The sequence below is a fragment of the Phyllobates terribilis genome, unplaced genomic scaffold (genome assembly GCF_046119375.1).
Source record: "Phyllobates terribilis strain yellow unplaced genomic scaffold, ASM4611937v1 Scaffold_7__3_contigs__length_470593459, whole genome shotgun sequence".
Classification (NCBI taxonomy): Eukaryota; Metazoa; Chordata; class Amphibia; order Anura; family Dendrobatidae; genus Phyllobates; species Phyllobates terribilis.
In genome coordinates, this window is record NW_027362767.1 from 10,293,547 (window position 1) to 10,581,904 (window position 288,358).

Below are 288,358 nucleotides of genomic sequence, written 5' to 3' on the forward strand. Positions count from 1 at the left end.
CCCCCCTCTTTATCTCTGCTCCCCCTCTTTATCTCTGTTTCCCCCCTCTTTATCTCTGCTCCCCCCTCTTTATCTCTGCTCCCCCCTCTTTATCTCTGTTTCCCCCCTCTTTATATCTGTCCCCTCTTTATCTCTGCTCCCCCCCTCTTTATCTCTGCTCCCCCCCTCTTTATCTCTGCTCTCCCCCCTCTTTATCTCTGCCCCCCCTCTTTATCTCTGCTCCCCCCTCTTTATCTCTGTTTCCCCCCTCTTTATCTCTGCTCCCCCCTCTTTATCTCTGCTCCCCCCTCTTTATCTCTGTTTCCCCCCTCTTTATATCTGTCCCCTCTTTATCCTGTTTCCCCCCTCTTTATCTCTGCTCCCCCCCTCTTTATCTCTGCCCCCCTCTTTATCTCTGCTCCCCCCCTCTTTATCTCTGCTCCCCCCTCTTTATCTCTGCTCCCCCCCTCTTTATCTTTGCTCCCCCCTCTTTATCTCTGCTCCCCCCCTCTTTATCTCTGTTTCCCCCCTCTTTATCTCTGCTCCCCCCTCTTTATCTCTGCTCCCCCCTCTTTATCTCTGCTGCTCCTGTCTTTAATCTCTGCTCCCCCCTCTTTATCTCTGTTCCCCCCTCCTTTATCTCTGCTCCCCCCTCTTTATCTCTGCTCCCCCCCTCTTTATCTCTGCTCCCCCCTCTTTATCTCTGCTCCCCCCTCTTTATCTCTGCTCCCCCCTCTTTATCTCTGCTCCCCCCCTCTTTATCTCTGCTCTCCCCCCTCTTTATCTCTGCTCCCCCCCTCTTTATCTCTGCTTCCCCCTCTTTATCTCTGCTTCCCCCCTCTTTATCTCTGCTCCCCCCTCTTTATCTCTGCTCCCCCCCTCTTATCTCTGCTCCCCCCCTCTTTATCTCTGCTCCCCCCTCTTTATCTCTGCTCCCCCCTCTTTATCTCTGTTTCCCCCCTTTATCTCTGCTCCCCCCCCTTTCTCTGCCTCCCCCCCCTCTTTATCTCTGCTCCCCCTCTTTATCTCTGCTCCCCCTCTTTATCTCTGCTCCCCTGCTTTATCTCTGCTCCCCCCCCTCTTTATCTCTGCTCCCCCCCCTCTTTATCTCTGCCCCCCCCCTCTTTATCTCTGCTCCCCCCTCTTTATCTCTGCTCCCCCCTCTTTATCTCTGCTCCCCCCCTCTTTATCTCTGCTCCCCCCTCTTTATCTCTGCCCCCCCCCTCTTTATCTCTGCCCCCCCTCTTTATCTCTGCTCCCCCCTCTTTATCTCTGCTCCCCCCTCTTTATCTCTGCTCCCCCCTCTTTATCTCTGTTTCCCCCCTCTTTATCTCTGCCCCCCCCTCTTTATCTCTGTTTCCCACCTCTTTATCTCTGTTTCCCCTCTTTATCTCTGTTTCCCCCCTCTTTATCTCTGCTCCCCCCTCTTTATCTCTGCTCCCCCCCTCTTATCTCTGTTTCCCCCTCTTTATCTCTGCTCCCCCCTCTTTATCTCTGCTCCCCCCTCTTTATCTCTGCTTCCCCCCCTCTTTATCTCTGTTTCCCCCTCTTTATCTCTGTTTCCCCCCTCTTTATCTCTGTTTCCCCCCCTCTTTATCTCTGCCCCCCCCTTTATCTCTGCTCCCCTCTCTTTATCTCTGCTCCCCCCTCTTTATCTCTGCTCCCCCCCTATTTATCTCTGTTCCCCCCTCTTTATCTCTGCTCCCCCCTCTTTATCTCTGCCCCCCCCTCTTTATCTCTGCTGCCTCCCTGTCTTTATCTCTGCTCCCCCTCTTTATCTCTGTTTCCCCCCTCTTTATCTCTGCTCCCCCCTCTTTATCTCTGCTCCCCCCTCTTTATCTCTGCTCCCCCCTCTTTATCTCTGCTCCCCCCTCTTTATCTCTGCTCCCCCCTCTTTATCTCTGCTCTCCCCCCTCTTTATCTCTGCTCCCCCCCTCTTTATCTCTGCTCCCCCCTCTTTATCTCTGTTTCCCCCCTCTTTATCTCTGCTCCCCCCTCTTTATCTCTGCTCCCCCCTCTTTATCTCTGTTTCCCCCCCTCTTTATATCTGTCCCCTCTTTATCTCTGTTTCCCCCCTCTTTATCTCTGCTCCCCCCTCTTTATCTCTGCTCCCCCCCTCTTTATCTCTGCTCCCCCCTCTTTATCTCTGCTCCCCCTCTTTATCTCTGCTCCCCCCCTCTTTATCTCTGCTCCCCCCCTCTTTATCTCTGTCCCCCCCTCTTTATCTCTGTTTCCCCCCTCTTTATCTCTGCTCCCCCCCTCTTTATCTCTGCTCCCCCTCTTTATCTCTGCTGCTCCTGTCTTTATCTCTGCTCCCCCCTCTTTATCTCTGTGTCCCCCCTCTTTATCTCTGCTCCCCCCCTCTTTATCTCTGCTCCCCCCTCTTTTATCTCTGTTTCCCCCTCTTTATCTCTGCTCCCCCCTCTTTATCTCTGTTTCCCCCTCTTTATCTCTGTTTCCCCCCTCTTTATGTCTGTTTCCCCCCTCTTTATCTCTGCTCCCCCCTCTTTATCTCTGCTCCCCCCTCTTTATCTCTGCTCCCCCTCTTTATCTCTGCTCCCCCTCTTTATCTCTGTTCCCCCCCTCTTTATCTCTGTTCCCCCCCTCTTTATCTCTGTTTCCCCCCTCTTTATCTCTGTTTCCCCCTCTTTATCTCTGCTCCCCCCTCTTTATCTCTGTTCCCCCCCTCTTTATCTCTGTTTCCCCCCTCTTTATCTCTGCTCCCCCCTCTTTATCTCTGCTCCCCCCTCTTTATCCTTCCCCCTCTTTTCTCTGCCTTCCCCCCCTCTTTATCTCTGTTCCCCCCTCTTTATCTCTGCTCCCCCCCTCTTTATCTCTGTTCCCCCTCTTTATCTCTGTTTCCCCCCTCTTTATCTCTGTCCCCCCTTTTTATCTCTGCTCCCCCCTCTTTATCTCTGTTTACCCCCTCTTTATCTCTGTTTCCCCCTCTTTATCTCTGCTCCCCCTCTTTATCTCTGTTTCCCCCCTCTTTATCTCTGTTCCCCCCCTCTTTATCTCTGCTCCCCCTCTTTATCTCTGCTCCCCCCCCCTCTTTATCTCTGCCCCCCCCCTCTTTATCTCTGCTCCCCCCTCTTTATCTCTGCTCCCCCCTCTTTATCTCTGTTCCCCCCTCTTTATCTCTGTTTCCCCCCTCTTTATCTCTGCTCCCCCCTCTTTATCTCTGCTCCCCCCCTCTTTATCTCTGTTTCCCCTTCTTATCTCTGTTTCCCCCTTTTATCTCTGTTTCCCTCCCTCTTTATCTCTGCTCCCCCCTCTTTATCTCTGTTTCCCCCCTCTTTATCTCTGTTCCCCCTCTTTATCTCTGCTCCCCCCTCTTTATCTGTTTCCCCCCTCTTTATCTCTGTTCCCCCCTCTTTATCTCTGCTCCCCCCTCTTTATCTCTGTTCCCCCTCTCTTATCTCTGCTCCCCCCCCTTTATCTCTGTCCCCCCTCTTTATCTCTGTTCCCACCTCTTTATCTCTGTTTTCCCCCTCTTTATCTCTGCTCCCCCCTCTTTATCTCTGTTTCCCCCTCTTTATCTCTGTTCCCCCCTCTTTATCTCTGCTCCCCCCCTCTTTATCTCTGGTTCCCCCTCTTTATCTCTGCTCCCCCCTCTTTATCTCTGCTCCCCCCCTCTTTATCTCTGTTTCCCCCTCTTTATCTCTGCTCCCCCCTCTTTATCTCTGTTTCCCCCCTCTTTATCTCTGTTCCCCCTCTTTATCTCTGCTCCCCCTCTTTATCTCTGTTTCCCCCCTCTTTATCTCTGCTCCCCCCCTCTTTATCTCTGTTCCCCCCTCTTTATCTCTGCTCCCCCCTCTTTATCTCTGTTCCCCCCTCTTTATCTCTGTTTCCCCCTCTTTATCTCTGCTCCCCCCTCTTTATCTCTGTTTCCCCCCTCTTTATCTCTGTTCCCCCCTCTTTATCTCTGCTCCCCCCCTCTTTATCTCTGTCTCCCCCCCTCTTTATCTCTGCTCCCCCCCTCTTTATCTCTGCTCCCCCCCTCTTTATCTCTGCTCCCCCCCTCTTTATCTCTGTTTCCCCCCTCTTTATCTCTGTTCCCCCCTCTTTATCTCTGCTCCCCCCTCTTTATCTCTGTTCCCCCCCTCTTTATCTCTGCTCCCCCCTCTTTATCTCTGCTCCCCCCTCTTTATCTCTGCTCCCCCCTCTTTATCTCTGCTCCCCCCTCTTTATCTCTGTTCCCCCCCTCTTTATCTCTGCTCCCCCCTCTTTATCTCTGCTCCCCCCCTCTTTATCTCTGTTTCCCCCCTCTTTATCTCTGCTCCCCCTCTTTATCTCTGCTCCCCCTCTTTATCTCTGTTTCCCCCCTCTTTATCTCTGCTCCCCCCTCTTTATCTCTGTTTCCCCCCTCTTTATCTCTGTTTCCCCCTCTTTATCTCTGCTCCCCCTCTTTATCTCTGTTTCCCCCCTCTTTATCTCTGTTCCCCTCTTTATGTCTGCTCCCCCCCTCTTTATCTCTGTTTCCCCCCTCTTTATCTCTGCTCCCCCCATCTTTATCTCTGTTTCCCCCCTCTTTATCTCTGCTCCCCCCTCTTTATCTCTGCTCCCCCTCTTTATCTGTTTCCCCCCTCTTTATCTCTGTTTCCCCCCTCTTTATGTCTGCTCCCCCTCTTTATCTCTGCTCCCTCTTTATCTCTGTCCCCCCCTCTTTATCTCTGCTCCCCCCTCTTTATCTCTGCTCCCCCCTCTTTATCTCTGCTCCCCCCCTCTTTATCTCTGTTTCCCCCCTCTTTATCTCTGTTCCCCCCTCTTTATCTCTGCTCCCCCCTCTTATCTCTGTTTCCCCCCTCTTTATCTCTGCTCCCCCCTCTTTATCTCTGTTTCCCCCCTCTTTATCTCTGCTCCCCCCCTCTTTATCTCTGTTTCCCCCCTCTTTATCTCTGTTCCCCCCTCTTTATCTCTGCTCCCCCCTCTTTATCTCTGCTCCCCCTCTTTATCTCTGTTTCCCCCCCTCTTTATCTCTGCTCCCCCCTCTTTATCTCTGCTCCCCCCTCTTTATCTCTGTTCCCCCTCTTTATCTCTGCTCCCCCCTCTTTATCTCTGTTTCCCCCCTCTTTATCTCTGCTCCCCCCTCTTTATCTCTGTTTCCCCCCTCTTTATCTCTGCTCCCCCCTCTTTATCTCTGTTTCCCCCCTCTTTATCTCTGTTTCCCCCCTCTTTATCTCTGCTCCCCCCTCTTTATCTCTGCTCCCCCCTCTTTATCTCTGTTCCCCTCTTTATCTCTGCTCCCCCCTCTTTATCTCTGTTTCCCCCCTCTTTATCTCTGCTCCCCCCTCTTTATCTCTGTTTCCCCCCCTCTTTATCTCTGTTTCCCCCCTCTTTATCTCTGCTCCCCCCTCTTTATCTCTGCTCCCCCCCTCTTTATCTCTGTTTCCCCCCTCTTTATCTCTGTTCCCCCCTCTTTATCTCTGTTTCCCCCCTCTTTATCTCTGCTCCCCCCCTCTTTATCTCTGTTCCCCCCTCTTTATCTCTGCTCCCCCCCTCTTTATCTCTGTTCCCCCCCTCTTTATCTCTGCTCCCCCCTCTTTATCTCTGCTCCCCCCTCTTTATCTCTGTTCCCCCCTCTTTATCTCTGCTCCCCCCTCTTTATCTCTGTTTCCCCCCTCTTTATCTCTGCTCCCCCCTCTTTATCTCTGTTTCCCCCCTCTTTATCTCTGCCCCCCCCTCTTTATCTCTGTTTCCCCCCTCTTTATCTCTGCTCCCCCCTCTTTATCTCTGCTCCCCCCCTCTTTATCTCTGCTCCCCCCCTCTTTATCTCTGTTCCCCCCCTCTTTATCTCTGTTTCCCCCCTCTTTATCTCTGCCCCCCCCTCTTTATCTCTGTTTCCCCCCTCTTTATCTCTGCTCCCCCCTCTTTATCTCTGCTCCCCCCCTCTTTATCTCTGCTCCCCCCTCTTTATCTGTTTCCCCCCTCTTTATCTCTGTTTCCCCCCTCTTTATCTCTGTTTCCCCCCTCTTTATCTCTGCTCCCCCTTTCTCAGCCTTCTCTTTTCCCGGGGTCTCTGTTTCCCCCTTCCCCCAGCGCGGTTCACTGCGGGCGCTTAGTTTAGCGGACAAGAGCGGGTTAATTACGAGCCGTAGTCTCGCCGGTGATTGGTCAGGAGGCGCGCTGCTATTTGCATACCACGCCCAGCGGGCAGTCAGAGCTCCTGAGCGCACCTGAGCGGCGCAGTCCGTGCGGGCACCTGGCGGGTGCGGGAGTCACCGGGCGACATGGAGCCAAGTGCGGACTGGACGAGGAGCGGCTGCCGGGAGCTGGGACCATGAGCCCCGAGCGCCTGGCGCTGCGCTGAGACGATGCGCCCTGGCTGCGCGCCGGCTGCGCTTCCGCTCTGGTCGCTACTGTGGATTTGTGTTCTGAGCACCTCTGCCCGGACCTACCACGGAGGGAGAGCGCACCATCACCCGGAGCCCGTCTCCATATACCGGACGCCCAGCGCCCTGCGCGGAGGACACGGTGCGTGCAGCATGGCAGGAGGGGAAGCTGGACAGGTGACTGCGGAGGGGGGCGCTGGGGATGGACAGGTGACAGCGGAGGGGGACCCTGATGATGGACAGGTGACTGCGGAGGGGGACCCTGATGATGGACAGGTGACTGCGGAGGGGGGCTCTGGGGATGGACAGGTGACAGCGGAGGGGAACCCTGATGATGGACAGGTGACTGCGGAGGGGGGCTCTGGGGATGGACAGGTGACAGCGGAGGGGTAGCCTGGGGATGGACAGGTGACTGCGGAGGGGGACGCTGGGGATGGATAGGTGACTGCGGAGGGGGACCCTGGGGATGGATAGGTGACTGCGGAGCTGGACCCTGGGGATGGACAGGTGACTGCGGAGGGGGACCCTGGGGATGGACAGGTGACTGCGGAGGGGGGCTCTGGGGATGGACAGGTGACAGCGGAGGGGGACCCTGATGATGGACAGGTGACTGCGGAGGGGGGCTCTGGGGATGGACAGGTGACAGCGGAGGGGTAGCCTGGGGATGGACAGGTGACTGCGGAGGGGGACGCTGGGGATGGACAGGTGACTGCGGAGGGGGACCCTGGGGATGGATAGGTGACTGCGGAGCTGGACCCTGGGGATGGACAGGTGACTGCGGAGGGGGACCCTGGGGATGGATAGGTGACTGCGGAGGGGGACCCTGGGGATGGACAGGTGACAGCGGAGCGGGACCCTGCGGATGGGCCGGTGACTGCGGAGGGGGACCCTGGGGATGGACAGGTGACAGCGGAGCGGGACCCTGCGGATGGGCCGGTGACTGCGGAGGGGGACCCTGGGGATGGACAGGTGACAGCGGAGCGGGACCCTGGGGATGGACAGGTGACAGCGGAGCGGGACCCTGGGGATGGACAGGTGACTGCCGAGCGGGACCCTGGGGATGGATAGGTGACTGCGGAGGGGGACCCTGCGGATGGGCCGGTGACTGCGGAGGGGGACCCTGGGGATGGACAGGTGACAGCGGAGCGGGACCCTGGGGATGGACAGGTGACTGCCGAGCGGGACCCTGGGGATGGACAGGTGACTGCCGAGCGGGACCCTGGGGATGGACAGGTGACTGCGGAGGGGGACCCTGGGGATGGGCCGGTGACTGCGGAGGGGGACCCTGGGAATGGACAGGTGACTTGGGAGGTGATAGACACTGACTGTAGTGGATCCAGGGGAAGAGCTGATTGCATGGAGATCCTGGTGTATAGCAGATGATGGTTGGGGTACACAGCGGCTGCGGTGGGTGGTGGGGTACACAGACATGCAGGTGGGACGGTGCCTTGTGGTTGCTGCACACACTGTACTTTGGGGCAGCAAACGTTACAGCTATTATTTTGGGGTCCGGTTGAGGCTGATGGACGTACAGTAAGTTGGCCAGCTGTTGTTGCCCCTGCTTTGCCAGCCCTGCTGTGTGGACTGGGGTTGCCCGTGGGCTCATGAAACTTCTGTTCTCTGCGCCGGCACTAATCTCCCTCACACATGGCTGCCTCATCATCTTTGCGGGGCATTGTGTCTGCTTATTGCTGCTTCTTGCCGTTATGCCCCAGAGACCCCCGTGTGGAGGTCTGAGGACGTCCCGTGAGACCAGAAGACGCCTCCTGCGCTCTCCCTCCACGTCTGTTCTTCTTGCCCCCTTCCCTTTTGCAGCTTTGTCTCTTCTCCGCTTCTCTCGGACATTGATGGCTGGTGATGACAGAACGGCCCTCACATCAGCTTCCATTCGTGTGACTGTGTGTGGCCAGCGGTGGCCCCAGGAGCTCGCAGCCTGAGTATCACTCCTACTATCCCAACCTCCGTATGGCAGAAAGTATCACTCCCATCATCCTTGTGCCCAGGAGCTCAGCCTCCAGTAACAGGAGTAGCGGGTTGGCTCGGTGAGGCGGCTCTGCTCCTGAAGTCCTGACACTGTTCCTGATCCTCCGCTCTGGATCCTGGGGAGCATCAGCCTCCATGTAATTCTCCTCATCTCCTAACTCTATGAATATAAATGAGCGGAGCCGCAGCTAATGACACTGAGCCCAGGACAGGAGGCGAGAAGTGGTCCCCCCTGGGTGGTCCGTAATAGACATCCAGCAGGCACCAGACGTACGATGCTGCACCTCTGTGCCCCCATTACCTCCCCAATATGTCTGATCTGCATCCCGCCACTTCGCTTTCTGGCAGCTCTTTTCCCCACACTCTCCCGTCTGCGCAGCACACCCTCTGCCCTTTTGTGGGCGCTCTCCTTGTATAATCTGAAGCCCCTGTTGATGGCTGGTCATTAGTCTACTCGCTATGTGTAGATTGCTCCCAGTGCAGTATGTGAAGGGTTAAGGTGCTGTGGACAGTGGCGCCCCCCACTGTCAGCTGCCTCCTTTTCATCAGACTGTTATTTATCCCCTTTGATAAAGTGACAAGATCATTGCCACGTGTTCAGTATCGGAGCGGTGAGACGTTCTGCATAATTGACCGTGTTCCCTGCTCTTTAATGGCTCTGTGTTGTCAGGATGGATTTGTATCTGCACAAAGGGTTAATGGATGTCACAGGAAATGGACAGGAGTGACCGGCACATTTGACCCAGAGCAAACATCGGGGTCTGGCTGCGAACCGTGACCCCATCTGGAGGCAGCAGAAAATCCTCGTGTGACGGGCGGAGTGCGCGGTTAATTGCCTCTGGCATTTATTATTAGGGTCATTGTTGTAAAGTGTATAACAAGGGGTGGCGGGGTGCATAGTGATGGGGTGAGGGGTGAATATTGGGGTGTACAACGGGGAGTGAAGGGGTGTATAGTGATGGGGTGAAGGGTGTATAACTGGGCTGGCGGGGTGTATATTGGGGGTGGCGGGGTGTATAACGGGGGAGGGGCAGTATTGTGTATAGTGATAGGGTGAGGGGGTGTATAATGAGGGGAGTGGGGGGGTGTATAGTGATAGGGTGAGGGGTGTATAACGGGTGGTGGGGTATATAGTGATGGGGTGAGGGATGTATATCGGGGGGTATAGTGATGGGGTGAGGGGTTTATATCAGGGGGTATAGTGATAGGGTGAGGGGTGTATATCGGGGGGTATAGTCATAGGGTAAGGGGTGTATATCGATAGGGTGAGGGGTGTTATAATGGGGGGTATAGTGATGGAGTGAGGGGTGTATAACGGGGGTATAGTGATGGGGTGAGGGATGTATACTGATGGGGTGAGGGGTGTATAACGGGGGTATAGTGATGGGGTGAGGGGTGTATAACGGGGGTATAGTGATGGGGTGAGGGTGTATAACGGGGGGTATAGTGATGGGGTGAGGGGTGTATATCGGGGGGTATAGTGATGGGGTGAGGGGTGTATATCGGGGGGTATAGTGATGGGGTGAGGGGTGTATATCGGGGGTATAGTGATGGGGTGAGGGGTGTATAACGGGGTATAGTGATGGGGTGTATAACGGGGGGTATAGTGATGGGGTGAGGAGTGTATAGGGGGTATAGTGATGGGGTGAGGGGTGTATAATGGGGGTATAGTGATGGGGTGAGGGGTGTATACTGATGGGGTGAGGGGTGTATAACGGGGGGTATAGTGATGGGGTGATGGGTGTATATCGGGGGTATAGTGATGGAGTGAGGGATGTATAGTGATGGGGTGAGGGGTGTATAATGGGGGTATAGTGATGGGCTGAGGGGTGTATACTGATGGGGTGAGGGGTGTATAACGGGGGTATACTGATGGGATGAGGGGTGTATAACTGGGGGTATAGTGATGGAGTGAGGGCTGTATAACGGGGGTATAGTGATGGGGTGAGGGGTGTATAATGGGGGTATACTGATGGGGTGAGAGGTGTATACTGATGGGGTGAGGGGTGTATAACGGGGGGTATACTGATGGGGTAAGGGGTGTATAACGGGGGGGTATAATGATGGGTGTATATTGGGGGGTATAGTGATGGGGTGAGGGGTGTATAGTGATGGGGTGAGGGGTGTATAATGGGGGGTATGGTGAGGGGTGTATAATAGGGGGGTATGGTGAAGGGTGTATACTGATGGGGTGAGGGGTGTATAACGGGGGGTATAGTGATGGGGTGAGGGGTGTATAACGGGGGTATACTGATGGGGTGAGGGGTGTATAACGGGGGGTATAGTGATGTGGTGAGGGGTGTATAACGGGAGTATAGTGATGGGGTGAGGGGTGTATAACGGGGGATATAGTGATGGGGTGATGGGTGTATATCGGGGGTATAGTGATGGGTGTATATCGGGGGTATAGTGATGGAGTGAGGGGTGTATACTGATGGGGTGAGGGGTGTATAACGGGGGTATAGTGATGGGGTGAGGGGTGTATAACGGGGGGTATAGTGATGGGTGTATATCGGGGGTATAGTGATGGGTGTATATCGGGGGTATAGTGATGGAGTGAGGGGTGTATACTGATGGGGTGAGGGGTGTATAACGGGAGTATACTGATGGGGTGAGGGGTGTATAACGGGGGGTATAGTGATGGGTGTATATCGGGGGTATAGTGATGGGTGTATATCGGGGGTATAGTGATGGAGTGAGGGGTGTATAACAGGGAGGGGCAGTGGTGTGTGTACTGGGGGGGTAGCCATGTAGTAATAGAGGGGGTCTCCATTATAGCATGTAACGCCTTCTAGCAATGTCTCATTAATGTCGATGCCGTTCTGCCAGGAGTCTTCACATCGTTTGTTTTCTGTGGACCGCTAGCCCCCGTTATCGGGGCTCACATGTGTGGACAGCCTCTCCCCCGTGTGCTCCCGCTGGGGCTCATGCCATGCCTGGCCGTACAGGTGAGCTGTGTGGCTAACGCCTGGACTTCTGGGTGGCCCAGCAGACAACGGAGGCTGCCGGGTCGGAGGCAGAAACGCTGTAGGGCGTAGGGTTACTGCTGTCACAGGGACGTGGCTGTCACTGGCAGCTCCCTGCCAGGCATTCCAGCTTTATGGAGATGGTTTAGAGGCCGTTTCAGACGACTTCATCTTCTCCCACCAGAGGATTCGTGGTGTTGGGTTATACAATATTGAAGCTGTAAATCCATCGTGGACGACTCTGCTCATCCTCGCCTCCTCCAGGGACGCTGTGACTGATTCCTCCCCAGTCCGGCGCGGCTGCGCTGCCTCATAGACCTGGCGTCCCGCTGTTCCCAGGGGCTCCAGTCCGTTACCTGACAATAATGCTGATTATTCGATTGCCGACTCGGCAGGTGCAACAACCTAACCTGCCTGCAGTATGTCCGCCAGAGGGGGGCGCTGCTTCAGTATCGAGGGAGTCTGGATAGAAGTAAGGAGAAGCCAAACTGCCCCCTGGAAACAATTTAGAAGGCTATATATAATATACACACAGCGCCTTGAAAAAGTTTTCATACCCTGTGAACTTTTCCTCATTCTTCACGTTACACCACAAATGTAAATGTATGTTATTGGGATTTTCTGTGACACAACACAAAGCAATGCATATTTGTGACGTGTAAAGGAAACGATACCAGGTGTACTAATTATTATAAAAATATTAATCCGAACATTGCGAGGTATTTGTGTGTGTCTGTGTGTATATATATATATATTACAGTACAGACCAAAAGTTTGGACACACCTTCTCATTTAAAGATTTTTCTGTATTTTCATGACTATGAAAATTGTACATTCACACTGAAGGCATCAAAACTATGAATTACCACATGTGGAATTATATACTTAACAAAAAAGTGTGAAACAAGTGAAAATATGTCTTATATTCTAGGGTCTTCACAGTAGCCGCCTTTTGCTTTGATGACTGCTTTGCACACTCTTGCCATTCTCTTGATCAGCTTCATGTGTCTGATGATCTCCTCTCTTGTCAGGGCCTCTTCACACACGACAGGTTTGCTGCAGACGTTTCTGTGATTTCTGGGCCTGCGGTTATCCGTGTGATTGCCGTTTAGACTACGCTGATCAGATAAACAGAGATGAGATCTGCATCATGTGAATTTACTCTTGTGACATCTTTCTTTCCGTCTGAATCAGAGGCTTTCTTGTTGTCTGCGGTCAGGGGGCCTCGGCACATCACATGGACTCACGTGGCCGGCACGTTCTGGTGTCCCCGTGTACGGACCGGCCCGGGTCATCGGCCGCTGCTCTGCAGCAGATGTGCTGGTCAGTAATTACACAGGTCTGCAAGGCTAAAATTGTTTGAAAAGTAAAAGGTGATTTTTTTTTTTTTAAACTTTCGATCTCTGAACTCAGTAAAAAATATCGAAAAAATTCCATCGTGCAGTTTTTTCACAAGAACTGACTCAATAGGATTTTTCCTACACCATACTTTGACCCCTTTGCGTGACTGGGAGATAATTTTGGTGTCATTAGATTGGTTAGAAATAAATGGACGCTGTGCTGCGATTGGCTGCTGTGGGCAGAGATGATTTTCTTATCTCAGCTTCCAAAGAGTATATCAATAGTATCCAATCAGAGCACAGCTTTCATTTTACCTCAGCGGTATAAGAACTGAAAGCTGCGCTGTGATTGGTTGCTGTGGGCAGTAAAGGCAGATTTCCTTGTTGACAGTTTATAAGAGGGTGGCAGCGCCGCTCACCACGGTAGACAGTTTATAAGAGGGTGGCAGCGCCGCTCACCACGGTAGACAGTTTATAAGAGGGTGGCAGCGCTGCTCACCACGGTAGACAGTTTATAAGAGGGTGGCAGCGCCGCTCACCACGGTAGACAGTTTATAAGAGGGTGGCAGCGCCGCTCACCACGGTAGACAGTTTATAAGAGGGTGGCAGCGCCGCTCACCACGGTAGACAGTTTATAAGAGGGTGGCAGCGCTGCTCACCACGGTAGACAGTTTATAAGAGGGTGGCAGCGCCGCTCACCACGGTAGACAGTTTATAAGAGGATGGCAGCGCCGCTCACCACGGTAGACAGTTTATAAGAGGGTGGCAGCGCTGCTCACCACGGTAGACCGTTTATAAGAGCGTGCACCACGGTATACAGTTTATAAGAGGATGGCAGCGCTGCTCACCACGGTAGACAGTTTATAAGAGGGTGGCAGCGCCGCTCACCACGGTAGACAGTTTATAAGAGGGTGGCAGCGCTGCTCACCACGGTAGACAGTTTATAAGAGGATGGCAGCGCTGCTCACCACGGTAGACCGTTTATAAGAGCGTGCACCACGGTAGACAGTTTATAAGAGGATGGCAGCGCTGCTCACCACGGTAGACAGTTTATAAGAGGGTGGCAGCGCCGCTCACCACGGTAGACAGTTTATAAGAGGGTGGCAGCGCCGCTCACCACGGTAGACAGTTTATAAGAGGGTGGCAGTGCTGCTCACCACGGTAGACAGTTTATAAGAGGGTGGCAGCGCCGCTCACCACGGTAGACAGTTTATAAGAGGGTGGCAGCGCCGCTCACCACGGTAGACAGTTTATAAGAGGGTGGCAGCGCCGCTCACCACGGTAGACAGTTTATAAGAGGGTGGCAGCGCCGCTCACCACGGTAGACAGTTTATAAGAGGGTGGCAGCGCCGCTCACCACGGTAGACAGTTTATAAGAGGGTGGCAGCGCCGCTCACCACGGTAGACAGTTTATAAGAGGGTGGCAGCACTGCTCACCACGGTAGACCGTTTATAAGAGGATGGCAGCGCCGCTCACCACGGTAGACAGTTTATAAGAGGGTGGCAGCACTGCTCACCACGGTAGACCGTTTATAAGAGGATGGCAGCGCCGCTCACCACGGTAGACAGTTTATAAGAGGGTGGCAGCGCTGCTCACCACGGTAGACCGTTTATAAGAGCGTGCACCACGGTATACAGTTTATAAGAGGATGGCAGCGCTGCTCACCACGGTAGACAGTTTATAAGAGGATGGCAGCGCTGCTCACCACGGTAGACCGTTTATAAGAGCGTGCACCACGGTAGACAGTTTATAAGAGGATGGCAGCGCTGCTCACCACGGTAGACAGTTTATAAGAGCGTGGCAGCGCTGCTCACCACGGTAGACAGTTTATAAGAGGGTGGCAGCGCCGCTCACCACGGTAGACAGTTTATAAGAGGGTGGCAGCGCCGCTCACCACGGTAGACCGTTTATAAGAGGGTGGCAGCGCTGCTCACCACGGTAGACCGTTTATAAGAGGATGGCAGCGCCGCTCACCACGGTAGACAGTTTATAAGAGGGTGGCAGCGCTGCTCACCACGGTAGACCGTTTATAAGAGCGTGCACCACGGTATACAGTTTATAAGAGGATGGCAGCGCTGCTCACCACGGTAGACAGTTTATAAGAGCGTGGCAGCGCTGCTCACCACGGTAGACCGTTTATAAGAGCGTGCACCACGGTAGACAGTTTATAAGAGGATGGCAGCGCTGCTCACCACGGTAGACAGTTTATAAGAGGATGGCAGCGCTGCTCACCACGGTAGACAGTTTATAAGAGCGTGGCAGCGCTGCTCACCACGGTAGACCGTTTATAAGAGCGTGCACCACGGTAGACAGTTTATAAGAGGATGGCAGCGCTGCTCACCACGGTAGACAGTTTATAAGAGGATGGCAGCGCTGCTCACCACGGTAGACAGTTTATAAGAGCGTGGCAGCGCTGCTCACCACGGTAGACCGTTTATAAGAGCGTGCACCACGGTAGACAGTTTATAAGAGGATGGCAGCGCTGCTCACCACGGTAGACCGTTTATAAGAGGGTGGCAGTGCTGCTCACCACGGTAGACAGTTTATAAGAGGGTGGCAGCGCCGCTCACCACGGTAGACAGTTTATAAGAGGGTGGCAGCGCTGCTCACCACGGTAGACCGTTTATAAGAGCGTGCACCACGGTAGACAGTTTATAAGAGGATGGCAGCGCTGCTCACCACGGTAGACCGTTTATAAGAGGGTGGCAGTGCTGCTCACCACGGTAGACAGTTTATAAGAGGGTGGCAGCGCCGCTCACCACGGTAGACAGTTTATAAGAGGGTGGCAGCGCTGCTCACCACGGTAGACCGTTTATAAGAGCGTGCACCACGGTAGACAGTTTATAAGAGGATGGCAGCGCTGCTCACCACGGTAGACCGTTTATAAGAGGGTGGCAGTGCTGCTCACCACGGTAGACAGTTTATAAGAGGGTGGCAGCGCCGCTCACCACGGTAGACAGTTTATAAGAGCGTGGCAGCGCTGCTCACCACGGTAGACCGTTTATAAGAGCGTGCACCACGGTAGACAGTTTATAAGAGGATGGCAGCGCTGCTCACCACGGTAGACAGTTTATAAGAGGATGGCAGCGCTGCTCACCACGGTAGACAGTTTATAAGAGCGTGGCAGCGCTGCTCACCACGGTAGACCGTTTATAAGAGCGTGCACCACGGTATACAGTTTATAAGAGGATGGCAGCGCTGCTCACCACGGTAGACAGTTTATAAGAGGATGGCAGCGCTGCTCACCACGGTAGACAGTTTATAAGAGCGTGGCAGCGCTGCTCACCACGGTAGACCGTTTATAAGAGCGTGCACCACGGTATACAGTTTATAAGATGATGGCAGCGCTGCTCACCACGGTAGACAGTTTATAAGAGCGTGGCAGCGCTGCTCACCACGGTAGACCGTTTATAAGAGCGTGCACCACGGTAGACAGTTTATAAGAGGATGGCAGCGCTGCTCACCACGGTAGACCGTTTATAAGAGGGTGGCAGTGCTGCTCACCACGGTAGACAGTTTATAAGAGGGTGGCAGCGCCGCTCACCACGGTAGACAGTTTATAAGAGGGTGGCAGCGCTGCTCACCACGGTAGACCGTTTATAAGAGGGTGGCAGCGCCGCTCACCACGGTAGACAGTTTATAAGAGGGTGGCAGCGCTGCTCACCACGGTAGACAGTTTATAAGAGGGTGGCAGCGCTGCTCACCACGGTAGACAGTTTATAAGAGGGTGGCAGCGCTGCTCACCACGGTAGACCGTTTATAAGAGGGTGGCAGCGCCGCTCACCACGGTAGACCGTTTATAAGAGGATGGCAGCGCTGCTCACCACGGTAGACCGTTTATAAGAGGGTGGCAGCGCTCCTCACCACGGTAGACCGTTTATAAGAGGGTGGCAGTGCTGCTCACCACGGTAGACAGTTTATAAGAGGGTGGCAGTGCCGCTCACCACGGTAGACAGTTTATAAGAGGGTGGCAGCGCTGCTCACCACGGTAGACCGTTTATAAGAGGATGGCAGCGCTGCTCACCACGGTAGACAGTTTATAAGAGGGTGGCAGCGCCGCTCACCACGGTAGACAGTTTATAAGAGGGTGGCAGCGCCGCTCACCACGGTAGACAGTTTATAAGAGGGTGGCAGCGCCGCTCACCACGGTAGACAGTTTATAAGAGGGTGGCAGGGCCGCTCACCACGGTAGACAGTTTATAAGAGGGTGGCAGCGCTGCTCACCACGGTAGACCGTTTTTAAGAGGATGGCAGCGCTGCTCACCACGGTAGACCGTTTATAAGAGCGTGCACCACGGTAGACAGTTTATAAGAGGATGGCAGCGCTGCTCACCACGGTAGACAGTTTATAAGAGGATGGCAGCGCTGCTCACCACGGTAGACAGTTTATAAGAGCGTGGCAGCGCTGCTCACCACGGTAGACAGTTTATAAGAGCGTGGCAGCGCTGCTCACCACGGTAGACCGTTTATAAGAGCGTGCACCACGGTAGACAGTTTATAAGAGGATGGCAGCGCTGCTTACCACGGTAGACCGTTTATAAGAGGGTGGCAGCGCCGCTCACCACGGTAGACAGTTTATAAGAGGGTGGCAGCGCCGCTCACCACGGTAGACAGTTTATAAGAGGGTGGCAGCGCTGCTCACCACGGTAGACCGTTTATAAGAGGGTGGCAGCGCTGCTCACCACGGTAGACCGTTTATAAGAGGGTGGCAGCGCTGCTCACCACGGTAGACCGTTTATAAGAGGGTGGCAGTGCTGCTCACCACGGTAGACAGTTTATAAGAGGGTGGCAGCGCCGCTCACCACGGTAGACCGTTTATAAGAGCGTGCACCACGGTATACAGTTTATAAGAGGATGGCAGCGCTGCTCACCACGGTAGACAGTTTATAAGAGGATGGCAGCGCTGCTCACCACGGTAGACAGTTTATAAGAGCGTGGCAGCGCTGCTCACCACGGTAGACCGTTTATAAGAGGATGGCAGCGCCGCTCACCACGGTAGACCGTTTATAAGAGGATGGCAGCGCCGCTCACCACGGTAGACAGTTTATAAGAGGGTGGCAGCGCCGCTCACCACGGTAGACAGTTTATAAGAGGGTGGCAGCGCCGCTCACCACGGTAGACAGTTTATAAGAGGGTGGCAGCGCTGCTCACCATGGTAGACAGTTTATAAGAGGGTGGCAGCGCCGCTCACCACGGTAGACAGTTTATAAGAGGGTGGCAGCGCCGCTCACCATGGTAGACAGTTTATAAGAGGGTGGCAGCGCCGCTCACCACGGTAGACAGTTTATAAGAGGGTGGCAGCGCTGCTCACCATGGTAGACAGTTTATAAGAGGATGGCAGCGCTGCTTACCACGGTAGACAGTTTATAAGAGGGTGGCAGCGCCGCTCACCACGGTAGACAGTTTATAAGAGGGTGGCAGCGCCGCTCACCACGGTAGACAGTTTATAAGAGGGTGGCAGCGCTGCTCACCACGGTAGACCGTTTATAAGAGGATGGCAGCGCCGCTCACCACGGTAGACAGTTTATAAGAGGGTGGCAGCGCCGCTCACCACGGTAGACAGTTTATAAGAGGGTGGCAGCGCCGCTCACCACGGTAGACAGTTTATAAGAGGGTGGCAGCGCTGCTCACCATGGTAGACAGTTTATAAGAGGGTGGCAGCGCCGCTCACCACGGTAGACAGTTTATAAGAGGGTGGCAGCGCCGCTCACCATGGTAGACAGTTTATAAGAGGGTGGCAGCGCCGCTCACCACGGTAGACAGTTTATAAGAGGGTGGCAGCGCTGCTCACCATGGTAGACAGTTTATAAGAGGGTGGCAGCGCCGCTCACCACGGTAGACAGTTTATAAGAGGGTGGCAGCGCCGCTCACCACGGTAGACAGTTTATAAGAGGGTGGCAGCGCCGCTCACCACGGTAGACAGTTTATAAGAGGGTGGCAGCGCCGCTCACCACGGTAGACAGTTTATAAGAGGGTGGCAGCGCCGCTCACCATGGTAGACAGTTTATAAGAGGGTGGCAGCGCCGCTCACCACGGTAGACAGTTTATAAGAGGGTGGCAGCGCTGCTCACCATGGTAGACAGTTTATAAGAGGGTGGCAGCGCCGCTCACCACGGTAGACAGTTTATAAGAGGGTGGCAGCGCCGCTCACCACGGTAGACAGTTTATAAGAGGGTGGCAGCGCCGCTCACCACGGTAGACAGTTTATAAGAGGGTGGCAGCGCTGCTCACCATGGTAGACAGTTTATAAGAGGGTGGCAGCGCCGCTCACCACGGTAGACAGTTTATAAGAGGGTGGCAGCGCCGCTCACCATGGTAGACAGTTTATAAGAGGGTGGCAGCGCCGCTCACCACGGTAGACAGTTTATAAGAGGGTGGCAGCGCTGCTCACCATGGTAGACAGTTTATAAGAGGGTGGCAGCGCCGCTCACCACGGTAGACAGTTTATAAGAGGGTGGCAGCGCCGCTCACCACGGTAGACAGTTTATAAGAGGGTGGCAGCGCCGCTCACCACGATTCCTTTCAGTATTTAGTGGTTGTGGTGGACTAAGCTTCTTCTTCTAACAACGTGATCAGAATGGCTACAAATGGGTGTCGTAATTCACCCAACAACTTTTGCTAAATTTTTGGTTTTGTAGTTAAGAAACAACAAAAGAACATTACAGACTTTGTTAGACAATGTGTATTCTGCGTAATGTGGTGTAAAACCAGGTGATCAGGACAAGTTGTGGGCCCCACATGTTGTGTCTTTTGTTTGTGCCGAAGAACTGAGACAGTGGTGTAAAGGAAAGGAAGAGCTTTCGTTTTGGCCGCCGATCTGGAGGAACTGGGAAATCATAGTGATGACTGCTACTGTTGTACGTGCAGCGTGGAGGGATTCAACCTTAAAAATGAGAAGGTAATGATATACCCGGACCTCCCGTCAGCCATTGGCCCTCTGCCTCACGGTCCAGTAATACCTTATCCCTTTACCATCCAGAAGATTCAGACCATGAAGAGCAGAATGCTGACGAAGACTTTCACTCTGGTCCCAGTGAGCCACGGCTTTTTTTCACAGCTCAAATGAAATGATTTAGTCAGGGACTTGGACCTTCTTAAACATTCTGCAGAACTTTGAGGCTGTAGGCTAAAGGAAAAGAACCTGCTCGCTCCTGGTACCTGTACTTCATGGTACAGAAGCAGAGAAAAGGAAATTCTTCTCAAGACGGTGCTCTACTGTATTGCAGTGATGTTCTTGGGCTGATGAAAAAATTTAACATTGGGTAAATTGTGAGCCAGTGGAGACTCTTTTTAATGATTCATCCAAAAAAAAAAGTCTAAAAGCTGTGCTGCTGCACAATGGCAGCACGTATGCTTCAGTGCCTGTATGCATTCTGTGCACTAGAGGAAAGCTATGAGAATTTAGACTTTATTCTCAAGAAACTACGAGGATCAAGGATGGTCAATATGTGGTGATCTGAAAGTTCTCTCTTTGCTCCTTTGGCAACAAGGGGGATACCTGAAGTACCCATGCTTTTTGTGTGAATGGGACAGCCAGGATGGGACTCATCACTGGAGCCAAAAAATCATATAACGGTAGAGTTGGAAGGGACCTCTGGGTCATCTGGTCCAACCCCCCTGCTCAATGCAGGATTCACTAAATCATCTCAGACAGATGTCTGTTCAGCCTCTGTGTGAAGACTTCCTTTGAAGGAGAACTCACCACCTCTTGAGGCCGCCTGTTCCACTTATTGCTCACCCTCAATGTCAAAAAGTGTCTTCTAATATCTAATCTGTATCTTCTCCCTTTCAGTTTCATCCCTTTGCTTCTAGTCTGTCTTTGTGCTAATGAGAATAAAGCTGATCCTTCTACAGTGTGACAGCCCTTGAGATATTTCTAGTCAGCTATTAAGTCTCCTCTCAGTCTTCTCTTTTGCAAGCTAAACATTCCCAAATCCTGTAACCATTCCCCATAGGACATTATTTGGAGACCGGTCACCATTCTGGTCGCTCTTCTCTGAACTTGCTCCAGTTTCTTCATGTCTTTTTTTTTTAAGATGTGGCTCCTAGAACTGGACATTGTATTCCAGATGAGGTCTGACCAAGGAGGAGTAGAGGGGTATAACTACTTCATGTGATCTAGGCCGGGTGCTTCTGTTAATACATCCCAGAATTGTATTTGCCTTTTTTGCTGCTGCATCACACTGTTGACTCATGTGTAGTCTGCGATCTATTAGTATACCCAAGTCTCTTTCACACGTGCTGTTGCTTAGCCCTATTCCTCCCATTCTGTATATGCTTTTTTTCATTCAGATGTTGAACTTTGTATTTCTCCCTGTTATAAACCATTCTGTTAGTTTCTGCCCACAGTTCCAGTTTGTTTCGATCTTTTTGAATCCTCTCTCTCTTCTCTAGTATAAGTGATCCCTCCTAGCTTTGTGTCATCAGCAAATTTAATCAGTTTACCCTCAATTCCTTCATCTAAATCATTGATAAAGATGTTGAACAGCACAGGGCCCAGGACAGAGCCTTGTGGTGTCTCCACTTGAGACATCCTTCCAACTAGTTGGCCAACGAGAACATCTTTGTAACCTGTACTCAAGAACATAGTTGCGGAAAGTTTAGTTGATCACACTAAAGTTCTCCTGCCACCACTCCACATTAAGCTTGGACTGATTAAGCAGTTTGAAGGCTCAACCCAAAGAAGAAAAGACTTTCAGGGACTGTTCGAAGCAAAACTGAAGGAAGGCATTTTTGTGGGTCCGGATATTCGGAAACTCCATGAAGGACGATGTATTCAAAACAAAAATGAAAGCTGTTGAGAAAAGGGACTAGGTTTCTTTTAAATAAGTTGTGAAGAAATTTCTAGGTAACAACAAAGATCCAAAATGTAAGTCCATCGTGGACAACATGCTGAAACGTTTCAAAGCCGTGGGTTGTCTGATGAATTTGAAGTTACATTTTTTACATTCCCATTTGGACTTTCCTGAAAATCTTGGTGCTGTTAATGAAGAGCAAGGAGATTTCATCAGGATATCAGGGAGATGGAACGACGATACCAAGGTAGATGGAACGTGAACATGATGGGGGACTACTACTGGATGTTTCACAGAGAAGATCTGCAGGATGTCTATAAAAGGAAAGGGATCAAGAGAAGAGCCACACACCTTCCATAAGAGGAAATGGATCAAGAGAAGATCCGCGCGCCTTCTATAAGTGGAAAGGGATCAAGAGGAGATCCGCACGCCTTCTATAAGAGGAAATGGATCAAGAGGAGATCCGCACGCCTTCTATAAGTGGAAATGGATCAAGAGGAGATCCGCACGCCTTCTATAAGTGGAAAGGGATCAAGAGGAGATCCGCACACCTTCCATAAGAGGAAAGGGATCAAGAGGAGATCCGCACACCTTCTATAAGAGGAAAGGGATCAAGAGGAGATCCGCACGCCTTCTATAAGTGGAAAGGGATCAAGAGGAGATCCGCACGCCTTCTATAAGTGGAAAGGGATCAAGAGGAGATCCGCACGCCTTCTATAAGAGGAAATGGATCAAGAGGAGATCCGCACACCTTCTATAAGAGGAAAGGGATCAAGAGGAGATCCGCACACCTTCTATAAGAGGAAAGGGATCAAGAGGAGATCCGCACACCTTCTATAAGAGGAAAGGGATCAAGAGGAGATCCGCACGCCTTCTATAAGTGGAAAGGGCTCAAGAGGAGATCCGCACGCCTTCTATAAGTGGAAAGGGATCAAGACAAAGATCCACAGGCCTTCTATAAGTGGAAAGGGATCAAGAGGAGATCCGCACACCTTCTATAAGAGGAAAGGGATCAAGAGGAGATCCGCACGCCTTCTATAAGAGGAAAGGGATCAAGAGGAGATCCGCACGCCTTCTATAAGTGGAAAGGGCTCAAGAGGAGATCCGCACGCCTTCTATAAGTGGAAAGGGATCAAGACAAAGATCCACAGGCCTTCTATAAGTGGAAAGGGATCAAGAGGAGATCCGCACGCCTTCTATAAGAGGAAAGGGATCAAGAGGAGATCCGCACGCCTTCTATAAGTGGAAAGGGATCAAGAGGAGATCCGCATGCCTTCTATAAGTGGAAAGGGATCAAGAGCAGATCCGCACGCCTTCTATAAGTGGAAAGGGATCAAGACAAAGATCCACAGGCCTTCTATAAGTGGAAAGGGATCAAGAGGAGATCCGCACGCCTTCTATAAGAGGAAAGGGATCAAGAGGAGATCCGCACGCCTTCTATAAGAGGAAAGAGATCAAGAGGAGATCCGCACGCCTTCTATAAGTGGAAAGGGATCGAGAGGAGATCCGCACACCTTCCATAAGAGGAAATGGATCAAGAGAAGATCCGCACGCCTTCTATAAGTGGAAAGGGATCAAGAGGAGATCCGCACACCTTCCATAAGAGGAAATGGATCAAGAGAAGATCCGCGTGCCTTCTATAAGTGGAAAGGGATCAAGAGGAGATCCGCACGCCTTCTATAAGAGGAAAGGGATCGAGAGGAGATCTGCGTGCCTTCTATAAGTGGAAAGGGATCAAGAGAAGCTTTGAAGAGAAAAGGAAAAAGCGCAAGAAGTTCCAGTAAAGTTGCAGAATGAATGTTTAATACATTTTTTTTATATATATAATATTGTGCACACTTTTGGCTACAATAAAGATTTTTCTTGTTCTTCTTGCTTGTACATAATTTCACGAACGTTTTGTGCAAAATCCATCCGTGATGGTTAACAATAGAAATGTTTTTTAAATCCGGGCGTAAGAAAACATAACGAGCCGTCATTGGATTTAAAGATCCTTTCATAAACCCATATTTTGCATACCAGTGACTAATCATTGTTGGGGCTTATGACCCTGCCGGCGGCAGTAGTCGTTGTTGGTGCCTTGTTCTGCAGGTTACGGGTGCAGCACGTGACCAGGAATCGTAGGATATAATCCTGTGCGCTGTCGTTGTGACTTATCCGTGTAGCCGGCACGGATGTGCGGCTCCATGTCGCTCGGAGCTCGCTTTGTCTCTTTATCCTATTTACATAGATCCATCAATAATAGAGTGCGATTATACAAAACTAACAATTAATTGAACATACTCTACAATAAGGTAATTAGTCGTTGGACAAAGCTCTGCGAGGGGGAGATTGGGGGCCACGTGTATGGGAATGAATGTCCCTCTGAGTGACGGCTGCTTGTGCCGCAGCTCATTGTCGAGCCGCAGATAAGGGGATTAGTCAGGGGCTTATTTGTTTTTATGCTGGATTTAGCTAATACTGTATTACAAATGAGCCCCTGCAGGGGGGCCGGGGGGCTGGGCTGACTTGCCAGCAGCTGTGCACAGGTTGCATTAGATTCAGTGTCCCGCCATCTTTCCACGGCGGCAGGTGACCTCATCTCTGACTATCTTCTTAAGCTGAGCTGGCATCTCCAAATACCAGCGTATGGGGCTGTGGGCAGCTTTCTCCTCTCATCTTGCTCCAGCCTGCGCTCCGTCCTGCGGCTCCGCGGCTTTGTAACATCCTGTAACGGCAGCAGTTACAATGCATTAAGCTCTGCGAGCCGCGGGCCTGTTACAATCCATTGCTTCTCATTCCTTGGGCTTTCTAATTCATTTTGTTTCTGGCTCCAGCTTTCCACAAAACAAGCCATGTGAAATCTCCGCTCGGCTTTGTACGTCTTTTTCCAGAACTTTCCATTTATCATCTCTGACCTCCAAGATGAGCCTGCCCCTAACAAGTCAGTATGGATTAATCTGCACACGTTCTCCCTGATGGTGGGCGTCCTTGGAGGGGGTTGTCCAGGCACACGTCGTCTGCTCTCACATTGGGCATGGCACACATGGAGATGCACATGACCCGTTCATTAGAATCGGACCCGGGCGCAACACTCGACAGGAGCTGCATTGCTGAGCCGCTCACTGCAGCTGCGTCTTTCTCCATGCACAATGTCAGTACGGGGCTTGTACGTCCCTTTTAAGCCCAATTTTTGCCTCTGGTGAGAATTAAACTTCATAGAGATCCCCAAAAATAAATAGTTCGAGGCAACATCAGTCTTTGGGCTTTTCATCGATATCTAACCAAAGCTGCCCCTACAGCTATTACCCGTGAGGGGCCGGCTCACCGTGGTCGTTACCCGTGAGGGGCCAGCTCACCGGGGCCGTTACCCGTGAGGGGCCAGCTCACCGTGGCCATTACTCGTGAGGGGCCGGCTCACCGTGGCCGTTACTCGTGAGGGGCCGGCTCACCGTGGCCGTTACCTGTGAGGGGCCGGCTCACCGTGGCCGTTACCCGTGAGGGGCCGGCTCACCGTGGCCGTTACCCGTGAGGGGCCGGCTCACCGTGGCCGTTACCCGTGAGGGGCCGGCTCACCGTGGCCGTTACCCGTGAGGGGCCGGCTCACCGTGGCCGTTACCCGTGAGGGGCCGGCTCACCGTGGCCGTTACCCGTGAGGGGCCGGCTCACCGTGGCCGTTACCCGTGAGGGGCCGGCTCACCGTGGCCGTTACCCGTGAGGGGCCGGCTCACCGTGGCCGTTACCCGTGAGGGGCCGGCTCACCGTGGCCGTTACCCGTGAGGGGCCGGCTCACCGTGGCCGTTACCCGTGAGGGGCCGGCTCACCGTGGCCGTTACCCGTGAGGGGCCGGCTCACCGTGGCCGTTACCCGTGAGGGGCCGGCTCACCGTGGCCGTTACCCGTGAGGGGCCGGCTCACCGGGGCCGTTACCCGTGAGGGGCCGGCTCACCGTGGCCGTTACCCGTGAGGGGCCGGCTCACCGGGGCCGTGAGACCAGTGAGCAGTAAATCCACTTCAGCTGTCAATATTTGGCAATGAGCAGAACAATTGTTTTTTTGTGCAGCTGCTGAAGCAGATGGGTTTCCCGGGTGGTGGCTGCTGCCTGCAGGGGCCGGTGCCAGGGCTCTCTCTCTATGGCAGGTGATCCACAATGCCTCTGATATCAGATTTCCCGTTACCTCCATGTCCTGGACTGCACTCTGCACTCTGCTGCCGCGGCCAGGTGCACCGCAGCTTCAGATAGAAGTGCTGACACTACTGGGCTGGACACCATGCTCCTCTATTCTGTGACCGCAGACACTACAAGGCTCAGCAGAGGCTCCTGATCTCTGACACTCGGTCGGGGCCGGACGCCATGCTCCTCTATTCTGTGACCGCAGACACTACAAGGCTTAGCAGAGGCTCCTGATCTCTGACACTCGGTCGGGGCCGGACGCCATGCTCCTCTATTCTGTGACCGCAGACACTACAAGGCTCAGCAGAGGCTCCTGATCTGACACTGGGCCGGGCCGGACGCCATGCTCCTCTATTCTGTGACCGCAGACACTACAAGGCTCAGCAGTGGCTCCTGATCTCTGACACTCGGCCGGGCCGGACGCCATGCTCCTCTATTCTGTGACCGCAGACACTACAAGGCTCAGCAGAGACTCCTGATCTCTGACACTCGGCCGGGCCGGACGCCATGCTCCTCTATTCTGTGACCGTAGACACTACAAGGCTCAGCAGAGGCTCCTGATCTGACACTTGGTCGGGGCCGGACGCCATGCTCCTCTATTCTGTGACCGCAGACACTACAAGGCTCAGCAGAGACTCCTGATCTGACACTCGGCCGGGCCGGACGCCATGCTCCTCTATTCTGTGACCGCAGACACTACAAGGCTCAGCAGAGACTCCTGATCTGACACTGGGCCGGGCCGGACGCCATGCTCCTCTATTCTGTGACCGCAGACACTACAAGGCTCAGCAGAGGCTCCTGATCTGACACTGGGCCGGGCCGGACGCCATGCTCCTCTATTCTGTGACCGCAGACACTACAAGGCTCAGCAGAGACTCCTGATCTGACACTGGGCCGGGCCGGACGCCATGCTCCTCTATTCTGTGACCGCAGACACTACAAGGCTCAGCAGAGGCTCCTGATCTGACACTGGGCCGGGCCGGACGCCATGCTCCTCTATTCTGTGACCGCAGACACTACAAGGCTCAGCAGAGGCTCCTGATCTCTGACACTCGCCCGGGCCGGACGCCATGCTCCTCTATTCTGTGACCGCAGACACTACAAGGCTCAGCAGAGGCTCCTGATCTGACACTCGCCCGGGCCGGATGCCATGCTCCTCTATTCTGTGACCGCAGACACTACAAGGCTCAGCAGTGGCTCCTGAACACTCGGCCAGAGCAGCAGCTGATGACTCTGCTGCGGGAGGAAGGTGATGATTAGAGGTAATTTTCCGTGCGGTGGATCTGTCAGCATCTAATGAAGCAAGAACGCCTTTCCTCAGGTGGACCTCGAGTCTGCGGTGGGAGGAGAAGGAAATCGGCCAAAAAAAGAAATGACTCTAATTGAGGCTCTGAAGAGATAAATGGGAAAGTTTGGAACAGCTGGAAACTGCTTTGACAGGAAAGTTTAAGGATTATTTATCCTCTCAGGTGGTCTCTTGTCACCATGGAAACGCTGCAAGAAGATACCAGGGTAAAGAGTCAAGGTTTTCTTATGGACATGAGCGGGGGAGGGGGACTATGCTCATAATTTGATGGGAGGAGACGGATTCCCAGAGGACAATCTCCATTCCCTGTCAGTCTGTGGAGTGTGGGAGGATCTCGAGAACTCGGAGGAAACACGGGGAGAACATGCAAACTCCTGGCAGATGTCGTCCTTGGTGGGACTTGAGCCCAGGACCCCAGCTCCGATGTGCAATAATCTACAGCCCTAGTACAGAGCTGGCGTCCTTGACCACGTCATCGCGGCGCTCCTCTTGGCGTCCTTGACCACGTCATCGCGGTGCTCCTTTTGGCGTCCTTGACCACGTCATCGCGGCGCTCCTGTTGGCATCCTTGACCACGTCATCGCGGCGCTCCTGTTGGCATCCTTGACCACTTCATCGCGGCGCTCCTTTTGGCGTCCTTGACCACGTCATCGCGGCGCTCCTGTTGGCCTCCTTGACCACGTCATCGCGGCGCTCCTGTTGGCCTCCTTGACCACGTCATTTCGGCGCTCCTGTTGGCCTCCTTGACCACGTCATCGCGGCGCTCCTGTTGGCGTCCTTGACCACGTCATCGCGGCGCTCCTGTTGGCGTCCTTGACCACGTCATCGCGGCGCTCCTGTTGGCGTCCTTGACCACGTCATCGCGGCGCTCCTGTTGGCGTCCTTGACCACGTCATCGCGGCGCTCCTGTTGGCGTCCTCGACCACGTCATCGCGGCGCTCCTGTTGGCGTCCTTGACCATGTCATCGCGGCGCTCCTGTTGGCGTCCTTGACCACGTCATCGCGGCGCTCCTGTTGGCGTCCTCGACCACGTCATCGCGGCGCTCCTGTTGGCGTCCTCGACCACGTCATCGCGGCGCTCCTGTTGGCGTCCTCGACCACGTCATCGCGGCGCTCCTGTTGGCGTCCTCGACCACGTCATCGCGGTGCCCCTGTTGGCGTCCTCGACCACGTCATCGCGGCGCTCCTGTTGGCGTCTTTGACCACGTCATCGCGGCGCTCCTGTTGGCGTCCTTGACCACGTCATCGCGGCGCTCCTGTTGGCGTCTTTGACCACGTCATCGCGGCGCTCCTGTTGGCGTCCTTGACCACGTCATCGCGGCGCTCCTGTTGGCGTCCTTGACCACGTCATCGCGGCGCTCCTGTTGGCGTCCTCGACCACGTCATCGCGGCGCTCCTGTTGGCGTCCTTGACCACGTCATCGCGGCGCTCCTGTTGGCGTCCTTGACCACGTCATCGCGGCACTCCTGTTGGCGTCCTTGACCACGTCATCGCGGCGCTCCTGTTGGCGTCTTTGACCACGTCATCGCGGCGCTCCTGTTGGCGTCTTTGACCACGTCATCGCGGCGCTCCTGTTGGCGTCCTCGACCACGTCATCGCGGCGCTCCTGTTGGCGTCTTTGACCACGTCATCGCGGCGCTCCTGTTGGCGTCTTTGACCACGTCATTTCGGCGCTCCTGTTGGCCTCCTTGACCACGTCATCGCGGCGCTCCTGTTGGCGTCCTTGACCACGTCATCGCGGCGCTCCTGTTGGCGTCCTTGACCACGTCATCGCGGCGCTCCTGTTGGCGTCCTCGACCACGTCATCGCGGCGCTCCTCGACCACGTCATCGCGGCGCTCCTGTTGGCGTCTTTGACCACGTCATCGCGGCGCTCCTGTTGGCGTCTTTGACCACGTCATCGCGGCGCTCCTGTTGGCGTCTTTGACCACGTCATCGCGGCGCTCCTGTTGGCGTCTTTGACCACGTCATCGCGGCGCTCCTGTTGGCGTCCTTGACTACGTCATCGCGGCGCTCCTGTTGGCGTCTTTGACCACGTCATCGTGGCGCTCCTGTTGGCGTCTTTGACCACGTCATCGTGGCGCTCCTGTTGGCGTCCTTGACCACGTCATCGCGGCGCTCCTGTTGGCGTCCTTGACCACGTCATCGCGGCGCTCCTGTTGGCGTCCTCGACCACGTCATCGCGGCGCTCCTGTTGGCGTCCTTGACCACGTCATCGCGGCGCTCCTGTTGGCGTCCTTGACCACGTCATCGCGGCGCTCCTGTTGGCGTCCTCGACCACGTCATCGCGGCGCTCCTGTTGGCGTCCTCGACCACGTCATCGCGGCGCTCCTGTTGGCGTCCTCGACCACGTCATCGCGGCGCTCCTGTTGGCGTCTTTGACCACGTCATCGCGGCGCTCCTGTTGGCGTCCTTGACCACGTCATCGCGGCGCTCCTGTTGGCGTCCTTGACCACGTCATCGCGGCGCTCCTGTTGGCGTCCTTGACCACGTCATCGCGGCGCTCCTGTTGGCGTCTTTGACCACGTCATCGCGGCGCTCCTGTTGGCGTCCTCGACCACGTCATCGCGGCGCTCCTGTTGGCGTCCTCGACCACGTCATCGCGGCGCTCCTGTTGGCGTCTTTGACCACGTCATCGCGGCGCTCCTGTTGGCGTCCTCGACCACGTCATCGCGGCGCTCCTGTTGGCGTCTTTGACCACGTCATCGCGGCGCTCCTGTTGGCGTCCTTGACCACGTCATCGCGGCGCTCCTGTTGGCGTCTTTGACCACGTCATCGCGGCGCTCCTGTTGGCGTCTTTGACCACGTCATCGCGGCGCTCCTGTTGGCGTCTTTGACCACGTCATCGCGGCGCTCCTGTTGGCGTCCTTGACCACGTCATCGCGGCGCTCCTGTTGGCGTCCTTGACCACGTCATCGCGGCGCTCCTGTTGGCGTCCTTGACCACGTCATCGCGGCGCTCCTGTTGGCGTCCTTGACCACGTCATCGCGGCGCTCCTGTTGGCGTCCTTGACCACGTCATCGCGGCGCTCCTGTTGGCGTCTTTGACCACGTCATCGCTGCGCTCCTGTTGGCGTCTTTGACCACATCATCGCGGCGCTCCTGTTGGCGTCTTTGACCACGTCATCGTGGCGCTCCTGTTGGCGTCTTTGACCACGTCATCGTGGCGCTCCTGTTGGCGTCTTTGACCACGTCATCGTGGCGCTCCTGTTGGCGTCCTTGACCATGTCATTGCGGTGCTCCTGTTGGCGTCCTTGACCACTACATTTATCCCTGAGACTCGCTGAATGTTTCCCCCTCATCTCATTTAGTTTGTGGACCTGGTGCTGTAAATGTGCCGTCCTCTTTATTGAAAGGACAACGGCTCAAATTTTCAGTTTGTTTGCTTTTATTTCTGGAAAAAAAATGTTAAAAAGGAAAATGAAACAAAGGTGGTGACAAATATACGGAAAGCGCGTGTCCTAATCCAGGCTGTGTTGGCAGAAAGGCCTCGGTTCGGTGGCTCCATCTTTGTCTGCTGGGAAAGGCCTTCATCCGATAGTAGAAGCTGCTGTATGACTGACAGCAGCTCTCCGAGAATCCGAGTGTTAGATGGGGGATGAACAGGACAGAGGTGGGGGGGGGGGACAGAAGTGGATGGAGGATGGGACAGGAGCTGGGGGGCAAAGCAGGAGCGGACGGAGGGGGGGGACAGGAGCAGGGGCAGAGCAGGAGCGGACGGAGGGGGGGGACAGGAGCGGGGGGCAGAGCAGGAGCGGACGGAGGGGGGGGAGCAGGAGCGGGGGGCAGAGCAGGAGCGGACGGGGGGGGGACAGGAGCGGGGGGCAGAGCAGGAACGGGGGGCAGAGCAGGAGCGGACGGAGGGGGGGGACAGGAGCGGGGGGCAGAGCAGGAGCGGACGGAGGGGGGGGACAGGAGCGGGGGGCAGAGCAGGAGCGGACGGAGGGGGGGACAGGAGCCAGGAGCGGGGGGCAGAGCAGGAGCGGACGGAGGGGGGGGACAGGAGCGGGGGACAGAGCAGGAGCGGACGGAGGGGGGGGACAGGAGCGGGGGGCAGAGCAGGAGCGGACGGAAGGGGAAGGGGGGGAACAGGAGCGGGGGGCAGAGCAGGAGCGGACGGAGGGGGGGGACAGGAGCGGGGGGCAGAGCAGGAGCGGACGGAGGGGGGGATCAGGAGCGGGGGGCTGAGAGCAGGAGTGGACGGAAGGGGGGACAGGAGCGGACGGAGGGGGGGGATCAGGAGCGGGGGGCAGAGAGAACAGGAGGGGGGGGAGACAGGAGCGGGGGGCAGAGAGAGCAGGAGCGGACGGAGGGGGGGACAGGAGCGGGGGGCAGAGAGAGCATTGCATTGCCGCACTGGATCGTAGCTGTTTTTTTTTTTGTGAGATAAAACATCATACCTCCCAACTTTTGAAGAAGAGGAAGAGGGACAGATCATGCGGGTCGCGGCAAGTTTTGGCCACATCCCAATCAATACTCTTTATAATGCAGCTACACTGCGTCTGATAATCGGAAATGGAAGATCGGCCTTTGTACAGAGGATGTCAAACGCTCGATGCATGAGCAAAATGTCTGTCTGTGGGGTGAAATGATTTTTATGCTTGCTTAAAGCGCAGCTGTCAGCAGGATTGTGCTCAGTGACCACATACACTGTCAGGTGGGTGACATTACACTGATTAATATGATACCTTGGTTGATGAAATCCATCCTGTGGTTTTTGTGTAATCTTTAGTTTCAGTTTGGAGATAATGATATGCTCGTGCTCCGGGGCGGCCTGTGGGGGGCGCTCTATCTGGTGCTCCGGGGTGGCCTGTGGGGGGCGCTCTATTTGGTGCTCTGCTTACATATTCATCTGCATACTCTTATGACAGCTCACTGATCGGTCACTGACCTGCCTCCTATTACCTCGCCCCGCATTACTAGATGTATTATGTAAAATAGGAGGCCGGTCAGTGACCGATCGGGGGTATATATAGCAGATCGGGGGTTTAAAGATGGAAATTCAATTAGCCAGTGAAAATGCAGCCTTATATCTAGGTACCTTATAGGTGACATCTTCTCTGATTGGATTTCTTCTCATGCTTTACTCTTCATCTGGTCCTGATGCCAGGGTGACTTTTCCCATCCACAGCTCGTCTCTGCAGACTTCCATCTTCTCCGCTCTTCTGCAGCACATCCCCACATGGTGCCTTTAAAAATAACAGTATCATTATAATTCTCCTGAATACATATAACCACCCATGCTGTGCCCTAAATAAGCCCTATGCTTTGCCCCTATATATGCTCTATGCTGTGCCCCTGAATAAATAATTGCACCGCACTGTCCTCCCTGCACAAATAATGATCCCCACATTGTCCCTCTTATGTTACATAGTGTCCACACTGTCCTCTCCTATGAAAGATTCCCCCCATACCGTCCCCCCTTTTATATTATGACCACCTCCATACTGTACGCCTTGGTAAACTACAACCACCACTGTCCTTTCTTATGAGTTATACCCACCACATCTTCATCCTTAATGAACAATGCCCTGCACATTGTTTCCTCCAAACCCTAGCTAAGCTGCCGCTCCCGTGTCCTCCAGCCGTCTGACGACGTCCGTAGTGTGATGAGATGACATCAGCGCTCTGCACGTCGGGCAGGGAGCTCATCCCAGAAGTGCCGGCGCTCGCATATTCATTTATATTCACATCTTTGTGGACGCGAAAACAAGTGAATTCTGGGAACATACGACACCGGTGCCTAGTGGAAAATACAGCCCTGGAATCCGGAAGGACAGCTGTGCCATGACGGGATGTAGGACTGAGCCCTCAAATCGGGACAGTCCCGCCGAATACGGGACAGTTGTGAGCTGTGTAATTAGGATGTAGGACAATATATACACTAGAATGGGGGACATATATACCACGAAGGAGCCCAAGATGGGGGAAATGACTACAACCCCTGGCAAAAATTATGGAATCACCGGGCTCAGTTGTTTAATGTTGTTGAAAAAAAGCAGATCACAGACATGGCACAAAACTAAAGTCATTTCAAATGGCAACTTTAGGGCTTTAAGAAACACTAAAAGAAATCAAGATTAAAAATGTGGTACTCAGTAAGGGTAATTTTTTTCATACCAAGCAGAGGGAAAAAATTATGGAATCACTCAATTCTGAGGAAAAAAATATGGAATCATGAAAAACAAACACACAAAAGAACACTCCAATACATCACTAGTATTTTGTTGCACCACCTCTGGCTTTAATAACAGCTTGCAGTCTCTGAGGCATGGACTTAATGAGTGACAAACAGTACTCTTCATCAATCTGGCTCCAACTTTCTCTGATTGCTGTTGCCAGATCAGCTTTGCAGGTTGGAGCCTTGTCAGGGACCATTTTCTTCAACTTCCACCAAAGATTTTCAATTGGATTGAGATCCGGACTATTTGCAGGCCATGACATTGACCTTATGTGTCTTCTTTCAAGGAATGTTTTCACAGTTTTTGCTCTATGGCAGGATGCATTATCATCTTGAGAAATGATGTCATCATCCCCAAACATCCTTTCAATTGATGGGATAAGAAAACTGTCCAAAATATCAATGTAAACTTGGGCATTTATTGAAGATGTAATGACAGCCATCTCCCCAGTGCCTTTACCTGACCTGCAGCCCCATATCATCAATGACTGTGGAAATTTGCATGTTCTCTTCATGCCGTCATCTTTATAAATCTCATTGGAACGGCACCAAACAAAAGTCCCAGCATCATCACCTTGCCCAATGCATTTTCGCGATTCATCACTGAATATGACTTTCATCCAGTCATCCACAGTCCACGATTGCTTTTCCTTAGCCCATTGTAGCCTTGTTTTTTCTGTTTAGGTGTTAATGATGGCTTATGTTTAGCTTTTCTGTATGTAAATCACATTTCCTTTAGGCGGTTTCTTACAGTTCGGTCACAGACATTCACTCCAGTTTCCTCCCATTCATTCCTAATTTGTTTTGTTGTGCATTTCCTGTTTTGGAGACCTATTGCTTTAAGTTTCCGGTCTTGAGGCTTTGATGTCTTCCTTGGTCTACCAGTATGTTTGCCTTTAACAACCTTCCCATGTTGTTTGTATTTGGTCCAGATTTTAGACACAGCTGACTGTGAACAACCAACATCTTTTGCAACATTGCGTAATGATTTACCTTCTTTTAAGAGTTTGATAATCCTCTCCTTTGTTTCAATTGACATCTCTCGTGTTGGAGCCATGATTCATGTCAGTCCACTTGGTGCAACAGCTCTCCAAGGTGTGATCACTCCTTTTTAGATGCAGACTAACGAGCAGATCTAATTTGATGCAGGTGTTAGTTTTGGAAATGAAAATTTACAGGGTGATTCCATAATTTTTTCCCTCTGGTTGGTCTGAAAAAAATTACCCTTATGGAGTACCACATTTTTAATCTTTAACCTGCAAAGCTGATCTGGCAACAGCAATCAGAGAAAGTTGGAGCCAGATTGATGAAGAGTACTGTTTGTCACTCATTAAGTCCATGCCTCAGAGACTGCAAGCTGTTACTAAAGCCAGAGGTGGTGCAACAAAATGCTAGTGATGTATTGGAGTGTTCTTTTGTGTGTTTGTTTTTCATGATTCCATATTTTTTTCCTCAGAATTGAGTGATTCCATAATTTTTTCCCTCTGCTTGGTCTGAAAAAAATTACCCTTACTGAGTACCACATTTTTAATCTTGATTTCTTTTAGTGTTTCTTAAAGCCCTAAAGTTGCCATTTGAAATGACTTTAGTTTTGTGCCATGTCTGTGATCTGCTTTTTTTCAACAACATTAAACAACTGAATGAACATCCTCCGAGCCCGGTGATTCCATAATTTTTGCCAGGGGTTGTACATAATGGGGGAGGAAGTGCATCTGGTGTGTCCTTATAGGATTTAAAATGCTACAAGGGCCTACACATCAAATGAACAGCCGGGGAGGGGGGCAGGTCCAAGACTTGCAGCGGGGCCCTTTGGATTCCAGTTACTTCACTAGTACTATGTAACATGAGTGTAAATGTGATCGCCTACTTCTGATCGCCAACGGTAACAGGGTGCTCACACTTATGCAACCACATTAGTTTATTTTTTTTATTATTTTTACTTATCCCCCTCACAATAATTTCAGTTTGTATCTTGATGGATCTGTACAGATTTTGGGTGACATTAAAAAAAGGAAAAAGTTCTGAAATGATTCTTCCAGATCAGTCGATGCCTCCAGCAGCAGATATTCTGTTAGCACTAATGATTGCCTGTAGCACAGTGTGGGTGCTGCTCCGGAGACCCCCTCAGAAGCCTGCTAAGGGGTGCGCAGAGAGCAGGATGGCGTATTGTGAGATCAGGGACGGTCAAGGACATTGGCACAAATTGTTTTGGTCTTCTAGACAGCGACGTCTAGTGGTCACATGATCGCGGCTGCAGGCAGTGATTGGCTGCACTGGTCACATGTCCATACGACACATCATCACCACAGACGTGTAGCGCTACGTGCGGCAGACTGTGGAGCTGTCAGCGATGTGCACAGGACACAGTGAACTCTACCAGCTGCAACACTGTAACTCCACACATTCCTATGAGTGCAGGAGTCCTGCAGCGCCACGGTCTGTGACTCTCCACCGATTGTACCAGTGCGACATATCAGTACCCGGAGCCGCAGCAGCGCCACTCTTACCCACTCCGGGGGCGCCCCCGCTCTGCCCTCTGCTCACTCCCTTCCATCAGGACCTCTGCTCCGCACCTACACACTGTCCGGCAGTCTATAGATTATGGGCTAGGAGACCCGCCACTGGCTGCTACTGATTGGATGATCGGTCTGTCATTCAAGCATGTGTCAGACGCGGCCATCCTGTCTGTATACTCTCTTCCTCCCCTCTGCCCAGGAGATGTGGTATGATCAGACCATGTCCCTGCACAGTCAGACACGGCCATTACACAGTACACAGCAGGGGACATGTATAAGATTATCTCAGCACAGGAGCATTTTATTTAACACATCTAATCGTGGAAATTATTATTATTCCAAGATCTATTGATTAAAATCAACTTTTGTTCGTGTGAAAACCCCTTTAAAGGTGTCCTGTGACTTCGGCTATGAAGGCGTTATCCCCCTGGATCGGCCTTTTCTTCACTCGTCCTGCAGAGCTGTGATCAGGTTGATCGGCCATGTACTCGCAGGCCATATCGTGTAAGACAGGCTTTGTATACCGCAGCGCTAGACAGCTGCCATAGTAATGAGGATCACTGACTGTGATGGCTGAGTGGTGTTCACACTCTGAATATAACCACGCAGTACAGGACCCTGCCGTCATTGTAATGAGAAGCAGCAATGCCGCTGCCCAGGCGTAATGCTGCCCATACCAATACACATGCCCTCTGATCACTGCCTGGTGTAGTGCTGGAGGATAAGAGCCAATGTAACAGCAGAATAGAGACTGCAGCTCTGGAGGATAAGACGTGATGTATCAGCAGAATAGAGACTGCAGCTCTGGAGGATAAGACGTGATGTATCAGCAGAATAGAGACTGCAGCTCTGGAAGTGACTGGAGGATAAGAGCCGATGTAACAGCAGAATAGAGACTGTAGCTCTGGAAGTGACTGGAGGATAAGACACGATGTAACAGCAGAATAGTGACCGCAGCTCTGGAGGTGACTGGAGGATAAGACCTGATGTAACAGCAGAATAGTGACTGCAACTCTGGAGGTGACAGGAGGATAAGACCTGATGTAATAGCAGAATAGAGACTGCAGCTCTGGAGGTGACTGGAGGATAAGACCTGATGTAACAGCAGAATAGTGACTGCAGCTCTGAAGGTGACAGGAGGATAAGACCTGATGTAACAGCAGAATAGAGACTGCAGCTCTGAAGGTGACAGGAGGATAAGACATGATGTAACAGCAGAATAGTGACCGCAGCTCTGGAGGATAAGACCTGATGTAACAGCAGAATAGAGACTGCAGCTCTGAAGGTGACAGGAGGATAAGACATGATGTAACAGCAGAATAGAGACTGCAGCTCTGGAGGATAAGACCTGATGTATCAGCAGAATAGTGACCGCAGCTCTGGAGGTGACTGGAGGATAAGACCTGATGTATCAGCAGAATAGCGACTGCAGCTCTGGAGGTGACTGGAGGATAAGACCCGATCTAACAGCAGAATAGTGACTGCAGCTCTGGAGGATAAGACACTATGTAACAGCAGAATAGTGAGTGCAGCTCTGGAAGTGACTGGAGGATAAGACACAATGTAACAGCAGAATATTGAGTGCAGCTCTGGAGGTGACTGGAGGATAAGACACTATGTAACTGCAGAATAGTGACTGTAGCTCTGGAGGAAGAGACCTGATGTAACAGTAGAATAGCGACTGCAGCTCTGGAGGTGACTTGAGGATAAGACCTGATCTAACAGCAGAATAGAGACTGCAGCTCGGGCGGTGACTGGAGGATAAGACCCGATGTAACAGCAGAATAGTGACTGCAGCTCTGGAGGATAAGAGCCGATGTAACAGCAGAATAGAGACTGCAGCTCTGGAGGTGACTGGAGGATAAGACCCGATGTAACAGCCGAATAGTGACTGCAACTCTGGAGGTGACTGGAGGATAAGACTTGATTTAACAGTAGAATAGTGACTGCAGCTCTGGAGGATAAGACACTATGTAACAGCAGAATAGTGAGTGCAGCTCTGGAGGTGACTGGAGGATAAGACACAATGTAACAGCAGAATATTGAGTGCAGCTCTGGAGGTGACTGGAGGATAAGACACAATATAACAGTAGAATAGTGACTGCAGCTCTGCAGGAAGAGACCTGATGTAACAGCAGAATAGTGACTGCAGCTCTGGAGGAAGAGACCTGATGTAACAGCAGAATAGTGACTGCAGCTCTGCAGGAAGAGACCTGATGTAACAGCAGAATAGTGACTGCAGCTCTGGAGGTGACTGGAGGATAAGACACAATATAACAGTAGAATAGTGACTGCTGCTCTGGAGGTGATTGGAGGATAAGACACTATGTAACAGCAGAATAGTGACTGCAGCTCTGCAGGAAGAGACCTGATGTAACAGCAGAATAGTGACTGCAGCTCTGGAGGTGACTGGAGGATAAGACACTATGTGGCTATGTGCCCACGTTGCGGACCTGAAGCATATTTTTTACGCTTCTCCCTGGCGGGAAAATCGCATGTGGATTTTACATGCAGTTTTCCCGCCAGGTAGAAGCGTTTGTGAGGCGTCTTTGCAGCGTCTTTGCATGCATTTCCGCATGCGGGTTATCAAGCACTTCTCCAAGTGATTTAAGCATCACCTGGAAAGTGCTTGACAACTTGTTCACACTATATAAATCCATGCAACCAGCAACCGGCATATATAGTGTGACCAAGTAATAGTTAAAAAAAAGGATAAGAATGGTAAAAAATAAAAAAATAAAGTTTATACTCACCTTCTGATGCATTCTCTGCCCCGTCCGGAGTCTTGAGCGGCTCACGCTGTTGTGTGCAGGACCTGCGGTGACGTCATTGAGTCATGTGATGGGTCACATGACTCAATGACGTGGCAGGTCCTTCACACAACAGCGCAACGGCGGGAAAACATCAGAAGATAAGTATAAACTTTATTTTTTCTTTTTTTTACAGGTTCTTTGGTACCCAGGTCTGGATGAGAGTCTCCTGTCCTCCACACCCGGGTACCATCTGCACATTGATTCCGCTGCGCTTCCGCAAAATTAATGAACATGCTGCGGATTTTTGACCGCAGCATATACGCTGCGGAAAAATCCACAGCATGGGCATTGACATTGCGGAATGCCATTGGGGACCATGGGGTGCGGATATACATGCATTTTACAAGCGTTTACGCTGCGGAAATTCTGCAGCATATACGCTTGTAATACGCAACGTGGGCACTCAGCCTGTAACAGCAGAATAGTGACTGCAGCTCTGGAGGATGAGACACGATATAACAGCAGAATAGTGACTGCAGCTCTGGAGGATGAGACACGATATAACAGCAGAATAGTGGATAGTTTTGGGGTGCGGGAGGGATAATGTTAGGATTTTAGGACATGTCCTCCCTCGCCCTCTCTGCCCTCGGAGGTGATTGGTGGGGTCACCGGTGGAGCAGCTGTACCGTGTCGTCTGTGAGCTCTCGGCAAATCTCAGGGAAAGTCTATTCCAAGTTATTTTCTTGCCGCTCCTCTCACCATGTGCAGCATTAATTGCTCTTTGTGTACACAGCTCCTATGCAGACCCATATGTACATTGCTTTGTCTGACCCTGGAGTGATGCCTCACGCTCTACCATCCGCTGCCTCTTTCAGGTTGCATAGGGCACGGTCTGTAACCATGGAGACACATAGGCCAGCGCAGGAGCTGTGTACACAGCAGAGGGGTTTCCGTTGTGACGTTATGTTGGATACAGTGGAGATGGCGGTACCGTCGGCACGCTGAGCTGCGGCTGCCGCCACCGTCCGCAGGAGGAGCCTCAATGACATGACGAGGACGGCGCAGACTTGTGCGGGTTTCTGACACCGGGTTGTTTTGTTTTCCAGCTGGTGCCACGTATATATTTGGGAAGATCGGAGGACTGATCCTATACACGTGGCCTCATAACGACCGGCCGAGCACCCGCACTGACCGCCTGGCCGTGGGCTTCAGTACGACCGTCAAGGACGGGATCCTGGTGCGGATTGACAGCGCTGCCGGCCTGATGGACTTTCTGCAGATGCACATAGTAAGTAAATTCTGGATAAACTCAGGGGGGATGTTGTGCCCATGTGGGGGGCACAGGATCAGCCGGAGCGTTCTGAGGGGAGTCCAAAAACCCCAGAGTCGAGAAGACGTGAACTGTGACACATGTACTTGTGGTGGACAGAAATGAACACGAGACCTACCGGTGCCGCCTGGGGGGCTTCATACATCCCCCCACCATCCACAGGACAAAACATCTCCTAATTTTGTGTTTCCTACATGGACAATACATCAGTACGTTGTGTGGACTGTGACCTGGGGACAGGACAAGTCCTAGAAGAAAATGGTCTGTGGTTCAACTTCTGTCACCATCACCGGCAGAATCACAATGACCGGTGTCCAGAGAAGACAGGAGCTCTACTGCTCCCCACCCCCGCACAGATCACAGAGCATGCCCACAACACCCCAGTATAAATCTATAATGGCACAGCTCACCTCCCCCGCACAGATCACAGAGCATGCCCACAACACTCCAGTATAAATCTATAATAGCACAGCTCACCTCCCCCTGCACAGATCACACAGCATGCCCACAAAACTCCGGTATAAATCTATAATGGCACAGCTCACCTCCCCAGCACAGATCACAGAGCATGCCCACAACACCCCAGTATAAATCTATAATGGCACAGCTCACCTCCCCAGCACAGATCACAGAGCATGCCCACAGCACCCCAGTATAAATCTATAATGGCACAGCTCACCTCCCCCGCACAGATCACAGAGCATACCCACAACACCCCAGTATAAATCTATAATGGCACAGCTCACCTCCCCCGCACAGATCACAGAGCATGCCCACAACACCCCAGTATAAATCTATAATGGCACAGCTCACCTCCCCCGCACAGATCAGAGCATGCCCACAACACTCCGGTATAAATCTATAATGGCACAGCTCACCTCCCCGACACAGATCACAGAGCATGCCCACAACACTCCGGTATAAATCTATAATAGCACAGCTCACCACCCCCGCACAGATCACAGAGCATGCCCACAGCACCCCAGTATAAATCTATAATGGCACAGCTCACCTCCCCCGCACAGATCAGAGCATGCCCACAACACCCCAGTATAAATCTATAATAGCACAGCTCACCACCCCCGCACAGATCACAGAGCATGCCCACAACACTCCAGTATAAATCTATAATGGCACAGCTCACCACCCCCACACAGATCAGAGCATGCCCACAACACCCCAGTATAAATCTATAATAGCACAGCTCACCACCCCCGCACAGATCACAGAGCATGCCCACAACACTCCAGTATAAATCTATAATGGCACAGCTCACCTCCCCCGCACAGATCAGAGCATGCCCACAACACCCCAGTATAAATCTATAATGGCACAGCTCCCCACCCCCGCACAGATCACAGAACATGCCCACAACACTCAAGTATAAATCTCTAATGGCACAGCTCACCTGCCCATCACAGAGCATGCCCACAACACTCCGGTATAAATCTATAATGGCACAGCTCACCACCCCCGCACAGATCACAGAGCATGCGCACAACACTCCAGTATAAATCTATAATGGCACAGCTCCCCACCCCCGCACAGATCACAGAGCATGCCCACAACACTCCAGTATAAATCTATAATAGCACAGCTCACCTCCCTCGCACAGATCACAGAGCATGCCCACAACACTCCAGTATAAATCTATAATGGCACAGCTCACCACCCCCGCACAGATCACCGAGCATGCCCACAACACTCCAGTATAAATCTATAATGGCACAGCTCACCACCCCCACACAGAGCATGCCCACAACACTCCAGTATAAATCTATAATGGCACAGCTGACCTCCTCCGCACAGATCACAGAGCATGCCCACAACACTCCGGTATAAATCTATAATGGCACAGCTCACCTCCCCCGCACAGATCACAGAGCATGCCCACAACACTCCGGTATAAATCTATAATGGCACAGCTCACCTCCCCCGCACAGATCACAGAGCATGCCCACAACACTCCAGTATAAATCTATAATGGCACAGCTCACCTCCCCCGCACAGATCACAGAGCATGCCCACAACACTCCAGTATAAATCTATAATGGCACAGCTCACCTCCTCCGCACAGATCACAGAGCATGCCCACAACACTCCAGTATAAATCTATAATGGCACAGCTCACCTCCCCCGCACAGATCACAGAGCATGCCCACAACACTCCAGTATAAATCTATAATAGCACAGCTCACCTCCTCCGCACAGATCACAGAGCATGCCCACAACACTCCGGTATAAATCTATAATGGCACAGCTCACCTCCCCGCACAGATCACAGAGCATGCCCACAACACTCCAGTATAAATCTATAATGGCTCAGCTCCCCACACCCGCACAGATCACAGAGCATGCCCACAACACTCCAGTATAAATCTATAATAGCACAGCTCACCTCCCCCTGCACAGATCACACAGCATGCCCACAAAACTCCGGTATAAATCTATAATGGCACAGCTCACCACCCCCGCACAGATCACAGAGCATGCCCACAACACTCCAGTATAAATCTATAATGGCACAGCTCACTTCCTCCGCACAGATCACAGAGCATGCCCACAACACTCCGGTATAAATCTATAATGGCACAGCTCCCCACCCCCGCACAGATCACAGAGCATGCCCACAACACTCCAGTATAAATCTATAATGGCACAACTCCCCACCCCCGCACAGATCACAGAGCATGCCCACAACACTCCAGTATAAATCTATAATGGCACAGCTCACCTCCCCCGCACAGATCACAGAGCATGCCCACAACACTCCAGTATAAATCTATAATGGCACAGCTCACCTCCCCCGCACAGATCACAGAGCATGCCCACAACACTCCAGTATAAATCTATAATGGCACAACTCACCTCCCCCGCACATCACAGAGCATGCCCTCAACACCCCAGTATAAATCTATAATGGCACAGCTCCCCACCCCCGCACAGATCACAGAGCATGCCCACAACACTCCAGTATAAATCTATAATGGCACAGCTCACCTCCCCCGCACAGATCACAGAGCATGCCCACAACACCCCAGTATAAATCTATAATAGCACAGCTCACCTCCCCCGCACAGATCACAGAGCATGCCCACAACACTCCAGTATAAATCTATAATGGCACAGCTCACCTCCCCCGCACAGATCACAGAGCATGCCCACAACACTCCAGTATAAATCTATAATGGCACAGCTCACCTCCCCCGCACAGATCACAGAGCATGCCCACAACACTCCAGTATAAATCTATAATGGCACAGCTCACCTCCCCCGCACAGGTCACAGAGCATGCCCACAACACTCCAGTATAAATCTATAATGGCACAGCTCACCTCCCCCGCACAGGTCACAGAGCATGCCCACAACACCCCAGTATAAATCTATAATGGCACAGCTCCCCACCCCTGCACAGATCACAGAGCATGCCCACAACACTCCAGTATAAATCTATAATGTCACAGCTCACCTCCCCCGCACAGATCACAGAGCATGCCCACAACAATCTAGTATAAATCTATAATGGCACAGCTCACCTCCCCCTGCACAGATCACAGAGCATGCCCACAACAGTCCAGTATAAATCTATAATGACACAGCTCACCTCCCCTGCACAGATCACAGAGCATGCCCACGACACTCCAGTATAAATCTATAATGGCACAGCTCACCTCACCTCCCCGACACAGATCACAGAGCATGCCCACAATACCCCAGTATAAATCTATAATGGCACAGCTCACCTCCCCGGCACAGATCACAGAGCATGCCCACAACACTCCAGTATAAGTCTATAATGGCACAGCTCACCCCCCCCTGCACAGATCACAGAGCATGCCCACAACACTCCAGTATAAATCTATAATGGCACAGCTCCCCGCCCCCGCACAGATCACAGAGCATGCCCACAATACTCCAGTATAAATCTATAATGGCACAGCTCACCTCCCCCGCACAGATCACAGAGCATGCCCACAACACTCCAGTATAAATCTATAATGGCACAGATCACAGAGCATGCCCATAACATTCCAGTATAAATCTATAATGGCACAGCTCACCTTCCCCGCACAGAGCATGCCCACAACACTCCGGTATAAATCTATAATGGCACAGCTCCCCACCCCCGCACAGATCACAGAGCATGCCCACAACACTCCAGTATAAATCTATAATGGCACAGCTCACCTCCCCCGCACAGATCACAGAGCATGCCCACAACACTCTCCTAGTGATGTCACAGCTCACCCTACCCTCCCAATCACCGTTCTCAGATCCCAGCATGGCTAGGATTCGATGCCATAGTCCCATCCTGTCTGCCGTTGTCTCTGGTCCCTGTGGCTGTAGTAAATCCTGGAAACAGAAGCTGAAGCGCGATGGCCGCCCCCGTAATGCAATGCAGAAAATAAAGTGAAATGCACCTTTAGGAAAAACAATATCAGTGTCCAGGTGTAATTAAAGAGGCTCTGTCAGCAGTGAACGACTGCTCACACCAAGCACAGGCGCGCGGGGCATCATGGCGGCCAGACACTTATCTGCACCTTCCCACCTGCTGGTTTCCCTCCATCTCCTCCCTTCTCTGGCGCTGAGAAGTCGGAGCTGTCAATCAGAACAGGGGGGGCGGAGACTGATGGAAACCAAGCAGGTGGGAGGTGTAAATGATTGGCCGCCATGATGCCCCGAGCGCCTGTGCTTGGTGTGAACAGTCATCCTGTGCCGACAGCCCCTTTAACAAGAATAAAGCTTGTAGTTATTTGGTTGTCAGTGCCTTTGTTGTAGCCGTGTCGGTGCATGGTCCTCAGTGATCCGGACCCCCTGCCTCCTCTATCCGTGCTGCTCCCTGGTGTCACTGTCCTCTCTCCTCCATGCTCTCGTTCACACTGGAGTGTTGTGAGGCATCAGTCTCGGGGGGCTGTCACCCGATGGGCAGATTTTCAGGGCATGTATGGCAGCAGACGTGAGAGTGGAACAGATGTTACATTCATACCTGACACTCGGCAGCTCGCTCCCTCAGAGGAAGATTAATGGCTGCATCTCTGCTTGTCTCATCCATGACATTGGTGGTTCATGCGTGAGATGAGGCTGCTGACAGCCCGACTCCAGTCACACTCCAGGAAAGCTCCTTCACTACGCACCGTCCCCGGTGACATCTGCCAGCCTCCGAGTGCTGCGGAGACCCCGGTGCCCACTCCGCCTGTCTGTGTGGAATAACAAACCTTCTCTACCGTGCATGTTACTGCCAGGATGAAGAACGCTCCGCTGACAGCGCAGCAGAGAAACGCACCGGCGCTGTGTGACCACCGGCTGCTCGTGTATACCTCTCACACCACACACTGCCCAACACCTCCACGCTCCTGCGCCGAGGCTCCACCATGTCCAGAAAACAAGGTTGTAAAGGTTTCTGAAAGCGGGAAAGTGAGATCTCAAATCGTACCGCTACGGGAATCACCGGAGATGGAGTTGTAGAAAAGTCTAATAGACGTAGGTGTTGTGGCTCTGGAGGAGTGTAATGGAAGGCGGCTCTGGAGGAGTGTAATGGAAGGCGGCTCTGGAGGAGTGTAATGGAAGGCGGCTCTGGAGGAGTGTAATGGAAGGCGGCTCTGGAGGAGTGTAATGGAAGGCGGCTCTGGAGGAGTGTAATGGAAGGCGGCTCTGGAGGAGTGTAATGGAAGGCGGCTCTGGAGGAGTGTAATGGAAGGCGGCTCTGGAGGAGTGTAATGGAAGGCGGCTCTGGAGGAGTGTAATGGAAGGCGGCTCTGGAGGAGTGTAATGGAAGGCGGCTCTGGAGGAGTGTAATGGATGGCTCTGGCTGATTGGGGGCTGGCTGTGGATAGAGGCGCACCCCTGCTGATTGCTTCCAATTTTTGTCTGGTGAGTTGATATGAGAGTTGCTGGACATCTTTTTCTGGACTCCATGGACGCAGCCTCCAGCTGGAGCGTCCTTTCTGAGATGGGATTGTGCTGCTCCACGCTGGTGTTCGGCCAGGCCGCCAGGTGGGTGGGTTATGTTGGTCTTAGTGGTCTACCTTGTAGTGTTCTGGATGTTCAGCCCCGATGATGTTCATGTGTAGGTGCTACCGTTGACCGTGGCACTCACTGTACGAGCTGCAGCCGGAGTTGTGCGGCGCACGCTGCTGCGGTAATTTATGGATCATTATGCATTCTCTAATTATGAGCCTTCTGCGCTCTGTATGATTTTTACACAGAATAGCATCTGTTTCAAGCCTGCGGGACACAGCAACCTTTCCCCGCCTGCATCGCTCAGCTCCGGGGGACAGTCCTGCTATCCCTTCAGACATCTTTGAGATGGGGGGGGATGTGTTGTCGAGCCCCCAGGGTTGCTGCAGCTGTCGCTCGGAGCGATAGTCTGGCTAAGATGATGGTTGGGGTTGTTAATGTTCGGGTGTCCAGCATCCATCCCTTGAATCTGGACCAGTATTGTACGTGTCTGGTATCAGTCAGGCGTCCCGCCGCTCTTACCATGGCTGCTCCCGCTCGCCCCTGGGGGGTAATCACCGCTCCTCTGCTTCTGGCTTTTTCCTTTTTGTTTGCTATTTGAGGGATTCAGCAGTTGGTTGATTAATAATTGATAGTTTTCAGTAATTATAGATTTCAGTGGTGTATTTGTGTCATGTGCCATGTCATGGCCCTTACAGACGGCCGATCACGGCTCATTAACCCTTTGGGTGAGTTGAGATGGCTTGGCACTGTAGACTTGTCTACGTGAGATGTCCAGCCACTCGTCCTCCACCGACGCTTCCGTCCTTTCTTTTCTCTGCCTTGTAGATTTTGCCTGGCACTTTGCATTGCTGCGAGCTGAAGGAATGAATGTGTTTTTCTGACTTGTAATGAGTTTTCACTAGACTTGCCTTCCAGCAGCTCCTGGCTTGATTAATTTTTGACATTCAAGAAAGACCCATTGACCAAATATTTGCAAAGAATTGGCACAGCATTGCTCCAGGTCCAATCCCCCAAGAATATGCGCACAGGCAATGTGGATGATGCATTGCCCGTGGGGACGGCCGCTGGTTGCTGTATGTGTCTGACTGATGCTAATCTGGGTGATCTGCTGGCGGTGTGGACTCACTATACAGTTGGGTTTAACTGTAGGTGTCAGTATTTTTGTCCAGGTCTTTTGTCCTTTGACCATGTAATTGAGGTAGTTTGTTGGTTTGGGCTGAGTCTAAGGAGGAATATGCCAGGAGAGGAGTCTGGGCAGCAGATTGTACATCCACTACGGAAACGTTCTAGACTTGGAATGGAAAGACTTTGGTGTTCTGGTCCGGTGTTGTCTGCTTCCTTGTACCTGATGGTGCTAGGAGGACATTGTGCAGGCAGTGAATGGAGCTATACACTTGTATCTCATGATGCCCATTCCGGGGGGTGCTTTATATTTTGAAGACCTTTCTGCACGGTCTAATCTGTAATGTAAAGACCACAACGTTATCACTATTCACTTGGGTCCTGTACCCTTCAAAAAGAAAAGAAGAAGAGCGCCAGGTCAGTAGGTGTCTGCTATTAAACGATCCTCTGTTTAGTCTACTGGCGGTGATATGGTTAAACCCATTTTGTGTAGTCCAGGATTTGGTACAATTTGTAATCTCCAATCACACCCCCGCTCTCCCTGCCGAGGGCCTGAAAGAGTGTAATTTGCTTGAGAAGAACATACCAGTCCTTAAGCAGCGAGACACAGACCAGCCATGATCTGGAGTGCTTGTGCTAAGCAATCAGCAACAGATTGTTTAACTGGAAGCAGAGGAGTCCTACAATGTGTGGGTCCGTCTGTCAGCAAGTATAGGGTCTTCATACAAGAATGGGTGCAGTCATGACTGCAAACAGGGGTCACTTTCCCCTTGTATGGACCTACTTTTAGAACATTCTAGAGCATAACAACAGATTTTACATTAGTATTAAAATATCATGGAATATGTTCTTACGCAAGATCTCCAAGATCTCATGTAGACAAACCCTCCTCTCCAGGACCTCCTGTAGACAACTTCGCCTCTTCTCCAGGACCTCCTATAAATAACTCCTCCTCTTCTCCAGGACCTCCTATAAATAACTCCTCCTCTTCTCCAGGACCTCCTATAAATAACTCCTCCTCTTCTCCAGGACCTCCTATAAATAACTCCTCCTCTTCTCCAGGACCTCCTGTAGAGAACCCCACCTTTTCTCCAGGACTTTTTGTAGAGAACCCCTTTTCTTCCCTAGGACTTCCTGACGACAACACCTCTTCTACAGGACTTCCTGTAGAGAAACGGTCTCCTTCTCTAGGACTTTCCATAGACAACCCCACCTCTTCTCCAGGACTTCCTATAGACAACTCCTCCCCCCCTCTAGGACCCGTACACAACCTCTCCTCTTCTCCAGGACTTTCCATAGACAACCCCTCATCTTTTCCAGGACTTCCCGTAGACAACCCCTCCTATTCTCTAGAACTTACTATAGACAACCTCGCCTCTTCTTCAAGACATCTTGTACACCACTGCCCTGCTCTAGGACCTTCCATACACAACCCCTCTTTTCTCCAGGACTTGCTGAAGATAGACAACCTCTCCACTTGTCCACAACTTCCTGTAGACAACCTCTCCACTTGTCCACGACTTCCTGTAGACAACCTCTCCTCTTGTCCACGACTTCCTGTAGACAACCTCTCCTCTTGTCCACGACTTCCTGTAGACAACCTCTCCTCTTGTCGACGACTTCCTGTAGACAACCTGTCCAATTGTCCACGACTTCCTGTAGACAGCCTCTCCTCTTGTCCACGACTTCCTGTAGACAACCTCTCCACTTGTCCACGACTTCCTGTAGACAACCTCTCCTCTTGTCCACGACTTCCTGTAGACAACCTCTCCTCTTGTCCACGACTTCCTGTAGACAACCTCTCCTCTTGTCCACGACTTCCTGTAGACAACCTCTCCACTTATCCACGACTTCCTGAAGACATCCTCTCCACGACTTCCTGTAGACAACCTCTCCACTTGTTCACGACTTCCTGTAGACAACCTCTCCTCTTGTCCACGACTTCCTGTAGACAACCTCTCCTCTTGTCCACGACTTCCTGTAGACAACCTCTCCTCTTGTCCACGACTTCCTGTAGACAACCTCTCCACTTGTCCACGACTTCCTGTAGACAACCTCTCCACTTGTCCACGACTTCCTGTAGACAGCCTCTCCTCTTGTCCACGACTTCCTGTAGACAGCCTCTCCTCTTGTCCACGACTTCCTGTAGACAACCTCTCCTCTTGTCCACGACTTCCTGTAGACATCCTCTCCACTTGTCCACGACTTCCTGTAGACAACCTCTCCTCTTGTCCACGACTTCCTGTAGACAACCTCTCCTCTTGTCCACGACTTCCTGTAGACATCCTCTCCACTTGTCCACGACTTCCTGTAGACAACCTCTCCTCTTGTCCACGACTTCCTGTAGACAACCTCTCCACTTGTCCACGACTTCCTGTAGACAGCCTCTCCTCTTGTCCACGACTTCCTGTAGACAACCTCTCCTCTTGTCCACGACTTCCTGTAGACAACCTCTCCACTTGTCCACGACTTCCTGTAGACAACCTCTCCTCTTGTCCACGACTTCCTGTAGACAACCTCTCCTCTTGTCCACGACTTCCTGTAGACAACCTCTCCACTTGTCCACGACTTCCTGTAGACAGCCTCTCCTCTTGTCCACGACTTCCTGTAGACAGCCTCTCCTCTTGTCCACGACTTCCTTACTGTAGACAACCTCTCCTCTTGTCCACGACTTCCTTACTGTAGACAACCTCTCCTCTTGTCCACGACTTCCTGTAGACAACCTCTCCACTTGTCCACGACTTCCTGTAGACAACCTCTCCTCTTGTCCACGACTTCCTGTAGACAACCTCTCCACTTGTCCACGACTTCCTGTAGACAGCCTCTCCTCTTGTCCACGACTTCCTGTAGACAACCTCTCCTCTTGTCCACGACTTCCTGTAGACAACCTCTCCACTTGTCCACGACTTCCTGTAGACAACCTCTCCACTTGTCCACGACTTCCTGTAGACAACCTCTCCTCTTGTCCACGACTTCCTGTAGACAACCTCTCCTCTTGTCCACGACTTCCTGTAGACAACCTCTCCACTTGTCCACGACTTCCTGTAGACAGCCTCTCCTCTTGTCCACGACTTCCTGTAGACAGCCTCTCCTCTTGTCCACGACTTCCTTACTGTAGACAACCTCTCCTCTTGTCCACGACTTCCTTACTGTAGACAACCTCTCCTCTTGTCCACGACTTCCTGTAGACAACCTCTCCACTTGTCCACGACTTCCTGTAGACAACCTCTCCTCTTGTCCACGACTTCCTGTAGACAACCTCTCCTCTTGTCCACGACTTCCTGTAGACAGCCTCTCCTCTTGTCCACGACTTCCTTACTGTAGACAGCCTCTTCTCTTGTCCACGACTTCCTGTAGACAACCTCTCCTCTTGTCCACGACTTCCTGTAGACAGCCTCTCCTCTTGTCCACGACTTCCTGTAGACAGCCTCTCCTCTTGTCCACGGTTTCCTTACTGTAGACAACCTTTCCTTCTCATCTGTGTCATCCCATAGCCACCTCTCCCTAATAGTCATTTCACAATGCTTGGGAGAGCCCTGGATGAGGTAACCTATGTGGTTAGAATTGTAGAAATTGGTGATTCTTAGTGGCCTGGCAATAAGACTGGCAATGGCGGTAAAGCAGAGTTGTGTCCTGGTCTGTTAGTATTGCTGTTCCTCGTGGTTTTCCTCTCTGCAGGCGTCCTGTCCTCCATGGTGTGATACAACCTTTATGTTACTGTTTTACGAGGTTCCTTCTGTTGGCCTTCAGTTACCATCATTTGTCCTTACATTCATCTTTGCTTATTCTGCTCCTGCGTCTTCCCACATTCGGTGTCTCTCTTGCCGTCTGTGTTTTCTGCCTCACTCTGCCCTGAGCTGATAATTGAATTGAAGCCGTTCTGCTCCTGATTCCCTTCTGAAGGGTATTTCCATTAAACATAGAGCTCTTTGAATTGGTGTGTGCCTGGATGACCCCCTGTGCCACCCTGACTCCTCAGCCCTCTAGGATAATTGGCATCTAGACAGCAGCTCCATCCCGGCTCAGACGTGGCTCGCATGCCCCCGCTCCACTTCAAAGACTCACATACTGTGGAACAGACTAAAATTGATCAGTGGTGTATTTGTGTCATGTGCCATGTCATGGCCCTTACAGACGGCCGATCACGGCTCATTAACCCTTTGGGTGAGTTGAGATGGCTTGGCACTGTAGACTTGTCTACGTGAGATGTCCAGCCACTCGTCCTCCACCGACGCTTCCGTCCTTTCTTTTCTCTGCCTTGTAGATTTTGCCTGGCACTTTGCATTGCTGCGAGCTGAAGGAATGAATGTGTTTTTCTGACTTGTAATGAGTTTTCACTAGACTTGCCTTCCAGCAGCTCCTGGCTTGATTAATTTTTGACATTCAAGAAAGACCCATTGACCAAATATTTGCAAAGAATTGGCACAGCATTGCTCCAGGTCCAATCCCCCAAGAATATGCGCACAGGCAATGTGGATGATGCATTGCCCGTGGGGACGGCCGCTGGTTGCTGTATGTGTCTGACTGATGCTAATCTGGGTGATCTGCTGGCGGTGTGGACTCACTATACAGTTGGGTTTAACTGTAGGTGTCAGTATTTTTGTCCAGGTCTTTTGTCCTTTGACCATGTAATTGAGGTAGTTTGTTGGTTTGGGCTGAGTCTAAGGAGGAATATGCCAGGAGAGGAGTCTGGGCAGCAGATTGTACATCCACTACGGAAACGTTCTAGACTTGGAATGGAAAGACTTTGGTGTTCTGGTCCGGTGTTGTCTGCTTCCTTGTACCTGATGGTGCTAGGAGGACATTGTGCAGGCAGTGAATGGAGCTATACACTTGTATCTCATGATGCCCATTCCGGGGGGTGCTTTATATTTTGAAGACCTTTCTGCACGGTCTAATCTGTAATGTAAAGACCACAACATTATCACTATTCACTTGGGTCCTGTACCCTTCAAAAAGAAAAGAAGAAGAGCGCCAGGTCAGTAGGTGTCTGCTATTAAACGATCCTCTGTTTAGTCTACTGGCGGTGATATGGTTAAACCCATTTTGTGTAGTCCAGGATTTGGTACAATTTGTAATCTCCAATCACACCCCCGCTCTCCCTGCCGAGGGCCTGAAAGAGTGTAATTTGCTTGAGAAGAACATACCAGTCCTTAAGCAGCGAGACACAGACCAGCCATGATCTGGAGTGCTTGTGCTAAGCAATCAGCAACAGATTGTTTAACTGGAAGCAGAGGAGTCCTACAATGTGTGGGTCCGTCTGTCAGCAAGTATAGGGTCTTCATACAAGAATGGGTGCAGTCATGACTGCAAACAGGGGTCACTTTCCCCTTGTATGGACCTACTTTTAGAACATTCTAGAGCATAACAACAGATTTTACATTAGTATTAAAATATCATGGAATATGTTCTTACGCAAGATCTCCAAGATCTCATGTAGACAAACCCTCCTCTCCAGGACCTCCTGTAGACAACTTCGCCTCTTCTCCAGGACCTCCTATAAATAACTCCTCCTCTTCTCCAGGACCTCCTATAAATAACTCCTCCTCTTCTCCAGGACCTCCTATAAATAACTCCTCCTCTTCTCCAGGACCTCCTATAAATAACTCCTCCTCTTCTCCAGGACCTCCTGTAGAGAACCCCACCTTTTCTCCAGGACTTTTTGTAGAGAACCCCTTTTCTTCCCTAGGACTTCCTGACGACAACACCTCTTCTACAGGACTTCCTGTAGAGAAACGGTCTCCTTCTCTAGGACTTTCCATAGACAACCCCACCTCTTCTCCAGGACTTCCTATAGACAACTCCTCCCCCCCTCTAGGACCCGTACACAACCTCTCCTCTTCTCCAGGACTTTCCATAGACAACCCCTCATCTTTTCCAGGACTTCCCGTAGACAACCCCTCCTATTCTCTAGAACTTACTATAGACAACCTCGCCTCTTCTTCAAGACATCTTGTACACCACTGCCCTGCTCTAGGACCTTCCATACACAACCCCTCTTTTCTCCAGGACTTGCTGAAGATAGACAACCTCTCCACTTGTCCACAACTTCCTGTAGACAACCTCTCCACTTGTCCACGACTTCCTGTAGACAACCTCTCCTCTTGTCCACGACTTCCTGTAGACAACCTCTCCTCTTGTCCACGACTTCCTGTAGACAACCTCTCCTCTTGTCGACGACTTCCTGTAGACAACCTGTCCAATTGTCCACGACTTCCTGTAGACAGCCTCTCCTCTTGTCCACGACTTCCTGTAGACAACCTCTCCACTTGTCCACGACTTCCTGTAGACAACCTCTCCTCTTGTCCACGACTTCCTGTAGACAACCTCTCCTCTTGTCCACGACTTCCTGTAGACAACCTCTCCTCTTGTCCACGACTTCCTGTAGACAACCTCTCCACTTATCCACGACTTCCTGAAGACATCCTCTCCACGACTTCCTGTAGACAACCTCTCCACTTGTTCACGACTTCCTGTAGACAACCTCTCCTCTTGTCCACGACTTCCTGTAGACAACCTCTCCTCTTGTCCACGACTTCCTGTAGACAACCTCTCCTCTTGTCCACGACTTCCTGTAGACAACCTCTCCACTTGTCCACGACTTCCTGTAGACAGCCTCTCCTCTTGTCCACGACTTCCTGTAGACAGCCTCTCCTCTTGTCCACGACTTCCTGTAGACAACCTCTCCTCTTGTCCACGACTTCCTGTAGACATCCTCTCCACTTGTCCACGACTTCCTGTAGACAACCTCTCCTCTTGTCCACGACTTCCTGTAGACAACCTCTCCTCTTGTCCACGACTTCCTGTAGACATCCTCTCCACTTGTCCACGACTTCCTGTAGACAACCTCTCCTCTTGTCCACGACTTCCTGTAGACAACCTCTCCACTTGTCCACGACTTCCTGTAGACAGCCTCTCCTCTTGTCCACGACTTCCTGTAGACAACCTCTCCTCTTGTCCACGACTTCCTGTAGACAACCTCTCCACTTGTCCACGACTTCCTGTAGACAACCTCTCCTCTTGTCCACGACTTCCTGTAGACAACCTCTCCTCTTGTCCACGACTTCCTGTAGACAACCTCTCCACTTGTCCACGACTTCCTGTAGACAGCCTCTCCTCTTGTCCACGACTTCCTGTAGACAGCCTCTCCTCTTGTCCACGACTTCCTTACTGTAGACAACCTCTCCTCTTGTCCACGACTTCCTTACTGTAGACAACCTCTCCACTTGTCCACGACTTCCTGTAGACAACCTCTCCTCTTGTCCACGACTTCCTGTAGACAACCTCTCCACTTGTCCACGACTTCCTGTAGACAGCCTCTCCTCTTGTCCACGACTTCCTGTAGACAACCTCTCCTCTTGTCCACGACTTCCTGTAGACAACCTCTCCACTTGTCCACGACTTCCTGTAGACAACCTCTCCTCTTGTCCACGACTTCCTGTAGACAACCTCTCCTCTTGTCCACGACTTCCTGTAGACAACCTCTCCACTTGTCCACGACTTCCTGTAGACAGCCTCTCCTCTTGTCCACGACTTCCTGTAGACAGCCTCTCCTCTTGTCCACGACTTCCTTACTGTAGACAACCTCTCCTCTTGTCCACGACTTCCTTACTGTAGACAACCTCTCCTCTTGTCCACGACTTCCTGTAGACAACCTCTCCACTTGTCCACGACTTCCTGTAGACAACCTCTCCTCTTGTCCACGACTTCCTGTAGACAACCTCTCCTCTTGTCCACGACTTCCTGTAGACAGCCTCTCCTCTTGTCCACGACTTCCTTACTGTAGACAGCCTCTTCTCTTGTCCACGACTTCCTGTAGACAACCTCTCCTCTTGTCCACGACTTCCTGTAGACAGCCTCTCCTCTTGTCCACGACTTCCTGTAGACAGCCTCTCCTCTTGTCCACGGTTTCCTTACTGTAGACAACCTTTCCTTCTCATCTGTGTCATCCCATAGCCACCTCTCCCTAATAGTCATTTCACAATGCTTGGGAGAGCCCTGGATGAGGTAACCTATGTGGTTAGAATTGTAGAAATTGGTGATTCTTAGTGGCCTGGCAATAAGACTGGCAATGGCGGTAAAGCAGAGTTGTGTCCTGGTCTGTTAGTATTGCTGTTCCTCGTGGTTTTCCTCTCTGCAGGCGTCCTGTCCTCCATGGTGTGATACAACCTTTATGTTACTGTTTTACGAGGTTCCTTCTGTTGGCCTTCAGTTACCATCATTTGTCCTTACATTCATCTTTGCTTATTCTGCTCCTGCGTCTTCCCACATTCGGTGTCTCTCTTGCCGTCTGTGTTTTCTGCCTCACTCTGCCCTGAGCTGATAATTGAATTGAAGCCGTTCTGCTCCTGATTCCCTTCTGAAGGGTATTTCCATTAAACATAGAGCTCTTTGAATTGGTGTGTGCCTGGATGACCCCCTGTGCCACCCTGACTCCTCAGCCCTCTAGGATAATTGGCATCTAGACAGCAGCTCCATCCCGGCTCAGACGTGGCTCGCATGCCCCCGCTCCACTTCAAAGACTCACATACTGTGGAACAGACTAAAATTGATTTTCACAGGAGCCGGAGAAAAGAAGGCTCGTCTGGGGGCATTTCTGTGTACTAGTGGGATACTTTGCTGAGAGATGTGTAAGGTATTTGTTTCATTACGATCCAGAGATCCCGGCAAACTCTGCAGTGTGGGCAGTAATATGGCAGCATGTGATGTATGGCACCACGGAGATCTGCTATCTGCGTCCTTTCATTGCCACGTAGGTTTAGGTACATTCTGGTTATGATCCAGAAAAGAACTAGAATTGTTCTGTGCTCAGACTTTACACCATATATAATGTGATCCCTTACATCAGAGGCCCGAGCTTCACACTGACATGAGCCACAGAAACCCTGGCACCGAGGTTTGCTTGCCCTCGGAGGTTTGCCGGCCCTCAGAGGTTTGCTGGCCTCGGAGGTTTGTCGGCCTCGGAGGTTTGCCTCCCTCGCAGGTTTGCCTCCCTCGCAGGTTTGCCTCCCTCGCAGGTTTGCCTCCCTCGCAGGTTAGCCTCCCTCGCAGGTTAGCCTCCCTCGCAGGTTAGCCTCCCTCGCAGGTTAGCCTCCCTCGCAGGTTAGCCTCCCTCGCAGGTTAGCTTCCTTCGCAGGTTAGCCTCCCTCGCAGGTTAGCCTCCCTCGCAGGTTAGCCTCCCTCGCAGGTTAGCCTCCCTCGCAGGTTAGCCTCCCTCGCAGGTTAGCCTTCCTCGCAGGTCAGCCTTCCTCGCAGGTCAGCCTTCCTCGCAGGTTTGCCGGTCCTTGGCGAGTCTGCAGTCCAACACTGAGCAATGCTTGCGGCTGACACTTCAATAGAGTGCGATAGGAATCCACTCACGAGAGTCCATAAGTTCTTCCACCATCTCTCGCTCTCGTCCATTCAGTATATACTCTGTGGTAGGACTCTGCAATGAATGCTCATCTGATTGGAAGCTGCGGACGCCGGCAATGATGATACCGCACAAGGTCGGCTGACAGACGAGCCTAAAATAGACGTGAGCCTTGTGGAGGACGTGAGGCTGCCGTCGGCTCCACCATGGGGAGACCTGGAAACCTAGTGAATAATTAATGCTGGCAAGAGGGGGCTGATGGGGGAGACACCGGCACTGGTTCTGCTCCATTACCATGATTAAGAGCTGAGAGTCTGTAATGACTGATGTCCCTGTACACACCAGAAACCGGGACTGCATCCTTTACCCGCTGTTTATAGGAAAAGCCTGGCAGCCGCTGAGGTGGTGGTCCGCTCCAGGTTCTTGCTTTGATTATATATTAGCTGCTCAATACTTTGGGCCCGATATTTATTACAGTTTTGCCTGTTTGTTTGGGGTTTTTTTTGTTCTTTTTTTTTTTTTTCTTCATATTTATCCTTCTTTGTCTCCAGATGTTGTCGTCTGATTCATCTTTGAGGCAATTTGAAAAGTTGCAAAATTTGTCGCAAATGTCCTGGAGTGATTTTGTGCACACCTGACATGTTGATGCAACTTTTGCTACATTTCAGCTGAACATAAGAAATAATGCGCTAAAAAGTCGCAAAACTGATTAAAAGGAAAAAAAGAACATTTTTTATTTTTGATTTTTCACAACATTCATGAACAGCGTGCGCCATTTTAATGAATTTGGCACCGGAAACGTCAGTGAATGTTACACTGCAAAAAAAAATGTGACTTAAAAATCTCACAAATGATGAATCGATCTTGTGAGCACAAAACATTCTTTGGAGGAGAATCCTTGAGTCTGACATTTTGCACCGTTTGACTTTTTCCAGGGTCTTTCTTTCCCTCCATGTTCGGCTCTGACGTGGTCTGTGGTCATAAATCAGTGGTGAGGAGCCCAGAAATAGACAGATGAGACTTGCAAACTCCCCGTCAGACGGTCAGATCAGACAACAGACGCTGCAACTTGGCATTTGTTCAAAGCAAACTGTGCAAAATTTTTCATGTAAACCAATTGTAAAAAAAGATGTTGGCTCCAATTATATGCATTTAAGTAAGAAAACGAAAAAAGGACTCAAAGGTGGACAACCCCTTTTCCAAGACTCATGACTGATATTTGTATTCATTTCCATCCGGAATCTCGTCTTTTGAAGCAACTGCTGTTCACAACCTGAACCGCCATTGATGCTGCACTGTGAAGCCTCGGGGTCCGGCAGGTGGTCCTTCCGAGAGCAGCAGAAGAGAGGGTTTCTTGCTGAATGTCCAACCTTCACAATAGTGGAGACCCCCATACACATCATCTCCTGACTCTCCCCCACAGATGATGTGGGGGAGTGAAGGGTTCGACCTGTTGATGTTCTCACTGGAGAAAAGCCTCTGATCCAGCAGCCGAGCTGAGGGTCCCTGTGTATGGAGCAGTCGGCACAGGGGGCTCACCAAATGTGTGCGGGGGGGCTGAATCCTGGGGTCTCTGTTCCAGGGTGAGATCCTTTGTTACTCTAGTGCAGATTTCTACAGGGAATATCTGCAGACTCGCCTGTACTGTAAGGGTGGAGGACTGTGCGGAGGGCACCGGAGTGAGGCAGCCGCAGCTCCTGGAGACAATCCTTGCTAATATTTCTGCCACTATTGACGATAAAACCAAGGAATGAGAATAGTTGTGTAGAAGCCTCCAGCGTCCCGGACTCATCCACTCATCCCCTGTCAATACTACATGGGGCCATTCATCAAGCTGCTGCCGAGACCGGAGAGAATTTATCACCCCGGTGCAAATATTGATTTGTGGGTCCATCTCTGAGACTGTGGCTGCCCCGATGTTGGCGCATGGGGACGAGCAGTGACCTGTTCAGTCCTCATATAATCTGTCCATGTCCCTCTACTGAGATGCCCCTGTGACAGCGGATCCGGGGGTCTCTAATCGGGCGCATAGATTTCTCGTGCTGCAGTCAAGGTAGAAATTGAAATTGATTAATCCAAAAGTGCCTAATTACAGGCAGATTCATCATGATCTTGTGACGAGCTCTCGTTAATGACGGAGCTGTCGGTGTTGAGCGGCACTGTGGTCCTGCCAGTGCTCATGTGTTTAATGAGAAATGGATTAGTGCCAGACACTGCCAGGATTGATGGAGGCGCTGCAGAAGGCCGGTGTTGAGGATCAGGCGCTGCGGCGCTCCCCTTCAATGCTGTTTACAAGCCGAGGAAGAGCTCGGTGGCCTCCATCATCCGCGGAACCTCAGGAGACCATCTACAAGAGCGTGCAGCCAAACCTGGGACTGGCCGCAGATCAGTCACCATATGGCCAAGACGGTTTAATGACTTGTTTACCTTTATACTTAATTGTTAGAGAAGATTATGCAAACGTGATGGTCGGACCCATCTCCATTTCAGCCAATATTTTGGCTGATCTTGTTTGTCAATTTTTGGAAAATGGTTTGTGGGTTTCGGTAAAGCTCTGATCTCAGCTTCGGCCTCCTGACTGACGTGTGGCTGTTTGGTTATGGATGATCTTTATACCTAGCGACTGGTCTGTCTGGTGCCCTTTTGCTTTTTGTCTTACTACGAGCTGGGTCCATAAGCGCAGGGCTGGGGGTGATTATATGACGGCGCTGCGTAGCCCCCCCGGTATTCAGGCAGCCACAGCATGTGATCCGGATGTCATCGGCTCCATCCCTTCCACCACGTGGCCTTGCTACCTCTCGGGTTATGACCACAGTGACTCGTGTCCTCGGCCTCTCTGGTTTCTCTCTTCCAGCTCTGGAGAGCAGATGGATGGGAGAAAGCATTAAAAGCTTCGTGCAAGATGCATCCTCCTGAAGTTCAGAGTGTGGGTGGCTTGATGGGCGCTGATCACAAGGCCGACAAATTTCACATAATCGCACGTAATCCACTTCTAGCCGGAGGAAGTCTCCCTGCTCTTTCATGCATCATGCTAGAGGTTACAGGTCTAGGTCTTCTCCTGAGATGTGACGTTCCCACATCTGTGCTTTCTCTCCTACGGCCTCGAATTTTACCTTCCAATATAAGCTAGCTGCAAAGAGACTGCGGTGCCGCCGCTGCCGACGTGCTACCAGGACTGAGCCCCAGACGTGCAGATGCCTCGTACCCGGCACAGACCTGCACAGAATGCGGGCCGGCGGGCAGTGATCAGCGCTGTCACCATCCTGCATCCCCACATCACAGAGGAACGGTCTGCCGCCATCTTAGGCTATGTTCACACACGTTGTGTTTTTCAGCAGATTTTTATACAAATTTTTCAGCTGCATCTAGCAGGACCAGCAAAGTATGAGAAACCAGAATTCTCCGTTCACACATGTTGCTTTTAGTTTGCTGCGTATTTTCTGTCTTGATTGCGTTTTTTTGGAAAATAGAGCGTGTCACTTCTTTCAGCTTTTTTGATGGCGAAACAGAATGGGGTTCTTTTTTTTTTCACATAACTTTATGTGCATGCCTAAATAGAGACAGAAGGACAGTGAGAAAAAATGCTGCAAAAACGCATAAATGCTGGAAAACCTGCATTTTTGACGCAGCTGATTTCCTGCCGGAGAAAAAGTTGTTAGCAGATTTGCATCTGATTTAGCTGCAGTTTATTTCACACATGTGTGAACATAGCCTAATCATTTGCTGCGATGGCTGTTTCTCTGCCAGGTCTCCTCTGTATGAACTGCGCTCTATGGCAGCTGGTGAAGACCCCTCAGTAGCCATCTCCTGAAGCCTGGGCGTCTCTTAGGGAATTATTAGGGGAATATAGGTGGTCTTACTGTGGCGGCACATTACAGGAGTGACATCCAGTATGAGGGCGTGCAGCTGCGCCATCTCCACTGATCGGCAGAGCGCGGCATTTCTTGGCTTCATTATCTTTTTGGTCTTGCTTTCCTTTTGTTCAGGAGATGTTCCTTTTCACATCTGTGTGATCCATAATGTTCTCATAATGTTCAAATATGATCTGCAAATGTTTCCGGATTGGTCCCGGAGCTGCAGTAACGAGCGCTGCAGCCGAGGATGAAAGAGCAGCTTTTCTTCTCAGTTGTCATGAATGTGTTCAGGTCTTTACTGTGTGAGACCGGGCTTCGTCTGAGGGGCACTTAATACTTAATGGGGTCTGTCAGCGCAGGTGCTTGGTTTGACCAGTCGTTCTTCCTGTAACCACAGTGATTATTGAACGGGTGACCTGAAGTCGCTGCATACGGGACATTCCCTGACTGCGGACGGATGGTTGGCCAGACGCTCGGACGGCTGGGGAGGACATGTCTCTGTCGTGTGCATTTGTCTCTGATCCTTCCTTTCTCTTTCCCTACAGGAGCAGGGGAAGGTTGGGGTCACCTTTAACATTGGCTTAATGGATATCTCCATACGTGAAGACAGTACCCCGGTGAATGATGGCGCATACCATGTGGTGAAATACACGCGGAACGGAGGGAACGCAACTCTACAAGTGGATAACTGGCCTATGAACGAATACTATCCCGGAGGTATCTGCATCGCACACACTACATATACGTGTCTAGTGGGGGCGCTGTGATCTCCAGGGAGGGCAGCCGGAGATCTGACGCTATATAATGGAAGGATTCTCGGCTTTATAAAAGGTTTCATCTCTCTACAATGTGGCTGGAGAATTATTAGGGGTCTTCATGGAGGAGCAGTGTCGGGGTGAGGACCTGGAATTGTAAGTAACTGGATAAAAAATGGCAGTAAAGACAGAGACGACTTACAGGGACTCATCCGCTTTATTTATATTTAATGGACTCGTGATCTCCTTTAAGGGGTTGTCGGACTCCAGGCCAAATCGGCCCACAAGACTGATGAGTAAGAATAGTCTGAATCTCCACCGCTCCCTGCCTTGTTCACAGGACTGCAGTGGTGACAGCCCGTCTACAACAAGTGTGCGCTGCAGCCAATCAAGACCCGCTGACTGGCTGCAGTGGTGGAATGTTGTAGGCAGGACGTCATCAGCAAGGACTGGCGGGGGGCCGGGGTGACAGCGCCAGAGCAGCAGGGGCTTCACCCGTTCAGTGATGCCTGCCTGTGACGTTAGGGCCGTATCCTAGTGCTGGGACACGATGAATCCAGAGACTGTGCAGAACTGGCCGGTGACCTCCATGGAGAGGTTGTGGCCTGTCTGGTAGCTTTCCAGCCTCGTAGACGGCAGCTGATAGATCAGGTCTACTTTTTCGAACATTGTCAGATCACATCTGTCTCGTACTTTATCAACATTTCCACGGCACAGATATCGGGAGCGAGTGTCCCTGGGACCACTCCTTGCACGATAAGCTTGCAGTCTAACTGCTGAACATTTTGCATGTTTGTTGGGGCGTCAAGCGATGGAGTTGGGCTGTGGCGTCGGGAGGTGACTTTAGGCAGTGGCGTCGGGCGGTGGTGGGGACTTTGGGCTGTGGCGTCGGGCGGTACTAGTGAATTTGGACGGTGGCATCGGGTGGTGGTGGTGACTTCGGGCTGTGGCATTTGGCGGTGAATTTGGGCGGTGGCGTCGCGTGGTAGTGGTGACTTAGGGCTGTGGCATTGGGCGGAGGTGGTGACTTCGGGTGGTGGTGGTGACTTTGGGCTGTGGCGTCGGGCGGTGGTGGTGACTTCGGGCGGTGGCGTGTGGTGGTGGTGACTTCGGGCTGTGGCATTGGGCGGTGAATTTGAGCGGTGGTGTCGCGTGGTAGTGGTGACTTAGGGCTGTGGCATTGGGCGGAGGTGGTGACTTCGGGTGGTGGTGGTGACTTTGGGCTGTGGCGTCAGGCGGTGGTGGTGACTTTGGGCGGTGGCGTGTGGTGGTGGTGACTTCGAGCGGTGGCGTTGGGTGGTGGTGGTGATTTTGGGCGGTGGTGGTGACTTTGGGCTGTGGTGGTGGTGGCGTCGGGTGGTGGTGGTGACTTTGGGCGGTGGTGGTGACTTTGGGCTGTGGCGTCGGGCGGTGGTGGTGACTTTGGGCTGTGGCGTCAGGTGGTGGTGGTGACTTCGGGTGGTGGCGTCAGGTGGTGGTGGTGACTTCAGATGGTGGCGTTGGGTGGTGGTGGTGACTTTGGGTGGTGGTGACTTTGGGTGGTGGTGACTTTGGGTGGTGGTGACTTTGGGTGGTGGTGACTTCGGGTGGTGGTGACTTTGGGCGGTGGTGGTGACTTTGGGCTGTGGCGTCGGGCGGTGCTAGAGACTTCGGGCGGTGGCGTCAGGTGGTGGTGACTTTGGGCAGTGGCGTCGGGTGGTGGTGGTGACTTTGGGCTGTGGCGTCGGGCGGTGGTGGTGACTTTGGGCTGTGGCGTGTGGTGGTGGTGACTTTGGGCGGTGGTGGTGACTTTGGGCTGTGGCGTCGGGCGGTGGTGGTGACTTTGGGCTGTGGCGTCAGGTGGTGGTGGTGATTTCGGGTGGTGGCGTCAGGTGGTGGTGGTGACTTCAGATGGTGGCGTCAGGTGGTGGTGGTGACTTCAGATGGTGGCGTTGGGTGGTGGTGGTGACTTCGGGTGGTGGTGACTTTGGGCGGTGGTGGTGACTTTGGGCTGTGGCGTCGGGCGGTGCTAGAGACTTCGGGCGGTGGCGTCAGGTGGTGGTGACTTTGGGCAGTGGCGTCAGGTGGTGGTGACTTTGGGCAGTGGCGTCGGGTGGTGGTGGTGACTTTGGGCTGTGGCGTCGGGCGGTGGTGGTGACTTTGGGCTGTGGCGTCAGGTGGTGGTGGTGACTTCGGGTGGTGGCGTCAGGTGGTGGTGGTGACTTTGGACGGTGGCGTTGGGTGGTGGTGGTGACTTTGGGCGGTGGTGATGACTTTGGGCTGTGGCATCAGGCGGTGATGGTGATGACTTCGGGCGGTGGTGGTGATGACTTTGGGCTGTGGCATCAGGCGGTGATGGTGATGACTTCGGGCGGTGGTGGTGACTCCGGTCGGTGGCGTCGGGCCGTGTCCCAGGTCTCCAGTGGTGTCAGTGCTGCTGTCTCCTGATCTCGCAGATCGCTGCTCCGTTGCCTCGGATCATACACAGAATCCAGGGAGCTTTATACGGTGGACTGTAAACTTGGCAATAATCCTGAGATTAAACGCTGCCAGTGTGAGAGCGGGAAGAGTGCACTTCTGTCTTGTAGAGAAACCGTATCTAGGAGGACGGTGCATGTGAAGAGGATGTGTGGACTATATGCAGGGTCTGTGGCGCAGGACCTGCTCCTGCAGTTTTTGTACCCCCCTCCCCCCATCCTTATTGTCAGACTAGTTTCTTTCTTTTTCCTTCCTTGATGTGATGTCTAAGAACTTGTTGCATTTGGCAGTTGTGCGTTGTCCTGGGGCAGTCGGTGGGGGCCATAAACGTTCTACCTGGATTTAGGGTATGTTCACACCTCCAGGTTGTGTCCTAGGAGCAGCACAGGCAGAAGACGCACACGGGTTAACATGACAAATACAGGAAATACATTTTTTTTAAACTGGAAAAAAAAATGCAATTAGAAGGAAAACCACATGCATGTCTACTGTGGGTGATGATTCACATAGCAAGTCCTATAGCCAAGTGTGACTTGTAAGTAGCCCCTTGGTGGCCCAGTTCTCCCTCCTTCTCGATCAGTCACCTGGGCCCGTGCTGCAGCCGGACATCAGAAAGTGTGAGGCCTCCCCCGGCGTGCTGGGAATGTAGCCTGCACAAGGTGGACCCCGGCGTCCAAGGTTGCGACTGTTCTATAGGGTGGACAAACCCCGATGTTGCTGGCTTATACCCGTTTGTACACCCGCGCTGACCTGCTGCTGTTGTTGCACAGAGAGCTGTAAAGGCCTCTCCTATATTACACAGGATGGAGGCCTCTCCTATATTACACAGGATGGAGGCCTCTCCTATATTACACAGGATGGAGGCCTCTCCTATATTACACAGGATGGAGGCCTCTCCTATATTACACAGGATGGAGGCCTCTCCTATATTACACGGGATGGAGACTTCTCCTATATTACACGGGATGGAGGCCTCTCCTCTATTACACGGGATGGAGGCCTCTCCTATATTACACAGGATGGAGACCTCTCCTATATTACACGGGATGGAGGCCTCTCCTCTATTACACGGGATGGAGGCCTCTCCTATATTACACGGGATGGAGGCCTCTCCTATATTACACGGGATGGAGGCCTCTCCTATATTACACGGGATGGAGGCCTCTCCTCTATTACACGGGATGGAGGCCTCTCCTCTATTACACGGGATGGAGGCCTCTCCTCTATTACACGGGATGGAGGCCTCTCCTATATTACACGGGATGGAGGCCTCTCCTATATTACACAGGATGGAGGCCTGTCCTATATTACACGGGATGGAGGCCTCTCCTATATTACACAGGACGGAGGCCTCTCCTATATTACACGGGATGGAGGCCTCTCCTCTATTACACGGGATGGAGGCCTCTCCTCTATTACACGGGATGGAGGCCTCTCCTATATTACACAGGATGGAGGCCTCTCCTACATTACACGGGATGGAGGCCTCTTCTACATTACACAGGACGGAGGCCTCTCCTATATTACACGGGATGGAGACTTCTCCTATATTACACGGGATGGAGGCCTCTCCTATATTACACAGGACGGAGGCCTCTCCTATATTACACGGGATGGAGGCCTCTCCTATATTACACAGGATGGAGGCCTCTCCTATATTACACAGGACGGAGGCCTCTCCTATATTACACAGGACGGAGGCCTCTCCTATATTACACAGGACGGAGGTCTCTCCTATATTACACAGGATGGAGGCCTCTCCTATATTACACAGGATGGAGGCCTCTCCTATATTACACAGGATGGAGGCCTCTCCTATATTACACAGGATGGAGGCCTCTCCTATATTACACGGGATGAAGGCCTCTCCTATATTACACGGGATGGAGGCCTCTCCTCTATTACACAGGATGGAGGCCTCTCCTCTATTACACGGGATGGAGGCCTCTCCTATATTACACAGGATGGAGACCTCTCCTATATTACACGGGACGGAGGCCTCTCCTATATTACACGGGATGGAGGCCTCTCCTATATTACACGGGATGGAGGCCTCTCCTATATTACACGGGATGGAGGCCTCTCCTATATTACACGGGATGGAGGCCTCTCCTATATTACACGGGATGGAGGCCTCTCCTATATTACACGGGATGGAGGCCTCCCCTATATTACACGGGATGGAGGCCTCCCCTATATTACACGGGATGGAGGCCTCCCCTATATTACACGGGATGGAGGCCTCTCCTATATTACACGGGATGGAGGCCTCAGAGGATCTCATTACATGTATAATATATGTGGGGTCAGTACAGAGGACGGCACAGGACTTATTCCTTCTATAGATCATAGTAAGGACCAGGGGTTCATTACAGGGGGAAGAAAGGAGATTCTGGCACCTAAACAGGAAAGGGGGAAAGGGTTCTTTACAGTCAGAGCAGAGACTGAGGAATGCCGACCACAAGAGGTAGTAATGGCCGACACTATAACAGCTTTATACAGGGGCAGACACTATAACAGCTTTATACAGGGGCCGACACTATAACAGCTTTATACAGGGGCAGACACTATAACAGCTTTATACAGGGGCAGACACTATAACAGCTTTATACAGGGGCCGACACTATAACAGCTTTATACAGAGGCCGACAGTATAACAGCTTTATACAGGGGCCGACACTTTAACAGCTTTATACAGGGGCCGACACTATAACAGCTTTATACAGGGGCCGACACTATAACAGCTTTATACAAGGGCCGACACTTTAACAGCTTTATACAGGGGCCGACACTATAACAGCTTTATACAGGGGCCGACACTATAACAGCTTTATACAGGGGCCGACACTATAACAGCTTTATACAGGGGCCGACACTATAACAGCTTTATACAGGGGCCGACACTATAACAGCTTTATACAGAGGCCGACACTATAACAGCTTTATACAGGGTCCGACACTATAACAGCTTTACACAGGGGCCGACACTATAACAGCTTTATACAAGGGCCGACACTATAACAGCTTTATACAGGAGCCGACACTATAACAGCTTTATACAAGGGCCGACACTATAACAGCTTTATACAGGGGCCGACACTATAACAGCTTTATACAGGAGCCGACACTATAACAGCTTTATACCGGGGCCGACACTAACAGCTTTATACCGGGGCCGACACTATAACAGCTTTATACCGGGGCCGACACTATAACAGCTTTATACCGGGGCCGACACTATAACAGCTTTATACAGGGGCCGACACTATAACAGCTTTATACAGGGGCCGACACTATAACAGCTTTATACAGGGGCCGACACTATAACAGCTTTATACAGGGGCCGACACTATAACAGCTTTATACAAGGGCCGACACTATAACAGCTTTATACAGGGGCCGACACTATAACGGCTTTATACAGGGGCCGACACTATAACGGCTTTATACAGGGGCCGACACTATAACAGCTTTATACAGGGGCCGACACTATAACAGCTTTATACAGGGGCCGACACTATAACAGCTTTATACAGGGGCCGACACTATAACGGCTTTATACGGGGGCCGACACTATAACGGCTTTATACAGGAGCCGACACTATAACGGCTTTATACAGGGGCCGACACTATAACAGCTTTATACAGGGGCCGACACTATAACGGCTTTATACAGGGGCCGACACTATAACAGCTTTATACAGGGGCCGACACTATAACAGCTTTATACAGGGGCCGACACTATAACAGCTTTATACAGGGGCCGACACTATAACAGCTTTATACAGGGGCCGACACTATAACAGCTTTATACAGGGGCCGACACTATAACAGCTTTATACAGGGGCCGACACTATAACAGCTTTATACAGGGGCCGACACTATAACAGCTTTATACAGGGGCCGACACTATAACAGCTTTATACAGGAGCCGACACTATAACAGCTTTATACAGGGGCCGACACTATAACGGCTTTATACAGGGGCCGACACTATAACGGCTTTATACAGGGGCCGACACTATAACAGCTTTATACAGGGGCCGACACTATAACAGCTTTATACAGGGGCCGACACTATAACAGCTTTATACAGGGGCCGACACTATAACAGCTTTATACAAGGGCCGACACTATAACAGCTTTATACAGGGGCCGACACTATAACAGCTTTATACAGGAGCCGACACTATAACAGCTTTATACAGGGGCCGACACTATAACAGCTTTATACAGGGGCCGACACTTTAGCAGCTTTATACAGGGGCCGACACTATAACAGCTTTATACAGGGGCCGACACTATAACAGCTTTATACAGGGGCCGACACTATAACAGCTTTATACAAGGGCCGACACTATAACAGCTTTATACAGGGGCCGACACTATAACAGCTTTATACAGGGGCCGACACTATAACAGCTTTATACAGGAGCCGACACTATAACAGCTTTATACAGGGGCCGACACTATAACAGCTTTATACAGGGGCCGACACTATAACAGCTTTATACAGGGGCCGACACTTTAGCAGCTTTATACAGGGGCTGACACTATTACAGCTTTATACAGGGGCCGACACTATAACAGCTTTATACAAGGGGCCGACACTATAACATCTTTATACAGGAGCTGACACTATAACAGCTTTATACAGGGGCCGACACTATAACAGCTTTATACAGGAGCTGACACTATAACAGCTTTATACAGGGGCCGACACTATAACGGCTTTATACAGGGGCCGACACTATAACGGCTTTATACAGGGGCCGACACTATAACAGCTTTATACAGGAGCTGACACTATAACGGCTTTATACAGGGGCCGACACTATAACAGCTTTATACAGGGGCCGACACTATAACAGCTTTATACAGGGGCCGACACTATAACGGCTTTATACAGGAGCCGACACTATAACAGCTTTATACAGGGCCGACACTATAACAGCTTTATACAGGAGCCGACACTATAACAGCTTTATACAGGGGCCGACACTATAACAGCTTTATACAGGGGCCGACACTATAACAGCTTTATACAGGGGCCGACACTATAACAGCTTTATACAGGGGCCGACACTATAACAGCTTTATACAGGGGCCGACACTATAACAGCTTTATACAGGGGCCGACACTATAACAGCTTTATACAAGGGCCGACACTATAACAGCTTTATACAGGGGCCGACACTATAACAGCTTTATACAGGGGCCGACACTATAACAGCTTTATACAGGGGCCGACACTATAACAGCTTTATACAGGGGCCGACACTTTAGCAGCTTTATACAGGGGCTGACACTATAACAGCTTTATACAGGGGCCGACACTATAACACCTTTATACAGGGGCCGACACTATAACAGCTTTATACAGGGGCCGACACTATAACAGCTTTATACAGGGGCCGACACTATAACAGCTTTATACAGGGGCCGACACTATAACAGCTTTATACAAGGGCCGACACTATAACAGCTTTATACAGGGGCCGACACTATAACGGCTTTATACAGGGGCCGACACTATAACAGCTTTATACAGGGGCCGACACTATAACAGCTTTATACATGGGCCGACACTATAACAGCTTTATACAGGGGCCGACACTATAACAGCTTTATACAGGAGCCGACACTATAACAGCTTTATACAGGGGCCGACACTATAACAGCTTTATACAGGGGCCGACACTTTAGCAGCTTTATACAGGGGCCGACACTATAACAGCTTTATACAGGGGCCGACACTTTAGCAGCTTTATACAGGGGCTGACACTATAACAGCTTTATACAGGAGCGACACTATAACAGCTTTATACAGGATCCGACACTATAACAGCTTTATACAGGGGCCGACACTATAACAGCTTTATACAAGGGCCGACACTATAACAGCTTTATACAGGGGCCGACACTATAACAGCTTTATACAGGGGCCGACACTATAACAGCTTTATACAGGGGCCGACACTATAACAGCTTTATACAGGGGCCGACACTTTAGCAGCTTTATACAGGGGCTGACACTATAACAGCTTTATACAGGGGCCGACACTATAACACCTTTATACAGGGGCCGACACTATAACAGCTTTATACAGGGGCCGACACTATAACAGCTTTATACAGGGGCCGACACTATAACAGCTTTATACAGGGGCCGACACTATAACAGCTTTATACAAGGGCCGACACTATAACAGCTTTATACAGGGGCCGACACTATAACGGCTTTATACAGGGGCCGACACTATAACAGCTTTATACAGGGGCCGACACTATAACAGCTTTATACATGGGCCGACACTATAACAGCTTTATACAGGGGCCGACACTATAACAGCTTTATACAGGAGCCGACACTATAACAGCTTTATACAGGGGCCGACACTATAACAGCTTTATACAGGGGCCGACACTTTAGCAGCTTTATACAGGGGCTGACACTATAACAGCTTTATACAGGGGCCGACACTATAACAGCTTTATACAGGAGCTGACACTATAACAGCTTTATACAGGGGCCGACACTATAACAGCTTTATACAGGAGCTGACACTATAACAGCTTTATACAGGAGCCGACGCTATAACAGCTTTATACAGGGGCCGACACTATAACAGCTTTATACAGGGGCCGACACTATAACGGCTTTATACAGGGGCCGACACTATAACGGCTTTATACAGGGGCCGACACTATAACAGCTTTATACAGGGGCCGACACTATAACAGCTTTATACAGGGGCCGACACTATAACGGCTTTATACAGGGGCCGACACTATAACGGCTTTATACAGGAGCCGACACTATAACAGCTTTATACAGGGGCCGACACTATAACAGCTTTATACAGGGGCCGACACTATAACAGCTTTATACAGGGGCCGACACTATAACAGCTTTATACAGGGGCCGACACTATAACAGCTTTATACAGGAGCCGACACTATAATAGCTTTATACAGGGGCCGACACTATAACAGCTTTATACAGGAGCCGACACTATAATAGCTTTATACAGGGGCCGACACTATAACAGCTTTATACAGGGGCCGACACTATAACGGCTTTATACAGGAGCCGACACTATAACAGCTTTATACAGGGGCCGACACTATAACAGCTTTATACAGGAGCCGACACTATAACAGCTTTATACAGGGGCCGACACTATAACAGCTTTATACAGGGGCCGACACTATAACAGCTTTATACAGGGGCCGACACTATAACAGCTTTATACAAGGGCCGACACTATAACAGCTTTATACAGGAGCCGACACTATAACAGCTTTATACAAGGGCCGACACTATAACAGCTTTATACAGGAGCCGACACTATAACAGCTTTATACAGGGGCCGACACTATAACAGCTTTATACAAGGGGCCGACACTATAACAGCTTTATACAGGGGCCGACACTATAACAGCTTTATACAGGGGCCGACACTTTAGCAGCTTTATACAGGGGCCGACACTATAACAGCTTTATACAGGGGCCGACACTTTAGCAGCTTTATACAGGGGCCGACACTATAACAGCTTTATACAGGGGCCGACACTATAACAGCTTTATACAAGGGCCGACACTATAACAGCTTTATACAGGAGCCGACACTATAACAGCTTTATACAAGGGCCGACACTATAACAGCTTTATACAGGAGCCGACACTATAACAGCTTTATACAGGGGCCGACACTATAACAGCTTTATACAAGGGGCCGACACTATAACAGCTTTATACAGGGGCCGACACTATAACAGCTTTATACAGGGGCCGACACTTTAGCAGCTTTATACAGGGGCCGACACTATAACAGCTTTATACAGGGGCCGACACTTTAGCAGCTTTATACAGGAGCCGACACTATAACAGCTTTATACAGGGGCCGACACTATAACAGCTTTATACAAGGGGCCGACACTATAACAGCTTTATACAGGAGCTGACACTATAACAGCTTTATACAGGGGCCGACACTATAACAGCTTTATACAGGAGCTGACACTATAACAGCTTTATACAGGGGCCGACACTATAACAGCTTTATACCGGGGGCTTTTATCAACTTATGTAACACCAATTTATCTATGCAGAGGACACTACAAAGATTCCACGAGACTGTGCTGCAGGGAGTGACAGTCTGATGACTAAGGCCACGGCCCCACTATCACTATAAGGCCACGGCCCCACTATCAGTATAAGGCCACGGCCCCACTATCAGTATAAGGCCACGGCCCCACTATCAGTATAAGGCCACGGCCCCACTATCAGTATAAGGCCACGGCCCCACTATCACTATAAGGCCACGGCCCCACTATCACTATAAGGCCACGGCCCCACTATCACTATAAGGCCACAGCCCCATTATCACTATAAGGCCACAGCCCCATTATCACTATAAGGCCACGGCCCCACTATCAGTATAAGGCCACGGCCCCACTATCACTATTAGGCCACAGCCCCACTATCAGTATAAGGCCACGGCCCCACTATCACTATAAGGCCACGGCCCCACTATCACTATAAGGCCACGGCCCCACTATCACTATAAGGCCACAGCCCCACTATCAGTATAAGGCCACGGCCCCACTATCAGTATAAGGCCACGGCCCCACTATCAGTATAAGGCCACGGCCCCACTATCAGTATAAGGCCACGGCCCCACTATCACTATAAGGCCGCGGCCCCACTATCACTATAAGGCCACGGCCCCACTATCACTATAAGGCCACGGCCCCACTATCACTATAAGGCCGCAGCCCCACTATCACTATAAGGCCACGGCCCCACTATCACTATAAGGCCACGGCCCCACTATCACTATAAGGCCACGGCCCCACTATCACTATAAGGCCACGGCCCCACTATCACTATAAGGCCACGGCCCCACTATCACTATAAGGCCACGGCCCCACTATCACTATAAGGCCACGGCCCCACTATCACTATAAGGCCACGGCCCCACTATCACTATAAGGCCACGGCCCCACTATCACTGTAAGGCCACGGCCCCACTATCACTATAAGGCCGCAGCCCCACTATCACTATAAGGCCACGGCCCCACTATCACTATAAGGCCACGGCCCCACTATCACTATAAGGCCGCAGCCCCACTATCACTATAAGGCCGCAGCCTGCACTCTCTTGAGCCGCAGACGATTAGATGAGCGTGCAGACACTTTACAGGGATGCGCGCCGTCTGCTGTAATCGCCCGGGGCTCTTAGCTGCTTGTCTTGTAAGTGAGCTGCGTCCATCCGTCACAGCATCAGCGTGTAGAGTCCTGTGGGAGTGACGCAGCGGTCCAGCTCCTCCGCCGCGCACAGAAATCGTCCTCGTCTTCTAGTCTGGAGAAGGCGACTGCAGGGACATCGGCTCCGCCAGGGAACTCGGCAGCTTGTGGAGTATAGTTTATCTGGGGATTTAGGGTTTCGCTTCCTTTCTGTCACTGATTTGTGGTGGGAATAATCTTGCTGTTTGATTTTAGCTTCTTTTGTGGATTTCCATCTGGAGCAGATGAAACCTAATTGTAAGATGAGAGTTGTAATGTGTGGGCGGACATGTCAGTGCCGGGGCGGCGGCCGTTCACACGTGGTAGAACTGGCGCTGAATGGACTGGTGTCGAGATAACGCTGTGTAGTTGTGATGTGAAGAGCGTGACGTCTGAGGCCAAAGCTCTTCACGCATTGTACACCCACTTGTCGCCGATGCTCCCCCCTATTAACACTGTCTTTTAAACCTTAAGGCAATACCGAGCTGCACCAAAAGCCGAAGCTGTCCTATAAATTGCCTCGGAACCCAGACGACGGCCAGCAAGACAAAGGTAACTCCATGGGTGTGACCCTGCGACCCCGCGCTGCACGACCCCGCGCTGCATGACCATGTGCAATGGCGGGCACGCTCTGCTCCGCAGCTCGGATACATTACTGGGGCCGTGTTCATACATGGGGTGCTGTGCGGTATGATCCTCAGCCTATGGGGTATAATGTAGAGAGCCGCTCATGTATGGTGCAATGAAGAAGAGAAGATCTCGAGGAGACCCGATCAGCCGGAATCTCCCGTTAGAGCTGATCCTTGCTGATGGCGATGGATCGACTCCTGGACACCTGCATGTCTCTGCTGCCATCCATTTCCATTGATCTGCTGCTGTTTTCGGGTGGTTGATGCATGCGATCTCCAAGCTCTGGATCATTCATTCACCTGCTCCTTCCTAATAATGTAAGGGAACAGTTTCTGAAAAGACAGTAGCAAGAGGCGTTGTGTGATCTTGCCCCACATTGTCCTTTGTCTCTGGGTTGGTCCACAATGCTGAATGACAGGGCAGCCAGATGTCAGTGAGGGTCAGGACCAGGGTCAGCTGAGCAGCCATTTATAGGGTGGACTCGACATAAAGCTGTCCCTATACTTGTCCGATCGGGGCAGTGACCTGTAACCCGGGATGTCTGACGCCTTCTTTTCCTGTCTTTCCAACCCAGTTTGCATGAGCTTGCAGAGGAGAGACCTGGCTCTGACTTTACTTTTTCCTCAGAGTCACAGTTTGCTGCTAATTCTTTAATCCAGGTCATAAAATGTTGGAAAAATATTCCATAATAGGAAGATAGTGGGAATTGTGACCCTGAGCGCGTGACGTTAAAGCCGGTTCTTACCCAGTCTCCATCACACCACCCGCTCTCCACCCCGAGGAGCTCATTGCCTGATGTCACCCACTATCCCACGTGTAAGAGTCGTGGTTCTCCTCCCACTTACGGGTATTAATGGCTGGCATTGGATGTGGCGTGTGGAGGCTCAGACCCTGCCACCCTTCCAGCAAGGCCGTATCTGGGGCCTTTCTATTTTCTAGTCTGAAGCCGCTATTTTCTCCATTATCTCCACGCCTGGTCTGTAATTGACCCTGATCTGTAGAAAAGACATGACTGTCTGAAAATCCAGCTGTGACACTGTGATTAATGGTGTGACGGTCCGTGGCTCACCGTGCGTGGCGTCACCACTGCCCTCAGCCATGGCGACTCCCGTATCTGGAGATCACGATCTAGCACTCCACGTCTGGTGTACAGGACGGCCGTACCTCCATCGCATCTCCAGCAGCGTTTGCTGACCGATCCTCTGCGTTGCTCCTGACGTTGCTCGTGGTCTGAGGACGGCTGATATTTTTTCATATTCTGCTGAGGTTTTCGCTGGAAACTGCCAGCAGACTTTTTTTTTTTTTTTTTTTATTATCCACACCGGGGTCCCTGTTTTTCAGGGCTCAGTATCTCAGGAATGGAAGATGGCACAAGACTTCTGAATCCTGAGTTCAAGAGAGTGGGAACTGGCGTTGCAAAAGGTACCAATAACATTCTCTGTCCTTAGGGGGAAAAGCGCCTGGAAATCCCCAGGGGGCCACGTATCTGCTATGATCTCTGCACCACGGCAGACGCAGATCTGTGGGATGTCCCACCAATGGATGATCAATGCGCTTAGAAAGCAGCATGTTGTGCTCAGTGTGAATGCGCCTCTGAGGATTGGTTTTCTGCAGTGTAGGTTTCCGTGCGTCCAGCAGGGAGTGCACAGTACGGCCTCAGTGTGAACGATCCGCCTGCGCCACTGGCGTTTCCTGCTGTCATTTCATCGCCTTGTACTTTGCCGCTTCCTTTCTTTTCTATTTCTTTCCAAACAGTCAAATTACTTAATATTAACAGTAGGCAGGAAGGGGAAGCCGAGAAGCAAGCGTCGGTGTGTGGAGGAGCCGGGACACGAGGTCAATGGAAGCTATTGATTGGTGTCTGTGTGATGTAAGATCTGTTAATGAATCCTGCCCGCCTCTTATCAGCGCTATAGACCCTGGGACAGAGGACGTGGCTGCAGACTCTGCACACAATCGGGGCACTAAGGCCAATTGCTTGATTAACTGGCTCGATAATTCAGCTGACTGCAGCCATGTCTGTCCTGACAGTGAGGTATCCAGATACTTCTGTGAGTGATGTGCTTTATTTGTCCCACACCAGAGCAGAAACTGCCAGAGAAGTGGAGGGGACGTGTAGGACCCCTTCCCCAGTCGGGGACGTGCAGGATCGCTGCGTCGCGGTGTAGGACCCCTGGGTCATCCGGGGGACGTGTAGGACCCCTGCTTCAGTCGGGGGAAGTGTAGGACCCCTGCATCAGTCGGGGGATGTGTAGGACCCCTGCGTCGCGGTATAGGACCACTGCGTCAGTTGGGGAACATGTAGGACCCCTGCGTCAGTCGCGGGACGGGTAGGACACCTGCCTCAGTCGGGGGACGGGTAGGACCCCTGCGTCGCGGTGTAGGACGCCGGCGTCTGTCGGGCCCAGGGGCGGCTCTGTGCCTTTATCTACTCCAGGTAACAGCTCGTCATGGATGTGACCAGAGGCCGATCTCCACGCTCCACCATCATTGTCCATTGTCTGTTATCATGGAGAAGGTTCTATCTCTTTGGTGTTACTGTGGCTTTGAGATTGTGACATGTATTTCTGTGTCTCTATAGGACGACCCCTGACTATCTTCAATACCCAAGCACATATAGCCGTCGGTGGAAAGGACAGGGGGCGGCCATTCCAGGGGCAGCTATCGGGTATCTACTATAACGGCCTGAAAGTTCTCAATATGGCGGCCGAACACAACCCCCATATCAACATCAGTGGAAGTGTGAGGCTGGTGGGGGAGATGCCATCCATCCTCGGCACGACGCCTACCACTTCTATGCCTCCTGAATTATCCACAACCATCATGGAGACCACCACAACCTTGGCCACCACGACAACGAGAAAGAACCGCTCCTCTCCAGGATCTCTGGTACGTTACACTTGTCGTACAGCCCAGTACATGTGGATGATGTCGATTTTCTCTCCCGCGGAATCAGATGTCACTCCGTCCATTAGGACCAATCTGGTCTTGTAACAAAATGTCGGGATATCCCCCCTCTATTATGATGGTGTACGGGGGTGTGTGATTAGTCAGCTCAGATGGGCGTATATATCCGTCTGTATACTGGCCACAATGCCTGGTCTGATTGCGGGTCAGCGGCCTGAGCTTACTGCCTCATAGTCAGTCCGGGCCCTGCGGCTCCTGCACGAGACTCTCGTCTGCACTAATCCTGATGACACTTTGCTCGAAAACACTCAGATTTTCCGATAGAAACGCGAGAGATTGTCCATGTGCCGCTGCTGAGGGAAGGGAGCCTTGTTGTATCTGCAGCCCAATGCAAATGGATTCTGCTCGGCAGCACATTTCCTCTCAGACTACAAGTATCTAGGGATTGTGTGATCGGTCAATCATGTGAATTAATCCTGGGATCTACGTGTTTTGCCATGGAGGGATATTAGGTCGTTGCAGAGCGCTGTGCTGTGGAGGGATATTAGGTCGTTGCAGAGCGCTGTGCTGTGGAGGGATATTAGGTCGTTGCAGAGCACTGTGCTGTGGAGGGATATTAGGTCGTTGCAGAGCGCTGTGCTGTGGAGGGATATTAGGTCGTTGCAGAGCGCTGTGCTGTGGAGGGATATTAGGTCGTTGCAGAGATCTGTGCTGTGGGGGAATATTAGGTTGTTGCAGAGCGCTGTGCTGCGGAGGAATATTAGGTCGTTGCAGAGCGCTGTGCTGCGGAGGGATATTAGGTCTTGGTAGAGCGCTGTGCTGTGGAGGGATATTAGGTCGTGGTGGAGTGCTGTGCTGTGGAGGGATATTAGGTCGTGGTGGAGTGCTGTGCAGTGGAGGGATATTAGGTCGTGATAGACCGCTGTGCTGTGGAGGGATATTAGGTCGTGGTAGAGCGCTGTGCTGCGGAGGGATATTAGGTCATGGTAGAGCGCTGTGCTGCGGAGGGATATTAGGTCGTGATAGAGCGCTGTGCTTTGGAGGTATATTAGGTTGTGATAGAGCACTGTGCTGTGGAGGGATATTAGGTCGCGGTAGAGCGCTGTGCTATGGGGGATATTAGGTTGTGGTAGAGCGCTGTGCTGTGGATGGATATTAGGTCGCGGTAGAGCGCTGTGCTGTGAGGGATATTAGGTTGTGGTAGAGCGCTGTGCAGTGGAGGGATATTAGGTCGTGGTTGAATTCTATGCTGTGGAGGGATATTAGGTTGTGCTTGAGTGCTGTGCTGTGGAGGGATATTAGGTCGTGGTAGAGTGTTGTGCTGTGGAGGGATATTAGGTCGTGGTAGAGCACTGTGCTGTGGAGGGATATTAGGTCGTGGTAGAGCGCTGTGCTGTGGAGGGATATTAGGTCGTGGTAGAGTGTTGTGCTGTGGAGGGATATTAGGTCGTGGTAGAGCGCTGTGCTGTGGAGGGATATTAGGTCGTGGTAGAGTGTTGTGCTGTGGACGGATATTAGGTCGTGGTAGAGCGCTGTGCTGTGGAGGGATATTAGGTCATGATAGAGCGCTGTGCTGTGGAGGGATATTAGGTCGTGGTAGAGTGTTGTGCTGTGGACGGATATTAGGTCGTGGTAGAGCGCTATGCTGTGGAGGGATATTAGGTCGTGGTAGAGTGTTGTGCTGTGGAGGGATATTAGGTCGTGCTTGAGTGCTGTGCTGTGGAGGGATATTAGGTTGTGATAGACCGCTGTGCTGCAAAGGGATATTAGGTCGTGGTAGAGCGCTGTGCTGTGGAAGGATATTAGGTCATGGTGGAGTGCTCTGCTGTGGAGGGATATTGGGTCGCGGTAGAGCGCTATGCTGTGGAGGGATATTAGGTCGTGGTAGAGTGTTGTGCTGTGGAGGGATATTAGGTCGTGCTTAGTGCTGTGCTGTGGAGGGATATTAGGTCGTTGTAGAGTGTTGTGCTGTGGAGGGATATTAGGTCGTGATAGAGCGCTGTGCTGTGGAGGGATATTAGGTCGTGGTAGAGTGTTGTGCTGTGGAGGGATATTAGGTCGCGGTAGAGCGCTGTGCTATGGGGGATATTAGGTTGTGGTAGAGCGCTGTGCTGTGGACGGATATTAGGTCGCGGTAGAGCGCTGTGCTGTGAGGGATATTAGGTTGTGGTAGAGCGCTGTGCAGTGGAGGGATATTAGGTCGTGGTTGAATTCTATGCTGTGGAGGGATATTAGGTTGTGCTTGAGTGCTGTGCTGTGGAGGGATATTAGGTCGTGGTAGAGTGTTGTGCTGTGGAGGGATATTAGGTCGTGGTAGAGCACTGTGCTGTGGAGGGATATTAGGTCGTGGTAGAGCGCTGTGCTGTGGAGGGATATTAGGTCGTGGTAGAGTGTTGTGCTGTGGAGGGATATTAGGTCGTGGTAGAGCGCTGTGCTGTGGAGGGATATTAGGTCGTGGTAGAGTGTTGTGCTGTGGACGGATATTAGGTCGTGGTAGAGCGCTGTGCTGTGGAGCGATATTAGGTCATGATAGAGCGCTGTGCTGTGGAGGGATATTAGGTCGTGGTAGAGTGTTGTGCTGTGGACGGATATTAGGTCGTGGTAGAGCGCTATGCTGTGGAGGGATATTAGGTCGTGGTAGAGTGTTGTGCTGTGGAGGGATATTAGGTCGTGCTTGAGTGCTGTGCTGTGGAGGGATATTAGGTTGTGATAGACCGCTGTGCTGCAAAGGGATATTAGGTCGTGGTAGAGCGCTGTGCTGTGGAAGGATATTAGGTCATGGTGGAGTGCTCTGCTGTGGAGGGATATTGGGTCGCGGTAGAGCGCTATGCTGTGGAGGGATATTAGGTCGTGGTAGAGTGTTGTGCTGTGGAGGGATATTAGGTCGTGCTTAGTGCTGTGCTGTGGAGGGATATTAGGTCGTTGTAGAGTGTTGTGCTGTGGAGGGATATTAGGTCGTGGTAGAGCGCTGTGCTGTGGAGGGATATTAGGTCGTGGTAGAGCGCTGTGCTGTGGAGGGATATTAGGTCGTGGTAGAGTGCTGTGCTGTGGAGGGATATTGGGTCGCGGTAGAGCGCTATGCTGTGGAGGGATATTAGGTCGTGGTAGGGTCTTGTGCTGTGGAAGGATATTAGGTCGTGGTAGAGTGTTGTGCTGTGGAGGGATATTGGATCGTGGTAGAGTGTTGTGCTGTGGAGGGATATTAGGTTGTGGTAGAGTGTTGTGCTGTGAAGGGATATTAGGTCGTGGTAGTGTTGTGCTGTGGAGGGATATTAGGTCATGGTGGATTGCTCTGCTGTGGAGGGATATTGGGTCGTGGTAGAGCGCTATGCTGTGGAGGGATATTAGGTCGTGGTAGAGTGTTGTGCTGTGGAGGGATATTAGGTCGTGGTAGAGCGCTGTGCTGTGGAGGGATATTAGGTCGTGGTAGAGTGTTGTGCTGTGGAGGGATATTAGGTCGTGGTAGAGCGCTGTGCTGTGGAGGGATATTAGGTCGTGGTAGAGCGCTGTGCTGTGGAGGGATATTAGGTCGTGGTAGAGTGTTGTGCTGTGGAGGGATATTGGGTCGCGGTAGAGCGCTATGCTGTGGAGGGATATTAGGTCGTGGTAGAGTGTTGTGCTGTGGAGGGATATTAGGTCGTGGTAGAGTGTTGTGCTGTGGAGGGATATTAGGTCGCGGTAGAGCGCTGTGCTGTGAGGGATATTAGGTTGTGGTAGAGCGCTGTGCTGTGGAGTGATATTAGGTCGTGGTAGAGTGTTGTGCTGTGGAGGGATATTAGGTCGTGGTAGAGTGTTGTGCTGTGGAGGGATATTAGGTCGTGGTAGAGTGTTGTGCTGTGGAGGGATATTAGGTCGTGCTTGAGTGCTGTGCTGTGGAGGGATATTAGGTCGTGGTAGAGCGCTGTGCTGTGGAGGGATATTAGGTCGCGGTAGAGCGCTGTGCTGTGGAGGGATATTAGGTCGTGGTAGAGTGTTGTGCTGTGGAGGGATATTAGGTCGTGGTAGAGTGTTGTGCTGTGGAGGGATATTAGGTCGTGGTAGAGCGCTGTGCTGTGGAGGGATATTAGGTCGTGGTAGAGTGCTGTGCTGTGGAGGGATATTAGGTCGCGGTAGAGCGCTGTGCTGTGGAGGGATATTAGGTCGTGGTAGAGTGTTGTGCTGTGGAGGGATATTAGGTCGTGGTAGAGTGTTGTGCTGTGGAGGGATATTAGGTCGTGGTAGAGCGCTGTGCTGTGGAGGGATATTAGGTCGTGGTAGAGCGCTGTGCTGTGGAGGGATATTAGGTCGTGGTAGAGTGTTGTGCTGTGGAGGGATATTAGGTCGTGGTAGAGTGTTGTGCTGTGGAGGGATATTAGGTCGTGGTTGAATTCTATGCTGTGGAGGGATATTAGGTCGTGGTGGAGTGTTTTGCTGTGGAGGGATATTAGGTCGTGGTAGAGCGCTGTGCTGTGGAGGGATATTAGGTCGCGGTAGAGCGCTGTGCTGTGGAGGGATATTAGGTCGCGGTAGAGCGCTGTGCTGTGGAGGGATATTAGGTCGCGGTAGAGCGCTGTGCTGTGGAGGGATATTAGGTCGTGGTAGAGTGTTGTGCTGTGGAGGGATATTAGGTCGTGGTAGAGTGTTGTGCTGTGGAGGGATATTAGGTCGTGGTAGAGCGCTGTGCTGTGAGGGATATTAGGTTGTGGTAGAGCGCTGTGCTGTGGAGGGATATTAGGTCGTGGTAGAGTGTTGTGCTGTGGAGGGATATTAGGTCGTGGTAGAGTGTTGTGCAGTGGAGGGATATTAGGTCGTGGTTGAATTCTATGCTGTGGAGGGATATTAGGTCGTGGTGGAGTGTTTTGCTGTGGAGGGATATTAGGTCGTGGTAGAGTGTTGTGCTGTGGAGGGATATTAGGTCGTGGTAGAGCGCTGTGCTGTGGAGGGATATTAGGTCGTGGTGGAGTGTTGTGCTGTGGAGGGATATTAGGTCGTGGTAGAGTGTTGTGCTGTGGAGGGATATTAGGTCGTGGTAGAGCGCTGTGCTGTGGAGGGATATTAGGTCGTGGTAGAGTGCTGTGCTGTGGAGGGATATTAGGTCGTGGTGGAGTGTTGTGCTCTGGAGGGATATTAGGTCGTGGTAGAGTGTTGTGCTGTGGAGGGATATTAGGTCGTGGTAGAGTGTTGTGCTGTGGAGGGATATTAGGTCGTGGTAGAGCGCTGTGCTGTGGAGGGATATTAGGTCGTGGTAGAGTGTTGTGCTGTGGAGGGATATTAGGTCGTGGTAGAGCGCTGTGCTGTGGAGGGATATTAGGTCGTGGTAGAGTGTTGTGCTGTGGAGGGATATTAGGTCGTGGTAGAGCGCTGTGCTGTGGAGGGATATCAGGTCGTGGTAGAGTGTTGTGCTGTGGAGGGATATTAGGTCGTGGTAGAGCTCTGTGCTGTGGAGGGATATTAGGTCGTGGTAGAGCGCTGTGCTGTGGAGGGATATTAGGTCGTGGTAGAGCGCTGTGCTGTGGAGGGATATTAGGTCGTGGTGGAGCGCTGTGCTGTGGAGGGATATTAGGTCGTGGTGGAGTGCTGTGCTGTGGAGGGATATTAGGTCGTGGTAGAGCGCTGTGCTGTGGAGGGATATTAGGTCGTGGTGGAGTGCTGTGCTGTGGAGGGATATTAGGTCGTGGTGGAGCGCTGTGCTGTGGAGGGATATTAGGTCGTGGTGGAGTGCTGTGCTGTGGAGGGATATTAGGTCGTGGTGGAGCTCTATGCTGTGGAGGGATATTTGTCTGTACACTACAGGGCAGAGCGCTATAGTTGCACAGACTATAAAGTGCTTGCAGGCGTTGCCCCAGGGTCGGGTGCCCATGAGCAGTGATGCATTCACACAATTCTGGGGCCCAGTGGTGATGTCTTCTTGGGTTCATGGAGCTGCACATGATAGAATAGATGCCAGTGATGGTTGTTGTCTCTGGCTTCAGAGGCTCTTGGAGTCGTCGTCTTCCATGATCTGTACATGCTGCCTATCGGTGGTGAAGGAGATGCCCGGCAGAAGATGTCCAGGTTTGTGGTGGAGGATTCAGTATAACCTGTTGCGTTCCTTGAGATCCCTGGCGTTTGTGTGAGTCCAGTGGGCGGTCCTTTGGCGATTCTCTGCATTCGCAGTCATACAGGGACCGTTCACTGGACCATATACATCTGAACATCTGGGATGTCAAGAATAAGATGCAACGTTCACTGAATCAATTTTATTATTTATTATTAGCGCCATTTATTCCATGCCGCTTTACATGTGATAGGGTAGGGGTGTACATAATAAAAACTATTTCAATAGAAGTGACCGACGGGTACAGTAGGAGAGAAGACCCTGCCCGCGAGGGCTCACAGTCTACAAGGGATGGGTGAGGATACAGTAGGTGAGGGTAGAGCTGGTCGTGCAGCTGTATGGTGGAGCGAGGATCTTGCCCGCGAGGGCTCACAGTCTACAAGGGATGGGTGAGGATACAGTAGGTGAGGGTAGAGCTGGTCGTGCAGCGGTATGGTGGAGCGAGGACCCTGCCCGCGAGGGCTCACAGTCTACAAGGGATGGGTGAGGATACAGTAGGTGAGGGTACAGCTGGTCGTGGAGCAGTATGGTGGAGAGAGGACCCTGCCCGCGAGGGCTCACAGTCTACAAGGGATGGGTGAGGATACAGTAGGTGAGGGTAGAGCTTGTCGTGCAGCGGTATGGTGGAGAGAGGACCCTGCCCGCGAGGGCTCACAGTCTACAAGGGATGGGTGAGGATACAGTAGGTGAGGGTAGAGCTGGTCATGCAGCGGTATGGTGGAGCGAGGACCCTGCCCGCGAGGGCTCACAGTCTACAAGGGATGGGTGAGGATACAGTAGGTGAGGGTAGAGCTGGTCGTGCAGCAGTATGGTGGAGCGAGGACCTTGCCCGCGAGGGCTCACAGTCTACAAGGGATGGGTGAGGATACAGTAGGTGAGGGTACAGCTGGTCGTGCAGCGGTATGGTGGAGCGAGGATCTTGCCCGCGAGGGCTCACAGTCTACAGGGGATGGGTGAGGATACAGTAGGTGAGGGTACAGCTGGTCGTGCAGCGGTATGGTGGAGCGAGGACCCTGCCCGCGAGGGCTCACAGTCTACAAGAGATTCGTGAGGATACAGTAGGTGAGGGTACAGCTGGTCATGCAGCGGTATGGTGGAGCGAGGACCCTGCCCGCGAGGGCTCACAGTCTACAAGGGATGGGTGAGGATACAGTAGGTGAGGGTACAGCTGGTCGTGCAGCGGCATGGTGGAGAGAGGACCCTGCCCGCGAGGGCTCACAGTCTACAAGGGATGGGTGAGGATACAGTAGGTGAGGGTACAGCTGGTCGTGCAGCGGTATGGTGGAGCGAGGACCCTGCCCGCGAGGGCTCACAGTCTACAAGGGATTCGTGAGGATACAGTAGGTGAGGGTACAGCTGGTCATGCAGCGGTATGGTGGAGAGAGGACCCTGCCCACGAGGGCTCACAATCTACAGGGGATGGGTGAGGATACAGTAGGTGAGGGTAGAGCTGGTCGTGCAGCGGTATGGTGGAGAGAGGACCCCGCCCGCGAGGGCTCACAGTCTACAGGGGATGGGTGAGGATACAGTAGGTGAGGGTAGAGCTGGTCATGCAGCGGTATGGTGGAGAGAGGACCCTGCCCGCGAGGGCTCACAGTCTACAAGGGATGGGTGAGGATACAGTAGGTGAGGGTAGAGCTGGTCGTGCAGCAGTATGGTGGAGCGAGGACCTTGCCCGCGAGGGCTCACAGTCTACAAGGGATGGGTGAGGATACAGTAGGTGAGGGTACAGCTGGTCGTGCAGCGGTATGGTGGAGCGAGGATCTTGCCCGCGAGGGCTCACAGTCTACAGGGGATGGGTGAGGATACAGTAGGTGAGGGTACAGCTGGTCGTGCAGCGGTATGGTGGAGCGAGGACCCTGCCCGCGAGGGCTCACAGTCTACAAGAGATTCGTGAGGATACAGTAGGTGAGGGTACAGCTGGTCATGCAGCGGTATGGTGGAGCGAGGACCCTGCCCGCGAGGGCTCACAGTCTACAAGGGATGGGTGAGGATACAGTAGGTGAGGGTACAGCTGGTCGTGCAGCGGCATGGTGGAGAGAGGACCCTGCCCGCGAGGGCTCACAGTCTACAAGGGATGGGTGAGGATACAGTAGGTGAGGGTACAGCTGGTCGTGCAGCGGTATGGTGGAGCGAGGACCCTGCCCGCGAGGGCTCACAGTCTACAAGGGATTCGTGAGGATACAGTAGGTGAGGGTACAGCTGGTCATGCAGCGGTATGGTGGAGAGAGGACCCTGCCCACGAGGGCTCACAATCTACAGGGGATGGGTGAGGATACAGTAGGTGAGGGTAGAGCTGGTCGTGCAGCGGTATGGTGGAGAGAGGACCCCGCCCGCGAGGGCTCACAGTCTACAGGGGATGGGTGAGGATACAGTAGGTGAGGGTAGAGCTGGTCATGCAGCGGTATGGTGGAGAGAGGACCCTGCCCGCGAGGGCTCACAGTCTACAAGGGATGGGTGAGGATACAGTAGGTGGGGTAGAGCTGGTCATGCAGCGGTATGGTGGAGAGAGGACCCTGCCCGCGAGGGCTCACAGTCTACAAGGGATGGGTGAGGATACAGTAGGTGGGGTAGAGCAGGTCGTGCAGCAGTATGGTGGAGAGAGGACCCTGCTCGCGAGGGCTCACAGTCTACAGGGGATGGGTGAGGATACAGTAGGTGAGGGTAGAGGAGGTCATGCAGCAATGTGGTGGAGCGGTGGTTACTGCAGGTTGTAGGCTTGTCGGAAGAGGTGGGTCTTCAGGTTCCTTTTGAAGGTTTTCACAGTAGGCGAGAGTCTGATATGTTGGGGTAGAGTAAGAGTAAGGCCACAGCCCCATTATCAGTGTTTGGTCAGTATTCGGTTAGGTATTAGTCATGAGATCATGACTAAGACCTAACGAGTCGAAACGCGTCGATCTGGAGTGCCATGGAGGGTGCATGGTACTTGCTTTTGACTGTATCCACTGGATTATCTTTTAAATTTTACTCATTAAAGAGAAATGAATTTTTATTAACAATATCATCACTGGATAAATCTTATTTTCCTGCTGTGCATAAATGCAGAATTGGTGACTTGTTTCTATTCTACCTTTTCTCTGATTGTTCCTCACCTGGTTTTGGCTCCCACTCCTGATGAAAAAATACTGAGCGAATACTGACCAAATACTGGGGCTGTGGCCTAAGGGGGTGCCGGGAGAAATCTTGTATGCGATTGTGGGAAGAGGGGAGTAGAGCAGGAGATCTTGTGAGGATCGGAGGCTGCGTGCGGGTATGTACCGGGAGACTAGGTCACAGATATATGGGGGAGACAGGTTGTGGATGGCTTTGTATGCCATGGTTAGGGTTTTGAACTGGAGTCTATTTCCACAAAATTGTCCACCGCTGCCTCTGCTCAGATGGTGAAGGCTTCTAGGTAGTGGGGAGGACATGGCGCCCCACCGGGGGCTGAGATTCTGGTTTCAGCTAAACCAACATGTGGAACTTTATTTTACTCAATATTATGATTATTTTATATTAATTTTTCTCTCTTAGTATTGAGCACAATGAGGTCTGTGTAACCCCGCCCCCAGCACTGATTGGCAGCTTTCTGCCTATGCACAGTGTACACAGCTGCCAATCAGAGGTGTGGGTGGGGTTATACAGAGCGCAGCAATCAGAGAACTGGTAAATCTGCAGGAAGCAGCCCAGTAAGTGAAACCTCACTGGAATCAGGGGCTCTGCTTCGACATCATGCTGCTCGGATGGGGGAGAAAAAACCTGGACACTGAGCCCCTTTAACTGCCTTTTATAACGTTTATGACTCAGCCTTAAGAATATATAATTAGTATAGATCTATCTTCATTAAGAGCCCCATGATTCCCTCACCACATCTCCCCCACACATAGTATGGTGCTCCCCCACACATAGTATGATGGCCCTCACCACAGCTCCCCCACACATAGTATGGTGCTCCCCCACACATAGTATGGTGCTCCCCCACACATAGTATGATGGCCCTCACCACAGCTCCCCCACGCATAGTATGATGGCCCTCACAGCTCCCCCACGCATAGTATGATGGCCCTCACAGCTCCCCCACGCATAGTATGATGGCCCTCACAGCTCCCCCACGCGTAGTATGATGGCCCTCACAGCTCCCCCACGCATAGTATGATGGCCCTCACAGCTCCCCCACGCATAGTATGATGGCTCTCACAGCTCCCCCACGCGTAGTATGATGGCCCTCACAGCTCCCCCACTCATAGTATGATGGCCCTCACAGCTCCCCCAGGCATAGTACAATGGCCCTCACAGCTACCCCACGCATAGTATGTTGGCCCTCACAGCTCCCTCCACATAGTATGATGGCCCTCACATCTACCCCACGCATAGTATGATGACCCCCGCACATAGTATGATGATCTACACAGCTCCTCCACACACATAGTATCATAGCCCTCACAGCTCCCCCACGCATAGTATGATGGCCCTCACAGCTCCCCCACGCATAGTATGATGGCCCTCACAGCTCCCGTATGCATAGTATGATGGCCCTCACAGCTCCCGTACGCATAGTATGATGGCCCTCACAGCTCCCCCACGCATAGTATGATGGCCCTCACAGCTCCCCCACGCATAGTATGATGGCCCTCACAGCTCCCTCATGCATAGTATGATGGCCCTCACAGCTCCCCCACGCATAGTATGATGGCCCTCACAGCTCCCCCACGCATAGTATGATGGCCCACAACTACCCCACGCATAGTATGATGGCCCTCACAGCTACCCTACGCATAGTATGATGGCCCTCACAGCTCCCTCCGCATAGTATTATGGCCCTCACAGCTCCCCCACGCATAGTATGATGGCCCCCGCACATAATATGATGATCTACACAGCTCCTCCACACACATAGTATGATGGCCCCCACAGCTCCCCTCACACATAGTATGATGGCCCTCACAGCTTCCCCACACATAGTATGATGGCCCCCACAGCTCCCCTCACACATAGTATGATGGCCCCCACAGCTCCCCTCGCACATAGTATGATGGCCCCCACAGCTCCCCTCGCACATAGTATGATGGCCCCCTCAGCTCCCCTCACACATAGTATGATGACCCCCACAACTCCCCTCACACATAGTATGATGGCCCCCACAGCTCCCCTCACACATAGTATGATGGCCCCCACAGCTCCCCTCACACATAGTATGGTGGCCCCCACAGCTCCCCTCACACATAGTATGATGACCCCCACAGCTCCCCTCACACATAGTATGATGGCCCCCACAGCTCCCCTCACACGTAGTATGATGGCCCCCCACAGCTCCCCTCACACATAGTATGATGGCCCCCACAGTTCCCCCACGCATAGTATGATGGCCCTCACAGCTCCCCTCACACATAGTATGATGGCCCCCACAGCTCCCCTCACACATATTATGGTGGCCCCCACAGCTCCCCTCACACATAGTATGATGGCCCTCACAGCTCCCCTCACACATAGTATGATGGCCCCCACAGCTCCCCTCACACATAGTATGATGGCCCCCACAGCTCCCCTCACCCATAGTATGATGGCCCCCACAGCTCCTCTCACACATAGTATGATGGCCCCCACAGCTCCCCTCACACATAGTATGATGGCCCCCACAGCTCCCCTCACACATTGTATGATGGCCCTCACAGCTCCCCCACACATTGTATGATGGCCCTCACAGCTCCCCCACACATTGTATGATGGCCCTCACAGCTCCCCCACACATTGTATGATGGCCCTCACAGCTCCCCTCACACATAGTATGATGGCCCCCACAGCTCCCCTCACACATAGTATGATGGCCCTCACAGCTCCCCTCACACATAGTATGATGGCCCCCACAGCTCCCCTCACACATTGTATGATGGCCCCCACAGCTCCCCTCACACATTGTATGATGGCCCTCACAGCTCCCCCACACATTGTATGATGGCCCCCACAGCTCCCCTCACACATAGTATGATGGCCCTCACAGCTCCCCTCACACATAGTATGATGGCCCCCACAGCTCCCCTCACACATTGTATGATGGCCCTCACAGCTCCCCTCACACATAGTATGATGGCCCCCACAGCTCCCCCACACATTGTATGATGGCCCTCACAGCTCCCCCACACATTGTATGATGGCCCTCACAGCTCCCCCACACATAGTATGATGGCCCCCACAGCTCCCCTCACACATAGTATGATGGCCCCCACACATAGTATGATGGCCCTCACAGCACCCCCACACATTGTATGATGGCCCTCACAGCTCCCCCACACATAGTATGATGGCCCCCACAGCTCCCCTCACACATAGTATGATGACCCCCACAGCTCCCCTCACACATAGTATGATGGCCCCCACAGCTCCCCTCACACATAGTATGATGGCCCCCACAGCTCCCCTCACACATAGTATGATGGCCCTCACAGCTCCCCCACTCATAGTATGATGGCCCTCACAGCTCCCCCACGCATAGTATGATGGCCCTCACAGCTCCCCCACTCATAGTATGATGGCCCTCACAGCTCCCCCACACATAGTATGATGGCCCTCACAGCTATCCCACGCATAGTATGATGGCCCTCACAGCTCCCTCCACATAGTATTATGGCCCTCACAGCTCCCCTGCGCATAATATGATGATCTACACAGCTCCCCCACACACATAGTATGATGGCCCCCACAGCTCCCCCACACATAGTATGATGGCCCTCACAGCTACCCCACTCATAGTATGATGGCCCTCACAGCTCCCCCACTCATAGTATGATGGCCCTCACAGCTCCCCCACGCATAGTATGATGGCCCTCACAGCTCCCCCACTCATAGTATGATGGCCCTCACAGCTACCCCACGCATAGTATGATGGCCCTCACAGCTACCCCACTCATAGTATGATGGCCCTCACAGCTCCCCCACGCATAGTATGATGGCCCTCACAGCTCCCCCACTCATAGTATGATGGCCCTCACAGCTCTCCCACACATAGTATGATGGCCCTCACAGCTACCCCACGCATAGTATGATGGCCCTCTCACATCTCCCTCCACATAGTATTATGGCCCTCACAGCTCCCCCGCACATAATATGATGATCTACACAGCTCCTTCACACACATAGTATGATGGCCCCCACAGCTCCCCCACACATAGTATGATGGCCCTCACAGCTACCCCACTCATAGTATGATGGCCCTCACAGCTCCCCCACTCATAGTATGATGGCCCTCACAGCTACCCCACGCATAGTATGATGGCCCTCACAGCTCCCTCCACATAGTATTATGGCCCTCACAGCTCCCCCGCACATAATATGATGATCTACACAGCTCCTTCACACACATAGTATGATGGCCCCCACAGCTCCCCCACACATAGTATGATGGCCCTCACAGCTACCCCACTCATAGTATGATGGCCCTCACAGCTCCCCCACACATAGTATGATGGCCCCCACAGCTCCCCCACACATAGTATGATGGCCCTCACAGCTACCCCACTCATAGTATGATAGCCCTCACAGCTCCCCCACACATAGTATGATGGCCCTCACAGCTCCCCCACACATAGTATGATGGCCCTCACAGCTACCCCACTCATAGTATGATGGCCCTCACAGCTCCCCCACACATAGTATGATGGCCCTCACAGCTCCCCCACGCATAGTATGATGGCCCTCACAGCTCCCCCACGCATAGTATGATGGCCCTCACAGCTCCCCCACGCATAGTATGATGGCCCTCACAGCTCCCCGTCCACATAGTATGATGGCCCTCACAGCTGCCCCACTCATAGTATGATGGCCCTCACAGCTCCCCCACTCATAGTATGATGGCCCTCACAGCTCTCCCACGCATAGTATGATGGCCCTCACAGCTCTCCCACACATAGTATGATGGCCCTCACAGCTCTCCCACACATAGTATGATGGCCCTCACAGCTCCCCCACTCATAGTATGATGGCCCTCACAGCTCCCCCACTCATAGTATGATGGCCCTCACAGCTCCCCCACGCATAGTATGATGGCCCTCACAGCTCCCCCACTCATAGTATGATGGCCCTCACAGCTACCCCACGCATAGTATGATGGCCCTCACAGCTACCCCACTCATAGTATGATGGCCCTCACAGCTCCCCCACGCATAGTATGATGGCCCTCACAGCTCCCCCACTCATAGTATGATGGCCCTCACAGCTCTCCCACACATAGTATGATGGCCCTCACAGCTACCCCACGCATAGTATGATGGCCCTCTCACATCTCCCTCCACATAGTATTATGGCCCTCACAGCTCCCCCGCACATAATATGATGATCTACACAGCTCCTTCACACACATAGTATGATGGCCCCCACAGCTCCCCCACACATAGTATGATGGCCCCCACAGCTCCCCCACACATAGTATGATGGCCCTCACAGCTCCCCCACTCATAGTATGATGGCCCTCACAGCTCCCCCACTCATAGTATGATGGCCCTCACAGCTACCCCACGCATAGTATGATGGCCCTCACAGCTCCCTCCACATAGTATTATGGCCCTCACAGCTCCCCCACACATAGTATGATGGCCCTCACAGCTCCCCCACGCATAGTATGATGGCCCTCACAGCTCCCCCGCACATAATATGATGATCTACACAGCTCCTTCACACACATAGTATGATGGCCCCCACAGCTCCCCCACACATAGTATGATGGCCCTCACAGCTACCCCACTCATAGTATGATGGCCCTCACAGCTCCCCCACACATAGTATGATGGCCCCCACAGCTCCCCCACACATAGTATGATGGCCCTCACAGCTACCCCACTCATAGTATGATAGCCCTCACAGCTCCCCCACACATAGTATGATGGCCCTCACAGCTCCCCCACACATAGTATGATGGCCCTCACAGCTACCCCACTCATAGTATGATGGCCCTCACAGCTCCCCCACACATAGTATGATGGCCCTCACAGCTCCCCCACACATAGTATGATGGCCCTCACAGCTCCCCCACGCATAGTATGATGGCCCTCACAGCTCCCCCACGCATAGTATGATGGCCCTCACAGCTACCCCACTCATAGTATGATGGCCCTCACAGCTCCCCCACTCATAGTATGATGGCCCTCACAGCTCTCCCACTCATAGTATGATGGCCCTCACAGCTCCCCGTACACATAGTATGATGGCCCTCACAGCTCCCCCACACATAGTATGATGGCCCTGACAGCTCTCCCACACATAGTATGATGGCCCTCACAGCTCTCCCACACATAATATGATGGCCCCCACAGCTCCCTCCAGATAGTATGATGGCCCCCACAGCTCCCCTCACACATTGTATGATGGCCCCCACAGCTCCCCTCACACATAGTATGATGCCCCACAAGTATTGACTGACAATATAAAAAATTCTTACTTCGCCCCATTCCCCTGCTTTGCTCTGTGGCGTATACTGAGGCCCCTTACGGTAGGCACGATCTCAGGACATTGTGCTTTCTGTGCTGAGACCCTGCTGTTACTCCACAATATATGCCTCCTGGAGAAGTCCGTACACCAGGGGAGGGGGCTGGCTGCATGGTGTGGGGTGCTGCTGTTTCCGTCCCGTTATTTGGCTTGGAGCGGACAGGGGCAGTCAGGGGCTGGATGTGGCCTCCAGTGCCCGCAGACCTGCTGTACACCATGCAGATGGTATAGTTCTGAGAAGACCTTGCCTTGATGTCTACAGCAGCCAGTTCTACATCTGCTTCCATTTTTGTAACAGCTGTAGAAACACTAATGCTGCACCGAGATTGGTTCTTACAAGAGCAGTTTTAGGCCAGATGTTGGGGTTTGCACTGCTGGACATCTGGGCTTTATACTAGGAGCATTGCGGGGGCTGTGTTATCACGGTGGGCAGTAATGGCGCGGTGTTCAGGTGTCTGTATCTGCAATGCTTTTACCTGATTATTTCCTCCCGACCCCATGTTCCCCCCTTCATGTTGCAGCATTAGGAGCCGTCTGTTCAGATTGTGCACAATAAACGCAATGTGACTTCACAAGGTGACACTAAGCACCAGCGACTGGAGCGGAGCATGAAAATCTCTCTTCAGAAATAACATCTTAATTACAAGGCTTGTCTCCGGAAAGATCCACAAACAGCAGCATAATCAGCAGCCCCGCCGTGGCCCCTCTACACAGGTCAAGAGCGATTAAATTGCTTCTTAGCGTTGGCTTTTTATTGGCACGTTACACATTTCTGTGCAGATAAAGAACACTTTCAGCAGGTTTGCGGGTCGCTGACTGATTCTTCCTGACACCCCCCTGTTGTCTCCAGGATGAGGAGATGTTGTTAGATGAAGCGCAGGTCGGGTTGTCGGGTTTTTCTGCCGCATGTTCATTGTCTCTGCTCATGATTGGGGCGTCCTACAATTTCTATCTCCCACCATTGTGATGAGTGATAGACAGCGCGGACCACGAGACATAACCCCGGTATAGACTTCAGGAAGGGGAAAAACCGAGTCTTACTGGTGGAAAGACGTGGAGGTCAGGATCACTAATGGCTGCTCCTTATACCGCACGCTCGTTCAGTCCACGCACACACGTACACAGCTCTTCTGCACGCTCGGCACTGCTACACATCTATACATACATGACCTGAAAGGTCCTTCAGTTCGTTGGACGTGCAGGTCCTTGCAGCTTCATCTCCTGCCCTGCACAGATCCGATGGATCAGTGTCGGGCAGGAGGAGACCGCCGCTGTTCAGTGATCAGGAAGGACATGGTGTCGGCGTTCTTCTTGATGGTATGATGCTGCCTCCAGACTAGAAGACGCACACACATAGCCGTGAGGTTTTAGTGCATATTCTCGCCCAGAAGTTCAGGCTATTTTCTGCCTAGATTTGCTTTAGTCTGGTGTCTGCGGGCAGACCCTGATTACCTGAGTAGAGGCTGGAGTTCGCTCCTGGGGGTCGCCATTACGTAGCTGGAGCTGTCCGGATGGCTAGATGCTGCGCCTCTGCCGCCCTCCGATCCACAGAAGCGGCTGTGCTCCACTCGCATCAGGGACCCCGGAGTGGTCGACTCCGGAGGGAAGATTAACCACCCAGCCTTCTCTACTATAAACTGCTGGTGTGCATTGTGACGTGTGGCTGCACATCGTGTCCCGGCTGCTGGAAGGAATCGGGTCTTCTGCAGAGGTGACTTTCATGGCTCCGGCAGAGCTGATAATCTGCAGAGCCTCGGTTCTTCTAGATCACCGCTGCATAAATACTGGGGATGACACGTTATCAGTTGTGTGTTCTTAGCCCGTGTTTAGGACACAGTGTCCGCTCTCGTCTCCTGCCCGCTCACCAGTGATGGATGCCGCTGAGCGGTGCGGGAGGAGGTTGAGGTGCTGTGGATTAGTGTTATTATATGAAGGATCTCCCATTGTGGTCCTGGAGGACAGCTGAAGGGAAGTGTGACGAGAACGAATGCGCTGTGGGATCACCGAGCACCATGCAGGATGCTGGCGATTTCTATGGTAATGACTGGCTGCAGCACAAGAGACACCTTGGAAATAATCCTGAGCATTCTACCGAGAGTGGCTAGAAGATATGTACCGGTCAGCGTTTGCATACACCTGTTTGTGCAGTGGTTTTCCTTGTTCTTAATGGAATGTGCACATTGTAGATTCAGACTGAAGGCGGCAAAGTCACGAATGTGCACATATGGAAAAAGCAGTAAAGAAACAGAAGCCAGAATGCGTTCGTTAAACCTTACGTTCCTCAGAGTCCCCCCTGTTACTCTGATGACGGCGTTGCCCCCCTCCGCAGCTTCATCAGGTCACCGCCTAGTATGGCGTACAATCAGCAGGTCGCCTCGTCAAGAGATGGTTTGTGATTTGCAGAGGCAGGATTGATGGTTCCATGCGGTGCCGGGTACTGATGGTGTAGATCAATTTGCAGCACCCAGTCCAGCGGCCACGTCTGTGATATGTGGCTGCCAGACGGGGGCCCAGTGGTCAACCTCCTACCGGACTACATATTCTGCTCTTCTTTTGCTTAACCCCCCTGAGGCGAAATCACATGTAGATAACGCCGGGCCAGCTAATCAAGAGGCGCTGGGGATGCCCTCAAGTAGGACGTGGTCCGCTAGGCTCCAGTTTGGCTGCCACAGATGATGTGGCCAAAGCACTGCTGAGTGATGAGACCAAGAAGGAGATGAATGGGGGCTGCATCCACATGGCCCCCCAATCGCTGACCTCAAGCCAACTGACATGGTTGTAGATGAGATGGACGGTGACTGAACTGAAACCAGCCAAGTGCTCTGCGCCTCTGGGAAATTGGAGAGATTGTCATGAGGGGTGTAAAGCTGTTATTCTAGTAAATTGGGGGTACTTCAAGGTATAAAACACATTCTAGTTTGCTTCACATCTTTCTTTACTCCTTGTTTTTCGTGGTTTTGGTGCCCTCAGTCTGAATCTACAATGTGCACATTAAATCATTGCATGAACAGGGGTGTATGTATATGGGAGTTAGATATAGTTTGTATATACTTTATTAGAGTACTCTACAGAAGTTTTATACAGAAGTGGAAGAAATGCTGCATACTGCAAAAACTTCATACACAGAAGGGTTAATGGTCTATTATCAATGAACAAAATGCAAAGTAACTGAAGAAAAGCAAAACGTAAATCCCATCAGAATCTGGTGACCACCCGTCACCTCCATCATCAGTATCTGGTGACCGCCCGTCGCCTCCATCATCAGTATCTGGTGACCGCTCATCGCCTCCATCATCAGTATCGGGTGACCGCCCGTCACCTCCATCATCAGTATCGGGTGACCGCCCGTCGCCTCCATCATCAGTATCTGGTGACCGCCCGTCACCTCCATCATCCGTATCTGGTGACCGCCCGTCGCCTCCATCATCAGTATCTGGTGACCGCCTGTCGCCTCCATCATCAGTATCTGGTGACCGTCCGTCGCCTCCATCATCAGTATCTGGTGACCGCCCGTCACCTCCATCATCAGTATCTGGTGACCACCCGTCCCCTCCATCATCAGTATCTGGTGACCGCCCGTCGCCTCCATCATCAGTATCTGGTGACCGCCCGTCGCCTCCATCATCAGTATCTGGTGACCGCCCGTCACCTCCATCATTAGTATCGGGTGACCGCCCGTCGCCTCCATCATCAGTATCTGGTGACCACCCGTCACCTCCATCATCAGTATCTGGTGACCACCCGTCACCTCCATCATCAGTATCTGGTGACCACCCGTCGCCTCCATCATCAGTATCGGGTGACCGCCCGTCACCTCCATCATCAGTATCGGGTGACCGCCCGTCGCCTCCATCATCAGTATCTGGTGACCGCCCGTCGCCTCCATCATCAGTATCTGGTGACCGCCCATCGCCTCCATCATCAGTATCTGGTGACCGCCCGTCACCTCCATCACTTCTTCACGACACTTGTGCACCGGTTATGGAGGATCTCAGCAGGGGGTAGTATCCGACGTCTTGGAGACGTGACCCCAGATCTGGTGTGTCTGAGGCTTGTGCTTTTTGCCGCTCTTTTGCACGGTGCTGTACATAATGGGTTACATCCATCGTACTGCACTCCACGGTAAGAGACATATCTGCTGTCACACCTCCTGCACGCGGTCTCCGTTTCCCTGGAGCACGAGCCCTGTATCGGTGCACGGGTCCTGGTGTGATGGTTGCTGATATTGGGGCTGGTTTATCGGTCACTATTGAGGCTTGCAGATGATTGTTTATCCCCATGTGACTGCCCTCGGTGTTGGCTCTCATGCAGCCTTTAATGAGTGCTGCCCGTGCTCGCTGAGAGTTATAGCTAATCAGCCTCCTTCGTGTATTCTCCATTTAAAAAAAAAAAAAACGAAGAGGATAAAACTTAATGAAGGAGTGAATGGTGAAAGAGCGCATTAAAGAAGACGTAAGTCAGCGCTGGCAGAACACAAATCAGCGAGTGACACAAGGACTTTGCCAGACCTGGGAGCTGCAGATTTATCTCGCACTTTCAGGAGGGCGACTGCTCGCAGTGAGCATTAAAATGAGGGATGGCTCCTTCTGCCAGCACCCCGGACACATCATAGTCCCTAATAAAGCAGCCACTTCCCTCGCTGTCCCTGCTATGTAGCTCTACCCACTGCAGCACATGTAACTCTGCTCATGTGGTGCTCCCATGCCTCGCCCCTGTACTTCGCTCCCGTGCCCCTCCCCTGTACCCCGTGCCCCACCCTTGTACCTCGTTCCCTTTCCCTGCTCCTGTGCTCCGCCCCTGTACCCTGCTCCTGTGCCCCATTCCCCGCTCCTCTGCCTCGCCCCTGTACCCCGCTCCTGTGCCCCGCCCTTGTACCTCGCTCCCGTGCCCTGCTCCTATGCCCCGTTCCCTGCTCCTGTGCCCCGCCCTTGTACCTCGCCCCTGTACCCCGCTCCTGTGCCTCTTTCCCCGCTCCTGTGCCTCGCCCTTGTACCTTGCTCCCGTGCCCTGCTCCTATGCCCCGTTCCCTGCTCCTGTGCCCCGCCCTTGTACCTCGCCCCTGTACCCCGCTCCTGTGCCCCTTTCCCTGCTCCTGTGCCTCGCCCTTGTACCTTGCTCCCGTGCCCCGCTTCTGTGCCTCGCCCTTGTACCTCGCTCCCGTTCCCCGCTCCTGGGCCTCGCCCTTGTACCCTCGCCCTTGTACCTCGCTCCCGTTCCCCGCTCCTGTGCCTCGCCCTTGTACCTCACTCCCGTTCCCCGCTCCTGTGCCTCGCCCTTGTACCTCGTTCCCGTTCCCTACCCTTGTACCTCGTTCCCGTTCCCCGCTTCTGTGCCCTGCCCTTGTATCTCTCTCCCGTTTCCCGCTCCTGTGCCTCGTCTTGTATCTCGCTCCCGTTCCCCGCTCCTGTGCCCCACCCTTGTACCTTTCTCCTGTGCCCCGCCCTTGTACCTCGCCCCTATTCCCCGTTCCCCGCTCCTGTGCCCCGCCCTTGTACCTCGCTCCCGTGCCCCGCTCCTGTGCCCCGTTCCCCGCTCCTGTGCCCCGCCCTTGTACCTCGTTCCCGTTCCCCGCTCCTGTGCCCCGTCCTTGTACCTCGTTCCTGTTCTCCCCTCCTGTGCCCCCCTTGTATCTCGCTCCCGTTCCCCGCTCCTGTGCCTCGCCCTTGTACCTCGCTCCCGTTCCCCACTCCTGTGCCTCGCCCTTGTACCTCGTTCCCGTTCCCCGCTCCTGTGCCTCGCCCTTGTATCTCGCTCCCGTTCCCTGCCCTTGTACCTCGCTCCCGTTCCCTGCTCCTGTGCCTCGCCCTTGTACCTCGTTCCCGTTCCCTGCCCTTGTACCTCGCTGCCGTTCCCTGCTCCTGTGCCTCGCCCTTGTACCTCGATCCCGTTCCCTGCCCTTGTACCTCGCTCCCGTTCCCTGCTCCTGTGCCTCGCCCTTGTACCTCGCTCCCGTTCCCTGCTCCTGTGCCTCGCCCTTGTACCTCGATCCTGTTCCCTGCCCTTGTACCTCACTCCCGTTCCCTGCCCCTGTGCCTCGCCCTTGTACCTCGATCCCGTTCCCTGCCCTTGTACCTCGCTCCCGTTCCCTGCTCCTGTGCCTCGCCCTTGTACCTCGTTCCCGTTCCCTGCCCTTGTACCTTGCTCCCGTTCCCTGCTCCTGTGCCTCGCCCTTGTACCTCGTTCCCGTTCCCTGCCCTTGTACCTCGTTCCCGTTCCCCGCTCCTGTGCCTCGCCCTTGTATCTCGCTCCCGTTCCCCACTCCTGTGCCTCGCCTTGTATCTCGCCCCCGTTCCCCGCTCCTGTGCCTCGCTCTTGTACCTCGTTCCCGTTCCCCGCTCCTGTGCCTCGCCCTTGTATCTCGCTCCCGTTCCCCACTCCTGTGCCTCGCCTTGTATCTCGCCCCCGTTCCCCGCTCCTGTGCCTCGCTCTTGTACCTCGTTCCCGTTCCCCGCTCCTGTGCCTCGCTCTTGTACATCGTTCCCGTTCCCCGCTCCTGTGCCCCGCCCTTGTACCTCGTTCCTGTTCCTCGCTTCCGTGCCCCGTCCCTGTGCCCCGTTCCCCTCCTTTGTACCTCGCTCCTGTGCCCCGCCCTTGTACCGCGTTCCTGTGCCCCGCCCTTGTACCTCGCTCCTGTGCCCCGCCCTTGTACCGCGTTCCTGTGCCCCGTTCCCCGCTCCTGTGCCCTGCTCCTTGTCTCGGCATTTTGCTCCTTGGTGCTCACTATGATGTGGTGGAGACGACCCGTGGACGTGGCGTTCTGTGCCAGATGTGGTGTTATAGAATGTTCCTTCTTACAGAAGATACTCGGACGATGGGATCTATCAATACAGCATGAATTCAGAACGTAGATGATGTATTTCTATTTAACACCAATCTGCCTTGAATTTCTAAGTCCTGACTGGTGAGGTGCAAACAACTGATTTTCTGATCTCCATGTTGCCCCCTCTCCATGTGCCCCCCTCCACTCCTCCATGTGCTCCTCCCCACTCCTCCATGTGTCCCCCCTCTCCACGTGGCCCCCCCTCTCCATGTGACCCCCCTCCCTTCATGTGGCCCCCCCCTCTCCATGTGACCCCCCCCCTCCCTCTTCATGTGGCCCCTCGCTGAGATATTCTTCTGGGGAATGCGCACTAATCACCGCCAAGCCGTGTACTGCCATGTATTGCCATACTGCCGGGCCGTGTACTGCCGTGTACTGCCGGGCCGTGTACTGTCGGGCCGTGTACTGCCGGGCCGTGTACTGCCGGGCCGTGTACTGCCGGGCCGTGTACTGCCGGGCCGTGTACTGCCGTGTAATGCCGGGCCGTGTACTGCCGGGCCGTGTACTGCCGTGTACTGCCGGGCCGTGTACTGCCATGTAATGCCGGGCCGTGTAATGCCGGGCCGTGTAATGCCGGGCCGTGTACTGCCGGGCCGTGTACTGCCGGGCCGTGTACTGCCGGGCCGTGTACTGCCGTGCCGTGTACTGCCGGGCCGTGTACTGCCGGGCCGTGTACTGCCGGGCCGTGTACTGCCGGGCCGTGTACTGCCGGGCCGTGTACTGCCGTGTACTGCCGGGCCGTGTACTGCCATGTAATGCCGGGCCGTGTAATGCCAGGCCGTGTACTGCCGGGCCGTGTACTGCCGGGCCGTGTACTGCCGGGCCGTGTACTGCCGGGCCGTGTACTGCCGGGCCGTGTACTGCCGTGCCGTGTAAAGCCGTGCCGTGTAAAGCCGTGCCGTGTAAAGCCGGGCCGTGTAAAGCCGGGCCGTGTAAAGCCGGGCCGTGTAAAGCCGGGCCGTGTAATGCCGGGCCGTGTAATGCCGGGCCGTGTGCTGCCGGGCCGTGTGCTGCCGGGCCGTGTGCTGCCGGGCCGTGTACTGCCGGGCCCTGTACTGCCGGGCCCTGTACTGCTGGGCCGTGTACTGCCGGGCCGTGTACTGCCGTGTACTGCCGGGCCGTGTACTGCCGTGTACTGCCGGGCCCTGTACTGCTGGGCCCTGTACTGCTGGGCCGTGTACTGCCGGGCCGTGTACTGCCGTGTACTGCCGGGCCGTGTACTGCCGTGTACTGCCGGGCCGTGTACTGCCGGGCCCTGTACTGCCGGGCCGTGTATATTGAGAGGCGCTTTCTTCCTATTACAAGGAATGACTAGAGTGGTAATTGCAGCAGCTCTTGTAAAAGCATTTGTGTAAGCGATTACCTTCAGGGTGACTGTCCTACAAGAGCGCGCACTTCAGCTCTGCTTAGACGGAGGACTCGGGGGGCAGGGGGGAATCCAGCGCTTTACTGCGCCGTGTGCCGACTGTAAACCGCGGCCGTCCCCCCAGCAGCTCCTGCACGAGGTGTTACACGAGGCACCAGATAGACCCCCTGGTGGACTAAGAGGTTTATCGGGGTGGAACAGAGACAGTAATCAACGAGAAAAATACATGTGAGAAAACGTCAGTAAATGCTCTGATGGTCGGAATGATTAATAATTCTGAAATAAAGAATTAGGAGGGTAAATCTGGTGAGAAATGGTCGCCAGGTACCAGGGCAGGCGATCTGCGGCTGAGAAGCAGCACCATGGTGAATGTTAGTGCATCCCGATGACTGGTCTGATCTTCCAGTAAAGTCCGCGGTGAGGGTCGGCCGTCTGATCTTCCAGTAAAGTCCGCGGTGAGGGTCGGCCGTCTGATCTTCCAGTAAAGTCCGCGGTGAGGATCGGCCGTCTGATCTTCCAGTAAAGTCCGCGGTGAGGGTCGGCCGTCTAATCTTCCAGTAAAGTCCGCGGTGAGGGTCGGCCGTTTGATCTTCCAGTAAATTCCGCGGTGAGGGTTGGCCGTTTGATCTTCCAGTAAAGTCCGCGGTGAGGGTCGGCCGTCTGATCTTCCAGTAAAGTCCGCGGTGAGGGTCGGCCGTCTGATCTTCCAGTATAGTCCGCGGTGAGGGTCGGCCGTCTGATCTTCCAGTAAAGTCCGCGGTGAGGGTCGGCCGTCTGATCTTCCAGTATAGTCCGCGGTGAGGGTCGGCCGTCTGATCTTCCAGTAAAGTCCGCGGTGAGGGTCGGCCGTCTGATCTTCCAGTATAGTCCGCGGTGAGGGTCGGCCGTTTGATCTTCCAGTAAATTCCGCGGTGAGGGTTGGCCGTTTGATCTTCCAGTAAAGTCCGCGGTGAGGGTCGGCCGTCTGATCTTCCAGTAAAGTCCGCGGTGAGGGTCGGCCGTCTGATCTTCCAGTATAGTCCGCGGTGAGGGTCGGCCGTCTGATCTTCCAGTAAAGTCCGCGGTGAGGGTCGGCCGTCTGATCTTCCAGTATAGTCCGCGGTGAGGGTCGGCCGTCTGATCTTCCAGTAAAGTCCGCGGTGAGGGTCGGCCGTCTGATCTTCCAGTATAGTCCGCGGTGAGGGTCGGCCGTCTGATCTTCCAGTAAAGTCCGCGGTGAGGGTCGGCCTGTGGCTTCTGCGCTGCCGGTCAGAGGAGTGTGGATCCCTGGTGACTGCTCCCGCCTGCGCTCCACCATTAATCTTTCCAGGGGCGTCTTTGGTTGCAGAGGACGGTGGTCTCCAGGTTATCTAACACTTCAGGTCTTTTCTTCTTCACAGCCAACGGATGACATTGTGTCGTCAGCAGAATGTTCTATCGGCAGCGATGATGAAGATGCGGCAGAATGTGAAACTGGCACAGGTACGTCAGGTCAGTGTACTTTCTGCTTGCTAATTCTCGTAAGTCTGAGTTACTACTTACATGTGAACAGCAGCCTGCGGTATTCTGCAGCTGCCGATGATATAGATCAGTATCTCTATAAACTCCCATCCCATAAAGAGGAGACCCTGCTTGTGGGATGGTGACGGAGCCTTACTCTGTAGACCTGGTTTATCTGCTCACATGGGGGATTATCCAGCCAGATTGAATCTTCCTCCATTTGTGCCTGAATGTTGTGGGGGCCGCTCTTCATGGACACGGCGGAAACCATCCCTCTTCTACAAGCTGAAATCCAGAGTCGAAAATGCTGGATCCTGTGTTTAGGAAAGATTTCATCTTTTTTTTTTCTTTTTTTTCTTCTTACTAAAAAAAAAAACCACAAAGCCCACATTGCGTCTCTTTAGCACACAGCCGGTGCTAGTGCTGATAGTGCTGGTAGAACGCTTTGTCCTGCTCCTTCCTTGCTGCTCATTACGCGTTGCCAGCCTCTCTGCCTCCGATGCCCCAAATCTGCCCATAGCCCTCACTGAGCTCCTGTCACCGCAGCAGTGAACCCTTCATGTGTGACCAGTGAAGAACAGGGTGATACCCAGAAGGGTTGTCAGAGGGCCGTGTGCAAGGGTGAGGCCTGACCACTCAATTTATTCCATCATACATACCAAACAGAGACCAGGCATTAATGGGACACTAAAGGCAAATCTGCATGCCCTCCCAAGGAGGAGGATAGCTGTGTAACCTGGAGCATGGAAAACCGCATACAGGAAAGACCCCCACTGCACTGATCTGTCTGCAGCGCCCCCAATGGACAGATTGTGAGGAGATGGAGCCAGTGTTCTCAGCAATTTCTGCAGACTGATAAATGTAGGCAGCGCTTCCCTCATTCTCCGTCCTTTCATGTTTTGGATCTAAAATCAGTGTAAAAGATATGCTAAAAATGCCCCTGAATCCGTCACTATCGGCCATGAGGTAGAGAACCCCGGTCCCTCCTCTGAGGAGCCTGCAGGCGTCGGGTCCACGGCCACCATCTGTCGGGTGTCTACAACTCAAGGCTCAATATACAAGAGTTGATATGTTGCCGAATAAACTCCTTAGAAAGTAGAGAGTTTCAATCCTTAAACCCCAGAATGGCTGCAACCTGGTGATGGAGCAGGAGCGAGCAGGGTCCTGGAAGCCGAGCAGGAACGAGCGGGGTCCTGGCAGCCGAGCAGGAGCGAGCAGGGTCCTGGAAGCCGAGCAGGAGCGAGCAGGGTCCTGGAAGCCAAGCAGGAGCGAGCGAGGGTCCTGGCAGCCGAGCAGGAGCGAGCGGGGGTCCTGGTAGCCGAGCAGGAGCGAGCGGGGGTCCTGGCAGCCGAGCAGGAGCGAGCGGGGGTCCTGGCAGCCGAGCAGGAGCGAGCGGGGGTCCTGGCAGCCGAGCAGGAGCGAGCGGGGGTCCTGGCAGCCGAGCAGGAGCGAGCGGTGGTCCTGGCAGCCGAGCAGGAGCGAGCAGGGTCCTGGAAGCCGAGCAGGAGCGAGCAGGGTCCTGGAAGCCAAGCAGGAGCGAGCGGGGGTCCTGGCAGCCGAGCAGGAGCCAGCGGGGGTCCTGGCAGCCGAGCAGGAGCGAGCGGGGGTCCTGGCAGCCGAGCAGGAGCCAGCGGGGGTCCTGGCAGCCGAGCAGGAGCCAGCGGGGGTCCTGGCAGCCGAGCAGGAGCGAGCGGGGGTCCTGGCAGCCGAGCAGGAGCCAGCGGGGGTCCTGGCAGCCGAGCAGGAGCCAGCGGGGGTCCTGGCAGCCGAGCAGGAGCGAGCGGGGGTCCTGGCAGCCGAGCAAGAGCGAGCGGGGGTCCTGGCAGCCGAGCAGGAGCGAGCGGGGATCCTGGCAGCCGGGCAGGAGCGAGCGGGGATCCTGGCAGCCGAGCAGGAGGGATCGGGGTCCTGGCAGCCGAGCAGGAGCGAGCGGGGATCCTGGCAGCCGAGCAGGAGCGAGCGGGGATCCTGGCAGCTGAGCAGGAGCGATCGGGGGTCCTGGCAGCCGAGCAGGAGCGATCGGGGGTCCTGGCAGCCGAGCAGGAGCGATCGGGGGTCCTGGCAGCTGAGCAGGAGCGAGCGGGGATCCTGGCAGCCGAGCAGGAGCGAGCGGGGATCCTGGCAGCCGGGCAGGAGCGAGCGGGGATCCTGGCAGCCGGGCAGGAGTGATCGGGGGTCCTGGCAGCCGAGCAGGAGCGAGCGGGGTCCTCTCAGCCGGGGTCATCCTTCCTGTCTGCACCACAAGCTGTAATGTTTCTGGTCCTTGTATATAGGTGACGATTTCCCTGTTGGATGAAATATTTGCAGCATCTGAATATATTTCCTGACCTCCGCTTCATATTGGACCGCATGACTTTATGTGTTTGGGACCTTCCATACGTTGCGTCTGTGGACGTCACCCGCTGTTCACTCTTTCTCTGCTTGTTTCTACCTTTTCATTCAGTCTCTATTTTCTCTGTATCTGATTTCCAAGTCAGTAAAATTGTCCTTGTGCCATTTTGGGAGTTGATGTCTCTAACATTAACTGTAATGCGTCATCCGATGGGGGCCACAAAGCGGGGGTCTGCCCACCTCCTATTTGATAGGGCGCAGAATGTGTTCCCCCACACGGCTGAGAAATGGAGACGGAGGCACAGTATGATCTTCTGTACTTTGTATGTGGAGGAATCACAAGGAGAATTTTACTGGCACGTTTAGTGCTTCATTTTCATGTCTGTGACCATGAAGTATATGGGGGGGATACCATTCATTACCTGGCTGAAGCCGCGGGGGCTGTGCCTGCTGACGCTTTGTTGTGCCGGTGCCCTATTCTTTGGCATGAGTTGCTTTATGCTCTGCTGTCTGTACCTCCCTGCTCCAGTGGTCTGTTGTTTTCTCCCATCCTCAACCCCATAGTAGAAGATTCCACAGTGGGAGCTCTGATGTGGGGGATGCGCACCACGTGGAGCTCTGATGTGGGGGATGCGTACCACGTGGAGCTCTGATGTGGGGGATGCGCACCACCTGGAGCTCTGATGTGGGGGATGCGCACCACGTGGAGCTCTGATGTGGGGGATGCGCACCACCTGGAGCTCTGATGTGGGGGATGCGCACCACGTGGAGCTCTGATGTGGGGGATGCGCACCACCTGGAGCTCTGATGTGGGGGACGCGCTCCACGTGGAGCTCTGATGTGGGGGACGCGCACCACGTGGAGCTCTGATGTGGGGGATGCGCACCACCTGGAGCTCTGATGTGGGGGATGCGCACCACCTGGAGCTCTGATGTGGGGGATGCGTACCACCTGGAGCTCTGATGTGGGGGATGCGCACCACGTGGAGCTCTGATGTGGGGGATGCGCACCACGTGGAGCTCTAATGTGTGGGATGCGTACCACGTGGAGCTCTGATGTGGGGGACGCGCTCCACATGGAGCTCTGATGTGGGGGACGCGCACCACGTGGAGCTCTGATGTGGGGGACGCGCACCACGTGGAGCTCTGATGTGGGGGATGCGCACCACCTGGAGCTCTGATGTGGGGGACGCGCTCCACGTGGAGCTCTGATGTGGGGGATGCCCACCACGTGGAGCTCTGATGTGGGTGACGCCCACCACCTGGAGCTCTGATGTGGGGGACGCGCACCACGTGGAGCTCTGATGTGGGGGACGCGCTCCACGTGGAGCTCTGATGTGGGGGATGCGCACCACGTGGAGCTCTGATGTGGGGGACGCGCTCCACGTGGAGCTCTGATGTGGGGGACGCGCACCACGTGGAGCTCTGATGTGGGTGACGCGCACCACGTGGAGCTCTGATGTGGGGGACGCGCACCACGTGGAGCTCTGATGTGGGGGACGCGCACCACGTGGAGCTCTGATGTGGGGGACGCGCACCACGTGGAGCTCTGATGTGGGGGACGCGCACCACGTGGAGCTCTGATGTGGGGGACGCGCACCACGTGGAGCTCTGATGTGGGGGACGCGCACCACGTGGAGCTCTGATGTGGGGGACGCGCACCACGTGGAGCTCTGATGTGGGGGACGCGCACCACGTGGAGCTCTGATGTGGGGGACGCGCACCACGTGGAGCTCTGATGTGGGGGACGCGCACCACGTGGAGCTCTGACGTGGGGGACGCGCGCCACGTGGAGCTTTGACGTGGGGGACGCGCGCCATGTGGAGCTTTGACGTGGGGGACGCGCACCACGTGGAGCTCTGATGTGGGGGACACGCACCACGTGGAGCTCTGACGTGGGGGACACGCGCCATGTGGAGCTTTGACGTGGGGGACGCGTGCCATGTGGAGGTCTGATGCGCGCCATGTGGAACTCTGATTTGGAGGGCTTATGGCACCATGTGGAGCTCTGACAAGGGGCAGCGTTTACTAGTCATCAGGCTTTTCCGCTGTTGGTCTATGTTCACATGGATTCTTCAGATTCCATAAATTTTAATGTAGGAAAGTTGCAACACTACGGACACCAAGATGGAAAGCTGACAGACCTAATTATAGTCAATGGGGCCAGGTGCTGTTTGTGTCCCACTAATTAAAGTTTAGTGATAAGAGTACAGAGCCCTGATGGGATGGGCATGGCCGTGCCACCTGTAGCTCTCATCTAGGAGCTGTACCAGGGAGACCTCCTGACAATGACGGCTTCTCATCCGGAGGATTTCCAGCTGCAGAACCACAGAACGCAGGCGGGGTGACGCTCACATTCAGGTGGGGGTGGGTGGACTTCTTGGATATTTTGCAGAATGATTTGTGTCTATAAGATACAGATAAATCTTGTTCTGCGCAGCACCTGATGATGACGGAGGATTGTGCCACCACGGTGCACTCTTTACACTATACACTTCGCTTCCTTTACACTAATATATCGTGGCACATGCTGCTAATTAATGGGCATCATGTTAGGACCCCTCTTAGCTGTGCCTCCTTTTCCAAAATACTTCAAGACCTTTTTTGCTCTTCAGTATTCATTTTTTTAAATACATAATTTTACCTGTTTTTGGTACAAATTGAGCAAAAGTTGTAAATCTCCCCAAACTCTTTTTGCTCCCCGGCTGACCATTATTGGTGGTAGCTGCAGGATAATGAACCAACCAGTAAATTAGTATCAGTGGTGTCATCGGTGAGGAGCACCCTGAGGGTTTACTAAAAAGCCATTTTCTTCCCTTTTATTAATGGCCATGGTAAGAGCTGTGATTTTTTTTGCTCGTCCACATTCGGAGGGAGCATGTGGCTTAAGATGCTCAAGTGGAAATAGATTTCAAGACCGACTGCCTAAATGCGAGAGGATGGGGCTCGGGAGTCACTGAACCTTCTCAAATTCGCTGTTTATCATCTGAAGAGTGTGGTGTCCTCATTTGGCTTCAGTGGTGGTGGTCAGGTGATGGTGACACAAGGACGGTCGCCTCTTCAGGAGCCGTTCTGACAAGCAGCTTTGCCGAGTGCAGTCAGCGTCACGTCTCCATCCACAGGACGGCAGCATCCACATTACTATAACTGTGCCACCAGAGACCCCGGGCAGTGAGATCTGTGACTGGCAGCGTCGTCTCCTGTAACTCGGACGCCATCTTCATGTAGCCGCTCTTTAGATAGTGGCTTTGCACCGCTTGCACAGCTGAGGCTACATAAAGGCATCACCAGTCACTAAATGCGGAGATGTCGGGTCTTGCACCCACTTATAAGGCCAGAGACACCAGGCTCAATACACAATTGTGGATGTTCCCATTCATTGATCGTTCATTTCCGAGATCTCTGCTTACTGAGAAAGTTACCAAACTTTTCATATGATTAAACTTTAAGTTACAGACACATTTTCTGCTTAATTTTCTTTAAAACCCCAATTTTTTTGTGTATTTTGCATAGACTCAAACGACCTAAACGACAGTCGTTCTTAGATGTCCATGTGGATCTGGATAGAGCAATATCCTTTTTATGGGTCGTCCACATCAGCTCATGATCCCACCACTGCCCCCCCGCTACGTGTATAGTGCAGCCACCATTACAGTCTGTAAATACGAGCGAACGTGATGATTAGCGAGCTCTGCTCCACTAACAAGACCATCATGTCCAGATTTTACGTGACAAGAAATTCGCTCCCATTACAGAAGGTTCATTTAGAAAGGAAGGCGGAAAGGAACATTCAGAAATCGCTTCAATTTTACTCCGGCTGCTTGTAAAAGTTACTGTGAAGAATCTGCCGCCTGCAGCACATCTGCCTCCAACAAGCAGCTGTTTGAAGATTAAAGGGTCCCTGAGTGTTAAATGGGAAAGCGAGTGATTCCCGAGTCTGCGCCGGAGCTAAAAATAAGGAGAGGAGATATTCACACCGCGGCTTCAAGTCTGTTCTGCTAATTGAGATGTTATTTTTTTAATGAAATGGAGAGAAGGGAGGGAGAAGACGCCGCTCATGAAGAAAGTTCACGTCGACTTCAAACTGTTGAAATCCTTTCATTTGTTGTGGTCCGGATTTCAGGGCTGCGCACCAGTTAATTAGGCTTTTCAAACCTTCTACTAAAGCCACCGTCACCGGCCCTTTCTTCTTTCTGAAGTCTCTGTCCTAAGTAGGTCGGCACAGCTATTAAATCTGCATTCTCCACACACAACAGTGAAATCAAAGCACCCGGATTCTTCTCATTAACAGTCTGTAATTATTGGAACCAAAGCTGATTGCTCCTCTTAGATTTACTAAGAAAAGTCAGGAAAGTGGAGTAAGAGCAGTCCCCTGTAAGAGCTCTCCCCCTAAGAGCAGTCCCCTGTAAGAGCTCTCCCCCTAAGAGCAGTCCCCTGTAAGAGCTATCCCCCTAAGAGCAGTTCCCCGTAAGAGCTATCCCCTTAAGAGCAGTTCCCTGTAAGAGCTATCCCCCTAAGACCTTAGAGCAGTTCCCCGTAAGAGCTATCCCCCTAAGAGCAGGCCCACGTAAGAGCTATCCCCCTAAGACCTCTTACGGGGGCCTGCTCTTAGGTCTTAGGGGGATAGCTCTTACGGGGGCCTGCTCTTAGGTCTTAGGGGGATAGCTCTTACGGGGAACTGCTCTAAGGTCTTAGGGGGATAGCTCTTACAGGGGACTACTCTTAGGTCTTAGGGGCAGTCCCCTGTAAGAGCTATCCCCCTAAGACCAGTTCCCCGTAAGAGCTATCCCCCTAAGACCTAAGAGCAGTTCCCCGTAAGAGCTATCCCTCTAAGACCTAAGAGCAGTCCCTGTAAGAGCTATTCCCCTAAGAGCGGGCCCCTGTAAGAGCTATCCCCCTTAGAGCAGTCCCCTGTAAGAGCTATCCCCCTAAGACCTAACAGCAGTTCCCCGTAAGAGCTATCCCTCTAAGAGCAGGCCCCCGTAAGAGCTATTCCCCTAAGAGCGGGCCCCTGTAAGAGCTATCCCCCTTAGAGCAGTCCCCTGTTAGAGCTATCCCCCTAAGACCTAAGAGCAGTTCCCTGTAAGAGCTATCCCCCCTAAGACCTAAGAGCAGGCCCCCGTAAGAGCTATCCCCCTAAGACCTAAGAGCAGGCCTCCTTAAGAACTATCCCCCTAAGAGCAGGCCCCCGTAAGAGCTATCCCCCTAACCCCTTAGCGCAGTCCCCTGTAAGAGCTATCCTCCTAAGACCTAAGGGCAGTTCCCCCTTAAGAGCTATCCCCCTAATACCTAAGAGCAGGCCCCCGTAACAGCTATCCCCCAAGACCTAAGAGCAGGCCCCCGTAAGAGCTATCCCCCTAGGAGCAGTAACCGTAAGAGCTACCCCCCTAAGACCTAAGAGCAGTCCCCATAAGAGCTATCCCCCTTAGAGCAGTCTCCTGTAAGAGCTATCCCCCTTAGAGCAGTCCCCTGTAAGAGCTACCCCCCTAAGAGCAGTCCCCTGTAAGAGCTATCCCCCTAAGACCAGTCCCCTGTAAAAACTATCCTCCTAAGACCTAAGAGCAGGCCCCCGTAAGAGCTATCCCCTTAAGACCTAAGAGCAGGCCCCCATAAGAGCTATCCCCCTAAGACCTAAGAGCAGGCCCCCGTAAGAGCTATCCCCCTAAGACCTATGAGCAGGCCCCCGTAAGAGCTATCCCCCTAAGAGCAGGCCCCCGTAAGAGCTATCCCCCTAAGAGCAGGCCCCCGTAAGAGCTATCCCTCTAAGACCTAAGAGCAGGCCCCCGTAAGAGCTATTCCCCAAGATCTAAGAGCAGGCCCCCGTAAGAGCTATCCCCCTAGGAGCAGTCCCCGTAAGAGCTACCCCCCTAAGACCTAAGAGCAGTCCCCATAAGAGCTATCCCCCTTAGAGCAGTCTCCTGTAAGAGCTATCCTCCTAAGACCTAAGAGCAGGCCCCCGTAAGAGCTATTCCCCAAGACCTAAGAGCAGGCCCCTGTAAGAGCTATCCCCCTAGGAGCAGTCCCCGTAAGAGCTACCCCCCTAAGACCTAAGAGCAGTCCCCATAAGAGCTATCCCCCTTAGAGCAGTCCCCTGTAAGAACTATCCTCCTAAGACCTAAGAGCAGGCCCCCGTAAGAGCTATCCCCTTAAGACCTAAGAGCAGGCCCCCATAAGAGCTATCCCCCTAAGACCTAAGAGCAGGCCCCCGTAAGAGCTATCCCCCTAAGACCTATGAGCAGGCCCCCGTAAGAGCTATCCCCCTAAGAGCAGGCCCCCGTAAGAGCTATCCCCCTAAGAGCAGGCCCCCGTAAGAGCTATCCCTCTAAGACCTAAGAGCAGGCCCCCGTAAGAGCTATTCCCCTAAGACCTAAGAGCAGGCCCCTGTAAGAGCTATCCCCTTAAGAGCAGTTCCCTGTAAGAGCTATCCCCCTAAGACCTTAGAGCAGGCCCCCGTAAGAGCTATCCCCCTAAAACCTCTTACGGGGGCCTGCTCTTAGGTCTTAGGGGGATATCTCTTACGGGGGCCTGCTCTTAGGTCTTAGGGGGATAGCTCTTACGAGGAACTGCTCTAAGGTCTTAGGGGGATAGCTTTTACAGGGAACTGCTCTTAAGGGAATAGATCTTACAGGGAACTGCTCTTAGGTCTTGCGGGGATAGCTCTTACAGGGGACTACTCTTAGGTCTTAGGGGGATAGCTAAGAGCAGTCCCCTGTAAGAGCTATCCCCCTAAGTCCTAAGAGCAGTTCCCCGTAACAGCTATCCCCCTAAGAGCAGTCCCCGTAAGAGCTATCCCCCTAAGAGCAGGCCCCTGTAACAGCTATCCCCCTAAGAGCAGTCCCTGTAAGAGCTATCCCCCTAAGAGCAGTCTCCTGTAAGAGCTATCCCCCTTAGAGCAGTCCCCTGTAAGAGCTATCCCCCTAAGAGCAGTCCCCTGTAAGAGCTATCCCCCTAAGACCTAAGAGCAGTCCCCTGTAAGAGCTATCCCCCTAAGACCTAAGAGCAGTCCCCGTAAGAGCTATTCCCCTAAGACCTAAGAGCAGTCTCCTGTAAGAGCTATCCCCCTAAGAGCAATCCCCTGTAAGAGTTATCCCCCCAAGACCTAAGAGCAGTCTCCTGTAAGAGCTATCCCCCTTAGAGCAGTCCCCTGTAAGAGCTATCCCCCTAAGACCTAAGAGCAGTCCCCTGTAAGAGCTATCCCCCTAAGAGCAGTCCCCTGTAAGAGCTATCCCTGAAGACCTAAAAGCAGTCACCCGTAAGAGCTATCCCCCTAAGACCAGTCCCCCGTAAGAGGTGCAGGCCCCCGTAAGAGCTATCCCTCTAAGACCTAAGAGCTGTCCCCCGTAAGAGGAGCAGTCCCCCGTAAGACCTAAAAGCAGTCCCCCATAAGAGGAGCAGTCCCCTGTAAAAGCTATCCCCAGATTCCTGCTGGTCACCTGTAATATCCGCGGTGCTCTCTGGTGAAGACATACTTTCCTTCAGCACTCGGAGCCATCCAGCTTGTGAGGGAACCCTGTTGTTGGGCACAGATAGCCGCACACATCCTAGCCCCTGCCATGGCCATTCTTCAGTTTTGCAGATGTTAATAGAGGCAGGTGATGGAGCCTTCGTCTACTGGGAAACACCGGGACCGTCCATATGACTTAGCAGTACGTCATATGTCGGGGAGGGGTTACCTTGTTGTCCTTGAAGTCTGATTATAATTGGACCCACAATAGTTTATGGGGTTTTACACACACACACACACACTTTTTTACACAGACCGATGTTGACAGATGCTTTAATCATCCTCTTGGGTGTAATCCCATTTTTTCTATGCACAGATGAAGTGCAGTCAGCTTTTGCAGATGTAGGTCCCCAGGTTTCGGGTGTAAAGATCTCCACATTAAATGGTCACTGGGCGGCTGTCCCGGGGGCCATCGTAGCTGCCGGGGCGGAGCGTCTGGTGATGACATTTCTTCATGAATGCCTGTTCTTGGTTCTGCAGCTGGACTTCTATACTCCGTACCGTCTTCTTTAACACCTTCATGTCAAGACCAATTTGACGTTGCCTTTTTGTGGACAGTTGACCATTTACACGGCACAGTGTCCCCATATCTTTACATCCGGAGTGCACGCCATCTACTTACCTACAATTAATCAGTGACCCAGATTGCAGCAGGGGATCCTGAGGCGACATCTGTGGATGAAGACGCCTCGGGTGATCTCGGAGCGGCAATGTTTAATTTTTAGAAAAGCCTCAAAGCCAGGCCAGGAATAAGACTGAGACATGTGCTGCCCCCACATTGTGGAATCTTCTATGGGGGGCACCTGGAAACTAAGACATTTCTCTCTCATTGGAACTGTGCATAGAAAAAAAACAGAGTGTTTGGTCGTCTTGTAGCCTAATCCACTTGTCTTGTGGCCATGAGGCCCTTATCTGTCTGTGGCTGATCTCCTGACTCCAGTGAATGAAAGCAGCATTTGAGGCATTGCTAGGAATACAACCGTAGGAACACGCAACGCGTTCACGTCTTCAGGCCACCGAATGCCACATAGAATCTATGAGCAATATAGTATGCGGTGATGAGCATCGGCCGTGCGCCTCATTAGTTACACACAGGCGGGACTGGGAACCTCCGAAGATTGTTCTTGGTAGTGGACAATAATGGAGAACTCCCAGATCACATAAAGGATTGTCCAGGATTAGAAAAGGCTCCTACCACCTCCCCTAGAAAACGGCACCTCTGTGTTTCACGGCTCTGTCCACGATTCACTTGAATGGGAATGATACCAGAAACGTGGACGCGAGGGTGAAACGCTTTCTGGGGAACAAAATCTACTTCTGGACAATTCATAGTGTTGTAATAAAGTATTTTTGGTTTTAGCTTTGTGTGATGTCAGCTACTGACGGGAGCATTTACGCTGGGCAATAATCGGGAACGGTTTCTAGGAACGTTTGTTTCATGATATGTGGCCTGACCAAGCCCAAAAATCACCAGACTGATGAAAAATCATCGTTCTTGGCAGCACATCATCCTGTGTATAATACAGTGTGTGAGGAGAGGTCTGCGCCCTGTGTATGAGGTGTGAGGAGAGGTCTGCGCCCTGTGTATGAGGTGTGAGGAGAGGTCTGCGCCCTGTGTATGAGGTGTGAGGAGAGGTCTGCGCCCTGTGTATGAGGTGTGAGGAGAGGTCTGCACCCTGTGTATGAGGTGTGAGGAGAGGTCTGCACCCTGTGTATGAGGTGTGAGGAGAGGTCTGCGCCCTGTGTATGAGGTGTGAGGAGAGGTCTGCGCCCTGTGTATGAGGTGTGAGGAGAGGTCTACGCCCTGTGTATGAGGTGTGAGGAGAGGTCTGCTCGCGGTGTATGAGGTGTGAGGAGAGGTCTGCTCGCGGTGTATGAGGTGTGAGGAGAGGTCTGCTCGCGGTGTATGAGGTGTGAGGAGAGGTCTGCGCCCTGTGTATGAGGTGTGAGGAGAGGTCTGCGCCCTGTGTATGAGGTGTGAGGAGAGGTCTGCGCCCTGTGTATGAGGTGTGAGGAGAGGTCTGCACCCTGTGTATGAGGTGTGAGGAGAGGTCTGCGCCCTGTGTATGAGGTGTGAGGAGAGGTCTGCGCCCTGTGTATGAGGTGTGAGGAGAGGTCTGCTCGCGGTGTATGAGGTGTGAGGAGAGGTCTGCTCGCGGTGTATGAGGTGTGAGGAGAGGTCTGCGCCCTGTGTATGAGGTGTGAGGAGAGGTCTGCGCCCTGTGTATGAGGTGTGAGGAGAGGTCTGCGCCCTGTGTATGAGGTGTGAGGAGAGGTCTGCTCGCAGTGTATGAGGTGTGAGGAGAGGTCTGCGCCCTGTGTATGAGGTGTGAGGAGAGGTCTGCTCGCGGTGTATGAGGTGTGAGGAGAGGTCTGCGCCCTGTGTATGAGGTGTGAGGAGAGGTCTGCGCCCTGTGTATGAGGTGTGAGGAGAGGTCTGCGCCCTGTCTATGAGGTGTGAGGAGAGGTCTGCGCCCTGTGTATGAGGTGTGAGGAGAGGTCTGCGCCCTGTGTATGAGGTGTGAGGAGAGGTCTGCGCCCTGTGTATGAGGTGTGAAGAGAGGTCTGCACCCTGTGTATGAGGTGTGAGGAGAGGTCTGCGCCCAGTGTATGAGGTGTGAGGAGAGGTCTGCGCCCTGTGTATGAGGTGTGAGGAGAGGTCTGCGCCCTGTGTATGAGGTGTGAGGAGAGGTCTGCGCCCAGTGTATGAGGTGTGAGGAGAGGTCTGCGCCCTGTGTATGAGGTGTGAGGAGAGGTCTGCACCCTGTGTATGAGGTGTGAGGAGAGGTCTGCGCCCTGTGTATGAGGTGTGAGGAGAGGTCTGCTCCTGAGGTGTGAGGAGAGGTCTGCACCCTGTGTATGAGGTGTGAGGAGAGGTCTGCGCCCTGTGTATGAGGTGTGAGGAGAGGTCTGCGCCCTGTGTATGAGGTGTGAGGAGAGGTCTGCGCCCTGTGTGTGAGGAGAGGTCTGCTCGCGGTGTATGAGGTGTGAGGAGAGGTCTGCACCCTGTCTATGAGGTGTGAGGAGAGGTCTGCGCCCAGTGTATGAGGTGTGAGGAGAGGTCTGCGCCCAGTGTATGAGGTGTGAGGAGAGGTCTGCGCCCAGTGTATGAGGTGTGAGGAGAGGTCTGCGCCCAGTGTATGAGGTGTGAGGAGAGGTCTGCGCCCTGTGTATGAGGTGTGATGAGAGGTCTGCGCCCTGTGTATGAGGTGTGAGGAGAGGTCTGCGCCCTGTGTGTGAGGAGAGGTCTGCTCGCGGTGTATGAGGTGTGAGGAGAGGTCTGCACCCTGTCTATGAGGTGTGAGGAGAGGTCTGCACCCTGTGTATGAGGTGTGAGGAGAGGTCTGCACCCTGTGTATGAGGTGTGAGGAGAGGTCTGCTCGCGGTGTATGAGGTGTGAGGAGAGGTCTGCTCGCGGTGTATGAGGTGTGAGGAGAGGTCTGCACCCTGTGTATGAGGTGTGAGGAGAGGTCTGCGCCCTGTGTATGAGGTGTGAGGAGAGGTCTGCGCCCTGTCTATGAGGTGTGAGGAGAGGTCTGCGCCCTGTCTATGAGGTGTGAGGAGAGGTCTGCGCCCTGTGTATGAGGTGTGAGGAGAGGTCTGCGCCCTGTGTATGAGGTGTGAGGAGAGGTCTGCGCCCTGTGTATGAGGTGTGAGGAGAGGTCTGCACCCTGTGTATGAGGTGTGAGGAGAGGTCTGCACCCTGTGTATGAGGTGTGAGGAGAGGTCTGCTCGCGGTGTATGAGGTGTGAGGAGAGGTCTGCGCCCTGTGTATGAGGTGTGAGGAGAGGTCTGCGCCCTGTCTATGAGGTGTGAGGAGAGGTCTGCGCCCTGTGTATGAGGTGTGAGGAGAGGTCTGCGCCCTGTGTATGAGGTGTGAGGAGAGGTCTGCTCGCGGTGTATGAGGTGTGAGGAGAGGTCTGCACCCTGTGTATGAGGTGTGAGGAGAGGTCTGCGCCCTGTGTATGAGGTGTGAGGAGAGGTCTGCGCCCGGTGTATGAGGTGTGAGGAGAGGTCTGCGCCCTGTGTATGAGGTGTGAGGAGAGGTCTGCTCGCGGTGTATGAGGTGTGAGGAGAGGTCTGCGCCCTGTGTATGAGGTGTGATGAGAGGTCTGCGCCCTGTGTATGAGGTGTGAGGAGAGGTCTGCGCCCTGTGTATGAGGTGTGAGGAGAGGTCTGCTCGCGGTGTATGAGGTGTGAGGAGAGGTCTGCACCCTGTCTATGAGGTGTGAGGAGAGGTCTGCACCCTGTGTATGAGGTGTGAGGAGAGGTCTGCGCCCGGTGTATGAGGTGTGAGGAGAGGTCTGCACCCTGTGTATGAGGTGTGAGGAGAGGTCTGCTCGCGGTGTATGAGGTGTGAGGAGAGGTCTGCACCCTGTGTATGAGGTGTGAGGAGAGGTCTGCGCCCTGTGTATGAGGTGTGAGGAGAGGTCTGCGCCCTGTCTATGAGGTGTGAGGAGAGGTCTGCGCCCTGTGTATGAGGTGTGAGGAGAGGTCTGCGCCCTGTCTATGAGGTGTGAGGAGAGGTCTGCACCCTGTCTATGAGGTGTGAGGAGAGGTCTGCACCCTGTGTATGAGGTGTGAGGAGAGGTCTGCGCCCTGTGTATGAGGTGTGAGGAGAGGTCTGCTCGCGGTGTATGAGGTGTGAGGAGAGGTCTGCACCCTGTGTATGAGGTGTGAGGAGAGGTCTGCGCCCTGTCTATGAGGTGTGAGGAGAGGTCTGCGCCCTGTGTATGAGGTGTGAGGAGAGGTCTGCGCCCTGTGTATGAGGTGTGAGCAGAGGTCTGCACCTGAGGTGTGAGGAGAGGTCTGCGCCCTGTGTATGAGGTGTGAGGAGAGGTCTGCGCCCTGTGTATGAGGTGTGAGGAGAGGTCTGCACCCTGTGTATGAGGTGTGAGGAGAGGTCTGCGCCCTGTGTATGAGGTGTGAGGAGAGGTCTGCGCCCTGTGTATGAGGTGTGAGGAGAGGTCTGCGCCCTGTGTATGAGGTGTGAGGAGAGGTCTGCGCCCTGTGTATGAGGTGTGAGCAGAGGTCTGCACCTGAGGTGTGAGGAGAGGTCTGCGCCCTGTGTATGAGGTGTGAGGAGAGGTCTGCACCCTGTGTATGAGGTGTGAGGAGAGGTCTGCACCCTGTGTATGAGGTGTGAGGAGAGGTGTGCGCCCTGTGTATGAGGTGTGAGGAGAGGTCTGCTCGCGGTGTATGAGGTGTGAGGAGAGGTCTGCGCCCTGTGTATGAGGTGTGAGGAGAGGTCTGCACCCTGTGTATGAGGTGTGAGCAGAGGTCTGCGCCCTGTGTATGAGGTGTGAGGAGAGGTCTGCACCCTGTGTATGAGGTGTGAGCAGAGGTCTGCGCCCGGTGTATGAGGTGTGAGGAGAGGTCTGCGCCCTGTGTATGAGGTGTGAGGAGAGGTCTGCGCCCTGTGTATGAGGTGTGAGGAGAGGTCTGCACCCTGTGTATGAGGTGTGAGGAGAGGTCTGCACCCTGTGTATGAGGTGTGAGGAGAGGTCTGCACCCTGTGTATGAGGTGTGAGGAGAGGTCTGCGCCCTGTGTATGAGGTGTGAGGAGAGGTCTGCACCCTGTGTATGAGGTGTGAGCAGAGGTCTGCGCCCGGTGTATGAGGTGTGAGGAGAGGTCTGCGCCCTGTGTATGAGGTGTGAGGAGAGGTCTGCGCCCTGTCTATGAGGTGTGAGGAGAGGTCTGCGCCCTGTCTATGAGGTGTGAGGAGAGGTCTGCGCCCTGTCTATGAGGTGTGAGGAGAGGTCTGCGCCCTGTCTATGAGGAGAGGTCTGCGCCCTGTGTATGAGGTGTGAGGAGAGGTCTGCGTTCTGTGTATGAGGTGTGAGGAGAGGTCTGCACCCTGTGTATGAGGTGTGAGGAGAGGTCTGCGCCCTGTGTATGAGGTGTGAGCAGAGGTCTGCTCCTGAGGTGTGAGGAGAGGTCTGTGTCCTGTGTATGAGGTGTGAGGAGAGGTCTGCTCACGGTGTATGAGGTGTGAGGAGAGGTCTGCACCCTGTGTATGAGGTGTGAGCAGAGGTCTGCTCCTGAGGTGTGAGGAGAGGTCTGCGTCCTGTGTATGAGGTGTGAGGAGAGGTCTGCTCACGGTGTATGAGGTGTGAGGAGAGGTCTGCGCCCTGTGTATGAGGTGTGAGGAGAGGTCTGCGCCCTGTGTATGAGGTGTGAGGAGAGGTCTGCGCCCTGTGTATGAGGTGTGAGGAGAGGTCTGCGCCCGGTGTATGAGGTGTGAGGAGAGGTCTGCGCCCTGTGTATGAGGTGTGAGGAGAGGTCTGCGCCCTGTGTATGAGGTGTGAGGAGAGGTCTGCGCCCGGTGTATGAGGTGTGAGGAGAGGTCTGTGCCCTGTGTATGAGGTGTGAGGAGAGGTCTGCGCCCTGTGTATGAGGTGTGAGGAGAGGTCTGCTCGCGGTGTATGAGGTGTGAGGAGAGGTCTGCGCCCTGTGTATGAGGTGTGAGGAGAGGTCTGCTCGCGGTGTATGAGGTGTGAGGAGAGGTCTGCGCCCTGTGTATGAGGTGTGAGGAGAGGTCTGCACCCTGTGTATGAGGTGTGAGGAGAGGTCTGCGCCCTGTGTATGAGGTGTGAGCAGAGGTCTGCACCCTGTGTATGAGGTGTGAGCAGAGGTCTGCGCCTGAGGTGTGAGGAGAGGTCTGCTCGCGGTGTATGAGGTGTGAGGAGAGGTCTGCGCCCTGTGTATGAGGTGTGAGGAGAGGTCTGCTCGCGGTGTATGAGGTGTGAGGAGAGGTCTGCTCGCGGTGTATGAGGTGTGAGGAGAGGTCTGCGCCCTGTGTATGAGGTGTGAGGAGAGGTCTGCGCCTGAGGTTTGAGGAGAGGTCTGCTCGCGGTGTATGAGGTGTGAGGAGAGGTCTGCGCCCTGTGTATGAGGTGTGAGGAGAGGTCTGCGCCTGAGGTGTGAGGAGAGGTCTGCACCCTGTGTATGAGGTGTGAGGAGAGGTCTGCGCCCTGTGTATGAGGTGTGAGGAGAGGTCTGCGCCCTGTGTATGAGGTGTGAGGAGAGGTCTGCTCGCGGTGTATGAGGTGTGAGGAGAGGTCTGCGCCCTGTGTATGAGGTGTGAGGAGAGGTCTGCTCGCGGTGTATGAGGTGTGAGGAGAGGTCTGCGCCCTGTGTATGAGGTGTGAGGAGAGGTCTGCGCCCTGTGTATGAGGTGTGAGGAGAGGTCTGCTCGCGGTGTATGAGGTGTGAGGAGAGGTCTACGCCCTGTGTATGAGGTGTGAGGAGAGGTCTGCGCCCTGTGTATGAGGTGTGAGGAGAGATCTGCGCCCTGTGTATGAGGTGTGAGGAGAGGTCTGCGCCCTGTGTATGAGGTGTGAGGAGAGGTCTGCGCCCTGTGTATGAGGTGTGAGGAGAGGTCTGCGCCCTGTGTATGAGGTGTGAGGAGAGGTCTGCGCCCTGTGTATGAGGTGTGAGGAGAGGTCTGCTCGCGGTGTATGAGGTGTGAGGAGAGGTCTGCGCCCTGTGTATGAGGTGTGAGGAGAGGTCTGCTCGTGGTGTATGAGGTGTGAGGAGAGGTCTGCGCCCTGTGTATGAGGTGTGAGGAGAGGTCTGCGCCCTGTGTATGAGGTGTGAGGAGAGGTCTGCGCCCTGTGTATGAGGTGTGAGGAGAGGTCTGCGCCCTGTGTATGAGGTGTGAGGAGAGGTCTGCGCCCTGTGTATGAGGTGTGAGGAGAGGTCTGCGCCCTGTGTATGAGGTGTGAGGAGAGGTCTGCGCCCTGTGTATGAGGTGTGAGGAGAGGTCTGCGCCCTGTGTATGAGGTGTGAGGAGAGGTCTGCGCCCTGTGTATGAGGTGTGAGGAGAGGTCTGCGCCCTGTGTATGAGGTGTGAGGAGAGGTCTGCGCCCTGTGTATGAGGTGTGAGGAGAGGTCTGCTCGCGGTGTATGAGGTGTGAGGAGAGGTCTGCGCCCTGTGTATGAGGTGTGAGGAGAGGTCTGCTCCCTGTGTATGAGGTGTGAGGAGAGGTCTGCGCCCTGTGTATGAGGTGTGAGGAGAGGTCTGCGCCCTGTGTATGAGGTGTGAGGAGAGGTCTGCGCCCTGTGTATGAGGTGTGAGGAGAGGTCTGCGCCCTGTGTATGAGGTGTGAGGAGAGGTCTGCGCCCTGTGTATGAGGTGTGAGGAGAGGTCTGCGCCCTGTGTATGAGGTGTGAGGAGAGGTCTGCGCCCTGTGTATGAGGTGTGAGGAGAGGTCTGCGCCCTGTGTATGAGGTGTGAGGAGAGGTTTGCGCCCTGTGTATGAGGTGTGAGGAGAGGTCTGCTCGCGGTGTATGAGGTGTGAGGAGAGGTCTGCGCCCTGTGTATGAGGTGTGAGGAGAGGTCTGCGCCCGGTGTATGAGGTGTGAGGAGAGGTCTGCTCATGGTGTATGAGGTGTGAGGAGAGGTCTGCGCCCTGTGTATGAGGTGTGAGGAGAGGTCTGCGCCCTGTGTATGAGGTGTGAGGAGAGGTCTGCACCCTGTGTATGAGGTGTGAGCAGAGGTCTGCGCCTGAGGTGTGAGGAGAGGTCTGCTCGCGGTGTATGAGGTGTGAGGAGAGGTCTGCGCCCTGTGTATGAGGTGTGAGGAGAGGTCTGCGCCCTGTGTATGAGGTGTGAGGAGAGGTCTGCGCCCTGTGTATGAGGTGTGAGGAGAGGTCTGCTCGCGGTGTATGAGGTGTGAGGAGAGGTCTGCTCGCGGTGTATGAGGTGTGAGGAGAGGTCTGCGCCCTGTGTATGAGGTGTGAGAATAGGTCTGCGCCCGGTGTATGAGGTGTGAGGAGAGGTCTGCTCGCGGTGTATGAGGTGTGAGGAGAGGTCTGCGCCCTGTGTATGAGGTGTGAGGAGAGGTCTGCGCCCTGTGTATGAGGTGTGAGGAGAGGTCTGCGCCCTGTGTATGAGGTGTGAGGAGAGGTCTGCGCCCTGTGTATGAGGTGTGAGGAGAGGTCTGCTCGCGGTGTATGAGGTGTGAGGAGAGGTCTGCTCGCGGTGTATGAGGTGTGAGGAGAGGTCTGCGCCCTGTGTATGAGGTGTGAGGAGAGGTCTGCGCCTGAGGTGTGAGGAGAGGTCTGCTCGCGGTGTATGAGGTGTGAGGAGAGGTCTGCGCCCTGTGTATGAGGTGTGAGGAGAGGTCTGCGCCCTGTGTATGAGGTGTGAGGAGAGGTCTGCTCGCGGTGTATGAGGTGTGAGGAGAGGTCTGCGCCCTGTGTATGAGGTGTGAGGAGAGGTCTGCTCGCGGTGTATGAGGTGTGAGGAGAGGTCTGCGCCCTGTGTATGAGGTGTGAGGAGAGGTCTGCGCCCTGTGTATGAGGTGTGAGGAGAGGTCTGCTCGCGGTGTATGAGGTGTGAGGAGAGGTCTACGCCCTGTGTATGAGGTGTGAGGAGAGGTCTGCGCCCTGTGTATGAGGTGTGAGGAGAGGTCTGCGCCCTGTGTATGAGGTGTGAGGAGAGGTCTGCTCGCGGTGTATGAGGTGTGAGGAGAGGTCTGCTCGCGGTGTATGAGGTGTGAGGAGAGGTCTGCTCGCGGTGTATGAGGTGTGAGGAGAGGTCTGCGCCCTGTGTATGAGGTGTGAGGAGAGGTCTGCGCCCTGTGTATGAGGTGTGAGGAGAGGTCTGCTCGCGGTGTATGAGGTGTGAGGAGAGGTCTGCGCCCTGTGTATGAGGTGTGAGGAGAGGTCTGCGCCCTGTGTATGAGGTGTGAGGAGAGGTCTGCGCCCTGTGTATGAGGTGTGAGGAGAGGTCTGCTCGCGGTGTATGAGGTGTGAGGAGAGGTCTACGCCCTGTGTATGAGGTGTGAGGAGAGGTCTGCGCCCTGTGTATGAGGTGTGAGGAGAGGTCTGCGCCCTGTGTATGAGGTGTGAGGAGAGGTCTGCTCGCGGTGTATGAGGTGTGAGGAGAGGTCTGCTCGCGGTGTATGAGGTGTGAGGAGAGGTCTGCTCGCGGTGTATGAGGTGTGAGGAGAGGTCTGCGCCCTGTGTATGAGGTGTGAGGAGAGGTCTGCGCCCTGTGTATGAGGTGTGAGGAGAGGTCTGCTCGCGGTGTATGAGGTGTGAGGAGAGGTCTGCGCCCTGTGTATGAGGTGTGAGGAGAGGTCTGCGCCCTGTGTATGAGGTGTGAGGAGAGGTCTGCTCGCGGTGTATGAGGTGTGAGGAGAGGTCTGCGCCCTGTGTATGAGGTGTGAGGAGAGGTCTGCTCGCGGTGTATGAGGTGTGAGGAGAGGTCTGCGCCCTGTGTATGAGGTGTGAGGAGAGGTCTGCGCCCTGTGTATGAGGTGTGAGGAGAGGTCTGCTCGCGGTGTATGAGGTGTGAGGAGAGGTCTGCGCCCTGTGTATGAGGTGTGAGGAGAGGTCTGCGCCCTGTGTATGAGGTGTGAGGAGAGGTCTGCGCCCTGTGTATGAGGTGTGAGGAGAGGTCTGCTCGCGGTGTATGAGGTGTGAGGAGAGGTCTACGCCCTGTGTATGAGGTGTGAGGAGAGGTCTGCGCCCTGTGTATGAGGTGTGAGGAGAGGTCTGCGCCCTGTGTATGAGGTGTGAGGAGAGGTCTGCTCGCGGTGTATGAGGTGTGAGGAGAGGTCTGCTCGCGGTGTATGAGGTGTGAGGAGAGGTCTGCTCGCGGTGTATGAGGTGTGAGGAGAGGTCTGCGCCCTGTGTATGAGGTGTGAGGAGAGGTCTGCGCCCTGTGTATGAGGTGTGAGGAGAGGTCTGCTCGCGGTGTATGAGGTGTGAGGAGAGGTCTGCGCCCTGTGTATGAGGTGTGAGGAGAGGTCTGCGCCCTGTGTATGAGGTGTGAGGAGAGGTCTGCGCCCTGTGTATGAGGTGCAGGCAGTATGGCACAGGTCTACTATACAGGGTCCTGCTGAGAACAATGATGCTTCCATCGTTCTGGTTGTGGTAAGAGCTGCCATTTATTCTGCTGCGGTGGCCAATGTCGGTGCGGCCCGTGTCCTGCTGACGAGACTTCTTGCCTCTGTGTTTATAGACGGTGAATCTCAGACAGTTTTGTGTTGTGATCGGGACAGGAAAGAGCCCAGATTAAGTGCGATCACTACGGGGGCCACGCACGCGGTCGATACGGGGGCCACACGCACGGTCTCCACAGGGGCCACACGAGCGGTTGATACGGGGCCACACGCGCGGTCACCACAGGGGCCTAACGAGCGGTTGATACGGGGCCACACGCGCGGTCACCACAGGGGCCTAACGAGCGGTTGATACGGGGCCACACGCGCGGTCACCACAGGGGCCTAACGAGCGGTTGATACGGGGCCACACGCGCGGTCACCACAGGGGCCTAACGAGCGGTTGATACGGGGCCACACGCGCGGTCACCACAGGGGCCGTAGTTCAGGTGATCTGGGAGTTTTGCTCTTACGCAGTTCAGGTAGAATTGACTGCGGAGACTTCTTGTGATGTAACTTGGCCAGTGTTCGCACAGCCTTCACCCCGACTGTGCCGTGATACATGATGATTACGTGTTGCAGGAGCCTTTTTAGGTGGCAGTCTCTGAATAGCAGATGGAAGGAGGATGGATCCGATGGGGTTGTAGACAGGATGTTGGGGGTGAGCTGCCTGTGGGCTGTAAACTCTATAGTTGTCATCGTCTCACTTGTAGAACACTCGAGTCTGTCAGGTGAGGGTCCGGGTCAGGGCCGCTGATATAGATCAGGCAGTGGAATGAGTTGGAGACCACCAGTCCCGCCTGTTCCAGGCCATCACCGCATTAGTTGAGCCGGCAGATGCATGCTCCTTCATGGCCGCTATGACGTGCGGCCCACCTGGAGGCAGGCATTGTACGGACGGTCGACGTGCCAGTCACATCCAAGCTCCAGGGCGATTCTGATAACAAGTGTTACATGGAAACATCTAGCAATCGTCTGCTCAGTGCTGCCTTCACTCATCCTTACCTTGTCGTACTCTGATGCTCCCTTTACCCCAACCCTCCCTAAAGCTTGCTGGGATTTTTAGTTGTTCTTTCTTGTATACTTTCCCTAAATGCAACTTTAAGCATGCATCGACATCCTGCAGCCAAGAACTGACCCACTGTCAATTGATAGCAACTTTCTTTATTTTTTCCTGTTTATTTACCATGCACAAATAGACGGCTGTGTCAGGTGCAACCAAAAAACACATTCCCCGACATGTGGACCTGCCTGTCCAAAGTGCAAGATGTGTCCGCGGTGCTACATTGTGCCAGTGTCCTGAGTACGGAGGCCGTCTGCTGCCCACTGGTGATCTGAGAGCGGCGGCCGCGCACCCGTGCCGTCTGTGTGTGCATCAACTGGAAAATGGTGTCAAACATTCCTCATGTTCTGACATCGGGGCCGGCGCCTCCTCTCCCTGTGGGATAAGAATGTTTTTGGCCCTTTTGTGTGGTTTTGTCAGTGTAATTTTCCAATATTCTGTCCTATATTTGATGCTTGGTTTGTTTCCAAAATTCTCCCTTCCCTGCATTACAACGAGCCGCCAACCACGCTGCCATTTTTTTCTACCAAAGGAACAACTTTAGCTGCTTCCTCTGCTACATTGAGACCCGTGTCCGGCTTTGGACGATAACAGCGACTGTGATGAACATGTCGCTGTGTGAACATAGCTCCCTGCCAATTGCTGACCCCCTCAGACCCGGAGATCCCCCCCTGCCTGCAGCTAAAATTGTTCCGTGCAGACAGACATCTCGGACTCGGCCCCGTCTGTTGTGACTTAATTTTGCTCTGCTATTTATGTTGTAATCTCACTATCATATTTTTTTTTTTTTTTCCACTTCTAAATTTTTATTATTTTTTTTTTTTTAGTAGAAGAAAAAAAAAATCTTTTTGAGGGTTGTTTTTTTGTGTTTTTTTTTTATTAGGATAATGCTGTCTTAATCTTTTTCTTGCTACTGTTTGATGTGGATTTGATTCGTTCTGGGTGGGTGATGGAGGTGAAGGAGATTTTGCATGTCGGACAAGTTGCAGTTTAGGGTTTGTAATATCTGTCAGTGTTTAGAGTTTTGCTTTTTCTTTTCCTAGATGGGCATGCCAATGTTCATTTTGTTTTTTTTTTTTTGTTCTGTATATTGCCTGTCCCTTCCTTACAGCCAGAAGTTCAAAAGCTGCTAGATCACTACGTAACGCCTTATCATGGACATGGCAACTGACTCACACCTTCGGCCTCCTCATTTTCATCAAATGTCTAGTCTCCTCATAGATCTGACCTCCCTTCTTTACAGACGCCCCGTCCCCCCTAACCCCTCTTTGCCCCATTCTTTAGGTGTTTTATTTTTTTTTTCCAAAATAAATAAGTGACTAATCAGAGAATCCGATTTTCCTCCAAGCTTTAGACCAGCTATGAATTGAATAGCATCAGCCAGATCCACGTCAGCGGCCGTTCCCCACTATTTAATTTATGACTTAAAAAAAAAGCAAAATTCTAAAAACTTGAGCCGGTTTGATTTCCTCTCCATTTCTTTCTGTGTAATGCGAGTGGCGCTGAGACCAGCCACAGACGCCCGGAGTGGTGTGTGACCCTTTCCCGTGTTTTGTGCTGTGCTACCTGTGTTCGTCACCTTTTACCTGTGTCATTGATTAGAACTAAAGTGACAGCTCAGATTATCAATCGTCTGCTAAAACTGCATTGATTTTTTGGTTTAAATGGAAAGAAAACAAACCTAGTGCCGAGAATGAATCTCTCTGACTTTCTTATACAACTCTGTTCTGTAAATTTTTTTTACATGCCAAAAAACACGCGGGCAATTTGTGGATGTAAGTCGACTGCACAGTAAAGTATTTTTTAACTTCTAATTCTTCCATTTTTTTTGTCCGTGGTATTTTTGGTTCTCATTTTTATTCTTTGGTTGGGGCTCTTTATTTTGCCTTTTTTTTCAGTTTCTTACGTTACATCTGTTTCTCCAACCTTTTTGTTTCCTTTTCTGCTTTCTGTGGTTCAGACATTTTATTTATTTGCATTTGCAGTGATTTATTTCTTTGTTTGAATTATTATTTTGGGGGTTTTGCCCGGGGGGGTGGGAGTGTTTCACAATTTAATTTTTATTACATGGTATAAATTTAAAGGATTCTGTTTCCATTTCCCATAACCCATTGGAACGCTACACAAAGTGATTATTGCTTTATGTTGTGAAGGAGATGTCGACATTAACCACAACGTGGAAGAAACGCACAGTAAACATAATATAGCAATAGTCAAGGACTCCCTCACCCCCAGCAAACCCTTAGTGTCAGTACCCCAGCCCTGATGTCGGCCCTTAGTGTCCGTACCACAACCCTGATGTCAGCCTTTAGTGTCCGTACCACAACCCTGATGTCAGCCTTTAGTGTCCGTACCACAGCCCTGATGTCGGCCTTTAGTGTCAGTACCACGGCCCTGATGTCGGCCTTTAGTGTCGGTACCACGGCCCTGATGTCGGCCTTTAGTGTCGGTACCACGGCCCTGATGTCGGCCTTTAGTGTCGGTACCACGGCCCTGATGTCGGCCTTTAGTGTCGGTACCACGGCCCTGATGTCGGCCTTTAGTGTCGGTACCACGGCCCTGATGTCGGCCTTTAGTGTCGGTACCACGGCCCTGATGTCGGCCTTTAGTGTCGGTACCACGGCCCTGATGTCGGCCTTTAGTGTCGGTACCACGGCCCTGATGTCGGCCTTTAGTGTCGGTACAACGGCCCTGATATTGGCCTTTAGTGTCCATACCATGGCCCTGATATCGGCCTTTAGTATCAGTACCATGGCCCTGATGTCGGCCTTTAGTGTCAGTACCCACGGCCCTGATGTCGGCCTTTAGTGTCAGTGCCACGACCCTGATGTTGGCCTTTAGTGTCAGTACCATGGCCCTGATCTCGGCCTTTAGTGTCAGTACCATGGCCCTGATGTCGGACTTTAGTGTCAGTGCCACGGCCCTGATCTCGGCCTTTAGTGTCAGTGCCACAGCTCGGATGTCGGCCTTTAGTGCCAGTAACACGGCCCTGATCTTGGCCTTTAAAGCCAGTACCACGGCCCTGATCTCGGCCTTTAGTGTCAGTGCCACGGCCCGGATGTCGGCCTTTAGTGCCAGTAACACTGCCCTGATCTTGGCCTTTAGTGCCAGTACCACGGCCCTGATCTCGGCCTTTAGTGTCAGTACCCCGGCCCTGATCTCAGCCTTTAGTGCCAGTACCCCGGCCCTGATCTCGGCCTTTAGTGTCAGTACCACGGCCCTGATCTCGGCCTTTAGTATCAGTACTACGGCCCTGATCTCGGCCTTTAGTGTCAGTGCCACCGCACTGATGTTGTCTTTTAGTGTCAGTACCACGGCCCTGATCTCGGCCTTCAGTGTCAGTGCCACCGCACTGATGTTGTCTTTTAGTGTCAGTACCACGGCCCTGATCTCGGCCTTTAGTGTCAGTGCCACCGCACTGATGTTGTCTTTTAGTGCCAGTACCACGGCCCTGATCTCAGCCTTTAGTGCCAGTACTCCGGCCCTGATGTCGGCCTTTAGTGTCAGTACCACGACCCTGATCTCAGCCTTTAGTGTCAGTGCCACCGCACTGATGTTGTCTTTTAGTGCCAGAAACCACGGCCCTGATGTTGGCCCTTTACATATATATCTATCTACATGCAATAACCTGTGTTCATGGATTGACCATGCAGTGTTATGAGGTCAGGAGACAGGAAACCCTTCCCTTTCTTAGAATGATTCGCTCCTCTCTTAGGCCTTCGCGGTGTCACCACATAACATGTTACCACATGTACCATCACCCAGCGAGGTAGGCGAGGGAGGATAAGTTCTGCCCAGTCCTCCTACATGTGCTTGTATGTACGATCAGTTATTAATTCTGTTCCTCTCTTTTCTTCTCTATTTTCTCTCTACAGGAGGTGAATTAGTTATACCCGTCCTAGTAGAGGATCCCTTAGATACCCCATCAATAGCTACACTTACACCCTCCATCACTCTCTCCCCTACCTTCCGACCACTTCTCACCATAATTGAGACCACCAAAGATTCCCTGTCTGTGACCCCTGAGGCGGGGTTACCTTGCTTGTCGGACCAAGGCAGCGATGGTTGTGATGATGATGGCTTGGTGATATCGGGGTATGGCTCAGGGGAAACCTTTGACTCTAACCTGCCCCCTACCGATGATGAAGATTTTTACACCACCCTCTCCTTGGTAACAGATAAGAGCTTTTCCACATCATTCTTCGATGGTGGCTTCAAATCACAGGCGCCCAAATGGGGATCAAAGGACTTTAAACCTAACAAAGCCTTCGAACCTAGTAGGACTTCTACCACAAGTTTGCCCCCTGAGCTGATACTTTCCACGTCTGCATCTGGGATGGTGCCCATGGTTCTAGCTGGCAAAATGAATCACCATGAGCTCAAACCCCAGCCCGATATAGTGTTGCTACCGTTTCCCACTGCCTACGAGCTAGACAGCACAAAGCTCAGGAGTCCACTAATAACATCCCCCATGTTCCGTAATGTGCCCACAGCAAACCCCACGATGCCGGGAAGCAGACGGGTCCCGGGACCTTCCGAGGTGGTCCGGGAGTCCAGCAGCACCACGGGGATGGTCGTCGGTATTGTGGCAGCCGCTGCTCTCTGCATCCTGATCCTCCTGTATGCCATGTACAAGTACAGAAACAGGGACGAGGGGTCCTACCAGGTGGATGAGACAAGGAATTACATCAGCAACTCTGCTCAGAGCAATGGGGCCCTGGTGAAGGAGAAGCAGCACAGCTCTAAGGGAGGCCACAAGAAGCAGAAAAATAAGGACAAGGAGTATTATGTGTAAAATAAAGAGTCAATATTCATATATGTAATCAAAGCAAATACAGATGTGAACTATCCAAAAAAAACTAAATCAGCAAAGGCAAAACATACATTGCTATTGATGTGTAGTAGCATTAACACCAAGGACAGTAGCAGCAAAGTCCTGACCGTGCGTCCTGGCCGGTCGGCTGCCTGAGGCCCGAGACTGCGGAGCTGTTACTGTTCCTCCATGATGGACACAGCTGACTGTCTGCTCAACTGTATAAAGCACACTTACTATTCTGTCTGCCAAGAGCGGCAAATCCGACAGAAATATCTAAATATATATATATATATATACACACTAACATGAAAGCTATGTGAACTCCAGCTGACCAGTTCTAGGGCTCTCTTCTCCTTTCGTGTGGATCCAGGTCAGAGGAGCCCCCTGGGATCCATCACGTCTCCTCTGAGAGAGCCTTAAAATACTCAAGAAAGATTAAAAAAAAAGTCAAAGACTCTGAAGCGAATCTTTCATTTCTTTGTTCGTTTTGTAATATGGGAGGTTTCTTTCTTTTCCTTGATTCCTTTTTTTTTTTTTTTGCTCAGTGCTCTCCCATCTTAATGATACACAACACATGGCCAATGTGGCCATGTTCAGCCAAGGAACTGTAGACTTCATGTGTAGGTGATGTGTGCGCCGAGTGCCTGTGCCGAGTGTCTGGCTGAAGACTGCCGCCATATCACCAGTCACGGTGTGTTCTCTCTTCATGTCCGGTTGTGGTGTCCATAGAACATGTTTGCCGTCTGTGCTCGGGTCTGTTGTGAGATCGGCCCAGCACTGGTAGACGTGCAGAGTACCGTCGTCACCAGGCCAAACCTGCCTGTGAGAGGAGGCTGAGGAAGCCTCTTGTCCTTCTGTCCTCGCAGCCAAACATCAATTAAAACGTCAGCCGGAAACCGGAGAAAATTCTTTATAAGACGAGAAACAAAACACTTCCACCAAGGAAGCAACAAAGACTTTTTCTTTTGAGTTCTGGTTTTGTGACTTCCTGAGATGCATGCAAAAAAAAATGAAATTGTAAAAAAAAAAGTAAAAAGAAAAAACATAAAAAACGGAACTGGTTCCCCGAGCTGAAGAGAATTTGTCAGATTGTAGATGTGAGAAAGCGAGAGGTTGTCAGCCACACTGTGTGGCCCGATGAGAGGCCGAGTGTGGAGGGGTGTGGAGGGGTCGGCAGCGGCCCAGTCCGCCTTCACTCAAGGACCTGACAACCGACAACACTTCAAAAAAAGCGTCAGCGAATCTAATGGAGAATAAAATGCTTTATTACGAGTAGAATCTATATATACATATATAAATATGCAGAGATATTTATTGAGATGACTGACATTTGTTTATTGTGTTTTAATGGGAGTATTTTGTCATTAACCCCCTCAGTGCCGGCGGCTGTGAAGGTGAAGGTGTGTTAAAATAATAATAATGACCCCCAAATAATGAGATATATTTTCCAAACAGCTAGACTGACAGTGAAGGAGCCGTGTGATTGCTGGCCGGGCGCCATAGTCGTCCTCTGAGTTACTGACCCGGGGGTCCAGGTCGGGGCAGGCGTCCGGCACTCGCCCCATAAATGACGCCCAGCGGAAGAAACGCTTCATCTTTACCCCGAATGCACTTTATCCACAGCAGGAGCAATTAGCGTAACTAAGACAAAACTGCAGATTTAACCCCACCGCTGCTGACGCGTTTCATGCGGCTCCCGTGTTTGTGTCCCTCGATGTCGCCATAGACCCCGGACGCTGCTGCTGCTGCTGCTGCTAAATGTTTCCCTGGAGAATTTGTGCCTTTTCTATTAAGAGTTACAAAACCTGAATCCCTCACACAATGATGATAACCCGGCTCGTTCTGTCGGGGGGGTTAATGACAAAATGGTCTATTAACCCTTTCACCCCGGGAACGGTTTAGCACTGGAAGGATTCTCTGTGAATAAAAAAGTTAGCGTAAAGTTCCAGAAGTTTGACCACGACTGTGTCCTAAGCAGACTGTTCCTACAAGCCAGCCATGTTGTAATTCACACTGGTCGTATCTGTACAACCCCCGAAACCACAATGACCCCGACACCTGATGGGGCATTTGGTTATTGTGTCTGATCTCCTCTTTGTAAGCACAAACCATTATTTTGGGCCTTGTCATGGCTCGCCACATACTCGTATCTACAGCTTGTAGTGGAGGTGAAGGGGTTAATGGCACATGGTGTAAAACACTTCAGATAATCTCTATTTTGTAATGTGTATTTTTGCTTTTCTGCTTTGATGATATTCCTGTAATCTGTGCGTGTATAAGGAGGAGTGGATGGGCCTGTGTACTGAGCGATGAGACGAGTAATGGAGGGCGCCTCGTGTCTTACCGAACACGGAGCGAGCTGACGGCACCCCAAAATCCGCAGCTTTCAGCTCAGCACTGGTAACAATGCAGCTGCACGAAAACATCCGAAGAAATCGGTGCAGCTGCAGCCGCTGCTGTAATGAAGGCCGATGAGCATCCCAATCAGTCATAATGATCACCCGAGCCACCAAGGATAGCCAGATCCGTGTACAATCCTCAGCGGTCAGGGGGCGTCCTGCTGCCGTCCAGGATAGCCAGATCCGTGTACAATCCTCAGCTGTCAGGGGACGTCCTGCTGCCGTCCAGGATAGCCAGATCCGTGTACAATCCTCAGCGGTCAGGGGACGTCCTGCTGCCGTCCAGGATAGCCAGATCCGTGTACAATCCTCAGCTGTCAGGGGGCGTCCTGCTGCCGTCCAGGATAGCCAGATCCGTGTACAATCCTCAGCGGTCAGGGGACGTCCTGCTGCCGTCCAGGATAGCCAGATCCGTGTACAATCCTCAGCTGTCATGGGACGTCCTGCTGCCGTCCAGGATAGCCAGATCCGTGTACAATCCTCAGCTGTCAGGGGACGTCCTGCTGCCGTCCAGGATAGCCAGATCCGTGTACAATCCTCAGCTGTCAGGGGACGTCCTGCTGCCGTCCAGGATAGCCAGATCCGTGTACAATCCTCAGCGGTCAGGGGACGTCCTGCTGCCGTCCAGGATAGCCAGATCCGTGTACAATCCTCAGCTGTCAGGGGACGTCCTGCTGCCGGCCAGGATAACCAGATCCGTGTACAATCCTCAGCTGTCAGGGGACGTCCTGCTGCCGTCCAGGATAGCCAGATCCGTGTACAATCCTCAGCGGTCAGGGGGCGTCCTGCTGCCATCCAGGATAGCCAGATCCGTGTACAATCCTCAGCTGTCAGGGGACGTCCTGCTGCCGTCCAGGATAGCCAGATCCGTGTACAATCCTCAGCGGTCAGGGGACATCCTGCTGCCGTCCAGGATAGCCAGATCCGTGTACAATCCTCAGCTGTCAGGGGACGTCCTGCTGCCGTCCAGGATAGCCAGATCCGTGTACAATCCTCAGCTGTCAGGGGACGTCCTGCTGCCGTCCAGGATAGCCAGATCCGTGTACAATCCTCAGCGGTCAGGGGACGTCCTGCTGCCGTCCAGGATAGCCAGATCCGTGTACAATCCTCAGCTGTCATGGGACGTCCTGCTGCCGTCCAGGATAGCCAGATCCGTGTACAATCCTCAGCTGTCAGGGGACGTCCTGCTGCCATCCAGGATAGCCAGATCCGTGTACAATCCTCAGCGGTCAGGGGGCGTCCTGCTGCCGTCCAGGATAGCCAGATCCGTGTACAATCCTCAGCGGTCAGGGGACGTCCTGCTGCCGTCCAGGATAGCCAGATCTGTGTACAATCCTCAGCTTTCAGGGGACGTCCTGCTGCCGTCCTGGATAGCCAGATCCGTGTACAATCCTCAGCGGTCAGGGGGCGTCCTGCTGCCGTCCAGGATAGCCAGATCCGTGTACAATCCTCAGCGGTCAGGGGACGTCCTGCTGCCTTACAGGATAACCAGATCTGTGTACAATCCTCAGCTGTCAGGGGACGTCCTGCTGCCTTACAGGATAACCAGATCTGTGTACAATCCTCAGCTGTCAGGGGACGTCCTGCTGCCGTCCAGGATAACCAGATCTGTGTACAATCCTCAGCGGTCAGGGGGCGTCCTGCTGCCAGCCAGGATAGCCAGATCTGTGTACAATCCTCAGCTGTCAGGGGACGTCCTGCTGCCTTACAGGATAACCAGATCTGTGTACAATCCTCAGCTGTCAGGGGACGTCCTGCTGCCGTCCAGGATAACCAGATCTGTGTACAATCCTCAGCGGTCAGGGGGCGTCCTGCTGTCAGCCAGGATAGCCAGATCCGTGTACAATCCTCAGCTGTCAGGGGACGTCCTGCTGCCTTCCAGGATAGCCAGATCCGTGTACAATCCTCAGCTGTCAGGGGACGTCCTGCTGCCTTACAGGATAACCAGATCTGTGTAGAATCCTCAGCTGTCAGGGGACGTCCTGCTGCAGTCCAGGATAACCAGATCTGTGTACAATCCTCAGCGGTCAGGGGGCGTCCTGCTGCCAGCCAGGATAGCCAGATCCGTGTACAATCCTCAGCGGTCAGGGGGCGTCCTTCTGCCGTCCAGGATAGCCAGATCCGTGTACAATCCTCAGCGGTCAGGGGGCGTCCTGCTGCCAGCCAGGATAGCCAGATCCGTGTACAATCCTCAGCGGTCAGGGGGCGTCCTGCTGCCGTCCAGGATAGCCAGATCCGTGTACAATCCTCAGCTGTCAGGGGACGTCCTGCTGCCGTCCAGGATAGCCAGATCCGTGTACAATCCTCAGCGGTCAGGGGACGTCCTGCTGCCGTCCAGGATAGCCAGATCCGTGTACAATCCTCAGCTGTCAGGGGACGTCCTGCTGCCATCCAGGATAGCCAGATCCGTGTACAATCCTCAGCGGTCAGGGGGCGTCCTGCTGCCGTCCAGGATAGCCAGATCCGTGTACAATCCTCAGCGGTCAGGGGGCGTCCTGCTGCCGTCCAGGATAGCCAGATCCGTGTACAATCCTCAGCGGTCAGGGGACGTCCTGCTGCCGTCCAGGATAGCCAGATCCGTGTACAATCCTCAGCTTTCAGGGGACGTCCTGCTGCCTTACAGGATAACCAGATCCGTGTACAATCCTCAGCTGTCAGGGGACGTCCTGCTGCCGTCCAGGATAACCAGATCTGTGTACAATCCTCAGCTGTCAGGGGACGTCCTTCTGCCGTCCAGGATAGCCAGATCTGTGTACAATCCTCAGCTGTCAGGGGACGTCCTGCTGCCTTACAGGATAACCAGATCTGTGTACAATCCTCAGCTGTCAGGGGACGTCCTTCTGCCGGCCAGGATAGCCAGATCCGTGTACAATCCTCAGCGGTCAGGGGGCGTCCTGCTGCCAGCCAGGATAGCCAGATCCGTGTACAATCCTCAGCGGTCAGGGGGCGTCCTTCTGCCGTCCAGGATAGCCAGATCCGTGTACAATCCTCAGCGGTCAGGGGACGTCCTGCTGCCGTCCAGGATAGCCAGATCTGTGTACAATCCTCAGCGGTCAGGGGACGTCCTGCTGCCGTCCAGGATAGCCAGATCCGTGTACAATCCTCAGCTGTCAGAGGACGTCCTGCTGCCGTCCAGGATAGCCGGATCCGTGTACAATCCTCAGCGGTCAGGGGGCGTCCTTCTGCCGTCCAGGATAGCCAGATCTGTGTACAATCCTCAGCGGTCAGGGGGCGTCCTTCTGCCGTCCAGGATAGCCAGGTCCTTGTACAATCCTCAGCTGTCAGAGGACGTCCTTCTGGTGTCCAGTTCCCAGCTGTGAAGTTTTGTCTCTGCTCATACTAGGAGCCATATGGATCCGACCAACATTTCTGGGGTCTCTTTCTTTTTGCTGTATGCCATAGTTCTGCAAACTACAGTAATCTGTCCATTAAGAGTGAAGGAGGCCGGACATGACCGGCGCAGACTGATGGAGACACATCATTTCCTCTTATTAGTGGCTATTTTTTGTGCGTGCAGTTTATTTTTTGCCATCATAATTGGTCCCCTCTGTGAAATTGCCCTTGTGCGCACACCACGCTCACAACTAATGTGTATGGGGGCCTATCCTGCTATGATGGCAGGGACTGTACCATGTTCTCCCGAGAGATAAGCTGCGCCACAAATGTCTCCCTGATTATAAACATGTAGCCTTAACGGGGTTGGTTGGGGCTTTTTTTTCTTTTATGGGGCTAATCTCTTATTGGTAGGTAGGTGATAACTGCCTGCTTGTTCGGCCATGTGCCGATCTCTCCCGGCTCAGCGCAGTCGTGACCACTGCTGGCGACGACGCTCCGTCCTGTGGACAGAGGAGTTCCTTCTCTTCAAATCTTTTGAGGTCGTTTTGATTGACAGCTGACATGAGCTGGAGCATGAGCAGCGCAGAGACCTCCGCGTGGGACTCTGCCTCCGGCATCAGTCACTGGCAGCCTCATCTCACTATACAGCTCGTGTAAATCAGGCAAACGCCGCACAGGGATCTGGCTGTCAATCAACATGACGTCAGCACAGCGGAAGAGAAGAAACCGCTCCGTCAATGTGACGTCACAGGAAGTGGGAGAATTGCCGCCAGGAGAGATTGGCGCACGACAGAAAAGGCATGGTAGTTATCTACGACTTACCGAGATGGAAAAAAATCCCAGATGACCTACTTAAAAATCAAGTTATCTCCCATCCATAGGACAGATAGGTGGAGGTCTGAGTGCTGGGACCCCCTGTGATCTTAATATCCCCACTCCATTCATTGTGCTGTGCTCGGCAGTCCTATAGACAATGAATGGAGCAGAGGCCGCACAAGTCTCGGGATTGCAGAAGGTCCCAATGGTCAGACCCCCAGCAGTCCGCTAATTGCCCCCTATCACGTGGATAAGGAATGACTGGATTTCTTGGGAATAGTCCTTTGCCCCTTCTAGGAGAGATGGTGGTCAGCTGGCAGTCGTGGCTCCAGACACCAGGACGAGGGTTCTTGTTCTACACTCGGCCCCAATCCCAACTCTCTTTTTTTATCTCCCATCTCTGTGACTGTCGCACTTTTTCATAATTTTTAAGCGGTGACGGCACAAAGAGAACGTGACCCCAGCTTTTATCAGCTCCGATGTCTCATGTGCACTGGATAATGGCGTCTAGAAGATGCCAGGGACCAAACACTTCACAGGTTTCATAACCCGACAATGTTTTTCGCAGCCCGGATCCGTCGCATCTCCCCTTCTTTCAATCTTGATGACTTCTCGGAGGGATATCGGAGAGAATTATAACATGGCTCGGATTCTGGAATGGAGTTTTTCAGAAAATGTTGGATCATTTCGTTTCTACAGTCTCTGTGTACTGCAGTACCACCTGCATAATGAGTTACCAGGGAATCCATCAGTGAGCTCGCTCTGATCACAGGGTGTAACCCTCATCTCGCTTCTCCTAAATAATCTAGAAGTTTATGGCGTGACAGGGGTGGGGGGGATGCGCCCTAGACCCCACAGAGACTTTATGAGGCTGTAGAAGCAAAACGGTCCTAAATTAGTAATTAAACCTTCTTGCAAAAATGTATATTTTTTATTCTAAAATACATGCACATAGATGGGAAATCTATAGAAGGATCTCGGTGTCCTATGACACAGCGGAAGAACCATTTCTGTCCATCCATCCAGCCTTGACGATGCCTCCGCTTGGCTCATCCTCTACATGTAGAACGGCTCATTCGCTCCTTCCTTATGATGCACAGACGTTCCCTGCTGGTTATGTACTGGTATCCTATATTGTGTAGACTGATATGCTTTATGAACGGCTGTGGTCGAGTCCCCGGATATGCCTGTGTGTGCGCACCGTGCCGTTCATCCAGCATGTTAGTAGGACGGTTGTCCAGCACCGTGTATGGTGTCAGTGTACAGCCCCAGCGGCCGGCGCTGCTGCTGCTGCACATCTTGGGATGTTTTCTTTCTTCTTTTTCTGCCACAGTTAAGATCTACACCGAGTAATCAGCAGCGTCTCATTTATGTGGCATTTCAGAAACTTATTTGCCAAACTCCAATCAGAGAAAAGTCTGTTTTATTTTTTAATGTCACTTCTAACAAAGAGAATGAAGAGACCACTAAAGGGACTTGTGTGCGTGCGCTTTTACTTTTTTCAATGGATCGTAATGTCATTGCTGTGTACGTGTAAAGAATTTCTTTATCAAATTTCTTTTACTTTTTTTTTTAATCTTATCTGAAAAATAAAACAAAAGAGTAAAATAAAAGGAAAGGTTCCTTGTCTGTTCTTTCACCGTACAAGGATGAAGCAGGTACCGCAGCAGCCTACAACCACCATCTCTAAATCTGAGGAACACAGCCTCCTGATAAGGTAAAATACAACGTTTCTTACATTCCTCTTGTTTACAGCTCGTTGTCAAGGGGACCGGCCACTGCTGCTATTCAGGAGTGGTGGTCGAACATGCACAGGGCAGTGCTTCCTGACTACTCTCGTCACCGTTGCACTTCGGCTAGCGTGGTATTGATAAGACGGGATACGGATGGGACGGGTACGGATGGGACAGGGGTACGGATGGGACAGGGGTACGGATGGGACAGGGGTACGGATGGGACAGGGGTACGGATGAGACGGGGTACGGATGGGACAGGGGTACGGATGGGACAGGGGTACGGATGGGACAGGGGTACGGATGAGACGGAGTACGGATGAGACGTAGGGATGGGACAGGGGTACGGATGAGACTGGATGAGACGGGGTACGGATGAGACGTGGTACGGATGAGACGGAGTACGGATGAGACGTAGGGATGGGACAGGGGTACGGATGAGCCTGGGTACGGATGAGACGGGGTACGGATGAGACTGGGTACGGATGAGACTGGATGAGACGGGGTACGGATGAGACGGGGTACGGATGAGACGGGGTACGGATGAGACGGGGTACGGATGGGACAGGGGTACGGATGGGACGGGGTACGGATGGGACGGGGTACGGATGGGACGGGGTACGGATGAGACTTGGTATGGATAAGACATGCTTAGTTCCTACTCCTGGACAGCTTTAGCCCCATTCCTCTTCTGATACTCCCTCATTAGCGGCAACAGGAGCAACACATTTCTGGCCAGCGGTGCGTCAGAGCTGCTGACTTGGCACCTGCCACCAGGAAGTCGGAAGACTGGAGAGCGGTGTACCCCAGCTTCACAGATGACAATAACCTGTTAAAGGGATAGTCTCATTCTATAATTGTTAAAATTGCAAACTGCTTGTAAAACAAAGCAAGTCTGGAATTTACGTATAATAATATTATTATTATATTATTAAGCATCCTCTTTTCTCAAGAATGGAGGGATTTTTACTCTACATTACCGGCTACTGCTGCAGTCTAGTGGTGGCTGAACATGGAGTTTGTAAGCGTTGCTCTGTTAGTTCCTGAGCTGCAGAACAACTGCTCCCCTCCAATGCTGCAGTGAAAAACTTGGACAAAGTCACGGGCCAACCAGTAAATAGTATAATGGGCCCCACAAAGTCCTCCATACAGAATAATGGCCCCTCATATTCCTCCATACAGTATAATGGGTCCCACATAGTTTTCCATACAATATAATGGGCCCCACATAGTTCTCCATACAATATAATGAGCCCCACAAAGTCCTCCATACAGAATAATGGCCCCTCATATTCCTCCATACAGTATAATAGGTCCCACATAGTTCTCCATACAATATAATGGGTCCCACATAGTCCTCCATACAGAATAATGGGCACCACATAGTCCCCCATACAGAATAATGGGCACCACATAGTCCTCCATTAAGAATAATGAGCCACACATAGCCCTCCATACAGAATAATGGGTCCCACATAGTCCTCCATACAGAATAATGGGTCCCATATAGTCCTCCATACAGTATAATGGCCCCACATAGTCCTCCGTACGGAATAATGGGTCCCACATAGCGCTCCGTACAGAATAATGGGCCCCACATAGTGCTCCGTACAGAATAATGGCCCCACATAGTGCTCCGTACAGAATAATGGGCCCCACATAGTCATCCGTACAGAATAATGGGCCCCACATAGTCATCCGTACAGAATAATGGGCCCCACATAGTCCTCCGTACAGTATAATGAGCCCACATAGTCCTCCATACAGAATAATGGGTCCACATAGTCCTCCATACAGAATAATGGCCCCTCATATTCCTCCATACAGTATAATTGTTATGATCTGCAACAAGTACTAAGGAAAGATAGGGGAAAGCTGTCCCTACAGTAAGACTAAGCTGAATCCCAAGATGTAGCGGCCTGCCTGTTCCTTGTGAACAGACCCGCCTTAGTCCTCTGCTAGTCTGAACGAAAACCTATAGAATTAAGGGAGGGGTCCCTAAAAGAACTAAGGACTGGGACAAAAATGGGACACCTCCTAAACAGAAGTTGTTGCGGAACACAAAAAGACAAACTGACAAAAATGTACTAAAGGTCCCAGAGGACCAAGCGAACTTGACAGAGAAAGGCACAGAAGCACCAGGCTAGAGAAACAGTCAAACACTGAAGTCCAGCACAGCCAGAAGGGCGGAGCTGGAATATAAAGGCAGATTGTCATGTGACCGCAAAACACAAGATATAAAAAACAAACAGGAGGGTTCTAACAATAATGGGCCCCGCATAGTCCTCCATACAGTATAATGGGCCCCACGAAATTCTCCATACAGTATAATGGGCCCCGCATAGTCCTCCATACAGTATAATGGGCCCCACGAAATTCTCCATACAGTATAATGGCCCCACATTGTCCTCCATACAAAATAATGGCCCCACATAGTCCTCCATACAGTATAATGGCCCCACATAGTCCTCCATACAGAATAATGGGCACCACATAGTCCTCTGTTCAGAATAATGAGCCACACATAGTCCTCCATACAGAATAATGGCCCCACATAGTCCTCCATACAGAATAATGGCCCCGCATAGTCCTCCATACAGAATAATGGCCCCACATAGTCCTCCATACAGAATAATGGGCACCACATAGTCCTCTGTTCAGAATAATGAGCCACACATAGTCCTCCATACAGAATAATGGCCCCACATAGTCCTCCATACAGAATAATGGCCCCGCATAGTCCTCCATACAGAATAATGGGCACCACATAGTCCTCCATACAGAATAATGGGCACCACATAGTCCTCTGTTCAGAATAATGAGCCACACATAGTCCTCCATACAGAATAATGGCCCCACATAGTCCTCCATACAGAATAATGGCCCCGCATAGTCCTCCATACAGAATAATGGCCCCGCATAGTCCTCCATACAGAATAATGGCCCCACATAGTCCTCCATACAGAACAATGGCCCCACATAGTCCTCCATACAGAATAATGGGCACCACATAGTCCTCTGTTCAGAATAATGAGCCACACATAGTCCTCCATACAGAATAATGGCCCCACATAGTCCTCCATACAGAATAATGGGCCCCGCATAGTCCTCCATACAGAATAATGGGCCCCACATAGTCCTCCACACAGTATAATGAGCCCACATAGTCCTCCATACAGAATAATGGCCCCACATAGTCCTCCATACAGAATAATGGGCCCCACATAGTCATCCGTACAGAATAATGGGCCCCACATAGTCCTCCACACAGTATAATGAGCCCACATAGTCCTCCATACAGAATAATGGGTCGAACATAGTCCTCCATACAGAATAATGGCCCCTCATATTCCTCCATACAGTATAATTGTTATGATCTGCAACAAGTACTAAGGAAAGATAGGGGAAAGCTGTCCCTACAGTAAGACTAAGCTGAATCCCTACGATGAAGCGGGCTGCCTGTTCCTTGTGAACAGACCCGCCTTAGTCCTCGGCTAGTCTGAACGAAGACCTATAGAATTAATTGAGGGGTCCCTAAAAGAACTAAGGACTGGGACAAAAATGGGACACCTCCTAAACAGAAGTTGTTGCGGAACACGAAAAGACAAACTGACAAAAATGTACTAAAGGTCCCAGAGGACCAAGCGAACTTGACAGAGAAAGGCACAGAAGCACCAGGCTAGAGAAACAGTCAAACACTGAAGTACAGCACAGCCAGAAGGGCGGAGCTGGAATATAAAGGCAGATGGTCACGTGACCGCAAAACAAGATATAAAAAACAAACAGGAGGGTTCTAACAATAATGGGCCCCACATAGTCCTCCATACAGTATAATGGGCCACACATAGTCCTCCATACAGAATAATGGCCCTACACAGTCCTCCATATGGTATAATGGCCCCACATTGTCCTCCATACAGAATAATGGCCCCACATAGTCCTCCATACAGAATAATGGCCCCACATAGTCCTCCATACAGAATAATGGCCCCACATAGTCCTCCATACAGAATAATGGGCACCATATAGTCCTCTGTTCAGAATAATGAGCCACACATAGTCCTCCATACAGAATAATGGGCCCCACATAGTCTTCCATACAGTATAATGACCCCACATAGTCCTCCATACAGTATAATGGCCCCACATAGTCCTCCATACAGTATAATGGGCCCCACATAGTCCTCCATACAGTATAATGGGCCCCACACAGTCCTCCATACAGTATAATGGCCCCACACAGTCCTCCATACAGTATAATGGCCCCACATAGTCCTCCATACAGTATAATGGCCCCACATAGTCCTCCAACAGTATAATGGGCCCCACATAGTTCTCCATACAGTATAATGGGCCCCACATAGTTCTCCATATAGTATAATGGGTCCCACATAGTCCTCCATACAGTATAATGGCCCCACATCGTCCTCCATACAGTATAATGGCCCCACATAGTCCTCCATACAGTATAATGGCCCCACATAGTCCTCCATACAGTATAATGGCCCCACATAGTCCTCCATACAGTATAATGGGCCCCACACAGTCCTCCATACGGTATAATGGCCCCACATCGTCCTCCATACGGTATAATGGCCCCACATAGTCCTCCATACGGTATAATGGGCCCCACACAGTCCTCCATACAGTATAATGGCCCCACATAGTCCTCCATACAGTATAATGGCCCCCACATAGTCCTCCATACAGTATAATGGCCCCACATAGTCCTCTATACAGATAATGGCCCCACATATTCTTCCATACAGATAATGGGCCCCACATCGTCCTCCATATAAAATAATGGCCCCACATAGTCCTCCATATAAAATAATGGCCCCACATAGTCCTCCATATAAAATAATGACCCCACATAGGGGTGGTGGTTCTGGTGTCGAGGGCCATATAAGTCCACCCTGCAGGCCAGACTTGGCCCACGGGCTGGAGTTTGACATGTGTGGCTTACAGCTTCGGAAAGTGCACGGTTCATGCTATCGGTGTGAGGATGCCACCAGTCTAAACTGTTGAGTAGGGGGTGGTGGGCTCCAGTAGAGAGGTGAGAAAACTGCTCTCAGTTTAAGAGAAAGCGGCTCCATAAAGATGAACGTTTAGGTCTCTCACCAACATTGTGTTGTCCAGCCAACATTCATCTAATGACGAGCTTCACAGTAAAGAGGCTGCTGTCTGCAACAAGTCCTGTGCTGGTGGATTAATAGGACTGGAAATGGCATCCTGCCCTAGATCTCTGTACATTAAACACTACTCACAAAAAGTTAGGGATATTTGGCTTTCGGATTAAATTTATGGAAACCGTTAACAGTTCCCGCTCCAGTGATATTTTCTCATGACAGTCGGCATTAAGCAGAAGAAGCGATGGTAATTTCCTCATCTCAAACCATTTATTGAAACAAAAGTCCACAACACTGTTGGGTATATGTATACCCCCCCCCCCAATAAATGTCTCAATAACTTGTCCTGTGGCTTTGAGCATCAATTACAGATGATAACGACGTCTCCTGCTGTTCACAAGTGGAGTATTGGCTGCTGAGGCACGGCATCCCACTCTTCTTGTGCTGAGGCGCGGCATCCCACTCTTCTTGTGCTGAAGCACGGCATCCCACTCTTCTTGTGCTGAGGCGCGGCATCCCACTCTTCTTGTGCTGAAGCGCGGCATCCCACTCTTCTTGTGCTGAGGCGCGGCATCCCACTCTTCTTGTGCTGAGGCGCGGCATCCCACTCTTCTTGTGCTGAGGCGCGGCATCCCACTCTTCTTGTGCTGAGGCGCGGCATCCCACTCTTCTTGTGCTGAGGCGCGGCATCCCACTCTTCTTGTGCTGAGGCGCGGCATCCCACTCTTCTTGTGCTGAGGCGCGGCATCCCACTCTTCTTGTCCTGAGGCGCGGCATCCCACTCTTCTTGTGCTGAGGCGCGGCATCCCACTCTTCTTGTGCTGAGGCGCGGCATCCCACTCTTCTTGTGCTGAGGCGCGGCATCCCACTCTTCTTGTGCTGAGGCGCGGCATCCCACTCTTCTTGTGCTGAGGCGCGGCATCCCACTCTTCTTGTGCTGAGGCGCGGCATCCCACTCTTCTTGTGCTGAGGCGCGGCATCCCACTCTTCTTGTGCTGAGGCGCGGCATCCCACTCTTCTTGTGCTGAGGCGCGGCATCCCACTCTTCTTGTGCTGAGGCGCGGCATCCCACTCTTCTTGTGCTGAGGCGCGGCATCCCACTCTTCTTGTGCTGAGGCGCGGCATCCCACTCTTCTTGTGCTGAGGCGCGGCATCCCACTCTTCTTGTGCTGAGGCGCGGCATCCCACTCTTCTTGTGCTGAGGCGCGGCATCCCACTCTTCTTGTGCTGAGGCACGGCATCCCACTCTTCTTGTGCTGAGGCACGGCATCCCACTCTTCTTGTGCTGAAGCACGGCATCCCACTTCTTGTGCTGAGGCACGGCATCCCACTCTTCTTGTGCTGAGGCACGACATCCCACTCTTCTTGTGCTGAGGCACGGCATCCCACTCTTCTTGTGCTGAGGCACAACATCCCACTCTTCTTGTGCTGAGGCACGGCATCCCACTCTTCTTGTGCTGAGGCACGGCATCCCACTCTTCTTGTGCTGAGGCACGGCATCCCACTCTTCTTGTGCTGAAGCACGGCATCCCACTCTTCTTGTGCTGAGGCACGGCATCCCACTCTTCTTGTGCTGAAGCACGGCATCCCACTCTTCTTGTGCTGAAGCACGGCATCCCACTCTTCTTGTGCTGAAGCACGGCATCCCACTCTTCTTGTGCTGAAGCACGGCATCCCACTCTTCTTGTGCTGAAGCACGGCATCCCACTCTTCTTGTGCTGAAGCACGGCATCCCACTCTTCTTGTGCTGAAGCACGGCATCCCACTCTTCTTGTGCTGAAGCACGGCATCCCACTCTTCTTGTGCTGAGGCACGGCATCCCACTCTTCTTGTGCTGAGGCACGGCATCCCACTCTTCTTGTGCTGAAGCACGGCATCCCACTCTTCTTGTGCTGAGGCACGGCATCCCACTCTTCTTGTGCTGAGGCACGGCATCCCACTCTTCTTGTGCTGAAGCACGGCATCCAACTCTTCTTGTGCTGAAGCACGGCATCCCACTCTTCTTGTGCTGAAGCACGGCATCCCACTCTTCTTGTGCTGAAGCACGGCATCCCACTCTTCTTGTGCTGAGGCACGGCATCCCACTCTTCTTGTGCTGAGGCACGGCATCCCACTCTTCTTGTGCTGAAGCACGGCATCCCACTCTTCTTGTGCTGAGGCACGGCATCCCACTCTTCTTGTGCTGAGGCACGGCATCCCACTCTTCTTGTGCTGAAGCACGGCATCCAACTCTTCTTGTGCTGAAGCGCGGCATCCCACTCTTCTTGTGCTGAAGCATGGCATCCAACTCTTCTTGAAGAGCTGACCCCATAGATTTTCTATGGGATTCAGGTCTGGAGAAAGTGCAGGCCGCGTCATCGGAGGTTCCTCTGTCTTCAGCCGCCGTTCCCGAATGATGGGACCTCGATGAGCTGGAGTATTGTCATCCATGAAGATGAGATTAGGTCTGTGTTGCACAATAACTGGATTAATGATGTTAATCTAGTAGTGGGGTCTTGTCACTGTACCATTCACAAAGCGTAGGGCGGTTCTGTACTGACCTGACACACCTGCCCACACTGTAACACCACCACCAAAGGCTCGTCTGGGACAACAGTGGCTGATGCATAGCGCTCTCCTTCACGGCCCCCGCATTGTTGGTGGCCATCATTTCTGCTCAGCATGAATCGACTTTCATCAGTGAACAGCACAGAGGTCCACTTGTCCCTCGTCCAGTGTAGATGTTCCCTGGCCCATGCAAGACGATGACACCTGTGCTTGGTGGTGTGGTCAGGTACCCTGCATGCCGCCTAGAACGCAGACCACGCTGATGTAAACGGTTTTGAATGGTCTGACATGACAATTGGTGCCTCTCACCTCCATTAACCCTGTAACGACCGCCGATATGCCTTTTAATGGCAACAGTTAAGGGTACTTATTCCTCTGCTCCGCATTTTAACGACGCTGAGAAATAAGGGTATAGCGCTCTCCAGCATCGAAAAATCTCTGTGGTTTCAGCTACCGGGGGCAGCTGAGACCCTGGAGAACGTGATCAGGGCCGGTTTTTCCTTTCCCCGATCATGTGATTGCCGTAATTCAATGAATAACTGCAATCATGTAAAAAAAAAAAAAAACCTCTGTTACAATAATTTCTCTCTCTTCTGACATGATATACAGTACAGACCAAAAGTTTGGACACACCTTCTCATTTAAAGATTTTTCTGTATTTTCATGACTATGAAAATTGTACATTCACACTGAAGGCATCAAAACTATGAATTAACACATGTGGAATTATATACTTAAGAAAAAAGTGTGAAACAACTGAAAATATGTCTTATATTCTAGGGTCTTCACAGTAGCCACCTTTTGCTTTGATGACTGCTTTGCACACTCTTGCCATTCTCTTGATGAGCTTCAAGAGGTAGTCACCGGAAATGGTCTTCCAACAATCTTGAAGGAGTTCCCAGAGATGCTTAGCACTTGTTGGCCCTTTTGCCTTCACTCTGCGGTCCAGCTCACCCCAAACCATCTCGATTGGGTTCAGGTCTGGTGACTGTGGAGGCCAGGTCATCTGGCGTAGCACCCCATCACTCTCCTGCTTGGTCAAATAGCCCTTACACAGCCTGGAGGTGTGTTTGGGGTCATTGTCCTGTAGAAAAATAAATGATGGTCCAACTAAACGCAAACCGGATGGAATAGCATGCCGCTGCAAGATGCTGTTGTAGCCATGCTGGTTCAGTATGCCTTCAATTTTGAATAAATCCCCAACAGTGTCACCAGCAAAGCACCCCCACACCATCACACCTCCTCCTCCATGCTTCACGGTGGGAACCAGGCATGTAGAGTCCATCCGTTCACCTCTTCTGCGTCGCACAAAGACACGGTGGTTGGAACCAAAGATCTCAAATTTGGACTCATCAGACCAAAGCACAGATTTCCACTGGTCTAATGTCCATTCCTTGTGTTCTTTAGCCCAAACAAGTCTCTTCTGCTTGTTGCCTGTCCTTAGCAGTGGTTTCCTAGCAGCTATTTTACCATGAAGGCCTGCTGCACAAAATCTCCTCTTAACAGTTGTTGAAGTGATGTGTCTGCTGCTAGAACTCTGTGTGGCATTGACCTGGTCTCTAATCTGAGCTGCTGTTAACCTGCGATTTCTGAGGCTGGTGACTCGGATAAACTTATCCTCAGAAGCAGAGGTGACTCTTGGTCTTCCTTTCCTGGGGCGGTCCTCATGTGAGCCAGTTTCTTTGTAGCGCTCGATGGTTTTTACAACTGCACTTGGGGACGCATTCAAAGTTTGCCCAGTTTTTCGGTCTGACTGACCTTCATTTCTTAAAGTAATGATGGTGTAACATACCTGGCGGCGTCCTTGCATAGTGGTCCATTTCCCACTGTGCAGGAGCGCGCACTTGATCTCCTGTCCGGAATGTCTCTCTGGCTTCCCTCCATGCTGTCTGTTTGTGTCTGTCTCTGCTGCTTAAGGGCGGCGCCCGATCACTTCCTGCTTTTTGTACCTGCTGTGGGTCACACCCCTTGTGCGTCCTCAGCCTATTGCTGTCTGACACTTGGTATATAGCTCAGCAGCTCCCTTCTATCCCTGCCTGAGCATAGTGTTTTCCTTCAGTGTGTGCTTGCACTCTGAAGGTGCCAGGTCCCGTCTTTGTTTCCTTGTCTGCCTTTCCTGGAGGCTGTATTTCCAGGCCTGTCTGTACTTAGTCCTGTATGTCTCCTGCTTTTCGGTATTAGTTCCCGTGTCTGAACTGAGTCCTGTATGTCTCCTGCTTTTTGTATCAGTTCCCGTGTCTGAACTGAGTCCTGTATGTCTCCTGCTTTTTGTATCAGTTTCCGTGTCTGAACTGAGTCCTGTATTTCTCCTGCTTTGCGGTATTAGTTCCCGTGTCTGAACTAAGTCCTGTATGTCTCCTGCTTTTTGTATCAGTTCCCGTGTCTGAACTGAGTCCTGTATGTCTCCTGCTTTTTGTATCAGTTCCCGTGTCTGAACTGAGTCCTGTATGTCTCCTGCTTTGCGGTATCAGCTCCCGTGTCTGAACTGTGTCCTGTATGTCTCCTGCTTTGCGGTATTAGTTCCCGTGTCTGAACTAAGTCCTGTATGTCTCCTGCTTTGCGGTATTAGTTCCCGTGTCTGAACTGAGTCCTTTCTGTGTTCTCTTGTCTGTCCTGTCTGAACACGCTCCTTGCCTGTTCGTTCCGCCTTCTAGTGGCCGATTTCCTAGACCCGCTCCTGTTTCTGGTCTGTCCTGTCTGAACACGCTCCTTGCCTGTTCGTTCCGCCTCTCTGGGGGCCGTATTCCCAGACCCGCTCCTGTATCCCGCTGCTGTGTCGGTCTCCTCCGTACACTCAGTTCCAGTCTGAACACTCTCCTGTCCTTTACCTGTTTTGCCTCTATGTCTGTTCCCTTCCTTTTTCTGCAGAGTCTGAACTCGTACCTAACTCCTGCTTGTTTTCTCTGCAAGTACTGTGTGAGTATCTGGCTCTGTCTTTCCCTTCCTGTCTGTTCCGTGTGAACAGAGCCCTGTCCTCCCTGCTCAGCCTTGTCTGCACTCTAGCAGTGCTTGCCTGTAACCCTCTGCCTGTATTGTTCCTGAGTCCCGGTGTGTACTGGGTCCTATCCCGCCTGTGTTCCTACCTGCTAGTGCCTCCCTGTCTGCACTCTAGCTGTGCTTGCCTTTACCCCCCTGCCTGCATACCCGCCTGCCTGCATACCAGTCGTGCCTGCCTATACCCACCAGTCTGTGTGCCAGCCTACCAGCCTGTTCCTGTATTCCCCTGTGTGGGTCAACAGCCGTGTCCGGGGTCTGTCCTGGAGTAGCACCTGGTCCCTCTGCTCGGTTCCTCCTTGGTGCACTGGCGTCGTATGCCGTCGTGCGACCCTGGTCGGATCGGGTGAATACTTAGTCACGCCCCTCCAGGCATTCACTCTCCGGCACGGTCCAGTGGAATCACTACCAATCCCACGCACACGCCGCTTAGCCCGGGCGTGTGCATAACAGATGGCCACTCGTTTTTCTTTACTTAGCTGTTTTTTTCTTGCCATAATACAAATTCTAACAGTCTATTCAGTAGGACTATCAGCTGTGTATCCACCAGACTTCTGCACAACACAACTGATGGTCCCAACCCCATTTATAAGGCAAGAAATCCCACTTATTAAACCTGACAGGGCACACCTGTGAAGTGAAGACCATTTCCGGTGACTACATCTTGAAGCTCATCAAGAGAATGCCAAGAGTGTGCAAAGCAGTCATCAAAGCAAAAGGTGGCTACTTTGAAGAACCTAGAATATAAGACATATTTTCAGTTGTTTCACACTTTTTGTTAAGTATATAATTCCACATGTGGTAATTCATAGTTTTGATGCCTTCAGTGTGAATGTACAATTTTCAAAGTCATGAAAATACAGAAAAATCTTTAAATGAGAAGGTGTGTCCAAACTTTTGGTCTGTACTGTACATGTCCCCCAAGCCCATCCCGGTACCTCCGCCATCCCCCGGTCCCTCCTCCTCAGTCCCCAGGCCCTCCGCGTCATCTTCCTGAAAAAAATGGCGAGTGCATGAGCAGTGCGCCCGCCGAGATTTGCCGGCAACAGCAGATCATTTTTTCTATTGGTTCTTTTTGACCACTGTGATATGACAGTGATCAAAATCCAATAATTAATTAATAAAAAACACCTTAGTCACCTCCTTAGTCATATAAAAATTATAAAATAAAAAAAATATTTTTTTTGCATTTTTTGCAGTTAGGGTTGGGGTTAGGGTTATGCTAGGGTAGGGTTAAGGTTGTGATAGGGTTGGATCCAGGGTTACGGTTGGAATTAGGGTTATGTTAGGGTTAGGTTAGGGTGAGCGTTGTGTTAGGGTTAGGATTGGGGTCAGGGTTAAAGTTGGGGTTAGGGTTGTGTTAGGGGTAGGGTTTGGGTTGGAGTTAATGTTAGGGTTGGGCTTAAAGTTGGGGTTAGGATTGGTTTTTTTTTCAAAAGTAAAACAAAGATGATGACGATATGGCGACTAGTGTTGAGCGCAAGTGCTCGCTACTCAAGTTTGCATTGGGTGCTCGGGTATGCACCGAGCATCACTGGTGCCCGAGTGAGATGCTCGAGGCCCCGCATGTTTTGTGGCTGTTAGACACCCAAAAAAAACCATTCGGGAATTTCCTGCCATATACAGGCAATCCCCACATGTTTTTTTTGGGGTGTCTAACAGCCGCAAAACATGCGGGGCCACGAGCATCTCACTCGAACACCCTCGATACTCTGTGCATACCCGAGCACCCGATATAAACTCGAGAAGCAAACACTTGCGCTCAACACTAATGACGACGTATTCAATATAACGGCCTAATGGTATCAAAGGTGTAGTACCTTTTAGGTTCAAAAACCTCATTATACCCCTGGATAAAATCCTTGATGGGTGTAGTTTCCAAAATGGGGTCAGTTGTTTGAGGTTTCTGCTGTTTAGGCACCTTAAGGGCCCTGCAAAAATGACATGGTGACCGCCGTCTCTTTCAGCTAAATTTGTGTTCCAAAATTCAAATATTGCTCCTTCCGCTCCAACCCCTGCCGTTTGTCCAAACAGAACTTTTTGACTACATGTGGGGTATCGCAGCACTCGTAAGAAAGTGGGTATCAAACTGTGAGGGCCAGTTTTCACTGTTACCTCTTGCAAAAGTGAGAAATTTGAGGCTAAAGCAACATATTTGTGAAAAAAATTTACTTTTTTAATGTGATGACCTAATGTTATTAAATTCTGTGCTGTACCTGTAGGTTAAAAATGCTCTTTATACTCCTGGATAAAATCCTTGAGGGGCATAGTTTACAAAATGGTGTCACTTGTGTGGGATTTCCACTGTTTAGGCACATCAGGGGCTCTCTAAATGAGACATGACACCCGCAGACCATTCCATCAAAGTTTGCTTTGCAAAACGTCACTCCTTCCTTTCTGAGCCCTGCCGTGCGCCAAAACAGTAGTTTTCCCCCACATATGGGGTATCTGCGTACTCAGGAGAAATTGCACAACAAAGTTTGGGGTCTATTTTCTCCTGTTATCCTTTTGAAAATAAGGGCTTAAAAAAACATTTTTGTGGGAAAAAAGTGTTTTTTTTTTTAGTTTTCACATCTCTACGTTATAAACTTCTGTGGAGCACCTGGGGGTTCCAGGTGCTCGCAACACATGTAGATAAGTTCTCTGAGGGGTCTAGTTTCCAAAATGGTGTCACTTGTTGAGGGTTTCCACTTTTTAGGCACATCAGGGGCTCTGCAAACGCAACATGAAGTCCGCTAATTATTCCAGCAAATTTTGCATTCAAAAAGTCAAATGGCACTCCTTCCCTTCCAAGCCCTGCTGTTCGCCCAAACAGTAGTTTTCCTCCACATATTGGGTATCGGCGTAATCAGGACAAATTGCACAACAAATTGTATGGTGCAATTTTTCCTGTTACTCTTATAAACATGCAAAATTTGGGTTTAAAAAACATTTTTGTGGGAAAAATGTAATTTTTTTATTTCCACGGCTCAACGTTATAAACTTCTGTGAAGCACATGGGGGTTTAAGATGCTCGCCACACATCTAGATAAGTTACCTGGGGAGTCTAGTTTCCAAAATGGTGTCATGTATAGTGCTCAGAAGGAAAGGAGCACCATTTGACTTTCTGAATGTAAAATTTGCTGGAATAATTAGCAGGGGCTATGTCGCGTTTTGAGAACCGTGAAAATCGCCTAATGGTGCTCCTTTCCTTCTGAGCCCTGCTGTGCGTCCAAACAGTGGTTTTCCCCCCACATATGGGGTATCGACATGCTCAGGAGAGATTGCACAACACATTTTGGGGTCCATTTTCTCCTGTTACCCTCGTAAAAATAAAAAAAATTGGGTCTAAAGTAAAATTTTTGTGAAAAAAAGTTAAATGTTCATTTTTTTCCTTTCACATTGCTTCAGTTCCTGTGAAGCACCTGAAGGGTTAATACATTTCTTGAATGTGGTTTTGAGCACCTTGAGGGGTGCAGTTTTTAAACTGGTATAACTTTTGGGTATTTTCTGACATATAGGCCCCTCAAAGTCACTTCAAATGTGATGCGGTCCCTAAAAAAAAAAAAAAAATGATTTTGTAAATTTTGTTTGAAAAATTAGAAATCGCTGATCAACTTTTAACCCTTTATATCTTCCTAACAAAAAAAATGATGTTTCAAAAATTGTGTTGATGTAAAGCAGACATGCGGGAAATGTTCTTTTTTTTTTACTATTTTGTGTGATATAACTCTCTGGTGTAAGGGCATAAAAATTAAAAGTTTGAAAATAGCAAGTGATATCGAAGAAATTTTACCACTATCATGAAGTACAATATGTCTCAGAATCAGGGGGATCTGTTGAAATGTTCCAGAGTTATTAACTCATAAAGTGACAGTGGTCAGAATTGTAAAATTTGGCCTGGTCACTAGGGGGATAAAGGTGCCTGGAGTTGTGTTGTATTTATCATCTGGTGCTGAAGGCCATTGCTCACAATGAAGCGGTCATCAGTGTGGGATGTGGCAGAGGACGTTCACTTTTCTGCCTGTCTGTGACTCTTCCAGTCTCTCTGTATCTCTGTTGCCCCTTGCTGATGACTCTGTGACTCTCTAAGCTCAGTGGTCCCTTCTGTCTGAGAACATCCTGCTTAAAGCCTCTTAATGGCGAGATACCGTTCATCAATTGTTAGGTGTCGTCTTGGTCTCATGATGTGCAAATGTGAACAGCAACGTAGGGACGACTGTTTAATACCAATTCTAATTGACCGCTGAAATTCATTGTCCGATTCACGGATCAAACACCTGGTGTGAATTTTGCCATTAAGCTCCTTGTTGTTAGAGAACAGCAAGTTGGGCAAAAAGTCCTGAAACATTGAACAGTTGGACGGGTGCATTCAGAAGACTACAGACGTCACATTAAGTTCACCTGAAAAGGTTAGAGGGCATTGTAGGCTCATCCTGAAATGTCACCCGAAAGCCAAGGATCCCAAACTTTTTGTGAGTAAAGTATATTTAAAAAAGACATCGAAAAACTGGAGCAAGTTCAAGGAAGAGCTACAAGGATGGTGACCGGTCTGCAAACTGCGTCCTATGAGGAACGGTTACAGGATTTGAGAATGTTTAGCTGCAAAAGAGAAGACTGAGAGGAGACTTAATAGCTGTACGATGTCGCCCTCACACACACACACTTGTGTACGACGCCACCCTCGCACTTGTGTACGGTGCCGCCCTCACACTTATGTACGACGATGCCCTCACACTTGTGTACGGTGCCGCCCTCACACTTATGTACGACGATGCCCTCACACTTGTGTACGACGATGCCCTCACACTTGTGTACGGTGCCGCCCTCACACTTATGTACGATGATGCCCTCACACTTGTGTACGGTGCCGCCCTCACACTTGTGTACGATGTCACCCTAACATTTGTGTACGACGATGCCCTCACACTTGTGTATGGTGCCACCCTCACACTTGGTGTATGATGCCGGCTTCACACTTGTGTATGGTGCCGCCCTCACACTAGTGTACGATACCGCCCTCACACACACACTTGTGTACGACGACGCCCTCACACTCGTGTACAATGCCGCCCTCACACTTGTGTACGGTGCCGCCCTCACACTTGGTGTATGATGCCGGCCTCACACTTGTGTCTGATGCCGGCCTCACACTTGTGTCTGATGCCGGCCTCACACTTGTGTACGGTGCCGCCCTCACACTTGGTGTATGATGCCGGCTTCACACTTGTGTATGGTGCCGCCCTCACACTATTGTACGATACCGCCTGTAGCATCGGCGTCTCTGCCCCGTTCTAGGCAGAGACGCTGTCCCTCTCACCTCCCCGCTCCTGGCGCGGCGTCCTCCAGCGCTGCTCTCCCCGCTGCTTCCGGCACGCGCTCCTTCCCCGGCAGTGTGCTTAGGGCGCGCGCGCTCCCCCTCTCTTAAAAGGGACCGCGCGCGCCGTCCTAAGGAGTCCCCGGCCAATTGCCGGAGGACCTCCCATATAAAAGGCACCTCCTCCAAAATGGAGGTGCCCGAGCAATGTTGTAGCACTGTTCACTACTCTGCTTCAGCCCTCAGGTCCTGTTGCCAGTTACCTGCCAGATACCTGCCAGATTCCTGCCAGTCTGCTGTCTAATTCCTGCCTGATATCCTGCTACCTGCCTGCTAGCCTGAGGTCCGACGGTCTGCCTTACTACTCCTGTCAGTCTGTCTAAGGACCAGCTTGCCCGCTCACCTGGGAGCGCACATCAACTACCTGCCTGCTTGCCTGAGGTCCGATGGTCTGCCTTCCAACTCTTGTCAGTCTGTCTATGGACCAGCTTGCCCGCTCACCTGGGAGCGCACATCTGCTACCTGTCTGCTAGCCTACCTGGAGGCTCTGCCGTCACGTGCTGTGACCACCTGCCTGTCCAGTGACTCCTGCCCGCTCACCTGGGAGCGCTCATCTGCCGCCTGTCTGTTGGTCTTCCTGGAGGCTCCGCCGTCACATGCTGTGACCACCCGTTTATCCAGAGACTCTCGCCTGCTCACCTGGGAGCTCACGTCTACCATCAGCCGCCACAGGTCGTACCAACCCTTTACCCAGAGACTGCCCCGGTCACTTGCCGTGACCATCTGCCCGTTCACCCAGAGACTGCCCCGGTCACTTGCCGTGACCATCTGCCCGTTCACCCAGAGACTGCCCCGGTCACTTGCCGTGACCATCTGCCCGTTCATCCAGAGACTGCCCCGGTCACTTGCCGTGACCTCCTGCCCGTTCTTCTAGAGACTGTCCCGGTCACCTGCTGTGACTGCCTGCCTGGTCGCCACCCGCTCCCTTACAAGGACCGCCCCCTTGTATAGTAGCCCAGAGGTTCCGCCTCCCAGACCCGTTACAGTTTGCTCGGGCCATGGAACCCGGTGGTCCCCAAGCTCCCTCGCTCTCGGACCTGTGTCATGAACTGTCCCGTCAGAGGTCCCAACAGGAGTCCATCCTGGGTCACCTGCGGAATGTCAATTCTCGCCTGGACACTCTGACTGCTCTGCCTGCAACCACCGCCAGTGCCATGACTCGCAAGCCGGCAGCTCCACTGCCCACTAATAACATGGTATCCTACCCCGGACCCCGGCTTTCTGCACCTCCTCGTTTCGGAGGCGACTCCGCCCAGGCTCGGGGCTTCATAAATCAGTGCACCCTGCACTTTGAACTCCTGTCTCACCAGTTTAACTCCGACAGGGCCAAAATTGCCTTCATCATGTCCCATCTCACCGGAGAGGCCCTGGCCTGGCTAAATCCTCTATGGGAGAGAGGAGACCCCCTGGTGTCCGACTTGCCTGCCTTTCTCACGGCTTTCCGGAAAGTCTTCGACGAACCCGGACGGAAGACCTGATCCGCATCATCTCTGCTACGCCTCCGTCAGGGAAGTCTCACCGTGGGCCAATATGCCATACGGTTCCGTACCCTTGCCTCGGAGCTGGCCTGGGATAATGACGCTCTGGTTTCCGTCTTCTGGGAGGGTCTGTCCGGCCATATAAAAGATGAACTTGCCGGTCGGGATATTCCTACCACTCTCGATGACCTAATAACTCTTGCCACCCGGATTGACCTGCGGTTCCAGGAGCGTGCCAAAGAGGTCACCCGTGAGAGGAGGTTTCCACGTCTAGCTCCTACTTTTCAGAAACCAGTCACTCCCTCCGTCTCTCCTCAGCTACACTCTCCTGAGCCTATGCAGGTCGACCAGACCAAGATGGTCGGTTCTCGCCAAGAATCTCGCCGAGCCGAGGGAAGCTGTTTCTATTGTGGCAGTATGAAGCACTTCATCCGTTCCTGCCCGGAAAAGCCGGGAAACGCCAGTGTCTAGGACCACTCGGAGAGGTCGTCCTAGACAAAAGTAAGCCCTCTCCGTCTCTGACCTTACCGGTCTCTATTGCTTGGGGAGAAAACCGTCTCTTTGAACTCGCCCATCTGGATTCTGGAGCTGCTGGAAACCTCATCTCCCAGTCTCTGGTAGAGAGATACCATATTCCCACCAAGTCCCTGGCTGAACCATTGTCAGTCGCCTCCGTGGATGGAAGACTTCTCTCGGAGACCATCCTGCTCGTCACCGAACCCATAACCCTGCAGGTGGGAATGCTGCACTCTGAGGAGATCTCATTCCATGTGCTGTCCGGACTTTCTCACTCCCTGTTGCTAGGTCTACCTTGGCTCCAGACACATGAACCCGTATTGAACTGGCGGTCCGGTGAAGTACTCCGATGGGGTCCTGATTGCCATAGGACCTGCCTGGTCCCGGTCCGTCCACTTCGCCCTCAGCCTACTCCAGCTAACTTACCTGGTCTCCCGGCTCCCTACTGGCCCTATGCGGACGTCTTCGGTAAGAAGGAAGCTGAGACGTTGCCACCCCATAGGCCATACGATTGCCCGATCGACCTGGTACCTGGCACCACTCCTCCCCGTGGGCGTATCTACCCGTTGTCTGCAGCCGAGACCCGAGCCATGTCTGAGTACATTGAAGAGAATCTGGCTAGGGGATTTATCTGAAAATCTACCTCCCCGGCTGGAGCCGGATTCTTCTTTGTCAAAAAGAAAGACGGCTCGCTATGTCCCTGTATTGACTACAGAGGACTCAATCTCATCACGGTAAAAAACAAATATCCCCTGCCACTCATCTCCGAATTGTTTGACCGTCTCAAGGGCGCCAGGATCTTCTCCAAGCTGGATCTACGAGGAGCGTATAATCTGGTCCGTATCCGTCAAGGAGACGAGTGGAAGACGGCATTCAATACCCGGGACGGTCACTACGAGTACCTTGTGATGCCCTTCGGTCTCTGTAATGCTCCCGCGGTCTTTCAGGAACTAGTCAACGACATCTTCCATGACCTCCTGTACTCCTGCGTAGTGGTATACCTGGACGATATCTTGGTCTTCTCTCCGGATCTTCCCACACACCGGAGGGATGTTCGTCAGGTCCTGCTTAGGCTTCGGCAGAACCACCTTTATGCCAAATACGAGAAGTGCCTCTTCGATCAGACCTCCCTTCCGTTCTTGGGCTATGTCATCTCCCAAACAGGTCTGCAAATGGATCCCGAGAAGCTCTCTTCCGTTCTAAAATGGCCTCGTCCTGAAGGTTTGAAGGCGATACAGCGATTCCTGGGCTTCGCTAATTATTATCGTCTTTTCATCCCACACTTCTCGTCTCTGACTGCTCCCATATCTGCACTTACCCGTAAGGGGGCTAACCCCAGAACATGGTCGCCTGAAGCCGAGGAGGCCTTCCTTTCCCTAAAGAAAGCCTTCGCCTCTGCTCCCGTCCTGCACCGTCCGGACTGTAATAAACAATTCTACCTGGAGGTTGATGCCTCCTCTTCCGGAGCCGGAGCGGTGCTCACCCAGAAGTCTTCTACTGGGAGAATGGTAACGTGCGGCTTCTTCTCCAAAATCTTCTCCTCGTCGGAGCGCAACTACTCCATTGGAGACCGGGAATTGCTAGCCATCAAATTGGCACTGGGAGAGTGGCGCTATCTGCTTGAAGGGGCTCTCTACCCGGTAATTATCTACACGGATCACAAAAACCTGGCATATCTCCAAAATGCCCAGAGACTCAATCCTCGCCAGGCCCGGTGGTCGTTGTTTTTTGCCCGCTTCGACTTCATTCTTCATTTCCGTCCGGCGGACAAGAACGTCAAAGCTGATGCCTTGTCCCGGTCCTTCCTGTCCTCCGATCAAGAGGAGGAACCTACGCACATCATCGACTCCTCCAAGGTGATGAATGTGGCCCCCTTGGATCTGACTCGTCTTCCACCCGGTAAGACGTTCGTAGCTGTGCCAGATCGGGAGAGGGTTCTTCGCTGGGGACATTCTTCTAAACTAGCTGGCCATGCTGGCCAAAAGAAGACCTTCCAACTTATTACCCGGCATTACTGGTGGCCTACCCTGCGTAAGGACGTGGTAGACTTCGTCGCGGCCTGTTCATCCTGTGCCCGTAACAAAGTTCCCCGACATCTACCTGCCGGCCATCTCCTGCCCCTTCCTGTACCTGCTGCTCCTTGGCAACACATCGCTATGGACTTTATCACCGACCTTCCAGTTTCTGCCGGTTGCACTGTCATTTGGGTTGTCGCTGACCGTTTTTCTAAGATGGCCCACTTCATTCCCCTGCCTGGTCTTCCGTCTGCACCCGAGCTGGCTAAAGACTTTATCCGCCACATCTTCCGTCTCCATGGTCTGCCCCTCCACATCGTGTCGGATCGTGGGGTTCAGTTCACCTCTCGCTTCTGGAGAGCCACATGTAAGCTGCTGGACATTACCCTGGATTTCTCCTCCGCTTACCACCCTCAGTCCAATGGTCTAGTGGAGCGGATCAATCAGATCTTGTCCAGCTACCTCCGGCACTTCGTTGATGCTCACCACTCGGACTGGGTGGATCTCCTACCATGGGCCGAGTTCTCTTATAACAACCATGAGAGCGAGTCCTCTTCCAAATCCCCATTCTTTATAGTCGGTGGCCAACATCCCCGGATTCCACTTCCTGTCTCCGTTTCTGTGGACAACCCTGCTGCGGAGTCTCTTGTCAGCGAATTTTCTACTATTTGGGAGAGCACCAGGTCCGCTCTTCTTCTCTCCTCTGAGCGGATGAAGAGATATGCTGATAAGAGACGTCTGGATCCGCCCCAATTCCGTCCGGGAGACAAGGTTTGGCTCTCATCCAAACATGTGCGGCTCAAAGTACCCTCCTACAAGTTGGGTCCTCGATTCATCGGCCCCTTCGAAGTCCTCAGGCAAATTAACCCTGTGGCCTACAAATTAAAACTCCCGGCCACCCTACGGATCCCCAACTCCTTCCACGTATCTCTCCTCAAACCCGTTGTCTTTAACAACAACAGCAGGAACCAACAACAACAGCAGGAACCAACAACAGCAGGAACCAACTAGAGGGACGGCCCTTTTAGACTTAATATTAACTAACAGGCCAGACAGAATAACTGAGGTGCAGGTCAGGGGGCACCTGGGAAATAGTGACCACAACATTATACAATTCCACATGTGCTTCAGTAGGTGCCCAGCAAGGGAGTCACAAAAACACTGAACTTCAGGAGGGCAAAGTTTGATCAGCTAAGAGATGCCCTTCACCTTATAGACTGGGATAGGATCTTCAGTAATAGGAGCACGGATAGAAAATGGGAAATTTTCAAAACAGTCCTACATAGTCACTGTAGAAGGTCCATACCTTATGGGAATAAAAGGGCTAGGAATAGGAGGAAGCCAATGTGGCTAAATAAGGACGTCAAGAGGGCAATGAAAAACAAAAAAAGGGCTTTCGGTAAACTTAAACAAGAAGGCAGCGAGGAAGCGCTAATATCTTATAGGGAAAAAAACAAAATCTGTAAGAAACAAATAAGAATAGCAAAAGAGGAGACAGAGAGACTAATTGCCAAGGAAAGTAAAACGAATCCCAAACTGTTCTTTAACTCTATAAACAGTAAAAGGATTAAAACTGATGGCGTTGGCCCATTGAAAAATAACCTGGGTAAAATCATAGAGGGCGATGAGGGTAAAGCGAACCTACTCAATAGCTTCTTCTCCACTGTTTTCACAAAAGAAAACAATTTATCGGAGGAAATGCAAAGTGATAAAGTAAACCCTCCGCTAAATATCACCCACCTAACCCAGGAGGAAGTTCAGAAACGCCTAAATAATATCAAAATAGACAAGTCACCAGGCCCAGATGACATACACCCCCGGGTACTAAAAGAATTAAGTAATGTGATAGACAGACCGCTGTATCTTATATTCAAGCACTCTTTATGGACAGGGACTGTCCCACTAGACTGGCGCCAAGCAAATGTGGTACCAATATTCAAAAAGGGGTCTAAAAGTGACCCTGGGAACTATAGAGCAGTCAGCTTAACGTCTGTTGTGGGTAAATTGTTTGAAGGATTTCTTAGAGATGCTATTGTAGAATATCTTAATGAGAAGAACTGTCTAACTCCATATCAACATGGATTCATGAGGGATCGCTCCTGATGGCCTTCTACGAGGAGGTGAGCTCACAGCTGGACCGGGGAGAGTCAGTGGATGTTGTAGACCTTGACTTCTCCAAAGCGTTTGATACCGTGCCACACAAAAGGTTGGTATATAAAATGAGAATGCTTGGTCTGGGGGATAATGTGTGCAAGTGGGTAAATAGCTGGCTGAGTGATAGAAAGCAGAGGGTGGTTATCAATGGAGTAAGCTCAGGGGGTGTCAGGGTTACTAGCGGGGGGCCTCAAGGGTCTGTCTTGGGCCCTATATTATTTAATATATTTATTAATGATCTAGTGGAAGGGTTGCATAGTAAAATAGCAATATTTGCAGATGATACTAAACTTTGTAAAGTAGTTAATACAGATGAGGATAAGGCACAGCTACAGGAGGATTTAGATAAATTGGGGAGTTGGGCCAAAAAATGGCAAATGGGGTTCAATGCCGATAAATGTAAGGTCATGCACATGGGAAAGAAAAACAGCAGTCACCCATACATATTAAATGGGAAACCGTTGGGGAAATCTGACATGGAGAAGGACCTGGGCGTCTTGGTTGATAGCAAATTAAATTGGAGTGCCCAGTGTCAGGCAGCAGCTGCGAAGGCAAATAGAGTCATGGCATGCATCAGAAGAGGAATAGGGGCATATGATGAGAACATTGTTCTTCCTCTGTATAAAGCGCTGGTAAGGCCGCACTTAGAATATTGTGCACAGTTCTGGGCTCCGGTGCTCAGGAAAGACATATTGGAGCTAGAGAGGGTACAAAGGAGGGCGACTAAGGTAATAAAGGGAATGGAGGGACTAGAATACCCAGAGAGGTTGTCAAAATTAGGCCTATTTACGTTGGAAAAGAGAAGGCTTAGGGGAGACCTCATAAACATGTATAAATATGACGCGCCCCCTGGGCCATATTCTTTAGGGGGAATATCCGGAGCCGGATCAGATGGGAGTTGTAGTCTTCCGAGTGGCTGTGACCCGGTCCGTGCCCAGGGTGTCAAACTCAGTTGTATGTGGCAGTCCTACAGATGTTATTAAGTTCTTAATGTCGACTACGCCACCCGTTGTATTGCGGTCACTATGGCCGCCGCTGCAGCAGGGTCCGCTGAGGCTGATGGTGTAGGTGCAGCTTTTGATGGTATAACCCCCAACGGGTGGGGTATAGCCTCAGGGGGTCAGGTGCAGAGGATGGGGGTTGTGGTGGTGCAGCATAGATGGTAATGAAGACAGAGTCGGGTTGTGCAGTTTAGGGTATTTACTCACTGCTGATGTTCCGGTCACTCCAGCTTCAAGTGACCTCCCGAGCCGTGCTGCGTCCACCAGGTCCTGGATCCAGCCAACCCCCAAGCGAGTCCGGAGCGTGACCCTGAGCTCTCCTTCTGTCCTTTCACTGGCCGTCCCCACTATTGATCCACCCAGGTCCAGCTCCCTCGGGCCTTCTGTTGGGAGACCCTTGGCCTTGGGTTCCCTGACCCTCCACGTGGTATGCCTTTGTGGTGGATGTGGTGGGTGGCCGTGGCAAACGCTGCCCACGGCCTCCGGTCTCTGGCTAGGGTGTGTTTTTGCCCCCACCAGCTTGGGTTCCGGTACCCTGATGCCAACTCTTCACCCGCTGATGGACCTTGGGTTCTCAGAGTTCCTTTTCTGTTTCCCCCTCTGGGTCTTTCTTTCTTCTCCTCTCTCACTCTGGCTCAGGCTTCTCTGCTCTTCTCCTCTGACTTCTCTGCAAAGACTGGCTGACTGACTGACTGACCCTGTTCTTTGATGGTGCCCACCTTATATACACCCTCTATGTGTGAGCTCAGGTGACCAGCACCCAATGAGCTCCTATCTTTACCCAGGCTGCTCCCCCTATCTGCCCCTACACTACTTGGGATGTACCACCCCCCTCCCACTCCAGCCAGGAACAGACTCGGTCGTACCTGCACATTTCTAAGTGGGAGTACCGTTGGTCTGTTCCTCGGAAATGGGATGTGTGTAGTGCATGCAGCCTACCGAGCTCAGTCCCACACTCCATCCTTACCCGGGAGTGGAATACCACACCTCTGGGTTGAGGTGCAATACCCCTGTAGCAGCCGAATCCTCAGGGTGCTACAAATACATCAGGGGGCAGTACAGAGATCTCTCCCATGACCTGTTTATACCAAGGATGGTGACAAAGACGAGGGGGCACACTATGCGTCTGGAGGAAAGGAGGTTCCTGCACCAGCATAGAAGGGGATTCTTTACGGTCAGAGCCGTGAGACTCTGGAACTCTCTGGGAGAGGAAGTGGTGATGTCCAACTCACTTAATGAGTTCAAGAGAGGCCTGGACGCCTTTCTGGAGAACAATAAAATTACATCTTATGCTTAGTGATAGTTAATTAATCCAGGGATTTAATCTGACTGCCAGATTGGTGTCGGGAAGTGAGTTTTTCCTCAATGATGTAAATTGGCCTATACCGCATGGTTTTTTGTTGCCTTCCCCTGGATCAACGCTGCGGAATAGCTGCAGTGCACAAGAAATAGGCTGAACTGGATGGACGCTTGTCTTTTTTCGGCCTTATAAACGATGTAACTATGTAACTTTTTTTCCAAAAATCCAGGTACGCCTCCTGCTCCGGTTTCCGCTGATGACATCTTTGAGGTAGAGATTATTCTGGCCTCCAAGATGGTAAGAGGAAAAACCTTTTTTCTGGTAGATTGGAGGGGGTTTGGTCCTGAGGAGAGAACTTGGGAACCCAGGGAGAACATCCATGCCCCGCTTCTCCTTGAGAAATTTCTTTCTGGCCAAAAAAAGAGGGGGCCTAAAGGGGGGGTACTGTAGCATCGGCGTCTCTGCCCCGTTCTAGGCAGAGACGCCGTCCCTCTCACCTCCCCGCTCCTGGCGCGGCGTCCTCCAGCGCTGCTCTCCCCGCTGCTTCCGGCACGCGCTCCTTCCCCGGCAGTGTGCTTAGGGCGCGCGCGCGCTCCCCCTCTCTTAAAGGGACCGCGCGCGCCGTCCTAAGGAGTCCCCGGCCAATTGCCGGAGGACCTCCCATATAAAAGGCACCTCCTCCAAAATGGAGGTGCCCGAGCAATGTTGTTGCACTGTTCAATACTCTGCTTCAGCCCTCAGGTCCCGTTGCCAGTTACCTGCCAGATACCTGCCAGATTCCTGCCAGTCTGCTGTCTAATTCCTGCCTGATTACTTGCTACCTGTCTGCTAGTCTGAGGTCCGACGGTCTGCCTTACTACTCCTGTCAGTCTGTCTAAGGACCAGCTTGCCTGCTCACCTGGGAGCGCACATCAACTACCTGCCTGCTTGCCTGAGGTCCGACGGTCTGCCTTCCAACTCTTGTCAGTCTGTCTATGGACCAGCTTGCCCGCTCACCTGGGAGCGCACATCTGCTACCTGTCTGCTAGCCTACCTGGAGGCTCCGCCGTCACGTGCTGTGACCACCTGCCTGTCCAGTGACTCCTGCCCGCTCACCTGGGAGCGCTCATCTGCCGCCTGTCTGTTGGTCTTCCTGGAGGCTCCGCCGTCACATGCTGTGACCACCCGTTTATCCAGAGACTCTCGCCTGCTCACCTGGGAGCTCACGTCTACCATCAGCCGCCACAGGTCGTACCAACCCTTTACCCAGAGACTGCCCCGGTCACTTGCCGTGACCATCTGCCCGTTCACCCAGAGACTGCCCCGGTCACTTGCCGTGACCATCTGCCCGTTCATCCAGAGACTGTCCCGGTCACTTGCTGTGACCTCCTGCCCGTTCTTCTAGAGACTGTCCCGGTCACCTGCTGTGACTGCCTGCCTGGTCGCCACCCGCTCCCTTACAAGGACCGCCCCCTTGTATAGTAGCCCAGAGGTTCCGCCTCCCAGACCCGTTACACCGCCCTCACACACACACACACTTGTGTACGACGACGCCCTCACACTCGTGTACGGTGCCGCTCTCAAATACTTGTGTATGACGCCGGCCTCACACTTGTGTACAACGACGCCCTCATACCCAAACACTTGGTGTACGATGCCAGCCTCACACTTGTGTATTGTGCTGCCATCACTTTTGTATACGGTACTGCCCTCACACTTGGTGTACAATGCCGGCATCTCATTTGTGTACGACGATGCCTGTGAAGACACGGGGTCTTCCTTGGGCGTAACATTACTTAGACAACACAGGGTGAGGGTAAAACAGTGTGGCAGTACGTTATTGAACCACAAAACGGACAATAAACAGAACAGTCCCAGCAAGTACCCAAGATGGTACAAATTGCAGCGTCCTCACCCTTCCGCTGGAATAAAGTAGCTGCGATTTCGGGGCTTCCAGGGCGACTACCCTACTAGTTGCACCCTGCTTTTAGCGGGCCCCCATAGAAAGGAGGTAATGACAAGCTTAGGAAATTAGCCGAGAGCAGTGAGATCTGAGGCCTGGTGACCTGTTTGTCCCAACCTGGATTCTTCAAGACGTCTCTGAGGGTTCAGCAATGGTCAATGGAGCCGATCTGTATTCCTCTAGCTGGGGCCAAAATCCCCTAAGCTGACATGCTTTAGAATGACACCAAATTGAGGCAAAGACCACCTTTTTATATATCACAATTGTCCTTGCAGCCATCATTCACAGATCAAGGGTCAAGAATGAAGGTGGAAGGAGCTCATGACTCATTGTTTGAGCATTTAATCAACTTGCATAGTTTGTCCTCCAATGCTCAGCAAATCAACAACTCCCTGGGCTGGTATAATACGTAATCAGCATATTATCAAACAGTATTGCTCCATGTCTCTATCTTGCAAGATTAGTAGACAATAAGTTGCAGTACATCTCAACTCAAGTGTCAACATTCAGGATTATTCAAACAATAGTCTGTGTTAATCAATCAAAGAAGAACACAGGTTGAATAAGTCAACGTAAAAATAAAGGTATACGGTACGGTATGGTGTACGGTGCCGCCCTCACACTTGGTGTATTGTGCTGGCCTCACACTTGTTCTTGCTCTTGGCCATCAGAAAGTATGTCTGGTATAATTAAGAAGAAAGCTGTGTTATCACAACGCCCTCACACTTGTGTACAGTGCCGCTCTCACACTTCTCACACTTGTGTCTGATGCCGGCCTCACACTTGTGTACGGTGCCGCTCTCACACTTCTCACACTTGTGTACGGTGCCGCTCTCACACTTCTCACACTTGTGTATGGTGCCACCCTCACACTTGTGTCTGATGCCGGCCTCACACTTGTGTACGGTGCTGCCCTCACACTTGTGTACGGTGCCGGCCTCACACTTGTGTACGGTGCCGGCCTCACACTTCTCACACTTGTGTACGGTGCCACCCTCACACTTGTGTCTGATGCCGGCCTCACACTTGTGTACGGTGCCACCCTCACACTTGTGTACGGTGCCGCCCTCACACTTGTGTACGGTGCCGCCCTCACACTTGTGTACGGTGCCGCCCTCACACTTGTGTACGGTGCCGCCCTCACACTTGTGTACGGTGCCGCCCTCACACTTGTGTACGGTGCCGCCCTCACACTTGTGTATGGTGCCGCCCTCACACTTGTGTACGGTGCCAGCCTCACACTTGTGTCTGATGCCGGCCTCACACTTGTGTACAGTGCCGCTCTCACACTTCTCACACTTGTGTACGGTGCCACCCTCACACTTGTGTACGGTGCCGCCCTCACACTTGTGTACGGTGCCACCCTCACACTTGTGTACGGTGCCGCCCTCACACTTGTGTACGGTGCTGCCCTCACACTTCTCACACTTGTGTCTGATGCCGGCCTCACACTTGTGTACAGTGCCGCTCTCACACTTCTCACACTTGTGTACGGTGCCACCCTCACACTTGTGTACGGTGCCACCCTCACACTTGTGTACGGTGCCGCCCTCACACTTGTGTACGGTGCCGCCCTCACACTTGTGTACGGTGCCGCCCTCACACTTGTGTACGGTGCCGCCCTCACACTTGTGTACGGTGCCGCCCTCACACTTGTGTACGGTGCCGCCCTCACACTTGTGTACGGTGCCGCCCTCACACTTCTCACACTTGTGTACGGTGCCGCCCTCACGCTTGTGTCTGATGCCGGCCTCACGCTTGTGTACGGTGCCGCCCTCACGCTTGTGTACGGTGCCGCCCTCACGCTTGTGTACGGTGCCGCCCTCACACTTGTGTACGGTGCCGCCCTCACACTTGTGTACGGTGCCGGCCTCACACTTGTGTACGGTGCCGCCCTCACACTTCTCACACTTGTGTACGGTGCCGCCCTCACGCTTGTGTCTGATGCCGGCCTCACGCTTGTGTACGGTGCCGCCCTCACGCTTGTGTACGGTGCCGCCCTCACGCTTGTGTACGGTGCCGCCCTCACACTTGTGTACGGTGCCGCCCTCACACTTGTGTACGGTGCCGGCCTCACACTTGTGTACGGTGCCGGCCTCACACTTGTGTACGGTGCTGCCCTCACACTTCTCACACTTGTGTACGGTGCCGCCCTCACGCTTGTGTCTGATGCCGGCCTCACGCTTGTGTACGGTGCCGCCCTCACACTTGTGTACGGTGCCACCCTCACACTTGTGTACGGTGCTGCCCTCACACTTGTGTACGGTGCCGCCCTCACACTTGTGTACGGTGCCGCCCTCACACTTGTGTACGGTGCCGCCCTCACACTTGTGTACGGTGCCGGCCTCACACTTGTGTATGGTGCCGGCCTCACACTTGTCACACTTGTGTACAGTGCCGCTCTCACACTTCTCACACTTGTGTACGGTGCCACCCTCACACTTGTGTCTGATGCCGGCCTCACACTTGTGTACAGTGCCGCTCTCACACTTCTCACACTTGTGTACGGTGCCACCCTCACACTTGTGTACGGTGCCGCCCTCACACTTGTGTACGGTGCCACCCTCACACTTGTGTACGGTGCCGCCCTCACACTTGTGTACGGTGCTGCCCTCACACTTCTCACACTTGTGTCTGATGCCGGCCTCACACTTGTGTACGGTGCTGCCCTCACACTTGTGTACGGTGCCGCCCTCACACTTGTGTACGGTGCCGCCCTCACACTTGTGTACGGTGCCGCCCTCACACTTGTGTACGGTGCCGCCCTCACACTTGTGTACGGTGCCGCCCTCACACTTGTGTACGGTGCCGCCCTCACACTTGTGTACGGTGCCGGCCTCACACTTGTGTACGGTGCCGCCCTCACACTTCTCACACTTGTGTACGGTGCCGCCCTCACGCTTGTGTCTGATGCCGGCCTCACGCTTGTGTACGGTGCCGCCCTCACGCTTGTGTACGGTGCCGCCCTCACGCTTGTGTACGGTGCCGCCCTCACACTTGTGTACGGTGCCGCCCTCACACTTGTGTACGGTGCCGGCCTCACACTTGTGTACGGTGCCGGCCTCACACTTGTGTACGGTGCTGCCCTCACACTTCTCACACTTGTGTACGGTGCCGCCCTCACGCTTGTGTCTGATGCCGGCCTCACACTTGTGTACGGTGCTGCCCTCACACTTCTCACACTTGTGTACGGTGCCGCCCTCACGCTTGTGTACGGTGCCGCCCTCACGCTTGTGTACGGTGCCGCCCTCACGCTTGTGTCTGATGCCGGCCTCACACTTGTGTACGGTGCCACCCTCACACTTGTGTACGGTGCCGCCCTCACACTTGTGTACGGTGCTGCCCTCACACTTGTGTACGGTGCCGCCCTCACACTTGTGTACGGTGCCGCCCTCACACTTGTGTACGGTGCCGCCCTCACACTTGTGTACGGTGCCGCCCTCACACTTGTGTATGGTGCCGCCCTCACACTTGTGTACGGTGCCAGCCTCACACTTGTGTATGGTGCCGGCCTCACACTTGTCACACTTGTGTACAGTGCCGCTCTCACACTTCTCACACTTGTGTACGGTGCCACCCTCACACTTGTGTCTGATGCCGGCCTCACACTTGTGTACAGTGCCGCTCTCACACTTCTCACACTTGTGTACGGTGCCACCCTCACACTTGTGTACGGTGCCGCCCTCACACTTGTGTACGGTGCCACCCTCACACTTGTGTACGGTGCCGCCCTCACACTTGTGTACGGTGCCGCCCTCACACTTGTGTACGGTGCCGCCCTCACACTTGTGTACGGTGCCGCCCTCACACTTGTGTACGGTGCCGGCCTCACACTTGTGTATGGTGCCGGCCTCACACTTGTCACACTTGTGTACAGTGCCGCTCTCACACTTCTCACACTTGTGTACGGTGCCACCCTCACACTTGTGTCTGATGCCGGCCTCACACTTGTGTACAGTGCCGCTCTCACACTTCTCACACTTGTGTACGGTGCCACCCTCACACTTGTGTACGGTGCCGCCCTCACACTTGTGTACGGTGCCACCCTCACACTTGTGTACGGTGCCGCCCTCACACTTGTGTACGGTGCCGCCCTCACACTTGTGTACGGTGCCGCCCTCACACTTGTGTACGGTGCCGCCCTCACACTTGTGTACGGTGCCGCCCTCACACTTGTGTACGGTGCCGCCCTCACACTTGTGTACGGTGCCGCCCTCACACTTGTGTACGGTGCCACCCTCACACTTGTGTACGGTGCCGCCCTCACACTTGTGTACGGTGCCGCCCTCACACTTGTGTACGGTGCCGCCCTCACACTTGTGTACGGTGCCGCCCTCACACTTGTGTACGGTGCCGCCCTCACACTTGTGTACGGTGCCGCCCTCACACTTGTGTACGGTGCTGCCCTCACACTTCTCACACTTGTGTACGGTGCCGCCCTCACACTTGTGTACGGTGCCGCCCTCACACTTGTGTACGGTGCCGCCCTCACACTTGTGTACGGTGCCGCCCTCACACTTGTGTACGGTGCTGCCCTCACACTTCTCACACTTGTGTACGGTGCCGCCCTCACGCTTGTGTACGGTGCTGCCCTCACACTTCTCACACTTGTGTACGGTGCCGCCCTCACGCTTGTGTCTGATGCCGGCCTCACGCTTGTGTACGGTGCCGCCCTCACGCTTGTGTACGGTGCCGCCCTCACACTTGTGTACGGTGCCGCCCTCACACTTGTGTACGGTGCCGCCCTCACACTTGTGTACGGTGCCGCCCTCACACTTGTGTACGGTGCTGCCCTCACACTTCTCACACTTGTGTACGGTGCCGCCCTCACGCTTGTGTCTGATGCCGGCCTCACGCTTGTGTACGGTGCCGCCCTCACGCTTGTGTACGGTGCCGCCCTCACTCTTGTGTACGGTGCCGCCCTCACTCTTGTGTACGGTGCCGCCCTCACTCTTGTGTACGGTGCCGCCCTCACACTTGTGTACAATGCCGGCCTCATACTTGTGTGCAATGCCGGACTCACACCTGTGTACGGTGCCGGCCTCACACTTGTGTACGACGCCGGCCTCACACTTGTGTATGATGGCACCCTCACAAACACACTTGTGTATGACGCCGGCCTCACACTTGTGTATGATGGCACCCTCACAAACACACTTGTGTATGATGGCACCATCACAAACACACTTGTGTACGACGCCGGCCTCACACTTGTGTATGGTGGCACCCTCACTCTTGTGTACGGTGCCGCCCTCACTCTTGTGTACGGTGCCGCCCTCACTCTTGTGTACGGTGCCGCCCTCACACTTGTGTACAATGCCGGCCTCATACTTGTGTGCAATGCCGGACTCACACCTGTGTACGGTGCCGGCCTCACACTTGTGTACGACGCCGGCCTCACACTTTTGTATGATGGCACCCTCACAAACACACTTGTGTACGACGCCGGCCTCACACTTGTGTATGGTGGCACCCTCACAAACACACTTGTGTATGATGGCACCATCACAAACACACTTGTGTACGACGCCGGCCTCACACTTGTGTATGGTGGCACCCTCACAAACACACTTGTGTACGACGCCGGCCTCACACTTGTGTATGATGGCACCATCACAAACACACTTGTGTACGACGCCGGGCTCACACTTGTGTATGATGGCACCATCACAAACACACTTGTGTACGACGCCGGCCTCACACTTGTGTATGGTGGCACCCTCACAAACACACTTGTGTACGACGCCGGCCTCACTCTTGTGTACGGTGCCGCCCTCACACACACTTGTGTATGGTAGCACCCTCACAAACACACTTGTGTACGACACTGTCCTCACACTTGGTGTACGGTGCCGCCCTCACACTTGTGACACTGTGACTGTGACAATCAGCTAACACCCGGCAATGATCGCCCCGCACTGCTTGTGTGCGGGCGCGATCACAGCGCGCGTAATAGTACGTAGCTGGTCCTATAGGCCTAGGGCACAGCTACATACTATTATTAACAAGGTTGTAAAGGGGTTAAGAAAGTTTAAATCCAGGCGACAGATCCCACAATGGTAGCATTTTTATCCAGTCCAGTCGGTAACTGATCACCAACACTCCACATGCCATGCATTCAGCCATTCTTCCAGGTCCTCAGTCTCGATCCTATTCCTTTGATGTCATTCCACTCACTCCTTGACTAAACATGTGGCTTCTCTTTTCTCCTTCCCCCTTAGACCTTTGCTTTTAGCTGTAAGAATGAAATATCTTTCAGATACCCATCACTGCTGACTCCTGTCAACAATGGCTTAAGGCTCCTGAGATATAGTCATTGAATGGAAGCATTGATTCCTGAAGCTGAACTGATGAGCAAACAAATCACTAATGAGATTACTGGAATGCTGGACACTTTACAGGTGAAATTAGTGCACATACTGACCAGCAAGCAGAACTCTATAAAACTGTCACGGGTGTGTCAGATGTAACAGACGGTCGTTCTGCAGCTGGTTGCAGAAGGTCACTTCGTTTGGCATTACAGACGCCTTCTTAAATCTGTCTTCCTTTAGGACCCAGCGGCTACCTCCCTTCTGCTCCGATTGACACCCTGGCCTGGGTGTTTAAATACTTTCAGTTTGCTACAGGGAGGTGCCGGTGATATTCACATGTTCCCTTGTGAAGGCTTGGAGCTATTGCAGTTGGCTTACTTCCGATCTGGTGCTTTGGAGGACATTTGGTGTAATCTCTCTGAAGTCTGCTCAAGCTAAGTTTCTCCCCCCTGTGTTTGTCTCCCTTGTTGTCTTTAGTTTATAGTGGGGACTGACCAGTGCTCATCACCCCCCTTCCCTGTCCAGGGCCTAGCTCTAGGGATATACAGGGCTTAGGTTTCCTGTTCGGCGATTGGTGAGGAGCAGATATAGGGATGGTAGGGGACACAGGGTGATATTAGATCAGCCTAGAGGTCTCCACTCCCCCTTTCCCTAGTGTCTGGGCTCCCTTCCAATCATCCCTTCGTGTCGCACTTTATCTTATCTACACTGTGCGTGACAAAAGCATAACAAGTAAATCACTAACAAAACATAATAATAATATAGACGGAACCGGTGCGCCGTACTGGAAAAAGTCTGCATCTCTTAGAGCCGCGGACTCCGCTCTACTTCCACTGGTCCAATAGTCTCAGAACAAGGCCAGCTCCTCAAAGACTCAAACATCTTGATTACAAAAACCACAACCCCAATAGGCAAACCTCAAAACAGGCACAAACACAATAATTAATCGGTCCCCCGACTGCCTTTTGAAGTTGCCCAGTGATTGTCCCATAAGTGTTTTCTGTCAGCTGGAAGTTCACAATTTGGAGCTGTAACTCCCGTGAGCGTCAAGAAAAGCCTCACTGTGAGTCTGCACAGAAGAACCGCTCACTGACTGTGCTGAGTGAGTGCACTGAAGAATGGCTCACTAACTGTGCTGTGTGAGTGCACAGAAGAATGACTCACTGACTGTGCTGTGTGAGTGCACAGAAGAACCGCTCACTGACTGTGCTGAGTGAGTGCACTGAAGAATGACTCACTGACTGTGCTGTGTGAGTGCACAGAAGAATGACTCACTGACTGTGCTGTGTGAGTGCACAGAAGAACGGCTCACTGACTGTGCTGTGTGAGTGCACAGAAGAACGGCTCGCTGACTGTGCTGTGTGAGTGCACTGAAGAATGACTCACTGACTGTGCTGTGTGAGTGCACAGAAGAGTGACTCACTGACTGTGCTGTGTGAGTCTGCACAGTAGAATGGCTCACTGACTGTGCTGTGTGAGTCTGCACAGAAGAATGGCTCACTGACTGTGCTGTGTGAGTCTGCACTGAAGAATGGCTCACTGACTGTGCTGTGTGAGTCTGCACAGAAGATTGGCTCACTGACTGTGCTGATTGAGTGCACTGAAGAATGACTCACTGACTGTGCTGTGTGAGTGCACAGAAGAATGGCTCACTGACTGTGCTGTGTGAGTGCACAGAAGAATGACTCACTGACTGTGCTGTGTGAGTGCACAGAAGAACGGCTCACTGACTGTGCTGTGTGAGTGCACAGAAGAACGGCTCGCTGACTGTGCTGTGTGAGTGCACTGAAGAATGACTCACTGACTGTGCTGTGTGAGTGCACAGAAGAGTGACTCACTGACTGTGCTGTGTGAGTCTGCACAGTAGAATGGCTCACTGACTGTGCTGTGTGAGTCTGCACAGAAGAATGGCTCACTGACTGTGCTGTGTGAGTCTGCACTGAAGAATGGCTCACTGACTGTGCTGTGTGAGTCTGCACAGAAGATTGGCTCACTGACTGTGCTGATTGAGTGCACTGAAGAATGACTCACTGACTGTGCTGTGTGAGTGCACAGAAGAATGGCTCACTGACTGTGCTGTGTGAGTGCACAGAAGAATGACTCACTGACTGTGCTGTGTGAGTGCACAGAAGAACGGCTCGCTGACTGTGCTGTGTGAGTCTGCACTGAAGAATGGCTCACTGACTGTGCTGTGCGAGTGCACAGAAGAATGGCTCACTGACTGTACTGTGTGAGTCTGCACTGAAGAATGACTCACTGACTGTGCTGTGTGAGTCTGCACAGAAGAATGACTCACTGACTGTGCTGTGTGAGTGCACAGAAGAATGACTCACTGACTGTGCTGTGTGAGTGCACAGAAGAATGACTCACTGACTGTGCTGTGTGAGTCAGCACAGAAGAACCGCTCACTGACTGTGCTATGTGAGTCTGCACAGAAGAATGACTCACTGACTGTGCTGTGTGAGTCTGCACAGTAGAATGGCTCACTGACTGTGCTGTGTGAGTCTGCACAGAATGGCTCACTGACTGTGCTGTGTGAGTCTGCACTGAAGAATGACTCACTGACTGTGCTGTGTGAGTCTGCACAGAAGAATGGCTCACTGACTGTGCTGTGTGAGTCTGCACAGAAGAATGGCTCACTGACTGTGCTGTGTGAGTCTGCACTGAAGAATGGCTCACTGACTGTGCTGTGTGAGTCAGCACAGAAGAATGACTCACTGACTGTGCTGTGTGAGTCAGCACAGAAGAACCGCTCACTGACTGTGCTATGTGAGTCTGCACAGAAGAATGACTCACTGACTGTGCTGTGTGAGTCTGCACAGTAGAATGGCTCACTGACTGTGCTGTGTGAGTCTGCACAGAAGAATGGCTCACTGACTGTGCTGTGTGAGTGCACTGAAGAATGGCTCACTGACTGTGCTGTGTGAGTGCACAGAAGAATGGCTCACTGACTGTGCTGTGAGTCTGCACAGAAGAATGACTCACTGACTGTGCTGTGTGAGTGCACTGAAGAATGGCTCACTGACTGTGCTGTGTGAGTGCACAGAAGAATGGCTCACTGACTGTGCTGTGAGTCTGCACAGAAGAATGACTCAATGACTGTGCTGTGTGAGTGCACTGAAGAATGGCTCACTGACTGTGCTGTGTGAGTGCACTGAAGAATGGCTCACTGACTGTGCTGTGTGAGTGCACTGAAGAATGGCTCACTGACTGTGCTGTGTGAGTCTGCACAGAAGAATGGCTCACTGACTGTGCTGTGTGAGTGCACAGAAGAATGGCTCACTGACTGTGCTGTGTGAGTGCACAGAAGAATGGCTCACTGACTGTGCTGTGTGAGTGAACAGAAGATTGGCTCACTGACTGTGCTGTGTGAGTGCACTGAAGAACGACTCACTGACTGTGCTGTGTGAGTGCATCGAAGAACGGCTCACTGACTGTGCTGTGTGAGTGCACAGAAGAATGGCTCACTGACTGTGCTGTGTGAGTGCACTGAAGAATGGCTCACTGACTGTGCTGTGTGAGTGCACAGAAGAATGGCTCACTGACTGTGCTGTGTGAGTGCACTGAAGAATGGCTCACTGACTGTGCTGTGTGAGTGCACTGAAGAATGGCTCACTGACTGTGCTGTGTGAGTGCACTGAAGAATGACTCACTGACTGTGCTGTGTGAGTGCACAGAATAACGGCTCACTGACTGTGTTGTGTGAGTGCACTGAAGAATGGCTCACTGACTGTGCTGTGTGAGTGCACTGAAGAATGACTCACTGACTGTGCTGTGTGAGTGCACAGAATAATGGCTCACTGACTGTGCTGTGTGAGTGCACTGAAGATTGGCTCAATGACTGTGCTGTGTGAGTGCACAGAAGAATGGCTCACTGACTGTGCTGTGTGAGTGCACAGAAGAATGGCTCACTGACTGTGCTGTGTGAGTGCACTGAAGAATGGCTCACTGACTGTGCTGTGTGAGTGCACAGAAGAATGGCTCACTGACTGTGCTGTGTGAGTGCACTGAAGAATGGCTCACTGACTGTGCTGTGTGAGTGCACTGAAGAATGGCTCACTGACTGTGCTGTGTGAGTGCACAGAAGAATGGCTCACTGACTGTGCTGTGTGAGTGCACAGAAGAACGGCTCACTGACTGTGCTGTGTGAGTGCACAGAAGCTTGGCTCACTGACTGTGCTGTGTGAGTGCACAGAAGAATGGCTCACTGACTGTGCTGTGTGAGTGCACTGAAGAATGGCTCACTGACTGTGCTGTGTGAGTGCACAGAAGAATGGCTCACTGACTGTGCTGTGTGAGTGCACTGAAGAATGGCTCACTGACTGTGCTGTGTGAGTGAACAGAAGAATGGCTCACTGACTGTGCTGTGTGAGTGTACTGAAGAATGGCTCACTGACTGTGCTGTGTGAGTGCACTGAAGAATGGCTCACTGACTGTGCTGTGTGAGTGCACTGAAGAATGACTCACTGACTGTGCTGTGTGAGTGCACAGAAGAATGGCTCACTGACTGTGCTGTGTAAGTGCACAGAAGATTGGCTCACTGACTGTGCTGTGTGAGTGAACAGTAGAATGACTCACTGGCTGTGCTGTGTGAGTGCACAGAAGCTTGGCTCACTGACTGTGCTGTGTGAGTGCACTGAAGAATGGCTCACTAACTGCTGTGTGAGTCTGCAGAGAAGATTGGCTCACTGACTGTGCTGTGTGAGTGCACAGAAGAATGGCTCACTGACTTTGCTGTGTGAGTGCACAGAAGAACGGCTCACTGACTGTGCTGTGTGAGTGCACTGAAGAATGGCTCACTGACTGTGCTGTGTGAGTGAACAGAAGAATGGCTCACTGACTGTGCTGTGTGAGTGCACAGAAGAACGGCTCACTGATTGTGCTGTGTGAGTGCACAGAAGCGTGGCTCACTGACTGTGCTGTGTGAGTGCACAGAAGAATGGCTCACTGACTGTGCTGTGTGAGTGCACAGAAGAATGGTTCACTGACTGTGCTGTGTGAGTGCACAGAAGATTGGCTCACTGACTGTGCTGTGTGAGTCTGCACTGAAGAATGACTCACTGACTATACTGTGTGAGTGCATAGAAAAACGGCTCACTGACTGTGCTGTGTGAGTGCACAGAAGAATGGCTCACTGACTGTGCTGTGTGAGTGCACAGAAGATTGGCTCACTGACTGTGCTGTGTGAGTGCATTGAAGAATGGCTCACTGACTGTGCTGTGTGAGAGCATTGAAGAATGGTTCACTGACTGTGCTGTGTGAGTGCACTGATGAATGACTCACTAACTGTGATGTGTGAGTGCACAGAAGAATGGCTCACTGACTGTGCTGTGTGAGTCTGCAGAGAAGATTGGCTCACTGACTGTGCTGTGTGAGTCTGCACAGAAGATTGGCTCACTGACTGTGCTGAGTGAGTGCACAGAAGAATGGCTCACTGACTGTGCTGTGTGAGTGCACAGAAGAATGGCTCACTGACTGTGCTGTGTGAGTGCACAGAAGAATGGTTCACTGACTGTGCTGTGTGAGTGCACAGAAGATTGGCTCACTGACTGTGCTGTGTGAGTCTGCACTGAAGAATGACTCACTGACTATACTGTGTGAGTGCATAGAAAAACGTCTCACTGACTGTGCTGTGTGAGTGCACAGAAGAATGGCTCACTGACTGTGCTGTGTGAGTGCACAGAAGATTGGCTCACTGACTGTGCTGTGTGAGTGCATTGAAGAATGGCTCACTGACTGTGCTGTGTGAGAGCATTGAAGAATGGCTCACTGACTGTGCTGTGTGAGTCTGCAGAGAAGATTGGCTCACTGACTGTGCTGTGTGAGTCTGCACAGAAGATTGGCTCACTGACTGTGCTGAGTGAGTGCACAGAAGAATGGCTCACTGACTGTGCTGTGTGAGTGCACTGAAGAATGACTCACTAACTGTGATGTGTGAGTGCACAGAAGAATGACTCACTGTGCTGTGTGAGTCTGCAGAGAAGATTGGCTCACTGACTGCTGTGTGAGTCTGCAGAGAAGATTGGCTCACTGACTGTGCTGTGTGAGTCTGCACAGAAGATTGGCTCACTGTGCTGTGTGAGTCTGCACAGAAGATTGGCTCACTGACTGTGCTGTGTGAGTGCACAGAAGAATGGCTCACTGACTTTGCTGTGTGAGTGCACTGAAGAATGACTCACTGACTGTGCTGTGTGAGTCTGCAGAGAAGATTGGCTCACTGACTGCTGTGTGAGTCTGCAGAGAAGATTGGCTCACTGACTGTGCTGTGTGAGTCTGCAGAGAAGATTGGCTCACTGACTGTGCTGTGTGAGTGCATAGAAGAATGGCTCACTGACTGTGCTGTGTGAGTGCACAGAAGAATGGCTCACTGACTGTGCTGTGTGAGTCTGCAGAGAAGATTGGCTTATTGACTGTGCTGTGTGATTGCACAGAAGAATGGCTCACTGACTGTGCTGTGTGAGTGCACAGAAAAATGGCTCACTGACTGTGCTGTGTGAGTGCACAGAAGATTGGCTCACTGACTGTGCTGTGTGAGTCTGCAGAGAAGATTGGCTTATTGACTGTGCTGTGTGATTGCACAGAAGAATGGCTCACTGACTGTGCTGTGTGAGTGCACAGAAGAATGGCTCACTGACTGTGCTGTCTGAGTGCACAGAAGAATGGCTCACTGACTGTGCTGTGTGAGTGCACTGAAGAATGGCTCGCTGACTGTGCTGTGTGAGTGCACTGAAGAATGGCTCACTGACTGTGCTGTGTGAGGGCACTGAAGAATGGCTCGCTGACTGTGCTGTGTGAGTGCACTGAAGAATGGCTCACTGACTGTGCCGTGAGTCTGCACAGAAAAACGGCTCACTGACTATGCTGTGTGAGTGCACTGATGAATGGCTCACTGACTGTGCTGTGTGAGTGCACAGAAGAACGGCTCACTGACTGTGCTGTGTTAGTGCACAGAAGAACGGCTCACTGACTGTGCTGTGTGAGTGCACTGAAGAATGGCTCACTGACTGTGCTGTGTGAGTGCACAGAAGCTTGGCTCACTGACTGTGCTGTGTGAGTGCACTGAAGAATGGCTCACTGACTGTGCTGTGAGTCTGCACAGAAGAACGGCTCACTGACTATGCTGTGTGAGTGCACTGATGAATGGCTCACTGACTGTGCTGTGTGAGTGCACAGAAGAACGGCTCACTGACTGTGCTGTGTGAGTGCACTGAAGAATGGCTCACTGACTGTGCTGTGTGAGTGCACAGAAGCTTGGCTCACTGACTGTGCTGTGTTAGTGCACAGAAGAACGGCTCACTGACTGTGCTGTGTGAGTGCACTGAAGAATGGCTCACTGACTGTGCTGTGTGAGTGCACTGAAGAATGACTCACTGACTGTGCTGTGTGAGTTCACTGAAGAATGGCTCACTGACTGTGCTGTGTGAGTGCATTGAGGAATGGCTCACTGACTGTGCTATGTGAGTGCACTGAAGAATGGCTCACTGACTGTGCTGTGTGAGAGAACAGAATAATGGCTCACTGACTGTGCTGTGTGAGTCTGCACAGTAGAATGGCTCACTGACTGTGCTGTGTGAGTGCACATAAGAATGGCTCACTGACTGTGCTGTGTGAGTGCACTGAAGAATGGCTGACTGACTGTGCTGTGTGAGTGCACAGAAGAATGGCTCACTGACTGTGCTGTGTGAGTGCACATAAGAATGGCTCACTGACTGTGCTGTGTGATTGCACTGAAGAATGGCTCACTGACTGTGCTGTGAGTCTGCACACAAGAACGGCTCACTGACTGTGCTGTGTGAGTGCACAGAAGAACGGCTCACTGACTGTGCTGTGTGAGTGCATTGAAGAATGGCTCACTGACTGTGCTGTGTGAGTGCACAGAAGAATGGCTCACTGAATGTGCTGTGTGAGTGCACTGATGAATGGCTCACTGACTGTGCTGTGTGAGTGCACAGAAGAATGGCTCACTGACTGTGCTGTGTGAGTGCACTGAAGAATGGCTCACTGACTGTGCTGTGTGAGTGCACAGAAGAATGGCTCACTGACTGTGCTGTGTGAGTGCACAGAAGAATGGCTCACTGACTGTGCTGTGTGAGTGCACTGAAGAATGGCTCACTGACTGTGCTGTGTGAGTGCACTGATGAATGGCTCACTGACTGTGCTGTGTGAGTGCACAGAAGAATGGCTCACTGACTGTGCTGTGTGAGTGCACTGAAGAATGGCTCACTGACTGTGCTGTGTGAGTGCACTGAAGAATGGCTCACTGACTGTGCTGTGTGATTGCATTGAGGAATGGCTCACTGACTGTGCTGTGTGAGTGCACAGAAGAATGGCGCACTGACTGTGCTGTGTGAGTGCACTGAAAAATGGCTCACTGACTGCTGTGTGAGTGCATTGAGGAATGGCTCACTGACTGTGCTGTGTGAGTGCACAGAAGAATGGCTCACTGACTGTGCTGTGTGAGTGCACTGAAGAATGGCTCACTGACTGTGCTGTGTGAGTGCACAGAAGAATGGCTCACTGACTGTGCTGTTTGAGTGCACTGAAGAATGGCTCACTGACTGTGCTGTGTGAGTGCACTGAAGAATGGCTCACTGACTGTGCTGTGTGAGTGCACAGAAGAACGGCTCACTGACTGTGCTGTGTGAGTGCACAGAAGAACGGCTCACTGACTGTGCTGTGTGAGTGCACTGAAGAATGGCTCACTGACTGTGCTGTGTGAGTGCACAGAAGATTGGCTCACTGACTGTGCTGTGTGAGTGAACAGAAGAATGACTCACTGGCTGTGCTGTGTGAGTGCACAGAAGAATGGCTCACTGACTGTGCTGTGTGAGTGCACTGAAGAATGGCTCACTGACTGCTGTGTGAGTCTGCAGAGAAGATTGGCTCACTGACTGCTGTGTGAGTCTGCAGAGAAGATTGGCTCACTGACTGTGCTGTGTGAGTGCACAGAAGAATGGCTCACTGACTGTGCTGTGTGAGTGCACTGAAGAATGGCTCACTGACTGTGCTGTGTGAGTGCACTGAAAAATGGCTCACTGACTGTACTGTGTGAGTGCACTGAAGAATGGCTCACTGACTGTGCTGTGTGAGTGCACTGAAGAATGGCTCACTGACTGTGCTGTGTGAGTGCACTGAAGAATGGCTCACTGACTGTGCTGTGTGAGTGCACAGAAGAATGGCTCACTGACTGTGCTGTGTGAGTGCACTGAAGAATGGCTCACTGACTGTGCTGTGTGAGTGCACTGAAGAATGGCTCACTGACTGTGCTGTGTGAGTGCACTGAAGAATGACTCACTGGCTGTGCTGTGTGAGTGCACAGAAGCTTGGCTCACTGACTGTGCTGTGTGAGTGCACTGAAGAATGGCTCACTGACTGTGCTGTGTGAGTGCACTGAAGAATGGCTCACTGACTGTGCTGTGTGAGTGCACTGAAGAACGGCTCACTGACTGCTGTGTGAGTCTGCAGAGAAGATTGGCTCACTGACTGCTGTGTGAGTGCACTGAAGAATGGCTCACTGACTGTGTTGTGTGAGTGCACAGAAGAATGGCTCACTGACTGTGCTGTGTGAGTGCACTGAAGAATGGCTCACTGACTGTGCTGTGTGAGTGCACTGAAGAATGGCTCACTGACTGTGCTGTGTGAGTGAACAGAAGAATGGCTCACTGACTGTGCTGTGTGAGTGCACTGAAGAATGGCTCACTGACTGTGCTGTGTGAGTGAACAGAAGAATGGCTCACTGACTGTGCTGTGTGAGTGAACAGAAGAATGGCTCACTGACTGTGCTGTGTGAGTGCACTGAAGAATGGCTCACTGACTGTGCTGTGTGAGTGAACAGAAGAATGGCTCACTGACTGTGCTGTGTGAGTGCACAGAAGAACGGCTCACTGACTGTGCTGTGTGAGTGCACAGAAGCTTGGCTCACTGACTGCTGTGTGAGTGCACAGAAGAATGGCTCACTGACTGTGCTGTGTGAGTGCACTGAAGAATGGCTCACTGACTGTGCTGTGTGAGTGCACTGAAGAATGGCTCACTGACTGTGCTGTGTGAGTGCACAGAAGAATGGCTCACTGACTGTGCTGTGTGAGTGCACTGAAGAATGGCTCACTGACTGTGCTGTGTGAGTGAACAGAAGAATGGCTCACTGACTGTGCTGTGTGAGTGCACTGAAGAATGGCTCACTGACTGTGCTGTGTGAGTGCACTGAAGAATGGCTCACTGACTGTGCTGTGTGAGTGCACTGAAGAATGGCTCACTGACTGTGCTGTGTGAGTGCACTGAAGAATGGCTCACTGACTGTGCTGTGTGAGTGCACTGAAGAATGACTCACTGACTGTGCTGTGTGAGTGCACAGAAGAATGACTCACTGACTGTGCTGTGTGAGTGCACAGAAGATTGGCTCACTGACTGTGCTGTGTGAGTGAACAGAAGAATGACTCACTGGCTGTGCTGTGTGAGTGCACAGAAGCTTGGCTCACTGACTGTGCTGTATGAGTGCTCTGAAGAATGGCTCACTGACTGCTGTGTGAGTCTGCAGAGAAGATTGGCTCACTGACTGCTGTGTGAGTCTGCAGAGAAGATTGGCTCACTGACTGTGCTGTGTGAGTCTGCAGAGAAGATTGGCTCACTGACTGTGCTGTGTGAGTGCACAGAAGCATGGCTCAATGACTTTGCTGTGTGAGTCTGCACAGAAGAATGGCTCACTGACTGTGCTGTGTGAGTCTGCAGAGAAGATTGGCTCACTGACTGTGCTGTGTGAGTGCACAGAAGAACGGCTCACTGACTGTGCTGTGTGAGTGCACAGAAGAATGGCTCACTGACTGTGCTGTGTGAGTGCACAGAAGAATGGCTCACTGACTGTGTTGTGTGAGTGCACAGAAGAATGGCTCACTGACTGTGCTGTGTGAGTGCACTGAAGAATGGCTCACTGACTGTGCTGTGTGAGTGCACTGAAGAATGGCTCAATGACTGTGCTGTGTGAGTGAACAGAAGAATGGCTCACTGACTGTGCTGTGTGAGTGCACAGAAGAACGGCTCACTGACTGTGCTGTGTGAGTGCACAGAAGCTTGGCTCACTGACTGTGCTGTGTGAGTGCACAGAAGAATGGCTCACTGACTGTGCTGTGTGAGTGCACTGAAGAATGGCTCACTGACTGTGCTGTGTGAGTGCACAGAAGAATGGCTCACTGACTGTGCTGTGTGAGTGCACAGAAGAATGGCTCACTGACTGTGCTGTGTGAGTGCACAGAAGAACGGCTCACTGACTGTGCTGTGTGAGTGCACTGAAGAATGGCTCACTGACTGTGCTGTGTGAGTGCACAGAAGAACGGCTCACTGACTGTGCTGTGTGAGTGCACAGAAGCTTGGCCCACTGACTGTGCTGTATGAGTGCACAGAAGAACGGCTCACTGACTGTGCTGTGTGAGTGAACAGAAGAACGGCTCACTGACTGTGCTGTGTGAGTGCACTGAAGAATGGCTCACTGACTGTGCTGTGTGAGTGCACTGAAGAATGACTCACTGACTGTGCTGTGTGAGTGCACAGAAGAACGGCTCACTGACTGTGCTGCGTGAGTGAACAGAAGAACGGCTCACTGACTGTGCTGTGTGAGTGCACAGAAGAATGGCTCACTGACTGTGCTGTGTGAGTGCACTGAAGAATGGCTCACTGACTGTGCTGTGTGAGTGAACAAAAGAATGGCTCAATGACTGTGCTGTGTGAGTGAACAAAAGAATGGCTCACTGACTGTGCTGTGTGAGTGCACTGAAGAATGGCTCACTGACTGTGCTGTGTGAGTGCACAGAAGAATGGCTCACTGACTGTGCTGTGTGAGTGAACAGAAGAACGGCTCACTGACTGTGCTGTGTGAGTGAACAGAAGAACGGCTCACTGACTGTGCTGTGTGAGTGCACAGAAGATTGGCTCACTGACTGTGCTGTGTGAGTGCACAGAAGAACGGCTCACTGACTGTGCTGTGTGAGTGAACAGAAGAATGGCTCGCTGACTGTGCTGTGTGAGTGCACTGAAGAATGGCTAACTGACTGCTCTGTGAGTCTGCAGAGAAGATTGGCTCACTGACTGTGCTGTGTGAGTGCACAGAAGAACGGCTCACTGACTGTGCTGTGCGAGTGCACAGAAGCTTGGCTCACTGACTGTGCTGTGTGAGTGCACAGAAGAATGGCTCACTGACTGTGCTGTGTGAGTGCACAGAAGATTGGCTCACTGACTGTGCTGTGTGAGTGCACAGGAGAACGGCTCACTGACTGTGCTGTGTGAGTGAACAGAAGAATGACTCACTGGCTGTGCTGTGTGAGTGCACAGAAGCTTGGCTCACTGACTGTGCTGTGTGAGTGCACAGAAGAATGGCTCACTGACTGTGCTGTGTGAGTGCACTGAAGAATGGCTCACTGACTGTGCTGTGTGAGTGCACAGAAGATTGGCTCACTGACTGTGCTGTGTGAGTGCACAGAAGAACGGCTCACTGACTGTGCTGTGTGAGTGAACAGAAGAATGGCTCACTGACTGTGCTGTGTGAGTGCACAGAAGAATGGCTCACTGACTGTGCTGTGTGAGTGCACTGAAGAATGGCTCACTGTCTGTGCTGTGTGAGTGCACTGAAGAATGGCTCACTGACTGTGCTGTGTGAGTGCACAGAAGAATGGCTCACTGACTGTGCTGTGTGAGTGCACTGAAGAATGGCTCACTGACTGTGCTGTGTGAGTGCACTGAAGAATGGCTCACTGACTGTGCTGTGTGAGTGCACTGAAGAATGACTCACTGGCTGTGCTGTGTGAGTGCACAGAAGCTTGGCTCACTGACTGTGCTGTGTGAGTGCACTGAAGAATGGCTCACTGACTGCGGTGTGAGTCTGCAGAGAAGATTGGCTCAGTGACTGCTGTGTGAGTGCACTGAAGAATGGCTCACTGACTGTGCTCTGTGAGTGCACAGAAGAATGGCTCACTGACTGTGTTGTGTGAGTGCACAGAAGAATGGCTCACTGACTGTGCTGTGTGAGCGCACTGAAGAATGGCTCACTGACTGTGCTGTGTGAGTGCACTGAAGAATGGCTCAATGACTGTGCTGTGTGAGTGAACAAAAGAATGGCTCACTGACTGTGCTGTGTGAGTGAACAAAAGAATGGCTCACTGACTGTGCTGTGTGAGTGAACAGAAGAATGGCTCACTGACTGTGCTGTGTGAGTGCACTGAAGAATGGCTCACTGACTGTGCTGTGTGAGTGCACTGAAGAACGGCTCACTGACTGTGCTGTGTGAGTGCACAGAAGCTTGGCTCACTGACTGCTGTGTGAGTGCACAGAAGAATGGCTCACTGACTGTGCTGTGTGAGTGAACAGAAGAATGGCTCACTGACTGTGCTGTGTGAGTGCACAGAAGAACGGCTCACTGACTGTGCTGTGTGAGTGCACAGAAGCTTGGCTCACTGACTGCTGTGTGAGTGCACAGAAGAATGGCTCACTGACTGTGCTGTGTGAGTGCACTGAAGAATGGCTCACTGACTGTGCTGTGTGAGTGCACAGAATAATGGCTCACTGACTGTGCTGTGTGAGTGCACTGAAGAATGGCTCACTGACTGTGCTGTGTGAGTGCACGGAAGAATGGCTCACTGACTGTGCTGTGTGAGTGCACTGAAGAATGACTCACTGACTGAGCTGTGTGAGTGCACAGAAGAATGACTCACTGACTGTGCTGTGTGAGTGCACAGAAGATTGGCTCACTGACTGTGCTGTGTGAGTGCTCTGAAGAATGGTTCACTGACTGCTGTGTGAGTCTGCACAGAAGAATGGCTCACTGACTGTGCTGTGTGAGTGCACAGAAGAATGGCTCACTGACTGTGCTGTGTGAGTGCACAGAAGAATGGCTCACTGACTGTGTTGTGTGAGTGCACAGAAGAATGGCTCACTGACTGTGCTGTGTGAGTGCACTGAAGAATGGCTCACTGACTGTGCTGTGTGAGTGCACTGAACAATGGCTCAATGACTGTGCTGTGTGAGTGAACAGAAGAATGGCTCACTGACTGTGCTGTGTGAGTGCACTGAAGAATGGCTCACTGACTGTGCTGTGTGAGTGCACAGAAGATTGGCTCACTGACTGTGCTGTGTGAGTGCACTGAAGAATGGCTCACTGACTGTGCTGTGTGAGTGCACTGAAGAATGGCTCACTGACTGTGCTGTGTGAGTGCACAGAAGAATGGCTCACTGACTGTGCTGTGTGAGTGCACTGAAGAATGGCTCACTGACTGTGCTGTGTGAGTGCACTGAAGAATGACTCACTGGCTGTGCTGTGTGAGTGCACAGAAGCTTGGCTCACTGACTGTGCTGTGTGAGTGCACTGAAGAATGGCTCACTGACTGCTGTGTGAGTCTGCAGAGAAGATTGGCTCACTGACTGCTGTGTGAGTGCACTGAAGAATGGCTCACTGACTGCTGTGTGAGTGCACTGAAGAATGGCTCACTGACTGTGCTGTGTGAGTGCACTGAAGAATGGCTCACTGACTGTGCTGTGTGAGTGCACAGAAGAATGGCTCACTGACTGTGCTGTGTGAGTGCACTGAAGAATGGCTCACTGACTGTGCTGTGTGTGTGCACTGAACAATGGCTCAATGACTGTGCTGTGTGAGTGAACAGAAGAATGGCTCACTGACTGTGCTGTGTGAGTGAACAGAAGAATGGCTCACTGACTGTGTTGTGTGAGTGCACAGAAGAATGGCTCACTGACTGTGCTGTGTGAGTGCACTGAAGAATGGCTCACTGACTGTGCTGTGTGAGTGCACTGAAGAATGGCTCACTGACTGTGCTGTGTGAGTGCACAGAAGAATGGCTCACTGACTGTGCTGTGTGAGTGAACAGAAGAATGGCTCACTGACTGTGCTGTGTGAGTGCACAGAAGAACGGCTCACTGACTGTGCTGTGTGAGTGCACAGAAGCTTGGCTCACTGACTGCTGTGTGAGTGCACAGAAGAATGGCTCACTGACTGTGCTGTGTGAGTGCACTGAAGAATGGCTCACTGACTGTGCTGTGTGAGTGCACAGAAGAATGGCTCACTGACTGTGCTGTGTGAGTGCACTGAAGAATGGCTCACTGACTGTGCTGTGTGAGTGAACAGAAGAATGGCTCACTGACTGTGCTGTGTGAGTGCACAGAAGAATGGCTCACTGACTGTGCTGTGTGAGTGCACTGAAGAATGGCTCACTGACTGTGCTGTGTGAGTGCACTGAAGAATGGCTCACTGACTGTGCTGTGTGAGTGCACTGAAGAATGACTCACTGACTGTGCTGTGTGAGTGCACAGAAAAATGACTCACTGACTGTGCTGTGTGAGTGCACAGAAGATTGGCTCACTGACTGTGCTGTGTGAGTGAACAGAAGAATGACTCACTGGCTGTGCTGTGTGAGTGCACAGAAGCTTGGCTCACTGACTGTGCTGTATGAGTGCTCTGAAGAATGGCTCACTGACTGCTGTGTGAGTCTGCAGAGAAGATTGGCTCACTGACTGCTGTGTGAGTCTGCAGAGAAGATTGGCTCACTGACTGTGCTGTGTGAGTCTGCAGAGAAGATTGGCTCACTGACTGTGCTGTGTGAGTGCACAGAAGAATGGCTCAATGACTGTGCTGTGTGAGTCTGCAGAGAAGATTGGCTCACTGACTGTGCTGTGTGAGTGCACAGAAGAACGGCTCACTGACTGTGCTGTGTGAGTGCACAGAAGAATGGCTCACTGACTGTGCTGTGTGAGTGCACAGAAGAATGGCTCACTGACTGTGCTGTGTGAGTCTGCACAGAAGAATGGCTCACTGACTGTGCTGTGTGAGTCTGCAGAGAAGATTGGCTCACTGACTGTGCTGTGTGAGTGCACAGAAGAACGGCTCACTGACTGTGCTGTGTGAGTGCACAGAAGAATGGCTCACTGACTGTGCTGTGTGAGTGCACAGAAGAATGGCTCACTGACTGTGTTGTGTGAGTGCACAGAAGAATGGCTCACTGACTGTGCTGTGTGAGTGCACTGAAGAATGGCTCACTGACTGTGCTGTGTGAGTGCACTGAAGAATGGCTCAATGACTGTGCTGTGTGAGTGAACAGAAGAATGGCTCACTGACTGTGCTGTGTGAGTGCACTGAAGAATGGCTCACTGACTGTGCTGTGTGAGTGAACAGAAGAATGGCTCACTGACTGTGCTGTGTGAGTGCACAGAAGAACGGCTCACTGACTGTGCTGTGTGAGTGCACAGAAGAACGGCTCACTGACTGTGCTGTGTGAGTGCACTGAAGAATGGCTCACTGACTGTGCTGTGTGAGTGCACAGAAGAACGGCTCACTGACTGTGCTGTGTGAGTGCACAGAAGCTTGGCCCACTGACTGTGCTGTGTGAGTGCACAGAAGAACGGCTCACTGACTGTGCTGTGTGAGTGAACAGAAGAATGGCTCACTGACTGTGCTGTGTGAGTGCACTGAAGAATGACTCACTGACTGTGCTGTGTGAGTGCACAGAAGAACGGCTCACTGACTGTGATGCGTGAGTGAACAGAAGAACGGCTCACTGACTGTGCTGTGTGAGTGCACAGAAGAACGGCTCACTGACTGTACTGTGTGAGTGAACAGAAGAACGGCTCACTGACTGTGCTGTGTGAGTGCACAGAAGAACGGCTCACTGACTGTGCTGTGTGAGTGCACAGAAGAATGGCTCACTGACTGTGTTGTGTGAGTGCACAGAAGAATGGCTCACTGACTGTGCTGTGTGAGTGCACAGAAGAATGGCTCACTGACTGTGCTGTGTGAGTGCACTGAAGAATGGCTCACTGACTGTGCTGTGTGAGTGCACAGAAGAATGGCTCACTGACTGTGCTGTGTGAGTGCACTGAAGAATGGCTCACTGACTGTGCTGTGTGAGTGCACAGAAGATTGGCTCACTGACTGTGCTGTGTGAGTGCACAGGAGAACGGCTCACTGACTGTGCTGTGTGAGTGAACAGAAGAATGACTCACTGGCTGTGCTGTGTGAGTGCACAGAAGAATGGCTCACTGACTGTGCTGTGTGAGTGCACTGAAGAATGGCTCACTGACTGTGCTGTGTGAGTGCACAGAAGAATGTCTCACTGACTGTGCTGTGTGAGTGCACTGAAGAATGGCTCACTGACTGTGCTGTGTGAGTGCACAGAAGAATGGCTCACTGACTGTGCTGTGTGAGTGCACTGAAGAATGGCTCACTGACTGTGCTGTGTGAGTGCACAGAAGATTGGCTCACTGACTGTGCTGTGTGAGTGCACAGAAGAACGGCTCACTGACTGTGCTGTGTGAGTGCACTGAAGAATGGCTCACTGGCTGTGCTGTGTGAGTGCACAGAAGCTTGGCTCACTGACTGTGCTGTGTGAGTGCACTGGAGAATGGCTCACTGACTGCTGTGTGAGTCTGCAGAGAAGATTGGCTCACTGACTGCTGTGTGAGTGCACTGAAGAATGGCTCACTGACTGTGCTGTGTGAGTGCACAGAAAAATGGCTCACTGACTGTGTTGTGTGAGTGCACAGAAGAATGGCTCACTGACTGTGCTGTGTGAGTGCACTGAAGAATGGCTCACTGACTGTGCTGTGTGAGTGCACTGAAGAATGGCTCAATGACTGTGCTGTGTGAGTGAACAAAAGAATGGCTCACTGACTGTGCTGTGTGAGTGAACAAAAGAATGGCTCACTGACTGTGCTGTGTGAGTGAACAGAAGAATGGCTCACTGACTGTGCTGTGTGAGTGCACTGAAGAATGGCTCACTGACTGTGCTGTGTGAGTGCACTGAAGAACGGCTCACTGACTGTGCTGTGTGAGTGCACAGAAGCTTGGCTCACTGACTGCTGTGTGAGTGCACAGAAGAATGGCTCACTGACTGTGCTGTGTGAGTGCAGTGAAGAATGGCTCACTGACTGCTGTGTGAGTGCACAGAAGAATGGCTCACTGATTGTGCTGTGTGAGTGAACAGAAGAATGGCTCACTGACTGTGCTGTGTGAGTGCACAGAAGAATGGCTCACTGACTGTGCTGTGAGAGTGCACTGAAGAATGGCTCACTGACTGTGCTGTGTGAGTGCACAGAAGAACGGCTCACTAACTGTGCTGTGTGAGTGCACAGACGATTGGCTCACTGACTGTGCTGTGTGAGTGCACTGAAGAATGGCTCACTGACTGTGCTGTGTGAGTGCACAGAAGATTGGCTCACTGACTGTGCTGTGTGAGTGCACAGAAGAATGACTCACTGACTGTGCTGTGTGAGTGCACAGAAGCTTGGCTCACTGACTGTGCTGTGTGAGTGCTCTGAAGAATGGCTCACTGACTGCTGTGTGAGTCTGCAGAGAAGATTGGCTCACTGACTGTGCTGTGTGAGTCTGCAGAGAAGATTGGCTCACTGACTGTGCTGTGTGAGTGCACAGAAGAACGGCTCACTGACTGTGCTGTGTGAGTGCACAGAAGAACGGCTCACTGACTGTGCTGTGTGAGTGCACAGAAGAACGGCTCACTGACTGTGCTGTGTGAGTGCACTGAAGAATGGCTCACTGACTGTGCTGTGTGAGTGCACTGAAGAATGGCTCACTGACTGTGCTGTGTGAGTGCACAGAAGAATGGCTCACTGACTGTGCTGTGTGAGTGCACTGAAGAATGGCTCACTGACTGTGCTGTGTGAGTGCACTGAAGAATGGCTCACTGACTGTGCTGTGTGAGTGCACTGAAGAATGACTCACTGGCTGTGCTGTGTGAGTGCACAGAAGCTTGGCTCACTGACTGTGCTGTGTGAGTGCACTGAAGAATGGCTCACTGACTGCTGTGTGAGTCTGCAGAGAAGATTGGCTCACTGACTGTTGTGTGAGTGCACTGAAGAATGGCTCACTGACTGTGCTGTGTGAGTGCACAGAAGAATGGCTCAATGACTGTGCTGTGTGAGTCTGCACAGAAGAATGGCTCACTGACTGTGCTGTGTGAGTGCACAGAAGAACGGCTCACTGACTGTGCTGTGTGAGTGCACAGAAGAACGGCTCACTGACTGTGCTGTGTGAGTGCACAGAAGCTTGGCCCACTGACTGTGCTGTGTGAGTGCACAGAAGAACGGCTCACTGACTGTGCTGTGTGAGTGAACAGAAGAACGGCTCACTGACTGTGCTGTGTGAGTGCACTGAAGAATGACTTACTGACTGTGCTGTGTGAGTGCACAGAAGAACGGCTCACTGACTGTGCTGCGTGAGTGAACAGAAGAACGGCTCACTGACTGTGCTGTGTGAGTGCACAGAAGAACGGCTCACTGACTGTGCTGTGTGAGTGAACAGAAGAACGGCTCACTGACTGTGCTGTGTGAGTGCACAGAAGAACGGCTCACTGACTGTGCTGTGTGAGTGCACAGAAGAATGGCTCACTGACTGTGTTGTGTGAGTGCACAGAAGAATGGCTCACTGACTGTGCTGTGTGAGTGCACAGAAGAATGGCTCACTGACTGTGCTGTGTGAGTGCACTGAAGAATGGCTCACTGACTGTGCTGTGTGAGTGCACAGAAGAACGGCTCACTGACTGTGCTGTGTGAGTGCACAGAAGAATGGCTCACTGACTGTGCTGTGTGAGTGCACAGAAGAATGGCTCACTGACTGTGCTGTGTGAGTCTGCACAGAAGAATGGCTCAATGACTGTGCTGTGTGAGTCTGCAGAGAAGATTGGCTCACTGACTGTGCTGTGTGAGTGCACAGAAGAACGGCTCACTGACTGTGCTGTGTGAGTGCACAGAAGAATGGCTCACTGACTGTGCTGTGTGAGTGCACAGAAGAATGGCTCACTGACTGTGTTGTGTGAGTGCACAGAAGAATGGCTCACTGACTGTGCTGTGTGAGTGCACTGAAGAATGGCTCACTGACTGTGCTGTGTGAGTGCACTGAAGAATGGCTCAATGACTGTGCTGTGTGAGTGAACAGAAGAATGGCTCACTGACTGTGCTGTGTGAGTGCACTGAAGAATGGCTCACTGACTGTGCTGTGTGAGTGAACAGAAGAATGGCTCACTGACTGTGCTGTGTGAGTGCACAGAAGAACGGCTCACTGACTGTGCTGTGTGAGTGCACAGAAGAACGGCTCACTGACTGTGCTGTGTGAGTGCACTGAAGAATGGCTCAATGACTGTGCTGTGTGAGTGCACTGAAGAATGGCTCACTGACTGTGCTGTGTGAGTGCACTGAAGAATGGCTCACTGACTGTGCTGTGTGAGTGCACTGAAGAATGGCTCACTGACTGTGCTGTGTGAGTGCACAGAAGAACGGCTCACTGACTGTGCTGTGTGAGTGAACAGAAGAACGGCTCACTGACTGTGCTGTGTGAGTGCACTGAAGAATGACTCACTGACTGTGCTGTGTGAGTGCACAGAAGAACGGCTCACTGACTGTGCTGCGTGAGTGAACAGAAGAACGGCTCACTGACTGTGCTGTGTGAGTGCACAGAAGAACGGCTCACTGACTGTGCTGTGTGAGTGAACAGAAGAACGGCTCACTGACTGTGCTGTGTGAGTGCACAGAAGAACGGCTCACTGACTGTGCTGTGTGAGTGCACAGAAGAATGGTTCACTGACTGTGTTGTGTGAGTGCACAGAAGAATGGCTCACTGACTGTGCTGTGTGAGTGCACAGAAGAATGGCTCACTGACTGTGCTGTGTGAGTGCACTGAAGAATGGCTCACTGACTGTGCTGTGTGAGTGCACAGAAGAATGGCTCACTGACTGTGCTGTGTGAGTGCACTGAAGAATGGCTCACTGACTGTGCTGTGTGAGTGCACAGAAGATTGGCTCACTGACTGTGCTGTGTGAGTGCACAGGAGAACGGTTCACTGACTGTGCTGTGTGAGTGAACAGAAGAATGACTCACTGGCTGTGCTGTGTGAGTGCACAGAAGAATGGCTCACTGACTGTGCTGTGTGAGTGCACAGAAGAATGGCTCACTGACTGTGCTGTGTGAGTGCACTGAAGAATGGCTCACTGACTGTGCTGTGTGAGTGCACAGAAGAATGGATCACTGACTGTGCTGTGTGAGTGCACTGAAGAATGGCTCACTGACTGTGCTGTGTGAGTGCACAGAAGATTGGCTCACTGACTGTGCTGTGTGAGTGCACAGAAGAACGGCTCACTGACTGTGCTGTGTGAGTGCACTGAAGAATGGCTCACTGGCTGTGCTGTGTGAGTGCACAGAAGCTTGGCTCACTGACTGTGCTGTGTGAGTGCACTGGAGAATGGCTCACTGACTGCTGTGTGAGTCTGCAGAGAAGATTGGCTCACTGACTGCTGTGTGAGTGCACTGAAGAATGGCTCACTGACTGTGCTGTGTGAGTGCACAGAAGAATGGCTCACTGACTGTGTTGTGTGAGTGCACAGAAGAATGGCTCACTGACTGTGCTGTGTGAGTGCACTGAAGAATGGCTCACTGACTGTGCTGTGTGAGTGCACTGAAGAATGGCTCAATGACTGTGCTGTGTGAGTGAACAAAAGAATGGCTCACTGACTGTGCTGTGTGAGTGAACAAAAGAATGGCTCAATGACTGTGCTGTGTGAGTGAACAAAAGAATGGCTCACTGACTGTGCTGTGTGAGTGCACTGAAGAATGGCTCACTGACTGTGCTGTGTGAGTGCACAGAAGAATGGCTCACTGACTGTGCTGTGTGAGTGCACTGAAGAATGGCTCACTGACTGTGCTGTGTGAGTGCACTGAAGAATGGCTCACTGACTGTGCTGTGTGAGTGAACAAAAGAATGGCTCAATGACTGTGCTGTGTGAGTGAACAAAAGAATGGCTCACTGACTGTGCTGTGTGAGTGCACTGAAGAATGGCTCACTGACTGTGCTGTGTGAGTGCACAGAAGAATGGCTCACTGACTGTGCTGTGTGAGTGCACTGAAGAATGGCTCACTGACTGTGCTGTGTGAGTGCACTGAAGAATGGCTCACTGACTGTGCTGTGTGAGTGAACAAAAGAATGACTCACTGACTGTGCTGTGTGAGTGAACAAAAGAATGGCTCACTGACTGTGCTGTGTGAGTGAACAGAAGAATGGCTCACTGACTGTGCTGTGTGAGTGCACTGAAGAATGGCTCACTGACTGTGCTGTGTGAGTGAACAGAAGAATGGCTCACTGACTGTGTTGTGTGAGTGCACAGAAGAATGGCTCACTGACTGTGCTGTGTGAGTGCACTGAAGAATGGCTCAATGACTGTGCTGTGTGAGTGAACAAAAGAATGGCTCACTGACTGTGCTGTGTGAGTGAACAAAAGAATGGCTCACTGACTGTGCTGTGTGAGTGAACAGAAGAATGGCTCACTGACTGTGCTGTGTGAGTGCACTGAAGAATGGCTCACTGACTGTGCTGTGTGAGTGCACTGAAGAACGGCTCACTGACTGTGCTGTGTGAGTGCACAGAAGCTTGGCTCACTGACTGCTGTGTGAGTGCACAGAAGAATGGCTCACTGACTGTGCTGTGTGAGTGCAGTGAAGAATGGCTCACTGACTGTGCTGTGTGAGTGCACAGAAGAATGGCTCACTGACTGTGCTGTGTGAGTGAACAGAAGAATGGCTCACTGACTGTGCTGTGTGAGTGCACAGAAGAATGGCTCACTGACTGTGCTGTGTGAGTGCACTGAAGAATGGCTCACTGACTGTGCTGTGTGAGTCTGCAGAGAAGATTGGCTCACTGACTGTGCTGTGTGAGTGCACAGAAGAACGGCTCACTGACTGTGCTGTGTGAGTGCACAGAAGAACGGCTCACTGACTGTGCTGTGTGAGTGCACAGAAGCTTGGCCCACTGACTGTGCTGTGTGAGTGCACAGAAGAACGGCTCACTGACTGTGCTGTGTGAGTGAACAGAAGAACGGCTCACTGACTGTGCTGTGTGAGTGCACTGAAGAATGGCTCACTGACTGTGCTGTGTGAGTGCACTGAAGAATGGCTCAATGACTGTGCTGTGTGAGTGAACAAAAGAATGGCTCACTGACTGTGCTGTGTGAGTGAACAAAAGAATGGCTCACTGACTGTGCTGTGTGAGTGAACAGAAGAATGGCTCACTGACTGTGCTGTGTGAGTGCACTGAAGAATGGCTCACTGACTGTGCTGTGTGAGTGCACTGAAGAACGGCTCACTGACTGTGCTGTGTGAGTGCACAGAAGCTTGGCTCACTGACTGCTGTGTGAGTGCACAGAAGAATGGCTCACTGACTGTGCTGTGTGAGTGCAGTGAAGAATGGCTCACTGACTGTGCTGTGTGAGTGCACAGAAGAATGGCTCACTGATTGTGCTGTGTGAGTGAACAGAAGAATGGCTCACTGACTGTGCTGTGTGAGTGCACAGAAGAATGGCTCACTGACTGTGCTGTGTGAGTGCACTGAAGAATGGCTCACTGACTGTGCTGTGTGAGTGCACAGAAGAACGGCTCACTAACTGTGCTGTGTGAGTGCACAGACGATTGGCTCACTGACTGTGCTGTGTGAGTGCACTGAAGAATGGCTCACTGACTGTGCTGTGTGAGTGCACAGAAGATTGGCTCACTGACTGTGCTGTGTGAGTGCACAGAAGAATGACTCACTGACTGTGCTGTGTGAGTGCACAGAAGCTTGGCTCACTGACTGTGCTGTGTGAGTGCTCTGAAGAATGGCTCACTGACTGCTGTGTGAGTCTGCAGAGAAGATTGGCTCACTGACTGTGCTGTGTGAGTCTGCAGAGAAGATTGGCTCACTGACTGTGCTGTGTGAGTGCACAGAAGAATGGCTCAATGACTGTGCTGTGTGAGTCTGCACAGAAGAATGGCTCACTGACTGTGCTGTGTGAGTGCACAGAAGAACGGCTCACTGACTGTGCTGTGTGAGTGCACAGAAGAACGGCTCACTGACTGTGCTGTGTGAGTGCACAGAAGCTTGGCCCACTGACTGTGCTGTGTGAGTGCACAGAAGAACGGCTCACTGACTGTGCTGTGTGAGTGAACAGAAGAACGGCTCACTGACTGTGCTGTGTGAGTGCACTGAAGAATGACTTACTGACTGTGCTGTGTGAGTGCACAGAAGAACGGCTCACTGACTGTGCTGCGTGAGTGAACAGAAGAACGGCTCACTGACTGTGCTGTGTGAGTGCACAGAAGAACGGCTCACTGACTGTGCTGTGTGAGTGAACAGAAGAACGGCTCACTGACTGTGCTGTGTGAGTGCACAGAAGAACGGCTCACTGACTGTGCTGTGTGAGTGCACAGAAGAATGGCTCACTGACTGTGTTGTGTGAGTGCACAGAAGAATGGCTCACTGACTGTGCTGTGTGAGTGCACAGAAGAATGGCTCACTGACTGTGCTGTGTGAGTGCACTGAAGAATGGCTCACTGACTGTGCTGTGTGAGTGCACAGAAGAACGGCTCACTGACTGTGCTGTGTGAGTGCACAGAAGAATGGCTCACTGACTGTGCTGTGTGAGTGCACAGAAGAATGGCTCACTGACTGTGCTGTGTGAGTCTGCACAGAAGAATGGCTCACTGACTGTGCTGTGTGAGTCTGCAGAGAAGATTGGCTCACTGACTGTGCTGTGTGGGTGCACAGAAGAACGGCTCACTGACTGTGCTGTGTGAGTGCACAGAAGAATGGCTCACTGACTGTGCTGTGTGAGTGCACAGAAGAATGGATCACTGACTGTGTTGTGTGAGTGCACAGAAGAATGGCTCACTGACTGTGCTGTGTGAGTGCACTGAAGAATGGCTCACTGACTGTGCTGTGTGAGTGCACTGAAGAATGGCTCAATGACTGTGCTGTGTGAGTGAACAGAAGAATGGCTCACTGACTGTGCTGTGTGAGTGCACTGAAGAATGGCTCACTGACTGTGCTGTGTGAGTGAACAGAAGAATGGCTCACTGACTGTGCTGTGTGAGTGCACAGAAGAACGGCTCACTGACTGTGCTGTGTGAGTGCACAGAAGAACGGCTCACTGACTGTGCTGTGTGAGTGCACTGAAGAATGGCTCAATGACTGTGCTGTGTGAGTGCACTGAAGAATGGCTCACTGACTGTGCTGTGTGAGTGCACAGAAGAACGGCTCACTGACTGTGCTGTGTGAGTGCACAGAAGCTTGGCCCACTGACTGTGCTGTGTGAGTGCACAGAAGAACGGCTCACTGACTGTGCTGTGTGAGTGAACAGAAGAACGGCTCACTGACTGTGCTGTGTGAGTGCACTGAAGAATGACTCACTGACTGTGCTGTGTGAGTGCACAGAAGAACGGCTCACTGACTGTGCTGCGTGAGTGAACAGAAGAACGGCTCACTGACTGTGCTGTGTGAGTGCACAGAAGAACGGCTCACTGACTGTGCTGTGTGAGTGAACAGAAGAACGGCTCACTGACTGTGCTGTGTGAGTGCACAGAAGAACGGCTCACTGACTGTGCTGTGTGAGTGCACAGAAGAATGGCTCACTGACTGTGTTGTGTGAGTGCACAGAAGAATGGCTCACTGACTGTGCTGTGTGAGTGCACAGAAGAATGGCTCACTGACTGTGCTGTGTGAGTGAACAAAAGAATGGCTCACTGACTGTGCTGTGTGAGTGAACAAAAGAATGGCTCACTGACTGTGCTGTGTGAGTGAACAGAAGAATGGCTCACTGACTGTGCTGTGTGAGTGCACTGAAGAATGGCTCACTGACTGTGCTGTGTGAGTGCACTGAAGAACGGCTCACTGACTGTGCTGTGTGAGTGCACAGAAGCTTGGCTCACTGACTGCTGTGTGAGTGCACAGAAGAATGGCTCACTGACTGTGCTGTGTGAGTGCAGTGAAGAATGGCTCACTGACTGTGCTGTGTGAGTGCACAGAAGAATGGCTCACTGACTGTGCTGTGTGAGTGCACTGAAGAATGGCTCACTGACTGTGCTGTGTGAGTGCACAGAAGAACGGCTCACTAACTGTGCTGTGTGAGTGCACAGACGATTGGCTCACTGACTGTGCTGTGTGAGTGCACTGAAGAATGGCTCACTGACTGTGCTGTGTGAGTGCACAGAAGATTGGCTCACTGACTGTGCTGTGTGAGTGCACAGAAGAATGACTCACTGACTGTGCTGTGTGAGTGCACAGAAGCTTGGCTCACTGACTGTGCTGTGTGAGTGCTCTGAAGAATGGCTCACTGACTGCTGTGTGAGTCTGCAGAGAAGATTGGCTCACTGACTGTGCTGTGTGAGTCTGCAGAGAAGATTGGCTCACTGACTGTGCTGTGTGAGTCTGCAGAGAAGATTGGCTCACTGACTGTGCTGTGTGAGTGCACAGAAGAACGGCTTACTGACTGTGCTGTGTGAGTGCACAGAAGAACGGCTCACTGACTGTGCTGTGTGAGTGCACAGAAGCTTGGCCCACTGACTGTGCTGTGTGAGTGCACAGAAGAACGGCTCACTGACTGTGCTGTGTGAGTGAACAGAAGAACGGCTCACTGACTGTGCTGTGTGAGTGCACTGAAGAATGGCTCACTGACTGTGCTGTGTGAGTGCACTGAAGAATGGCTCAATGACTGTGCTGTGTGAGTGAACAAAAGAATGGCTCACTGACTGTGCTGTGTGAGTGAACAAAAGAATGGCTCACTGACTGTGCTGTGTGAGTGAACAGAAGAATGGCTCACTGACTGTGCTGTGTGAGTGCACTGAAGAATGGCTCACTGACTGTGCTGTGTGAGTGCACTGAAGAACGGCTCACTGACTGTGCTGTGTGAGTGCACAGAAGCTTGGCTCACTGACTGCTGTGTGAGTGCACAGAAGAATGGCTCACTGACTGTGCTGTGTGAGTGCAGTGAAGAATGGCTCACTGACTGTGCTGTGTGAGTGCACAGAAGAATGGCTCACTGACTGTGCTGTGTGAGTGAACAGAAGAATGGCTCACTGACTGCTGTGTGAGTGCACAGAAGAATGGCTCACTGACTGTGCTGTGTGAGTGCACTGAAGAATGGCTCACTGACTGTGCTGTGTGAGTGCACAGAAGAACGGCTCACTAACTGTGCTGTGTGAGTGCACAGACGATTGGCTCACTGACTGTGCTGTGTGAGTGCACTGAAGAATGGCTCACTGACTGTGCTGTGTGAGTGCACAGAAGATTGGCTCACTGACTGTGCTGTGTGAGTGCACAGAAGAATGACTCACTGACTGTGCTGTGTGAGTGCACAGAAGCTTGGCTCACTGACTGTGCTGTGTGAGTGCTCTGAAGAATGGCTCACTGACTGCTGTGTGAGTCTGCAGAGAAGATTGGCTCACTGACTGTGCTGTGTGAGTCTGCAGAGAAGATTGGCTCACTGACTGTGCTGTGTGAGTCTGCAGAGAAGATTGGCTCACTGACTGTGCTGTGTGAGTGCACAGAAGAACGGCTCACTGACTGTGCTGTGTGAGTGCACAGAAGAACGGCTCACTGACTGTGCTGTGTGAGTGCACAGAAGCTTGGCCCACTGACTGTGCTGTGTGAGTGCACAGAAGAACGGCTCACTGACTGTGCTGTGTGAGTGAACAGAAGAACGGCTCACTGACTGTGCTGTGTGAGTGCACTGAAGAATGACTCACTGACTGTGCTGTGTGAGTGAACAGAAGAACGGCTCACTGACTGTGCTGTGTGAGTGCACAGAAGAACGGCTCACTGACTGTGCTGCGTGAGTGAACAGAAGAACGGCTCACTGACTGTGCTGTGTGAGTGCACAGAAGAACGGCTCACTGACTGTGCTGTGTGAGTGAACAGAAGAACGGCTCACTGACTGTGCTGTGTGAGTGCACAGAAGAACGGCTCACTGACTGTGCTGTGTGAGTACACAGAAGAATGGCTCACTGACTGTGTTGTGTGAGTGCACAGAAGAATGGCTCACTGACTGTGCTGTGTGAGTGCACAGAAGAATGGCTCACTGACTGTGCTGTGTGAGTGCACTGAAGAATGGCTCACTGACTGTGCTGTGTGAGTGCACAGAAGAATGGCTCACTGACTGTGCTGTGTGAGTGCACTGAAGAATGGCTCACTGACTGTGCTGTGTGAGTGCACAGAAGATTGGCTCACTGACTGTGCTGTGTGAGTGCACAGGAGAACGGCTCACTGACTGTGCTGTGTGAGTGAACAGAAGAATGACTCACTGGCTGTGCTGTGTGAGTGCACAGAAGAATGGCTCACTGACTGTGCTGTGTGAGTGCACTGAAGAATGGCTCACTGACTGTGCTGTGTGAGTGCACAGAAGAATGGCTCACTGACTGTGCTGTGTGAGTGCACTGAAGAATGGCTCACTGACTGTGCTGTGTGAGTGCACAGAAGAATAGCTCACTGACTGTGCTGTGTGAGTGCACTGAAGAATGGCTCACTGACTGTGCTGTGTGAGTGCACAGAAGATTGGCTCACTGACTGTGCTGTGTGAGTGCACAGAAGAACGGCTCACTGACTGTGCTGTGTGAGTGCACTGAAGAATGGCTCACTGGCTGTGCTGTGTGAGTGCACAGAAGCTTGGCTCACTGACTGTGCTGTGTGAGTGCACAGAAGAATGGCTCACTGACTGCTGTGTGAGTGCACTGAAGAATGGCTCACTGACTGTGCTGTGTGAGTGCACAGAAGAATGGCTCACTGACTGTGTTGTGTGAGTGCACAGAAGAATGGCTCACTGACTGTGCTGTGTGAGTGCACTGAAGAATGGCTCACTGACTGTGCTGTGTGAGTGCACTGAACAATGGCTCAATGACTGTGCTGTGTGAGTGAACAAAAGAATGGCTCACTGACTGTGCTGTGTGAGTGAACAAAAGAATGGCTCACTGACTGTGCTGTGTGAGTGAACAGAAGAATGGCTCACTGACTGTGCTGTGTGAGTGCACTGAAGAATGGCTCACTGACTGTGCTGTGTGAGTGCACTGAAGAACGGCTCACTGACTGTGCTGTGTGAGTGCACAGAAGCTTGGCTCACTGACTGCTGTGTGAGTGCACAGAAGAATGGCTCACTGACTGTGCTGTGTGAGTGCAGTGAAGAATGGCTCACTGACTGTGCTGTGTGAGTGCACAGAAGAATGGCTCACTGACTGTGCTGTGTGAGTGAACAGAAGAATGGCTCACTGACTGTGCTGTGTGAGTGCACAGAAGAATGGCTCACTGACTGTGCTGTGTGAGTGCACTGAAGAATGGCTCACTGACTGTGCTGTGTGAGTGCACTGAAGAATGGCTCACTGACTGTGCTGTGTGAGTGCACTGAAGAATGACTCACTGACTGTGCTGTGTGAGTGCACAGAAGAATGACTCACTGACTGTGCTGTGTGAGTGCACAGAAGATTGGCTCACTGACTGTGCTGTGTGAGTGAACAGAAGAATGACTCACTGGCTGTGCTGTGTGAGTGCACAGAAGCTTGGCTCACTGACTGTGCTGTGTGGGTGCTCTGAAGAATGGCTCACTGACTGCTGTGTGAGTCTGCAGAGAAGATTGGCTCACTGACTGTGCTGTGTGAGTCTGCAGAGAAGATTGGCTCACTGACTGTGCTGTGTGAGTGCACAGAAGAATGGCTCAATGACTGTGCTGTGTGAGTCTGCACAGAAGAATGGCTCACTGACTGTGCTGTGTGAGTGCACAGAAGAACGGCTCACTGACTGTGCTGTGTGAGTGCACAGAAGAATGGCTCACTGACTGTGCTGTGTGAGTGCACAGAAGAATGGCTCACTGACTGTGTTGTGTGAGTGCACAGAAGAATGGCTCACTGACTGTGCTGTGTGAGTGCACTGAAGAATGGCTCACTGACTGTGCTGTGTGAGTGCACTGAAGAATGGCTCAATGACTGTGCTGTGTGAGTGAACAGAAGAATGGCTCACTGACTGTGCTGTGTGAGTGCACTGAAGAATGGCTCACTGACTGTGCTGTGTGAGTGCACAGAAGATTGGCTCACTGACTGTGCTGTGTGAGTGCACAGAAGAACGGCTCACTGACTGTGCTGTGTGAGTGAACAGAAGAATGGCTCACTGACTGTGCTGTGTGAGTGCACAGAAGAATGGCTCACTGACTGTGCTGTGTGAGTGCACTGAAGAATGGCTCACTGACTGTGCTGTGTGAGTGCACTGAAGAATGGCTCACTGACTGTGCTGTGTGAGTGCACTGAAGAATGGCTCACTGACTGTGCTGTGTGAGTGCACAGAAGAATGGCTCACTGACTGTGCTGTGTGAGTGCACTGAAGAATGGCTCACTGACTGTGCTGTGTGAGTGCACTGAAGAATGGCTCACTGACTGTGCTGTGTGAGTGCACTGAAGAATGACTCACTGGCTGTGCTGTGTGAGTGCACAGAAGCTTGGCTCACTGACTGTGCTGTGTGAGTGCACTGAAGAATGGCTCACTGACTGCTGTGTGAGTCTGCAGAGAAGATTGGCTCACTGACTGCTGTGTGAGTGCACTGAAGAATGGCTCACTGACTGTGCTGTGTGAGTGCACAGAAGAATGGCTCACTGACTGTGTTGTGTGAGTGCACAGAAGAATGGCTCACTGACTGTGCTGTGTGAGTGCACTGAAGAATGGCTCACTGACTGTGCTGTGTGTGTGCACTGAAGAATGGCTCACTGACTGTGCTGTGTGAGTGAACAGAAGAATGGCTCACTGACTGTGCTGTGTGAGTGAACAGAAGAATGGCTCACTGACTGTGCTGTGTGAGTGCACTGAAGAATGGCTCACTGACTGTGCTGTGTGAGTGAACAGAAGAATGGCTCACTGACTGTGCTGTGTGAGTGCACTGAAGAATGGCTCACTGACTGTGCTGTGTGAGTGCACTGAAGAACGGCTCACTGACTGTGCTGTGTGAGTGCACAGAAGAATGGCTCACTGACTGTGCTGTGTGAGTGCAGTGAAGAATGGCTCACTGACTGTGCTGTGTGAGTGCACAGAAGAATGGCTCACTGACTGTTCTGTGTGAGTGAACAGAAGAATGGCTCACTGACTGTGCTGTGTGAGTGCACAGAAGAATGGCTCACTGACTGTGCTGTGTGAGTGCACTGAAGAATGGCTCACTGACTGTGCTGTGTGAGTGCACTGAAGAATGGCTCACTGACTGTGCTGTGTGAGTGCACTGAAGAATGACTCACTGACTGTGCTGTGTGAGTGCACAGAAGAATGACTCACTGACTGTGCTGTGTGAGTGCACAGAAGATTGGCTCACTGACTGTGCTGTGTGAGTGAACAGAAGAATGACTCACTGGCTGTGCTGTGTGAGTGCACAGAAGCTTGGCTCACTGACTGTGCTGTGTGAGTGCTCTGAAGAATGGCTCACTGACTGCTGTGTGAGTCTGCAGAGAAGATTGGCTCACTGACTGTGCTGTGTGAGTCTGCAGAGAAGATTGGCTCACTGACTGTGCTGTGTGAGTGCACAGAAGAATGGCTCAATGACTGTGCTGTGTGAGTCTGCACAGAAGAATGGCTCACTGACTGTGCTGTGTGAGTGCACAGAAGAACGGCTCACTGACTGTGCTGTGTGAGTGCACAGAAGAATGGCTCACTGACTGTGCTGTGTGAGTGCACAGAAGAATGGCTCACTGACTGTGTTGTGTGAGTGCACAGAAGAATGGCTCACTGACTGTGCTGTGTGAGTGCACTGAAGAATGGCTCACTGACTGTGCTGTGTGAGTGCACTGAAGAATGGCTCAATGACTGTGCTGTGTGAGTGAACAGAAGAATGGCTCACTGACTGTGCTGTGTGAGTGAACAGAAGAATGGCTCACTGACTGTGCTGTGTGAGTGCACTGAAGAATGGCTCACTGACTGTGCTGTGTGAGTGCACAGAAGATTGGCTCACTGACTGTGCTGTGTGAGTGCACAGAAGAACGGCTCACTGACTGTGCTGTGTGAGTGAACAGAAGAATGGCTCACTGACTGTGCTGTGTGAGTGCACAGAAGAATGGCTCACTGACTGTGCTGTGTGAGTGCACTGAAGAATGGCTCACTGACTGTGCTGTGTGAGTGCACTGAAGAATGGCTCACTGACTGTGCTGTGTGAGTGCACTGAAGAATGGCTCACTGACTGTGCTGTGTGAGTGCACAGAAGAATGGCTCACTGACTGTGCTGTGTGAGTGCACTGAAGAATGGCTCACTGACTGTGCTGTGTGAGTGCACTGAAGAATGGCTCAATGACTGTGCTGTGTGAGTGAACAGAAGAATGGCTCACTGACTGTGCTGTGTGAGTGAACAGAAGAATGGCTCACTGACTGTGCTGTGTGAGTGCACTGAAGAATGGCTCACTGACTGTGCTGTGTGAGTGCACAGAAGATTGGCTCACTGACTGTGCTGTGTGAGTGCACAGAAGAACGGCTCACTGACTGTGCTGTGTGAGTGAACAGAAGAATGGCTCACTGACTGTGCTGTGTGAGTGCACAGAAGAATGGCTCACTGACTGTGCTGTGTGAGTGCACTGAAGAATGGCTCACTGACTGTGCTGTGTGAGTGCACTGAAGAATGGCTCACTGACTGTGCTGTGTGAGTGCACTGAAGAATGGCTCACTGACTGTGCTGTGTGAGTGCACAGAAGAATGGCTCACTGACTGTGCTGTGTGAGTGCACTGAAGAATGGCTCACTGACTGTGCTGTGTGAGTGCACTGAAGAATGGCTCACTGACTGTGCTGTGTGAGTGCACTGAAGAATGACTCACTGGCTGTGCTGTGTGAGTGCACAGAAGCTTGGCTCACTGACTGTGCTGTGTGAGTGCACTGAAGAATGGCTCACTGACTGCTGTGTGAGTCTGCAGAGAAGATTGGCTCACTGACTGTTGTGTGAGTGCACTGAAGAATGGCTCACTGACTGTGCTGTGTGAGTGCACAGAAGAATGGCTCACTGACTGTGTTGTGTGAGTGCACAGAAGAATGGCTCACTGACTGTGCTGTGTGAGTGCACTGAAGAATGGCTCACTGACTGTGCTGTGTGTGTGCACTGAAGAATGGCTCACTGACTGTGCTGTGTGAGTGAACAGAAGAATGGCTCACTGACTGTGCTGTGTGAGTGAACAGAAGAATGGCTCACTGACTGTGCTGTGTGAGTGCACTGAAGAATGGCTCACTGACTGTGCTGTGTGAGTGAACAGAAGAATGGCTCACTGACTGTGCTGTGTGAGTGAACAGAAGAACGGCTCACTGACTGTGCTGTGTGAGTGCACAGAAGAACGGCTCACTGACTGTGCTGTGTGAGTGCACAGAAGCTTGGCTCACTGACTGCTGTGTGAGTGCACAGAAGAATGGCTCACTGACTGTGCTGTGTGAGTGCACTGAAGAATGGCTCACTGACTGTGCTGTGTGAGTGCACAGAAGAATGGCTCACTGACTGTGCTGTGTGAGTGCACTGAAGAATGGCTCACTGACTGTGCTGTGTGAGTGAACAGAAGAATGGCTCACTGACTGTGCTGTGTGAGTGCACAGAAGCTTGGCTCACTGACTGCTGTGTGAGTGCACAGAAGAATGGCTCACTGACTGTGCTGTGTGAGTGCACTGAAGAATGGCTCACTGACTGTGCTGTGTGAGTGCACTGAAGAATGGCTCACTGACTGTGCTGTGTGAGTGCACTGAAGAATGACTCACTGACTGTGCTGTGTGAGTGCACAGAAGAATGACTCACTGACTGTGCTGTGTGAGTGCACAGAAGATTGGCTCACTGACTGTGCTGTGTGAGTGAACAGAAGAATGACTCACTGGCTGTGCTGTGTGAGTGCACAGAAGCTTGGCTCACTGACTGTGCTGTATGAGTGCTCTGAAGAATGGGTCACTGACTGCTGTGTGAGTCTGCAGAGAAGATTGGCTCACTGACTGCTGTGTGAGTCTGCAGAGAAGATTGGCTCACTGACTGTGCTGTGTGAGTCTGCAGAGAAGATTGGCTCACTGACTGTGCTGTGTGAGTGTACAGAAGAATGGCTCAATGACTGTGCTGTGTGAGTCTGCAGAGAAGATTGGCTCACTGACTGTGCTGTGTGAGTGCACAGAAGAACGGCTCACTGACTGTGCTGTGTGAGTGCACAGAAGAATGGCTCACTGACTGTGCTGTGTGAGTGCACAGAAGAATGGCTCACTGACTGTGCTGTGTGAGTCTGCACAGAAGAATGGCTCACTGACTGTGCTGTGTGAGTCTGCAGAGAAGATTGGCTCACTGACTGTGCTGTGTGAGTGCACTGAAGAATGGCTCACTGACTGCTGTGTGAGTGAACAGAAGAATGGCTCACTGACTGTGCTGTGTGAGTGCACAGAAGAATGGCTCACTGACTGTGCTGTGTGAGTGCACTGAAGAATGGCTCACTGACTGTGCTGTGTGAGTGCACAGAAGAATGGCTCACTGACTGTGCTGTGTGAGTGCACAGAAGAATGGCTCACTGACTGTGCTGTGTGAGTGCACAGAAGAACGGCTCACTGACTGTGCTGTGTGAGTGCACTGAAGAATGGCTCACTGACTGTGCTGTGTGAGTGCACAGAAGAACGGCTCACTGACTGTGCTGTGTGAGTGCACAGAAGCTTGGCCCACTGACTGTGCTGTGTGAGTGCACAGAAGAATGGCTCACTGACTGTGCTGTGTGAGTGCACAGGAGAACGGCTCACTGACTGTGCTGTGTGAGTGAACAGAAGAATGACTCACTGACTGTGCTGTGTGAGTGCACAGAAGCTTGGCTCACTGACTGTGCTGTGTGAGTGAACAGAAGAATGACTCACTGACTGTGCTGTGTGAGTGCACAGACGATTGGCTCACTGACTGTGCTGTGTGAGTGCACTGAAGAATGGCTCACTGACTGTGCTGTGTGAGTGCACAGAAGATTGGCTCACTGACTGTGCTGTGTGAGTGCACAGAAGAATGACTCACTGACTGTGCTGTGTGAGTGCACAGAAGCTTGGCTCACTGACTGTGCTGTGTGAGTGCTCTGAAGAATGGCTCACTGACTGCTGTGTGAGTCTGCAGAGAAGATTGGCTCACTGACTGTGCTGTGTGAGTCTGCAGAGAAGATTGGCTCACTGACTGTGCTGTGTGAGTGCACAGAAGAATGGCTCAATGACTGTGCTGTGTGAGTCTGCACAGAAGAATGGCTCACTGACTGTGCTGTGTGAGTGCACAGAAGAACGGCTCACTGACTGTGCTGTGTGAGTGCACAGAAGAACGGCTCACTGACTGTGCTGTGTGAGTGCACAGAAGCTTGGCCCACTGACTGTGCTGTGTGAGTGCACAGAAGAACGGCTCACTGACTGTGCTGTGTGAGTGAACAGAAGAACGGCTCACTGACTGTGCTGTGTGAGTGCACTGAAGAATGACTCACTGACTGTGCTGTGTGAGTGCACAGAAGAACGGCTCACTGACTGTGCTGCGTGAGTGAACAGAAGAACGGCTCACTGACTGTGCTGTGTGAGTGAACAGAAGAACGGCTCACTGACTGTGCTGTGTGAGTGCACAGAAGAACGGCTCACTGACTGTGCTGTGTGAGTGCACAGAAGAATGGCTCACTGACTGTGTTGTGTGAGTGCACAGAAGAATGGCTCACTGACTGTGCTGTGTGAGTGCACAGAAGAATGGCTCACTGACTGTGCTGTGTGAGTGCACTGAAGAATGGCTCACTGACTGTGCTGTGTGAGTGCACAGAAGAATGGCTCACTGACTGTGCTGTGTGAGTGCACTGAAGAATGGCTCACTGACTGTGCTGTGTGAGTGCACAGAAGATTGGCTCACTGACTGTGCTGTGTGAGTGCACAGGAGAACGGCTCACTGACTGTGCTGTGTGAGTGAACAGAAGAATGACTCACTGGCTGTGCTGTGTGAGTGCACAGAAGAATGGCTCACTGACTGTGCTGTGTGAGTGCACTGAAGAATGGCTCACTGACTGTGCTGTGTGAGTGCACAGAAGAATGGCTCACTGACTGTGCTGTGTGAGTGCACTGAAGAATGGCTCACTGACTGTGCTGTGTGAGTGCACAGAAGAATGGCTCACTGACTGTGCTGTGTGAGTGCACTGAAGAATGGCTCACTGACTGTGCTGTGTGAGTGCACAGAAGATTGGCTCACTGACTGTGCTGTGTGAGTGCACAGAAGAACGGCTCACTGACTGTGCTGTGTGAGTGCACTGAAGAATGGCTCACTGGCTGTGCTGTGTGAGTGCACAGAAGCTTGGCTCACTGACTGTGCTGTGTGAGTGCACTGGAGAATGGCTCACTGACTGCTGTGTGAGTCTGCAGAGAAGATTGGCTCACTGACTGCTGTGTGAGTGCACTGAAGAATGGCTCACTGACTGTGCTGTGTGAGTGCACAGAAGAATGGCTCACTGACTGTGTTGTGTGAGTGCACAGAAGAATGGCTCACTGACTGTGCTGTGTGAGTGCACTGAAGAATGGCTCACTGACTGTGCTGTGTGAGTGCACTGAAGAATGGCTCAATGACTGTGCTGTGTGAGTGAACAAAAGAATGGCTCACTGACTGTGCTGTGTGAGTGAACAAAAGAATGGCTCACTGACTGTGCTGTGTGAGTGAACAGAAGAATGGCTCACTGACTGTGCTGTGTGAGTGCACTGAAGAATGGCTCACTGACTGTGCTGTGTGAGTGCACTGAAGAATGACTCACTGGCTGTGCTGTGTGAGTGCACAGAAGCTTGGCTCACTGACTGTGCTGTGTGAGTGCTCTGAAGAATGGCTCACTGACTGCTGTGTGAGTCTGCACAGAAGCTTGGCTCACTGACTGTGCTGTGTGAGTGCACTGAAGAATGGCTCACTGACTGTGCTGTGTGAGTGCACAGAAGAATGGCTCACTGACTGTGCTGTGTGAGTGCAGTGAAGAATGGCTCACTGACTGTGCTGTGTGAGTGCACAGAAGAATGGCTCACTGACTGTGCTGTGTGAGTGAACAGAAGAATGGCTCACTGACTGTGCTGTGTGAGTGCACAGAAGAATGGCTCACTGACTGTGCTGTGTGAGTGCACTGAAGAATGGCTCACTGACTGTGCTGTGTGAGTGCACTGAAGAATGGCTCACTGACTGTGCTGTGTGAGTGCACTGAAGAATGACTCACTGACTGTGCTGTGTGAGTGCACAGAAGAATGACTCACTGACTGTGCTGTGTGAGTGCACAGAAGATTGGCTCACTGACTGTGCTGTGTGAGTGAACAGAAGAATGACTCACTGGCTGTGCTGTGTGAGTGCACAGAAGCTTGGCTCACTGACTGTGCTGTGTGAGTGCTCTGAAGAATGGCTCACTGACTGCTGTGTGAGTCTGCAGAGAAGATTGGCTCACTGACTGTGCTGTGTGAGTCTGCAGAGAAGATTGGCTCACTGACTGTGCTGTGTGAGTGCACAGAAGAATGGCTCAATGACTGTGCTGTGTGAGTCTGCACAGAAGAATGGCTCACTGACTGTGCTGTGTGAGTGCACAGAAGAACGGCTCACTGACTGTGCTGTGTGAGTGCACAGAAGAATGGCTCACTGACTGTGCTGTGTGAGTGCACAGAAGAATGGCTCACTGACTGTGTTGTGTGAGTGCACAGAAGAATGGCTCACTGACTGTGCTGTGTGAGTGCACTGAAGAATGGCTCACTGACTGTGCTGTGTGAGTGCACTGAAGAATGGCTCAATGACTGTGCTGTGTGAGTGAACAGAAGAATGGCTCACTGACTGTGCTGTGTGAGTGCACTGAAGAATGGCTCACTGACTGTGCTGTGTGAGTGCACAGAAGATTGGCTCACTGACTGTGCTGTGTGAGTGCACAGAAGAACGGCTCACTGACTGTGCTGTGTGAGTGAACAGAAGAATGGCTCACTGACTGTGCTGTGTGAGTGCACTGAAGAATGGCTCACTGACTGTGCTGTGTGAGTGCACTGAAGAATGACTCACTGGCTGTGCTGTGTGAGTGCACAGAAGCTTGGCTCACTGACTGTGCTGTGTGAGTGCACTGAAGAATGGCTCACTGACTGCTGTGTGAGTCTGCAGAGAAGATTGGCTCACTGACTGCTGTGTGAGTGCACTGAAGAATGGCTCACTGACTGTGCTGTGTGAGTGCACAGAAGAATGGCTCACTGACTGTGTTGTGTGAGTGCACAGAAGAATGGCTCACTGACTGTGCTGTGTGAGTGCACTGAAGAATGGCTCACTGACTGTGCTGTGTGTGTGCACTGAAGAATGGCTCAATGACTGTGCTGTGTGAGTGAACAGAAGAATGGCTCACTGACTGTGCTGTGTGAGTGAACAGAAGAATGGCTCACTGACTGTGCTGTGTGAGTGCACTGAAGAATGGCTCACTGACTGTGCTGTGTGAGTGAACAGAAGAATGGCTCACTGACTGTGCTGTGTGAGTGAACAGAAGAACGGCTCACTGACTGTGCTGTGTGAGTGCACAGAAGAACGGCTCACTGACTGTGCTGTGTGAGTGCACAGAAGCTTGGCTCACTGACTGCTGTGTGAGTGCACAGAAGAATGGCTCACTGACTGTGCTGTGTGAGTGCACTGAAGAATGGCTCACTGACTGTGCTGTGTGAGTGCACAGAAGAATGGCTCACTGACTGTGCTGTGTGAGTGCACTGAAGAATGGCTCACTGACTGTGCTGTGTGAGTGAACAGAAGAATGGCTCACTGACTGTGCTGTGTGAGTGCACAGAAGAATGGCTCACTGACTGTGCTGTGTGAGTGCACTGAAGAATGGCTCACTGACTGTGCTGTGTGAGTGCACTGAAGAATGGCTCACTGACTGTGCTGTGTGAGTGCACTGAAGAATGACTCACTGACTGTGCTGTGTGAGTGCACAGAAGAATGACTCACTGACTGTGCTGTGTGAGTGCACAGAAGATTGGCTCACTGACTGTGCTGTGTGAGTGAACAGAAGAATGACTCACTGGCTGTGCTGTGTGAGTGCACAGAAGCTTGGCTCACTGACTGTGCTGTATGAGTGCTCTGAAGAATGGGTCACTGACTGCTGTGTGAGTCTGCAGAGAAGATTGGCTCACTGACTGCTGTGTGAGTCTGCAGAGAAGATTGGCTCACTGACTGTGCTGTGTGAGTCTGCAGAGAAGATTGGCTCACTGACTGTGCTGTGTGAGTGTACAGAAGAATGGCTCAATGACTGTGCTGTGTGAGTCTGCAGAGAAGATTGGCTCACTGACTGTGCTGTGTGAGTCTGCACAGAAGAATGGCTCACTGACTGTGCTGTGTGAGTCTGCAGAGAAGATTGGCTCACTGACTGTGCTGTGTGAGTGCACTGAAGAATGGCTCACTGACTGCTGTGTGAGTGAACAGAAGCATGGCTCACTGACTGTGCTGTGTGAGTGCACAGAAGAACGGCTCACTGACTGTGCTGTGTGAGTGCACAGAAGAACGGCTCACTGACTGTGCTGTGTGAGTGCACAGAAGAATGGCTCACTGACTGTGCTGTGTGAGTGCACTGAAGAATGGCTCACTGACTGTGCTGTGTGAGTGCACAGAAGAATGGCTCACTGACTGTGCTGTGTGAGTGCACAGAAGAATGGCTCACTGACTGTGCTGTGTGAGTGCACAGAAGAACGGCTCACTGACTGTGCTGTGTGAGTGCACTGAAGAATGGCTCACTGACTGTGCTGTGTGAGTGCACAGAAGAACGGCTCACTGACTGTGCTGTGTGAGTGCACAGAAGCTTGGCCCACTGACTGTGCTGTGTGAGTGCACAGAAGAATGGCTCACTGACTGTGCTGTGTGAGTGCACAGGAGAACGGCTCACTGACTGTGCTGTGTGAGTGAACAGAAGAATGACTCACTGACTGTGCTGTGTGAGTGCACAGAAGCTTGGCTCACTGACTGTGCTGTGTGAGTGAACAGAAGAATGACTCACTGACTGTGCTGTGTGAGTGCACAGACGATTGGCTCACTGACTGTGCTGTGTGAGTGCACTGAAGAATGGCTCACTGACTGTGCTGTGTGAGTGCACAGAAGATTGGCTCACTGACTGTGCTGTGTGAGTGCACAGAAGAATGACTCACTGACTGTGCTGTGTGAGTGCACAGAAGCTTGGCTCACTGACTGTGCTGTGTGAGTGCTCTGAAGAATGGCTCACTGACTGCTGTGTGAGTCTGCAGAGAAGATTGGCTCACTGACTGTGCTGTGTGAGTCTGCAGAGAAGATTGGCTCACTGACTGTGCTGTGTGAGTGCACAGAAGAATGGCTCAATGACTGTGCTGTGTGAGTCTGCACAGAAGAATGGCTCACTGACTGTGCTGTGTGAGTGCACAGAAGAACGGCTCACTGACTGTGCTGTGTGAGTGCACAGAAGAACGGCTCACTGACTGTGCTGTGTGAGTGCACAGAAGCTTGGCCCACTGACTGTGCTGTGTGAGTGCACAGAAGAACGGCTCACTGACTGTGCTGTGTGAGTGAACAGAAGAACGGCTCACTGACTGTGCTGTGTGAGTGCACAGAAGAACGGCTCACTGACTGTGCTGCGTGAGTGAACAGAAGAACGGCTCACTGACTGTGCTGTGTGAGTGCACAGAAGAACGGCTCACTGACTGTGCTGTGTGAGTGAACAGAAGAACGGCTCACTGACTGTGCTGTGTGAGTGAACAGAAGAACGGCTCACTGACTGTGCTGTGTGAGTGCACAGAAGAACGGCTCACTGACTGTGCTGTGTGAGTGCACAGAAGAATGGCTCACTGACTGTGTTGTGTGAGTGCACAGAAGAATGGCTCACTGACTGTGCTGTGTGAGTGCACAGAAGAATGGCTCACTGACTGTGCTGTGTGAGTGCACTGAAGAATGGCTCACTGACTGTGCTGTGTGAGTGCACAGAAGAATGGCTCACTGACTGTGCTGTGTGAGTGCACTGAAGAATGGCTCACTGACTGTGCTGTGTGAGTGCACAGAAGATTGGCTCACTGACTGTGCTGTGTGAGTGCACAGGAGAACGGCTCACTGACTGTGCTGTGTGAGTGAACAGAAGAATGACTCACTGGCTGTGCTGTGTGAGTGCACAGAAGAATGGCTCACTGACTGTGCTGTGTGAGTGCACTGAAGAATGGCTCACTGACTGTGCTGTGTGAGTGCACAGAAGAATGGCTCACTGACTGTGCTGTGTGAGTGCACTGAAGAATGGCTCACTGACTGTGCTGTGTGAGTGCACAGAAGAATGGCTCACTGACTGTGCTGTGTGAGTGCACTGAAGAATGGCTCACTGACTGTGCTGTGTGAGTGCACAGAAGATTGGCTCACTGACTGTGCTGTGTGAGTGCACAGAAGAACGGCTCACTGACTGTGCTGTGTGAGTGCACTGAAGAATGGCTCACTGGCTGTGCTGTGTGAGTGCACAGAAGCTTGGCTCACTGACTGTGCTGTGTGAGTGCACTGGAGAATGGCTCACTGACTGCTGTGTGAGTCTGCAGAGAAGATTGGCTCACTGACTGCTGTGTGAGAGCACTGAAGAATGGCTCACTGACTGTGCTGTGTGAGTGCACAGAAGAATGGCTCACTGACTGTGTTGTGTGAGTGCACAGAAGAATGGCTCACTGACTGTGCTGTGTGAGTGCACTGAAGAATGGCTCACTGACTGTGCTGTGTGAGTGCACTGAAGAATGGCTCAATGACTGTGCTGTGTGAGTGAACAAAAGAATGGCTCACTGACTGTGCTGTGTGAGTGAACAGAAGAATGGCTCACTGACTGTGCTGTGTGAGTGCACTGAAGAATGGCTCACTGACTGTGCTGTGTGAGTGCACTGAAGAACGGCTCACTGACTGTGCTGTGTGAGTGCACAGAAGCTTGGCTCACTGACTGCTGTGTGAGTGCACAGAAGAATGGCTCACTGACTGTGCTGTGTGAGTGCAGTGAAGAATGGCTCACTGACTGTGCTGTGTGAGTGCACAGAAGAATGGCTCACTGACTGTGCTGTGTGAGTGAACAGAAGAATGGCTCACTGACTGTGCTGTGTGAGTGCACAGAAGAATGGCTCACTGACTGTGCTGTGTGAGTGAACAGAAGAATGGCTCACTGACTGTGCTGTGTGAGTGCACAGAAGAATGGCTCACTGACTGTGCTGTGTGAGTGCACTGAAGAATGGCTCACTGACTGTGCTGTGTGAGTGCACTGAAGAATGGCTCACTGACTGTGCTGTGTGAGTGCACTGAAGAATGACTCACTGACTGTGCTGTGTGAGTGCACAGAAGAATGACTCACTGACTGTGCTGTGTGAGTGCACAGAAGATTGGCTCACTGACTGTGCTGTGTGAGTGAACAGAAGAATGACTCACTGGCTGTGCTGTGTGAGTGCACAGAAGCTTGGCTCACTGACTGTGCTGTGTGAGTGCTCTGAAGAATGGCTCACTGACTGCTGTGTGAGTCTGCACAGAAGCTTGGCTCACTGACTGTGCTGTGTGAGTGCACTGAAGAATGGCTCACTGACTGTGCTGTGTGAGTGCACAGAAGCTTGGCTCACTGACTGCTGTGTGAGTGCACAGAAGAATGGCTCACTGACTGTGCTGTGTGAGTGCAGTGAAGAATGGCTCACTGACTGTGCTGTGTGAGTGCACAGAAGAATGGCTCACTGACTGTGCTGTGTGAGTGAACAGAAGAATGGCTCACTGACTGTGCTGTGTGAGTGCACAGAAGAATGGCTCACTGACTGTGCTGTGTGAGTGCACTGAAGAATGGCTCACTGACTGTGCTGTGTGAGTGCACTGAAGAATGGCTCACTGACTGTGCTGTGTGAGTGCACTGAAGAATGACTCACTGACTGTGCTGTGTGAGTGCACAGAAGAATGACTCACTGACTGTGCTGTGTGAGTGCACAGAAGATTGGCTCACTGACTGTGCTGTGTGAGTGAACAGAAGAATGACTCACTGGCTGTGCTGTGTGAGTGCACAGAAGCTTGGCTCACTGACTGTGCTGTGTGAGTGCTCTGAAGAATGGCTCACTGACTGCTGTGTGAGTCTGCAGAGAAGATTGGCTCACTGACTGTGCTGTGTGAGTCTGCAGAGAAGATTGGCTCACTGACTGTGCTGTGAGAGTGCACAGAAGAATGGCTCAATGACTGTGCTGTGTGAGTCTGCACAGAAGAATGGCTCACTGACTGTGCTGTGTGAGTGCACAGAAGAACGGCTCACTGACTGTGCTGTGTGAGTGCACAGAAGAATGGCTCACTGACTGTGCTGTGTGAGTGCACAGAAGAATGGCTCACTGACTGTGTTGTGTGAGTGCACAGAAGAATGGCTCACTGACTGTGCTGTGTGAGTGCACTGAAGAATGGCTCACTGACTGTGCTGTGTGAGTGCACTGAAGAATGGCTCAATGACTGTGCTGTGTGAGTGAACAGAAGAATGGCTCACTGACTGTGCTGTGTGAGTGCACTGAAGAATGGCTCACTGACTGTGCTGTGTGAGTGCACAGAAGATTGGCTCACTGACTGTGCTGTGTGAGTGCACAGAAGAACGGCTCACTGACTGTGCTGTGTGAGTGAACAGAAGAATGGCTTACTGACTGTGCTGTGTGAGTGCACAGAAGAATGGCTCACTGACTGTGCTGTGTGAGTGCACTGAAGAATGGCTCACTGACTGTGCTGTGTGAGTGCACTGAAGAATGGCTCACTGACTGTGCTGTGTGAGTGCACTGAAGAATGGCTCACTGACTGTGCTGTGTGAGTGCACAGAAGAATGGCTCACTGACTGTGCTGTGTGAGTGCACTGAAGAATGGCTCACTGACTGTGCTGTGTGAGTGCACTGAAGAATGGCTCACTGACTGTGCTGTGTGAGTGCACTGAAGAATGACTCACTGGCTGTGCTGTGTGAGTGCACAGAAGCTTGGCTCACTGACTGTGCTGTGTGAGTGCACTGAAGAATGGCTCACTGACTGCTGTGTGAGTCTGCAGAGAAGATTGGCTCACTGACTGCTGTGTGAGTGCACTGAAGAATGGCTCACTGACTGTGCTGTGTGAGTGCACAGAAGAATGGCTCACTGACTGTGTTGTGTGAGTGCACAGAAGAATGGCTCACTGACTGTGCTGTGTGAGTGCACTGAAGAATGGCTCAATGACTGTGCTGTGTGAGTGAACAGAAGAATGGCTCACTGACTGTGCTGTGTGAGTGCACTGAAGAATGGCTCACTGACTGTGCTGTGTGAGTGCACAGAAGATTGGCTCACTGACTGTGCTGTGTGAGTGCACAGAAGAACGGCTCACTGACTGTGCTGTGTGAGTGAACAGAAGAATGGCTTACTGACTGTGCTGTGTGAGTGCACAGAAGAATGGCTCACTGACTGTGCTGTGTGAGTGCACTGAAGAATGGCTCACTGACTGTGCTGTGTGAGTGCACTGAAGAATGGCTCACTGACTGTGCTGTGTGAGTGCACTGAAGAATGGCTCACTGACTGTGCTGTGTGAGTGCACAGAAGAATGGCTCACTGACTGTGCTGTGTGAGTGCACTGAAGAATGGCTCACTGACTGTGCTGTGTGAGTGCACTGAAGAATGGCTCACTGACTGTGCTGTGTGAGTGCACTGAAGAATGACTCACTGGCTGTGCTGTGTGAGTGCACAGAAGCTTGGCTCACTGACTGTGCTGTGTGAGTGCACTGAAGAATGGCTCACTGACTGCTGTGTGAGTCTGCAGAGAAGATTGGCTCACTGACTGCTGTGTGAGTGCACTGAAGAATGGCTCACTGACTGTGCTGTGTGAGTGCACAGAAGAATGGCTCACTGACTGTGTTGTGTGAGTGCACAGAAGAATGGCTCACTGACTGTGCTGTGTGAGTGCACTGAAGAATGGCTCACTGACTGTGCTGTGTGTGTGAACAGAAGAATGGCTCACTGACTGTGCTGTGTGAGTGCACTGAAGAATGGCTCACTGACTGTGCTGTGTGAGTGAACAGAAGAATGGCTCACTGACTGTGCTGTGTGAGTGAACAGAAGAACGGCTCACTGACTGTGCTGTGTGAGTGCACAGAAGAACGGCTCACTGACTGTGCTGTGTGAGTGCACAGAAGCTTGGCTCACTGACTGCTGTGTGAGTGCACAGAAGAATGGCTCACTGACTGTGCTGTGTGAGTGCACTGAAGAATGGCTCACTGACTGTGCTGTGTGAGTGCACAGAAGAATGGCTCACTGACTGTGCTGTGTGAGTGCACTGAAGAATGGCTCACTGACTGTGCTGTGTGAGTGAACAGAAGAATGGCTCACTGACTGTGCTGTGTGAGTGCACAGAAGAATGGCTCACTGACTGTGCTGTGTGAGTGCACTGAAGAATGGCTCACTGACTGTGCTGTGTGAGTGCACTGAAGAATGGCTCACTGACTGTGCTGTGTGAGTGCACTGAAGAATGACTCACTGACTGTGCTGTGTGAGTGCACAGAAGAATGACTCACTGACTGTGCTGTGTGAGTGCACAGAAGATTGGCTCACTGACTGTGCTGTGTGAGTGAACAGAAGATTGGCTCACTGACTGTGCTGTGTGAGTGCACAGAAGAACGGCTCACTGACTGTGCTGTGTGAGTGCACAGAAGAATGGCTCACTGACTGTGCTGTGTGAGTGCACAGAAGAATGTCTCACTGACTGTGCTGTGTGAGTCTGCACAGAAGAATGGCTCACTGACTGTGCTGTGTGAGTCTGCAGAGAAGATTGGCTCACTGACTGTGCTGTGTGAGTGCACTGAAGAATGGCTCACTGACTGCTGTGTGAGTGAACAGAAGAATGGCTCACTGACTGTGCTGTGTGAGTGCACAGAAGAACGGCTCACTGACTGTGCTGTGTGAGTGCACAGAAGAACGTCTCACTGACTGTGCTGTGTGAGTGCACAGAAGAATGGCTCACTGACTGTGCTGTGTGAGTGCACTGAAGAATGGCTCACTGACTGTGCTGTGTGAGTGCACAGAAGAATGGCTCACTGACTGTGCTGTGTGAGTGCACAGAAGAATGGCTCACTGACTGTGCTGTGTGAGTGCACAGAAGAACGGCTCACTGACTGTGCTGTGTGAGTGCACTGAAGAATGGCTCACTGACTGTGCTGTGTGAGTGCACAGAAGAACGGCTCACTGACTGTGCTGTGTGAGTGCACAGAAGCTTGGCCCACTGACTGTGCTGTGTGAGTGCACAGAAGAACGGCTCACTGACTGTGCTGTGTGAGTGAACAGAAGAACGGCTCACTGACTGTGCTGTGTGAGTGCACTGAAGAATGACTCACTGACTGTGCTGTGTGAGTGCACAGACGAACGGCTCACTGACTGTGCTGCGTGAGTGAACAGAAGAACGGCTCACTGACTGTGCTGTGTGAGTGCACAGAAGAACGGCTCACTGACTGTGCTGTGTGAGTGAACAGAAGAACGGCTCACTGACTGTGCTGTGTGAGTGCACAGAAGAACGGCTCACTGACTGTGCTGTGTGAGTGCACAGAAGCTTGGCTCACTGACTGTGCTGTGTGAGGGCACAGAAGAATGGCTCACTGACTGTGCTGTGTGAGTGCACTGAAGAATGGCTCACTGACTGTGCTGTGTGAGTGCACAGAAGATTGGCTCACTGACTGTGCTGTGTGAGTGCACAGGAGAACGGCTCACTGACTGTGCTGTGTGAGTGAACAGAAGAATGACTCACTGGCTGTGCTGTGTGAGTGCACAGAAGAATGGCTCACTGACTGTGCTGTGTGAGTGCACTGAAGAATGGCTCACTGACTGTGCTGTGTGAGTGCACTGAAGAATGGCTCACTGACTGTGCTGTGTGAGTGCACAGAAGATTGGCTCACTGACTGTGCTGTGTGAGTGCACAGGAGAACGGCTCACTGACTGTGCTGTGTGAGTGAACAGAAGAATGACTCACTGTGCTGTGTGAGTGCACAGAAGAATGGCTCACTGACTGTGCTGTGTGAGTGCACTGAAGAATGGCTCACTGACTGTGCTGTGTGAGTGCACAGAAGAATGGCTCACTGACTGTGCTGTGTGAGTGCACAGAAGAATGGCTCACTGACTGTGCTGTGTGAGTGCACAGAAGAACGGCTCACTGACTGTGCTGTGTGAGTGCTCTGAAGAATGGGTCACTGACTGCTGTGTGAGTCTGCAGAGAAGATTGGCTCACTGACTGTGCTGTGTGAGTGCACTGAAGAATGGCTCACTGACTGTGCTGTGTGAGTGCACAGAAGAATGGCTCACTGACTGTGCTGTGTGAGTGCACAGACGATTGGCTCACTGACTGTGCTGCGTGAGTGCACTGAAGAATGGCTCAATGACTGTGCTGTGTGAGTGAACAGACGATTGGCTCACTGACTGTGCTGCGTGAGTGCACAGAAGAACGGCTCACTGACTGTGCTGTGTGAGTGCACAGAAGAATGGCTCACTGACTGTGCTGTGTGAGTGCACAGAAGAATGGCTCACTGACTGTGCTGTGTGAGTGCACTGAAGAATGGCTCACTGACTGTGCTGTGTGAGTGCACAGAAGATTGGCTCACTGACTTTGCTGTGTGAGTGAACAGAAGAATGGCTCGCTGACTGTGCTGTGTGAGTGCACTGAAGAATGGCTAACTGACTGTGCTGTGTGAGTGCACAGAAGATTGGCTCACTGACTTTGCTGTGTGAGTGAACAGAAGAATGGCTCGCTGACTGTGCTGTGTGAGTGCACTGAAGAATGGCTAACTGACTGCTCTGTGAGTCTGCAGAGAAGATTGGCTCACTGACCGTGCTGTGTGAGTGCACAGAAGCTTGGCTCACTGACTGTGCTGTGTGAGTGAACAGAAGAATGGCTCGCTGACTGTGCTGTGTGAGTGCACTGAAGAATGGCTCACTGACTGTGCTGTGTGAGTGCACTGAAGAATGGCTCACTGACTGTGCTGTGTGAGTGCACAGAAGAATGGCTCACTGACTGTGCTGTGTGAGTGCACTGAAGAATGGCTCACTGACTGTGCTGTGTGAGTGCACAGAAGATTGGCTCACTGACTGTGCTGTGTGAGTGAACAGAAGAATGACTCACTGTGCTGTGTGAGTGCACTGAAGCTTGGCTCACTGACTGTGCTGTGTGAGTGCACTGAAGAATGGCTCACTGACTGCTGTGTGAGTCTGCAGAGAAGATTGGCTCACTGACTGCTGTGTGAGTCTGCAGAGAAGATTGGCTCACTGACTGTGCTGTGTGAGTCTGCAGAGAAGATTGGCTCACTGACTGTGCTGTGTGAGTGCACAGAAGAATGGCTCAATGACTGTGCTGTGTGAGTCTGCACAGAAGAATGGCTCACTGACTGTGCTGTGTGAGTCTGCAGAGAAGATTGGCTCACTGACTGTGCTGTGTGAGTGCACAGAAGAACGGCTCACTGACTGTGCTGTGTGAGTGCACAGAAGAATGGCTCACTGACTGTGCTGTGTGAGTGCACAGAAGAATGGCTCACTGACTGTGTTGTGTGAGTGCACAGAAGAATGGCTCACTGACTGTGCTGTGTGAGTGCACTGAAGAATGGCTCACTGACTGTGCTGTGTGAGTGCACTGAAGAATGGCTCAATGACTGTGCTGTGTGAGTGAACAGAAGAATGGCTCACTGACTGTGCTGTGTGAGTGCACTGAAGAATGGCTCACTGACTGTGCTGTGTGAGTGAACAGAAGAATGGCTCACTGACTGTGCTGTGTGAGTGCACTGAAGAATGGCTCACTGACTGTGCTGTGTGAGTGAACAGAAGAATGGCTCACTGACTGTGCTGTGTGAGTGCACAGAAGAACGGCTCACTGACTGTGCTGTATGAGTGCACAGAAGCTTGGCTCACTGACTGTGCTGTGTGAGTGCACAGAAGAATGGCTCACTGACTGTGCTGTGTGAGTGCACTGAAGAATGGCTCACTGACTGTGCTGTGTGAGTGCACAGAAGAATGGCTCACTGACTGTGCTGTGTGAGTGCACAGAAGAATGGCTCACTGACTGTGCTGTGTGAGTGCACAGAAGAACGGCTCACTGACTGTGCTGTGTGAGTGCACTGAAGAATGGCTCACTGACTGTGCTGTGTGAGTGCACAGAAGAACGGCTCACTGACTGTGCTGTGTGAGTGCACAGAAGCTTGGCCCACTGACTGTGCTGTGTGAGTGCACTGAAGAATGGCTCACTGACTGTGCTGTGTGAGTGCACTGAAGAATGACTCACTGACTGTGCTGTGTGAGTGCACAGAAGAACGGCTCACTGACTGTGCTGCGTTAGTGAACAGAAGAACGGCTCATTGACTGTGCTGTGTGAGTGCACAGAAGAACGGCTCACTGACTGTGCTGTGTGAGTGCACAGAAGAACGGCTCACTGACTGTGCTGTGTGAGTGCACAGAAGCTTGGCTCACTGACTGTGCTGTGTGAGTGCACAGAAGAATGGCTCACTGACTGTGCTGTGTGAGTGCACAGAAGAATGGCTCACTGACTGTGCTGTGTGAATGCACAGAAGAATGGCTCACTGACTGTGCTGTGTGAGTGCACAGAAGAATGGCTCACTGACTGTGCTGTGTGAGTGCACTGAAGAATGGCTCACTGACTGTGCTGTGTGAGTGCACAGAAGAATGGCTCACTGACTGTGCTGTGTGAGTGCACTGAAGAATGGCTCACTGACTGTGCTGTGTGAGTGCACAGAAGATTGGCTCACTGACTGTGCTGTGTGAGTGCACAGAAGAATGACTCACTGACTGTGCTGTGTGAGTGCACAGAAGATTGGCTCTCTGACTGTGCTGTGTGAGTGCACAGAAGAATGGCTCACTGACTGTGCTGTGTGAGTGCACAGAAGAACGGCTCACTGACTGTGCTGTGTGAGTGCACAGACGATTGGCTCACTGACTGTGCTGTGTGAGTGCACAGACGATTGGCTCACTGACTGTGCTGTGTGAGTGCACAGAAGAATGGCTCACTGACTGTGCTGTGTGAGTGCACAGAAGAATGGCTCACTGACTGTGCTGTGTGAGTGCACAGAAGAATGGCTCACTGACTGTGCTGTGTGAGTGCACTGAAGAATGGCTCACTGACTGTGCTGTGTGAGTGCACAGAAGATTGGCTCACTGACTGTGCTGTGTGAGTGCACTGAAGAATGGCTCACTGACTGCTGTGTGAGTGCACAGAAGATTGGCTCACTGACTGTGCTGTGTGAGTGAACAGAAGAATGGCTCGCTGACTGTGCTGTGTGAGTGCACTGAAGAATGGCTAACTGACTGCTCTGTGAGTCTGCAGAGAAGATTGGCTCACTGACTGTGCTGTGTGAGTGCACAGAAGCTTGGCTCACTGACTGTGCTGTGTGAGTGAACAGAAGAATGGCTCGCTGACTGTGCTGTGTGAGTGCACTGAAGAATGGCTAACTGACTGCTCTGTGAGTCTGCAGAGAAGAATGGCTCACTGACTGTGCTGTGTGAGTGCACAGAAGCTTGGCTCACTGACTGTGCTGTGTGAGTGCACAGAAGAATGGCTCACTGACTGTGCTGTGTGAGTGCACTGAAGAATGGCTCACTGACTGTGCTGTGTGAGTGCACAGAAGATTGGCTCACTGACTGTGCTGTGTGAGTGAACAGAAGAATGACTCACTGTGCTGTGTGAGTGCACTGAAGCTTGGCTCACTGACTGTGCTGTGTGAGTGCACTGAAGAATGGCTAACTGACTGCTGTGTGAGTCTGCAGAGAAGATTGGCTCACTGACTGCTGTGTGAGTCTGCAGAGAAGATTGGCTCACTGACTGTGCTGTGTGAGTCTGCAGAGAAGATTGGCTCACTGACTGTGCTGTGTGAGTGCACAGAAGAATGGCTCAATGACTGTGCTGTGTGAGTCTGCACAGAAGAATGGCTCACTGACTGTGCTGTGTGAGTCTGCAGAGAAGATTGGCTCACTGACTGTGCTGTGTGAGTGCACAGAAGAACGGCTCACTGACTGTGCTGTGTGAGTGCACAGAAGAATGGCTCACTGACTGTGCTGTGTGAGTGCACAGAAGAATGGCTCACTGACTGTGTTGTGTGAGTGCACAGAAGAATGGCTCACTGACTGTGCTGTGTGAGTGCACAGAAGAATGGCTCACTGACTGTGCTGTGTGAGTGCACAGAAGAATGGCTCACTGACTGTGTTGTGTGAGTGCACAGAAGAATGGCTCACTGACTGTGCTGTGTGAGTGCACTGAAGAATGGCTCACTGACTGTGCTGTGTGAGTGCACTGAAGAATGGCTCAATGACTGTGCTGTGTGAGTGAACAGAAGAATGGCTCACTGACTGTGCTGTGTGAGTGCACTGAAGAATGGCTCACTGACTGTGCTGTGTGAGTGAACAGAAGAATGGCTCACTGACTGTGCTGTGTGAGTGCACTGAAGATTGGCTCACTGACTGTGCTGTGTGAGTGAACAGAAGAATGGCTCACTGACTGTGCTGTGTGAGTGCACAGAAGAACGGCTCACTGACTGTGCTGTGTGAGTGCACAGAAGCTTGGCTCACTGACTGTGCTGTGTGAGTGCACAGAAGAATGGCTCACTGACTGTGCTGTGTGAGTGCACTGAAGAATGGCTCACTGACTGTGCTGTGTGAGTGCACAGAAGATTGGCTCACTGACTGTGCTGTGTGAGTGAACAGAAGAATGACTCACTGTGCTGTGTGAGTGCACTGAAGCTTGGCTCACTGACTGTGCTGTGTGAGTGCACTGAAGAATGGCTAACTGACTGCTGTGTGAGTCTGCAGAGAAGATTGGCTCACTGACTGTGCTGTGTGAGTGAACAGAAGAATGGCTCGCTGACTGTGCTGTGTGAGTGCACTGAAGAATGGCTAACTGACTGCTCTGTGAGTCTGCAGAGAAGATTGGCTCACTGACTGTGCTGTGTGAGTGCACAGAAGCTTGGCTCACTGACTGTGCTGTGTGAGTGAACAGAAGAATGGCTCGCTGACTGTGCTGTGTGAGTGCACTGAAGAATGGCTAACTGACTGCTCTGTGAGTCTGCAGAGAAGAATGGCTCACTGACTGTGCTGTGTAAGTGCACAGAAGCTTGGCTCACTGACTGTGCTGTGTGAGTGCACAGAAGAATGGCTCACTGACTGTGCTGTGTGAGTGCACTGAAGAATGGCTCACTGACTGTGCTGTGTGAGTGCACAGAAGATTGGCTCACTGACTGTGCTGTGTGAGTGAACAGAAGAATGACTCACTGTGCTGTGTGAGTGCACTGAAGCTTGGCTCACTGACTGTGCTGTGTGAGTGCACTGAAGAATGGCTAACTGACTGCTGTGTGAGTCTGCAGAGAAGATTGGCTCACTGACTGTGCTGTGTGAGTGCACAGAAGAATGGCTCAATGACTGTGCTGTGTGAGTCTGCACAGAAGAATGGCTCACTGACTGTGCTGTGTGAGTCTGCAGAGAAGATTGGCTCACTGACTGTGCTGTGTGAGTGCACAGAAGAACGGCTCACTGACTGTGCTGTGTGAGTGCACAGAAGAATGGCTCACTGACTGTGCTGTGTGAGTGCACAGAAGAATGGCTCACTGACTGTGTTGTGTGAGTGCACAGAAGAATGGCTCACTGACTGTGCTGTGTGAGTGCACTGAAGAATGGCTCACTGACTGTGCTGTGTGAGTGCACTGAAGAATGGCTCAATGACTGTGCTGTGTGAGTGAACAGAAGAATGGCTCACTGACTGTGCTGTGTGAGTGCACTGAAGAATGGCTCACTGACTGTGCTGTGTGAGTGAACAGAAGAATGGCTCACTGACTGTGCTGTGTGAGTGCACTGAAGAATGGCTCACTGACTGTGCTGTGTGAGTGAACAGAAGAATGGCTCACTGACTGTGCTGTGTGAGTGCACAGAAGAACGGCTCACTGACTGTGCTGTGTGAGTGCACAGAAGCTTGGCTCACTGACTGTGCTGTGTGAGTGCACAGAAGAATGGCTCACTGACTGTGCTGTGTGAGTGCACTGAAGAATGGCTCACTGACTGTGCTGTGTGAGTGCACAGAAGATTGGCTCACTGACTGTGCTGTGTGAGTGAACAGAAGAATGACTCACTGTGCTGTGTGAGTGCACTGAAGCTTGGCTCACTGACTGTGCTGTGTGAGTGCACTGAAGAATGGCTAACTGACTGCTGTGTGAGTCTGCAGAGAAGATTGGCTCACTGACTGTGCTGTGTGAGTCTGCAGAGAAGATTGGCTCACTGACTGTGCTGTGTGAGTGCACAGAAGAATGGCTCAATGACTGTGCTGTGTGAGTCTGCACAGAAGAATGGCTCACTGACTGTGCTGTGTGAGTCCGCAGAGAAGATTGGCTCACTGATTGTGCTGTGTGAGTGCACAGAAGAACGGCTCACTGACTGTGCTGTGTGAGTGCACAGAAGAATGGCTCACTGACTGTGCTGTGTGAGTGCACAGAAGAATGGCTCACTGACTGTGTTGTGTGAGTGCACAGAAGAATGGCTCACTGACTGTGCTGTGTGAGTGCACTGAAGAATGGCTCACTGACTGTGCTGTGTGAGTGCACTGAAGAATGGCTCAATGACTGTGCTGTGTGAGTGAACAGAAGAATGGCTCACTGACTGTGCTGTGTGAGTGCACTGAAGAATGGCTCACTGACTGTGCTGTGTGAGTGAACAGAAGAATGGCTCACTGACTGTGCTGTGTGAGTGCACTGAAGAATGGCTCACTGACTGTGCTGTGTGAGTGAACAGAAGAATGGCTCACTGACTGTGCTGTGTGAGTGCACAGAAGAACGGCTCACTGACTGTGCTGTGTGAGTGCACAGAAGCTTGGCTCACTGACTGTGCTGTGTGAGTGCACAGAAGAATGGCTCACTGACTGTGCTGTGTGAGTGCACTGAAGAATGGCTCACTGACTGTGCTGTGTGAGTGCACAGAAGAATGGCTCACTGACTGTGCTGTGTGAGTGCACAGAAGAATGGCTCACTGACTGTGCTGTGTGAGTGCACAGAAGAACGGCTCACTGACTGTGCTGTGTGAGTGCACTGAAGAATGGCTCACTGACTGTGCTGTGTGAGTGCACAGAAGAACGGCTCACTGACTGTGCTGTGTGAGTGCACAGAAGCTTGGCCCACTGACTGTGCTGTGTGAGTGCACTGAAGAATGGCTCACTGACTGTGCTGTGTGAGTGCACTGAAGAATGACTCACTGACTGTGCTGTGTGAGTGCACAGAAGAACGGCTCACTGACTGTGCTGCGTGAGTGAACAGAAGAACGGCTCATTGACTGTGCTGTGTGAGTGCACAGAAGAACGGCTCACTGACTGTGCTGTGTGAGTGCACAGAAGAATGGCTCACTGACTGTGCTGTGTGAGTGCACAGAAGAATGGCTCACTGACTGTGCTGTGTGAATGCACAGAAGAATGGCTCACTGACTGTGCTGTGTGAGTGCACTGAAGAATGGTTCACTGACTGTGCTGTGTGAGTGCACTGAAGAATGGCTCACTGACTGTGCTGTGTGAGTGCACAGAAGATTGGCTCACTGACTGTGCTGTGTGAGTGCACAGAAGAATGACTCACTGACTGTGCTGTGTGAGTGCACAGAAGATTGGCTCTCTGACTGTGCTGTGTGAGTGCACAGAAGAATGGCTCACTGACTGTGCTGTGTGAGTGCACAGAAGAACGGCTCACTGACTGTGCTGTGTGAGTGCACAGACGATTGGCTCACTGACTGTGCTGTGTGAGTGCACAGACGATTGGCTCACTGACTGTGCTGTGTGAGTGCACAGAAGAATGGCTCACTGACTGTGCTGTGTGAGTGCACAGAAGAATGGCTCACTGACTGTGCTGTGTGAGTGCACAGAAGAATGGCTCACTGACTGTGCTGTGTGAGTGCACTGAAGAATGGCTCACTGACTGTGCTGTGTGAGTGCACAGAAGATTGGCTCACTGACTGTGCTGTGTGAGTGCACTGAAGAATGGCTCACTGACTGCTGTGTGAGTGCATAGAAGATTGGCTCACTGACTGTGCTGTGTGAGTGAACAGAAGAATGGCTCGCTGACTGTGCTGTGTGAGTGCACTGAAGAATGGCTCACTGACTGCTGTGTGAGTCTGCAGAGAAGATTGGCTCACTGACTGTGCTGTGTGAGTGAACAGAAGAATGGCTCGCTGACTGTGCTGTGTGAGTGCACTGAAGAATGGCTAACTGACTGCTCTGTGAGTCTGCAGAGAAGATTGGCTCACTGACTGTGCTGTGTGAGTGCACAGAAGCTTGGCTCACTGACTGTGCTGTGTGAGTGAACAGAAGAATGGCTCGCTGACTGTGCTGTGTGAGTGCACTGAAGAATGGCTAACTGACTGCTCTGTGAGTCTGCAGAGAAGAATGGCTCACTGACTGTGCTGTGTGAGTGTACAGAAGCTTGGCTCACTGACTGTGCTGTGTGAGTGCACAGAAGAATGGCTCACTGACTGTGCTGTGTGAGTGCACTGAAGAATGGCTCACTGACTGTGCTGTGTGAGTGCACAGAAGATTGGCTCACTGACTGTGCTGTGTGAGTGAACAGAAGAACGGCTCACTGACTGATCTGTGTGAGTCTGCAGAGAAGATTGGCTCACTGACTGCTGTGTGAGTCTGCAGAGAAGATTGGCTCACTGACTGTGCTGTGTGAGTCTCCAGAGAAGATTGGCTCACTGACTGTGCTGTGTGAGTGCACAGAAGAATGGCTCAATGACTGTGCTGTGTGAGTCTGCACAGAAGAATGGCTCACTGACTGTGCTGTGTGAGTGCACAGAAGAATGGCTCACTGACTGTGCTGTGTGAGTGCACTGAAGAATGGCTCACTGACTGTGCTGTGTGAGTGCACAGAAGATTGGCTCACTGACTGTGCTGTGTGAGTGCACTGAAGAATGGCTCACTGACTGCTGTGTGAGTGCATAGAAGATTGGCTCACTGACTGTGCTGTGTGAGTGAACAGAAGAATGGCTCGCTGACTGTGCTGTGTGAGTGCACTGAAGAATGGCTAACTGACTGCTCTGTGAGTCTGCAGAGAAGATTGGCTCACTGACTGTGCTGTGTGAGTGCACAGAAGCTTGGCTCACTGACTGTGCTGTGTGAGTGAACAGAAGAATGGCTCGCTGACTGTGCTGTGTGAGTGCACTGAAGAATGGCTAACTGACTGCTCTGTGAGTCTGCAGAGAAGAATGGCTCACTGACTGTGCTGTGTGAGTGCACAGAAGCTTGGCTCACTGACTGTGCTGTGTGAGTGCACAGAAGAATGGCTCACTGACTGTGCTGTGTGAGTGCACTGAAGAATGGCTCACTGACTGTGCTGTGTGAGTGAACAGAAGAACGGCTCACTGACTGCTGTGTGAGTCTGCAGAGAAGATTGGCTCACTGACTGTGCTGTGTGAGTCTCCAGAGAAGATTGGCTCACTGACTGTGCTGTGTGAGTGCACAGAAGAATGGCTCAATGACTGTGCTGTGTGAGTCTGCACAGAAGAATGGCTCACTGACTGTGCTGTGTGAGTCTGCAGAGAAGATTGGCTCACTGACTGTGCTGTGTGAGTGCACAGAAGAACGGCTCACTGACTGTGCTGTGTGAGTGCACAGAAGAATGGCTCACTGACTGTGCTGTGTGAGTGCACAGAAGAATGGCTCACTGACTGTGTTGTGTGAGTGCACAGAAGAATGGCTCACTGACTGTGCTGTGTGAGTGCACTGAAGAATGGCTCACTGACTGTGCTGTGTGAGTGCACTGAAGAATGGCTCAATGACTGTGCTGTGTGAGTGAACAGAAGAATGGCTCACTGACTGTGCTGTGTGAGTGCACTGAAGAATGGCTCACTGACTGTGCTGTGTGAGTGCACAGAAGATTGGCTCTCTGACTGTGCTGTGTGAGTGCACAGAAGAATGGCTCACTGACTGTGCTGTGTGAGTGCACAGAAGAACGGCTCACTGACTGTGCTGTGTGAGTGCACAGAAGAATGGCTCACTGACTGTGCTGTGTGAGTGCACAGACGATTGGCTCACTGACTGTGCTGTGTGAGTGCACAGACGATTGGCTCACTGACTGTGCTGTGTGAGTGCACAGAAGAATGGCTCACTGACTGTGCTGTGTGAGTGCACAGAAGAATGGCTCTCTGACTGTGCTGTGTGAGTGCACAGAAGAATGGCTCACTGACTGTGCTGTGTGAGTGCACAGAAGAACGGCTCACTGACTGTGCTGTGTGAGTGCACAGAAGAATGGCTCACTGACTGTGCTGTGTGAGTGCACAGAAGAATGGCTCACTGACTGTGCTGTGTGAGTGCACAGAAGAACGGCTCACTGACTGTGCTGTGTGAGTGCACTGAAGAATGGCTCACTGACTGTGCTGTGTGAGTGCACAGACGATTGGCTCACTGACTGTGCTGTGTGAGTGCACAGAAGAATGGCTCACTGACTGTGCTGTGTGAGTGCACAGAAGAATGGCTCTCTGACTGTGCTGTGTGAGTGCACAGAAGAATGGCTCACTGACTGTGCTGTGTGAGTGCACAGAAGAACGGCTCACTGACTGTGCTGTGTGAGTGCACAGAAGAATGGCTCACTGACTGTGCTGTGTGAGTGCACAGAAGAATGGCTCACTGACTGTGCTGTGTGAGTGCACAGAAGAACGGCTCACTGACTGTGCTGTGTGAGTGCACAGAAGAACGGCTCACTGACTGTGCTGTGTAAGTGCACTGAAGAATGGCTCACTGACTGTGCTGTGTGAGTGCACAGACGATTGGCTCACTGACTGTGCTGCGTGAGTGCACAGACGATTGGCTCACTGACTGTGCTGTGAGCCTGCTGTCAATTACAGGCACAGTCCCTGGGCGGCGGTGCGGATCATCACACAGATGTATAGACAGGAAGCGGCTGGGACCTCAGCTCTGCGATTCTACAGGCGGCTGCTCCACTTCTGGGGGAACCGGAAGCAAATCTCCAATGTTACAAGAACAATAAACAACCAATTTGTGTTACTTTGTACAGATTAAACCTTATGGACAAATAAATAATCCTGCACATCCCCTTTAATAGCAGTGTAGAGACACGCGGGTCAGTGGGTGCTCTCATCCGCTGGCTAAGCTATCTTTAGAAAGACTGCATGGACCAGGGCTCATCCACTGAACGCCCGCACTCCTTCCCCATGGGCAGAATACTACTCAAACAGCACAGGGTGAGGGTAAAACAATGGCAATACTTTTCTTGAACCAACAGACAATAACAAATAGAACAGTCCCAGAAAGTACATAAAATGGTGCAAAAGACAGAGGCTCACCCATCTGATGACTCCCCGGGATTAGAGCAACTGTGACTTCGGGGCTTCCAGGGCCGACTATCCCCACCAGTGGCACCCCGCTTTTGCAGGCACCCACAGAGAGGAGGTAACGACAAGCTTAGGAAGCTGACAGTCCATTGAAGTACGTGGCCGGGCGACCTGACTGTCCCAACCTGGCTTCCCCAAATGTCTCTTTGACGCCCTGCAGCTGCAGGCTGTCACAGAACTCCTGGGTGTTGCACACATGGGATTCTCTCCAGTGGCCTCAATACATGCAGACACCTCCACCCAAGTCCACTAGATGGAGCCCTGTCAGGTATATTTATACTGGGGGGTGGAGTTCAGGAAGTCAGTCAGTGGGAAGCAGTGAGTGTGACACGATGCTGCAGCACCAGACAAGCTGATGTTGTGTGGCTGAAAGCCAGGCTAGGCCCAAGCTGCGGGCAAGTCTGGCCAGTGAGAGCCTAGAGTGGGCTAGAAGGCAAGGAGAAGAGAAGAGCCATGAGGGACAGAGGAACCACAGAGGGTTTGTCCCCTGATGCAAGCTGGGCACCGGGCCTGAGCCTATTGGGATCTCTATGCCCAGTAAGGAATCCGGCATACTGAGGAGGATTTCATATCCCTCAGTCCACCCGTGAATACCGCACATTCAGAGGACTAGGTACCACGAAGGCCACAGCGTCCAGGGATCGTGGTAACCAGTGGGAAAGCCCTCGCCGCCAAGCAAGAGGGGTGAGAGAAACATCAAGGGAGCTAGACCCTGTTCCAGGCAGGTCAGAAGCTCCAGGGAGAGAGACAGGAAGATACAGAGAGGAGGCCTTACACCCGCTCACTGGGGAGCAAGACCAGAAGTGCACACCACCTACAAGTACCCCGGACCGTACCTGACTACCATCATGCAGTAAAGGTACTGAAACTAGCCCCGGTGTATGTGTCTGTTCTTCCTCTGACCCGGCTGGGTCCCCTCTCTCCTACATCCCTTCACACCATCCCTGCCCCGGGGGCCTGCTCCACCTGTGGGGAGCAGAAACACCTCAGCTGCCATCCCAAGGTCTGAAGCAGTGCCGGTAATCATTACCAGGTACCACAGGTGGCGTCACGAACTGTTTATTTATTCTATCCAAGTTCCAATCCCCTTTTTCAAGAGTGACCCCAGGGTACGGGCCCGGGAGCCGACCACCGCGACATCCCCAAACCAGGTAAAGGCCCGGGTACCGAGTCGTCCCCATCCCCTGATCGCATCATCTCTTCCTGGCGTCACGAACAAGATTGCGAGCCCGTTGCCACCGGGTACTGTGCGCCTTAAAGAACTGTGTCGCATACCGTGGTGAAGTTTTTCCGCCAATTGCCGCTGTTTCCTGCCATTGTCCGCCATTTTCGAGTCGCCGTGTGGGAAGAAGAGGGGCGTAACTGCGCGAAGTCCAGGCCCCGCCTCACGCTCTGACGCAGCGTCAGGTCCTGGAAGGTGACCGCCGTGCCAGGAAGCGCACGCCCTGACGTCAGACGCAAGGGGACGCCAGGTTCTGCATCGGGAACTGCTAGTCGAGCAGTCCTCCTCCTCCCGTCCGAGGTAATGCAGCCGGCTGTATAAGCAGGAAGGTAGGCCGCAGTTAACTTGAGGGGCGCAGCGATGGCGGATGATCAGCAGAACGCCGCGGCCCTCGACAACGCCCCCGCAGGAGTATCTTCGTCCGGTGCTGCTCGGGCAGGAGCAGTTGCCGCACCAGCAGGAGCTGTGGCACGGATCATGCCCATGGCTCTGCCGTATGCCCTAGATGTTCAGAGGGTGACGGAACTTCTGCAGGAGGACACCCTGACTGAATGGGAGGATGACCAGGACAGGTCACTCATCTCCCATAACCAGGCGCAGCCCAGGAGGGGCCGCCCTTGAGCTACTAGTTCCCCGGTAGCTCTCATGTTAAGTATAAGTCAACCTGAACTTGGAGTCCATGAACTATGAGCGGTCCCACCATTGTACATAGTTTGCGCCTCCTGAGGTGCCCCCTGGTGTTTTTCACAAGACCACCACCACTAAAACCTGCTTGGCGTGGCCTAACCAGTGGTCCTACACCAGTCCTGCAGCCCGCCCAGGACCTTCGTTGGGGGTTTGGAGCAGGTCCCCCACAAGCCAACTTACCCGGATGAGAGGGACACACCCGAGGAGGGATCTCATCAAAACTGGCATTTGCAGAAAGTAAAGTTGTGTTGCTGCTAATGTGCGTGTGCTTAATTGTTATAAAAGTATTTTAAATATATTAAAAAGAAAGAAAATATTTTCGCTACAGTAAAGCATAAATAATGTTTATTAAATCTGTAATTGCAACGTTCAAGCCACGTGCCTCCCATAACGGGAAGAAAAGTTGTTGTAATGTTTAAAAATATGTTATCCTTGTGTTACCTGTTATACAAAAATTTGTTTCAGTCCGGGAGTACTGACTTTTACTAGGGGGGAATGTGACGCCCTGCAGCTACAGGCTGTCACAGAACTCCTGGGTCTTGCACAGATGGGATTCTCCCCAGTGGCCTCAATACATGCAGACACCTCCACCCAAGTCCACTAGATGGAGCCCTGTCAGGTATATTTATACTGGGGGGTGGAGTTCAGGAAGTCAGTCAGTGAGAAGCAGTGAGTGTGACACGATGCTGCAGCACCAGACAAACTGAAGTCTGTGTGGCTGAAAGCCAGGCTAGGCCCAAGCTGCGGGCTAGTCTGGCCAGTGATAGCCTAGAGTGGGCTAGAAGGCAAGGAGAAGAGCCATGAGGGACAGAGGAACCACAGAGGGTTTGTCCCCTGATGCAAGCCGGGCACCGGGCCTGAGCCTATTGGGATCTCTATGCCCAGTAGGGAATCCGGCATACTGAGGAAAATTTCATATCCCTCAGTCCACCCGTGAATACCGCACATTCAGAGGACTAGGTACCACGAAGGCCCCAGCGTCCAGGGATCGTGGGAAAGCCCTCGCCGCCAAGCAAGACGGGTGAGAGAAACATCAAGGGAGCTAGACCCTGTTCCAGGCAGGTCAGAAGCTCCAGGTAGAGAGACAGGAAGATACAGAAAGGAGGCCTTACACCCGCTCACTGGGGAGCAAGACCAGAAGTGCACACCACCTACAAGTACCCCGGACCGTACCTGACTACCATCTGCAGTAAAGGTACTGAAACTAGCCCCGGTGTGTGTCTGTTCTTCCTCTGACCCGGCTGGGTCCCCTCTCTCCTGCATCCCTTCACACCATCCCTGCCCCGGGGGCCCGCTCCACCTGTGGGGAGCAGAAACACCTCAGCTGCCATCCCAACACCCCCGGAGGTCTGAAGCAGCGCCGGTAATCACTACCAGGTACCACAGGTGGCGTCACAAACTGTTTATTTATTCTATCCAAGTTCCAATCCCCTTTTTCAAGAGTGACCCCAGGGTACGGGCCCAGGAGCCGACCACCGCAACATCCCCAAAACCAGGTAAAGGCCCGGGTACCGAGTCGTCCCCATCCCCTGGGCGCGTCATCTCCATGGGGCCACGTGACCAGATTCTCCCAACCTGACTTCTCCAAACGTCTCCATGGGGCCAGGTGACCGGATGGTCCCAACCTAGCTTCTCCCAATGTCTCCATGGGTTGATTCAGTGATGGTCAATGGAGCAGATCTGTATCCTTCCAGCTGGGGCCATTAAGCTGGCGTCCTGTAGAGTGTCAAATCCGTATTCCTCCGATTGGTTAATGGTGCCCTGGTTGCTGTTCTGTAGAATCTTTTTGCACAAGGATAAAGGTCCAGGCCAGCATGGTGGCTCAGTGATTACCACTGCAGCCTTGCAGCGCTGGGGTCCTGGATTCAAATCCCATCAAGGACAACATCTGCATGGAGTTTGTATGGTTTCCCTGTGTTTGCGTGGGTTTCCTCCGGGTTCTCCAGTTTCCTCCCACACTCCAAAGACTGATAGGAAATGTAGATTGTGAGCCCCAATAGGGACAGTGATTATGATGTATGTAAAGTGCTGCAGAATATGTTGGCGCTATATAAAAATAAAGATTATTATTATTAGGCCATCATCCATAGGTCAGGGGGAAGGTAGGATGAGGTCAACTCTCTGTCATGTCCCATGATTTGGGAATCTTACAGACCGTATTGCACTATCATTGAGTTCTTATGTATTGCTGTTTAATTGCTATGCAGTAAGGTTTGCCTTCCTTAGAAGTTTGTCCTCTCTCTCTCCCTGTCTCGCTCTGATGTCAGTAACCCCTCCCTTCAACCCCATTCTTCCTCCTCATTCACCATCTTCAGCCATGTTAGGGTACGTGCACACGGGTCAGGAATGGCTGAGGATTGGATGCAGTGCACTTGCGCTGCGTGCAATCCACAGCGGCCAGATGTTAAAGCATAGTGGATGGGATTCCAAGAAATCCAATGGCCGCTATGCGTCTCCATGCTACTGCGGCTCACCCGTGGACACGGACATGCAGCACATCTTCACAGACTGCAGCATGTTAATTTCTCTTGCAGAGATGCAGGATAGCAGACAATAAGCTGCAACAAACATCAACTCAAGAGTCAACATTCAGGCTCATATGAACAATGGCTCAGCTCTCCTGACCTGCTGAATAACATTTCTGGCATAATTAAGAATAAACGCTGTGTAGTCACAAGCAGTTATTCAATAAATTATAAGTACCTGCACATCCCCTTTAATAGCACTTATTCAATAAGTCCCTGCAAATGATGCCCATAAAAAGTAAATTATCTCTCAACAAACAAGATCTCGTGCTGCTGTGTGGGCTGAGACTTTATGTAAAGTAAAAAAAATCGCTTAGTCCTGAAGGCCCAAATAGGTCAGTTCTTAATGGGTTAAAGATTGAAATAGTGAAGGTGATTAACAGGTTAATAGCACAGAGCTCCCATGCATAGTGCGCAAATGCAGCCAGGATCTGCTGATGTGCAGGGCGCTCGTATTGCCACCCAACAGATGAAGCTTCTGCTCCTTCCATATATCAGGAATATATCAGATAAAAGGAATAAAACCTTTAGTGAAACAAGTGAGAACAATCACTACAAGCACCAGCAGTAATTATAGAGGTGTGTTGTAGGAAACGTTTGTATTCCCCGTTCGTTCCAGAATATTATCCACCCTAAATTGAAGATTTCTGCCCGGTGCTGACAGGCAGAGATAAAGCAGATTTGCTGGTTTGCTGCTGCTGCTCCCTGTCATGTGAGAGTGTAGTAGAAGCCAATGAACCATCAGAAAAACTCTTGCAGGATGTGCCATTAGTGAGGAGAGTCTGCCATCTGCTTGCCAGGTGAAATCAAGCGGAACCAAGTTGTGCTGGAAGATTTGAAGGGGGAGTAAATTCAGATGCCGGATCTGATCAGGTGACCCACAGGAAGATGTTCCTGGATATAAAAGTCCTGTGCGCCAAACCGCAGGCAGATTTGGCACCAAGGTGCAGAGCAGACGTGCTCTAGAGGTACCGCAGAGACCAGTGTGACAGGCCTCAGCCGGAGGCTTGCGTCACCCAAGTGCCGGATGCCGCCTGATAAGGTCCAGACCCGTCAAAGAAGTGCCCTTAGTTCTGCGCATGTTGGCCAGAGCCAGGACCTGAGCTCTGCACTAATTAAGTTGCCGGGATCCGACGTCGCCTATCAAGAGCCGCGGTCTGGACCCCCTTCCTCAAGCCTGAAAGACTACCGTCGATGGTCAAGCCAAGAAGAGCTAAGAGAAGCCTGCGACAGAAGAGGCGCGCCAGCAGTAGTGGAGGAACAGCGCGAGTGAGCAGGGCTGTCTCTTCCAACTTTCACCTACGTACCGGGGACAGGTGGGATTAGGACTTCAGGTTGGGAGGAGGCTGGTTGGTGCGTGGGAGGCTAAACGGGATCTGACTATGTGGCGCCCCTGAGGGTTCAGTCGCCACAGAGGTACTGCACCTCACCCAGAGGTGTGGCATCTCCTTCCCTCAGGTAAGGATGGAGTACTGTCCGGGACCCCAACACCTGCACTCAACACTACACTACTCCAGGCCGGCTGGAAGGGCATTATGCACTTCTTTTGCTACCCTGTCCCTGGCTGGAGTGGGGGGGAACCAAAGTGAGGGGGAACCAGTAGTGGGTGTGGGTGGAGGACGCAGAACAGGGGAGCACTTGAATAGTAGGTGTATATAAAGGAGAGCCATCTTAGTTAGTCAGTGAGTAGTAAGTGAGAGGAGCAGGGGCTCTGCAGGAGCTCTGCTCGGGAGGCAGGCTCAGCCTGTCATGCCCAAGACTGAGAGAGGAGTGGGAGCAAGGGAGGAATGCTCCAGAGGGATCAGGCCGCAAGAAGGGAACCGGTCTCTGGACTAGCCGAGTTACTTCAAGTCTCGACTGGAAAACCGGAGGCTTCTGCACTTTCATGGTGCAGTTGCCACAACCTCACCTAAGCCGCCGTGAAGGGGACCAAGTCAGGTCCGGGAACTTCAAGTTGCCCAGAGGGATCTCAAGGTACCCGATCGGGACTTTGTGTGGCGGGTGCAGGGCAGGAGGGAGAGACCCAGCGCGGGAAGTCGGCTAAGAAAGGAACATACAGAAAGGGGGTCCCTTTAAGTGCTTCTGATATACTGGAGAAAGGGCTGAACCCCTGCCTGGTAAACGCAGCGCAACGTGGGAGGCTGACACCTGTACAGGCAACCTGAGGAACCTAAAGAACTGTGAGTAAACTTGGATGACTGCACCCCACTGTTTCTGTCAGTTATTTCTACCACGCTATCGCTCCTGCACTACAACGCCCAGCATCACCAGCTGCACCTACACTGCCCTGGAGCTGTGCTCTGCCTGTGGAGAGACGCACCAACCCAGCTGCCCTAACATCTGCTCCAGAGGTCTGCAGCAGCGCCGGTACCCATTACCGGGAACCACAGGTGGCGTCACGAGACAAAACTGTTAACAAACCCCTTTTAAAGAATGACCCCAGTGTACGGGCCCGGGAGCCGACTGCCGTGACATCCCAAGAAGGTAAAGGCCCGGGTACCGAGTCCCCCATATCCCCCTGGGCGAGTTAACTATATCTGGAAGAGACTTGTGGCATAGCGGGAAGGACTGGTGACCCCTGCTAGGGCCATATAGATACAAAGAGAACTCACGTGGTGACTCCCACGACTGGGTGCATCACATTTTTGCAAAGAACTTTACTGTTACTTACTGAAAAGACTTCTTATTGTTATTCCAATAGTTATCCTCGACAGGAGAAGATAGAGGGAGGAAAAAGAACAGAGAGCGCTGCCTGAGCGTAGTAACACTGTGGAGAGGTGAAGTGTATGTAATGAACTCACCCAAAATGGTTGTGCTGGACAGGCACAACACTGACAGAAAATTTAGAAGAGGACTGGAGTTTCTTCTCCGGTATACTGCTCATCCAATGCCGTGGTAGTGTACTTTTCCTGGCCCTGAAGCCTCTCCACGGTTGAGTTATACAAGGAAAGAAGAACTTGGGATGGTGCTTCCGTTTGGATGTGGAGATCAAACAGTCCATACATCCATATTGGATTTATTGGGTATAAAAACAGATTTTACTGTCAAACCACATTTACCATAAAAAAAACTTTTTAAAACAACGTATTTCAACTTCTATGAGTAAAACCAATAAATCTAATATGGATATATGGACTGTTTGATCTCCACATCCAAACAGAAGCCATCCCAAGTTCTTCTTTCCTTGTATATTGTTATTCCAAGTTATTGTTGATCCCATTATTACTAACTCCTTCAAAATAATTGTTATATCTATAAAGTGGTTGTATCAATCCCTGACTGCCTCCGCCTCGTGGTCTCTGTGCGTTGCATTCTGGCACCTGTGTTACATTTGGCGTAGTTAGCAGGACGCAACATTCAGACACAGCGATGGTGAACCAGTCCGTGACCGAGCCCAGCTAGGGACATATACCCTTGGGGGATACGCTCAGCAACCTTCCCAAGTTCACGGGAAGTAGCATGTCACTGTGGGACTGGGTAGAAAGACTGACAAGTATGCTGCGCATGTATCCTCTGACCCCTTCCGCCCAGGCTGAACTGGCCCTCCTAACCCTTGATGGAGAGGCCCGGTAGACTGTGATGTACTGCCCACCTGGGGTCCGTGACCGTAAACTTAGTGATAAAAATCTTAGAGGACATGCACGGTGATACCACTAACCTGGGGCACTTACGCCTGCGGTTGTTTCAGCGGGTCCAAGGGGAAAATGAGACCATAAATCAATATGTTAATGCAATGCAGGAAGTGACGGCCCATATCATCAAGAAGGCCCGAGATGAGAACCGAGAACTAGAACCATTAGACAAAGTGTTGCGTGACTAATGGGTGGCACTGCAATAAATAAGGAAAGTGCCTCTGACTGTGGTGGTCTCTCCCCGGGCAGTGGCAATTGGTGGTCCCTTCCGCTGCCCTCTTACTGGCCAGAGAAATAGGAAGTCCCCGAAGGAACCAATGAAATGAAAGGGACGGCTGTCACAAGCCGTCCCATAGATATATAAACACAGAGATGTCCCTCCCTCCTTCCTTTTCCCCGGTGGTCCACAGTCACGACAGAGATCGGCATCCCACAGGAGGGGTCACAGGTTTAGGTCCTCGAGGTGGTGCTCACCATCTTCAACATCCGAGATGTCGAGCACATCGGCGAACCCTGACAACCGATCGCATCGATCCCGTCCTTCGGGGGACAGAAGCGAGACAAGGGCACCCTCCAGAGTTTCCAGCCTGCACGAGCCAACGACATCACGCAGGACTTCAAGCCAAGGCACGCCACTCATCCCGAATGATATTGGTGCCAGAGTTCCTCCATACGTCAGAGTCCGTCCTCCAGCCGCAGGCACGGGTGAGTGTGACATAACGGGAACAGGAAGTAGCAATAGCTTCTTGATAGCGGCCCTTAAGGCCATAGTTGACCAACTATCCGTGCCACCAGGCACGGCAAATAATATGACAAAAATGACACCGCCATTAGCCGGCGTGCATAAAGACGCATTCTTTTGCGGGATTAGCCCATTAGGATCACACATAGATGAAGAAACCAAAACAAAAATATGGAACAATGAGTACATCGACATATGGTCACTTGTATCCGCTGATAAGCATACTATCGACAAAGAGAGAAGGGTAGCCAACAGACCATTCGAAAAACACAGACAAAAAGTTGCAAAAACAATGAGCAACTGGTTACAAGCGTTCTCAGTGCTGGGTTGCATTATGGGCCAAAAACATCCAGAACGCTGTTCGGAACTATTCATATACCAGGACACGGTGTATAACTCATACAAAGCCCACAGCGGTTCAGCATGGTGGCGCTACGACGAAGAGTTTCGGAGGCGGTTGGCCCTGCAACCACATCTAGGCTGGGGGGAAAAAGCTACCGACATCTGGCTGCGACTGATGCTGTCACAAAAGCATCATCCCTTTCCAACAGTGGCTACTGGACAACCGGCAACAGCAGGCCAAAATTCAGTGGTCGTACGTAGGCCAGGGACCTGCTGGCAGTATAACGAGGGATATTGTCGCTTCTTCGGCTTATGCAGATACAAACACGAATGCTCAGCCTGCGGGGGAGCCCACCCTGCGACAAGGTGTTCTCGCCCGGCAAGCAAAGTATCTATTAAACTCTCACAGTCAGAATCCAAGGACCCCGGTGAGCGTAACCGCGATGGGCCCCTGGCTAGACCAATACCCTAAAAAAGACGCGGCAGGGCAGTTACCCTTTGGTTTCACACATTGTTTTTTCATCCCATTCAAGCTCAATAAATCGCCATCCTTTTCAAATAACCTAAAATCAGCAAAAGAGCATCCTAAAATACTTAGAAAAAAATTCCAAAAAGAAGTAGATCTAGGCAGAATAGCGGGCCCCTTCTCAAAACCACCATTCAGCAACCTGAGAATTTCCCCGTTGGGAATAATCCCCCAAAAAGGAGCCAGGTCCATTCCGCCTGATCCACCATCTGTGTTACCCCAAAGGAGAGTCCATGAATGACAGTATTTTGTTGGAAGACGACTCGGTCTCTTATGTGTCCTTCGACAGAGTAGTAACGTTAGTACACGATGCGGGGCCAGGAGCGGTGCTCGCAAAATCAGACATAGAATCCGCCTTTCGCCTACTACCGGTATTTTTATAATTCATTTTAACTAAGTCTATTAAAGGTTAAATGTTAATCGTCTAGTTTACCCTTGCTGTAACAAATTGTTTAATATCTTGCTCTTACTTCGAGCTATTCAGTTCCTTCCTGGAGTGGGTGCTGAGGTACGAAACCGGCAATAGGTCCGTCACACATTACCTAGATGACTTCCTATTCGTCGCACCCAAAAACTCAATCCAATGCCAATCACTACTGAACGGATTTAAAAACATCTTGCGACAGTTCGGAGTTACACTCTGCCCCACAAAAACCATAGGCCCCATAATGAAGCTATCGTTGTTAGGGATCGAAATTGACACGAAATTGTTCCGCCTCCCAACGGAAAAAATACAAAAAACATTACACCTGATCGAGGGATTTTGTGCAGTACGGAAAGTAACACTACAGCAGATGCAAGTATTACTAGGGCTCCTCGTGTTCGCGAGCCGGGTGATGCCAGTCGGCAGGGTCTTTTCTCGTCGATTATCTCTCGCAACAAAAGGGGCATCATCGAATCATAGAATCAGAATCAACAGGCAGCTACTGGCGGACTTAGAAGTGTGGAAAACCTTCTTACAGTCATTCAACGGTCACACATTATTCATGTCAGCAGAAACATCCAACAATGACCTAAAATTATTCACCGGGGCGGCAGAATCGGGCGGTTATGCAGCGACACCAATGAAGCACGGGCCTATGGCCCCCTTATTGGGCTGAACAAGGATTGACAAAAAAACAGACGCTCCTCAAACTGCTCCCGATAGTGGCAGCACTGGAACTATGGGGCACGCGCCTGGCAGACAAAAACATCAATTTCCTAACAAAAAACACCAGCCTTGTGCACTGCATAAACAATATACCATCATCGTCCCCCCTTGCCCCCCAGTGCTAGGCCTCCTGTGCCTAAAACACAATATATGGCTCCGCGCTAGCCACGGCACGGAGGGGAATAACGCTGCTGCACGCATTATCACAATTTAATTGGCAGGTTTTCAGAGAGCTCCTCCCCAACGCCCACCCGTCGGACTCCCTCTGCCCCCCCTCCCTCTGGGATCTAGTGGCGAAGAACTGATGCCATTAATCCGAGCGTCAGTCACCCCGTTGACGTGGCAAGGCATGGGAAGAGTGGACACGATTAGAGGTAGGCAGACGAGTTGACCAATGTGACCTAGCCAGATTAGAAGTCACCACCGAATTTCTCCACCAGTTAGTGACGAGAGGCATATCAGGGGCGTCAGCACAGTAGGGGCTGGCCGGAGTGACATTTCATTTCCAGCTACTGAATTGGGAAGACGTTACAAAAAGATTCATCATCAGACAAGCCTTAAAAGGGTGGAAAAGGGCTCAGCCAAGCAAGGAGTGTAGACGTCCCGTGTCATTAAGATTGCTTTCCTACATCATATCCCTAACATCAGTATCATGCCACTCCCAATTTGAAGCGACACTACTGACTGCCGCATTTGCAATCGCCTTCTTCGGGGCGTTACGCATAAGCGAATTAGTCCCCCGATCCAAAAACAGCGCCAGTGGAGGCTTAATACTTGAAGATGTAGTCATAGCCAATAACGTTATACGCTTACGCATACGCAAATCCAAAGTGGAGCCAGCTGGCAGAAGCTCTTGGGTGCTGTTACATCTCACAAACGGGAAAGTTTGTCCAGTCAAAATAGTCAAAACACACCTATCTAGCTATCAGGCCACAAGGCAGTTTCTTCCTATCCCACATCGACAGATCTCCACTAACGAGATACCAGTTCCAATCAATATTTAATAAATGCCTAACACCGGCAGGGAACCACCCTAAAGATTACGGGACACACTCCAAATAGGCGCAGCCACGGAAGCAGCAAAAGCAGGATTACCAGAAACAGAAGTTCAGAGGATAGGGAGATGGCGATCCGCGTGTTTCGCAAGATATATAAGACCTGACTTGTTAACCTAACGCTACTTATTTTCTTCCAGGTGACACAAAGCCAACAGTTTGGGTAGTAGGCCACTCATTCGCATACTGGGCAGAAAAACGTGCAAAAAGGCCGCCCAGGCGGGAGGAATTTGGGGTTTTGGGAAACAAAATTCAACTGGAGAGGCATAAGAGGCCTGCGGTGGCCACAGGTACTCCTAGAGGTGGTTGATATAGGGAGAAAGTCAAGAGGTCAGGTCATCCTAGTCATACATGCCAAGGGTAACAACCTCTGCTATCATAAGAGCACAGAATTGATCACAATGATGAAGTTAGATACGGAGCGCTTCAGAGCATTTTTCCCTAAAACTGACAATAGTGTGGTCCAAGATCATGCCGAGAGCGGCGTGGCGAGGTGCAAGAGACAGCGCTGCCATCGAAATGACGAGGCGGATAATCAATGCACGGATGGCAAAATTCATAAGGGACAGAGGCGGAGTAGTGATACGGCACCGCCAGCTAGAAGGAGATAACACCAACCTTCTAAGATCTGACAGAGTTCACCTCATGGACATTGGACCGGATATATTCTTGTCAGGGCTCCAAGACGGAGTCGAGCAAGCACTAAATGAGATCGGTGGGGGTTGGAGACCTGCATACAGGTACGCAGGATCCTCCGTGGCCTGAAAATAAAGAAAGGACATGTTGGAGAGTTCTGCTTGTTGGCTGACTTGCCTGTGACGAGAAACAGGGCCTGCGGCAATGAGCAGGTTTTTGAGAAATTAAATGCCTTTATAACTAAGTAAATGGATAATTTAATAAAGCTGTGACCGATCCTCACGCATCCGGTTGTACCTGGTATATTATTGGGAAGGGAAAGGGGGGCAGTAAGGGGACTAAGCATATTTCGGGGTTTGGTTGAGGTCCCCGCAGCCTGCGAGGCACTGCACTAAGTAAGGAAAGTACCTCTGTCTGTGGTGGTCTCTCCCCGGGCTGTGGCAATTGGTAGTCCCCTCCGCTGCCCTCTTACTGGCCAGACAAATAGGAAGTCCCCGAAGGGACCAATGAAGTGAAAGGGATGGCTGTCACAATCCGTCCCATAGATATATAAGCATGGTGATGTCCCTCCCTCCTTCCTTTTCCCCAGTGGTCCTGGAATCGATTGTCCCACCCTCCCTCACCTTTGAGAACACAGCAAAACGAATAATTTGAGATTTTACAAGTCACAGCGGCCTGGAAATAAAGAAAGGACATGTTGGAGAGTTCTGCTTGTTGGCTGACTTGCCTGTGACGAGACACAGGGCATTTGGCAATGAGCGGGTTTTTGAGAAATTAAATGCCTTTCTAATGAAGTAAATCGATAATTTAATAAAGCTGTGACCGATCCTCACCCATCTGGTTGTACCTGGTATGTTATTGGCAAGGGAAAGGGGGGCAGTAAGGGGACTAAGCATGTGTTGGGTTTTGGTTGGGATCCCCGCAGTCTTGCTGGCCTGAAGGATCCCTCCCTAAAACGGATCTTAAAAGAGCGACTGCGCTTGAGTCCCGATCTGGGCTTCCTGGAGGTCGGGGCTGAAGCTAGACTCTTGGTGAAAGAGATCCCTGTTCTCAATGCTGCAGTCCGGAGCCATGAAGTGGCCGCTCCTGCATCAACCCGCAATGAGCCTGATTGGGTGCGGGAGACACGTCAAGAGACTTGGGATATTCGAGGTGAGCTGAGCAGTATTAAGGGGACCCCTGCTGCCATCCCTCTGGCAGATCGCGCAGCCCCACATGGACAGAGGTCAGAGCGAGAAAGGCCCTCCTTCCGAACCCCACCATGCCGTGTACTCAGCCCATTGGCGGAATGCAGGCTAAAGTACTGGACCTGCGGTGGCAGAGGACATATCTTCAAAGACTGCCCAAGTCGAGAAAGGAGAAGACGAGGGCAGCCGTTAAACTAATGCGTTCCACGGTTGTGGAGCATACCATGGAGTTCCGAGCCTCAGAAGGCGGAAGGGAGAATTCTGATGATATTGTCTCCGAGAGGCCCCTTACCTGGGCTGAATTTAATGGACAACGGATTCGCTGTTTAATGGACACGGGGTCTCAGGTGTCCACTATGCCTGAAGCGTATTTTCAGAGTCATTTTCTTGAAGTTGCTCACTCCCAAAAAGAACCTACTGTCCAGCTGGTGGCGGCTAATAAACTATGTATTCCAGTAGCGGGAGTAGTGTGGATGTCTGTCCGGGCGTGCGGAAAAGACCTCAGTCGAAAAGGGATAGTACTGACCACAGGGTCTGGAGGAGGAGGACCCATTGTAACCCTGGGTATGAATGTGCTAAAGGAAGTCGAGCAGTTCTTGCCTAAGGGCTCCGACAAAAACAACTGGACCCGTGCCGCTTGTGACCCTGCCAGTAAGAGAGTACTTCAACATCTCGTGCTAGTCAGCCAAATCCAAAAGTCACCCGCTGCCTCCCAGTATCTCGGCCAGGTATCGATACCGCCCTAAGCCACAGTGACACTGCCAGTGGGACAGACTGTACGCACTGTACCAGTACAGGCACATGTATCCCTAAAGGGTGTAGATGTCCAGATTGAGCCAATGGAGGGAGAGGAGGCACTCTCTGGACTTTTGGTTGCTCGCACCCTGGCCACTGTGCGGCAAGGGCGGGTACCTGTGCGCTGCATCAATCTAAGTGGAGGAAGTCTGCAGTTGTTGCCCCGACAAGAGGTGGCTCGAGTTTGTATAATGCCAGAAGATCTTACCAGAGCTGATGCTGTAGGATTGACACCTGAAATCGGAGAACCATGGACCCTAGAGGTGTCACTCAACAGCCAAAGTATGGAAGCAAACCACTGGCTGGACGTTACCTCCTAGAACAGATAGAGGCCAACCTTACCGAGTTTTCCGCGAGCCAAGTTAGACAGGTTGAACAATTACTACAGTGGTATCAGGGGGTGTTTGCACAACATGAAGACGACTTTTGGTACACTTAGGCCATTCAGCACAAAATACCTACAGGAACTACTGCTTCCATTCAAGAGAGGTATCAGCAGATCCCACTTCACATGTATCAGGAGGTGAAAGAACTGTTGGCCCACATGTTGCGGAATGGTGTGATCCGCGAGAGTCAGAGTCCCTGGGCGGCCCCTATCGTATTGGTTCGGAAGAACAGTACCCTGAGGTTCTGTGTGGACTACCGGAGGCTTAATGCATGTACTTTACGGGACTCCTATTCCTTACCCAGAATTGAGGAGTCCCTGTCCCCTGCATTGGGAAACGCTAAATTCTTCTCTTCCCTCGACCAAGTTAGTCGCTATTGGCAAGTCCTGGAAGCTGAGAAGGACCATCCGAAGACAGCCTTTGTCCTCCTTATGGGCTCATTCGAGTTCAACCGGATGCCGTTTGGACTAACAAATGCGCCAGGGACCTTTCAGCGGTTGATGGAAAGATGCTTGGGGGATCTCAACTTCGAAGCCACTTTGATATACTTGGATGATATAATCATTTATTCCGCTACGTTTGAAGATCACCTCCACCGACTGGAGCAAGTGTTAGAGCGACTTCAAAGACACGGGTTAAAAATCAAGCCTCGTAAGTGTCATCTATTTAAACGGGAGATTGAATACCTGGGACACACCGTGTCCAATGCAGGAGTGCACCCCCTCTGCAGAGAAAGTAGCTTCAGTGCAGAAGTGGCCCACACCTACCAACCTGAGAGAACTGAGGGCGTTTCTGGGGTTCTCCGGATACTACTTCAGATTCATAAAATACTTTGCTAAGATTGCAGTACCGCTCAATGAGTAGTTGAGTGGAATGGCCGGGGGAGCGAAGCGTCAACCGATTCAGTGAGGGTCACAACAAGAAGAGGCATTCCGAGCATTGAAGATGGCACTGACGGATGCCCCAATCCTGGCATATGCTGATTTTTCACAGCCCTTGGTGTTGTACACTGATGGGAGCCTGTACGGGCTGGAAGCAGTATTGGCTCAAGTAGAAGAAGGGTGATCACGTATGTCAGTCTGTCACTGCGGGACACGGAGAAGAATCCAGAAAACTACAGTTCGTTCAAACTGGAGTTACTGGCACTGGTATGGGCCATTACTGAGAAATTTTCGGAGTACTTGTCGGGGTCAGAAGTACAGGTGGAAATAGACAACAATCCCTTGGCCCACTTAGAAAATGCGAAGAACAGCGGTCGGTCGCAAGGATGTCCAAATTTCAGTACAAGATCTCTGTGACGGAACAGCTTATAATTTTAATCAGCCAGACATTTAGATTTTTTATTCCAAGAGAAATACACTATTATCGTTGTGCTGACTTGTCAATGTATATGTATTTCTGTGGCTGTTCAAGAAGGACAGTGACTCAGCGTGGAACAATGAATGTTTGCTATATATGTTGATTAACCATTGGGGCTTGTTGACTCACAAAACAGGAGGACAAACTATGTAAATTGATTAAATGCACAAACAATGAGACCTGAGACCTGTGTAATAATATCATCCCTAACCCATGACCTGTGGATGTGTACTTAAAAAGGACATCACATATCCCTCTGTTGAAGAGAGACTTTACAAGGAGAATCAAAGATCAGAATCTCTCAGACCATCAGCTTGGAAGCATGGATTTAACCAAAGAGACACAGATTTGGATTCTACATGATTCCTAAGTGTATATGGCCCTGACCCCAAAGATACGGATCTGCCCCATTGACCATCAGAGAACCCATGGATACATTTGGGGAGACCAAGTTGGGACGATGAAGTCACCTGACCCATGAATATGTTGTTTGTGGTTGCCAGGTGGGACCCTCCGGTCACCTGGAACCCATGGAGACATTCGGAGAAGCCAGATTGGGACCAGCCAGTCATCTGGCCCCTTGGAAACTCTCGGAGAGGCCAGGGTGGGACCCTCGGGTCTCCTGGTCTTGTACCTCGATGGGCTGCTAGCTTCCTAAGCTTGCCGCTACCTTCTCTCTGTGGGAGACTGCCAGAAGCGGGGAGCCATTGGTTGAGGTAGCTGGCCCTGGAAGTCCCAAAGTCGCAGCTGTTCTATCCCAGGCGGGCCAGCGGAAGGTTGAGGACTGTGTAATGATGTACCATCTTGGGTATTTGCTGGGACTGTTCCATGTGTTTATTGTCCGTTTTATGGTTCAATAAAGTATTGCCACACTGTTTTACTCTAAAACTGTGTTGTCTGAGTGGTATTACGCCTACGGAAGACCCCAGGTCTTCACAATCTCCTATCAGTCTAAGGCCCTGAACACCCATGCAGATGCCCTGTCCCGAGTCACCCCACAAGGGTTCCACTCACCTGAGGACTGGCGAGCAAAAAGGGGGAGGAATGTAGTAGAAGGCAGTGAACTATCAGAAGAATTCTTGCAGGATGTGCCATTAGTGAGGAAAGACTGCCATCTGCTGGTCAGGCGAAATCAAGCGGAACCAAGTTGTGCTGGAAGATTTGAAGGGGGAGTAAATTTAGATGCCGGATCTGTTCGGGTGACCCACAGGAAGGAGTTCCTGGATATAAAAGTCCTGCATGCCAAACCGCAGGCAGATTTGGCACCAAGCTGCAGAGCAGAAGTGCTCTAGAGGTACCGCAGAGCCCAGTGTGACAGGCCTGAGCTGGAGGCTTGCGTCACCCAAGTGCCAGAGGAACCAGTGTTAGTAATGATAAGCATCACAAGGCTCTGCATCCTGTACCGAGGAGACATCACAGCCAGGAAACCCTCCTGTCCAATGACACCTAGTGCAGTGATGAAGATGAGGGATTCTGTGCAAGTGAGGAAGGCCTCTGTCCCCAGAGCTGGCGGCGCGGACACTATGACCGGCACTGGGAGAAATCCCGGCTATTCCATTGGGTTTTATCTCTGCCCATTGTATCCCCGTGTCCCGTGTGATGGGGATAGATCTCCTTGTGAGGATTAATCTGTCAGATGGAGACTTGTCTGATATAATGCGGCTGTTGAAAAGCCTCATTACAGATTCTCATTTATATGCAACTACGGATTTGTCAGTAAATATATACATTTATTTTTTTTAAATCTCTGCAATTTTATTTTCTTCCTTCGGGACAAAAAAGAAGAAAAATTTGCAGTAAATATAATATTGTAGTAGAAACATTTCCTTTCAGTTGAAGAGTTATCTCCGAGTCCCAGAGAAGTCCCGAGGATTAGGATGTTTCTCAAGGATAAGGCGGCAGGAGATGAGTTACAATGCTGGAATCCTGCTTGTATCAGCAGTCCGCAGCCGAGGAGGCGGCAATCACCCCCAGAGCTCACAATTCCTCAAAGACCCCCAGAAGGAAGAACCCCCTAACATCATAATCGGCTTCTTCACACACAGGGAGAGTATTATACACACAGAACAGTGTTAGGTGGGTTTACACATGTCCACTTGCGGCACTAAACGACCCCTGATCAGCTGCAATTAGACAGGCAGAGCGCATTTACTGTATGAACCATCAGTAATACATCGCTGTGCACAGAGGCCTCCGGTGTTCACTCAGGATGATGCTGCTGAACACCGGCGCACATTTATTATTCAGTTTATGGCATAAACAGACCCAAAATTTACATTCCGTGCAAATAGTAACAAAGATACAAACTGAGCAAATCCTCCACTTTTTGCACTTTGCTTTCCAAAAGTGTGAAAAATGGTTAGCGAGGGGAACAGTCAACAATATGGCGGCCATATTTTGGCTCAAATCCGCTCCAACGTGGTTTATTGTAGGAAAGTTTTGCTTGAATTGTTTTCACTCAGGACAAGGTAAATTTACTGGTCAGGATTGGGCGATTTCACTCTAAAAGGAGCAATAAAGAATTGGTAAACCTACAAAGTAATGATCAAATTAAAGGGAAAACTGTCAGCAGTTTTTTGCTGCCTAAACTAGAGCATCAAAATGTAAAGACAGAGCCCCTGATTCCAGGGATGTGTCACTTATTGGGCTGCTTGCTGAAGTTTTATCAGCCGGAGATTATCACTAGGGGACTAGTAATCCTGCTGCCTGTCACACCCAGGCCAGGGCCTGTCTCCTCTGTTTCCACTTTAGTTGCTGGGAGGTGCCCAACCTTTGTGGCGGGTGACGTGGGGCTGTGGTACGACAGTCCTGTTTAATTCCTGGGTCTGTTGATGGTGCTCAGTCAGGGAGCTATGGGGTTAATTCCTGGCTCCTTTCTGTGAGCCCTGGCCGGGGATGTCACCTATTTAAACCCCTGAACCTCTGACTCTCACTAGTTTTCTCCGCTCTGTCTTGTGTTATCTGCACCTGCTTAGTTGTTGAATTCCTGTTGTCTCACTGCGGCTGTTTTCTGACCATCGTTTGCCTTCTGATTTTGTACCTTGACTGACCTCCTGGTTCCGAGACCACCTTAACTTTTCTTGATTCTGCTTCGTTCCTACTGCCAGCAGTCCTTATGGTATTAAGGTCGAGATTCCTCTGAAATATCCTATATGGAGGGGCTCACACCGTCTGTTCGAGGTAGTCTTTTTGAGTGTGCAGTCTCTGACACATGTTACATTGCCATGCAGTCCTCCATATTCATGAGCTCTGTATAAACCCACCCATACATCTGCCAATCAGTGGTGAGTGGGGTAAACAGTGCTCAGCATTCAGAGATCTGGTGGATCTGCAGCAGAGAAAATAATGACTTAATCTAAACTGCAGCAAGCAGCTCAGTAAATGACACATCACTGGAATCGGGGTCTCTAACGCTACATCATGCTGCTTTCAGATGAGGGAGTAAAAACCTGCTGACAGATTCCCTTTAAACAAGAAATATAGCCGTCCTCACAGTCAGTCTGCAGTATTTTCTGCATGATCGTGAAACAATCAGTCTTAGGCTATGTGCCCACGTTGCAGAAATGAAGCAGAAAATTTCTGCTTCATTTCTGCAAGTCCTCTCCCGGAAAAACGCATGCGGAATTCCGCACGCGTTTATCGCGCGTTTTCCACATGCGGAATTGCCTTGCGTTTTTTATGCATTGCTCAAGGCAATTCCGCTTGCGGAAACGCAAAATTAATTGACATGCTGCGGATTTTTGAACGCAGCATAAACGCTGCGGAAAAATCCGCAGCATGTGCATAAAACTTGCGGAATCCCCTTGGGGACCATGGGGAGCGGATTACCTAGCGTTTTACAAGCGTTTCCGCTGCGGAAATTCCGCATCAAAAACGCTTGTAATCCGCAACGTGTGCACTCAGCCTTAGGCCGGGATCACACGAGCAGATAAGAAATCTGTCCCATTCTCATCCACAAAAAAAGAAAAAGGGAAGATTTCTTCTCACTTGTCATCCGTGTGCTGTCCGTGTACAATCCGCTCTTTACTCAGCAGCTATTAATCTTTTACAGGACCATTTACAGTTTCCCGTGGGCCGCTGGGGCTCGAACATATCACTCAAACACCCGAGATACTCAGTGCAGACCCGAGCACCCGCCATACTCAGTGCAGACCCGAGCATCCACCATACTCAGTGCAGACCCGAGCACCCGCCATACTCAGTGCAGACCCGAGCATCCACCATACTCAGTGCAGACCCGAGCACCCGAGATACTCAGTGCAGACCCGAGCACCCACCATACTCAGTGCAGACCCGAGCACCCACCATACTCGGTGCAGACCCGAGCACCCACCATACTCGGTGCAGACCCGAGCACCCACCATACTCGGTGCAGACCCGAGCACCCACCATACTCGGTGCAGACCCCAGCATCCACCTTACTCGGTGCAGACCCAAGCACCCACCATACTCGGTGCAGACCCGAGCACCCACCATACTCGGTGCAGACCCGAGCACCCACCATACTCGGTGCAGACCCGAGCACCCACCATACTCGGTGCAGACCCGAGCACCCACCATACTCGGTGCAGACCCGAGCACCCACCATACTCGGTGCAGACCCGAGCACCCACCATACTCGGTGCAGACCCCAGCATCCACCATACTCGGTGCAGACCCGAGCACCCACCATACTTGGTGCAGACCCGAGCACCCACCATACTCGGTGCAGACCCGAGCACCCACCATACTCGGTGTAGACCCGAGCACCCACCATACTCGGTGCAGACCCGAGCACCCACCTTACTCGGTGCAGACCCGAGCACCCACCTTACTCGGTGCAGACCCGAGCACCCACCATACTCGGTGCAGACCCGAGCGCCCACCATACTCGGTGCAGACCCGAGCGCCCACCATACTCGGTGCAGACCCGAGCGCCCGCCATACTCGGTGCAGACCCGAGCGCCCGCCATACTCGGTGCAGACCCGAGCGCCCGCCATACTCGGTGCAGACCCGAGCGCCCGCCATACTCGGTGCAGACCCGAGCGCCCGCCATACTCAGTGCAGACCCGAGCGCCCGCCATACTCAGTGCAGACCCGAGCACCCGCCATACTCAGTGCAGACCCGAGCAGCCGCCATACTCAGTGCAGACCCGAGCAGCCGCCATACTCAGTGCAGACCCGAGCAGCCGCCATACTCAGTGCAGACCCGAGTACCCGCCATACTCAGTGCAGACACGAGCACCCACCATACTGAGTGCAGACCCGAGCACCCACCATACTGAGTGCAGACCCGAGCACCCACCATACTCGGTGCAGACCCGAGCACCCACCATACTCGGTGCAGACCCGAGCACCCACCATACTCGGTGCAGACTCGTGCACCCACCATACTCGGTGCAGACCCGAGCACCCACCATACTCGGTGCAGACCCGAGCACTCACCATACTCGGTGCAGACCCGAGCACCCACCATACTCGGTGCAGACTCGAGCACCCACCATACTCGGTGCAGACCCGAGCACCCACCATACTCGGTGCAGACCCGAGCACCCACCATACTCGGTGCAGACCCGAGCGCCCGCCATACTCGGTGCAGACCCGAGCGCCCGCCATACTCGGTGCAGACCCGAGCGCCCGCCATACTCGGTGCAGACCCGAGCGCCCGCCATACTCAGTGCAGACCCGAGCGCCCGCCATACTCAGTGCAGACTCGAGCAGCCGCCATACTCAGTGCAGACCCGAGCAGCCGCCATACTCAGTGCAGACCCGAGCAGCCGCCATACTCAGTGCAGACCCGAGTACCCGCCATACTCAGTGCAGACACGAGCACCCGCCATACTCAGTGCAGACACGAGCACCCAGCATACTCAGTGCAGACACGAGCACCCGCCATACTCCGTGCAGACCCGAGCACCTGCCATACTCGGTGCAGACCCGAGCACCCACCATACTCGGTGCAGACCTGAGCAACCGCCATACTCAGTGCAGACCCGAGCACCCGCCATACTCAGTGCAGACCCGAGCACCCGCCATACTCGGTGCAGTCCCGAGCACCCGCCATACTCGGTGCAGACTCGAGCACCCGCCATACTCAGTGCAGACCCGAGCACCCGCCATACTCGGTGCAGACCCGAGCACCCACCATACTCGGTGCAGACCTGAGCACCCGCCATACTCGGTGCAGACCCGAGCACCCGCCATACTCGGTGCAGACCCGAGCACCCGCCATACTCGGTGCAGACCCGAGCACCCGCCATACTCGGTGCAGACCCGAGCGCCCGCCATACTCAGTGCAGACCCGAGCACCCGCCATACTCAGTGCAGACCCGAGCAGCCGCCATACTCAGTGCAGACCCGAGCAGCCGCCATACTCGGTGCAGACCTGAGCACCCGCCATACTCGGTGCAGACCCGAGCACCCGCCATACTCGGTGCAGACCTGAGCACCCGCCATACTCGGTGGAGACCCGAGCACCCGCCATACTCGGTGCAGACCCGAGCGCCTGCCATACTCAGTGCAGACCCGAGCACCCGCCATACTCAGTGCAGACCCGAGCAGCCGCCATACTCAGTGCAGACCCGAGCAGCCGCCATACTCAGTGCAGACCCGAGCAGCCGCCATACTCAGTGCAGACCCGAGTACCCGCCATACTCAGTGCAGACACGAGCACCCACCATACTGAGTGCAGACCCGAGCACCCACCATACTGAGTGCAGACCCGAGCACCCACCATACTCGGTGCAGACCCGAGCACCCACCATACTCGGTGCAGACCCGAGCACCCACCATACTCAGTGCAGACTCGTGCACCCACCATACTCGGTGCAGACCCGAGCACCCACCATACTCGGTGCAGACCCGAGCACTCACCATACTCGGTGCAGACCCGAGCACCCACCATACTCGGTGCAGACTCGAGCACCCACCATACTCGGTGCAGACCCGAGCACCCACCATACTCGGTGCAGACCCGAGCACCCACCATACTCGGTGCAGACCCGAGCGCCCGCCATACTCGGTGCAGACCCGAGCGCCCGCCATACTCGGTGCAGACCCGAGCGCCCGCCATACTCGGTGCAGACCCGAGCGCCCGCCATACTCAGTGCAGACCCGAGCGCCCGCCATACTCAGTGCAGACTCGAGCAGCCGCCATACTCAGTGCAGACCCGAGCAGCCGCCATACTCAGTGCAGACCCGAGCAGCCGCCATACTCAGTGCAGACCCGAGTACCCGCCATACTCAGTGCAGACACGAGCACCCGCCATACTCAGTGCAGACACGAGCACCCAGCATACTCAGTGCAGACACGAGCACCCGCCATACTCCGTGCAGACCCGAGCACCTGCCATACTCGGTGCAGACCCGAGCACCCACCATACTCGGTGCAGACCTGAGCAACCGCCATACTCAGTGCAGACCCGAGCACCCGCCATACTCAGTGCAGACCCGAGCACCCGCCATACTCGGTGCAGTCCCGAGCACCCGCCATACTCGGTGCAGACTCGAGCACCCGCCATACTCAGTGCAGACCCGAGCACCCGCCATACTCGGTGCAGACCCGAGCACCCACCATACTCGGTGCAGACCTGAGCACCCGCCATACTCGGTGCAGACCCGAGCACCCGCCATACTCGGTGCAGACCCGAGCACCCGCCATACTCGGTGCAGTCCCGAGCACCCGCCATACTCGGTGCAGACTCGAGCACCCGCCATACTCGGTGCAGACTCGAGCACCCGCCATACTCGGTGCAGACTCGAGCACCCACCATACTCGGTGCAGACCCGAGCACCCACCATACTCAGTGCAGACTCGAGCACCCGCCATACTCGGTGCAGACCCGAGCACCCACCATACTCGGTGCAGACCCGAGCACCCACCATACTCGGTGCAGACCTGAGCACCCGCCATACTCGGTGCAGACCCGAGCACCCGCCATACTCGGTGCAGACTCGAGCACCCGCCATACTCGGTGCAGACTCGAGCACCCACCATACTTGGTGCAGACCCGAGCACCCACCATACTCAGTGCAGACTCGAGCACCCGCCATACTCGGTGCAGACCCGAGCACCCACCATACTCAGTGCAGACCCGAGCACCCACCATACTCAGTGCAGACCCGAGCACCCACCATACTCAGTGCAGACTCGAGCACCCACCATACTCAGTGCAGACCCGAGCACCCACCATACTCAGTGCAGACTCGAGCACCCACCATACTCGGTGCAGACCCGAGCACCCTAGGCAAACTGAATTAACCAGCACTTGCGCTCATCACTGCTCACGCAGAATACAGCTTTATTGGATTGCACTCATCCGATTTATACAGTTGTGTGCGCCAGCCCTAATAGAGATGTGGCCCAGGACACAGGGTTAATCCTGCGCTGATCAGTCCCGTCCAGCCCCTCAGCTGAGATGGCCATTTCTGGTGTTCATTTGAGCCACAAAAGAAACAAGTGAACGTGATATTCTTCTAAGAAGCTGGATGTCAATAGCAGATATGAGATTGGATCACAATCTGCGATCGTTTTATCATACTTCCCTGAAGCTCACAAACATCTACTAACACACACCATCACTCTCATCATCCCTGCACCCAATAACCCTGGTCAATAACCCTGTATGATCTGTCAGTGTTTCTGGAGGTCTTGCTGGATTATACATGACTGAGGGATTCATTTCTGGATCTTTACAATGTTTTCTCCACCAAACATTAACCTAGAAAAGTCACAATCCCTTCTTCATGGTACTTATGCTGATAAAGGTGTATTACTGGTAGATTATAATGGTGCCATCTCTGACACCATCACACTGGAGCGTAAATGAAAATGACAATTGCACGAGCCGACGTACTGGTACAGAGCAAAATGAATCCCGCAGTGTAATCGTCGGGGACTATTAGGAGAGACGCGTCTAATGTGCTTTATTTATTCACATACTTTATCTGGCGGCTGAAAAACACCTTCTTTACAGGCGTTCAATTAACTGGAACAAGATGGGCTTTGGCCCCAGTGTAAAGGAGGCGCACATGGAGGGCACGGGAGGCCAAACTGTTTAACCACTTCCATCCAGAATTTCTTCTCCGATTCATACGGAGTTGTTAGGTGAGTTTTGTTGTGTTAACGAGGACACAAATATCACATCCAACTAGAGGAAGACTTTACACCAATGATGAAATGCGTGCACTGTACATTTGGGGAAAAATACAAAATACTGGAGGAAACCGAGTATACGGCATAAATAAAAAAAACTTTATTAAATATCGAAAAATCACATTAAAAAGTGTAAATTACAAATACATGTGAGTTGCGGGACGTATCAGAAAATAGAAAAAACGGCCAGAGTCACGCTGCAGCGAGGGAGAACATAAAGACTAATAAAGAAAAGTAATCAAGAAAAAAATCCTAACTAGACCATCAATAGAGATATTCTCCCAAGGTGCAAAAAGGACAAGGCTTACATAGATGATGACACACTGAAATTGGGAGCGAGGAGTCCATTACTCAAAGGGTCAAACAGAGTCTGGATACAAAATACATATATAAATAGCTTTGGAACATAAGGCATTAAGAAAGTATCCAGCATATACAAATACTATACATAAAGATGACTCACCAATATAAACACCAGGGGCAAGGAGGACAAGAGGGTGGACTAGCAAGGCAGGAGAGAACAGGTGTAGGGCCCGCAAGCCTCGACGCGCGTTTCGCGTGGATAGCTTTATCAAGAGGCGTCGCTGGTCCAAGAGCCGGCATCTTTTTAAATAAAGCGCTAAAGTGGTCACATGTGACATCATGTGACGGGAAGAAGATGGCCGCCGACCGGAAGGCATGTCCGGCGCATGCGCAGGGGCCACCCCAGCGTCCCGCCCCCCACCACGTCCGTCAAAGCAGCCGCGCCGCCCCAGAAGCGCCAAGGAGACCACATCCGGAGCGTCGCCGATGCCAAGGAGACAGACGTGCGGGATCGCGGGAGGGTAAGCAGCCCCGCGCATGCGCACCGCCCTCCTCAAAGTGTCGCATCCAGCTTCCACCGTAACCATAATTACGTTTCTTAAATGAGCAACCATCTCACAATGCCATATCTGTTATCAGTAGAAGTCAATGTCAGAAGCAAAAACGCATAACAGAGTTCATATAATAAGATACGAAGATGTCGAGAATTCAGTTCCACGGCAGAGCATGGACAGCCAAGTGGGCGGGATCCATCAAGGCCCGTCAGTCATCCTTCTTCATACGGTTGGAAAGAGCTTTCAACAAAATGAAGGTATATAGTAGCCGGAATGAGGACCAGAGATATTTGTAAACACTAAATAAAAAATATATCAAGAATAAGACAGTTAAAATCAAAAGAATAAAATCAAGCAAAAATAAAATGGGCACGCCATATCTGCTTATCCCGCCATATGTTAGATAGCAGGGACTACAGGAGAGCACAAAATGGCCAAAGTAGGCGCTAAAGTCAAACATAACAAGGGGAAATAACAGATAGCGAATACCTCAATCAGGGTTATATATGGTTCAAAAGGCTATGAGTTAAATCCAGAAAAGAATAAGAATAATCATAACACGTATGAGACGCAGAGCAGCACTATACTAAATCATAAAAATGATGAAAAGCCTAGATTTTCATTCAGACCCCGCGGTGCCAGGGTGTTAAGAGTGATGATCCATCTCGCCTCCTTTTGTGCCAGGAGGCGTTTGGCATTCCCACCCCGGGAGCCGAGACACACATTGTCAATCCCCCCACCTTAAGTGAGCGAGGGTCACAATTATGGACATCCTTAAAGTGCCGGGGTAGTGTCTTCAGCTCCCGGGGATCTGTGGCTGTCCGTGCCGCGCCAATGTCCCGTACGTGTTCCTGAACCCTGACTCGAAGCTCCCTAGTGGTTAAGCCAACATAAATCAAATTGCACCCACACGTGGCAAAATAGACCACATGTGTGGTACTACAAGAAATAAAATAGCGAATGTCAAACTGGCGGGAGCCATCAGAGTTGGGGAACGACGCACAGCGAAGGACATTGGCGCAGGCGACACAGTGGCCACACGGGAATGAACCCACCGTGGGACCGCGGGATCCAAATGGATTAGGCCGAGAGGGAACGTAGTGGCTGGCAACCAGCATGTCCCTCAGCGTGGGAGAACGTCGCGGGACACTGGGGTGGCCCCTGCGCATGCGCCAGACATGCCTTCCGGTCGGCGGCCATCTTCTTCCGGTCACATGATGTCACATGTGACCACTTTAGCGCGTTATTTAAAAAGATGTCGGCTCTTGGACCAGCGACGCCTCTTGATAAAACTATCCACGCGAAACGCGCGTCGAGGCTTGCGGGCCCTACACCTGTTCTCTCCTGCCTTGCTAGTCCACCCTTTTGTCCTCCTTGCCCCTGGTGTTTATATTGGTGAGTCATCTTTATGTATAGTATTTGTATATGCTGGATACTTTCTTAATGCCTTATGTTCCAAAGCTATTTATATATGTATTTTGTATCCAGACTCTCTTTGACCCTTTGAGTAATGGACTCCTCGCTCCCAATTTCAGTGTGTCATCATCTATGTAAGCCTTGTCCTTTTTGCACCTTGGGAGAATATCTCTATTGATGGTCTAGTTAGGATTTTTTTCTTGATTACTTTTCTTTATTAGTCTTTATGTTCTCCCTCGCTGCAGCGTGACTCTGGCCGTTTTTTCTAGTTTCTGATACGTCCCGCAACTCACATGTATTTGTAATTTACACTTTTTAATGTGATTTTTCGATATTTAATAAAGTTTTTTCTATTTATGCCGTATACTCGGTTTCCTCCAGTATTTTGTATTTATCTTCGAGTTGGCCATTTATCATGAGTACGGAGGATAAGTTGTATTTCTTCTATACCTAATATCCAAGATATTATTTATGTTGGTCGATCTGTTTATAATATTTGGGGAAAAACAGTAGTAAGCGAGCTTCTGGATTATTTCCTTAATTTAGCAGCCGCTTCTCATTCCCTATATATTGTTCCTTCACCGCTCCCTGAGGAAGCTCGTGTGAAACGCACTTTTGGAGTATGAGGCGGCGGTAGCAGCATTCTCAGCATGAAGCCGGATAAGTAACTTTCTCTATTTGCCCACTCAGGATTTACACTGCGGCTTTTTATATATGTAGTTGTAATTGTTGCCTTATTAATTCCTACTGTGCACTTGCACTTTACATTTTTATTTATTACTTTTTTCTAATCGGACCACATTAGGTTCACGCTGTTGATGATGTCCCTCCGCCTCCTATTTAAAAAAAAAAAATTTGTGTGGTTTTATCATGTCTTGTATTTCTATGTTTCTTAATTTATTCTGTCATTTTGGTGTCCTTAATAAAGTTGTGGATTTGCTAATTAATTTTAAATATATATGTTTTGATTACTCCAAGTAGTTTTCTATGTTACATCAATTCATGCAGTCTCTAAACAACAATAGCATGAATATCCATATAACATATCAATTTGATAAAAAGGAAATCACGCTCCTTGATGTGACCATACGTAGGGACGACAAGGACTTCCTTCAAACCTGTATTTTTAGGAAAAGCACGGCTAATAATACCTTGTTACATGCCTCTTCAGCACACCCTAAATACATGATTCAATCGGTGCCGGTGGGCCAATTCCTCCGATTACGGACGATTTGCTCAAATAACCAGGAGTTTGAGAAGCAAGGAGAGGACTTGAAATTTCGCTTTTATGAAAGGGGTTATAGCAAAAGAGCAATTAAAAAGTCATTTAATCGAGCTAAATATGCTAGACGCTCTGAATTACTATATAAGAAACGAGAGAACAGAAATAATAATAATAAAGTGAGGTTTATTACTGACTATCATGCCCAGTTCTCTCGTATGAAATCTTGCCTAGCGAAGGCTTGGCCCATTCTCCAAACGGATCCCACCATCTCTAAATTCATATCCCCTACTCCTAGCGTGACAATTAGGAGATCTAAAAATCTACGTGACTATTTGGTACGTAGTCACTATCAGGATACGCCAGAAAGGGTCTTTATTGATGGGGTTGGTCCTGCACCTGGATGCAGGGCGTGTGGCCGATGTATAGCATGCCCAAATGTCGAACATGCTACTCAATTTTATGATTCATCAGGATCTAAGACCTACGAGATCCGCAAATGCATTGATTGTACATCCAGGTATATTATATACTTTGCTACATGTCCCTGTGGACTCATATATGTGGGTCTAACTTCTCGACAGTTAAAAGTAAGGATCCAAGAACACGTATTGGGCATTCAGGCAGCAGTCGGCCACTCGGATGCGTCCACGCTCAGGACCATACCCCGTCACTTTAAATTACATCATGATTGTGACAGTACGCAACTTAAAGTGAGAGGTATAGATCAACTTGGTAACACTATAAGAGGTGGAAAGGCAAGCCAACGTTTGGCTCAATTAGAAGCTCGTTGGATTTGGACCTTGGATACTGTTCATCCCAAGGGACTTAATGAACATTTGAGCTTTGTCCCATTCTTGTGATCACCCACTGCAAATACATGTCCATAATTGTTTTTGGTTTAAGTGTTTTTATTTACGCTATCTATTTTAATTATCCCCAGATGTTCATACGTCTATTGACATGTCTGATCATGATCTATTATGGACGCCACTATTATTCCATCATTCGTATGCATATTATGTAGGAATTACCATTATGCATGTTACGTATTCCATCTAAGAAGATACCTACATCTACAACTACCCAATAGGGCTAAAATGCCCAAGCTACTATGAAGAATTATTGCTGTAATACTGAGAATTGTACTATTAGGAATATGTAATGGTTGACACTAAATTGTGCGGTGTTAGGCAATACTTGTGAAAAACATTTTTACGTGCGTGATAAGTCATTAATGCTTGTTGATGTGTATAATGGCTTAAATGTCAAAATCTGTATTGTCTGTCTCTGTCATAATATATGTATATCACATTGTATCTTCCCTTGAATTGATCTCATGTGTTGATATATGTTCAGAGATCTGACCTACTGCTCGATCTGTAGGTAAGCTATTTTTGTTCTTGGGTTGATAGGCATGATATAACTACGGTTTAATTGTGGTTTAGGCACGGTACAATTATGATAATCCATATGACGAGTTTCTAAGGAATTACCTTGAGGACCGTAGTACGCTTGCGTGTCATGTTGGCGGCGCGGCCCCCCGGCTTTCTGAATCTCATCGTGAGGACCTGCGCCGCGGTCAGCTGACCGTGACGCGAGTGCCACGTGATGCCGACGCCGCGGGCCGCCCCGCCTATTATGATGTGGTATGTGACGCGCCCTGGGCCTATGTGATGTAGCGTTGCGCACGCAGGGACTACCCGGAGCCGGATCTGATAGGGGTAGTAGTCTCGTGGCGGTGACCCGGTCCGTGCCCAGGGAGTCGGACTAAGTGGCGGTATATTAGCAGTAGATGTAGGACGACTACGCCATCCGTTGAATGCAGCTATGGAGCTGCCGCTGCAGGGCAGACCGCTGAGGCCGGTGGAAGGATGGTGCAGCGTGGATGGTATAACCCCCAACGGGAGGGGTATGGCCTCAGGGCAGCCGACGTGGATGATGGGGGTAGCAGGAATCACTCAGAGACGATGCGGTGTAGTTCAGGGTCTTTACTGGTGACAAAGATAGACCCTTCCGGAGTACTGGCTAGCGGTCGGGGCCTGGTCAGTCCTTGAGCTGATGGGATCCCCCTTGGCCAGGCGGAGTTGTAGGCCTCCCCAACTAATTGTACTCTTCTGGCTACCTTGCTAGAGGCGGGTAAAGGTAGCCCACGTCCCTGAGTGTACCGTGTGGTGCTCACCCGTATGGCCGGTGACTCGGGGCCTTCCAGTAGCTTCCGCTCCACGACGGCGGTGCTGGTCCCACTCGTGTGACCGAGCCTTCGGGTTTCTGGGCCAGAGAACCTGAAATCCCCTGCCGGTCGGTTTCTGCTGCTGGGTAGGAGTTAGTCCCCACAGCCTCGGACTCCGGGTCCGGTAAGAAATCTTCAATCAGGGCGAGCTCTACAGCTTCCAGCCCTGACCTCCTCTTAGCACGACTCCCACAGAGCTCCTGATCTTTCTTTCCTATTACTGCTTCTCTTATTCTCTCTACTCTTCTTCCTAACCCTGCCTCAGCCCCAGGTTTATATAGGGGAAGTCCTTCCCCTCCCAGGACTGGGCAGGAGGTGTGGCATGCATAGGATTCCTGACCAAGAGACCTCCCACCTGCTCTCAGACATAACACTGCTGTTACTGTGGAAACCAGACCCCTGGGGTGCCACATTCCCCCCTAGTTAAATTTAGTACTCCGGGACTAAACATATTTTAGAAAAACATAACCAATACAAACAGAAACGGTACAATAAAAAAAAACATATTAGAATGGTCACGGCGTGTCCGCAACCGGGTGCAGTTTTTTTGAAGAAAAGCAAGGTGTCCATTTCACCAAAACAGGGAGACGTAACCAGGTAGGGGTCTGTCCTGCCCCGAGTCCTTAACAGTCTTTAGTCCATTCCTAAGTTACGCTCCAACCAATTGTACAAGGATTCCCGGTAATCCACCAAGGACTCCTAAAAATAACTAGAAACACATAATTATTTACAAGTAACAGACAGGTGACCACAAATAAAACAATTTAAACACTTCAAATCCTCCAACGTGCGGGTAACTGGCCTCTAGTGGCCCTAGTGGACCTACGGAGCTGACTGTCTGGCCCTGAACTACAGGGTGTAGGAGCTGTCAAGGATAAACTGGGCAGCTGTCTACGGGCTCTTTGGCTCACTAGGGGTATGGCAGGCTCACTATAAGCAGAGGGTTGATCCTCCTGATCTGCTTGTGTGGAGTCTTCTGCCTCCTGGACCGGCTGTTCTTCCAGCTCTACCGGTTGCTCCGTAAGTACTTGGGATGCTGGTTGGAGGAACGTGAGGACGGGTACCACAACTGCACCATTGACTTGAGTCCAGGACCGAGGGAAGTCTCCGAGCACAGTACTAACCACATCTTCCCTTTCCTCTACGGGTCGAGGGTCTTCTTGTTCCTCTTCAGGGTTCCGTAGCTGTTCGGGACACTTCTTCAGGTGATCCCGGGATACAATGGTTGTGGTTTCCCCTCCGTCTTTACTGATGGTACAGACCTTCGGGTTGTCGTGGCTTGAGGGCAGTACGATGTACGGGTCCTTCTCCCACTGGTCGTCCAACTTGTGGAGCCGTCTTTTCCTCTTCAAGACCTGCTCTCCGGGTACCAAGGGAACAGCGGGAGCATACTGGTTGTAAGTTTTCTCTTGTCTTTCCCTAGCTAGACAGAGACTTCGCTCCACGCTCTCCTGTACTTTCCGGTACTGCTGCTGCCTCTCTGTGTCCCAGTCTGCTTCCGGTGAAGTGTCCTCGGGTGTCAGGACTCCCATCTCCAGGTCAACAGGTAGCTTACCGGGTCTTGCCCTCATTAGGTAAGCCGGGGTACAGTTGGTGGAACCTACAGGGATGTAGTTGTATAGGTCCACCAGGTCGGGCAGCTTCTCAGGCCACAGACTGCGTTCTTCCAGGGGCAATGTTTTTAGAAGATCTATCACCACCTGGTTCATTTTCTCACAAAGTCCATTAGTTTGCGGATGATAGGGTGTCGTCCTGATCTTCCGGCAGCCATACAGAGTACAGAACTCTTGGAAGACCTCCGCTTCAAAGGCAGGTCCCTGGTCCGTCAGCACCTGCTCTGGGTAGCCGTGTGGACGGCAGAAGTGCTGCTGGAAGGCTCTAGCTGCTGTTTGAGCCGTTAAGTCCTTGACGGGGATGACAACCAAGAACCGGGAGTAGTGATCCACGATGGTTAATGCGTAGACGTAGCCACTTCTGCTTGGGGTCAGTTTTACATGATCCAAGGCGACCAGTTCCAACGGCTGCCGGGTGACGATGGACTGAAGGGGGGTCTTCTGGCTGGCACGGTCCTTCCTTCTTAGGTTGCATGGGCCACAGTCTCTGCACCACCTCTCGATGGTTCCTCTCATGCCTACCCAATGGAACCGCCCGCGCAGCAGGAACTCCAGCTTCTTCCATCCGAAGTGCCCAGCCCCGTCGTGGTATGCCTCCATCACCATAGCTGCGTCCCTTCTTGGCACCACTACTTGCCAGATCAGTTCATGCGTCCGGGAGTTAACCATTCTGCGGCACAACTTCCCCTTGTAAAGGAACAGTCGACTCTTCTCTGCCCACAGTTGCTTGGCCTCCTCCGGAGCGTCTGGGTCAAGGCGAGCTTCTGGCTGAGTCAGCATCTCCTTCACCAGCCGGACGGCAGGGTCACTGTCTTGCGTTTCCGCCCAGTTGTAGTGAGGTAAGGGGTTGAACGTAGCGGCTTGCTTACCCCTTACACGGTGGGAATACTGGATAGTCCCATGACGGTGGAACGCAGGGAGTTCGACCTCTTCCAAATCTTCTGAATCCTCACCCTCGTCCGGTAGGTTTGGCATCCTGGACAGGGCGTCCGGGTTGGTATTGGAGCGTCCTGCCCGGTATTTGATTGTAAACTCATAGTTGGACAAGCGGGCCATCCATCTCTGCTCTAGGGCACCGAGTCTTGCAGTGTCCAGGTGTGTCAACGGGTTGTTATCCGTGTACACGGTGAACCGGGAAGAAGCGAGGTAGTGCTTAAAGTGTTCGGTGACTGCCCACACCACTGCCAGGAACTCTAGCTTAAATGAGCTGTAATTCTCAGGGTTTCTTTCGGTGGGTCGCAGTTTTCGGCTGGCGTAAGCAATTACCCGTTCTTTCCCCTGCTGGATCTGGGACAGTACGGCTCCTAGCCCGATGTTACTGGCGTCGGTGTAGAGGATAAAGGGCTGGCTATAATCAGGGTACGCCAGGATTTCATCCCCCGTGAGGGCCATCTTCAGCTGACGGAAGGACTCTTCTTCCAGCTTCTCCCATCTGAAGGGTGGCTTCTGGTTCTTGGCTTTCCTGGACTGGCCTATCAGGAGGTCCTGCATAGGGGCTGCCTTTTTGGTGAAACCGGGAATGAACCTTCGGTAGTAGCCTACCAACCCGAGGAACTGCCTCACTTCCTTTACGCTGGAGGGGCTTGGCCATTTCTTAATTGCGGTGATCTTATCAGGGTCGGGAGCCACTCCGTCTGCACTCACCACGTGTCCCAGGTACTGCACCTTTGGCTTCAGGAGGTGACACTTGGAGGGTTTCACCTTTAGGCCGTAGCTTGCCAGAGCTTCGAACACTTCCGCCAGGTGTTTCAGGTGGTCCTCATAAGTCTTGGAATATACGATGACATCGTCCAGGTACAACAAAACCGTCTCAAAGTTTCGGTGTCCCAGACAGCATTCCATCAATCGTTGGAAGGTTCCTGGTGCGTTACAGAGCCCGAACGGCATGCAGGTAAACTCACTAAGTCCCATCGGGGTGGTGAATGCAGTTTTCTCCCGGTCCGCCTCTGCTACAGGAACCTGCCAGTACCCGCTAGTGAGATCCAAGGTAGAGAAGAAGTTAGCAGATTTTAAAGCAGCCAAAGACTCCTCTATCCTTGGTAAGGGGTACGCATCCTTGTGTGTGATACGGTTGATTTTCCGGTAATCTACACACATTCTCATGGTGTTGTCTTTCTTTTTGACCAAGACTAGTGGAGCTGCCCAGGGGCTACAGCTATCTCTGATTACCCCAGCCTCCTTCATGTCTCTAAGCATCCCCTTGGCGTGTTGGTAGTGTGCAGGGGGTACGGGTCGATACCTCTCTTTTATGGGAGGATGGTCTCCCGTGGGGATGTGGTGTTCTACCCCCTTGACTCGCCCGAAGTCTAACGGGTGTTTACTAAACACTCTCTCGTACTCTTGAACCACCCGATAGACTCCCTGTTTCTGGTGTGAGGGAGTGGAGTCAGTACCCAGATGTAGTTGCTGACACCAATCCTCCATTTGTTGTTTAGAGCCGTTACCTTCCTCCGGAGAAGATGGAGGCAAGGGTTCTACGGACTGTATGGAATTCTGATTGATGGTATACAATTTGGCTAGCGTGGCATACCGGGGCAGGTACACTTCCCTCTTCCCGATATTTATTATGCGAACGGGCACCCTCCCATGGCGTACATTGACCACCCCCCGTGCTGTCAAAATGGTGGGCCTACTGTCTGAGTAAACTGGTTCTACCATTGCCTGGTAATCTCTACCCCTCAGACCAATAGCCGCCCGGCACCAAATCATCATTTCACTTTTTGGGGGCATGGCAATAGGAAAAGGGTCACACATTCTCACGCTGCCAATCTCACCGCCGGAGAGTTCCACCTGTTGCCGTCGCATCAGTGCCCAGATCTCTTTTTGGAGCACTCGCTGCTGGCCGGAGCTGGCGTTCTTGGCAACCTGCTGTAAAATAAAAATCACCTCTGCAAGACAATTTTCAATTACATTAGTTCCTAGAGTTATCTTAGGGTGACTCTCGCGCTTGTCAATGTCCACAATGATCAGTCCCTGGGCTGCCAGCTCGACTCTACCGATTTTAATGGTCACCTCTTTAAATCCGATCTGTGGCACGGGCTGACCATTGCTGGCGATGATACTCAAGTCGTCGTCAGGGTAGCGGGTTATATCCGAGTCATTCCAGTACTGCTTGAAGAGCACGTACGGGATGGTGGTGACCTGTGACCCAGTGTCCAGTAGGGCACTCATAGGAATGCCATCCAGTACCACAGGCAAGACTGGACGTCCTCCCACATATTTGTCACGCCAGTTTGATGGGCCTGATGATCTTTTTCCTAGGGGTTGGCCCTCTACCCTAGGTTGTGCCAGTTTAAAGGACAGTACCTTGCCATATGTCCGGGTTGATTGCAGCGGCGGCAGATAGGTTGTCCGTCCTCGTTGTATCGGTCGCTGGGTCTTCCTCTGGCCGGTGGGGTCCTCCTTGGTCGGCGCCACGGGATGTCCTCCGGTCCGGATGCCAGCTGGATCTTCCCTGGAGTAGAAACCTGTAAAGACTGCACAGTTCGGGTTAGCGCAGCAACGCTTTTAGCTAGCTCTTGGACCTGATGGTGCAGGTCGGGAGCCGGGTCATTGTTCAAAGCCTGCGCATCAGCTCCCACAGGCCCTGCCGACAAGGGCGCCGCCTCCTGGTGGTAAGTGGTAGTGGGGCGTCTGTGGGTCACAACACCACCTGGTGCCGGTTCTCGGAGCACCCGGATGGCTCTGTCCTTGAACTGTGCAAATCCCAGATGAGGGTCCTGTAAGGCCATTGCCCGCAACTGGGTTCGGTGGGCATTGCAATATAAACCCTCTATAAATTGTTCAGTCAACAGCCGGTCCTCGTCTCCCACGCCGTCAGGGTCAGTCTGCTTAATGGCTCTCAGGGCCTCTTGTAGGTTTAGTGCATAGTCCCTTATACTCTCTTGTGCTCGCTGCTTGCACCCGTAGAATCTAAGCTTGATCTCGGCTGAGGTGCGGGTATCAAAGGTGTCCTTCAGCCGGGTTAGTATCCCTGTGACAGTCCTCCCCCCAGGTGGCCAGGACTTTACCACCCTTTGGGCTGCCCCAGTTAATTGGGCCACCAGGATGCTCACTTTTTGCTCTTCTGTGAGGGGGTACACCTGGAAGAGGCTATCCAGCTTTTCTCTAAAGTCATGCAGAGTATGTGACTCCCCTGAGTACTGGGGTAGCCAGGCCGCTCCCGGGATATAGGGCATGGTGAAAGGCATGACTGCAGCAGCGGTGGCGCTGGCGGGGGTTGAGGCAGTGAAGCTCTCCTCCGTATCCGACATCTTCCTCCCCCCTAGTGGACCGTGGCCTACCTTGCGATGATCCTCTTCCGTAGGCCGCGGCTCCGCAGTGGATCGTCAGGGTTGAGGACCTTCCGTCGCGCTCCTGTGAAGTCAGCGTCTGCTGGGCTCCTTCCAGGACCTTACGTGACGTCTGGACGTGAGGCGGAGCTTCAGTTCTCGCGCGCTTTCGGAGTCCACGCCCCTCTTCTTCCCGCGCGGCGTCTTCAAGATGGCGTCCAACGGCGGGAAAACTCCACGGATGGTGGGAAGAAGGCAAAAGATGGCGCCGGATGGCGGGAATCTTCACGGATGACGGGAAGAAGGCTGAAGATGGCGCCGGATGGCGGGAATCTTCACCACTGGTAAGTTTGAACAGTCTTTTTCAGGCACGCAGTACCCGGTGGTTGCGGGCACGAAATCCTGCCGACTACGCCAAAAGTTGACGCGCCCTGGGCCTATGTGATGTAGCGTTGCGCACGCAGGGACTACCCGGAGCCGGATCTGATAGGGGTAGTAGTCTCGTGGCGGTGACCCGGTCCGTGCCCAGGGAATCGGACTAAGTGGCGGTATATTAGCAGTAGATGTAGGACGACTATGCCACCCGTTGAATGCAGCTATGGAGCTGCCGCTGCAGGGCAGACCGCTGAGGCCGGTGGAAGGATGGTGCAGCGTGGATGGTATAACCCCCAACGAGAGGGGTATGGCCTCAGGGCAGCCGACGTGGATGATGGGGGTAGCAGGAATCACTCAGAGACGATGCGGTGTAGTTCAGGGTCTTTACTGGTGACAAAGATAGACCCTCCCGGAGTACTGGCTAGCGGTCGGGGCCTGGTCAGTCCTTGAGCTGATGGGATCCCCCTTGGCCAGGCGGAGTTGTAGGCCTCCCCAACTAATTGTACTCTTCTGGCTACCTTGCTAGAGGCGGGTAAAGGTAGCCCACGTCCCTGAGTGTACCGTGTGGTGCTCACCCGTATGGCCGGTGACTCGGGGCCTTCTAGTAGCTTCCGCTCCACGACGGCGGTGCTGATCCCACTCGTGTGACCGAGCCTTCGGGTTTCTGGGCCAGAGAACCTGAAATCCCCTGCCGGTCGGTTTCTGCTGCTGGGTAGGAGTTAGTCCCCACAGCCTCGGACTCCTGGTCCGGTAAGAAATCTTCAATCAGGGCGAGCTCTACAGCTTCCAGCCCTGACCTCCTCTTAGCACGACTCCCACACAGCTCCTGATCTTTCTTTCCTATTACTGCTTCTCTTCTTCTCTCTACTCTTCTTCCTAACCCTGCCTCAGCCCCAGGTTTATATAGGGGAAGTCCTTCCCCTCCCAGGACTGGGCAGGAGGTGTGGCATGCATAGGATTCCTGACCAAGAGACCTCCCACCTGCTCTCAGACATAACACTGCTGTTACCGTGGAAACCAGACCCCTGGGGTGCCACATATGCGTCATCAAAGGTCCTCAAACCTATCGATCAGACTATGGACATCCGTTTTTTTACACAAGTGGTAATTGGCGTGGGCACATTTAAAAGGGATCACATTGACACTGACACAAACCCCCTGACGAAGGTTCGCCGAAACGCGCGTTGGAGTGGATGTACACCACCTAGCCGTTGGTACGCTCCTGGCTTCCAGTCCCCAATTAGCTATATATTTTATCTGCATACAGAATCATGATTTACAAAGCATCCTAGATGGATGGGAATATTAGAGCAGTGTTATGGATTGGAGCATATTTATTTAATTATCTATATCATTGTTGTGCCATAAGGGCTGGCTGTGTTATATGCCCGTTCTCTTTTCTGTACATGGTCATTGGTGTTTAATACTCCTTATGTAATCTAATTGACTTTTAACTATATATTCAATAAAGATTTATATATTTTTTTATATCTAAGTAAAGCTTATGGGCTTTATGTCGCTATTTTTTCGTTGGTCATTTCTCTCAGTTGTTCTTGCGATGCCCTCCTGTTAATTGTCCATGAGTCTCCCCATTGTGGTGGTGTATTAGCTGCGTGATTATGCGGACCCTTCTGTGGTATGTCTTAACCAATGATGAAATGCGTGTGACACACCCCCTGGGCCATGGGATACCCGGAGCCGGGCCTGTAGACGCTGGGGGTTGTAGTCACCGTGGCGGTGACCCGGTCCGTGACCCAGGGCGGTCAAACCAAGGGTAGTCTATGTGTAAAGGTGTTTAATGTCCGACTACGCCACCTGTGGAATGCGGTTAATGGAGACCGCCGCTCCGGAACAGTCTTCTGAAGCTGGTGGTATAGCAGCAAGGGTGATATAACTCCCCACAGGAAGAGTGTAGCTCCAGGGCAGTGGTTGTGGATGATGGTGGTTATGGTGCAGGTAGTCAGTAATCAACACAGAGTCAGATAGTGCAGTCCCAGGGTCTTTACTCACGATTATAGCAGTTCCAGTTACAGGCACCAGTGCAAGGCCCACGGCGTCATGTGCTCACGCAGTGAGGGGTTCAGCCGACCCTCAGGTAACTCCGGAGCACTTAACAGGACCCCCTTCTGTGTGTCCTCTCTCTGGCCTCCTTCCTGCACCTCACACCTAGTGGCACTTCTATCCGGTATCCTCGGGCCTTGGCGGGCGATGTGTGTTCCGTCCCCTGGGTCCTATGTGGCTACCTTCTTAGTGGACTGGTGTGGACTTATGGCCTGCGGTACTTAAAGTGCTGCAGCCTTCGGTTTTCTAGTTGAACCTTGTAGTTCTTGGTAGTTGAGGAAAAGGTTCCCTTTATCTGGCCTGACCCCCCTACCTCCTGGTAGCGGCGGGCGTACGGGTGGCTTGCTGCACGGCCCATACCCCTAGGGTCCCTTCACTCCTCATTCCTGGAGCCTTTCCTGCTCCCTCTCCTCCTCAGGCTCAGGCCTCCTGACTAGGCCCGCCTGTGGAGCAGAGCTCATACAGAGCCCCTGCTCCCTGTCTTCACCTCAGTCTGTCTGACTGGAACTCAACACTAATCTAAGATGGCTCCCGTACTTATACTCCTACTCCAGTGCTCCCAGGATCTACGTCCTCCACCCATCCACTACATAGTTCCCCCTCTCTAAGTGGTTCTTCCCCACTCCAGCCAGGGATCAGGGACTGTGCTCTCCCATAGGAGCAATCTCGCCCTGTCCCCCGGAAATGTGGTGTAGTGGATGTAGTGTTAGGGTCCTGAGCCATACTCCTTCCTTACCTGAGAGTGAGGTACCAGATCTCTGGATGAGATGCAATACCTCTGTGGCGACCGAACCCTCAGGGGCGCCACACGTGCACTGTACATTTGGGGAAAAATAGTAGTAAACAAGCTTCTGGATTATTTCCTTAATTTAGCAGATGTGTCACCCTGGCCTGGATGCCACAAGTGTAATTAAAGCTGTGTCTGAGAGCAAGGGGGAGGTTCTCTAGTCAGGGGAACATTAGCATGCAATGCCTCCTGTCTCAGGCCAGTAGGGGGAGCTGGCTGCCCCTATAAAAGCTGGTACTGGGGGCAGGGTTAGAGAGAACTTGATGGCCTGTCTCAGCACTGAGACTTGTCCCAGAGCAGAGCAGGGACAGACAGTTGCACTGCACCTAAGAGGAAGGGTGGCAGGAGGAGAGCCACAACCTAGAGACAAGAGGCGAAGCAAGCCTGTCTTGGCAGATAAGAGACTGACTTTACCAGACTTTGGTGTCTGAGGCTGGGAGGATTCTACATCCTCCAGCAGAGAACCAGTCCGCAAGGGACTGTATATTCCTTGGCCTAAGAAGCCTGGAGGCCCTGCCACAACCAAAGGGACCAGTAAAGCCGTACAAGGCTGGGAGCAGAAAGGAACCCACGTCGCAGGCCATACAGGCGAGAATACACGGAAAGCTTGGAAACGTGGGCTGTTACCCTATAACGAGGAGATAGCCAGAAGGAGCGCAGAAAGCACGGTAGGCCTACACCCTCACCCTGACCAGGGCCAATTTCCCCGTTGCTCTCAGACATCCAGGTCCCCTCCTAGCTGGGACTGCTTATGGGTCAGTTTACCTGTTTCAGTAAAGACCCTGGACTGCAACCTATTGTCTGTGTGCTCCTTGGTGCCTCCAGCACTACCGGTACTGGGACTCTCACCACCATCACTCCCACCATCCACTACACTGCCCTGGGGCCGCACTCTTCCCGTGGGGAGTCACACCATCCCAGCTGCACACCTCATCAGCCCCAGCGGTCTGCCTTGCAGCGGCGGTACCTAATGACCGCAAATCCACGGGTGGCGTAGTCGGACATTATCAATAGCACATAACGGACTACCATTGGCCTGACCACCCTGAGCCACGGAACCGGGTCGCCACTACTACCCCCATCGTCTCCCTATTGCCCGGATCCGAGTGCCCCACGGCCCAGGGGGCGAGTCAGCTTTGGCGTAGTCGGCAGGATTTCGTGCCCGCAACCACCGGGTACTGCGTGCCTGAAAAAGACTTTTGTAACTTACCTGTGGCGAAGTTTCCCGCCGTCCGGAGTCGTTTCCCGCCATCCGGAGCCGATTCCCGCCATCAGACGCCATCTTGGACCGTTTCCCGCCGTCTTCTGCCGTCTTCCCGCCATCCGCAGCTGCTTCCCGCCATCGGACGCCATCTTCAGGACGCCGCGCGGGAAGAAGAGGGGCGTGGACGTCAAAACCGCGCGAGATCCGAAGCTCTGCCCCACGCACCGACGCTGCGCAAAGTCCTGGAAGGGAGAGAGAGCGACGCTGACGTCATCAGGACGCGACGCCAGGTCCTCGTCCATAGCAGCAGCAGCGGAGCCGCGGCCTACAGAAGAGGATCGTCGGAAGGTAGGCCACGCTTAACTAGGGGGGAGGAAGATGTCGGACACAGAGGCGCCCACTACCACCAACGCAGCTGCAGCAGCGGTGATGCCCTTTTCCCTGCCCTACATCCCTGGAGCGGCCTGGCTGCCCAAATACTCAGGGGAGCCCCATGCCCTAACTGACTTCAAGGAAAGGCTATACAGTTTGTTCCACGTTTACCTCCTGACAGAGGAACAGAAGGTCAGCATACTAACAGGGCAGTTAACTGGCGCTGCCCAAAGGGAGGTAAAATCATGGCCCACTGAGGAGAAAAGGACTGTGAAGGGTATTCTGGCCCGGCTGCGGGGTACCTTTGACACACGTACCTCCGCTGAGATTAAAATGAGGTTCTATGGATGTAAGCAGCGGGCACAGGACAGCATCAGAGACTATGCCCTAAATCTGCAGGAAGCCTTGAGGGCTATTCAACAAACTGACCCTGGCAGTGTGCAGGAAACGGATAAGCTGCTAACAGAACAATTCATAGAAGGTCTGCTGTCTAGCGCCCACAGGGCCCAACTGCGCCTCATGTTCTTTCAGAACCCCGACCTGACCTTTGCCCAATTTAAGGACAGGGCCATAAGGGTGCTCCGTGAATCTGCAACCAGTGGCGCTATAAACCCCCGGCGCCCTGCTCTCACCTACCACCAGGAGGCAGCGCCCTCCTCTATGGATCCCGTGGGGGCTGATGCACAGGCCCTGAACCAAGCCCCGTCGAAAGACCTGCACTACCAAGTCCAGGAGCTGACCAAGAGCGTCACGGCGTTGACCAGGACCGTCAAGGCGTTGCAAGTGGACCCGTCAAGACCCATCGAGCTCGCTTCAAGTCCGGAGGATGTCCCGTGGCGTCAACAGAGGAGGATCCCGTCGTTCCGAGGGAGGCCCACAGACCGCTACGCAGAGGATGGACAGCCCATTTGCCATCGATGCAACCAGCCCGGACACATTTCCAGGTACTGTAATTTAAACGGGTCCAACCTGGGGCAGAGGGCCAACCCCCAGGCATAAGATCACCAGGCCCTTACAATTGGCGTAATAAGTACGTTGGGGGGCGCCCGGTTTTACCCGTGGTGCTGGACGGTATCCCCATGAGCGCCTTGCTGGATACTGGGTCACAAGTAACCACTATCCCTTATGTACTTTTTAAGCAGTATTGGACTGATGCTGATATCACACGGTATCCAGACAGTAACTTGAGCATCATCGCCAGTAATGGCTTACCCGTGCCGCAGATGGGGTTCAAGGAGATGACCATTAAAATTGGTAAAGTTGAACTGCCGGCACAGGGAGTGATTATTGTGGACATTGACCTTCGTGAAAGTCACCCTAAAATAACTGTGGGTACTAATGTAATTGAAAATTGTCTTTCAGAGGTAATTGTAATTCTACAACAGGTGGCGGTGAATGCTAGTTCCAGCCAACAGAGAGTCCTCAACAAGGAGATAAAAGCCCTGATGAGACGGCAGCAGGTAGAACTGTCTGGTGGTGAGATCGGTAGCGTAAGACTGAGTGACCCATTCCCCATTTCCATGCCTCCCAAAAGTGAAATGATGATCTGGTGTCGGACTGCAATCGGGTTGAGAGGTAGAGACTACCAAGCCATGGTAGAACCCGTGTACTCAGACAGCAGGCCCACCATTTTGACAGCCCGGGGGGTGGTTGATGTCCGTCATGGGAGGGTGCCCGTCCGCATCCTCAACATTGGGGAGAGGGAAGTACACTTACCCAGGTACGCTACACTCGCCAAACTGTTTGTTGTCGAACACCAAGCTATCAGGGCCGTGGAACCCTTGCCTCCATCTCCACAGGCGGAGGTTAATGGCTCCCAGAAATAAAAGGAGGACTGGTGCCAGAAACTCCATGTGGGTGCTGACTCCACTCCCCTGCACCAAAAACAAGGAGTCTACCGGGTGGTACAGGAGTACGAGAGAGTCTTTAGTAAGCACCCGCTAGACTTCGGCAGAGTAAAGGGGATAGAACACCACATCCCCACAGGGAGCCACCTACCAATAAAAGAGAGACACAGGCCTGTACCCCCTGCACATTATCAGAACGCCAAGGGCATGCTAAGAGAAATGAAAGAAGCTGGGGTCATTAGAGACAGCTGTAGCCCCTGGGCAGCCCCCTTGGTTCTGGTGAAAAAGAAAGACGGCACCATGAGAATGTGCGTCGACTATAGACAAATCAACCGTATCACCCACAAAGACGCATATCCGCTGCCTAGAATAGAGGAGTCTTTAGCCGCACTAAAATCAGCTAACTTCTTTTCTACTTTGGACCTTACTAGCGGGTACTGGCAGGTTCCTGTGGCAGAGGCTGACAAGGAGAAGACCGCCTTCACCACCCCGATGGGACTGAGCGAATTCAACTGTATGCCTTTCAGGCTCTGCAACGCACCAGGGACCTTCCAGAGGCTAATGGAATGCTGTCTAGGGCACCGAAACTTCGAGACGGTCCTCCTTTACCTGGACGACGTGATCGTCTATTCGAAGACCTACGAGGACCACCTAAAGCACCTGGCCGAGGTGTTCGAAGCCCTGGCAGGCTATGGCCTGAAGGTGAAACCATCGAAGTGTCACCTGTTGAAACCAAAGGTCCAGTACCTAGGGCACGTGGTAAGCGCGGAAGGAGTAGCCCCCGACCCTGACAAGGTCACGGCAATCAAGAGCTGGCCAAGCCCCTCGAACATCAAAGAGGTGAGACAGTTTCTCGGGTTGGTAGGCTACTACCGAAGGTTCATCCCCGGGTTCACTAAGATGGCAGCTCCTATGCAGGACCTCCTAATCGGACAGTCTAAGTCCAGGAGCCAAAAGCCGCCCTTCAAGTGGGATAAACCAGAAGAGGAGTCCTTCCGCCAGCTAAAGATGGCCCTCACAGGGGACGAGATCCTGGCCTACCCTGATTATGGCCAGCCTTTCATTCTCCACACAGACGCCAGTAATGTAGGACTGGGAGCCGTACTGTCCCAAAACCAACAGGACTGAGAACGGGTGATCGCATATGCCAGCCGGAAGCTGAGGCCCACCGAGAGGAACCCGGAGAATTACAGCTCCTTCAAGCTAGAATTCTTGGCGGTGGTGTGGGCCGTGACGGAACGCTTCAAGCATTACCTGGCCTCCGCAAAGTTCACCGTGTACACGGACAACAACCCGTTGACACACCTGGACAATGCGAGACTGGGTGCCCTGGAACAGCGGTGGATGGCCCGTCTCTCCAACTATGACTTCGTGATCAAGTACCGGGCAGGCAAAACCAATGCCAACGCGGACGCCCTATCAAGGATGCCTCACTTACCTGAAGGTGACGAAGACCCAGAAGAGCTGGAGGAGGTAGAACTCCCCGCCTTTCACCGGTATGGAGCCGCTCAATACTCTCACCGCGTGAAGGAGGAGGATCTAACAACTGTGATGATCAACCCCCTACCTCACCACAGCTGGGCCGAGACCCAAGATAGTGACCCTGCTGTCCGCCTGGTGAAAGATCGGCTGACCCAGGAAGATGCCTGCATAGATCCGGATGCTCCAGAGGAAGCCAAGCAGCTATGGAAAGAGAAGAGCAAGCTGTTCCTCTACGAAGGCAAGTTGTGCAGAAGGATTGTCAACCACCGGACGCACGAGCTGACCTGGCAAGTCGTGGTCCCAAGGCGGGATGCAGCTATGGTCCTGGGGGCTTACCATGACAGAGCGGGACACTTCGGTTGGAAGAAACTGGAGTTCCTGCTAAGAGGAAGGTTCTTTTGGGTCGGCATGAGAGGAGCTGTAGAAAAGTGGTGCAGAGACTGTGGCCCTTGTCACCTGAGGAGGAAGGACCGCACCAGCCAAAAGACACCCTTGAGGCCCATCGTCACCACGCAGCCTCTTGAGCTGGTAGCTCTGGACCACGTCAAATTGGCTCCAAGCCGGTCTGGATACATCTATGCCCTGACAATCGTGGACCACTATTCCCGTTTTCTCGTGGTGGTCCCGGTAAAAGACTTGACAGCCCAAACAGCGGCCAGAGCCTTCCAGCAATATTTCTGCCATCCACACGGGTATCCGGAACAGGTCCTGACAGACCAGGGTCCAGCGTTCGAGGCTGAAATCTTCCAGGAGTTCTGCAACCTCTATGGCTGTAAGAAGATTCGTACAACGCCTTACCACCCCTAAACCAACAGGATGTGTGAGAAGATGAACAACATAGTCATTGATCTCCTAAAGACGTTGCCCCTGGAGGAACGCAGCCTGTGGCCAGAAAAACTGCCGGACCTAATAGACCTATACAACAATATCCCGGTGAATGCTACAAACTGCACCCCGGCTTACCTGATGCGAGCTAGACCAGGTAAGCTGCCCGTAGACCTGGAGATGGGAGTCCTAATACCTGAGGACACCTCCCCGGATGCGGACTGGGATACGGAAAGGCAACTGCAGTACAAGAAGGTACAGGAGAGTGTGGAGAAGAGCCTGGCCCAGGTGAGAGAGAGGCAAGAAAAACTCTTCAATCAACACGCCCCTGCTGGTCCCCTAGAACCTGGTGAGCAAGTCCTAAAGCGGAAGAGAAGGCTACATAAGTTGGACGACCAGTGGGAAAGGGAACCCTACACCGTACTGCAGTCTGACCACGACAACCCAAAGGTGTGCGTAATCACCAAGGACGGAGGAGAAACCACTAGTGTCGTCTCCAGAGACCACCTCAAAAGGTGCCCCGAGCAACTCCGTAGTGCAGAAGAGGATCAGAGTGACCTTGAACTCGCAGAGGACAAGGAAGAAATGATCAGCACCGTTCTCGGAGAGTTCCTTCAGTCCTGGACTCGCATAAATGATGCCATAGTGGTACCCGTCCTGCATTTCCTGCAACCGGCACAGCAACAACCAACACCAGAGCCGGAAGGTGAAGAGGAGCAAGCAGTTCCAGAGGCGGAAGAGCCTGTACCAGCAGCCCAGGAGAGTCAACCCTCTGCTGACAGTGAGCCTGCCATGCCTGCGGTAAGCCAAAGAACCCGCAGACAGCTGCCTGCCCTACCTGTACACCCAGCTGGTAGCTGTACCCCTAACGCTAGTGGGGAAAGCCAGGTTGGTCCACCACCAGACAGTGGGCTACGTAGGTCAACCAGGAGCACAAAGGGGCAGATACCCGCTCGCTGGAAAATATAGAGCGCGCTAAGATTGTAAATGACCCTGTTGCCAAATGTTGAATTGTTTGCCAAGTTACGTGCATGTTTGGTAATTCTATGTTTCAGTTTCTTGCAGCTACCGTAAGGACTCAAAGGTTATGGACTTTTTATAACCGGGACCTTGTATGGACTGCGTTCGGAGCCTAACCCAGGAATGAACTAAGACTGTGAAGGACTTGGGGTAGGACAGACCCCCACCTGGTTAAGGCTCCCGTTGTTCTGGTGATATGGACACCCGGTCACAGACCACACTGTGACCTTAAGAACTCAATCTGTGCGTCGCCTGTCTGTTATTGTTTTATGGTTATGCATATTGTCTTTGTTTACTGTTTAGTCCCGGAGTACTAAATTTCACTAGGGGGGAATGTGTCACCCTGGCCTGGATGCCACAAGTGTAATTAAAGCTGTGTCTGAGAGCAAGGGGGAGGTTCTCTAGTCAGGGGAACATTAGCATGCAATGCCTCCTGTCTCAGGCCAGTAGGGGGAGCTGGCTGCCCCTATAAAAGCTGGTGCTGGGGGCAGGGTTAGAGAGAACTTGATGGCCTGTCTCAGCACTGAGACTTGTCCCAGAGCAGAGCAGGGACAGACAGTTGCACTGCACCTAAGAGGAAGTGTGGCAGGAGGAGAGCCACAAGCCAGAGACAAGAGGCGAAGCAAGCCTGTCTTGGCAGATAAGAGACTGACTTTACCAGACTTTGGTGTCTGAGGCTGGGAGGATTCTACATCCTCCAGCAGAGAACCAGTCCGCAAGGGACTGTATATTCCTTGGCCTAAGAAGCCTGGAGGCTCTGCCACAACCGAAGGGACCAGTAAAGCCGTACAAGGCTGGGAGCAGAAAGGAACCCACGTCGCAGGCCATACAGGCGAGAATACACGGAAAGCTTGGAAACGTGGGCTGTTACCCTATAACGAGGAGATAGCCAGAAGGAGTGCAGAAAGCACGGTAGGCCTACACCCTCACCCTGACCAGGGCCAATTTCCCCGTTGATCTCAGATATCCAGGTCCCCTCCTAGCTGGGACTGTTTATGGGTCAGTTTACCTGTTTCAGTAAAGACCCTGGACTGCAACCTATTGTCTGTGTGCTCCTTCGCGCCTCCAGCACTACCGGTACTGGGACTCTCACCACCATCACTCCCACCATCCACTACACTGCCCTGGGGCCGCACTCTTCCCGTGGGGAGTCACACCATCCCAGCTGCACACCTCATCAGCCCCAGCGGTCTGCCTTGCAGCGGCGGTACCTAATGACCGCAAATCCACGGGTGGCGTAGTCGGACATTATCAATAGCACATAACGGACTACCATTGGCCTGACCACCCTGAGCCACGGAACCGGGTCGCCACTACTACCTCCATCGTCTCCCTATTGCCCGGATCCGAGTGCCCCACGGCCCAGGGGGCGAGTCACAGACGCTTCTCATTCCCTATATATTTTTCCTTCACCGCTCCCTGAGGAAGCTCGTGTGAAACGCACTTTTGGAGTATGAGGCGGCGGTAGCAGCATTCTCAGCATGAAGCCGGATAAGTAACTTTCTTTATTTGCCCACTGAGGATTTACACTGCGGCTTTTTATATATGTAATTGTAATTGTTGCCTTATTAATTCCTACTGTGCACTTGCACTTTACATTTTTATTTATTACTTTTTTCTAATCGGACCACATTAGGTTCACGCTGTTGATGATGTCCCTCTGCCTCCTATTTTAAAAAAAAATAATTGTGTGGTTTTATCATGTCTTGTATTTCTATGTTTCTTAATTTATTCTGTCATTTTGGTGTCCTTAATAAAGTTGTGGATTTGCTAATTAATTTTAAATATATATGTTTTGATTACTCCAAGTAGTTTTCTATGGTCATATCACTATTGTCTTCTTGGGTAGTGCTTTAAATTGCACCTTTATATGTTTTAGTATTGGGATGTATTCCTTCTATTATAGGTTTAAGATATATTTCCTTCTTCCTGTCATTTTTACTTGTTGGAATATTGTTTATTATTGTATATACTGCATAAACTACTACTGTATTTACTACTGTAGTGCATGAGTTTCTGTCTCCAGCAAAAGTGTTATATTGCCGATAAAGCATTGTTAAAAAATACCCAGGAAGTTCCTGCTCACTGTGTGTGTAGCTGGAGCACATTTTACTTTCACTTTGCAAGCTGACAAACAAGATGATAAGATCCTAAGCTATAAGAAATACCAGTTGTAAGCTGTGTTATCTTTGATCCTGAATAAACATATATTCACTGTTGAACAGCTGGACAGTACAGAGATTAATTCGCTCCCAACAATACTGCATTACACTTATGGGATCAGTGGCACTTGAAGTTCAGCAGAGTAGGATTTGTGCAGGCCGTCTGAAGGCCCCACAGCCAGACAGCAATCATTCACATAGTGCATACATCACAAATCTGATTGGCACTGTAGATGTGAATCTGCACAACGTCAGTTTATGCTGCAGATGTCACGGGTTTACCACTACAGAGAGGAGCCAGAAGACCGCAGCGTCTGATTCCTCCTACTCCTGTACTCATTAGAAGCCTTTCACCTTCATATTAAACGGTGCAGGTTCTTTTAGCAGTGCAGGGGTTAATCTGCTGCTAAGAGGTTTTGGAAGCTTCACAGTGTGATGGTCCCAACTGTTCAGTGCTGTTGGCCACTCCCCGCTCTTATATAAACTGGACTCTAGCTAGCAGTCATTTCCAGAGCTAATGTGGCACCCCAGGGGTCTGGTTTCCACAGTAATAGCAATATTACGTCTGTGAGCAGGTGGGAGGTCTCCTGGGCAGGAATCCTAAGCATGCCACACCTCCTGCCCAGTCCTGGGAGGGGAAGAACTTCCCCTACATAAACTGGGGCTGAGGCAGGGTTAGGAGAGAGGAGTTCCAGACAGAGACGGAGTCTGGTCTGGACACGCAGAAACAGGGACAGATAGACCTCAGGAGCTCTGTAGGAGCCAAGGAGAAGCGCCAGGGGCTGGAGCTGTGCAGAGCTCGCCCTGGGAGAAGGTACTAAAACCGGACACAGGAGTCCGAGGCTGTGGGGACTAAGATATACCCAGCAGCAGAATCCATCCGGCAGGGGATTCCAGGTCCTCAGGCCATAAAAGCCCGGAGGCTCAGTCACAACGAAGGGACCAGCACCGCCATCCCGGAGCGGAGGCTAATGTAGCACCCTGAGGATTCGGCTGCTACAGGGGTATTGCACCTCAAGCCAGAGGTGTGGTATTCCACTCCCGGGTAAGGATGGAGTGTGGAACTGAGCTCAGTAGGCTGCATGCACTACATACATCCCATTTCCGGGGGACAGACCAATGGTACTCCCACTAGAGAAATGTGCAGGTACGACAGTGTCTGTCCCTGGCTGGAGTGGGAGGGGGGTGGAACATCCCAGTAGTGTAGGGGCAGATAGGGGGAGCAGTCTGGGTAATGCTAGGAGCTCATTGGGTGCTGGTCACCTGAGCTCACACATAGAGGGAGTATATAAGGTGGGCACCATCTTAGATCAGGGTCAGTCTGTCAGAGTTGAGTCAGAGAAGCAGAGCAGCTCAGCCAGCTCCAAGGCCAAGAGAGAGAGAGAGGAGAAAGAAGGACCCAGAGGGGGAGAAGAGGGAACTCCAAGAACCCAAAATTAGACCAGAGGGTGAAGAGTTGGCACAAGGGTACCGGATCCCAAGCTGGTGGAGGGCCCTAATCCTTAGCCAGAGACCGGAGGTCGTGGGCAGGATCTGCCACGACCACCCACTAAATCCACCCGGAAGGCAAACCGTGAATAGGGTCAGGGAACCCAGAGACAAGGGTTTTACCAACAAGAGGCCCGAGGGAGCCGGACTTAGGTGGATCCCTGGTGGGGAAGGCCAGAGAGAAGGACAAGTCAGAAAGGGAGCTCAGGACCACGCTCCAGAATCACCTGGGGGTTGGCCGAGTCCAGGACCTGGTGGACGCAGCACGGCTCGGGCGGTCACTCAAGGCCGGAGTGGCCAACACAAAAGCAGTAAGTAAAACCCTGAACTGCACAGCCCGACTCGGAGTCTTATTACCACTCTCACTGCACCACCACAACCACCACCCTCTACAACTGACCCCCTGAGGCTATACCCCTCCCGTTGGGGGTTATACTACCTGAGCTGCACACACACCACCAGCCTCAGCGGACCCTGCTGCAGCGGCGGCCGTAGTGACCGCAAATCAACGGGTGGCGTAGTCGACACTAAAGAACATCCAGTAACATCTGTAGGACTGCCACACACTGAGCTTGACACCCTGGGCACGGACCGGGTCACCGCCACTCGGAGACTACAACCCCCATCTGATCCGGCTCCGGGTATCCCCCAAACAACACTGGCCCAGGGGGCGCGTCACTAACAGGAGGCCCCAGGTCAACAGCCATACGGGTGAGCACCACACGGTATACCCAGGGACGTGGGCTACTTGTAACCGCCGAAAGCAGGGTAGCCAGGAAGGGTACAGACTAACGGGAAGGCCTACAACTCCACCTGGCCAGGGGAACTCCGGCTTACTCGCAGACTAACCAGGCCCCAACTACTAGCCAGTACTCCCGGGGGAATTTGCCTTGTATCATCAGTAAAGACCCTGAACTGTACCCTCGCGTCTCCGTGCTTCCTTGTCGCACCATTAGTGCTGGGACATCCACACCATCACTCCCAACATCAACCTCATCCTCTGCCCTGAGGCCATACCCCTCCCGTTGGGGGTTATACCATCCACGCTGCACATCCGTACCACCGGCCTCAGCGGACTGCCCTGCAGCGGCGGCTTCATAGCCGCATTCAACGGGTGGCGTAGTCGGACACTAATACCATCATACCAATAACTGCCACTTAGTTTGACCACCCTGGGCACGGACCGGGTCACCGCCACACGAAGACTACTACCCCCATCGGATCCGGCTCCGGGTATTCCCCGCGCGCACGCGCGCCGCACTGCAGCACTGGCCCAGGGGGCGGGTCAACTTTTGGCGTAGTCGGCAGGATTTCGTGCCCGCAACCACCGGGTACTGCGTGCCTGAAAATGAGACTTTTAACCTTACCTGTGGTGAAGATTCCCGCCATCCGACGCCATCTTCTACCTTCTTCCCGCCATCCGTGGAGTTTTCCCGCCGTTGGACGCCATCTTCTGCCTTCTTCCCGCCATCCGTGGAGTTTTTCCCGCCGTTGGACGCCATCTTGAAGACGCCGCGCGGGAAGAAGAGGGGCGTGGACTCCGAAAGCGCGCGAGAACTGGAGCTCCGCCTCACGTCCGGACGTTGCGTAAGGTCCTGGAAGGAGCCCAGCAGACGCCGACGTCACAGGAGCGCGACGGAAGGTCCTCGACCCTGATGATCCACTGCGGAGCCGCGGCCTACGGAAGAGGATCATCGCAAGGTAGGCCACGGTCCACTAGGGGGGAGGAGGATGTCGGATACGGAGGAGAGCTTCACTGCCACAGCCACCGCCAGCGCCACCGCTGCAGCGGTCATGCCTTTCACGATGCCCTATATCCCGGGGGCAGCCTGGCTACCCCAGTACTCAGGGGAGTCACATACCCTGAATGACTTTAGAGAAAAGCTGGATAGCCTCTTCCAGGTGTACCCCCTCACAGAAGAGCAAAAAGTGAGCATCCTGGTGGCCCAACTAACCGGGGCAGCCCAAAGGGAGGTAAAGTCCTGGCCACCTGAGAGGAGGACTGTAGCAGGGATATTAACCCGGCTGAAGGACACCTTTGATACCCGCACCTCAGCTGAGATAAAGCTTAGTTTCTACGGGTGCAAACAGCGAGCACATGAGAATATAAGGGACTATGCACTAAACCTACAAGAGGCCCTGAGAGCCATTAAGCAGACCGACCCTGACGGCGTGGGAAACGAGGACAGGCTGTTGACCGAACAATTTATAGAGGGACTATATTGCAATGCCCACCGAACCCAGTTGCGGGCAATGGCCTTACAGGATCCTCATCTGGACTTTGCACAGTTCAAGGACAGAGCCATCCGGGTGCTCCGAGAACCGGCACCGGGTGGCGTTGTGACCCACAGGCGCCCTACTACCGCTTACCACCAGGAGGCGGCGCCCTTGTCGGCAGGGCCTGTGGGAGCTGATGCGCAGGCTTTAAACAATGACCCAGCTACAGACCTGCACCATCAGGTCCAAGAGCTAACTAAAAGCGTTGCCGCGCTAACCCGAACTGTGCAGTCTTTACAGGTTTCTACTGCAGGGAAGATCGAGCTGGCATCCGGACTGGAGGACATCCCGTGGCGCCGACCAAGGAGGACCCCACCGGCCAGAGAAAGACCCAGCGATCGATACGAGGACGGACGACCTATTTGCCGCCGCTGCAATCAACCCGGACATGTGGCAAGGTACTGTCATTTAAACGGGCACAACCTGGGGTAGAGGGCCAACCCCCAGGCATAAGACCATCAGGCCCATCAAACTGGCGTGATAAATACGTAGGGGGACGTCCAATCTTGCCTGTGGTACTGGATGGCATTCCTATGAGTGCCCTACTAGACACTGGGTCACAGGTCACCACCATCCTGTACGTGCTCTTCAAGCAGTACTGGAATGATTCGGACATGACCCGCTACCCAGACGACGACCTGAGTATCATCGCCAGCAATGGTCAGCCCGTGCCGCAGGTAGGATTCAAGGAGGTGACCATTAAAATCGGTAAAGTCGAACTAGCGGCACAAGGACTGATTATAGTGGACATCGACCGTCATGAGAGTCACCCTAGAATCACCCTGGGAACCAATGTAATTGAAAATTGTCTTGCAGAGGTGATTCTCATTTTACAGCAGGTTGCCAAGAACGCCAGTTCCGGCCAGCAGCGTGTGCTCCAAAAAGAGATCCGGGCACTGATGAAGCGGCAACAGGTGGAACTATCTGGTGGTGAGATAGGTAGCGTGAGAATGTGTGACCCGTTCCCTATTGCCATGCCCCCAAAAAGTGAGATGATGATTTGGTGCCGGGCAGCTATTGGTCTAAGAGGTAGAGACTACCAAGCAATGGTAGAACCCGTCTACTCAGACAGTAGGCCCACCATTTTGACAGCACGGGGGGTGGTCGATGTACGCCATGGGAGGGTGCCCGTTCGCATCATAAATATCGGTGAGAGAGAAGTACACCTGCCCCGGTATGCCACGCTAGCTAAATTGTTCACCATAAACCAGGATTCTGTACAGGCCGTGGAACCCTTGCCTCCATCTCAACCAGAGGAAGGTAACGGCTCTAAGAAAACAATAGAGGACTGGTGTCAGCAACTACATTTGGGTACTGACTCCACTCCCTCACACCAGAAACAGGGAGTCTATCGGGTGGTTCAAGAGTACGAGAGAGTGTTTAGTAAACACCCGTTAGACTTCGGGCGAGTAAAGGGGGTAGAACATCACATCCCCACGGGAGACCATCCTCCCATAAAGGAGAGGTATCGTCCCGTACCCCCTGCACACTACCAACACGCCAAGGGGATGCTTAGAGACATGAAGGAGGCTGGAGTAATCAGGGATAGCTGTAGCCCCTGGGCAGCTCCACTAGTCTTGGTTAAAAAGAAGGACAACACCATGAGAATGTGTGTAGATTACCGGAAAATCAACCGTATCACACCCAAAGATGCGTACCCCTTACCAAGGATAGAGGAGTCTTTGGCTGCTTTAAAATCTCCTAACTTCTTCTCCACTTTGGATCTCACTAGCGGGTACTGGCAGGTTCCTGTAGCAGAGGCGGACCGGGAGAAGACCGCATTCACCACCCCGATGGGTCTCAGCGAATTTAACTGTATGCCGTTCGGGCTCTGCAACGCACCAGGAACCTTCCAACGGTTGATGGAATGCTGTCTGGGACACCAGAACTTCGAGACGGTCCTGTTATACCTGGACGATGTCATCGTCTATTCCAAGACCTACGAGGACCACCTGAAACACCTGGCAGAAGTGTTCGAAGCTCTGGCAAACTACGGCCTAAAGGTGAAACCCTCCAAGTGTCACCTCCTGAAACCAAAGGTGCAATACCTGGGACACGTGGTGAGTGCTGACGGAGTGGCTCCCGACCCTGATAAGATCACCGTAATTAAGGACTGGCCAAGACCCTCCAGCATAAAGGAAGTGCGGCAGTTCCTCGGGTTGGTAGGCTACTACCGAAGATTCATTCCCGGTTTCACCAAAATGGCAGCCCCTATGCAGGACCTCCTGATAGGTCAATCTCGAAATGCCAAAAACCAGAAGCCGCCCTTCAGGTGGGAAAAGCTGGAAGAGGAGTCCTTTTGCCAGCTGAAGATGGCCCTCACGGGGGATGAAATCCTGGCATACCCAGACTACAGCCAGCCCTTTATCCTCCACACGGACGCAAGCAACATCGGGCTAGGAGCCGTGCTGTCCCAGATCCAGCAAGGAAAAGAACGGGTAATCGCTTACGCTAGCCGAAAGCTACGACCCATTGAGAGGAACCCTGAGAATTATAGCTCATTCAAGCTGGAGTTCCTGGCAGTAGTGTGGGCAGTGACCGAACGTTTCAAGCATTACCTTGCCTCCTCCAAATTCATCGTGTACACGGATAACAACCCGTTGACACACCTGGACACTGCAAGGCTCGGTGCTCTGGAACAGAGATGGATGGCTCGCCTGTCCAACTTTGAATTCACCATCAAATACCGGGCAGGACGCTCCAATGCCAACGCGGATGCCCTGTCTAGAATGCTGAACTTACCGGACGTAGGGGAAGATCCAGAAGATCTGGAAGAAGTTGAGCTCCCTGCGTTCCACCATCATGGGATTACCCTGTATTCCCACCGTGTGAAGGACAGGCGCTCCGCGACGTTCAATCCCTTGCCCCACTACAACTGGGCGGAGACGCAAGACAGTGATCCCGCAGTCCGTCTGGTGAAGGAAATGCTGACCCAAGCCGATGCCAGTCTGGACCCAGACGCCCCAGAGGAGACTAAGCAACTGTGGAAGGAGAAAAGTAGGCTGTTCCTCTACAGGGAGAAGTTGTGCCGGAGAATGGTTAACTCTCGAACACATGAGTTGACCTGGCAGGTAGTGGTCCCCAGACGAGACGCGGCTATGATTCTGGAGGCGTACCACAACGGAGCAGGACATTTCGGGTGGAAGAAGCTGGAGTTCTTGTTGCGTGAACGGTTCTACTGGGTAGGCATGAGAGGAGCCATTGAGAGGTGGTGCAGAGACTGTGGACCGTGCCACCTAAAAAGGAAGGACCGTGCCAGCCAGAAGACTCCCTTGCAGCCCATCATCACCCGACAGCCACTGGAACTGGTAGCCCTGGACCATGTGAAACTGGCTCCAAGCAGATCTGGGTATGTCTACGCCCTCACAATCGTAGATCATTACTCCCGGTTCCTGGTGGTGGTCCCGGTCAAGGACTTAACGGCTCAAACAGCAGCTAGAGCCTTCCAGCAGCACTTCTGCCGTCCACACGGGTACCCGGACCAAGTGCTGACAGACCAAGGGCCAGCCTTCGAAGCGGAAGTCTTCCAGGAGTTCTGCAACCTGTATGGCTGCACGAAGATAAGAACCATGCCCTATCACCCTCAAACCAATGGACTCTGCGAGAAGATGAACCAGGTGGTGATAGACCTCCTGAAAACATTGCCCCTGAAAGAACGCAGTATGTGGCCTGAGAAGCTGCCTGATCTGGTGGACCTATACAACCACATCCCTGTAGGTTCTACCAACTGTACCCCGGCTTACCTAATGAGAGCGAGACCTGGTAAGCTGCCTATCGACCTGGATATGGGAGTCCTGACGTCCGAGGACACCTCGCCAGAGGCAGACTGGGATACAGAACGGCAGCAGCAGTATCGGAAAGTACAGGAGAGCGTCGAGCGAAGTCTGTCTCAAGCTAGAGAAAGGCAAGAGAGGGCTTATAATCAGTATGCTCCCGCTGTTCCCCTGGTACCTGGAGAGCAGGTCTTGAAGAGGAAAAGACGGCTCCACAAGTTGGACGACCAGTGGGAGAAGGACCCGTACACCGTACTGCCATCAAGCCATGAGAACCCAAAGATTTGCGTGATCAGTAAGGATGGAGGAGAAACCACAGCCATTGTCTCCAGAGACCACCTGAAGAAGTGTCCCGAGCAGCTGCAAAACCCTGAAGAAGAAGATCAAGAAAACCCTCGACCCGCAGAGGAAAGGGAAGAAATGATCAGGACTGTACTCGGAGACTTCCCCCGGTCTTGGACATAAGTAAACGGTGCTGTTGTGGTACCCGTCCTCACCTTTCTCCAGCCAGCCCCGCAAGTGCCTACAGAGGAACCGGAAGAGCTGGAAGAGCAGCCGGCCCAAGAGGCAGAAGAGTCCACACCAGCAGTACAGGAGGATCAACCCTCTGCTAGTAGTGAGCCTGCCGTGCCCCTAGTGAGCCAAAGAGTGCGCAGAAAGCTGCCCAGCTTGCCCATAACACCTCCTACACCCTGTAGTGCAGGACCAGTGAGTGAGCTCCGTAGGTCCACTAGGGTTACCAGAGGCCAGATGCCCGTACGTTGGAGAATCTAAGTTGGCTAATTGCTTTAACTATTTTATGTTTACCTGTTTTGTTGTAGCCGTTGCTAATTATGTTTTTCAGTTACAGATTTCTTTATATGGACTGACAGGTTATGGACAGTGAGTAACCGGAACTCTGTTGTAAATATGTTTGGAGCGTAACCCAGGAATGGACTAAAGACTGTTAAAGACTCGGGGCAGGACAGACCCCTACCTGGTTACGGCTCCCTGTTCTTTGGTGAAATGGACACCCTTATTGCTTCCCGGTTACGGACACGCCGTGACCATCTCATGTATTTAATTGTTCCTGTTTATACCCTGTTATGTTTTTGAAAAAAAAAAATATATATATGTTTAGTCCCGGAGTACTAAATTTCACAAGGGGGGAATGTGGCACCCCAGGGGTCTGGTTTCCACAGTAATAGCAATATTACGTCTGTGAGCAGGTGGGAGGTCTCCTGGGCAGGAATCCTAAGCATGCCACACCTCCTGCCCAGTCCTGGGAGGGGAAGAACTTCCCCTACATAAACTGGGGCTGAGGCAGGGTTAGGAGAGAGGAGTTCCAGACAGAGACGTAGTCTGGTCTGGACACGCAGAAACAGGGACAGATAGACATCAGGAGCTCTGTAGGAGCCAAGGAGAAGCGCCAGGGGCTGGAGCTGTGCAGAGCTCGCCCTGGGAGAAGGTACTAAAACCGGACACAGGAGTCCGAGGCTGTGGGGACTAAGATATACCCAGCAGCAGAATCCATCCGGCAGGGGATTCCAGGTCCTCTGGCCATAAAAGCCCGGAGGCTCAGTCACAACGAAGGGACCAGCACCGCCATCCCGGAGCGGAGGCTAACAGGAGGCCCCAGGTCACCAGCCATACGGGTGAGCACCACACGGTATACCCAGGGACGTGGGCTACTTGTAACCGCCGAAAGCAGGGTAGCCAGGAAGGGTACAGACTAACGGGAAGGCCTACAACTCCACCTGGCCAGGGGAACTCCGGCTTACTCGCAGACTAACCAGGCCCCAACTACTAGCCAGTACTCCCGGGGGAATTTGCCTTGTACCATCAGTAAAGACCCTGAACTGTACCCTCGCGTCTCCGTGCTTCCTTGTCGCACCATTAGTGCTGGGACATCCACACCATCACTCCCAACATCAACCTCATCCTCTGCCCTGAGGCCATACCCCTCCCGTTGGGGGTTATACCATCCACGCTGCACATCCGTACCACCGGCCTCAGCGGACTGCCCTGCAGCGGCGGCTTCATAGCCGCATTCAACGGGTGGCGTAGTCGGACACTAATACCATCATACCAATAACTGCCACTTAGTTTGACCACCCTGGGCACGGACCGGGTCACCGCCACACGAAGACTACTACCCCCATCGGATCCGGCTCCGGGTATTCCCCGCGCGCACGCGCGCCGCACTACAGCACTGGCCCAGGGGGCGCGTCACTAGCTTCATGCCGTATGGTTCTAGGAGCTTGATGGAGAGCTGTTGTTTGAGAAGGCGTTTGGTGGATTTAGCTAAGACTGTTGTGTGGTTTTGGGTGTGTGTTAATCCTCTCCTTCTCCTACCTTTGGTTTTTCCCCATCCTTCACTCACCAGTGTTGATCTCTGTTGTTTGTGTGCATAAACTTGTATGATTGGTATTTTCCTTCATCCCTGTTTGTATTTCTTTGTTAGGCTGGTTGGTGTATTGCGATACACTACTACACTGCTCTTCCCTGGGTGGGAGAAGGGAACAGACTGAGGGCGGATTCAGGAGCTCAGACAAGGTACATGGCCCTGGCATCTTCACCTTCAGAAGTAATCCAGGGAACAGGGCTAGATAGGACGACCCTAGCATTAGGGACAGGGAAGGAACCCCTGGTCCCGGGATACCCGACAGTAGAGTCGTGACAGCAGAATTTTATTTCGCATTTCTGCAACAAGATCCACAACTAAATCCAAGTATATATTTTTTTACTTTGTTGCTGAGGATTTTCCACTGCGAATAACCACGACCACTTTTACACCACAGTGTTTTTTTAAGGGGGTGGGGGAGGGTCACAAGCTTTGAGTGTATGTAGCAGAGCTGTGTGTGTATGTAGCAGATCTCTGTGTATGTAGCACAGCTGTGTGTTTATGTAGCACAGCTGTTTCTGTATACAGACAGCAGAGCTCTGTGTGTATGTAGCACAGCTATGTATACAGACAGCAGAGCTTTGTGTATGTAGCAGGCTGTGTGTGTATGTAGCACAGGTGTGTATACAGACAGCAGAGCTGTGTGTGTATGCAGCAGAGCTGTGTGTGTACAGTTGAAGATTAAATGATCTCTAAAAGGCCTAAAGTTAAAGATGACATATTTCCTTTGTATTTTAGGCAAAAAATATATATATATTTTCATCTTTTATATGTTTTTGAAATTACAAAAAGGAAAATGGGCCGATGCAAAAGTTTGGGCATCCTGCATGGTTAGTACGTAGTAGCACCCCCTTTTGAAAGTATCACAGCATGTAAATGCTTTTTGTAGCCAGACAAGAGTCTTTCAATTCTTCTAGTTCTGTGAGATTCCTGGGTCGCCTTGTGTAGTATCGGCGTCTCTGCCTCCTGCCAGGCAGAGACGCCGTTCCCCTCAGCCCCTCACCACCGCGGTCCTGGTCCGGCGTCATCCTGCTCCCCTGCTACTGTGGCGCGCGCCGCGCGCAGCTTCCCGGGCACTGTGCTTAGGGTGCACGCACTCCTTCCCTCTTGAAGGGGCCACATGTGCCATGCTAAAGTGTCCCCGGCCTATATAAGGCACCTCCTCCAAAATGGAGGTGCCTGTGCAAGGTTGTTGTTCCATGTGCTAACACTTGTTTCAGCCCTCAGGTCCCACTGCCAGTCAGTCCTGCCCGCCAGTCTGTCTAACTGTCCAGCCCACCAGTCTGTCTACAGTCCAGCCCGCCAGCTTGCCTACCTGGACCACCTGCCAGTAACCTGCTGTGTCCGCCAGCCTGCCTACCTGGAGCACCTGCCAGGTACCTGCCGTGCCCGCCAGCCTGCCTACCTGGAGCACCTGCCAGTTACCTGCCGTGCCCGCCAGCCTGCCTACCAGGAGCACCTGTCTGGCTATCCGCCGTACCCGCCTGCTTGCCTACCCGGAGCACCTGTCTGACTATCTGCCGTACCTGCCTGCTGATCTACCCGGACCACCCATCTGCCTTCCTGCCGTACTCATCCGCTGTACTGGTCAGCTCCTGTCATCTGACCCGTGGGAGTCACCTGCTTTCACACAAGGTCGGTCCCAGAGTGGCACCTGGTTCACCTGCCCGGTCCCTCCCTGGTTCACGAGGTCAACTAAGCCGCCGTGTAACCTGGGTCGGGCCGAGTAGGCACTTAGTCACGCCCCTCTGGTCTCTCCTTACCCCGAAGCACAGAGGTTCCACCACCCGGACTCGTAACACCTTGCATGCACTGCTATTTTGAGGTCTAGCCACAGATTTTCAATGATGTTCAGATGAGGGGACTGTGAGGGCCATTGTAAAACCTTCAGCTTGCTCATTTTGAGGTTGTCTATTGTGGATTGTGATGTGTGTTTCAGAACCATCCTCTTTTCAACTTTTTTAGAGACGGTGTTATGTTTGCATCTAGAATTTGTTAAAATTTCATTGAATCCATTCTTCCCTCTACCCGTGAAATTTTCTTCATGCCATTGGCTGTAACACAACCCCAAAGCATGATTGATCCAACCAATGCTTGGCAAGATGTTCTTTTCCTGAAATTCGGTGCCTTTTTCTCCACACATACCTTTGATCATTGTGGCCAAAGAGTTCTATTTTAACCTCATCCGTGCACAGGACTTGTTTCCAAAATGCATCGGACATGTTCATATGTTCTTTTGCTTACTCTTGAAACTGAATTTTATGGGGAGGACGCAGAAGAAGTTTTCTTCTGATGACTCTTGCATGAAGGCCATATTTGAGAAGCTCTGAACAGTAGAACAATGTAGTACAACTCCAGAGTATGCTAAATCTTTCTGAATGTATTTTGCAGTCAAGCGGGAAGGAGTTCTGATTTGCCTCTA

At 52.2% G+C, this 288,358-nt stretch overlaps 1 protein-coding gene and 1 long non-coding RNA gene across 4 annotated transcripts; one reads left to right on the top strand and one right to left on the bottom strand.

Moving 5' to 3' along the window:
• Positions 1-6,108: 6,108 nt before the first annotated feature.
• On the top strand, positions 6,109-130,357 carry NRXN3 (neurexin 3). 2 transcript variants are annotated; one of them, XM_073638145.1, is made up of 8 exons: positions 6,109-6,453; positions 39,409-39,590; positions 60,467-60,638; positions 72,901-72,978; positions 74,398-74,478; positions 75,638-75,945; positions 101,058-101,148; positions 126,825-130,357. In XM_073638145.1, the coding sequence occupies exons 1-8, from the start codon at positions 6,294-6,296 to the stop codon at positions 127,742-127,744; spliced, it is 1,992 nt and encodes a 663-aa protein (XP_073494246.1). In that variant the 5' UTR covers positions 6,109-6,293; the 3' UTR covers positions 127,745-130,357. The 2 variants fall into 2 exon arrangements, with proteins under 2 accessions (XP_073494246.1, XP_073494247.1); XM_073638146.1 differs by having other exon boundaries at positions 101,058-101,139.
• LOC141153408 (uncharacterized) lies at positions 12,203-44,887 on the bottom strand. 2 transcript variants are annotated; one of them, XR_012247298.1, is made up of 3 exons: positions 44,620-44,887; positions 31,894-32,041; positions 12,203-12,609 (listed from the first exon to the last, which is right to left on the bottom strand). It is a non-coding gene; the product is annotated as an uncharacterized lncRNA (long non-coding RNA). The 2 variants fall into 2 exon arrangements; XR_012247297.1 differs by lacking the exon at positions 44,620-44,887 and adding an exon at positions 32,356-32,507.
• Positions 130,358-288,358: the final 158,001 nt, after the last annotated feature.

Coding starts and splice junctions, on each gene's coding strand:
- NRXN3 (XM_073638145.1), top strand. CDS start 6,294: ATGCGCCCTGGCTGCGCGCCGGCTGCGCTTCCGCTCTGGTCGCTACTG. Junction 39,591..60,466: donor ACTTTCTGCAGATGCACATA/GTAAGTAAATTC, acceptor CTTTCCCTACAG/GAGCAGGGGAAGGTTGGGGT. Junction 101,149..126,824: donor AACTGGCACAGGTACGTCAG/GTCAGTGTACTT, acceptor TTCTCTCTACAG/GAGGTGAATTAGTTATACCC.